The sequence below is a fragment of the Taudactylus pleione genome, unplaced genomic scaffold (genome assembly GCF_031769625.1).
Source record: "Taudactylus pleione unplaced genomic scaffold, aTauple2 ptg002751l, whole genome shotgun sequence".
In the NCBI taxonomy this organism is placed as follows: Eukaryota; Metazoa; Chordata; class Amphibia; order Anura; family Myobatrachidae; genus Taudactylus; species Taudactylus pleione.
The window spans coordinates 1,005,168-1,293,525 of NW_028287126.1; the positions used below are offsets into that span (position 1 = coordinate 1,005,168).

The 288,358-nt window shown below is 47.4% G+C and overlaps 2 protein-coding genes across 4 annotated transcripts; both read right to left on the bottom strand.

Moving 5' to 3' along the window:
• Positions 1-67,297: 67,297 nt before the first annotated feature.
• Positions 67,298-123,363, bottom strand: ALDH4A1 (aldehyde dehydrogenase 4 family member A1). The gene is made up of 15 exons (XM_088466271.1): positions 123,284-123,363; positions 115,005-115,098; positions 112,092-112,184; positions 110,473-110,520; positions 110,200-110,355; positions 108,067-108,216; positions 107,666-107,740; positions 91,825-92,012; positions 83,693-83,766; positions 77,354-77,550; positions 76,926-76,973; positions 72,805-72,957; positions 72,607-72,728; positions 70,360-70,478; positions 67,298-69,325 (listed from the first exon to the last, which is right to left on the bottom strand). Exons 1-15 carry the CDS (start codon positions 123,322-123,324, stop codon positions 69,213-69,215), a joined length of 1,671 nt encoding a protein of 556 aa, XP_088322397.1. The 5' UTR covers positions 123,325-123,363; the 3' UTR covers positions 67,298-69,212.
• An 8,691-nt stretch (positions 123,364-132,054) lies between these two features.
• IFFO2 (intermediate filament family orphan 2) lies at positions 132,055-195,058 on the bottom strand. 3 transcript variants are annotated; one of them, XM_088466269.1, is made up of 9 exons: positions 194,441-195,058; positions 154,272-154,332; positions 153,608-153,703; positions 142,509-142,649; positions 141,742-141,890; positions 139,878-139,998; positions 139,673-139,762; positions 137,875-138,005; positions 132,055-137,472 (listed from the first exon to the last, which is right to left on the bottom strand). In XM_088466269.1, the coding sequence occupies exons 1-9, from the start codon at positions 194,989-194,991 to the stop codon at positions 137,367-137,369; spliced, it is 1,446 nt and encodes a 481-aa protein (XP_088322395.1). In that variant the 5' UTR covers positions 194,992-195,058; the 3' UTR covers positions 132,055-137,366. The 3 variants fall into 3 exon arrangements, with proteins under 3 accessions (XP_088322395.1, XP_088322394.1, XP_088322396.1); XM_088466268.1 differs by having other exon boundaries at positions 132,055-137,475; positions 194,441-195,017; XM_088466270.1 differs by lacking the exon at positions 142,509-142,649 and having other exon boundaries at positions 132,055-137,475.
• Positions 195,059-288,358: the final 93,300 nt, after the last annotated feature.

A 288,358-nucleotide genomic window follows, 5' to 3' on the forward strand; every position in this document is an offset into this window, starting at 1 on the left:
TGTAATGTTACCTCAGTATACCATAGTAACATCTGACACTTATGTAATGCTGTAATGTTACCTCAGTATACCATAGTAACATCTGACACTTATGTAATGCTGTAATATTACCTCAGTATACCATAGTAACATCTGACACTTATATAATGCTGTAATGTTACCTCAGTATAACATAGTAACATCTGACAAAAAAGTCTAAAAACACTGAAGCAGCAAACTTTGTGATAACCAATACTTGTGTCATTCTCACAACTTTTGTCCAAGGCTGTACTTCTAAACTTTCTTCTTTTCCCGATTTTCCTGACATCACTGAAAAGGTGTGTTTGTTTACTAATCTGTTTTACAATCACATTAGTTCCTTCTTGTCCAATAACAGTTCTCATAATGTGTTCTAAAAATATATCCTGTGCTATAGCATTAATTCCACTAAATACATTGTCTTTTTTTTTTTTTTAACACATATACATGAAACATGATTATGTTTTATAAATTTGTAGGAGCGGCACATCATCCCCATCATGTGCATATTTGTCATTGACTCATAGTAACATACTTTTATGGCTACTTTGGGAGTGTTGACAAGTTAATTCAGACGCCTGATCAGACATGGATTGTGGAAGGTTATGCTTTTGATACATTTGGATTCCCATAAGGATTATACATTAATTTTGGAGGGATCCAAAGAGATCTTGTGGGTAATATTTTTCTTGCAACTCATAAATGAGATCATTACTTTTGTGATTTTTTACGGCATCTCTAAGTAAATAATTTAGGAAAGGTGACCTAAAGAAGGCCCTTAAAGTATTTTGGTTTGCTTTATCTTTTGTTATATATGTTACAGTTTCACTGTAATGACCTCTAACTCTCCAGAATGGTGCATGTTTAAGTGTCTGGGCAGTGTTTGCGTGTTATAGCCGTTTGCAGTATTGTGTTTGTGATCTCAGCCTTCTGCTGGTTCTGGTCACACATTGCAGGTGCATGGGAAATCAATGAGACGTATAGTGTTGTATTTGTACTCCTTTGGGTGCATTTTGGAAGAGCATTCGGTGCTAGGGTGTTCTTATGAGAACATTTCTTACAAGAAACCATTTGATTTGGGCTTTTTGTTTGGGTAGCGGATCACATTGTAATATTGGTGCTTTGGCTTTTAGAGTACTTAATGTTCCAAGCTTTTGTAAGGGGATGTAGTCTGGAAGCCGACGGTCTAAACCGGCCTCCATTCGCCGGAAGACCGATGCCCGGCATACCGAACAAAGGTAAGCCGGGCACAGACAGCCGCGCGGGGGGGGGGGGGGAGGGTTAGGTTTAGTGCTCCCTGGGGGACTTAGGGTTAGGCAACCCCCCCCCCCCCCCTCGGGAGAGTTAGGTTTAGGCTAGAGGAAAGGGGGGGTTAGGTTTAGGCATTTAGAGGGGGGATTAGGGTTAGGCACTTGGGGGGAGGTTAGGGTTAGGCACCCCTAAGGGAGGGTTGGGGGGGAATTAGGTTAGCGATACTTACCTTAGGGACGATTGGGATCATCACCCTTGTCGGGTTGCCGCTGTCGTGATTTGAACCTATAATACCTACTACACTTTATGTAAGTAGCAATGTGCAGCCCTGAGAAAGGATTACTGGGGCCAGACAATGTGTCATTATTATGTGACTATATGGAGAGGATATTTTGTAGTAGTAAAGCTGTATCTCCCTTACAATTTATCTGTGTCTGATAGACAATGGCTAGTGTAGGTGTGTGTGTGTGTATAAATATATATACTGTGTTAAGCAACGTTCCAGGTACTCTCCTCCTAATATATTTAGATAGGATGGCGGAATTGTCTGTAAATATATAGTAAGAGGTCCACAAGCACCTTTTTAAGTAAAACATTTCAGTTTTATTCAATCTATTTAGTCAGTAATGACAATTTTTTTCTTTTTTAAAACTAAAATGTTGAACTTAAAAGGGGCTTGTGGGTGATTTTTTATTTTTTATGTTATTTTGTTGCTGTTGCTTTTCCTGTAGAAGATAATAAACTCCACTTGTACCTTATCTGTGCTGTGATTTAAGCTTGGTACACACCATGTGATAGTGCTGCCCAGCTACTGTGCGATAATACTCTGCGCGCGCCATACACGCTGCACAATCCAGTGTACGATGGCGCAATGTATCTTTACATGCTGCATGTAACTGCACAGTGTGGTTCATCGCATTGTCCCACCTGCCGTCCAGGACAGCAGATGGTACAATGCCGTGACGATGGATTGGGCGTACACACTGTACGATGTATCGTTCGGAACGATATATCGTACGATCCATTGTATAGTGTGAACCAGCTTTAGTATCCAGTGACCTAAGAGCTGGGAAAGGTTTCTCCTGGTAAACCGGGGAAGCCATCAACAAAACGGACAGACACAAAGGTGCTGTGAATTTGATTAGGTACAATTACTCTTAGGGGCTAAGGATTTAAGGCCCTGATTCAGAGCCGGACGCTCTGACCAGAGCGCTCGCTCTGAATCAGGGCCCACCTCCATTAATATGGAGCGTCCTCCTGGACGCTCGTATAGCTGTGGGTCACCACCCACAGCATATACGAGCGTGCAAAATGATGGTTGCCATGGTCTTGACCATCGCGACCATCGGAACTGCGAGTAAAAGCCTGCGGTTGGGTTTCTCAACCGCAAGGCCAGGAATGATTTTGGCTCTATCAGAGCCCAAATCACTCCCACTGACATCACTAGTGATGTCAGTGGGGCCGGCTTCAGACTGGCAGGCTCCGTCTGGCAGGCACGCCCACCAAAGGGGGCGTGCTGTCAGTCACCATCGACAGCACGCCCCCTTTGATGAGACACTGCGAACGAAGGAAAGTCCTTCGCTCGACGGGTCGCACGCATGCGCACGACGGAGCTCCCTCCGTCGTGCGCATGCGCAGTGGGGAACATCGACCCACTTGCGAGCGTACTGCCGCTCGCGAGTGGGTCTGAATGACCCCCTAAGTTACTTAATTTGTAGTATCATTATCAGACATTACGGTGATGGCCCTGTTCAGTGAATAGTTTCTAGGCCCGGTCCTGAGTTCCATTGCCTGCTGCTTTGGCGCTTTCCATCTGCCTCTCACTCGCCCATCTCCATCTCTTCCCCAGCTGTTATTTACCGATTCCTCTTATTACACAGATTAGGATGAGTTTAATGAGGGTCTTCCAGCAACCAGCTTTCATTCGCTCTGCTGCCATCGGTTCACCTTGCTCTTATTTCTGGCAATGAGAGAGTTAATGAGGCCTGCGAATGTACTTATGGATAGCCCAGCACCATGCCTGTTGCATAGCGCTGGTAACTGTACTTTCTCCAGGGCACATTGAGCAGCTGGAAACTGCCATTGGTATCCATAAAGCGTATGTGTATCTATTACATTGTACATCCATCCGCATTCTGGGCCTGATTCAGAGCCGTTCGCTATTTGCGTTCGTTCGTTCAAAAACAAGGGGTGGCTATTCAAATGATCCATTCGCACATTGCGGTCTGTTCACACCTCTAAGTCTGAACGAGCGAGCAAAACATGCGAACGTAAATTTGAAAAAAACGCCCCCTGGCCGCTCGCACCCTACGTCATGTCCGCTATTTATTAGATTAATCGAGTACATCGACCAGCGTATGAACTGCTCGCTATTCTTGGGGCTGGTTTTTTCAACCACTATTTTGCGAGCAGTTCTGAGTTAAAAAAATCCAAGTGACGTGGTCAATGACGCTGCTGTATTAATTATGCACTCCCTTAAAACGCCCGTTTTGACCTTTAAGCACGCCTGCGATCGGATTTCCACTCCCCGTTTTCAAGCACCTTCCCCTGTTACCACCCACATACGCCTCCTCCTGTCACTCAAATTATCAGGCATTCGCTATTTTGCGAACACATGAATTTCGGCCGCACTGACTGATTCGCGCATGCGTATTACGATCCGTACGCATGCGCAGTTGGGCAAACATCGCTCAGAGCGAACGAGCTGCCGCTTGCGAGTGGCTCTGAATCAGGCCCTCTACTCCTAGAACATTACTTATTCTTTATGTACACACACCGATCAGCCATAACATTAAAACCACTGACAGGTGAAGTGGATAACATTGATTATCTTGTTATAATGGCTCCTGTCAAGAGGTGGGAAATATTAGGCAGGATTGCGGGTGTGACATTTAGGGGGGTATCCAATTAGCAGCGCTAATTGAACGCGGCGGAGCAATTCTATTAGCCCTGAAGTGCCGCCCGACGCCAACACTTATCGTGGATATTTTTAGGGACCTGATGTGTCCCGAAAAATGATCCATGATAAGTGACGTTTTTTTCACCATCTAAATGGCAAAAACACATACTGTAGGTCCGCGAGCTTATCGTGGGTCCTATGTGTTTTTGGGAGAGCTATCCTATTATTTCGACCGAAATAATAGGATAGGGTGAAAAAATACATCAGCGAAAATTCCCCGTTTTTTCGCCGATCGCGGCTATCCATTAGCGCCAGAACAATGTTCACGGCTAATTGGATACCGCCCCCCTAAATGTTCTTGATGGAATGAGGAAATAAAGCATCCTCCACCCTGCTAGCTCTTTATGGCCATCCTGTCACTGAGTCCAACTCTTTGGTAATTTTCTGTACAGTACTACTTGGTTTACCCTTATTTGTCTTTAATCAATCATGATAGTGAGGTCTTTATTATATGCGTCACTTTTGTGTGTGTCTTTAAAGCTTTTACTACATTGCCGACTAGAACTATGATTCATGCAAACAAATGCGCCAGAAAGTCGCCCTACTCTAACTATAGGCCAAAGCCTTACTCTAGTACTCTACTGCCACCTACAGAACATGAGACGCCCGCTAAATAGTCATTCTCCACCCCTTGAATGTCTTTAAATAATGTCACAGACCAAGAAAAACATTGTATTTGCCTTCGGGCACGCAGACCACCCTGGGCAAGGAAAGCCCTGATCCACCAGCTCCTCCTATATGAAGATGCAAATTGTTGCTCTTCCGACACACTGTGCATAATATTGGACACCATTGTGCCAAAACAGTTGCAACGAGCATATCTCTGTTGCAGATCCATTTTTGCATGATCCAGTGCATTGCAGGCTTTCCTAACTTAATGATTGTAGCACACGAGGAGTCTTGCCATGCTCATATTGTGATGCTGTGAATGGTTGGCTCCTCTGAGTGGTCACACACTTTATTGTGTAATGCAGGGGGCACTTATCTTCTGTACTCTACATCTTCACGTGATCGGTGTTGTACATTATTTCTGCACTGGGTCCATCAGTCGCTTTGGCTCTTCAAGTGAACGGACCCCAGTATTGTAAAGCTAAATGCACACCTTCCGTTTCCAGGCTGGTAGTGGGTTTTATTAGAACAACAGTGAGGGTGAAAGCGGAGTGTGAGCTCTGGAGAACGAGTACTCGGATTTCATGAGTCCCAGGGAAAAGCTGACACATCAGAGCACACTGCAAGGCGGGGGAAGTATTTTCCCAGGCTGTGAGGAGGCATGCAGCTGGCCTGACTCCCACCACGGGAAGGGGAGAAAGTCTGAAGTCTTGCCAAGGTCTTAGCTTGTAATGAAAGCACAGGGTTGAAAGGTCAGAGTGGGTCCTACCAGACTTCACCACAGCTGTTGGCCGCCTGGTTCAGGCCGTCTTCTAAACAACAAGAACACGCAAACACTTGTACGTAATAAATGACACCAGAGCAGGACACTGGGCCAAGATGGACCATGGCTTTGGCCTACTAGTAGCAAGTGGTGGCTGTAAGAAGTAGGTGACAGTATTCTATTAATATGGATTTGGAAATATAGTTTTGTTTATCATTATAAACCAGGATGATATAGGTTGTAAAGCCACATTAAGGCTAACAATAGTCCATGGTAGTGACTGAGTAAAGGTGTGAGTAGGTGATTTTTGGATGTGATGGGAGATAGTTACTCTAGTAGTCAGGGTTGATGTCCTTTAAATAGAACTGGTTCCTATAATAATAATAATATTATAAAATTGTTTTCCCTTGTGATCATCTATGTAATGAGTAATGATCGGAAATCCTGACTAATGTTCTGACAGCTACATAAGCTGCTGGTCCATGAACATGCCACAAAAAGCTAGCTCCATTGTATATAAGTTTTTACTTTACAATACAGTAATGTGACGCATTACAGGCAGATCATTGTGTTGAAGAAGAATTAAACTTAAAGTTGAATTCCACCCCATTAGAAAGCCCATCTTCCATTAGGGTTCCCTGACCTGGGACATCTTCCTACTGACACACTTGAGCTGTAGCTGGGGCCTGGATCTTGTATGCACCACAGTTGCTGGAGAGGAGCCATCGGTTAAATATTCAAAAGTTGCTCATGGGGAATGTGCTCTAAAAGCACTGCCTGTTTGGATCTGGCATTCACTCTTGGCAATTGGAACAGGTGCTAACCTTGACAGTTGGGCAGGCACTAACCTTGGCGATTGACCAGGCGTTCACTCTTGGCAATTGAACTGTGGCCCTGATTCAGAGCCGGACGCTCTGAATCAGGGCATTTTTTTTTTTTGGAGCGGCCTCCTGGCCGCTCGCATAGCTGTTGGTGACCACCCACAGCTATTGCATGCGGCCAGGATGATGGTCACGATGGTCAAGACCATCGCGACCATCGGACTTGCGACGAGACCCTTGAGGTAGGGTCTCGTGCCCGCAATCCCCAGAGAGCTTCCGGCTCTAATAGTGTGGGTCTGCCCACACACGGCAGGCGTTCGATTGGGAACCCCTCCTTTTGTGAAGCCACCCCCCGCCACGACTACAAAACGGGGCGAGCTGTCGATCAACATCGACAGTCGCCCCTTTTGTAGTGAGCCACGGAGCGAGTGCTTTTTGCGCTCGCTCCGGGGCTCGCACATGCGCGTGTGCGCACTGGGCCACCATTGACACGCTTGGGAGCGGGTCTGAATCAGGCCCTGTGTGCCTATCCTTTTGGTGTTTGGATCATGTGCCCGATCCAATCACCCTTTGATGATTGGATCGGGCACTCACCCTTGGCAATTGGATTTTGTGCTCACCCTTGGCAATTGGATCAGATGATCACCCTTGGCGATTTGATCTTGTGCTCATCCTTGGCGATTAAATCTTGCTCTTTTCCTTGGCCATTTGGATCTTGCTTTCACCCTTGGTGATTGGATCTTGCGCTCTGCTTTGGCAATATGATCGGGCGATCTTCCTTGGCGATTGGATTGGAGCGTTTGCTGTTGGTGATTGGATCATCCACTCGCCATTTGCGATTGGATCAGGCACTTACCCTTTACGATTGGAACATTCACTTGCCCTTGTAGATTGGATCATCCGCTCAACCTGGCGATTGGATTATCCGCTTTTCCTTGGTGACTGGATCATCTGCTTGCTCTTGCTGAAAGGATCAATGGCTTCCTCTTGGTGTTTGGATTGGTCACTCACCTTTGGCAGCAGTAAGGGTACATTCGGCGGGTTGGGTAAGGGATGCCAGCGCTTGGGATCCTGCTGGTTAAAATCCTGATGCCGCCATCATGACAGGGTGAGGATACGACACCTGTTGGTAGGTATCCTAACCCTCCCCCCTAGTGCCTAACTCTAACCCTCCCCCCAACCCCACTACTTACCTTTGGGATGCCAGAGGTCGGTATGCGAGTGTCTGGATTCAGACAGGTGTGGAGATTCCGGCGACAGCATTCTAATCACCCGCATCCCATGTGCCAGGATTATGACCGTCTCCCACATCCGGCATGTTCTGTATATCAGAAAGTTGCTGCCACTTTCATTTCCTGGTAGTTATGTTCTGTATTTTGTGGTTTCTATCGGGAGCTGATAGCCGCGGGGGAGGGACGGTTAGGTTTAGAGGCTCCCGGGGGGACAGGGTTAGGCACCCACCCGGGAGGGTTAGGCTAGGGCAAGGGGGGGTTAGCGTCAGGCACCATCGGGGGGAGGTTAGGTTTAGGCACCCCCCCAGGAGGGTTAGGTCTAGGGTGCAGGGGGGTTAGGTTTAGGCACCCCTGGGGAGAGGTTAGGGTTAGGCACTAGGGAGGAGGATAGGGTTAGGCACCCCTAAGGGAGGGTTAGGGGGGGGGGAGGTGAGAGTTAGGGGTCCTACGAACCTCAGTCGGGATCTCCATGTGCCGGCCTTCCGGCGCCGGTATTTTATCCGTCGGGCTTAGGTCCGGCAGTAATTCATACCAATTCCGTTTTACTGATGGTGCAGATAGTATTGTGACTAGGTAAAGCGCATGTACTGTTCCTAGTGCATAAATAGGATTTCCAGCATTTCCAGTTATTATGGAGGACTGCTTGTTTGTCACTTACAGTAACTTGGAGGCTGTGAGTATGATGGGAATGAGGACAAGTTACTGCGCTGTGTGAGGCTGATGCAGAGCGGAATGAGAACAAGTTACTGCGCTGTGTGAGGCTGATGCAGAGCGGAATGAGGACAAGTTACTGCGCTGTGTGAGGCTGATGCAGAGCGGAATGAGGACAAGTTACTGCGCTGTGTGAGGCTGATGCAGAGCGGAATGAGGACAAGTTACTGCGCTGTGTGAGGCTGATGCAGAGCGGAATGAGGACAAGTTACTGCGCTGTGTGAGGCTGATGCAGAGCGGAATGAGGACAAGTTACTGCGCTGTGTGAGGCTGATGCAGAGCGGAATGAGGACAAGTTACTGCGCTGTGTGAGGCTGATGCAGAGCGGAACACGCGTCTATTTGCTGGGCAGATCTCGCAGTATCTCACACTGCGCACGCTCTGACACCACGTGTACGCACCTACGGGCAGCGTATCTGATGCGCTGCTCCGCTTGTGACTGGATCGGCAGAACTGGGCTGTAAAAGTGCTATGCAGGGTTGTTTTCAGATGCATCTTTTGCACTATGGATGGGGTGGTACAAGTGCGCCGTGATAATGGTGTCTATGAGACCAAACGTATGGATAGGGACGGTCGGACTGTGTATAATGCAACTTTGCATGTGGGAGAAACCGCACACACAAGTGCGTCCTCCATCAGCTCCTATAAGTGTAAAAACAACATTTTATCCTACAGATTCCCTATAGGAGAATATATATATATATGTTTATATGTTACATAACGTAAACCGCATCTTTCTCGTGAAATATTGTGCTGCGTTCCTGCCTCCTCTCCGCTGTCCGGTGTAATCTCCCAAAAAAGAGCTGAAACCAGATTCCCGATTATCGAGTGTGCAGAATAGGTCCTGCGTAATCGCACGCAGCCCTTAGATGCCTCTGCCTGATTGACATTTAAGGGACGGGGGCGGGCGGCATTCCCAGAAGCGATACTCTCCTTAGGGACGATTGGGATCTTCACCCTTGTCGGGCTGCCGCTGTCGGGATTTGTGGCCGGCGGTAATACCTATTACACCCATGTGACCGGCCGTCACAATCCCGAATGCAGAATGTTGGCAAAGGATTTATGAAAGGCGTTGAAATACCGACGCCTATCATAATCCCGATGCCAGACTCCAGGACGATGTGTGCCCAAATTAGATAAATCCAGGGTGCCTGTCCTGTTAGCTGCGGGAGGGGAGGGTTAGGTTTAGGGCAGTTAGTGGGGTAGCGTTAGGTTTTGGGGGGGAGGTTAGGGTTAGGCACCCCTAGGGTGGGGGGTTATGGTTAGGCACCCCCAGGGAGAGGTTAGGGTTAGGAACCCCCAGGGGGGGGGGGGTGGCGACACAGGGGGGTTTGGGGTTCGGTACCCCTAAGGGAGGGTTAAGGGGGCGGGAGAGGGGAGGGTTAGATCACTTTCCTGCTGCTGTCGTCATTTCCTTCCGCCGGCATTTCACTCCCATTCCTGTGCGTGTATATAGTGAAAGACAATACTTCTATCAGGAAGCTGTATGTGTCAGCACTGTTGAAAGACACCACTTAAAATGCCTGCCTAGTTCATGTAACCGTTACACTAATTAGTGAGTAAGAGCTTGTTATGATGTCTGGTTGTGTAGTCCAGTGTTTTTCTAATATTAATATGTGCGTCTAACTGGGAGTGACCTGCACCTGGGTATCAGTGTGACTATAAATCCTATGTGTGATTAAACTGAGACCACTGAGGCTGGGGTCATGGAGGTGAGGGTGTGATGGGGTGTGGAGCCAGGGGACACGGGACTGGAGAAGGAAATAGTGCTGTTAGCGGGGATGGCACCATATTGTAGTCCTGCCCCGGGCACCTTACTGCATGCCGCACTACCCTCACTGCTAGGCCCCGTCATGGCAGAATGGTGGAATACAGATATGTCCCCAGTGGAAGAATTGCAAATTTGCCTTAAGGAATATGCCATTGGATGGCCCTGGCGTTTGCTGTCACCCATGGGAGTGCCGTAGTGCCCAGTGTCTTTCGCAGGATCAATGAGCATAGCCCTAAAAGTGGGGTAGAAAATCTATGGAGACGCTAAAAGCAATTAGTACAATTTGGGAAGCCGCCAATGTTACAGGGATCCATTTATTATTATTATTATTGTCCCTTATACAATATTTAAAGTCTGTAAGGAGAATACAAAAGTCATCATTCCAATGTGTGTAGATTAAGGAAAATCTGTTGCTTACATACAGGAAAGAGGCATTTTGTGGCTGGACCTGTACATTTGGGTCCATTGACATGAGGCATGAGGCACCTTGTGCACAACAACCTTTAATAACAATATCAGAACTCATTGGCATTCATTTAGCTGGTAGCAGTGTGTAGTAACTGGGTACACAATGCCCACAGATGTACGGCTTATTTTGCAGGAGACTCCGCAGTAGCCCATTCATGTTTACACCCGGACATTATAGCTTATTAGTAGGAGGGGAAGACTTTAGAACAGGGGTTGGGAACCTTTTTTCTGCTGAGGGCCATTTTGATACATACAACATTATTTGCGGGCCGGGTGCAAGCCACGCCCCCTCCGTGTGACATCATACAGGGGTGGGGTCACAATCGCCGGTGATTACAGCAATGCTCAGAGCATCCTGAGGATGCTCCAGGGAGCTGTAAGGGCATCGGTGTGACCATCTAAAGCTTCCTAAGGACGCCCCAGGCGGCTCTGCTGCATAGATTCTGGCTGCAGGGTCTCATTCTAGGCACCCTGATAACCAGATGAGGCTAGCAGAATAAAGCTCCAAGGGCCAGACCATTGTTTCCGCAGGCCTTATATGTCCCCCGGGCCTGAGGTTCCCCATCCCTGCCTTAAAGGAATGTATGTATTAATCACCTAAACATGCATTTCTATCCCAGGTCCCCAGGACATCTGTCCTAATCAGCCAAACACTGAGGACCTTAATGAGAGGCGGCCGTACGGTCTACGACCGCACGGCCGCCTCGATGTTTTGCCAGTGCGCATGCGCACGAGGGAGCCGGCTCCCTCGTGCACATGCATGAGACCCGCTACGACCGACAGCGCTGGTCGTAGCGGGTCTCTTTTCAAAGGGGGCGAGCTGTCGATGTTGATTGACAGCTCGCCCCATTTGGAAGGCGGTCCGGGGGGGTGGCAGCCCAAACGGAAGCGTTCCCATGGCAACGCCTGCCGTTTGGGGGAGGCCCCACTGACATCACTAGTGATGTCAGTGGAGAGCTTCCGGCTCTGACAGAGCCAGAAGCTCTCCGGGGCTTACGACAAGTGAGACCCTACCCTAGGGTCTCGTTGTAAGCCCCGATGGTCTCTGACCATCGCGACCATCACCCGAGCGGTCGTTAGAGCTGTGGGTGTTAACCCACAGCCTAACGACCGCAACAGAGGCGGGCGGTCAGGATGCAAGTGGCCGCCCAGTTTCTGAGCGACCGCTTGCATCCTCCGACCGCCTCTGAATGAGGCCCTGATTGCATAACCTGGGGTAGAGTTGCAGCTTCAGGAAACCTCTCTACAGTTTAATTTTCTCTGATCGCTTTCCCTATCTACATTCAAAAGATAGATGAAAGAGTTTCCTCAGACCCTCCCATCCTTAACCTGGCATCATCGTATTTCTAAGGCCATTTATGCCAGTCCTAAGTGCTGGGTGAGAAGACAGAAGTATGTAGCAAGAAGTAATTCTATCTCCTACCGGTAGCATCATGAAAATGTCACATAAATTGGGGCGTAGACAGCAGGACCCCGTCATACAACATCTGGCTAGAAGCCGGCTCTCTCTTTCCTACCCTCCTGGTGCGAGGGTGGGAGAGGAGACAGATGCTGCATTCCTTAACCAGGAGCTGAAAGCCAACGTGCCCACAACATACCCACTTAATTAGTCTCACGCAGGCAGCGGAACCCGCTGGGAGAGAAGGCACAGGGGAGTCCGTTGTTTATACGATGTGTTTTCTGGGCCGTATCTGAGCTGGACATCAGCCAGGCACTGTTTGAAAGACATACTAATATATTACACATCTGTAGGGATCTACTTATCGTACAATATAAAGTCAAATTATACTCTTACAGAAGCATTATATTATTTTCACATAGATTGTTCGTAAAACATGTAGCCACATGTTGTTCTGTCCACTGAGCCTTGTGTATGTGCTCATCTAAGTGTGAGCTGCCATAGGACACAATGGCCTGTCAGCTGCAGGCTTCAGTAACAGGATAATAATATATGAGAGGAGGTCACTGTCCTGAGACCTCCAACACTCGCTCAGTGGAACAAGGTCTATCACTTTGTGTTCCTGGGACCTTCTGCGTTGTGTGCTTGTCTGTAAAGCTGTATGGCAGCCATCAGGTGCGTACGTGCCATCTGACTCATCCAGTTGGGTCCATGTGTGGAACCTCTCCCTTCTGCGCCGGTAAAGATGCTGACCAGCAACGGTCCCCAATCCCAGGTTCCTGCTACACTGAGCAAGCGGTAGGGCCACAGTCACCTTTTCAATCCAAGTTCTCCTTACCCAGTAAGACGAGGGTCCCGCTGACAGCACGATCAGCCATATAGGCGGTGTCAGGCGGACACTTTAGGACACGGTCTGTGGTCTATTGATCAGGACACCTTGGGGTTCTAATGATCCGCTTCCGCAGTGCTTTCCCTATCACACTAGAGGGATTGCTCTATGAATCAGTGACTCTATAAGCGGCTGTCTTGCTTGGTTCGGCTCTCACCATTTATTTGACTGTATGTATCTGAGAGCGATTTAAATTTGCTAACACAACCCTGTATTTAATCCAGTTATTAGAAAATAAATGTCTGTTCACTATTAAGACCTAGAGAACAGAGGAACCCATTCTGACCCGCTCGCTATGCTGCGCTCTCTCGTAGCCCTCAGGGGGCGGATATGCAAATTCCCACGATCGCACGGCCAGGCTTAACGACGCCCTCTATGTCTTAGAAAGCGACGGCAGAGTGATTGCACGCCGGTGTAATGGCGCCCACTTTTCATTCTTAGCACACGTGAGCCATCGGAGCTGCTCGCAGCCCTTGAGGTTGACCCTACCACTCCGCAAGCAATGCGATCACTGCAGGCTGAAATACAACCAGGTGACGTGTACTATGACGCTTCCATGTTAATTATGCACGCCCAAAGAACGGCGTTTTGACGCTCAGACACGCCTGCGTTCACACATCCATTCACCCGTTTTCAAGAACCTTCCCGGTAACCACCCACAAACGGCACTATCTGTCATTCAAAGTATTTCTCCAGCTGCGGGCTACGAGCGATCACTTCCCAATCGCACAGACTGGCTCACGCACATGCAACGCATACACATGCACAGACGGGCGACAGTCGCCCATATAGCGAGCGATCGCAGCTTAGCGAACGGGTCTGAATCAGACCCAGGGTTAATGCAAAATGGCTTTTGCAGTGACAAAAAAATGTCTGTTTTGTTAATCCAACTTTTGCAACGTGCAATTGGGTTATATGCTACATTTACCCATTATTAGACCTGATGCACTATTTGATATACATTCTTCTGATTGTGAGAATGTGTGGGTTTTTATTTTTTATTTTCCCATTGGTTTTGTAATTTATTTTGTTATTTTATTTTATTTTTTTTTTCCTTTATGGTTTGTTTTGTGTCCATTTGTATAATACATTTATTTGCTTTGCTGTTGAGTCTGTTTGTTTTGGATAATATAGATATACTGACAGCAATTTCTTGAAATACATTTTTCCATCTATTTGATACATAGTGAGATTTGCATGTACAGGCACGGAATAAATGATTCATTTCAATCCATTCACTTAATCTGCGTGACTGGGAGATAATTTGGGTGCCTGCACGTGCTGCGGAGAGATATGTATTGCTGGGTATATTCTAGCAGGTCCCAATCAATAACCACTATCTCAGGGAGGTCACCAGTGAGGAAATGACTTGCTGATAGTACAGCCGTGTGTGGGGCAGAGGTGTATCGTTTTATAATTATATCATAACCATTATTGTACAGATAGGATTCTGACACTGTATCTACATAACAAGGGGAAAGGATGGAATCGCCAACGACCCTTAATTGGGCATCCAAAAACAAACTGACTTAACTGTGAAATGGACGTCTGTTTTCCCATTAGGTAAAAAGCCATGAAATGTTCAAGCTGGGCCTCCCAAATCTGTGACATTGATGCTAAGTCCGTTAAATCTCTCTGTACAGACGACCTGTCATTGTAACCCCTCACCTCCCAGCAGCCATGAAAATCGGGGCCCGCCCCCGTCATCAAATTGTTAATCCGCAAAGTAAATTTTTGCTATTTTTAAATCCTGCAAACGACCGACCATGTGTCTATGGCTGATACACTTGGAAAGACCTGTTTTCGTTTCAGGGGGGAGAATTCATTATTCCGTTTTAAATACAGATTTCAGCATGTACAGATTTCCAATAAAAAAAAAAAAAATACAATTCTCAATACCAAAAAAACAAAACAGAAAAACACATGAAATAAAAATATAGTATAAAAGCTTTTGTTTTTTGGGTTAAAGGGGAAATAAAAGATATAAAAGCGAGGCCATTGCCCATGTCCCCAGCCCGTCTGCTTACTCCTTCACCCATTGGTCAGACTTGAGAAGCCGCCATAATTGTATGCCAGCCAAACATACGGTGCGCTCAGCGAACGGCGCCTTTTCAGCATTGGACACATACAATTATGGCTAAATTGGACAGATTTAACCTAATTAGAAGATATAAAAAATTCCACTCATCAATAAAATAAGGCAACCCAGTTCTGTTTTTATTTAAAAGTGAACTCACGAGTTCTAAACAGTATTTTTAATTGGGATGCAGTCAGGAAGCCGACGGTCGAAATGCCGACCGCCGGCTTCCCGACCGTCTAAAAACGGCAGGGTCTAATGACAGGTAACGAGATCCCGACGCCTGCCATTTTACCTACAACGGGAGCCCGGCATACCAATCAAAGGTTAGTCGGGCCCGGACAGCTGCGGGGGCGGGGAGGGTTAGGTTAGGGGCTCCCGGGGGGGACATAGGGTTAGGCACCCCCCCCGGGAGGGTTAGGGGAAGGCTAGGGAAGGAAGGCTTAGGGTTAGGCACCCCCGGGGGGAGAAAATGTAAAGAAATGGGTGGCGCTTAGCAGGCACAACGAGGAGTATTAATGTATAATTTTATTTAAGGAAATTTGTACTATTAATAAAAGACAATTTAAAACAAAAACATATAAAACTCCCGGGAGTGGGGATTGAGCTATAACATGTAGTTCCATAAAATCACACTATAGAGTGTAAATCATACTGAAACATAAAAAATAACAAAAAGGAAACAAAAAGCAACCAATAAAAGTCCTCAGTGGTATGGTCACATAAATGTGCGGCTGACATAGTCACAAGTGGCCAGATGTAAAGAAATAGTAGCCGGCCACTTAATGGTGCAAGTGTCAATAATAAAAAGCAAAAAGTTTAGCAAACGGTGGTGGCGATGGTGAATAGCCCAATAAAGTAGGTAATTCCGATGTCCCACAGTAATCCGGTACAGCTCTCACTGTAACTGGAATGTATAGATATAGAGTGGGATTGATAATTGTTCCAAGGTACTCACTGTCCTCCTGTGTGTGACACCGCTCCAGTGGCTTTCACGTGTAAGGAACTCCAACAGTGTGATGCTGCCTCCCTCCACAGTGGCAAGCCGTCTCCCTCCACGAATCCTCCGAACGCATCTCTCTGAGCGTCCTGCTCCCACAGAGCTGTGCGGGTCACGTGGGGTGCCAGCTGGTGCGGATGAATGAAGCGGCGGAGCGTGGTTGTAAGTCCAGGGTAGTAAGTAGCACTTGCAGGGGGGCTAATATTTCCGTGTCCACCGTATCCTCAGCCAGTAAGCTATATCCAGTGTCCTCAACGCGTTTCACCACATTCCGGAGGCTTTTTCAAGAGACCCCCCCCCCCGGGAGACTTAGGTTTAGGCTGCGGGGAAGGGTTGGTAGGTTTAGGCACATACAGGGGGGTTAGGCACTTGGGGGGGAGGTTAGAGTTAGGCACCCCTAAGGGAGGGTTGGGGGGCGGGGGTTAGGTTAGTAATAGTTAATATATTTACCTGTCGGGATCTTCACTGCCGGTCTTCCGCCGTCGGGATTAGTGTCTGGCGGTATTCCATACCGATCCCTTTTAATTATTACTTTGCAACATTATTAATTATTACTTTGCAATATGTTTTTTTTTTCTCTGTGTGTGAATCTCCTCTTGTGTTTTTTGCATTATGGATATTGTAAAGAACTGCAATATCCTCAGCTCCCTGTGTACATGTCACCGTGGGCACCTCTTCTATTATGCTCGGTCTTGTGGTGTGTCGTTTTGCCTGTGTCACCGATGTAAGCAGCCTCAGCATTCTATGTGGTTAGCATTGCTGCCTCACAGCGCTGGGCTCATGGGTTCCATTCCAACCAGGGTCCTGTCTGTGTTGAGTTTGTATGTTGTCCCCATGTTTGTATGGGTTTCCTCCCAAAAGTCCAAAAACATACTGGTGGGTTAATTGGTTTTGCGACAAAATGGACCCAAATGTTGGTGGTAGGGAATTTACACATTATCTCCAATGGGGCAGGGACTGATACGGGGGATTACGTATTCCCTGTACAGCGCTGTGTAACATGATAAATTATAATAATAGATATTGTCTGTGCGGTGCCCAATTTTTGTCAGATTAGCTTGGCACCTTTTGCTAATAAAAGAAACCGCTGTTTGTTAGCAGAATATGGCTACATATAAATATTATCCAGGATAGTTTATTTAGTATATACATATGAGAATAAACTAAGGAAACAGCAGTAAAGGGGTTAAAAGGGACCCATTTCCCCTAGGTTTGACCCTGTCCGCCATAAGAAGAATGGAATTACCAAGGAAGCGTCTTGTCCAAGTTCATAGCAGGTGAGGTAAGCCAGGAGGGAGCCGATCGGAAGGAGCACAGCTGTCCCTGTCCGTCTGCCTCAGCCGCAGGATTACTGGCTGGGGGCGGAGGTGTCAGGGTTGGGAGAAGGATTTTGGGGACATTCCTTTGAACCGTACGTCACTTTATCACCATTTCTCTTACATTCTTTTTACTTTTAATACGGCACAAGGATTCTGGATCCCTGCATCCAGCGTGTTCCTGATCCTGCACACAGGCTTATCTACGCTGGTGTTCTTGGGTTTCTATCAGTGGGGTGGCCAGTGTTATTCCATTGTACTCAGTGCCAGTCTCACCTCGTGAACCTGTTCCCCGCCTTTCATCTAACGCCTTAATGTCCTAAGGTCAGGGTTAGTAGGTGTATTTTTCTGCAATGTGCTAAAATAACAATGTACATGGAAACAGCAGAAGTGCTTACATGGTTGACAAAGGAGGTGCAGATGTGAGACAAGGTTTAGAGGGCCCTGCTCGTCAGAGCTTACAGTCTATCCGGAACCCCAAATTCCCTGAGGATCAATTTCCTGACCTTTATTGCATTCTGGGAGAAAATCAACTTCTTTCTCATTATACACTTCTTCAGTCTCTTCCATTGTACATTTCCAAGAGCAATGTCATTTACCTATCAGTGAGCGCTTTAGTTTTCTTCAAATCTGCCGTTTAATGCTCTCCCTCATAACCGGTCCGGGGTTCCCACCCAAGGCGATATTTCAGCATTTACTGTATAAATAGCAATAACGAAAAAGGTCTAATTTCATACATCTACGTATTACTCTCCCCATCAGAAAAATATATGTTGAAATAGAGTCCAGGGCTAGTTCATCGTATGTTGGTGAGAGATAATTCTTATACAATATTGGATATATGCTACCCACCATATAACATAATGTCTACAAGGATTCCTCCAAACTATGCTGGTGGCACATTTGTTGTGGTTGCCTCCTTATTACTCCAACCTGGTCTGAAGCACAATCTGTACTATTGAGGCTATTCTCTTAATTGTGGCTCACTGGCACTCATTCAGAGATGCTCGCAAGAAGCGAGCGCTCTTTATGAATGATGGCGGCCGCTTCTATTTTTAAGTACGGCCTCCTGGTCGCTAGCTAAGCTGTGGGTTACTACCCACAGCTTAGTGACCGACCAGGGTGATGGTTGCGATGGTCAAGGATGGTCCTAAGGTTGGGCCTCGGCAGCCGCAAGCCCCAGGGAGCTTCCTGCTCTGATCGAGCAGGAAGCTCCTCACTGACATCACTGCTGATGTCAGTGCGGCCGCCCACAAAACGGTAGGTGTTCCTTAAGGAATGCCTCCATTTGTGAAACCACCCCCCCCCCCGCCCTACCTACAAAATGGGCCGAGCTGTTGATCAACATCGACAGCCGCCCCTTTTGTAGTGAGCTCCGGAGCAAGAGAGTTTCTCTCTCGCTCCGGGGCTTGCACACAAGCAGTGCGGCCACTGCGCGTGCACAGGGCCTAACCATTGACCCGGTTGCAAGCGGTCAGCGCTTACGACCGGGTCTGAATGAGACCCACTGTCCTCTGATTATGTCCTTTCCTACATGATCCTAACCTCCACAAAAACCAACTTCGTAGAGTTTATCACTTACAGATGTGTCCTCATACATCTAGCCTCAACACGCCATGCAGCGTAGCTTTCCCGTCGTGAGTGAGCTGCCAGATCCCATTTAACTCAGCTGGCATCAGGCGTCTTTTTTTGCCGAAAATACATCTTAAGGTGCCTACACACCTAGCGATATTTTACACGATTTGCCCGATTCCGACGCATCGTGACGACAAATCATGTAGAATATACCCAAATCGTGAGTGTCCACTCACGATGCCGATGCGTGTCCCCTCAAGTCGTACATCGCATCTTCAGATCTGCCGTGCTGTAGGGCAGATTTGCCGATCTCAGTCATGATACACTGGACTAGTTAGGAGGCACGATAGGTCGTTTGTCACATTGGACAGTTTTTAACACCAAATCTTGCCCGCGACTGCTGGGGAGCTGCTGGGGAGAGTTCAAGGGGATATCGGACACAATCGGACCGTGAACACATTGCCAAGTGTGTAGGCACCTTAAGTAACAATGCAATGTGACTAGGACGTACCAGGAGACTGAGCTGAGTAATGTGATATGTGACACCTGTATATCTGTGTGCAACAGGGACTATAAACGGGACTTTGCTTGGAAAAAAGCTGTGGTCGCTGCAGTGTAGCACTTCACATGCTGATTGACGGACTAAGGGGGGAATTAAATTAGTCGCGGGTGGGGTGGGTGGGGGCTAATTGAATTAGCCCCTAAGCTCAAACTTATGGTCGAGGGATGTGGTCTAATCGCAGGAACGGTGGCCATGCCCCCTCCCCCTTAGAAAAAAGAAACAAGTATTAGCAGCGCAGCGTGGGCCGAGGAGAAGGGCACGATCAGGGTGATCACTCCCCCGCACATGGAGAGGAGACATGCTGGGCTGCTCCCAAGCTCTCACCTCACTGTGAATAGACTGAACACGGAAACTATTCACCGGTGGTAAACGCTGCACTGCAAACCCCCCCCTCTCTTCCCCATGGGACACTGCAGCACGCGGGTGGAGATGGCACCACTGGGCAGGCTGTTTCAGCAGGGAGCGCCATTAGGGCAGGGGGCTTTTTGCCATTTTGAAATCGGCAGGATGTGGCCCCCTGATAAAATAGCCTAGCGGGAACACTACTGGGTATTTTCTTGTCCCCATCAGCTGCACATCAAAAATCATAAGTGGAAAAAATCTATAGATTTTTTTTATTGCTGGTGTCAACAAAACAAATCTCCAGTCTCTTAGTAAAACTGCATGGTAAAGGTCCATCCTTACCCTATCTCATTGTGCGCTCACTTGGTGTGGTGGCTGTTACAAATGTGTCCACATACATCTAGCTTCCTTGGGCGCTAAACAGCCCTGCTAGTCGTGCCATACCGTGGCGTGACTTGGTAGCGCTGAGCGTCTTTTCGTGCAAGTTTTTACCTTCATGCGTCTTATTCGTACAGCTATGTGAATAGTTAGCACAAGGAGCTTCTGCTGAGTAAAATGACATGCAGCATGCCTATGTTCTGTAAGCGACTGCATGTGAAATGCTACATTACAGTGTCAGCGGCTGTAACACTGTAACGTAGCATATCACATGCAGATACAGCCGCAGTCACACACAGAACATAGGCATGCCGCATATCATTTTACTCAGCAGAAGCTGCTTGTGCTAACTATTCACATCACTATGTGACTAAGAGGGGTATTCAATATGAAACGTTAACTTCACTGTCGAAGTTAACGTTTCATATCAGAGTTTTTACCTGCGTTAAAGTATCGGGCGTACTCCCGCTTATCCCCGTATTCAATATAACATTAACGAAAACTGGAAACTCCGAAGTTGGATTTGCGTAAAGTTACGAATTTTTCCTTAAAAAAATTGTAAGACCCCCCTAAAGTTGTAAAAACTTGGGGGATCACTATGGGTACCCCCGTTTTAGCCTTTAATTGAAAGTCGGGGATTTAAATAGCCGCAGCAGGTGTTTTTTCCCGACATTGAAGAAGTGATGCAGAAGAGCACTTAGGTTATTTTTTTTGTTTTTTTAAGTGGTCCCATCAAATTTGGGGTACATGAAAATGGGTACAAGCATATTTTTAAGTCCCTAAAGTAAATTTTTTTAAATTCTGCATTTGTGCACCTGCCGCTATAATTCTATTCTTCAAAACACCTGCCGCTAATAATCTATACAATCATACACCTGCCGCATCCTTACAGAATAGCCCTGAACCTATTTCCCTATTGTTATACATTTTTTCCCAATTTTTTTTTTTCACCCCAATTTTTAAATTAATTTTTTGGGGTGTCCCTATTTTTTTTTTTTACTTTTTTTGACACAGTTCTTTTTTAAATGTCATTCCCAGGGGTGCAGGCTATTTTTTTTAAGCCTGCACCCCTAAACCCCAATTCTGCACTTTTTTTCGACACCTATTCAATGGTGAAAAGTTATCACCGTTTTTTATCAAAGACTTTTCAAAACTGCGATAAGCCTTTGAAATTGAATAGAGTGTAAAAGTAAAACCTGCGATAATGATGTCATACCTCCGATATTAACGTAAAAACGATGTTTTCTCTCCCATATTGAATACCCCTGTATGACGCATGTGAAGGTAAAAAGTTGCACGAAAAGATGCTCACGGAGGTTAGATGGACACATCTGTAAGTTCAACTAGAGTACCTTTATTCCAGTCCTGGTGTAAAAGAAGTGGCTTTACTCCAGTCCTGGTATAGCAAAATAAACAATCATGGATAAGTCAATAGAAGAGCAGGAGCAACCCAGTACTAGTGCTGCCAGCCATAGTACTTCTTCCACATCTAGTAACGGAAGTTATGGGGAAAGAAGTTGTAAAGGGTACCTAAAATGTGACATTATTTTACAATTGTAAAGAAAGCATCACCTCTAAAGCTGGGCATCCACTATACAATTTTCTGTCAGATATCTGTCCAATCAGGCTGGTTGGAATGAAAACCTGCTCCAGGTAATGTATGGGAGCAAATGACAGTCGATCACATGGTTTTAAACACTGAAAAAGGACAAAAAAAATTGGTTAAATTTGTGTGTTTAACCAATTTGTCTGAACAACCATTTTTGGCGATTGTCATTTGCTCCCATGCATTACCAGGTTTTCATTCCAATCAACCAGATTGGATAGATATCTGACAGAAAATTGTATAGTGGATGCCCAGCTTTACTGTGAAGGTAAAATGTATTGCTGAAAAAAATGTAAAATTGACAACAATGCTGTATATCCGACAAAGTGGCAAGGAAAGGCTCCGAGCATGGTCTAACTTTGTGAATGGCAGTCTTGCTACTGCTGGGGCCAAATACAGTCAGGCATCACTGTAACCTTGAAAAAAGGGATTTGCCCTCCAGCACACTGTAGCAAAGTCAACAAAAAATACTTAAAATCCTAATAGAGATTCAGAAGTATTAGTTACATACATTTGCAAATATACGAATAAGCGCCAGGCCAATCGTCAAGGCTCCTCTATACTGGCGTCCCAAACATTAAGGGGTTCACGTCCGAGAAGCAAGGTACCCCAAAAAAATTCCAGCCAAGGACCATCCCCAGGGCATCACACGAAAAGGGGAAAAAAGGTGATAGTGAAGTGTAAAAGATAGATGTGTAAGGATAAATCAATAAGTGTTAATGAAATGTGAAAGAATTAAAACAACATAAATAATAAACAAACAATTAGAAAAGTGATAAAAAATAAAAAAATATTATATGTGAATTAAGTGGTGATGTCCTGAAAAAGGTCCAGCCAGAACAACTCCGGGTTCCCCACTCCCAAACGCTCATCCCAAAATAATTAAGCTGATATGAGCAACTACCATATTTTTTGTATCCACTGTAACCTTGCATACAACACCTTCTCACTCTTAGGGGTAAATTTACTACAGTGAGAGTTTTTAGAAGTGGAGATGTTGCCAATAGCAACCAATCAGATTCTAGCTATTATGTAGTTACATGTTAAGTAGAATCTGACTGGTTGCCATGGGCAACATCTCCACTTCTAAAAACTCTCACTTTAGCAAATATACCCCTTAGTCTAGATTTGTGACCTTTTAAAACAGCCAAATCATTGCACAAAAAGAACATTAAGGCTGAAGAACAAACTGTGTTCACAAACTTCACAGATCCTTAAGGAGAGTCTAGGGGGTCAGTTTAATTGTACATGATGTACTCACGGGTGCGTGTCATCGCGACAACGGGCACGCTTGACGGCAGCTCGGATTTGCATAAAAGTTCTCACAGCCCCATAGGGCTCCAAGCAAAATTAAGCGAATTCAGGCTCGGAGTAGGCTGTGGAAGTTGTGAGGTTCAGTGCCATTGCCAACATTTTAATGCTGTTGCAATGACAACTTGCACATGGATAGACCCCTATGTGTGAGTCTGACATTTCTGTCACTGTAATCGTAGAGAAGCCTCCTTCCACCATTTCTAAACACTCTTCAAATGTGACAATGAGTAATAATAAAAGTAATGATTACATAGAAATTGAGGATGCTACTGTGGGAGTGCAACAGGATGGGGGGGATATTTGTGTATCCAACTCTAATGAGGATGTTGATGATAAATGTGTTGGATAAGAAGGAGTTGATAATTGTGGAGGAGGATGTTGTTTGTGCCAATATAAGTCTGTCACCAATGTCAGCAGTTATTGCCAGTCATAAGAAGAAGGACATTGTCATGCCTGGGCATGTCCAAAAAAATCCACTTCTTCTGGGTGGACCTATTGTTAACCAAATCCTTACATTTGTAAAGGCATCTGTACCCTTCGTGAGGCTAAAGTAAGTAGAGGTAGGGACGTTAGCCAACTAGGCACCTCCCTGTTATGGTATTTGCAGCAAGTCCATGTAAATTATATATCAAAATCTGAAAAATCCTGTAAAATAATAATAAGCTATTAGCTAGCAGCAGCATGGATAGATCCCAGCACATGCCATCTCCACTGCTAACACCTTCATCATCAACCTCCTCATTAATGATCGGATGTAGTCCTCCTGCATCCAATTTGTAAAGGCTAACTGAATCTTCCCTATCCGGGATTCCCCTGAAGAGTCCTTGTTAGCTAGGGCTGCTGCTGATGGGGGTGAATCTTCATCACAGAAAGGTTCCAAGAAGACGAGTAGTTTGAAACAGCAATTGACAGTGAAACAATAATTTGCAAGGAGGAACCAAGTATGACGTCCGCCATCCTGTTGTAGATCACTGCAGCCATGACTGCTATGTTAGCATTCGATCTGCATCCAATATCCGCCTTCAATGCATCTGGTTTTAGACAATTAGTTGAAGTTATATGTCCACGATACCAAATTCCATCCAATTCCATTTTACCGGAACAGCAATTCCTCACCTGTACCAAGACGTTATAAAAACTAAGTTATTCTTGGTCTAGAAAATGTATTGACTGTCCAGTAAACTACAGATATGTGGACAAGTGGGACTGGTCATGGCTCTGACATCCCACTGGGTAGGTGTATCACCTTCATCATCAGCAATATCTAACACAACGCCAGCTCATTCACAGGCAGGCTACTCTCTGTATCACCAAATTCATGTAGAGGCATGCCGGTGTCATTCTGTTGGGAAAATTCAGGGATGTGATAGCAAAATGACTGACCATGCTAAGACTCTCCTTAGGATTTGTAATTTCCGATAACGCCAACAACATTGTATGAGCATTAAAACTGGGAATTTTGAACACGTACCATGTTTTGCGCACACAATAAAATTGGTGGTTCAGAATTCCTTAAAAACTGACAGATGCGTGCAGGAGATGCTGGCTGTGGCCTCACATATTTCCGGACATTTTCGGCATTCAGCAACTGCCTGTAGAAGATTGTAGTGGCTGCAACAACATTTAATTTTGCCCTGCCACCAACTGAAGTAAGAGGTAGTAACCAGGTGGAATTCCTCCCTTTTATATGTTTCAGCGACTGGAGGAACAGCAACAAGCCATCCAATCATACACATCAAGCTTTGAGATAGGGAGAGGTGAGACATTATTATTATTCTTTATATGGCGCCACAAAGATTCCGCAGCGCCTTACAAAGTACATAAACAAATGAGCACACATGAAAAACAGTTATTAACAGTACAAAATAATGCAGGACAAGGACATGGTTTATAAACATTGCTGCATAACACTGAAATAAGCAGCAGGGCTTCAGCAACCAAGTGTTAGGTGCCGTTGTGGGGAGTTAAGAGTAAACAATAGTATAAGTAAGGGAAGGAGAAGCATGTGAGGGAAGAGGGCCCTGCTTTTGAGAGCTTATATTCTAAAAGGGAGGGGCAGACAGGGGTGACACAGATGGGATAGATAGTGAGGAAGGAGCATGGAGCAGTGGGTTAGGATGAGGGCTGGAAAGCTTGGCTATATATATGTAGTGTGTGTATATATTTATACAGTATATAGTGTGTGTGTATATATATATATATATATATATCATGTTGCAGAATATGTGTTTTTTAAAATGACCTGATGTTATGCCAAAATTAAGTTAATCGTTCATCTACCTCTATAACAAAATTGCATTTTATTTATTGTTATGTATGTGTTATTTGCATAAAAAATGTATAAAATAAAGTTGTTGCACTTTTATTTTTGTCTGTTTTATTATAACAAAATACTAAATACATCCAGCTGAAAATCTTTTATGGGACTGTCCCGCCAACCTAATAATGAATACCTTTGTCCCAGCTGCTGAGAGCTATGCCATGCTCCTGTGATTGGTTGCTTATCACATGCTAAACACACCCCCAAGGAGGTGCAGCCATGCCCTTTCTACCTTGCTCCAGCACAGTGTAGAATACCCTCTGTTTTATGCAAGCTACTGAAGCCATTTGAAATTGTAAGCAAAGAAAAGAGTTCAGAGACTGCCAGCCTTTAATTAAACTACTAGAAAAGCAGCTAGAGAAGCTGAAGGAAGAGATGAAATTAAGCAAATCCGCTACGTTTGTTGATCAAGTTCTTTATTCGCTTCACGGGGACCAAAAGGTTTGCAACATCTTGCATTTGGATGAATATAATTTTGGCAACCATGCTTGATTGTAGATTTAAGTCATATGTAATGTCTTTATTTCAAACTGACAAAGATCTTAAGAGATGCAAAGAGCTCCTTGTGAGCAAGTTGTCAGCTCAAGTGGCACATGACACGACAATGTCTCCTACTTCAGTTTCTCCTGCAAATGCTGCCGCCAGGAAAAACTTACCCTTTCCAAGAGACCCACTGTGGATTAGGATGAGTCAACACAGTTTACCAGAATGAAACACCATTATGACATCTGGACTGGCGTAAAAGAGTTGCCCACAATTATTGACACCACTTCCGTGACTCAGTCTGATACATTAAGCATCAACAGAATGGTGGAGGATTATTTTAATGATGATGTACAGATTAGCATGTCACACTGCCCCATTGAATACTAGAAGGGAAAAAAAGCAATTTGGAGCCCCTTGTACAAACTACATTTGGTTTACTTAAGCTGCCCTTGCTACAATGTGTACTTGTCAAAAGTGTTTTGCACAGACTGGCACCTTGAGCTATCGGCGTAGGAGGTTACTTCCAAAAACTGTGGAAAAACTCATCATAAAAATGAACTACAAAATCTATGAGGAAGACCTTTGCCGCCAATTACAACAAAGTACAGAGTCTTCGGTGGGAATGAGCTTATATTGCTTTGATGATATTATTAACAGTGATTAGCATGATTATTAGGATGAATATGACATCTTCCAGATGTAGAGATGATGTACAACACTTAGCCGCCTGAAGCCCATTGGTAGCTTGTTTTGTGGGGGCCCAAACAAACCAAGTACGTCAGCCACAAAAGTGGCAGTCCCTGTCGCTGAAGTGCTTGGTTTGTTAAACTGTGCAAGTCCTTTTAATATACTAAATAAAGGAGGGTGGGAGAGTCTAAGGATAATTCCATTCTGCAAGAGTTTTATATCATGAGCTTTGCCAAGATTGTGTGAGTTTGACAGGCAGTGTATATTTCTGTACTTACTAAGTTCGTGTCTTTTGTATCTTGCAAGGCCATCCATCACCAGGTTCTCATTCAGGCGTATAGGCCATGTTACGTGCAGTTTCTCTACAGATACAGAGTAATAACATCAAATCATATAATTAATAATTATCGACTTTGACTAGTCTGTTACTCTGCCTTAAATCTCTTGTATTGTTCTAAGGCCTGTGAGATGCTGTTTGGATTCAGTTTCCACTGAATTTCCAATCTCATTTGGGATTTTTATTAAGTTTGTTTTTAATAGTTTTTCTATGTCTCTATGTTTTTTTTTTTATAGTTATTAGTACTATTAATAATCAATCAATCAGTGCTTTACCTGACTTCCACTATATACTCCACCTCCCTTTACCTGTGCTGGCCCCAGGCCCCTGATCTAGTTCTTGATTAATGAAAACATTGTATATAATCATATAGTTTATATTAAACTACCATCCTGTCTGCCACTGCAGTGCCACTATGTTTCCTAGATGTGCTACGTACTATTAAACTGCCATGTATATGTGTTGCTGCTCTGTTGCTTACCTTAGCCAGTCAGCTCGCTGCAGCCTTTGGCCAATATTGGTGAATATTGTGAGCCCTGAGGTGGTCACAAATGATTGGAAGTTACTGGAAATGAATGTTATTGATTATAATATTACTGTAGGAACAAAACCATGTCCAAAGTACATGCTTTTAGCTGTTTTTATCAATTAAAAAAAAAACATTTGAGGGTGGTTTTACCAAAACACAATGAAGATGTAGAACCAAAACATGGAGGTCCCTGCACATCTCTACATTATATATAGAGCCTAATTTACTTAAAGTTCTGCATTCCCTCATTCACGGATAAACTGTGGGGGTAAAATGTAATGCTGACTAACCGCATAGCTCCCAAAATGCCTATATTAAGGGTAACCATAGGGCACCCCCCCTCGATAAAGGGACCTGCCATTTGGTAAAACCAGAAACCGGTTTTACCCTACCCAATAATGATAGTCATTCTTTTGCTCCAGAGAGTTGCTATAAAGATGGTAAATACATTTTCCTCTTTACCTACGGCAACTAGGAATAGACAGGCTATTCCCCAGCTTGTCATAAGGACGTTCATTCAGTAACGTTATGTGACTGTATTAACTATTATTTGCCTACTGTACATTTATCACCATATCACCCAATTTGTATTGTCTTTATGAAAGACATATCGCTCGTCTAGGGCAGCTTAGATCTTGACAGTTCATGTCTAGCGCTGTGGGTCATCACATGTATTCTCTTACCCACGTTCCTGTAGGCAGATTTACTTTGCCCCCTCCCAGAGGGCTAACTCAATTATTTCTATACATCTTATATTCTTTTAAACTATAGGAACTTTTACATAAGCAAAATACAAAGTACTTATTTGCCTGACACCTTTAATGAATTTACAAGTAACCAGAATAAAAATAATAATATTAATATTAGAGTATCATAAAAATACAAACACTTCTCTAAAACACCAGTGTGGAAAATTATAATTATTAGAACACTAAAACAGCGTGACAGGTGAGCAGTAATACTAAAATTAAGAGCAACTACTTCACTAGATGGTGGGCAATTAGGTCCACATAACTAGTGTCCCAGGTTTCTATAGAGCAGGGGTTCCCAACCACGGTCCTCAAGACACACTAACGGTCCATGTTTTAAAGATAGCCATACTTGAGCACAGGTGACTCAATTAGTACCTCAGTTATTTTGATTTAACCACCTGTGCTGAAAAATGGATATCACTAAAACCAGAACTGTTAGTGTGCCTTGAGGACCGAGATTGGGAATCACTGCTATAGAGTGTATTTGAGTGAATGAATAAACGTAAGCATAAAAAGTCCCTATAGTTTGGCAAGTCTGTGTAATAAAAATATAACCGTGCCGCGTTTCACTGCTGGTAGGAGCAGTTTCATCAGATGTGAAGTGTTTGCTCCTAATTTTAACATTACTGTGCACCTCTGTCACAATGTGCCAGTTGTATTATGATTATCACAATTTCCCCCAATGGTGTTTTAAAGAAATATTTTTATGGTACTCTAATAAATAATATTTTTCATGCTGGTTATTTGTAAATTCTTCAATGGTATCAGACATAGGGCCAGCTTCAATTAGCCACGAAAAAATTACAGCGTGAGGAAATGTGCTGGTAGCCTCGGACGTTTACCCCCGGAGCTATTCAATTATAAGCCATTTTCATTTTGTGTTAAATCTGGGGCTAAAACGTGTTAACCCATTGATTCCAGGATAAGTACCCATCACTCTGGCTTAATGCATTAGTGGCACCCGCCATAAGGGCACTTACCGATGATTTATGTTTCGGTCGCCCTCAGGCTCGACCAGAAATCCATGTTAAGTGCATCCTGCAGGCTACAATTGAATAGCCCCAGACGCTGTGTTAGTCTGCAGGTAATTACTGCGGCTAATTGAATCCGACCCCTAGACTAATTTATTCCGGACCCTAGACTGTCTTACTTTTTGTTTTACTACTATTTCATTAAGGACTTTCCAGAATCCTTTTAGAACATTTATTTTCCCGTTACTATCTCACATAACATACAGTATGTATTTAGTATTTCTATTGATTCATTTTTATTCCCTGTAAACTATTAACTTTTCTTTTTAGTTAACATTTACATCTGTTACTGAACATTGTGTAACGAATATCCTTGGCAATGGTTTGTTGCGCTATTTCTCTTTATCCTATAACCTTTCCATTTTCTTGTGTCTTGATAAAAGTTGCAGAAAACTGCAATCCTGATTTCTTCCAATGGGAAAAAAATCAGAAAGCGCTTTAACGAAAATGTGTTTTGGCAAAGCTCTGCAAAAAGGCTTACTGGACACAAGCTCATTTAGCGTTGGGAGCCGGCCGTATTGACATTGTGTTGATCTTGTTTTTGTTTTTTTTTAAATATGGAGAAATTATGCAATTTAGTGTTTTTTTAAACTGCCAGACGTCGCTAGTGATGTGCGCCACTTTCTAAACTGCCAGACGTCGCTAGTGATGTGCGCCACTTTCTAAACTGCCAGACGTCGCTAGTGATGTGCGCCACTTTCTAAACTGCCAGACGTCGCTAGTGGTGTGCGACACTTTCTAAACTGCCAGACGTCGCTAGTGATGTGCGCCACTTTATAAACTGCCAGACGTCGCTAGTGATGTGCGCCACTTTCTAAACTGCCAGACGTCGCTAGTGATGTGCGCCACTTTCTAAACTGCCAGACGTCGCTAGTGATGTGCGCCACTTTCTAAACTGCCAGACGTCGCTAGTGATGTGCGCCACTTTCTAAACTGCCAGACGTCGCTAGTGATGTGCGCCACTTTCTACACTGCCAGACGTCGCTAGTGATGTGCGCCACTTTCTACACTGCCAGACGTCGCTAGTGATGTGCGCCACTTTCTAAACTGCCAGACGTCGCTAGTGATGTGCGCCACTTTCTAAAGTGCCAGACGTCGCTAGTGGTGTGCGACACTTTCTAAACTGCCAGACGTCGCTAGTGATGTGCGCCACTTTATAAACTGCCAGACGTCGCTAGTGGTGTGCGACACTTTCTAAACTGCCAGACGTCGCTAGTGATGTGCGCCACTTTCTAAACTGCCAGACGTCGCTAGTGATGTGTGCCACTTTCTAAACTGCCAGACGTCGCTAGTGGTGTGCGACACTTTCTAAACTGCCAGACGTCGCTAGTGATGTGCGCCACTTTCTAAACTGCCAGACGTCGCTAGTGATGTGCGCCACTTTCTAAACTGCCAAACGTCGCTAGTGATGTGCGCCACTTTCTAAACTGCCAGACGTCGCTAGTGATGTGCGCCACTTTCTAAACTGCCAGACGTCGCTAGTGATGTGCGCCACTTTCTAAACTGCCAGACGTCGCTAGTGATGTGCGCCACTTTCTACACTGCCAGACGTCGCTAGTGATGTGCGCCACTTTCTACACTGCCAGACGTCGCTAGTGATGTGCGCCACTTTCTAAACTGCCAGACGTCGCTAGTGATGTGCGACACTTTCTAAACTGCCAGACGTCGCTAGTGATGTGCGCCACTTTCTAAACTGCCAGACGTCGCTAGTGATGTGCGCCACTTTCTAAACTGCCAGACGTCGCTAGTGATGTGCGCCACTTTCTAAACTGCCAGACGTCGCTAGTGATGTGCGCCACTTTCTACACTGCCAGACGTCGCTAGTGATGTGCGCCACTTTCTAAACTGCCAGACGTCACTAGTGATGTGCGCCACTTTCTAAACTGCCAGACGTCGCTAGTGATGTGCGCCACTTTCTAAACTGCCAGACGTCGCTAGTGATGTGCGCCACTTTCTAAACTGCCAGACGTCGCTAGTGATGTGCGCCACTTTCTAAACTGCCAGACGTCGCTAGTGATGTGCGCCACTTTCTAAACAGTGACGTCGCTAGTGATGTGCGCCACTTTCTAAACTGCCAGACGTCGCTAGTGATGTGCGCCACTTTCTAAACTGCCAGACGTCGCTAGTGGTGTGCGACACTTTCTAAACTGCCAGACGTCGCTAGTGGTGTGCGCCACTTTCTACACTGCCAGACGTCGCTAGTGGTGTGCGCCACTTTCTAAACTGCCAGAAAAATTCATATACAGTAACATTTTCCCCACGGAGGAACTTAGAAACAGTTTCTAATTCCCTCCAGTACAAGCTAAGTGGCATATTTATAATGTTCTGGCATGATATGTGTATTTTCCTCTAATTCATAATGAGAAATACTTACCTTCCGCAGATTATCCATGAGACATCTTTCTCACCAGCAGGAAACCTGATATAGAAAAGTCCTTATAATCCCACCCGTCCCCAAATGTAACATAATATAAAGTAATAACTTGTTTTTTTCCAAATTGAGGAAATGTGACTTTTAATTGAAATGAAAAAAGTGTGCAGTTTATAAATAGGTGCAATATTTTCTGTACATCACAGTATTTATTATAAATAGTAGAAACATTGGGAAAGCACTATATAGCTTTATAAATAGCTCTGTAAGCAGCAGTACAATACAGGGTTGGGGCTGCAGGCGCAATACAGCAGGACAAGGAGGGAACAAGCTGAAGAATAACTTTGACTGAAGAATTATCTATATATATATATATATATATATATATATATATATTTTTTTTTTTTAATTATTATTTTTTTTTATTATTTTTTTTTCATTTTGCAATAATGAAGGTTCTAGTCTAGTTTCTTCAATATGCAGATGTCTATTAAAGTAACATTCTGTACTGCAGTACTTTTTCTTCATATATGAAGCTGCGTTTTTTTTTGCGCTGTACACCGTTATCTGTAAAATATAGAAAATATTATTTTTTCCCTCCAGTAGGTATCAGGCTATTGTGACGGTGCCCTCTACAGGTGTAGTGCGGAATCACCACTGTGCAGATCAAGCCATAGTGCCTTCTCCAATCTATCTACAGAATCTGCTCTTTTAAACTTGAGCAGATGCCCAGGAGCTATGTTTGTTCTGCTTTGCATATTTCCATTCTGGATAAGTGCTTATTTCAGGCCAGAAATGAACTGCGCCTTAACAAAATCATTAAGTGCGCTAATCCTTGCAGCCAGTGTCCGTTGGTTGATTCCTTCATACAACGGCAATGTCCTTGGCGAAGAAGAGGGAACTTACCGCGCTCTGTTCCCGGTCATTCTCTGCTCTCCCTATCTGATTTATTTACCCAACAGAAATATAGATGTGTTATTACCTGCATGACTAGATAATACATTCATTATGCGAGTGTGATATTCAGGATTTTCATTCCCAGTCATCCTTGCCTATCCTAAAATTAGGTCATTCTCTAACCATTCAAACTGTGTGACATTATAACTGCTTAGCAATGGCGCAGTGCGAGACCAGTATAGCGTCTTTCTGATGACGTTACCTGTGCTTATTACACAACAAGATGGCGGCTATGTGTGAAAAAATGGCCGCTTTACAGACATGCGCACTATTTTCCTGACTGACTTACGTGGCTCTTCACGCATAATCCGATGCAACGTAAAACCGATATAGCAGGTTTGCAACACTGATTTGTTAATAGGATATTATTATTGCTTTCCAAATAATTATATGATCTGGGCAGTAATGCAACTTTGATTCATGTAGGATGTCAAACTCGGTCCTCAGCACCACAAACAGTGCATGTTTTCCAGGTCTCCTGACAAAATCACAGGTGAAATAATTTAAAAATGTGTCAGTGAGTAATGACTACACCTGTGCACCTGTTAGGTGACCTGCAAAACGTGAACTGTGTGGGGTCCTGAGGACCGAGTTTGAGAACCACTGCACTAGAGGAACCACCACCGGCCGCAGTGACTAACGCCATTTTCAGATGGCATTTTCTGCGGGGGCCAAACTCCGGAATTCTTCGCATTCCACAGCTTGGTAAATCTGGCAGCTTTGTTGCATCTCCCATTGAAACCTAGGTGGGTTGTGGCTGCTGTCAGATATGAGATATCTCCTGCGTTCCCTCCTTCATATATTGAGGTGATACTTCATATTTTTGCGTATGTCCTGAATGGGTTATTTTTGAGGAATATGCTGCATATATTTAATGATACATAAGCTTCACAAGTCCCTTAAAGATGTACACTTGCAAGCAGAAGGGCCAATACTCCATTTTCTATAGGATTATAATTTCACTTCATGTGTTAATATTACAGTGCAATGGAATATGTGACCCAATGTAAAAACTGTAGATTATATTTACTAACATTAGAAAAATTTGAGCAATCTGACTAGGACAAGTTAGCCAGCTAAAACAAGTGCCTGGTTGGTCACTAAAGTGTACTTCCAATTTTGCACCTAAATGCAGTGTTAATAGACAAACCCGTCTTTCTGTAAACTGACTGAATATTCACTGCCCATATCCTCTGCCAATTTGTTATTGCTGCAATTATTTGGCAGCGCTGTATAGTCTAATTCTTGTTCCTCGCTGGTGTTATTTGTGCAACAATTGTAACAAAATGTACAACAGCAGCCCAAACTTTTCTTCTCTTTTGAATGTTCATTGCCGATCATTTTATTCTAAACATCTAACATTAATTTAGTGCTTCCAAAACTGGCTGTGCTACGCGTGCAAGTCATTTTTACTTTAGACTATCCCAATGTTCAGCCGTAAGGTTCTGTGACATTGCATATGTCCCCAAGCTCTGCACATGTACTATCTCCGGTGCAAGGCAGGTTCACCCCTGTAACTGGATACTCTGTAACAGACTGCAATTTTCCGTCTTTGGTTTTTTTTCCTCTTTTCATGGCGGAAGGGCTGATCTTGCCTTGATTAAATGTTTTGGAAGTCAGCGATGGATTGGGCAAGGAGAATTGATTCTCCAGGCTCCATTGCCCGACTGGCATGGAGGAATAATTCCTAGAAATGTCAGTTTTATGGTATGGAACCTGCAACTACCAAAGCAAGAGGAAACTGGCATGAAAAAAAGGCTGGCAGCGCGGATATCGCATTAAATGCTGATGGAATGATTGAGAGGCTCGAAGGTGCCCCCTGAAAATCGCCGCGTCCAGAGGTTTGTTCTGGATAAACCTCAGTGGATTCCTCCCACTGAATAAAGCGAAGGGTATTTGTAGTTTGCGTATTTCCTATCAGGAGATTCCGAGAACTGGACACTTGCGGGATCTAGTTTGGCCGGTGATAAAAACAGCAGATGCCTCCGCTTGGGATCAGGAGGTGGCGCTCTCTAAATGTCTACTGATGCGTCCGCACTCCTGATCTATGATATGTTCTCATACACTGTGGCTTAGGTGGCGCCAAATAGACTAGCTTGGCCCGTCAGGTGCCGTGCGACTCAGCCGCCAAGCATCTTTCTCGCTCAAAATGTGCGTCTTGTTCGCATAAATAACACAACTGGGAGCGACAAAACTAAATTGCTAGCGTACACTGATCAATTTGATATGCGACATTTGCCCACCTGTTCCGAGTCTGAACCTGTGTAATAAGGGCTCCAGTGTGAGCAACATTGGCTTTTTCTCACGCCATGTTCCATGGTGCTTTGTCTGTGGCATTGTACGAGTTTAAAACTTAATTCCTGTGCGGGTAAAGTCGCAGGCCAGCGTCTCAGTGGTGTTTTGCGTTGCAAATAAGATGCAAAATTTTAAAAAAAAGATGATACGAAACTCCTCCAGGATCATCCCGGTTGCGTTGGGCGCCTTGCGCTGTATGGCATATAAACGCTCGGTGTATGAAGACACATCTGTATGTTGCATCACACAGTAACTGCATTCTGTACTCCTGGACTGGATGTCCACTTCCTGGAGCAAAATTCCCCCGGAAAAGTCACATTTTATTCTTTAGACATGTTAGACTTGTGCCACAAAGATCTGTATATATGTCGTGGGGCACATTTTTAAAGTTAAACCTTTTTTTTTTAATGATCATGACACTATATTTTTATTTTATTCTTAAATTTGTTTTAATTTCCCATACAATTTATTTTCCCAACATTGTATGGTTTTGGTTGAAAATAGACCGATTTATATTGTTTTTATATAAGCTTTTTATTTATTACATACCTTTTTTTATTAACTCTCTCTTATTAATACAGACTTTTTCAATTTCTTTTTTTTTGTACTTTTTTTGTTAAATTTTCTTTTTTCTTTTTTTTTTAATATTAAGATTATTCATTTGTATCTATTTTTTGACATTTTGTTTATAACATCTGTAATGTTACAGTTGTATTTTTGTTCCACTTATTCATATAAAATTCCAATTTACCGAGCACTTTGCACGGGAGACATGTTGAAACAAAAATTCTTGCCTTTCTGCAGTCTGTTACGTGTCCAGTCTTTATTCAGCAACTGACAGTAATTAAGGTAGATGGAGACTATCGCGAGAATGTTTTTAAAATGTTTGTAATTTTTGCAGTGGAAAACTGGATCGGTAAAACTCCTGCATTTGCCTTTGAAGGGTGGAAATACACATTGAAATCACAGCAGCGCCAATGTCCGTACCTTCCTGTTTGCTGCTAGGCACGCTATATTTTCATGCTAGTGATCGATCTTTTCATGAGCTACAATATTACAATTTACAAAGAAAAATCATCCCAACCTAGAATATAGATATTAATAATGTAAGATGAAGTCTGGCTTATTTTGAGGAGGCAAATTGTCTGTTTCTAGTTATGTATAAGGATTTTTTTTATAATTGCTCAATGTTTTTTGGTATCTCTGAAATATTGTATGGATCTTGTTTATTCGACTCTGAGATTTAGTCATATATTTGCATTTGGTAATAGAACTGTCGCTGCCATGTTATTTTAAGTCTAAATAAAAATATGTTGTTGTATAATAATGCAGCCATACAGAAAATAGCATCGCTTGTCTGTGCTTTTCAGCCATATAATTATTTACTTCACCAAATGTTTGTTTCAAGTCCTTAATAGTCTCTTTCATTGGTAAATAGGCTGACTTATTAGTTGTTTATGAGGCATAATTCTGTATGTCTGACATGGGGAAAGCAGCCTCTCTTGCCGAGGAATTGATTCCATCACTGAACCTTTACATTACAAGTCCTTAGATTAGGATTTTCCAGCCTGCGTCTCACAACATGGTGCTGGACTACAACTGCCAGCATGCTTAGACAGCCGTCTATACTCATTCAGGGTCAAAGACAGTCGACTAAGGATTATATCTTTACCTATCACCCCCCCATAAAATGCCCTTATGCCCTCCCAGGCTCACGTTTTATGCACCCACATTGTATGATAAAACATAATATAATATTTATCACCACACTTGCTTGTAAATGAGCAAGAATTGAAGTAGCTTGTTTTTCTTACAGTAGCCCCGTATTTGACCTATGATAATGTATAGTGCTCTGTCACCATAAGATCAGCAAATTCTTACTATAAGAGGAGTAAATTATTACTATAAGACAAGCAATTATTTGGCATACGAGCGTTGAACCTTTACCCTGGGAGAAGTTCATCTTTACCATAAGACACTTCTAATAAGATCTGCAAGTTCTTTACTGTAAGAGCAGTTAATCTTTACAACACAAGCAGTGGAGTCAGCCAATACGATCAGTGATTCTTTTCTACAGGCAGTGACTTTTTACTGTAAAGAAAAAAGTGAATCCTTCCAAGTACGATCAGTGACTATTTACCATAAGAACAGTGAATCCTTACAGTAAGAGCAGAGAGTCCACCATAATATCAGGGAACCTTTATCATATCATGGGATCATATAATCTTTATCATAAGAGAAGCGAATCCTTACACTAATAGCAGCAAATATTTGCAAGCGGTGAATCTGTATCTAATGAGCATAAATCCTTTACTATATGAGGAGTGAATCTTTACTGTAAGAGCGGTGAATCTTCACCATAATAAAAAATAATCCCTACGGTAACAGCAGTGCATGTTTATAACACTGAACTTTTATACAAATAGCAGCAGAAGTAGTAACACATTACCAGGAGAGACGGGAACCATTTACAATAAGAGGAGGGAATCTTTACTGTAAGAGCATGAAACTATGGAATGTGCTTCCAGAAAGGCTGCTATTGGCAGTCGCTCTATGGATATTGTAGAAGTGGACATGGGAATATACAGTGCTACTGGTCTTCATAACACATATGATAGTATGGCAATCATAGAAGTGTTCCAAATGTCAGTCATTAATATACTATATAATATATTCTTTCCTATTAAGGCAGAATGGTCAATGTTTGAGGGGGTAGTCATGAAAGCTTGGAGAGAGATAAAGTACCAACTAATCAGCTCCTGTCATTTTACAATGACAACTTTATCTCTCTCCAAGCTTTCATAAATACCCCCCTTATTGTTTTCAATTAAATGGGAGTATGAGTGATTTTTTTTCCAGACTAATTATGTTGAGAGGGAAAGGGGCCTATTGTCTACTAGCTTTGGGTACACGGCGAGTACAGTGTGACGTAACCGCAGCAATAGGGAATGGAGCAGTGTAACCGCAGCAATAGGGAATGGAGCAGTGTAACCGCAGCACGTACGGGCTCTGTAAGTGGCCGTGCAGATATCTGACTTACAAGCACAGCGGCACACAGACACTTTGCAGCTGGCCCATAAACGTGTAAGGGAAGACGTGAGAAGAGAGAAATATTGATGTTGGGCAGATGTAGCACTCATCCCAAATAGAAATGACCTAATCAGACACTTGTTTGGCAAAAACTTGGCACCGTTTTCTTGGGGGGATTGTGCAGTCCATTGCAATAAATAATGTATCCCCTGAGTTTCCCAAGAGTGCAATGACAAGAGGCTCCAGGCTGGTGGAAACATTAAATATTATTCTAGACACCTGTTCATCTGCTCAGAGCCAGCAGCTACCCCCCCCCCCCCCCAGACAGCTCATCCTCCCCAACAGCTTCCCAAAGCTTTACCCTACACTTCTCCTGTCTCTCCCCTGCCGCAGTCAGCCTGTCCCTTCCTTTGTGCTGGCTAACAATTAGCCCTCCTCCCCAATTCTTACTATTTCTTTCTCATAATGGCCAACATAGCTGCGCATGGTTCCACCAACGTGCGTCCGCCATGACTGAAACATCAGGAATTGCAGTGATTTCATAAGCTGCACACACACACAACGATTTTGTTACCAACGATTTTATGAACGATTTTCTGTCAGATTTTTGAGAGTGTAATGAACGATTTTTTGAACTACAAACAATTTTTGCATATTCCATTAATGAAAATCGTTGAGTTGACAAGTCTGACTGAACTACAAACGTGAACGCGCATGAACGATAATCATTCATCGTTTGACTCAGAAAGTGAATGATTTTTTCAAACGATTATCATTAAACGATATCGTTTAACGATAATCGTTCAAAAAATCGTTGTGTGTGTGTGTGTATGCAGCTTTAGTTTTTGTTTTCACTGCGTCAAAGGAACATAAGCTACAACTTGCTGCAAAAATGGCACCACAAACTAAGACAATGGCCTGATGTTTAACCAATACATTTATTTCAGAAAACAAACAAAAAAAAAACATTTTATAACATTGCTTAAACAGGGACTTAATGATCATTTTTTTATACATAAATTCAGCATGAGAAATAAAAATTATACTTGTTCTTCTATCTGAGTTGTGGGAGAATTGAGTGTAAATGTCCCCCAGACTTTGAATGGGGGGGGGACAAGGAAGGCACTGGCCAGCTTGGGGTATCGCCCCGGTTCCCCCAGCCTTGCGGTATATTCACATGGTAATGCGCGCTAGAAGACAAAGACACCTAACACATGTAACAGAACCTCCTGGGTTCCCAGAAAGTAAAAAAAAAAAAAAAATGACTGTAGTTTTTGAAAAATGCACCTCTCACTGCCAGCAAGCCTTATCTACTTCTCATAGAGCGTTCAAGCAACAAGCAAGGCAAATTTATTAGCTTTAGCTAGATGAGCATGCAGAGTATTAACACTAGAAATTATTATTATGTCTTATTACAAGACGCTCAGGGCAGGCACAAAGATATGCTGCTGGTCAGATGCTTAGCGCCTGAGATTTTGCATGGTATAGCTGCGAGCTGCTACAAAGGGCAGATAGCGCCACCTACTGGCTGATTACCGTATTCACTGTGGCCTATATTGCTTTCTGTAGGCCACAAGGCAGTTCTCTATGATTATGTATAGGCTGGTGTAACCTCATGCTCTGACTGATCTTATTTAAGCAACGATATCCTTAAATGTAAATAATATGTCCATGTCATTCAGTTAAATCAGTCACTGTTATGTGTACTGGCAACCATTCTGGATCATACTGCCATCATGCCCAGTCCTCTACATACAGGTTCCTGTCTTATTACCTATAAAGCACTCCAAATTTTCTAGTATCCACTCTGGGCTACTTTGAGATCTCCATTTCCATTATTACACACATTGGACCTCATTCAGACCCGGTCGCAAGCGCTGAGTGCTCGCAACCGGGTCGATGTTTAGGCCCTGCGCGTGCACAAGCCCCGGAGCGAGAGAGAAATTCTCTATCTCCGGAGCTCACTACAAAAGAGGCGGCTGTCGATGTTGATCGACAGCTCTACCCGTTTTGTAGGCGTGGCGGGGGGGTGGTTTCACAAACGGAACGCCTGCCGTTTTGTGGGTGGCCGCACTGACATCAGCAGTGATGTCAGTGGGGAGCTTCCTGCTCGATCAGAGCAGGGAACTCCCTGGGGCTTGCGGGTGCCGAGACCCAACCTTAGGGTCTCGTCGCAAGCTCCGATGGTCGCGATAGTCTTGACCATTGCGTCCATCAACCTGGTTGGTCGCTAAACCTGTGGGTGGTAACCCACAGCTTAGCTAGCGACCAGGAGGCCACAGTTGAAAAGTCAAGCGCCTGCTCTCATTCAGAGCGAGCGCTGGCTTCTTGCGACCGCCTCTGAATGAGGGCCATTGAGCCCATCACCAAGTGTATTATGTGTACAGCTAACCTCAAATATCTGTTATTTATAAGTAGCAACAAGAGCCTCACCCTATACTCAGTGTGTCTCCCCGCAGCCTCATCTTGTACCACTTACAGTCCTGGAATTATCCCCATAGGACCAAACTTTGTGTCCTTATTTTATCTCTCTCATTTGCTCTTGGAGTTATCGCAAATTTTTACGTCTCTGCGCATGGAGTAAATGGAACGATAAAAGGACAGCTCACGCATATTGGTTGGTTATCTTTACATAAAAGGGGGGGGGTGTTTGTTGAAGTCTGACGTAGAGGTGATATTATGTGTGATAAAACATTTTGACAAGAAGGGTTTTGTGCCCCATCCCGCAATAGATCTGCGCCTCACCCTGGTAGTAGGATGATGAGCTTCAGCTGGGATCTACCCTGAGGTTGGACCATTGCTGAATACAACCATGCAGCCAGTGGTCAGAGTCTGACTGTTCTGAGCTATTTATTGTCCCATAAGGACACAGAAACAGGATCAGCCATTATTCTGAGGGGGGAATGAGTTTGAGGGGTGCACAGTTTGGGTGGATTATACATAAATTTAGTAGAATGGACATAAAAACCGTCTGTATTAGCAGGCGAGATTGTAGCTCTGATCACATTATCATTTTGAATTATTCTGAGGACAGAATTAGGGATTTAAGGCCTCCGACGAATTAAACCAGAGTGGAAGCCACATTGCACGCCAGGGACAAATCTGGTAAAACTTTAATCAGAGCGATATGATCCGTGGATTTCTCTGATAATTAATTATGTGTATTCAGCCTAGATCTTAACTTCAAGAGTAGCTCAGCTGCTGCACAAATTATTGGGGCTCCTACATCTAAAATACAGTGATCTATACAGTATGAGAAAGTATCTCTCATTCATATGCATGTGTCAGTGTTCCAATACTGTCATGTTTCTGTCTAGTGTAGTACAACACACGGTTCTGAGTAATCTGTCATTAATGGCACCGAAAGGCTTCCCGACACCTGCGCTTGCCAGCATACACGAATAGCGTACAGGACTGTCTATCGCAGTCCTGTCTCCTGTATCTGTCCTCCTAATATGTGCCATAATCATTTTCCTCATAAAGCCACTTTCTCGGTAGGTTCTGCAGCGCTCTCAGCCGGCTGTTACCAATGAGCTGATGTGGTAGATATTTTGGTTTTAAAGTGAAACTGTCTAACCAAGGAAATGACATGCAGATTATCACATTACAGTGGGCAGTTGTGCGCTCAGCAGCTATGTGGCTGTAATCCTATAAGGTTACGGGTGAGAAGGAGCCTCGTAAATGAGTTTTCAAAAGTTGCAAAAAGTTTTCACATTGAAAAGACTAATGCAATTACTCCAAGGGTACTAAAGAGCAATTGTGATCATAATCTCCATAATTAAGGGCCATCTGGCGTCTAATTCACTTTCTGAATTTGGATGATGCTGTTTATGAAAGTGTTTGAAAATACTCAAGTCTACGAAACATTAAGAGAGAAAAGCACTAATTGTCCTCTCTGTAATTACCATTTTGTTCTATCTCAGACAGGCAGCAGTATTCTTCTCATAAGTTTTTCGCTATTTCACATACATCTTCAGTATGACTGTGTCCATAGACCTGGGGAACGAGGGACCTAAATATTTCAGCGCCAAACGTCGTGAAATGTAAATCTCAGTGGTTGCACTCCTTCCCCGGCTATTTGCGTTATATGCTCTGTGTATAAGTATTAGGGTTTGTTCCCACTTCACTTTTCTCCAGCTGTTGTTTAAGGAAACATATGATCATGGGGACCCAAGTTCTATAATTATTTGGATTTAACATTAATTATTTGCCCAGGATTACGGAACTATAATATCACAACTATTTATCCTATCCTGTCAATCCACTACCTGGGAGTACCTACCTCTCCTTCCCCCCCACATTCATGTTCTCCCCCAATCCTAAAGTTTCCACCTCCGCAACATCTCTACGACCAAACCCTTGTTCACCATGGAGACTACCAAATCTCTTATTTATGCCCTCTTCATCTCCCACCTGGACTACTGCAACACCCCCCTACTATCTGGTCTTCCTTTCTCCCACCTCTCCCTTCTTAAATCTATCTTCAGTGCTCCTGCTCTCCTCATCTTCCCATCGCATCACGCTGCTTCAACCTCTCTGCTCCTTCATCTCCTTTACTGTCCCCTTTTTTCCCCCAGAATCCAGTACAAGCTTCTCACTGTCACATTCAAAGCACTTAGTCACTCTTCCACTTCCTACATCTCTGACCTAGGGGTAAATTTACTATTGGTCGATTTGCAACACGATTTGAGGAGTGATTTACTGCAGCACTTCTCAAATCGACTCAAATCGCATGCAGTGAAAACCGTTTTTTCACTGCATTTACTATTAGTCGATTTGTTTTAGCGATTTGCAAAACAAATTCGATTTGAATCGGTTTTGAAGAGTGATTTGCCGTTCGATTTGGCAAGTTCATGTCCAAATCGAACGGCAAATCACCCTTCAAATCACTCTTCAAATCCACGAATCCCACCAATTTTAGGCCGAAATCCCGGGATTGGCCCTCAACCTGTAACTTAGTTTTTCTTCAAGCTGCACCAGTGTACTATCCTTCCTTTCGCCTCTGGATTGGACCTATCAGGTGGATAACGCCTTTTTATCGGTTAGTTACATTAGGAAGGCCATGTCTCTTTTTTTATCAAATTTTGCGAATCCCATATTTTACTGGGGTTTAACCATACGGTATTACTAAATGGCAAGAATATCTTACTCTTAGTAAGGCTATTATTTTATGGGGATCGGTATGAAATACCGACAGTCGGGATCCTGACAGGGTTAACATACCGACACCTGTTGGTCGGTATGCTAACCCTCTCCCTACACTAACCCTCCCTCTTTGTTGCCTAACCCTAACCTCCCCCCCCTAGTGCCTAACCTCCCCCTTCCCGCACCCTAAACCTAACCCTCCCCCCTTAGTACCTCACCCTCCCCCTAGTGCCTAACCCTAACCTCCCCCTTCCCGCACCCTAAACCTAACCCTCCCCCCTTAGTGCCTCACCCTCCCCCTAGTGCCTAACCCTAACCTCCCCCTTCCCGCACCCTAAACCTAACCCTCCCCCCTTAGTGCCTCACCCTCCCCCTAGTGCCTAACCCTAACCTCCACCTTCCCGCACCCTAAACCTAACCCTCCCCCCTTAGTACCTCCCCCTCCCCCTAGTGCCTAACCCTAACCTCCCCCTTCCCGCACCCTAAACCTAACCCTCCCCCCTTAGTACCTCCCCCTCCCCCTAGTGCCTAACCCTAACCTCCCCCTTCCCGCACCCTAAACCTAACCCTCCCCCTTTAGTGCCTCACCCTCCCCCAGTGCCTAACCCTAACCTCCCCCTTCCCGCACCCTAAACCTAACCCTCCCCCTTTAGTGCCTCACCCTCCCCCTAGTGCCTAACCCTAACCTCCCCCTTCCCGCACCCTAAACCTAACCCTCCCCCTTTAGTGCCTCACCCTCCCCCAGTGCCTAACCCTAACCTCCCCCTTCCCGCACCCTAAACCTAACCCTCCCCCTTTAGTGCCTCACCCTCCCCCAGTGCCTAACCCTAACCTCCCCCTTCCCGCACCCTAAACCTAACCCTCCCCCTTTAGTGCCTCACCCTCCCCCAGTGCCTAACCCTAACCTCCCCCTTCCCGCACCCTAAACCTAACCCTCCCCCTAGTGCCTAAACCTAACCTTCCCCCCAACCCCGCTGCTTACCTTCTTCATCCCGGCAGTCGGGGTAGCTGGCACCGGGATTCTGACCGTTGTCCATATTCCGGCTCTGGTAATGTAAGTGGCGGCATCCAGACCGCCGGGATGCCGATCGCATCCAGTTTTATGCACGCTTCGGACCTCTCTCAGTACAGTTTCTGCTACCAGTTGTAGAGGCTATTTATCTCGTACATGTTGTCACCTTATTGGAATGGTACATGATCTTTTTGTAAATCACTAATATATATATTTGTATTTCTTTATGTAAGCCCTGATTGCATTTGTGTACATGTGACTTTAACACCTACAAGTGATGATTATTCTGCAACGTGGTTTCATATAACAAAATCCCCTGGCTGGGAACCCCTTTCATCTTATCTCCTATGATAGACAGCTTTAATATGTGTTAGCAGCCTGTAAATTAGTCGGCCCTGTATTCCGTAGCCTTCAGACTCCTATTTCACTCCATGTACGAGCCGCCTCTCCAGGGGACCATCAGAATGGGGACTTTGCCAAAAGTAGTTCAAAGTTACTCGACACTTGTTACTTTCTTTCCAGCTTCTGTGCGTCCAATCTGGATCGTGTTAGCGCCCTGATTTCACTGTGGTTGGGAAGGAGCGACTTTGGGATCCATCCAAAAAGTGTCATAGTTAATGTGCGTTCTCCTAACTTCTTATCTAACATGGAACATCAAATGGCCTGATCTGCCAATTAGCCTCAGTCAGAGCTTCTAAACTGAAGCAGGTGGGTCCATATATTATCATATGGAGAATCTGACACCCCCGGCGTCTCTGGGCGACTCGAAGATCCCTTTTATTTTGCTTTAAGTTTTAATTTGCCGAGCAGGGCTCGGTGCATGGAGCGCGGCCACTTTGACTAAAGTTTTATTGAACATCTGGAGTCTCCGCTTAAAACATCCATCCTCAGATAACAGATTAAGCTTTCTACGCTATGTCTTAACTTTGACATTGGAATCGGGTTTATTTAATAACATACATTGTACAAACCGCAACCAATCCGAAAGCAGCTTTGATCAGTCGATGATGCGGTAAACTGGTGAAAGCTAATGTCTGATTGGTTACATCACTTATGTGTTATGTGAACTGTGATCGTAATAAGTCCATAAGTTTTATTTTGTTCTGTAATGTAGACTTTTTTTAGGGGACATGTTGAAAATGCCGGCGGACGGAATCCCTGGCGTCAATATATCGAGGCCCGGCATAACGTCGATACCGCTATCCCGAAGACGTCCGGCATACTGACCACCGGCATCCCGAACGAAGATTCTGCGGGTAAGTATTCGCTTACACAGGGGATGGGGGAGGAGTTACTTTTAGGATCCTCCACGGGTGGTTTAGGGTTAGTCATCCCCCGGGAAGCGTTAGGGTGCAGGAAGGGAGGGTTAGGGTAAGGCCAGGGGTGTATCTATAATGGGTGCAGGGTGTGTGGGGAACACGGGCCCCTGGGTCCAGGAGGGCCCCGCACCGCACACCCTGCACCCATAATAATACCACTCCGGAGTCCCATGTTGGCTCGGGCGTCCGGCGCTGTAAAACGACTGGAAAATGGCCGTGGCGGCCATTTTCCCGTCGTTTGCGCATGCCCCCCCCCCCCCCCCCCCGAGGAGAATTAGGTTTAGAGTTAGGGTTAGGTATCACCAAGGGAGGGTTAGGGGGGAGATGGGGAGGGTTAGGGTACTTACCAGCCCCTGTCGGGATACTTCACCATCAAATTTCCAGCTTCTGTATTTCTACTTCAGGGTCCATAGGGTATCCACAGGATACCTTGGGGTATAGGTGTGACGTCAGTCGCAGGGCACCAAAGAGTTAAGCTTTCAGCCTCCCAGGATGCACTAGGTCCCCCTCCTATACCCCGCCCCCGGGCCAAGGCACCTCAGTTTAGTTTGGTGCCCGGCCGGAGTCGGGTGCACCTGTTGGAGTGGGGGCTAGAAGAGCCCCTGAAGCTTTTTCTTCATGCAGCTGTGGCTGCACATCTGGATGAACAGCATGGACAGTCAGTCCTGACGTCCATGCTGTCTTCCCTACACCCCGCCGGTACCAGAACGCCGGTACTGATCCGGGGATGCTGGTGGGCGTCTGGGGTCACAGCTAGCGGTGACCCCAGATGCTCCGGACCATGGCCGGATTCAAGGGGGACAGAGGTAAGCAGCGGGGTCCCGCGGTGGGTCCCCGCTGATCACATGGTCCTAAGTCCCCAGGCAGGGGGCTCCCTGGGGACTGGCTGCAGCGTGGAGCCAGGCGACCAACCTGCGCTTCCACTACCCCCTGGGACAGCGGACCGCAGCAGAGCGGTAGCGCTGCAGCATCCCAGGGGTTAAATGCATGCCAGGGGAGCGCGCCTTCCCTGTCTCACAGCCGGCGCCTCCCCCGCTGCACACAGCCCTCTCTGCATGCTGCCGACTGGTCCTGTGGCAGCGCTCCTCCCCCAGGCCAGCCTCCTCTCTGCTCCTCGGCGGCCATCTTCTCCAGAACGCATGGTGAACGCTGCTGGAAGCGCTGGACGGAAGCATCGTGGTCTGGGTCCCCCCGCATACCTCTCCTCCGCTGTGGCTCAGGTCTGTGTATGCAGCGCTGTGTCCTACCAGGCCCTGTGTCTGTGTAGTTGAGTGATCAGCGCTGTTAGTGCAGGAATTGTTATTTCTCTGCATTGTATGTGACTGTGCTAGCGCTGCCTGTAACTTTTCTTCTCTAAACTGTCAGCTTTATTACTGTCCCTGTTCTTCTGCTAAAGCCCTTGCGGTGCGGTGCTGCAGGGTGGTCTCTCGCCTATTTAATACTTAATTGGTGAGAGAGGTCACATACGTGGTGCCATCATGTCTGAAAGTGATTTTCCCCTCCGGCTACAGTGTACCACGTGCAAAGTACCGTTAGCGGAGGGGGAGGGTAGCGCGGAGGGCCTTTGCCGGCAGTGTTTGTCCATGGCGCGGCCTATTACGGTTACAGCACCGGTACAGGAGCCGCCCTGGGCTTGTTTCGCTCAGGCGTTAACAGCTTTAGTGGGCCAGTTAGCTCCGCAGCCCGCGTTTACTCCGATGGGTTTGTCCCAGCAGTCTGTGGTGTCGTCACCCATGCAGGGGTTCCCACGACAATTGGTGGTACCCCACAGTCTCCCTATTTCCCCGCTCCCGGGTTCTCAGGAGCCAGCGTGGGTTAACTCCCTGACGAGTTCTGTACAGCACTTGTCGGATGTGTTGCAAGGGGAGTCTGTGATGCGGCCTCATAAAAGGCCGGTGGCGTCTCTGTCCGCTCCTTATGAGGATGACGAAGGGACGTCTGATGATGGGGAGATTCTGGATCCTTACGATCAGGAACCTCTCCATACTAAGGACGCTGATGCTAAGTCCAAAGTATGTATTACTGGACTTATTCGGGCGGTCCGCACAGCCTTGGTGATTGAGGACGCAGTTCCCCCAGCGGCTAAATCTAAGTATGCCTTTTTCAAAGATGTGAAGGGCGATGCCACAGTCTTTCCTCTTTCGGGTCAGTTGGTGGACCATTTAGAGGAGGCGTGGAAACAACCTGGCAAAAGATACCAGCCGCAGAGACGCCTGGCGGTGGCTTATCCGTTCGCGGATAATTATTTTGCTAAGTGGGAATCCCCTCCACAGGTGGATTCTCACGTGACCCGTCTTGTCCGTAGTGCCACATTGCCGATGCCATCCATGTCCTCCCTTAAGGATGCTACGGACCGCAAGGTAGAAATCTGCCTGAAGTCCGCTTATTCCCTTGCAGGGGGGGCAGCACGGCCGGCTATGGCCATTTGCTGGGTTGCCAGAGCGATGGAGCGCTGGGCGGATTCATTAGAGGCTTCTTTTGAATCCGACTGTCCGGCCGAACAGGCGGAGTTGATTGGCAATCTCCGTGATTCGGCCACCTACATCAACGAGGCGGCTCTAGACATTAGTACTCTGGTGTCTAGAATTTCTTCAGCAGCGGTAGCTGCTCGTCGCACCTTGTGGCTGCGATCCTGGAAGGCGGACGCAGATTCCAAGAAAGGTCTGGAAGCGTTGCCGTTTACCGGAGAAGTTCTCTTCGGTCCGGATCTGGATAAGATTGTGGCCACGCTGGCGGCAGCCAAATCTGCTTGTCTCCCGTCGGCCGCTGCGCCTTCTGGTTCGTGACCATCGTCCTTTCGGTCATCTAGGGCCCAGGGCAGGCCCAAACCACAGTCGTTTCCTCGACAGGCTGGCCCTAAGAAATCGGTCAAGCCCCGGAAGCAGGCATGGAGTACCAGACGTCCGGCCCCCAAGCCAGATGACAAGCCTGCGGCCTGACGGTCCGGGCCTCCCTTTGGGGGATCCCAGGGTGGGAGGCCGCCTGCTACAGTTCGCCCAGTGTTGGTCGACCACTACGACAGACACTTGGGTTCTGGAGGTGGTTTCCCACGGATACGCCCTCTCCTTCCGGCACAGACCCCCGGCTCGCTTCTTCACCACGGGTCTCCCATCAGACCGGAACAAGGCTACGGAGCTGCAGAAGGTATTGCACACTATGCTCCAGGCTGGAGTTATAGTGGCTGTTCCATTCTCCCAGAGGGGCCAGGGTTTCTATTCAAATCTATTTTTGGTACAGAAACCCAATGGGTCATATCGTCCGATTCTCAACCTCAAAGCACTCAACAAGTCTTTGCGGGTCCCGAAGTTTCGGATGGAGACCCTACGGTCCATCATTCTGGCGCTGGAACCTGGGGACTACTTGGTGTCATGGGACATACAGGACGCTTACCTGCATGTCCCTATTCTTTTGCGCCATCAACAGTTCCTCAGGTTTGCAATCCGCAGCGACCACTTCCAGTTTCGGGCGTTACCTTTTGGCCTGGCAACAGCACCACGTGTTTTCACCAAGGTGATGGCGGTCATGGCGGCTTCTCTGCGGCTGCAGGGAGTCCGCATGTTGCCGTATTTGGACGACCTGTTATTGGTGGCAGGATCTCCAGAGCTCCTGTTACGCCACTTGGACCTGACCATTGCACTGCTGCAACGGCACGGCTGGCTAATCAACTGGCAGAAGTCCACTCTAATCCCGTCTCGGAGGATTCTGCATCTTGGAGCCTTATTGGACTCGGGACAGCAAAGGATCTTCGTGACGGAGGACAAGATCTCTGCTTTACAGTCAAGGGTGCGCAGTTGCCTGCACAGCCGCCGGGTGTCCTTACACTCGGCGATGAGGTTACTGGGCTCCATGGTGTCGGTGTTCGACATGGTGGAATACGCCCAGTTTCACTCCAGACCTCTGCAGCACCTGATCCTGTCCAAGTGGAACGGGCTGCCTCAGTCTCTGAAGTCCCAGACGATTGTGCTCACCCAGGAGGTTCGCCTGTCCCTTGCGTGGTGGTTACAGACGACCCACCTCAACAAGGGACGTCCGTTCTGGGTTCCAAATTGGGTCCTGTTGACAACGGACGCCAGTCTTCGGGGCTGGGGAGCAGTTTCGGGTCCACACTTGTTCCAGTGCAGGTGGACGCCGACAGAAGCGGAGCTTCCAATAAATATCTTGGAACTCCGTGCGGTCTTCAATGCTCTCCAGCAGGCACAGCGGTTTCTCCAGGGTCGCCCGGTGCAGGTCCAGTCGGACAACGCTACCACCGTGGCCTACATAAACAGGCAAGGAGGAACTCGCAGTCGGGCGGCTCTCGTAGACATCTCTCGGATCCTGGTTTGGGCGGAGCGCAATCTTCCGGCCATATCAGCGGTCTTCATCCCGGGAGTGCTAAATTGGGAGGCGGACTTTCTAAGTCGCCAGGACGTTCATCCGGGGGAATGGTCCCAGCACCCGGACGTTTTTCAACTACTGGTGGACAGGTGGGGTCTTCCAGAAATCGACCTCATGGCGTCCCGGCACAACAACAAGTTGCCGGTGTACGGGTCTCGCACAAGAGACGAAGGGGCGTCTCTGGTGGATGCTCTGTCCGTCCGGTGGACGTTCCGGTTCGCATACCTGTTCCCTCCGGTCTCCCTTCTTCCACGGGTAATCCGGAAATTCAAACAGGAAGGAGGGACGCTCCTGTTGATAGCTCCCGCGTGGCCCAGACGGCACTGGTTCTCAGACCTTCAGGGTCTGTCCGTGGACAGTCCTCTGCGGTTGCCGCTATGACCGGACCTTCTGTCTCAGGGTCCTTGCCTTCACCCGGACCTGACTCGGCTGTCTTTGACGGCGTGGCTGTTGAGACGGCCATGCTGAGGTCCCGGGGGTTTTCCAGCTCTGTGGTGCGTACCATGTTACGAGCTCGGAAACCGTCTTCCGCGAGGATATACCATCGCGTGTGGCATACGTTCTTCCAGTGGTGTCGACCGAGAGGTTATGCACCGCGGGGGTTTCGTCTGTCTCGGATTCTCGCCTTCCTGCAAGTGGGACTAGATCATGGGCTTCGCCTTGCTTCTTTGAAGGTACAGGTTTCGGCCCTATCTGTCTGGTTTCACCGTAGGATTGCTACAATCCCGGATGTGCGCACCTTTATGCAGGGTGTTCTCCGCATTCAGCCGCCCTTTGTTCCACCTGTGGCGCCTTGGGATTTGGCTGTGGTCCTGAGGGCTCTCCAAGGACCGCCGTTTGAACCACTGGGCTCAGTGGATCTTAAATGGCTAACAGCTAAGACTGTTTTCCTTCTGGCCATTGCTTCGGCCAGACGTGTTTCTGAGTTAGGGGCTCTTTCTTGTAGACCCCCTTTCTTGGTTTTTTATGGGAACAGGGCAGTGCTCCGCACTCGGCCCGAGTTTCTTCCCAAAGTTGTTTCCCAGTTTCATGTTAACGAGGAAATAGTTGTTCCGGCCTTTAACTCACCGGGTCTTTCCGTGGGTGAGGCCTCTTTGGATGTTGTGCGGGCCTTAAGGACTTATGTTGACCGCACTTCTTCGTTTAGGAAGTCGGACGCTTTGTTTGTCCTCTATGGCTTCCGTAAAAAGGGTTGGCCTGCTTTAAAGCAAACTTTGGCAGCCTGGATCCGTATGGCTATTTCTGAAGCTTATCTTCATGAAGGCCTACCGGTCCCTCCTTCTCTGAAGGCTCATTCCACTAGGTCTGTGGGTCCTTCGTGGGCAGCTCGACGTGGTGCCTCGGCAGTTCAGATCTGCAAGGCTGCTACGTGGTCTTCTGTCCATACCTTCGTGAGGTATTACAGGTTTGGCACCTTCGCCTCTCAGGATGCTTCCTTCGGGCGGCGGATTCTCCTTTCTGCACAGGAGCGTCCCCACCCTTAAAGGATACTGCTTTGGGACATCCCCAAGGTATCCTGTGGATACCCTATGGACCCTGAAGTAGAAAATATGAGATATGGTAAGAACTTACCCTTGTTATCTCTATTTCTACGAAGTCCATAGGGTTCCACAGGACTCCCGCCCTGTCGCACCTGTGCTGCAGATGGGCTTTGCTCTGGTCACCGGTTTTCCGTCTCCCTCTGGTGAGAATGTGATTCTTGTATGTGTCCAGATCTTTGTTCTCTCTCTTCCTTCTCCTCCTCCGGCCTATGGCTTGGTAACTAACTGAGGTGCCTTGGCCCGGGGGCGGGGTATAGGAGGGGGACCTAGTGCATCCTGGGAGGCTGAAAGCTTAACTCTTTGGTGCCCTGCGACTGACGTCACACCTATACCCCAAGGTATCCTGTGGAACCCTATGGACTTCGTAGAAATAGAGATAACAAGGGTAAGTTCTTACCATATCTCATATTTTCATCCACCGGCAATTCATACCCAACCCCTTTTTTAGGGTAGATTTAAGGTGTACTATTATGCAGGTGTGAGGAATCTAGGAACAATGGTATTGTATGAATAAGTGCAAGTTACAGCTTTGGGTAAATCAGTTGGAGAGCTGCTCTTCTCACTCTCTATCTTGTCTTGGTCCTGCAAATCATCTGATGGTCGGGGAGACCTGTGGGCTGATCTAATCTCATCATTAAGAGCTAATCCGACGCTGTTGCTACAAATGGGCAGACTTCCTGCTTTTTGTTGACGTTACCAAACACTGCTTCATATTCATGCTCTCATTAACACTCATGAATATTTATACCTAATATGATTTGATGGCTCTTAGTGTTATACTTCTTGCTATCTAAAATAAGCTGAACATTGAATTTATATTCTTGAACATACAAACACAGGAGCTATCACACATGCTTTATGGGGAAAACTATTCAACACATTAGGAATCCTTAGTACATCACAGCATAGGTCATGTGATACTGCCACCCAGTGCTCAGAGTCAGTAACTGCATACTGCAAACATTGTTTTGTGTAACGTATATATCCACAAAAACGCCTGACTTATTAATATTGAAAACAGGAGAGTATCTCCAGCGCTGAGAAGGGAACTTCAGAGATCAAAACTTCAATGTGACACGTCCACTATGTAAAACTAGTCCCTTACTCTCCATAAATGGGAGCCAAGCAATTTAGGACTGTTATAAGTGGTCAAACACCCTCTTACCCAAACATGAAATATGGGCTGCAATTGGCAAATAAGGGATGACCCGACACAATATAGATAATCAATTATCAAATGATTTATTAGTTAGATTAATGGCATCATAATACAATTTACAGATTTAAAAATACCAAAATCGTTATCACAATTGTAGACAACAATGGTTAGAAAAAAAAATGAAAAATACAAATAATTAAAAAAAACATGTAAAAACACAGTATCACAAGTTAAAAATCAGGCTTGAAAAATAATGCATGAAAGAAAACTTCAATTCTCGCTTACAATTGCAACACATTTCAAAGCACCTGGCAGCTTCCTCAGGCAGTTTTACACAGGGCTTTGTGGTCAGGGATGAATTCATGGTCATGTAATCTATTGCACATTACACATCACCCACCAGTGTGCAATCACTTCAATCACATCATTGCACCTTGGTAGCCAGGGTGTGAGGACATGATTCACATAACTCTGACCCACCCACCTTAATTCCCCTTTGCTTCTCCGGGTCTGTAAAGTTGTCAATTATGATCTTGCGTAATAAAAAAATTTATCTGATTTTCCTGTGGTTTTCGCTCCCATCTTATTCTGCCTCTTAGTTATTGTCTTCGCTTGTTACAGACTGCCCTCCATACCAACGGCTGATCCAACATAGTTTCTACTCTCCGTTAACGTCCAGGAGATTCCCAGAGTCATCAAGCCCCACCCACCTCCATGGACACCGCGTGGATGAAATCAGCGATTATGTAAATAGCATCATCAAGTTGCACCTGCTTTTCTATTCTTAGTTTCCCATAAGTAAAGATAGGCCCGTATGCTTTCCAATGCATAGCTGCCAACATTGTACAATCCTTTCCAATGACACTTTGGGCGTGAATCCGATTTGGGCGCTAACGCCATGGCAGCTGTACGCAGCGGCCACCAGGATTTGTATTGAGATGCCCACTGATATCTTCACAAATCCAAGCAACTGTGTGCGAATACAGAATTGGTCGCAGATCAGTAGATTATCAGACATCTGAGTAACCCTATAGTTGCGCCCAGGGGCGTCTTAAGAGAGGAGGAGGCCCGTGTGCACTCCTCGTGCGGGGCCCCCTTCTCTCTCCCTGGTGGCTGCCAGCCGACTGACTAGAGCGTGCCCGGAGTCTACTGCGCAAGCGCAGAACGCCAGTAAATGGCTGTGGCGGCCATTTTCCGGTGTTCTGAGCAGCGCTGAGACCCGACGCAGGACCACGGACAGGTACGTTTTTTTCTTTAAATGGGTGCAGTGTATGCAGTGCGGGGCCCCCTGGACCCGGGGGCCCGTGTGCCCCGCACACACTGCACCCATTATAGACAATGCGCCATAACCATGGGAACTGAGGGCCCGATTCAGACCCGCTGGCGAGGATGCGTTCACACGCATCCAGCCGATTGTTTGCATTCTGCACATGCATACGCATCGCAATGCGCCTGCGCGAACCAGAGTGAGCGATCGGGAAGCGTACGCTCGCCGACCACAGACAGCCGTACAGAATGATTGACAGGAGAGGCCGTTTGTGGGTGGTGACAGGATCCGGCCACTAGAAACGGGGGAGTGGAGGTGCGAACGCAGGCGTGCCTGAGCGTCTTAACGTCGTTTCAGAGGCGTGCATAATTAACAGGCAGCATCATAATACACCTCACTGGGTTGTATTTCACACTGAAGTGCTTGTGGTAAGGTATAGTCAACCACAAGCGCTGCGTTCGCTTCTGATGGTTCCCGATGTCCCGATGGTTGCATACACTTCCTGGAGATGACGTGCGCAAGTGGGAGTCTTAAGACAGGCTGGTGAGCGTCTGCATACACAGAGCGAACGCACGGCAAGACATAGTGGGCGTGCTAATGCCTTGGCGTGCGATCGCCTGCCTTGCAGAAATTTGCATACGCATCTAGCGAGCGGGTCTGAATTGAGCCCTGAGACGCCAGAGCCTTTTTTACTGCGTACAGAATCGCAAACGCAGGCAGAACTTGATCATTATGTACGGGGGGGAGTTTGCTTTATAAATATTGTTCTTCAACTAATCTCCATGTATAAAGTTCAGAGATAGCGAGAAGTGAGCTCCATACACAGAATTAGAGAGACTGTACTGAGTTAGAAAGGCATAGAAAAGTAGGGACACTGTCCATGGACAAATCTGTAACACCTGGAACTGTCCTTGGAAATGAGAGACGGGTGCTGTAAGTGCAGTGTTACGGAGTGCATGCTGGCATAAGTTTTGGGACAAAGAGCTAATTTGAGGGACTTTACAACAATATATGTAAGAATGTAAGAGGTAAAATTACTACGAGGGGAGTTCTATTTAAGAAGTGATGCTGCCCATAGCAACCAATCAGATTCCAGGTATTATCTTCTAGAAGGTGCTAGATAAATGAGAAGTAGAATCTGATTGGTTGCTATGGGCAATATCACTTCTTAAATAGAACTCCCATCTTAGTAAATTTACCCCTAAGACTCACCCGTAAAAGGTGGAAATAGAGAATTGTGTTCTAAAGGGTACAGTATACTTGAAAGAGGCATAATACTCCTATAGTAATTGTGCAGTTGTGATATTTCCAGAAGTCGCCCCCAAAAGGCTCCCATAGTGATCTAGTTTACACCACTTTTCTACGGCACCAGCTCTGACATCGAGGAACAATTATTATAATCCAGCAAATTATGAAGTATTCTAGAACAGGCAGCATGTATCCTGTGATGGAATACTAGGAGAATCCTACGCATTGCGAGTTCTGGAGAACCTACCTAGTCACTGAGGGCCTGATTCAGACGCGCTCGTGAGCGCTCGCAAGCAGGTCGATGTTGCCCCAAGTGCGCATGCGCACGAGGGAGCCGGCACCGTCATGCACATGCGCGAGACCCGATTAACGACGGCCAAGCCGTCGTTATGGGTCTCGCACCAAAGGGGGCGTGCTGTCGATGGTGATTGACAGCACGCCCCCTTTGGTGGGCGTCCCGGGGGCGTGGCTGCCCAGACGGAGGCGTTCCCATGGGAACGCCTACCGTCTGGGGCCGGCCCTGCTGACATCACTAGTGATGTCAGTGGGAGTGGTTTTGGCTCTGATAGAGCAAAAAGCACTCCAGGGCTTGCGGCAGCGAGACCCTACCGCAGGGTCTCGTCGCAAGCCCGATGGTCTTGACCATCGCAACCATCATTGTGGCCGCTCGTCACCCACAGCTATGCGAGCGGCCAGGAGGCCGCTCCAAAAAGGAGAAGGGATGGCCCTGATTCAGAGCGAGCGCTCTGTCAGAGCGTCCGGCTCTGAATCAGGGCCTGAGCTCCGTCTGCAGAAGACTCACATTTTTTAGCTGGTTGTACCCCAAAAGAACAGTTGTGGCTTCAGATGTTTGGAGATAGTGACCGTGGAAGGCTGAAATGTTCTCAGTGTTCAGACACTTGTACCTGGACACAGTCTGCTCACTTTGTAGAGAACATGTAAGAAATTCACAAATATAAGAGATAGACAATGTTCTGAGTAACCTATGTTCCTATAGGATTAACTAGGACCAAAAGGAGCAAAAATGACTCCTCCTATCTGTTGGTCAGTCTGTCTGCTTGAGATTCACCGACACAGCCAACATTTATACATCTGGTAACAAGGTTAGATTTCATGTCTATCCCGTCAGAAGACAAAGGGTCCCAATACACGTTGTAGCCTGTGCGATGCTCTGCTCTACAGCCTGAACCAATGCCAGCTCCAGGCATGGACCAGTGCGGTCGAACAGGGGCGCCCACCACATAGAGGACACAGTCCTCCAAACCGTCCCGATTTCAGCGGGACAGTCCCATTTTTCGAGCACTGTCCCTCTGTTCCAACCGCGGGCCTTAGTGTCCCGTGGGCGGTCGGAAGGTTGGGGACACGCATCGCCAAGGCTCTGCTTTGCGAAGCAATGAGCAGCAGTGCTGGCGAAGCTGAATGGATGCGCGCACGGCGTCCATTCGGTTCAGAGAGACGGCTGGGGGAAGCCAAGCTGGCGATGGATTGCTGGACTCGCCCCCAGTATGAAGTAAAATACGGGCACGCCTCAGTTGACACCATCTGGGGGCGTGGTCTATGAAAATTAGGCCACGCTCCCTTTTCGGTACTGGCATAGGGCACTGCTCCACCTGGAGCCGGCCCTGGACTGAACATACTGTACACAGCATGTTGGGTACACGCTAGATAAGGGAAGGGTAGGCCACTACTTCACACTTTGACTACAGAGCGTAAATGATGTGGGCCTGTTGCAAGGTTGAACGTATGTCCGTTTGCGGAGCTTATCTTGTATTTATTTGCGCTGCACACGCTCTGCAACTTAGAACATATCCAGTTCCAGCCCAGTTACGCCACTTTAGTCATATATGTAGGTGCGATTAAACTGCGTACAGATGTGCATCGCCTCTATGTATGCTAACGTAGGCAAAGCACAGTGAGCGGCTGCTGCCTGGACCGCGGGAAATGCAGAGTCGGAAGTAAGCGTAAATACGCCACTTTTCAGTCTATCTGGAGCCAGCACTCACTGACGATGATGATGACTACAAGCACCAATCGTACAGACGGCGGTGGTAGGCATTCCGCAAGCTGTATACATCTCTGTGTACAGGCGAATATTCCGATTGATATCTGCGCACGCAATGCGTCCGATTTAATTCCAACTCTGCATCAGGCCCTGTAAGTGCAATAGTATACAAGTGTAAGCTCGGCAGGTACTACGTGGTGGATGATCCCTAACCGCCCAGCTAAGACGTCATATCAGTGGCGCCACTCGGTGCGCGACAGCGTCGTGCTGTTACTGGCTGATGTTTCTGTAGACTATCGACAATGGGTTTTATTCTACACAATAGCAGGCTTCCTTTGTTTAATTCCGTATAGTGTTGTTGGGACGCCTCTGAGATTTGTCGTAGTGCATGTCAGGAAATAAAACGCTATCTGCGGCTTACAGTGTGAATGACATTGCGCAGGATCCCCTGTCTCTCGGGCAGCGTTACGAGGTCTGCCTTGTCTTCCAAAGTGACCGCTTCACTCTATCAGGCCGCCGTCTCATGTTCAGGCCCAGAGAAATGAGAAATGACTCCACAAGATTACATTGGCCGTGTTATTATACACTAACAAGAGCATCCACTCTAATTAATAGCCGGATATGTATAGGCTGGCGCTGGTGTAATATCACACACTCTGAATTTAAAGCAGGAACGGCCTCCAGGGACGCGTTTCATGAAAGGCATGTTCCCCTGGAAGGATGTGACGAGAGACAACTGTTAATTGAGCCTCTAATCTCCCGATGACATGAACTGCTCAGAATGTGGGACTGAAAAGTGACGTTATAGCACATCGGCGACTCCAATGCCAAGGTCAGGAATCCACATTACCCCAGCAAGTATCCGCCGATGCACACACTTAACCTGCAGCTGTCATTCTCTAATGCACTGGTATACTGTTTATCCCATTGTTACATTCCTGAGGCCATTTCCTGCTTAACCATGGTTTTATATGACCGGGATAGACAAGCGAGATACTTGCAGCTTGCATGGGGTAAAGAGAAGCTCTTACTGAACATGCCGACTGTCAAATCGGTTCGGAGCACACGATATCCCCAATCCACCCAAACGCTGCCGCGATCTCACTGCGCCCATTTCTAGTGTGAGGCCTTTTCTCTTGCTACGCCTCTTTACGCCGCCTAAAAATCAGGGCTATTTTCAGTTCTGCTTTACATAATGTACTTTACGACTTTAACACTCAATTAGCTGGGGAAAAAAAATACCATTATGTTTTAAAGACACAAATGTTGAATTACACAAAGATTACAGGCCCAAATGAATAGGTAGAGCTAAGCCGCCCTGGGGAAATGTTGTCAATTGTACAGTTTATTAAGTAACAACTTGTTTATCAAGTTCCAGATGTAAGTCAGAGCCAATAAGGGTTTAAAGTGACAGGATGGCGCTCAGTCATACTATAGGGTCTATTTACTAAGCAGTGTTAGGAGACAGAGCGAAAAGTGATAAGAAAGTGATAAGGTGTCAGCCAATCAGCTCCCAACTGTCATTTTTCAAACACAGCCTGTGAGATGACAGTTGGGAGCTGGTTGGCTGGCACCTTATCACTGTCTTATCACTTTTCACTCTGTCTCCTAACACTGCTTAGTAAATAGACCCCTAAATGTGAGAGGGGTGTGTTAGGGTGGCCTCACCCTATGTGCTATCCCACTATTAACTCTCAGAGGCTGATTCTCAAGAGCACAGATCTCACAGATTTCAGCATAATGCACATGCGCCAAAGATAGCAATCGAATTCTGCACAGGTAACCGCACACGGACTGAGGTCACTGGTGCATACGGATTGATCCATCTGTTGATGGGTTTTTCTGGGCATCGGGGAGCATGTTGAGATTGCCATGGTGTGTGTGTGTGAGCTGACTTGCTAGCTCGATCATGGCAAGCGGGGCAGAAATAGGGAATCTCTTTCAGCCAGATATTTGCACCCAGCGTGGGAGTCATGCCTCCAGCATCAGTATTTGTTATATGCATTGATTCTGTGTGGCCTCCACCTAGTGGTCAGTTTTATCTGCTCGGTTTGAGCCTTATAGGATACAATTGTAGCTTGCCAGTGCACCCTGGGTAGTTCATAGTGCAGGCTCCATCTGAGATTTTCACACAGCAGGGGTGCATGTATTCATGCAGGCAGCGGCCTCGCTTTTTTTCCCACGCCAAGTTCCATTTACAGACTCAGGCACACACAGATATACAAGTGTTGCGTATCAAATGAGTCAGCACAGTCTTCTGGTGCATCTTAGTTGCATTGTATTTCAACGCATTTTCTGCAAAAAGAAGACTCCCCGACACTAGCAGAGTTGCATGGGACCTGGTGGCTCAGTTACACCAAGCATGTCACGCTGCATGATGTATTGAGGATGATTGTCGGAGAACACATCTGTACCTCAGCGATATCTCTGTAGCCTACGAATTGTCACTTTCTGATAAATATTGGTTTCGCTCTGCCATGAGCAATGTCATCGTGTATATCTAACTTGTAAACATGTTTTTATATTTTACTTAATATTATTTTCTTTTACGTTTTTTAACGTTGTAACAGAACTGCTTTTGTTAACCGTAGAGAAATGAAACCAGAACCCAGAGCATTGTGTGTGGCCACAGTCATGGAGCAGCAATAAACAACATTTATTGGAGAGCGGCTATAAACAGCACAAAATAAGGCCAGCTCCATGTGGCAGGTGGCAGACACCTGGGTGTGGGGATAGAGTAAATGCCTCTGCTGCTGGTCTGCTGGAAGTGTGGGTGCAGCCATTAACACATTACACATTGGAGCGGGTCCGTTCTCCATGGCCCCTTCCTGACCCCCCGGAATTATGCATCCCTAAGACTGGAATGGGAATTGTGCAGACAATGGGGATACTCACAGTAGGAGGCCTGGGCACTGAGCCCACAATGAGGTAGTTGTTGGCCAGCTGTGGCTGAAGCACCATTACAGAGTTGGGCAATCCTTTCTGTAGAAATGACCATTCAACAGGAAAAGGGGAAAGTGACGGGCATGGGCTAGATTGGTAATGTGCGGCAATGAAGCGTATCCAGTCTTGTGCTAGAACCTCGTACACAGTAAGTAGCGCGGCCACGTACCTCTGACCCTGTAACCACTCAGCAACCTTCTGTGGGTCTGCAGGCCTGGCCGGGAATTTACATCGTGATCAGATTCAAAATAAAATGTTGCTTTAAAAACCTGGTCGGTATTCTAGTGATAAGTGGTTCTCTTTTCCCAACAATATTACCGGTACGGCTTTTATATTTGTGTATTCTCTCCTGCCCCACCCCCTCCCAAATACATAGTTTTTGTTCCAACCTAATAACTCCCCCTTCAATGTATATTTTCTGTCTCCAAATTCATTACTCAGTTAAGTCTCATATATGCTAAGTCCAGAGAGTGTGAGGACACTGGGACTGTACCTTCTACATGTCGTTATTATACATCTAAATGCTGTTATTACACTGGTAGAAATCTGCTTAGTTATTGATTCACCTTCCTAGGCTATGTGCATGTGAGAGAGGAACTTTCATAATCTGTATACAATATATTCTGCATAGTGTTATCCAGTCACTGAGCGCTTCCTCATACATTACCCACAGACTCTCCCAGAGCGGATACTGTGTATAGTGTTATCCAGTCACTGAGCGCTTCCTCATACATTACCCACAGAGTCTCCCAGAGCGGATACTGTGTATAGTGTTATCCAGTCACTGAGCGCTTCCTCATACATTACCCACAGAGTCTCCCAGAGCGGATACTGTGTATAGTGTTATCCAGTCACTGAGCGCTTCCTCATACATTACCCACAGACTCTCCCAGCGTGGATACTGTGTATAGTGTTATCCAGTCACTGAGCGCTTCCTCATACATTACCCATAAACTCTCCCAGAGCGGATACTGTGTATAGTGTTATCCAGTCACTGAGCGCTTCCTCATACATTACCCACAGACTCTCCCAGAGCGGATACTGTGTATAGTGTTATCCAGTCACTGAGCTCTTCCTCATACATTACCCACAGACTCTCCCAGAGCGCATACTGTGTATAGTGTTATCCAGTCACTGAGCTCTTCCTCATACATTACCCATAGACTCTCCCAGAGCGGATACTGTGTATAGTGTTATCCAGTCACTGAGCTCTTCCTCATACATTACCCATAGACTCTCCCAGAGCGGATACTGTGTATAGTGTTATCCAGTCACTGAGCTCTTCCTCATACATTACCCATAGACTCTCCCAGAGCGGATACTGTGTATAGTGTTATCCAGTCACTGAGCTCTTCCTCATACATTACCCACAGACTCTCCCAGAGCGCATACTGTGTATAGTGTTATCCAGTCACTGAGCGCTTCCTCATACATTACCCACAGACTCTCCCAGAGCGGATACTGTGTATAGTGTTATCCAGTCACTGAGCGCTTCCTTATACATTACCCACAGACTCTCCCAGCGTGGATACTGTGTATAGTGTTATCCAGTCACTGAGCGCTTCCTCATACATTACCTACAGACTCTCCCAGCGCAGATATTGTGTATAGTGTTATCCAGTCACTGAGCGCTTCCTCATACATTACCCCCAGACTCTCCCAGAGCGGATACTGTGTATAGTGTTATCCAGTCACTGAGCGCTTCCTCATACATTACCCACAGACTCTCCCAGAGCGGATACTGTGTATAGTGTTATCCAGTCACTGAGCTCTTCCTCATACATTACCCATAGACTCTCCCAGAGCGGATACTGTGTATAGTGTTATCCAGTCACTGAGCTCTTCCTCATACATTACCCATAGACTCTCCCAGAGCGGATACTGTGTATAGTGTTATCCAGTCACTGAGCTCTTCCTCATACATTACCCATAGACTCTCCCAGAGCGGATACTGTGTATAGTGTTATCCAGTCACTGAGCTCTTCCTCATACATTACCCACAGACTCTCCCAGAGCGCATACTGTGTATAGTGTTATCCAGTCACTGAGCGCTTCCTCATACATTACCCACAGACTCTCCCAGAGCGGATACTGTGTATAGTGTTATCCAGTCACTGAGCGCTTCCTTATACATTACCCACAGACTCTCCCAGCGTGGATACTGTGTATAGTGTTATCCAGTCACTGAGCGCTTCCTCATACATTACCTACAGACTCTCCCAGCGCAGATATTGTGTATAGTGTTATCCAGTCACTGAGCGCTTCCTCATACATTACCCCCAGACTCTCCCAGAGCGGATACTGTGTATAGTGTTATCCAGTCACTGAGCGCTTCCTCATACATTACCCACAGACTCTCCCAGAGCGGATACTGTGTATAGTGTTATCCAGTCACTGAGCGCTTCCTCATACATTACCCATAAACTCTCCCAGAGCGGATACTGTGTATAGTGTTCTCCAGTCACTGAGCACTTCCTCATACATTACCCACAGACTCTCCCAGCGCAGATACTGTGTATAGTGTTATCCAGTCACTGAGCGCTTCCTCATACATTACCCACAGACTCTCCCAGCGCAGATATTGTGTATAGTGTTATCCAGTCACTGAGCGCTTCCTCATACATTACCCACAGACTCTCCCAGAGCGGATACTGTGTATAGTGTTATCCAGTCACTGAGCGCTTCCTCATACATTACCCACAGACTCTCCCAGAGCGGATACTGTGTATAGTGTTATCCAGTCACTGAGCTCTTCCTCATACATTACCCATAGACTCTCCCAGAGCGGATACTGTGTATAGTGTTATCCAGTCACTGAGCTCTTCCTCATACATTACCCACAGACTCTCCCAGAGCGCATACTGTGTATAGTGTTATCCAGTCACTGAGCGCTTCCTCATACATTACCCACAGAGTCTCCCAGAGCGGATACTGTGTATAGTGTTATCCAGTCACTGAGCGCTTCCTCATACATTACCCACAGACTCTCCCAGCGTGGATACTGTGTATAGTGTTATCCAGTCACTGAGCGCTTCCTCATACATTACCTACAGACTCTCCCAGCGCAGATATTGTGTATAGTGTTATCCAGTCACTGAGCGCTTCCTCATACATTACCCCCAGACTCTCCCAGAGCGGATACTGTGTATAGTGTTATCCAGTCACTGAGCGCTTCCTCATACATTACCCACAGACTCTCCCAGAGCAGATAATGTGTATAGTGTTATCCAGTCACTGAGCGCTTCCTCATACATTACCCACAGACTCTCCCAGAGCGGATACTGTGTATAGTGTTATCCAGTCACTGAGCGCTTCCTCATACATTACCCACAGACTCTCCCAGAGCACATACTGTGTATAGTGTTATCCAGTCACTGAGCGCTTCCTCATACATTACCCATAGACTCTCCCAGAGTGGATACTGTGTATAGTGTTATCCAGTCACTGAGCGCTTCCTCATACATTACCCACATACTCTCCCAGAGCGGATACTGTGTATAGTGTTATCCAGTCACTGAGCTCTTCCTCATACATTACCCACAGACTCTCCCAGAGCGGATACTGTGTATAGTGTTATCCAGTCACTGAGCGCTTCCTCATACATTACCCACAGACTCTCCCAGAGCGGATACTGTGTATAGTGTTATCCAGTCACTGAGCGCTTCCTCATACATTACCCACAGACTCTCCCAGAGCGGATACTGTGTATAGTGTTATCCAGTCACTGAGCGCTTCCTCATACATTACCCACAGACTCTCCCAGAGCAGATACTGTGTATAGTGTTATCCAGTCACTGAGCTCTTCCTCATACATTACCCACAGACTCTCCCAGAGCGGATACTGTGTATAGTGTTATCCAGTCACTGAGTGCTTCCTCATACATTACCCACAGACTCTCCCAGCGCTGATATTGTGTATAGTGTTATCCAGTCACTGAGCGCTTCCTCATACATTACCCACAGACTCTCCCAGAGCGGATATTGTGTATAGTGTTATCCAGTCACTGAGCGCTTCCTCATACATTACCCACAGACTCTCCCAGAGCGGATACTGTGTATAGTGTTATCCAGTCACTGAGCGCTTCCTCATACATTACCCACAGACTCTCCCAGAGCGGATACTGTGTATAGTGTTATCCAGTCACTGAGCGCTTCCTCATACATTACCTACAGACTCTCCCAGAGATTATACTGTGTATAGTGTTATCCAGTCACTGAGCTCTTCCTCATACATTACCCACAGACTCTCCCAGAGATTATACTGTGTATAGTGTTATCCAGTCACTGAGCGCTTCCTCATACATTACCCACAGACTCTCCCAGAGCGGATACTGTGTATTGTGTTATCCAGTCACTGAGCTCTTCCTCATACATTACCCACAGACTCTCCCAGCGCAGATATTGTGTATAGTGTTATCCAGTCACTGAGCGCTTCCTCATACATTACCCACAGACTCTCCCAGAGCGCATACTGTGTATAGTGTTATCCAGTCACTGAGCTCTTCCTCATACATTACCCACAGACTCTCCCAGCGTGGATACTGTGTATAGTGTTATCCAGGCACTGAGCGCTTCCTTATACATTACCCACAGACTCTCCCAGAGCGTATACTGTGTATAGTGTTATCCAGTCACTGAGCGCTTCCTCATACATTACCTACAGACTCTCCCAGCGCTGATATTGTGTATAGTGTTATCCAGTCACTGAGCTCTTCCTCATACATTACCCACAGACTCTCCCAGAGATTATACTGTGTATAGTGTTATCCAGTCACTGAGCTCTTCCTCATACATTACCCACAGACTCTCCCAGCGTGGATACTGTGTATAGTGTTATCCAGTCACTGAGCGCTTCCTCATACATTACCCACAGACTCTCCCAGCGCTGATACTGTGTATAGTGTTATCCAGTCACTGAGCTCTTCCTCATACATTACCCACAGACTCTCCCAGAGATTATACTGTGTATAGTGTTATCCAGTCACTGAGCTCTTCCTCATACATTACCCACAGACTCTCCCAGAGATTATACTGTGTATAGTGTTGTCCAGTTACTGAGCTCTTCCTCATACATTACCCATAGACTCTCCCAGAGCAGATACTGTGTATAGTGTTATCCAGTCACTGAGCGCTTCCTCATACATTACCCACAGACTCTCCCAGAGATTATACTGTGTATAGTGTTATCTAGTCACTGAGCTCTTCCTCATACATTACCCACAGACTCTCCCAGAGCTGATACTGTGTATAGTGTTATCCAGTCACTGAGCTCTTCCTCATACATTACCCACAGACTCTCCCAGAGATTATACTGTGTATAGTGTTATCCAGTCACTGAGCTCTTCCTCATACATTACCCACAGACTCTCCCAGAGATTATACTGTGTATAGTGTTATCTAGTCACTGAGCTCTTCCTCATACATTAACCACAGACTCTCCCAGCGCTGATACTGTGTATAGTGTTATCCAGTCACTGAGCGCTTCCTCATACATTACCCATAGACTCTCCCAGAGCGGATACTGTGTATAGTGTTATCCAGTCACTGAGCGCTTCCTCATACATTACCCACAGACTCTCCCAGAGCGGATACTGTGTATAGTGTTATCCAGTTACTGAGCTCTTCCTCATACATTACCCACAGACTCTCCCAGCGCTGATACTGTGTATAGTGTTATCCAGTCACTGAGCGCTTCCTCATACATTACCCACAGACTCTCCCAGCGCTGATATTGTGTATAGTGTTATCCAGTCACAACGATAATGGTGCACTTTCAAGCAGTAAGTGGGAATATGTCCAGAGTCTCAGAGCCCGAGGGTTAACCAAGGTCGGACTTCCCGGCGATTCCAGGGCCAAAATTATACACAAAAGAAATGGTGCTGGTGTCAGTAGGGTGATAGATGCAATACCTCCCTAGGGCATCGGTGACCTGGTGATTGGGTAAAGTGCCGGATCTGCAGCAATTGGTATAACTTGCCGCTAGAGTTGCGATATTATACTTTCATGTCCGAGCATGAGTGTTGTGCAGAGTCACCCACGATATGGTGGAAACAAGTGATTCCTGCGTTACTCCATATGGATGCGCAACAGCGCAACGGAAAAATGAGGTAAGACGGGGAGTCGTCGGAGAAGAGCATTCCAAAAGATGAAGATTCCTGTTCAGATTATCCCAACTAGAATGTGTGAGGGTCACGGTCAGGACCGAGAAGATGGATCAGCTCTGTACTTGCTCTTAAGCCAAGGCAGGCATGAATCGGGCCGCTGGCCGCCAGCTTAGCGCCCAGATACACCCAATGTATTGTGCGGGGACTGAAATGCTGCACTATCATTTGGCTAAGCCAGGCAGCATTACAGTATCTCAGGAATACACGCAGGCCCTAAGCCACCTTTCCAAGTGCACTTTTATTCTATCAAGAAATGTTGCTAGCAATTCCTAAAATCAAAGTATTTTTAATTGATTTGAAATATTGAAAACGTGCCGGCTGGGGGGGGGGGGGGGCTTTGGAGGGGGGGGGGGGGGGGAGGGGGAGTTAACATACTGAAAACATAACTTCTGCAGGGGACGTGAGTGACATGGACACACGAAGAACATGCCGTCTACATGGGATGGACGTGGAGACCTAGACGTGCTTTCTGTGGGTGGGGGTGACCTGGATAATGCGGCCACTGACAGGAGCGGAATCAGACGGACAGACAGAGAGGAAGAACCATAAACACTGACCTACAGTCTTCGTAGTAATCAGCAGCAGACTCGCCCAGTGCTCACCCTCTGGTCTACAGGTTTATTCCACTATACAGTATAATACCATTAATGCAGAAATATAGAACTTTGTAGCAAAATTACTTACAAAGAGTCATTACAATGTTTATTGGGGCCATTTGCGCAGGACTGTTTGCCGTTACATTACCGCAGAAGACAGGAAAGTTGTTCTGATTTATTTTTGGTTTGAGCCTCAGATTATCTTCAGCTCTTGTGACAGTGATTCCATCTTATATACGTAGAGCAGGGGTGGGGAACCTTTTATCTGCCGAGGGCCGTCTTGATATATATAACATTATTCGCGGGCCCGCTGCAGGCCACGTGATGTCACATAGGGGCGGGGCCACAATCGCCGGTGATTACAGCAATGCCAGGAGCATCCTGAGGATGCTCCGGGGAGCTGTAAGGGCAGCGGTGTGACCGTCTGAAGCTTCCTAAGGACGCCCCAGGCGGCTCTGCTGCATAGATTCTGGCTGTAGGGTGCTATTCTAGGCATCCTGATGGCCAGATGAGGCCAGCAGAGAAAAGCTCCGAGGACCAGACTAAATGATTCCACAGGCCTTATACGGCCCCCGGGCCTGAGGTTCCCCATCCCTGACGTACAGTATGTATGTATTATATATAATGACCAAAAAATGTAAACAGAAAAAAAAAAATCCAAACACCTGTTCAATAATAACTACACAACCAAATCATTTTATTTACAATCAAGAGTATGATTTAAAATGAAAAAAAAAGTCTGAAATAATTAAAAAGGACGGAATAAAGTAACCAGTCTGGCACTAGAGCTCAGCCATTGTATCAGTAGTACACACAGGCCTCATTCTAAGTTAGATGTGCTAAGCCTTGGAGAGTGATAAAGTACCAACCAATCAGCTCCTGTCACTTTAAAGGCAGCGTTCGGAAAAATGACAGGAGCTGATTGGTTGGTACTTTATCTCCATCCAAGGCTTAATACACAGACCCCCTTTATATATTATACTCTGTAGTGACAGAAGGCCAGGCAGCCATCTTATTCAGCAAACTTAAGGTTATTCATTTAAAAATATATATATTTTTATGCAAAAATCTAAGCGAGTGGTCATCTAAATGCTTACACATTACATTGCAATGTCTGGAGGTGGAGGTCATGTTTTAAAGATGTCTTCCTTCCCCTGCTGGCGATATGTGAGGAATAAGGAACCTAAAAATATCACATACTGTAAGTGTAATGACTACTTCAAAATCAATAATGTGGCATGTAAACGATTAAGCCCGAGAGAGTGTATATCTATATTTATTTATTTATTTTTCTCTTTTTCACCAAAGTCTACGAAAAACAAAATAAAGAACTTTCAGGCTGTGTAAGTGCTAGTTTATGGGACGTTGACAGCGCGGGGGGGGGGGGGTGGGGGTGGCCGCTCTCGTCGCAAGACTCCGCCGGTGTAAATGAAATAGGAAGTGTTGGTGAGGGCCTTGTAGCGAAGCGTTGATCGTTGAAAAATATTTGAATGTAAAACCAAGGACTAAAGCTGGCCACACACTAGACCAACTTACATCCAACCAGCCAACTAGTTGATTGGGTGGAATGAAAATCTGGTAAGGAATACAATCAGCAATTTGCTCCCAAACGCTGGAAAACGGACCAAAACTGTTGTTTGAACAAATAGTTTAGATCAAACATTTAACAAATTTGTCTGAACGACCATTTTCATCTGTTTTCTGACATTTAGGAGCAAATTACTGATCATCAGTTACTCCCATTCCTTACCAGATTTTCATTCCACCCAATCAACAAGTTGGCAGGTTGGATGTAAATTGGTCTAGTGTGTGGCCAGCTTAAAGCTGGCCACACATCTAAAGATTATCTGTCCAACCAGCCAACTTGTTGATTGGTTGGAATGAAAATCTGGTAAGGAATACAAACAGCAATTTGCTCCCAGATGCTGGAAAATGGACCAAAACTGTTGTTTGAATAAAGAGTTTAGATCAAACATTTAACAAACTTGTCTGAACGTCCATTTTAATCTGTTTTCTGGCATTTAGGAGCAAATTACTGATCATCAGTTACTCCCATACGTTACCAGATTTTCATTCCACCCAATCAACAAGTTGGCTGGTTGGATCTAAGTTGGTCTAGTGTGTGGCCAGCTTTAGCCTATTTGTGTAAGCTGTTTAATTAAATGACCAGTGAAATAAAAACCTGTGTACTACATGTGGCATCGCCTGAAGGAAGCTGTGGCCATACTTAGCAGCAATCACCTGATGATTCTCGCAGGTAATCGCTGCGCCCCTACAGGTGTCCGCCTAATTTAATGATCATAATTGGGATTTTCATTGTAATTGGTCTGTCGGATGGTGCCGGTAACAGCGCACAATGGCGTTACCACTGTGGGCAGGAAGCGTTTCAGAGTTCTCAGTTAAATAAAACAAACAAACAGATTTTAAAATAATTTCCTGATTTAAAAGATCGGATTAAAAATACTGTTTAGCGACTTTCAGGCTCAGTAGTCTGAAGACGGTGTCGTCGTTTCCATGAGGGTTAAAAACATTGGGAGAGGATGTTCACAGTCTGTTCCTCTCTCACACGTATGGACACCTCTTTCACTGCATGTAAGGGTACTTCCATTCGGTCAGGGGGACGTGGGTCTCTTTGATGGCTTGCGGCGAGGTCCAGCGCAGGATGTAGTGTACACCGCCGGGTTTGTCATTCGTACCTGTGGCAATAGTGAAAAAATTAAGTGAACAGCATTCTGAGGCTGGCGGATTCCCTGCTTAAGGTGATGTTCTCCGGAGGTTACAGGTGTGCTGTCATTGGTACTAGTGACTCATTCCAGACCGCTTGTCTGTTATCGGGAGTAATTGTGTTCCGTGTACCTGGGCGCAAGAAGTCCGGTGTGAATGTACGGTGTGGCGGCTGTGTTTTCTGTTGTGCATTATGTTTATTTAAACTAAAAAAAGCAAAGATGTAATATTCTGATGTGTTTATCACAAAGATGAATGAAATAGTATGTATAAAATATCTTAATAATAGTTCTCTTATCTGCTTTGGGACGAGGGCTATGGTCTAAGGATTTGTTTTGATCCTAAGTCAAACGAAACGCATTGGTCTACAACAGCATACAGCCAGGAAGGTGCTTGTTTTCTGGGGCGATCTCAGCCAGCGAGAACGAAGGTACGGAGTACAGTTGTGATCCCCTGCAGCAGCACAAGCCCCTAACCCCCTGACATGCCACATCATCGCACAACAAGGGCCACGACATCGCACAACAAGGGCCACGTCATCGCACAGCAAGGGCCACGTCATCGCACAGCAAGGGCCACGTCATCGCACTGCAAGGGCCACATCATCGCACAGCAAGGGCCACATCATCGCACAGCAAGGGCCACATCATAGCAAGGGCCACACCATACCGTTTACACGGGTCCTTCCCGGGTTCAACCCTGGTGGTGACCAGGCTCGGATTCCCGGATCACTGGACCCGGGTTATTTTACGGGGACTCTTTTCCACTGAGCTGCAACCCGGGAAGACCCGGCAATAACCCGGGTTATTGTGGGGGTTGAAAAGGGGTATATGTAAAATGTTGCTTCTGATAGTTATGCTTCTACAACACCCTAGGCTGGACCCATTGGTTAGTAGAAGGATAGAGGGTCTGGTGGACGGCAGGATTCTCGGTAAGGCATGGCTCATTAATATGGAGAAACGATTGATGTGTGTCATATCTGTGAGACCTGGACCCTATAACTCACCCGACGCCCGGGACCCTCCGAAGGGCTGCTGAGCCACCACTGCCCCTGTTGATTTGTCATTGATGTAGAAGTTACCAGCTGCGTTCCGCAGGACGTCTGTCGCCTCACGCACGATGTTCCTAGTTACAGAGGAAAGATAAATCATCGTAATCACAGGCTGACACTAAACGCCCTGTGTGACCCTAATGCTTTCCCATGTTTGTTCTCAAAGCCTGATGTAGGCAATATAACATGACAGTCCATATCGTAATGTGAGTGTATGGAGCTGTATACACTCTTTCTGCCAAACTTTTGATTTACACCAGTGTCATGTTGCCTGCAATACTCGGCTGGGCGTATTATGGGGATATGGTACACTGTGCCGCAGGCTTCCATGGCTCTGCTTCTGACACTGTGTTACAGTGAGCCTGATTCGGACCCGCTCGCTAGATGCGGCCGCTCGCTCCCAGCGTATGGAAATTCAGCTAAGTGACGTCAAGGTAGGCGATCGCACCGCAAGGCATAACCACGCTTGCTATGAGCCGAGCCGCGATACTTTTTCGCGGCCCGAACTTATCGCCTACTTTGCAGGCGGAAGCGTATCGCAGCCATCCCTGCTTAACCTTATTCAATAAGGAAGTAGGCGAAAACGGGACCCGGCAAAATTGAAACAGGCAAAAAGTCCTGTCAGTTTTGAGGAAATCAGCCTGACTCCCCCCAAAAGATGCTCTGACAAGGGGGTTAGCTATGGTACCCCCCGATTTGGCTTGCTGAAGGTATTTGGTGATTTTAAACGGGCTGAATAGCTGCTAAATAGCGTTTTTCTATACGTGGTGCAGAATAGTATTCAGGAGGTTTTTTTCCAGAAAATAACTTATCCCAGCAAATTTGGGGTACTTGAAAATGGGGGTCTGCATATTTAATAGTTGCTAAAGTGAAGCTGAAAAATCCACCTGCCGCAAGCACCTGCAATCAAAAAAACACTTGGGGATCCCCCCCAGAGTCAAGTTCGCTAGTTTTTAAGTTTGTACCCAAACATTTTTGTTTTGCCCCCTTTTTCAAAGTCTTTTTTTGGGGTGTCCTTAAGTATTTTTTTTACATTTTTTTGACACAGATTACCTTTGGGGGACTGTCTGAAAGCTGCACAGGGTTCCCGAAACGTTGCACCCCAAAACCCCAATTCTGCACTTTTTTCCGCCTCCCATTCATAGGCGAAAATTTTTTGCCTATTACATTGCTTTGACTTTCCGCCTAGGTGGAAAGTCTTTCAAATTGAATACGGGGTAAAAGCAAAACAGGCGAAAATGACGTCATCGGCGAAAAGTTTCTGCCAAAAACAAGCGGAAACTGACTTTTCGCTTCAAATTGAATAAGTCTTGGCGTGCGATCACTTTGTATTTACAGACGCCGTAGCCGCCCACTAGCGAAACTAGCGAACGTCATCTCCAGGAAGTATATACAAGCATCGGTACATCGGGTTCCATTGGATCTGACCGCAGCGCTTGCGGTTGACTGTACCCTACCGCAAGCACTGCGAGTACTTCGGTGTATAATTCAAACAGGTGACGTGTGCTATGACGCTGCCTGTTAAATATGCACGTCTCTGAAACGACGTTGAAACACTCAGGCACGCCTGCGTTCGCACCTCCACTCCCCCGTTACTACTGCCCTGCCCCTGTTACCACCCACAAACGGCCTCTCCTGTCACTCATTCCTCTGGGCTGTCTTTGCAGGGCGAGCGAGCGCTTCCCGATCGCTCTGACTAGTTCGCGCACTGCGATGCATGCGCAATTGCATAACATCGGCCGCGTACATGCGAGTGCCCGCTTGCGAGAGGGTCTGAATCAGGCCCAAAGCGCAAGGTTTTCTCTGCACTGTATTAGATGGCGTTTGTACAGCACGTAATAGAGAAGAGCGCGTCAGTCACTACATGGGGAAAGTCACTGGCAGAATGAAAAGTTCCTGGAGCAGGCTGCATCCTCTGACTTTATCTCACATACTGGTTATATATTACCCCGAGACAGGTGTAGGTCACAGTTATAAAACCATTTACAGCAATTAGGCTGATAGCAAGCTAAGAGGGACCTCATGGAAAGGCCATAAAGATTATACCTGCAGCACAATGTGTGTTGTTCCAGAATTAATCCCGCCTATTGTAAACGCCAAAGGAAGGTGTATTACCCAGACTGCTAATAATAATTGGAGCCATAAATGAGACCCTATTATCGTTCCCTGAGCTAAAACTGCTGATACAGGAGCACAACTTACTTATCTTGGGCAAACACTGCCCCCGTGAGGCCATATGGGGAAGTGGAGTCTATCAGCTGTAGAACTTCTTTGTATTTATTTTCTGGATAAACGTAAACTGCTAACACTGGTCCGAATATTTCCTGCAGCAAAAGAGATCACAGTGCATAGATAATGATGACATTAATAATGAGTCACAGCAACACGCGGTCTACTTACCTCCATCATTATTTTCTCTTTGGGATCTGTGCTCTCGATTATAGTGGGTTCCACGAAATACCCAACTTTGTCGCTGCACTTGCCCCCCGCCAGGATAGCTAGACTGGGCGATTCCTCCGCGTGTTTTATCCATCCCTGAATCCGCCTGAATGACTAGCGGGAGACAGAGAATGGCGGCATTATTCTCGCACTCATTTACCGCTTACAAGAAAACAGCGCAGATGTAAGAGGCGACCGCGTGCGGCTGGAAAAGACTCGCTGCTCATTTACATTTGTAACCACGCCTGTTTCAGTGTAACCACGCTAAATTACAATCGCTAAAAGATGAACTTTCATGTATTTGTTAGCAAAGTTGCTTTTACATATTTAGCCAACCAGGGGAAATAACAAACGTTTACTGGCGGGATGTATGAGGTATGTATTATTCCGACAGTCTCATTGAGTTATACAGACTTGGAACAACGGAATGCTTTGCTGGTGTTTTTTGTTTTTAACTTTCCATCCTAATTTTTTGTTTCCTAAACCAGGGGGCACTTGGGGAGTTACCAGAAACTCAGAATAGTATAAGTCAAGTTAAAAATGTGATCTATGATTAAATGTAAAAAAAAAAAAAAATAATAATTATATTCTAGATTAATAACGATATATTTTTTTAATAACAATATTATTTTATCTCAGGAAATAGCTGTGATTACAGGACTGAGTATTCGGGATGAAATCCCACAGTAATAATCAATAATGAAATTCCCAGTACCTGTCTAAAGCTGGGTACACACTTATTGATATATTGCAGGAACGATAAATGTGACGAATCACAAACTAATAGTGGATCAATGTTGTTCACAGTAATATTAGGTTGGCCCTGCAGCACAGCCTATACCGATATATCTGCACGTGTACGGGCGTTCCGCCGGCTTACTGTACTTTGGCTGCAGGGAGCGCCGACACAGACATCACAACTGGGAGGACACATCTAAATGCCCGCCCAGTTGTAATGTCAGGTCAGACATATCGAGCAGCCGATTGGTAAGTGTCTATAGCTTAAAAAGTGACCGCTTAGACGGCTGATTGGACTGGTGACAATCCGTCGTTTAAGTGTGTACCCAGCATAATGGTGTGATTCTGAATTGTATGCTATTCCGATGTTTACGCAGTTGAGCGATAATCGGCTATCTGCGTATGTGTCCGAGTTGCATGGCACATGCGTCAAATTCCATTATCGTAGTCACTCGCAGCGAGTATTTTCACGCAGGGTGAGTGACAGTCAAGCACCATTTGGGGGAGTCAATGGGTGAGCGTTCGCGGCAGGTCACAGCCTGTGATCCAGGACGCAGATAACATGGCTCTTGCCGTCCTATTATGGAAGGACCTGCGATCGTGCCTGCGTCTTTGTATGCACGCGCTCGGATCGGTGAAACCGCGGATGAGCGTCTCAATACATATCCCGACAGATGCGACATTTCCATATTTTCACATGGCAGCCGCGTCCATCGCTGATTCGGGGCCTAAATTCTCTGCTAGTCACCGTAAATGACTCTGGAATTTATAATGGGGGCTAATGCTGAATCTTAAATGCATTACAGATAATAATAAAAAATAAGTAACAATTGATTACATAAGTTAATTTTCTTTTATTTTAAAATGAGTCTGTCTGGTCAGCTCACCACCAGCTTTATAGATCTGGACACTGCAGTTATTCCCCAGAATCTTTGAAGCAGAGAATCCCCCACAGTACTATGCTCTGGCCGTCATGCTGCACGGTAGGGAGAGCGTTTTGGGATTATGCGCAGTGTCAGGTTTGCGACAAGGACAACACTTAGCACTGAGGCCACAAAGTTCAACCTTGGTCTCGTCAGACCGTACAATCTCGCGCTTTGTATAAGACTCTCACCCGGATGCTGCCTGGCTAACTGTAGGTGAGATTTCATGTAACTCTTCACCGATAATGTTCAATGTGTGTGTTATGTGGCCGGGCTGTTCTACAATGCACAGTTTCTACCTTCCCTGTAATGCAAGATTATAATTTCCTGGGTACATCACTGGACTCACTAACAAAGTGCCCCGATTTACATGGATGTTCCATTTTGGAGGATGGCCCATTTCTTTATGATGGACAGAAAGTGTTCTGGGGAATATTAAAGGTCTGACATAGTAGTATATTCTACCAATTATTAGGGCTTTTCAATAAATTTATCTCATTGGCTTTTGAATATTCCCTGATTTTCATGATGAAGCTCTTGCTTATAAACAAATTAGCCAACTGTGATGTCTTTCACGGATAATTGTTTTTGAAACCAATTGAAACATCTTAAGCTGCAAACACACGTAAAGATTTTCTGTCCAACCATCCAACTAGTTGATTGGTTGGAATGAAAATCTGGTAATGTATGAAAGCAAATGACAATCAGCAATTTGCTCCCAAACACCGGAAAATGGACAAAAACTGTTGTTTGAACAAATTGTTTAGATCAAACGTTTAACAAACTTGTCTAACGACCATTTTCATCTGTTTTCTGGCATTTAGGAGCAAATTGCTGATCATCAGTTACTCCCATACATTACCAGATTTTCATTCCAACCAATCAGCTAGTTGGATGGTTGGACAGAAAATCTTTACGTGTGTATGCAGCATTAGAATCCACTTCCGTCCAGTTACATTAATATGATGTGACATCTGAAGATCGATTACCCTGGGGTTCATTTAGGTGTTTACACATAAATTAGGTAAAAGTTTGTATTTTTTTCGTTTTGTTGTAGCTACTGTATATTCATGTTACATGTGATTTTATAGTATGTGCGGAGAATCACGCCTCAGTGACCACACTGGGTCCCAATGGATGGATGGGCTGCATTCTAATGAATATTGGTGTAGAGACAAAACCACGCCGGAGACTGGTGCACTCTAAAAACAAAGAGGAGGTTTTGTGTTGAGCTCAAGATCTCCTCTCGGTTACTGAAAAGGATTCTGGCGCTTATGTGACACTACAAAAATTTGTGTCATTTACCGCAAGCCCTTCACAATTATCAAAATAACTGCAATTGTCTAAATCAGGGGTCAGGGAACTTTTTTACCTTTTACCCCAAAATATATTTAGATACGCCGACGTTACCCCCTTGATTTGGAAGGAAGGAAATCATATAGTAGTGCCCCCATATAATGCTCCTGTAGTAGTGCCCTCATATAATGTCCCTGTAGTAGAGCCCCCATATAATGTCCCTGTAGTAGTGCCCCCATATAATGCCCCTGTAGTAGTGCCCCATATAATGCCCCTGTAGTAGTGCCCCCATATAATGCCCCTGTAGTAGAGCCCACCATATAATGCCCCTGTAGTAGTGCCCCCATATAATGTCCCTGTAGTAGAGCCCCCATATAATGCCCCTGTAGTAGTGGCCCATATAATGCCCCTGTAGTAGTGCCCCCATATAATGCCCCTGTAGTAGTGCCCCATATAATGACCCTGTAGTAATGCCCCATATAATGCCCCTTTAGTAGTGACCCCATATAATGCCCCTGTAGTAGTGCCCCATATAATGCCCCTGTAGTAGTGCCCCCATATAATGCCCATGTAGTAGAGCCCACATATAATGCCCCTGTAGTAGTGCCCCCATATAATGCCCCTGTAGTGCCGCTTGTACAAAAAACCCCCACTTACCTTAATCCCCGCTCCTGCATCCGCCACCGTCCTGTCCGCCCGGCTGCTCCTCGGAACTATGGGAGAAACGTCGTGACGTCTCTCCCATAGTGCGCACGGAGAGAGCCGGAAGCTGGAGTTCAGAAGAGAACTCCAGCCTCCGGCTAACGCGGCGCTGCAGGGAAGGAGCCGGGCGCCTGCTGGTAATATCATCTCAGCGGGCGTCCGGCTTAGAGCCTCCCTGCGGCACAGCCGGGCATGCATAGGAATCAGTCTATATTATAGAATGATTCATATGCATGCCCGGCTGTCCGTCCATTACCCCCAGGAATTTTATTTTTACCCCATGTGGGGTAATTTACCCCTGTTCCCCGACCACTGGTCTAAATATTGCAGGAGATACAGAAAGAAAGCTCCCAGCATATATCGGGCACACACACGCACGTTGGCTGTATCTGCCACCCAGATAACATAAATCCCGGTACTTGCCTTTTCATCAATAACGGCAGATGTGAAGGTGCTGAAGTCATCTGCAGGCTGGGAATTAAAGCAGAGAAACCAGATCAGAGAGTTTCAGGATCATTAATGTGTTACCCAAAGCTCCTCACTGAATGTCATGGATCAGGCAGAAGAGCAGGAACATTCGCTAAATCCTCACACAACCTCCAGCTTCTAAAATGACACTTCCCACCTGACAAGGAACGGACGCTTCTATTCAATTAATACATCGGGTTAATGGCTACTTACGATAAATTCCTGCATTCCCTAACTCCTCATTTTTCTCCCCCCCTCCCGTCCCTGACAGGATAAGAGAGGCGGATGGTTCAGCAGGTATTAGCCCTGGCCTAACGCACACTCTAATCCCATCAGACTCCCGCTGAGAAACCCCCACACGGGAGCTGAAAATCTCCACTCACATTTCCCACTTTGATCTTGCCGTGTTCCTCCAGCAGTCGGGCTTTGATCTGGGGCCACAGAGAGTCGGGAGCGTAGAGCCGGGAGCAGGCAGAGCACTTCTGACCGCTGTACTCGAAGGCCGATCGGATCGTGCCGTTCACCGCGCTTTCCAGGTCGGCAGATTTGTGCACAAAATGGAAGTTTTTCCCTCCGCATTCTGTATAATGAAAATATAAAAATGTCTTTTTATTAACCCTTTCAATAGCAGGACACTGGGGGAGTTCGTGTGTCAGAACTTGTCTAAAACCCAGGGTTACAATGTTACATAGGGATATTACTTAGTGCACCTGTAACGGATTCAGGGACGCCTCTGTGATCTGCTGCTGCATCCCTCGGGGTACTCTGGATGGCTGCAAAATCACACTTCCGGGTCCAGTGAAGACGCAGCCACCGGCCTCTGGACACCTTGAAGACGGGGGCGACACGCCTCCGTTTTCCAGAACGCTCATGGTTGCCCCCCCTTCCTTGCCCTAAACGGCCGCAGCTTGTCAATCAAGCTGCAGCTTAGTGGCCACTGCGACAATCGCCGAAAGCACCCATCGGTACATGCGCTGATCAGCAAACTTCTGAGCTGTACACAAACCAATCAGGTTTGTTTACATCATCTGAATGAGGGCCACAGTGAGATATCACAAGTAATTCAGTGTCAGCGCTGTGCTGCATTATATATTACGTCCTACAATCCTGAAATCCTGCAATGCAGCCTCCTGTACCTACGACCTGACCTGCAGAGTTTATACATTGCAGACCTCGAGAGCAGAGACTGCCAGAGAGGTTTGGACAGAAAAGCATCAGAGCTCTGTGTTGTTACAGTAACAGTACAGCCGTGGCCAAAAGTTTTGAGAATGACACAAGTATTGGTTTTCACAAAGTTTGCGGCTTCAGTGTTTTTAGACCTTTATGTCAGATGTTACTATGGCATATTAAAGTAAAATTACAAACATTTCATAAGTGTCAGAGGCTTTTATTGACAATTACATTAACTTTATGCAAAGAGTGAATATTTGCAGTGTTGACCCTTCTTTTTCAAGACCTCTGCAATTCGCCCTGGCATGCTGTCACTCACCTTCTGGGCCACATACTGACTGATGGCCGCCCATTCTTACCTAATCAATGCTTGGAGATTGTCTGAATTTTGGGGTTTTTGTTTGGTCACCCGCCACTTGAGGATTGACCACAAGTTCTCAATGGGATAAAGGTCTGGGGAGTTTCCTGGCCATGGACCCAAAATTTCGATAATTTGTTCACCGAACCTTATGGCAAGGTGCTCCATCATGCTGGAAAAGGCGTTGTTCCTCACCAAACTTTTCTTGGATGGTTGGGAGAAGTTGCTCTTGGAGGATGTTTTGGTACCATTCTTTATTCTTGTGTTCTTAGGCAAAATTGTGAGTGATCCCCCTCCCTTGGCAGAGAAGCAACCCCACACATGAATGGTCTCAGGATGCGTTACTGTTGGCATGACACAGGACTGATGGTAGCGTTCACCTTTCCTTCCTCGGACAAGCGTTTTTCCAGATGCCCCAAACAATCTGAAAGGGGATTCATCAGAGAAAATAACTTTACCCCAGTCCTCAGCAGTCCAATCCCAGTACCTTTTGCAGAATATCAGTCTGTCCCTGATGTTTTTCCTGGAGAGAAGTGGCTTCTTTGCTGCCCTTCTTGACACCAGGCCATCGTCCTGTGTCATGCCAACAGTAAAGCATCCTGAGACCATTCATGTGTGGGATCACTCACAATTCTGCCTAAGAACACAGCCATGAATAAAGAATGGTACCAAAACATCCTCCAAGAGCAACTTCTCCCAACCATCCAAGAACAGTTTGGTGATGAACAATGCTTTCTCCAGCATGATAGTAATCACTTTTGCCTTATGGCAAGGTGCTCCAAGTGGCTCAGGGAACAAAACATCTAAATTTTGGGTCCATGGCCAGGAAACTCCCCAGACCTTAATCCCATTGAGAACTTGTGGTCAATCCTCAAGAGTGGGTGTCTCTATGCTGGCTGTGCTGTGGCTGATGTTACAGATGTATACACAGGACTGTGAGGTATTACAGATGTGAGATAGCAGTAGTGGGTGTCTCTATGCTGGCTGTGCTGTGGCTGATGTTACAGATGTATACACAGGACTGTGAGGTATTACAGATGTGAGATAGCAGTAGTGGGTGTCTCTATGCTGGCTGTGCTATGGCTGATGTTACAGATGTATACACAGGACTGTGAGGTATTACAGATGTGAGATAGCAGTAGTGGGTGTCTCTATGCTGGCTGTGCTGTGGCTGATGTTACAGATGTATACACAGGACTGTGAGGTATTACGGATATTAGAGGCAGTAGTGGGCGTCTCTGTGCTGGCTGAGCTGTGGCTGATGTTACAGATGTATACAAAGGACTGTGAGGTATTACAGATGTGAGATAGCAGTAGTGGGTGTCTCTATGCTGGCTGTGCTGTGGCTGATGTTACAGGTGTATACACAGGACTGTGAGGTATTACGGATGTTAGAGGCAGTAGTGGGTGTCTCTATGCTGGCTGTGCTGTGGCTGATGTTACAGATGTATACACAGGACAGTGAGGTATTACAGATGTAAGATAGCAGTAGTGGGTGTCTCTATGCTGGCTGAGCTGTGGCTGATGTTACAGATGTATACACAGGACTGTGAGGTATTACAGATGTGAGATAGCAGTAGTGGGTGTCTCTACGCTGGCTGTGCTGTGGCTGATGTTACAGATGTATACACAGGACTGTGAGGTATTACAGATATGAGATAGCAGTAGTGGGTGTCTATGCTGGCTGTGCTGTGGCTGATGTTACAGATGTATACACAGGACTGTGAGGTATTACAGATGTGAGATAGCAGTAGTGGGTGTCTCTATGCTGGCTGTGCTGTGGCTGATGTTACTGATGTATACACAGGACTGCGAGGTATTACAGATGTGAGATAGCAGTAGTGGGCGTCTCTATGCTGGCTGAGCTGTGGCTGATGTTACAGATGTATACACAGGACTGTGAGGTATTACAGATGTGAGATAGCAGTAGTAGTGGGTGTCTCTATGCTGGCTGAGCGGTGGCTGATGTTACAGATGTATACACAGGACTGTGAGGTATTACAGATGTGAGATAGCAGTAGTGGGCGTCTCTATGCTGGCTGAGCTGTGGCTGATGTTACAAATGTATACACAGGACTGTGAGGTATTACGGATGTTAGAGGCAGTAGTGGGCGTCTCTGTGCTGGCTGTGCTGTGGCTGATGTTACAGATGTATACACAGGACTGTGAGGTATTACGGATGTTAGAGGCAGTAGTGGGCGTCTCTGTGCTGGCTGAGCTGTGGCTGATGTTACAGATGTATACACAGGACTGTGAGGTATTATGGATGTGAGATAGCAGTAGTGGGTGTCTCTGTGCTGGCTGAGCTGTGGCTGATGTTACAGATGTATACACAGGACTGTGAGGTATTACAGATGTGAGATAGCAGTAGTGGGTGTCTCTATGCTGGCTGAGCTGTGGCTGATGTTACAGATGTATACACAGGACTGTGAGGTATTACGGATGTTAGAGGCAGTAGTGGCGTCTCTGTGCTGGCTGAGCTGTGGCTGATGTTACAGATGTATACACAGGACTGTGAGGTATTACGGATATTAGAGGCAGTAGTGGGCGTCTCTGTGCTGGCTGAGCTGTGGCTGATGTTACAGATGTATACACAGGACTGTGAGGTATTACAGATGTGAGATAGCAGTAGTGGGTGTCTCTATGCTGGCTGTGCTGTGGCTGATGTTACAGATGTATACACAGGACTGTGAGGTATTACAGATGTGAGATAGCAGTAGTGGGTGTCTCTATGCTGGCTGTGCTGTGGTTGATGTTACAGATGTATACACAGGACTGTGAGGTATTACAGATGTGAGATAGCAGTAGTGGGTGTCTCTATGCTGGCTGTGCTGTGGCTGATGTTACAGATGTATACACAGGACTGTGAGGTATTACAGATGTGATATAGCAGTAGTGGGCATCTCTGTGCTGGCTGAGCTGTGGCTGATGTTACAGATGTATACACAGGACTGTGAGGCATTACAGATGTGAGATAGCAGTAGTGGGTGTCTCTATGCTGGCTGTGCTGTGGCTGATGTTACAGATGTATACATAGGACTGTGAGGTATTACAGATGCGAGAAAGCAGTAGTGGGTGTCTCTATGCTGGCTGAGCTGTGGCTGATGTTACAGATGTATACACAGGACTGTGAGGTATTACAGATGTGAGATAGCAGTAGTGGGTGTCTCTATGCTGGCTGAGCTGTGGCTGATGTTACAGGTGTATACACAGGACTGTGAGGTATTACGGATGTTAGAGGCAGTAGTGGGTGTCTCTATGCTGGCTGAGCTGTGGCTGATGTTACAGATGTATAGACAGGACTGTGAGGTATTACAGATGTGAGATAGCAGTAGTGGGTGTCTCTATGCTGGCTGAGTTGTGGCTGATGTTACAGATGAATACACAGGACTGTGAGGTATTACAGATGTAAGATAGGAGTAGTGGGCGTCTCTATGCTGGCTGTGCTGTGGCTGATGTTACAGATGTATACACAGGACTGTGAGGTATTACGAATGTTAGAGGCAGTAGTGGGCGTCTCTATGCTGGCTGAGCTGTGGCTGATGTTACTGATGTATACACAGGACTGTGAGGTATTACAGATGTGAGATAGCAGTAGTGGGTGTCTCTATGCTGGCTGTGCTGTGGCTGATGTTACAGATGTATACACAGGACTGTGAGGTATTACAGATGTAAGATAGCAGTAGTGGGTGTCTCTATGCTGGCTGTGCTGTGGCTGATGTTACAGATGTATACACAGGACTGTGAGGTATTACAGATGTAAGATAGGAGTAGTGGGTGTCTCTATGCTGGCTGTGCTGTGGCTAATGTTACAGATATATACACAGGACTATGAGGTATTACAGATGTGAGATAGCAGTAGTGGGTGTCTCTATGCTGGCTGAGCTGTGGCTGATGTTACAGATGTATACACAGGACTGTGAGGTATTACAGATGTGAGATAGCAGTAGTGGGTGTCTCTATGCTGGCTGTGCTGTGGCTGATGTTACAGATGTATACACAGGACTGTGAGGTATTACAGATGTGAGATAGCAGTAGTGGGTGTCTCTATGCTGGCTGTGCTGTGGCTGATGTTACAGATGTATACACAGGACTGTGAGGTATTACAGATGTGAGATAGCAGTACTGGGTGTCTCTATGCTGGCTGAGCTGTGGCTGATGTTACAGATGTATACACAGGACTGTGAGGTATTACAGATGTGAGATAGCAGTAGTGGGTGTCTCTATGCTGGCTGAGCTGTGGCTGATGTTACAGATGTATACACAGGACTGTGAGGTATTACAGATGTGAGATAGTGAGTGTCTCTATGCTGGCTGAGCTGTGGCTGATGTTACAGATATATACACAGGACTGTGAGGTATTACGGATGTGAGATAGCAGTAGTGGGCGTCTCTATGCTGGCTGTGCTGTGGCTGATGTTACAGATGTATAAGCAGGACTGTGAGGTATTACAGATGTGAGATAGCAGTAGTGGGTGTCTCTATGCTGGCTGTGCTGTGGCTGATGTTACAGATGTATACACAGGACTGTGAGGTATTACAGATGTGAGATAGCAGTAGTGGGTGTCTCTATGCTGGCTGAGCTGTGGCTGATGTTACAGGTGTATACACAGGACTGAGAGGTATTACAGATGTGAGATAGCAGTAGTGGGTCAATGCTGGCTGTGCTGTGGCTGATGTTACAGATGTATACACAGGACTGTGAGGTATTACAGATGTGAGATAGCAGTAGTGGGTGTCTCTATGCTGGCTGAGCTGTGGCTAATGTTACAGATGTATACACAGGACTGTGAGGTATTACGGATGTTAGAGGCAGTAGTGGGCGTCTCTGTGCTGGCTGAGCAGACATTAGCATAGTTTCACAGATTCATTGCATGTGATTACACAGTTGCGATCCATGCTGAATCACACCCAGAGCCTGGAATCTGCTACACTCCCCATCCTCAGCCTACGGCTTGTGAGTGTTAGCCTCTAGGAACAAGTGCTTCACGTCCGACTGTAACAGAGGCACCATTGGCATTATATTATATCTGCTCTATTCACGTACATCTTTTCCATGCAAATGGCTTTATAACTGTCCCCCATTGCGTATCGTTAGGGGATGGGTCTCCCAGTACTGGGAACTTTAATATCAGACTCTCATGTACTGTATTCATTATATTCCATGTCCCGGATAAGCTGGAGCACATCTCACCTCCCGATAGACGAGGGTACGTCCGGTACCGGTCAAGGTTCTCTGCTACCTGTTTCAAGAGGCGCTTGAAGGTTCTATGGTAAAAGGGTAGAGAAGAAATAATGTGAACAGATAGGACTGGAGCACCCCTGTATATTATACACAGGGCTCCCTTTAGGCTTTTGTTAAATACTAATATTTATTAGCAAAAGTCACATTTGTCTGTCTCATTACAATTTGGCCAACTAAATACAAATCTTCATTGCTTGTGATTTTAATGACCATGACACAGCCCAACCATCTTACCTAGGATATGTCCTTCAGGCTAAAGGTTTGATCTAATATTTGAGATTCAGAGGGTACCCTGTACCTGCAGCCTAAGAAGGTAAAAGGGTTCCCCCAACCCTTACGGTACAAACTGAAATACAAGAGGACTCTTTGGAGCTGGGAGGATACATACATAAAACATGGGTCTATGATACAGAGCTGTAACTAGGAATTCCCTTACACACCCATCTAGAGAGAGCACCTATGTATGTATCTGGGAGGGGCCACAATGACGTCACACAGCTGTAACTAGGAATTCCCTTACTCACCCATCTAGAGAGATTACCTATGTATGTATCTGGGAGGGGCCACAATGTCGTCACACAGAGCTGTAACTATGCATTCCCCTACCCATCTAGAGAGAGCACCTATGTATTGTGATAGGATCACTGGTAAAGTGGTCTGTGACAGGGACATTTATCCCAGATTCCTGTCCTATGTGTTTAAAATCCCCAGGAGAAAGTCTGCAGTGTAGCAGGCTTGAGTTTCGGCTTTTTGAAAAGCCGGTTTGGGACCTGGGGGTTGTGGGTGAGAAGAGAGGGAGGGCTCCACCCACGGCCACTCCAGGTTTTGGTTCTCGCAGCCTGGTAACAGGCTTGTTAGTTTTCCACCTGAGAGTGACCAATATAAGCCTAGTGTGTTGAGGGCTGATTGTCTCACCTGGGAGAGCAGGCAGGGAGTTTGCTCAGAGACACTTGAAAAACCTATTTGTAAGTGTTGTGCTGTGCTTTTGTTGCTGGTGAGGGCATTAGGCCCTGCCAGGTTCTGGTAGTGAGGGAACTACCTGTGAAGTTAGTGCCCCGACAGGGCTAGGATTTACGTTTATGTTTTCTTTGTGTTATTTCTGACATTGTACAATAAAGACTGGCGCCGACCAGCTTGTACTTGCATCCAGACTGGTGTGCTGCTTCCCTGCTGCTGTGTGTGTGTGTAAGGAAGGAGTCCTCTACCCAGGAGAGGGACCCCCTAACCTAACTGTGTCACAATATGGTGGAGAATGCGGGCACCCACACACACTGAAGTTGCAGCAAGAGGAAAACTTTCCGTTTAAAAATTAAAGGGACAGACACCCAATTTTTGAGTGTGGAAATAACACTGTGTCCTTGGAGTTCCATAGAGGAGGCGTCAGCCAATGCTCAGAGAGGCAAGGTTCAGCTTCCAACCTACACCCCAGGACAAAATGGAGGACATTATTAAGGCCTTGCTCCAAGCTACAACAGCTCAGCAGGAATCTACCAGAGCTCAGCAGGAGACGAACAAACTTCAGCAGGAATCTACCTGGGCTCAGCAGGAATCCACCAGGGTGCAACTGTTGGCCTTGGAGACAGCCCAGAGGCAACAACAGGTCGCCATTGAGGAAACCTGCCAGGCCATAAAAGAGGTGTTACAGCACCTGGTCGCCCGGCCCAGAGATGTTACTACTGGTCCTCCCACCACCACTCACTCCGTACGAGCCAGTCACTTCCTCCAAAAGATGACTTCGGGCGATGATGTGGAGGCCTATCTCGCCGCATTTGAAAGAACGGCCAAAAGGGAGAGTTGGCCCCAGGAGCAGAGGGCAAGTCTGGTGGCACCTTTTTTGTCTGGGGAGCCACAAAAGGCCTATTTCGACTTATGTCTGGCTGATGCCAAGGACTATAAAAAACTAAAACAGGAGATCCTAACTCGCTTGGGAGTCACCACCTTTGTTCGTGCCCAACGGGTCCACCGCTGGGAGTTCCATATGGACAAGCCTCCACGTTCACAGATGCATGACCTCGTCCATCTGTCCTCAAAATGGCTACAGCCCGAGACGCTGACGGGACCACAGATCGTGGAAAGGGTCGTGATGGACCGGTACCTGCGATCGTTACCTGCGACTCTGCACAAGTGGGTGAGCCATGCAGACCCTAAGTCCGCGGACCAGTTGGTCGAGCTGGTGGAGAGGTACGTGGCGGCTGAGGAGTATGCCCCACCAAACCCCGATGGCGCACCGGCGAACTCCCACAGACACTGGTAAGACTGTTCCAGGGAGAAGGGTGCTGGGCGGTGGGATGTACCTAAGACTGAGGGTGTAGAACCTGGAGACAGGCCTGCCAGGCCAGGAAGGTTCTTGCCCCGTAAACGACTAGACATTAATATGATTCAGTGTTTCCGGTGTGGTGACTTCGGCCATATTTCCGCTAATTGTTCACTTACAACTGAACCTATGCAATGTGATACTGCTCATGTCTACCGCAGGGGGTCTTTCTTTGCACAGATAGCCTGTACGGCTGACCGGCAGGCTGAGACTGATAAGCACATGTGTGTACTCACTGTAGATGGCAACCGAGTAGAGGCACTGTTAGACTCTGGTAGCTTGGTGACACTTATAAAAGCTGAGCTGGTGAACCCCTTGCGGCATAAGGGGAAAACTGTTGGTGTGACCTGCATACATGGGGATACTCGATATTATGTTACTGCCGAGGTGAACATCGAGACACCATGTGGTTCTGCTATAGTTTCTGTGGGTTTGGTGCATGGTCTGATGTGCGATGCAATATTGGGGAGAGACTTTGCTCACTTCTGGAAATTGTGGGAAAGCCGTTTTGTTCCAGAAGTGAACAACCCCGATCCATTTGAGAAGGTTGTCGATGTAGTGGAGGAGGGAGTTTCTTCTGAGTCAGAGTTATTCCCTTTTTCTACTATGATTGGCGAACTAGAGAATGCGGAGCGTGACGGTGGCCCGCCAACTGATGTGCCTCCCATTGAGGTGGGAAGTGTTGTTGGGCCAGTTGATCGTCTGCCTGACTTAGAGGTCAGAAGAGAGGTCTTTGCCGTGGAGCAGTTGAATGACCCTACTTTGGTAAAAGCTAGGGAGAATGTAAAAGTAGTTGATGGTAAACCCATAGACCCTGATAGTCCTTTTTCCTATCCCCACATGGTAATGTGTCAGGATTTGTTATATCAGGTGACTAAGAAGGGGGAAGATGTTGTGGAACAACTAATAGTTCCATTGCCTATTATAGAGGTGCCGATAGTGAGAGAGCACCTGAAACAGGCTCAACAGGCACAGCAGAGGGTATACAACCGTTATACTCGGTTACGCAGCTTTGCTCCTGTGGACAGAGTGTTAGTGTTGGTTCCCACTGTGGAAAATAAACTTTTGGCTAAATGGCAAGGGCCCTTTGAAATCTTAGAAAGAGTGGGACAGGTCAATTACAAAGTTTACCAGCCGGGGAAAAGAAAGCCGGAACAGATATACCATATAAATCTGTTAAAGCCCTGGAAAGATAGAACGGTACTGTCGGCCGTCCGAGTCCCTACAGTAAATCCCGGGCCCTTAGTTCCCGAAGTGACAGTGGCAAAAACCCTGTCGGCAATTCAACAACGAGAGGTCAAGGAGTTTCTGGTCAGAAATAGGGTGCTGTTCTCTGACGTACCTGGGAAAACCTCGGTCGTTAAACATGACATCATCACTGACCCAGGGGTTAAAGTTAATCTAAAGCCCTATAGGTTACCAAAAGCACCAAGAGCATCGGTGTTGAAAGAAATTAAAAGTATGCTAGAGTTAGGGGTTATTGAAGTATCACATAGTGAATGGTCAAGTCCCATTGTGTTGATTCCAAAGCCCGACGGGAGTGTGCGTTTCTGCAATGACTTCCGAAGGTTGAACAGTGTTTCAGAATTCGATGCCTACCCAATGCCACAGTGGAGAAGGAGGCGTTGGCCATAAAGTGGATGTCCGAAAGTAAGGACAGTAATACGAGATGGTTCTTGGCGTTACAAAACTTTTAAATTTTCAGTGGAACACAGGCCAGGGGGCCTGTTGTTTAAAGCAGACGCGTTGTCACGCGTTCATTATTTGGGGGCTTCAGTTGTTCCGCCCCATAGGTCGAAACAAAGGGGGGGGATATGTCATAGGATCACTGGTAAAGTGGTCTGTGACAGGGACATTTATCCCAGATTCCTGTCCTATGTGTTTAAAATCCCCAGGAGAAAGTCTGCAGTGTAGCAGGCTTGAGTTTCGGCTTTTTGAAAAGCCGGTTTGGGACCTGGGGGTTGTGGGTGAGAGGAGAGGGAGGGCTCCACCCACGGCCACTCCAGGTTTTGGTTCTCGCAGCCTGGTAACAGGCTTGTTAGTTTTCCACCTGAGAGTGGCCAATATAAGCCTAGTGTGTTGAGGGCTGATTGTCTCACCTGGGAGAGCAGGCAGGGAGTTTGCTCAGAGACACTTGAAAAACCTATTTGTAAGTGTTGTGCTGTGCTTTTGTTGCTGGTGAGGGCATTAGGCCCTGCCAGGTTCTGGTAGTGAGAGAACTACCTGTGAAGTTAGTGCCCCGACACGGCTAGGATTTACGTTTATGTTTTCTTTGTGTTATTTCTGACATTGTACAATAAAGACTGGCGCCGACCAGCTTGTACTTGCATCCAGACTGGTGTGCTGCTTCCCTGCTGCTGTCTGTGTGTAAGGAAGGAGTCCTCTACCCAGGAGAGGGACCCCCTAACCTAACTGTGTCACAGTATGTATCTGGGAAGGACAATGTCGTCACACAGAGCTGTAACTAGGAATTCCCTTACACGCCCATCTAGAGAGAGCACCTATGTATATATCTGGGAGGGGCCACAATGACGTCACACAGAGCTGTAACTAGGAATTCCCTTATTCACCCATCTAGGGAGAGCACCTATGTATGTATCTGGGAAGGGCCACAATGATGTCACACAGAGCTGTAACTAGGAATTCCCTTACTCACCCATCTAGGGAGAGCACCTATGTATGTATCTGGGAGGGGCCACAATGATGTCACACAGAGCTGTACCTAGGAATTCCCTTACTCAACCATCTAGAGGGAGCACCTATGTATGTATCTGGAAGGGGCCACAATGACGTCACACAGAGCTGTAACTAGGAATTCCCTTACTCACCCATCTAGAGAGAGCACCTATGTATGTATCTGGGAGGGGCCACAATGTTGTCACACAGAGCTGTAACTATGCATTCCCTTACTCACCCATCTAGAGAGAGCACCTATGTATGTATCTGGGAAGGACAATGTCGTCACACAGAGCTGTAACTAGGAATTGCCTTACTCACCCATCTAGAGAGAGCACCTATGTATGTATCTGGGAGGGGCCACAATGATGTCACACAGAGCTGTAACTAGGAATTCCCTTATTCGCCCATCTAGGGAGAGCACCTATGTATGTATCTGGGAGGGGCAACAATGATGTCACAGAGCTGTACCTAGGAATTCCCTTACTCACCCATCTAGAGAGCACCTATGTATGTGTTTGGGAGGGGCCACAATGTCGTCACACAGAGCTGTAACTATGCATTCCCTTACTCACCCATCTAGAGAGAGCACCTATGTATGTATCTGGGAGGGGCCACAATGACGTCACACAGAGCTGTAACTAGGAATTCCCTTACTCACCCATCTAGAGAGAGCACCTATGTATGTATCTGGGAGGGGCCACAATGATGTCACACAGAGCTGTACCTAGGAATTCCCTTACTCACCCATCTAGAGGGAGCACCTATGTATGTATCTGGAAGGGGCCACAATGACATCACACAGAGCTGTAACTAGGAATTCCCTTACGCACCCATCTAGAGAGAGCACCTATGTATGTATCTGGGAGGGGCCACAATGACGTCACACAGAGCTGTAACTAGGAATTCCCTTACTCACCCATCTAGGGAGAGCACCTATGTATGTATCTCGGAGGGGCCACAATGTCGTCACACAGAGCTGTAACTATGCATTCCCTTACTCACCCATCTAGAGAGAGCACCTATGTATGTATCTGGGAGAGGCCACAATGACGTCACACAGAGCTGTAACTAGGAATTCCCTTACTCAACCCATCTAGAGAGAGCACCTATGTATGTATCTGGGAGGGGCCACATTGACGTCACACAGAGCTGTAACTAGGAATTCCCTTACTCACCCATCTAGAGAGAGCACCTATGGATGTATCTGGGAGGGGTCACAATGACGTCACACAGAGCTGTAACTAGGCATTCCCTTACTCACCCATCTAGAGAGAGCACCTATGTATGTATCTGGGAGGGGTCACAATGATGTCACACAGAGCTGTAACTAGGAATTCCCTTACTCACCCATCTAGAGAGAGCACCTATGTATGTATCTGGGAGGGGTCACAATGATGTCACACAGAGCTGTAACTAGGAATTCCCTTACCCATCTAGAGAGAGAACCTACATATGTATCTGGGAGGGACAATGATGTCACACAATGCTGTAACTATGCTTTTCCTTACCCATCTATCAAAAGCACCTATAGATGTGTCTTCATACATCTAGTCTCAATACGCCATGCATGGTGACTTGCCTGGCATGAGTAAGCGGTCAGGTCCTGTGATACTCTGTTAGCATCGGGTGTCTTTTTTTGCCAAAAATGCGTTTAAGACAACATGCGATGTGTCGACAACACACCAGCAGACTGTGCAGATACATTTGACATGTGACACTTTTATATCTGTGTGTAACTGCGTCTGTATATGAAGCACATCGTAAATTTTAATGAAGAAAGCTGTGGCCGTTACATTGTAGCTCTTTGTATACAGATTCAGGGGCTCAGTCACACTCGGATATACAAGTGTCACATATCACATTAATCAGCACAGTCTCCCGATGCGTCCTAGGCACATCGCATTGCGACAGACGCATTTTCAGCAAGAAAAGATGCAAAGAAGATGCCAAGCGCTAGTAGAGTCACGTGACCCGGCACGCCAAGACAGGCTTTTTACAGTTACTGCGGCAAATGAATAAGGAAACATCTGTATGTATGTATCTGTGAGTAGCCACAAGGGCGCAGATTAATAATGTGTGACTGGTAACCTCACAATAAATAACCAGGTTTATAATATAGGAATAACCCAAACATGTTTAATAATGTATTTATAAATGGCATTTTTATAATACAGGTTGAGTCTCCCATATACAAATATTCCGAAATACGGAATAATTTTAGCATGACTGAGATAGTGAAACTTTTGCTTTTTGATGGTTCAATGTACACAAACTTTGTCTAAGGCACAAATTATTAAAAAATTTGTATAAAGTTACCTTGAGACTGTGTGTATAAGGTGTATATGAAACATAAATGAATTTCATGTATGTACACAAACTTTGTTTGAGCCACAAAATTATAGAAAATGTATACAATGACCTGCAGGCTGTGTGTATAAGGTGTATATAACACAAATACTTTCTGTGTATATTTGGGTCCCATTCCCAAGATATTTCATTATGATATGAAAATATTCCAAAATACGGAATATTCCGTTATCCAAAATACCCCTGGTCCCAAGCATTTTGGATATGGGAGACTCCACCTGTACATTACTGTTCTGTCCTTGACAAACATGTTAATGTAATAATAAAGGTTATCACTATAGCAGACAGTCAGAATGCAGCTGAGTATAATTTATAAAGAATCATACAGCATCAAAAAATAACATATAGGCATAAAAACATAGAGAGCAATTTATTAAATAAAACCTATCCATAACATAAAATGTTTCCCACTGACAGGTAAAACTAGACGCGTTTCACGGCTCCTGGCCCCTTCCTCTAGCAGTAAAAGAGCAAATCTCTTGTATTTCAATTTGATCTAATATTGGACAGGATGTTCTGTAAAATGAGGTGCTAGTATCCACACCGTGCTAAATTGTATATAATGAGCATTCCTAATTCTGTGCTTTTTGGAAACAACAGAACCTGCCAGTCTTAAAAAAGAAAAACCAGAATAATGATTTTGCTAATGATTATTGCCTCCAGAGCGCCACAGAGACGTAGACACGGCCTGCCCCTGGTGCAATGTTTTTCATATACTTACGGCACGCTCCCCGTAAAGTTAATTCCACTTAGGTGCTCTGAACTGGTGACCGTATCGCCAAAGACTGGGCCATCCGCCGGGACAAACTGTATAATGTTGGGTGGAAGGCCGGCTTCCCGCATCACCTTGAACACTGCGTAACTTGACAAAAGAGCCGTATCGCTGGGCTTCCAGAGGACCACGTTACCCTGGCACAGGACACATTGTGATCAGCGGTCTAATAGACTGGCAAAGTAATGGAATACATGACGTCTCGCATCACAGGAACCTGGACTAACAACTGCTACGTTACAGCCTTCAGAGTTTATTTTGCCTTTTCTAATTGACTTTCATTGACGTTTCTACTTTAGTTAGTGATACGTACCTTTATAATAGCACCAATTTGTTATAATTATAGTATTATTGTGACTTTAAAATTATATACTGTATATATATAGCTATCATTTAGGAAAACTGTGAGCTATAAGATACCGCATTTATTATACAGACAGGTATGACTCTCCCAGCCAAGCTTGGACACCAAACATAAGGCTTCCTGCTCACTCCTGCTATTGGGAATAATGGGATCAGTATATAAATGTCACTGAATAGGATACATAGAGGCTGGTAACACAGACATAGTAAACTAAGCATGTGATATAGTAAAATGTGACCGTGAGGGACAGGATGAGAGAGCATTAAGGAGTTATTGTATATATCTCAGGGTGATACATGTTCCGTATAAACTGAGCGCTAGACACTGCACCTGCAAATAACTTTGTTTAATAACCAAACACATCCATTGTGCTGCTGACAGGAGACAGTTCAAAGAGACACCTGAGCCTAATTACCGGCCCCCATACTGCGCTCACTCTCTAACCTGTATTTATCTGGATGAGGTGAACGTTCCCATCGGAAGGGATTTTACCTTCGCTGCAGATAAAATATGTGCAACTAATAAGACGCTGGTTCAGGATTATACCATGTATAATGGGGAGGTGGGGGAGAGTCCTGAGGACCTGGTGTAGGTGACGCAGTGACATTTGTTCTGTTACATATCAGGACTATATAATATGTAACAGGGCACAGACAGGGGAGAGTCCTGAGGACCTGGTGTAGGTGACACAGTGACATTGGTTCTGTTACACCAGATAAGAAATATCAGGACTATATAATGTGTAATAGGGCACAGACAGGGGAGAGTCCTGAGGACCTGGTGTAGGTGACGCAGTGACATTTGTTCTGTTACACCAGATAAGAAATATCAGGACTATATAATATGTAACAGGGCACAGACAGGGGAGAGTCCTGAGGACCTGGTGTAGGTGACGCAGTGACATTTGTTCCGTTACACCAGATAAGAAATATCAGGACTATATAATATGTAACAGGGCACAGACAGGGGAGAGTCCTGAGGACCTGGTGTAGGTGACGCAGTGACATTTGTTCCGTTACACCAGATAAGAAATATCAGGACTATATAATATGTAACAGGGCACAGACAGGGGAGAGTCCTGAGGACCTGGTGTAGGTGACGCAGTGACATTTGTTCTGTTACACCAGATAATAAATATCAGGACTATATAATATGTAACAGGGCACAGACAGGGGAGAGTCCTGAGGACCTGGTGTAGGTGACGCAGTGACATTTGTTCCGTTACATATCAGGACTATATAATATGTAACAGGGCACAGACAGGGGAGAGTCCTGAGGACCTGGTGTAGGTGACGCAGTGACATTTGTTCTGTTACACCAGATAAGAAATATCAGGACTATATAATATGTAACAGGGCACAGACAGGGGAGAGTCCTGAGGACCTGGTGTAGGTGACGCAGTGACATTTGTTCCGTTACACCAGATAATAAATATCAGGACTATATAATATGTAACAGGGCACAGACAGGGGAGAGTCCTGAGGACCTGGTGTAGGTGACGCAGTGACATTTGTTCTGTTACATATCAGGACTATATAATATGTAATAGGGCACAGACAGGGGAGAGTCCTGAGGACCTGGTGTAGGTGACACAGTGACATTGGTTCTGTTACACCAGATAAGAAATATCAGGACTATATAATGTGTAATAGGGCACAGACAGGGGAGAGTCCTGAGGACCTGGTGTAGGTGACGCAGTGACATTTGTTCTGTTACACCAGATAAGAAATATCAGGACTATATAATATGTAACAGGGCACAGACAGGGGAGAGTCCTGAGGACCTGGTGTAGGTGACGCAGTGACGTTTGTTCTGTTACACCAGATAAGAAATATCAGGACTATATAATATGTAACAGGGCACAGACAGGGGAGAGTCCTGAGGACCTGGTGTAGGTGACGCAGTGACATTTGTTCTGTTACACCAGATAAGAAATATCAGGACTATATAATATGTAACAGGGCACAGACAGGGGAGAGTCCTGAGTACCTGGTGTAGGTGACGCAGTGACATTTGTTCTGTTACATATCAGGACTATATAATATGTAACAGGGCACAGACAGGGGAGAGTCCTGAGGACCTGATGTAGGTGACGCAGTGACATTTGTTCTGTTACACCAGATAAGAAATATCAGGACTATATAATATGTAACAGGACACAGACAGGGGAGAGTCCTGAGGACCTGGTGTAGGTGACGCAGTGACATTTGTTCTGTTACACCAGATAAGAAATATCAGGACTATAATATGTAACAGGGCACAGACAGGGGAAAGTCCTGAGGACCTGGTGTAGGTGACGCAGTGACATTTGTTCTGTTACATATCAGGACTATATAATATGTAACAGGGCACAGACAGTGGAGAGTCCTGAGGATCTGGTGTAGGTGACGCAGTGACATTTGTTCTGTTACACCAGATAAGAAATATCAGGACTATATAATATGTAACAGGGCACAGACAGGGGAGAGTCCTGAGAACCTGGTGTAGGTGACGCAGTGACATTTGTTCTGTTACATATCAGGACTATATAATATGTAACAGGGCACAGACAGGGGAGAGTCCTGAGGACCTGGTGTAGGTGACACAGTGACATTTGTTCTGTTACACCAGATAAGAAATATCAGGACTATATAATGTGTAACAGGGCACAGACAGGGGAGAGTCCTGAGGACCTGGTGTAGGTGACGCAGTGACATTTGTTCCGTTACACCAGATAAGAAATATCAGGACTATATAATATGTAACAGCGGCACAGACAGGGGAGAGTCCTGAGGACCTGGTGTAGGTGACGCAGTGACATTTGTTCCGTTACACCAGATAAGAAATATCAGGACTATATAATATGTAACAGGGCACAGACAGGGGAGAGTCCTGAGGACCTGGTGTAGGTGACGCAGTGACATTTGTTCTGTTACACCAGATAAGAAATATCAGGACTATATAATATGTAATAGGACACAGACAGGGGAGAGTCCTGAGGACCTGGTGTAGGTGACGCAGTGACATTTGTTCTGTTACATATCAGGACTATATAATATAATATGTAATAGGGCACAGACAGGGGAAAGTCCTGAGGACCTGGTGTAGGTGACACAGTGACATTGGTTCTGTTACACCAGATAAGAAATATCAGGACTATATAATATGTAACAGGGCACAGACAGGGGAGAGTCCTGAGAACCTGGTGTAGGTGACGCAGTGACGTTTGTTCTGTTACACCAGATAAGAAATATCAGGACTATATAATATGTAACAGGGCACAGACAGGGGAGAGTCCTGAGAACCTGGTGTAGGTGACACAGTGACATTTGTTCTGTTACATATCAGGACTATATAATATGTAACAGGGCACAGACAGGGGTGAGTCCTGAGGACCTGGTGTAGGTGACGCAGTGACATTTGTTCTGTTACACCAGATAGGAAATATCAGGACTATATAATATGTAACAGGGCACAGACAGGGGAGAGTCCTGAGAACCTGGTGTAGGTGACACAGTGACATTTGTTCTGTTACACCAGATAAGAAATATCAGGACTATATAATATGTAACAGGGCACAGACAGGGTAGAGTCCTGAGGACCTGGTGTAGGTGACGCAGTGACATTTGTTCCGTTACACCAGATAAGAAATATCAGGGCTATATAATATGTAACAGGGCACAGACAGGGGAGAGTCCTGAGGTCCTGGTGTAGGTGACGCAGTGACATTTGTTCCGTTACACCAGATAAGAAATATCAGGACTATATAATATGTAACAGGGCACAGACAGGGGAGAGTCCTGAGGACCTGGTGTAGGTGACACAGTGACATTGGTTCTGTTACACCAGATAAGAAATATCAGGACTATATAATGTGTAATAGGGCACAGACAGGGGAGAGTCCTGAGGACCTGGTGTAGGTGACGCAGTGACATTTGTTCTGTTACACCAGATAAGAAATATCAGGACAATATAATATGTAATAGGACACAGACAGGGGAGAGTCCTGAGGACCTGGTGTAGGTGACGCAGTGACATTTGTTCTGTTACATATCAGGACTATATAATATGTAATAGGGCACAGACAGGGGAGAGTCCTGAGGACCTGGTGTAGGTGACGCAGTGACATTTGTTCCGTTACACCAGATAAGAAACATCAGGACTATATAATATGTAACAGGGCACAGACAGGGGAGAGTCCTGAGGACCTGGTGTAGGTGACACAGTGACATTTGTTCTGTTACACCAGATAAGAAATATCAGGACTATATAATATGTAACAGGGCACAGACAGGGGAGAGTCCTGAGGACCTGGTGTAGGTGACGCAGTAACATTTGTTCTGTTACACCAGATAAGAAATATCAGGACTATATAATATGTAACAGGGCACAGACAGGGGAGAGTCCTGAGGACCTGGTGTAGGTGACGCAGTGACATTTGTTCTGTTACATATCAGGACTATATAATATGTAACAGGGCACAGACAGGGGAGAGTCCTGAGGACCTGGTGTAGGTGACGCAGTGACGTTTGTTCTGTTACACCAGATAAGAAATATCAGGACTATATAATATGTAACAGGGCACAGCCAGGGGAGAGTCCTGAGGACCTGGTGTAGGTGACGCAGTGACGTTTGTTCTGTTACACCAGATAAGAAATATCAGGACTATATAATATGTAACAGGGCACAGACAGGGGAGAGTCCTGAGGACCTGGTGTAGGTGACGCGGTGACATTTGTTCTGTTACACCAGATAAGAAATATCAGGACAATATAATATGTAATAGGACACAGACAGGGGAGAGTCCTGAGGACCTGGTGTAGGTGACGCTGTGACATTTGTTCCGTTACACCAGATAAGAAATATCAGGACTATATAATATGTAACAGGGCACAGACAGGGGAGAGTCCTGAGGACCTGGTGTAGGTGACGCAGCGACATTTGTTCCGTTACACCAGATAAGAAATATCAGGACTATATAATATGTAACAGGGCACAGACAGGGGAGAGTCCTGAGGACCTGGTGTAGGTGACGCAGTGACATTTGTTCTGTTACATATCAGGACTATATAATATGTAACAGGGCACAGACAGGGGAGAGTCCTGAGAACCTGGTGTAGGTGACGCAGTGACATTTGTTCCGTTACACCAGATAAGAAATATCAGGACTATATATGTAACAGGGCACAGACAGGGGAGAGTCCTGAGGACCTGGTGTAGGTGACGCAGTGACATTTGTTCTGTTACATATCAGGACTATATAATATGTAACAGGGCTCAGACAGGGGAGAGTCCTGAGAACCTGGTGTAGGTGACGCAGTGACATTTGTTCTGTTACACCAGATAAGAAATATCAGGACTATATAATATGTAACAGGGCACAGACAGGGGAGAGTCCTGAGGACCTGGTGTAAGTGACGCAGTGACATTTGTTCTGTTACACCAGATAAGAAATATCAGGACTATATAATATGTAACAGGGCACAGACAGGGGAGAGTCCTGAGGACCTGGTGTAGGTGACGCAGTGACATTTGTTCCGTTACACCAGATAATAAATATCAGGACTATATAATATGTAACAGGGCACAGACAGGGGAGAGTCCTGAGGACCTGGTGTAGGTGACGTAGTAACATTTGTTCTGTTACATATCAGGACTATATAATATGTAACAGGGCACAGACAGGGGAGAGTCCTGAGGACCTGGTGTAGGTGACGCAGTGACATTTGTTCCGTTACACCAGATAAGAAATATCAGGACTATATAATATGTAACAGGGCACAGACAGGGGAGAGTCCTGAGGACCTGGTGTAGGTGACGCAGTGACATTTGTTCTGTTACACCAGATAAGAAATATCAGGACTATATAATATGTAACAGGGCACAGACAGGGGAGAGTCCTGAGGACCTGGTGTAGGTGACGCAGTGACATTTGTTCCGTTACATATCAGGACTATATAATATGTAACAGCGGCACAGACAGGGGAGAGTCCTGAGGACCTGGTGTAGGTGACGCAGTGACATTTGTTCCGTTACACCAGATAAGAAATATCAGGACTATATAATATGTAACAGGGCACAAACAGGGGAGAGTCCTGAGGACCTGGTGTAGGTGACGCAGTGACATTTGTTCCGTTACACCAGATAAGAAATATCAGGACTATATAATATGTAACAGGGCACAGCCAGGGGAGAGTCCTGAGGACCTGGTGTAGGTGACGCAGTGACGTTTGTTCTGTTACACCAGATAAGAAATATCAGGACTATATAATATGTAACAGGGCACAGACAGGGGAGAGTCCTGAGGACCTGGTGTAGGTGACGCGGTGACATTTGTTCTGTTACACCAGATAAGAAATATCAGGACAATATAATATGTAATAGGACACAGACAGGGGAGAGTCCTGAGGACCTGGTGTAGGTGACGCAGTGACATTTGTTCCGTTACACCAGATAAGAAATATCAGGACTATATAATATGTAACAGGGCACAGACAGGGGAGAGTCCTGAGGACCTGGTGTAGGTGACGCAGCGACATTTGTTCCGTTACACCAGATAAGAAATATCAGGACTATATAATATGTAACAGGGCACAGACAGGGGAGAGTCCTGAGGACCTGGTGTAGGTGACGCAGTGACATTTGTTCTGTTACATATCAGGACTATATAATATGTAACAGGGCACAGACAGGGGAGAGTCCTGAGAACCTGGTGTAGGTGACGCAGTGACATTTGTTCCGTTACACCAGATAAGAAATATCAGGACTATATATGTAACAGGGCACAGACAGGGGAGAGTCCTGAGGACCTGGTGTAGGTGACGCAGTGACATTTGTTCTGTTACATATCAGGACTATATAATATGTAACAGGGCTCAGACAGGGGAGAGTCCTGAGAACCTGGTGTAGGTGACGCAGTGACATTTGTTCTGTTACACCAGATAAGAAATATCCGGACTATATAATATGTAACAGGGCACAGACAGGGGAGAGTCCTGAGGACCTGGTGTAGGTGACGCAGTGACATTTGTTCTGTTACACCAGATAAGAAATATCAGGACTATATAATATGTAACAGGGCACAGACAGGGGAGAGTCCTGAGAACCTGGTGTAGGTGACGCAGTGACATTTGTTCTGTTACATATCAGGACTATATAATATGTAACAGGGCACAGACAGTGGAGAGTCCTGAGGATCTGGTGTAGGTGACGCAGTGACATTTGTTCTGTTACACCAGATAAGAAATATCAGGACTACATAATATGTAACAGGGCACAGACAGGGGAGAGTCCTGAGAACCTGGTGTAGGTGACGCAGTGACATTTGTTCTGTTACATATCAGGACTATATAATATGTAACAGGGCACAGACAGGGGAGAGTCCTGAGGACCTGGTGTAGGTGACACAGTGACATTTGTTCTGTTACACCAGATAAGAAATATCAGGACTATATAATGTGTAACAGGGCACAGACAGGGGAGAGTCCTGAGGACCTGGTGTAGGTGACGCAGTGACATTTGTTCCATTACACCAGATAAGAAATATCAGGACTATATAATATGTAACAGCGGCACAGACAGGGGAGAGTCCTGAGGACCTGGTGTAGGTGACGCAGTGACATTTGTTCCGTTACACCAGATAAGAAATATCAGGACTATATAATATGTAACAGGGCACAGACAGGGGAGAGTCCTGAGGACCTGGTGTAGGTGACGCAGTGACATTTGTTCTGTTACACCAGATAAGAAATATCAGGACTATATAATATGTAACAGGGCACAGACAGGGGAGAGTCCTGAGAACCTGGTGTAGGTGACGCAGTGACATTTGTTCCGTTACACCAGATAAGAAATATCAGGACTATATAATATGTAATAGGACACAGACAGGGGAGAGTCCTGAGGACCTGGTGTAGGTGACGCAGTGACATTTGTTCTGTTACATATCAGGACTATATAATATAATATGTAATAGGGCACAGACAGGGGAAAGTCCTGAGGACCTGGTGTAGGTGACACAGTGACATTGGTTCTGTTACACCAGATAAGAAATATCAGGACTATATAATATGTAACAGGGCACAGACAGGGGAGAGTCCTGAGAACCTGGTGTAGGTGACGCAGTGACGTTTGTTCTGTTACACCAGATAAGAAATATCAGGACTATATAATATGTAACAGGGCACAGACAGGGGAGAGTCCTGAGAACCTGGTGTAGGTGACGCAGTGACATTTGTTCCGTTACACCAGATAAGAAATATCAGGACTATATAATATGTAACAGGGCACAGACGGGAGAGTCCTGAGGTCCTGGTGTAGGTGACGCAGTGACATTTGTTCCGTTACACCAGATAAGAAATATCAGGACTATATAATATGTAACAGGGCACAGACAGGGGAGAGTCCTGAGGTCCTGGTGTAGGTGACGCAGTGACATTTGTTCTGTTACACCAGATAAGAAATATCAGGACTATAATATGTAACAGGGCACAGATAGGGGAGAGTCCTGAGGACCTGGTGTAGGTGACGCAGTGACATTTGTTCTGTTACACCAGATAAGAAATATCAGGACTATATAATGTGTAACAGGGCACAGACAGGGGAGAGTCCTGAGGACCTGGTGTAGGTGACGCAGTGACATTTGTTCCGTTACACCAGATAAGAAATATCAGGACTATATAATATGTAACAGGGCACAGACAGGTGAGAGTCCTGAGAACCCGGTGTAGGTGACGCAGTGACATTTGTTCTGTTACATATCAGGACTATATAATATGTAACAGGGCACAGACAGGGGTGAGTCCTGAGGACCTGGTGTAGGTGACGCAGTGACATTTGTTCTGTTACACCAGATAGGAAATATCAGGACTATATAATATGTAACAGGGCACAGACAGGGGAGAGTCCTGAGAACCTGGTGTAGGTGACACAGTGACATTTGTTCTGTTACACCAGATAAGAAATATCAGGACTATATAATATGTAACAGGGCACAGACAGGGTAGAGTCCTGAGGACCTGGTGTAGGTGACGCAGTGACATTTGTTCCGTTACACCAGATAAGAAATATCAGGGCTATATAATATGTAACAGGGCACAGACAGGGGAGAGTCCTGAGGTCCTGGTGTAGGTGACGCAGTGACATTTGTTCCGTTACACCAGATAAGAAATATCAGGACTATATAATATGTAACAGGGCACAGACAGGGGAGAGTCCTGAGGACCTGGTGTAGGTGACACAGTGACATTGGTTCTGTTACACCAGATAAGAAATATCAGGACTATATAATGTGTAATAGGGCACAGACAGGGGAGAGTCCTGAGGACCTGGTGTAGGTGACGCAGTGACATTTGTTCTGTTACACCAGATAAGAAATATCAGGACAATATAATATGTAATAGGACACAGACAGGGGAGAGTCCTGAGGACCTGGTGTAGGTGACGCAGTGACATTTGTTCTGTTACATATCAGGACTATATAATATGTAATAGGGCACAGACAGGGGAGAGTCCTGAGGACCTGGTGTAGGTGACGCAGTGACATTTGTTCCGTTACACCAGATAAGAAACATCAGGACTATATAATATGTAACAGGGCACAGACAGGGGAGAGTCCTGAGGACCTGGTGTAGGTGACACAGTGACATTTGTTCTGTTACACCAGATAAGAAATATCAGGACTATATAATATGTAACAGGGCACAGACAGGGGTGAGTCCTGAGGACCTGGTGTAGGTGACGCAGTAACATTTGTTCTGTTACACCAGATAAGAAATATCAGGACTATATAATATGTAACAGGGCACAGACAGGGGAGAGTCCTGAGGACCTGGTGTAGGTGACGCAGTGACATTTGTTCTGTTACATATCAGGACTATATAATATGTAACAGGGCACAGACAGGGGAGAGTCCTGAGGACCTGGTGTAGGTGACGCAGTGACATTTGTTCCGTTACACCAGATAAGAAATATCAGGACTATATAATATGTAACAGGGCACAGACAGGGGAAAGTCCTGAGGACCTGGTGTAGGTGACGCAGTGACGTTTGTTCTGTTACACCAGATAAGAAATATCAGGACTATATAATATGTAACAGGGCACAGCCAGGGGAGAGTCCTGAGGACCTGGTGTAGGTGACGCAGTGACGTTTGTTCTGTTACACCAGATAAGAAATATCAGGACTATATAATATGTAACAGGGCACAGACAGGGGAGAGTCCTGAGGACCTGGTGTAGGTGACGCGGTGACATTTGTTCTGTTACACCAGATAAGAAATATCAGGACAATATAATATGTAATAGGACACAGACAGGGGAGAGTCCTGAGGACCTGGTGTAGGTGACGCAGTGACATTTGTTCCGTTACACCAGATAAGAAATATCAGGACTATATAATATGTAACAGGGCACAGACAGGGGAGAGTCCTGAGGACCTGGTGTAGGTGACGCAGCGACATTTGTTCCGTTACACCAGATAAGAAATATCAGGACTATATAATATGTAACAGGGCACAGACAGGGGAGAGTCCTGAGGACCTGGTGTAGGTGACGCAGTGACATTTGTTCTGTTACATATCAGGACTATATAATATGTAACAGGGCACAGACAGGGGAGAGTCCTGAGAACCTGTTGTAGGTGACGCAGTGACATTTGTTCCGTTACACCAGATAAGAAATATCAGGACTATATATGTAACAGGGCACAGACAGGGGAGAGTCCTGAGGACCTGGTGTAGGTGACGCAGTGACATTTGTTCTGTTACATATCAGGACTATATAATATGTAACAGGGCTCAGACAGGGGAGAGTCCTGAGAACCTGGTGTAGGTGACGCAGTGACATTTGTTCTGTTACACCAGATAAGAAATATCAGGACTATATAATATGTAACAGGGCACAGACAGGGGAGAGTCCTGAGGACCTGGTGTAAGTGACGCAGTGACATTTGTTCTGTTACACCAGATAAGAAATATCAGGACTATATAATATGTAACAGGGCACAGACAGGGGAGAGTCCTGAGGACCTGGTGTAGGTGACGCAGTGACATTTGTTCCGTTACACCAGATAATAAATATCAGGACTATATAATATGTAACAGGGCACAGACAGGGGAGAGTCCTGAGGACCTGGTGTAGGTGACGCAGTAACATTTGTTCTGTTACATATCAGGACTATATAATATGTAACAGGGCACAGACAGGGGAGAGTCCTGAGGACCTGGTGTAGGTGACGCAGTGACATTTGTTCCGTTACACCAGATAAGAAATATCAGGACTATATAATATGTAACAGGGCACAGACAGGGGAGAGTCCTGAGGACCTGGTGTAGGTGACGCAGTGACATTTGTTCTGTTACACCAGATAAGAAATATCAGGACTATATAATATGTAACAGGGCACAGACAGGGGAGAGTCCTGAGGACCTGGTGTAGGTGACGCAGTGACATTTGTTCCGTTACATATCAGGACTATATAATATGTAACAGGGCACAGCCAGGGGAGAGTCCTGAGGACCTGGTGTAGGTGACGCAGTGACGTTTGTTCTGTTACACCAGATAAGAAATATCAGGACTATATAATATGTAACAGGGCACAGACAGGGGAGAGTCCTGAGGACCTGGTGTAGGTGACGCGGTGACATTTGTTCTGTTACACCAGATAAGAAATATCAGGACAATATAATATGTAATAGGACACAGACAGGGGAGAGTCCTGAGGACCTGGTGTAGGTGACGCAGTGACATTTGTTCCGTTACACCAGATAAGAAATATCAGGACTATATAATATGTAACAGGGCACAGACAGGGGAGAGTCCTGAGGACCTGGTGTAGGTGACGCAGCGACATTTGTTCCGTTACACCAGATAAGAAATATCAGGACTATATAATATGTAACAGGGCACAGACAGGGGAGAGTCCTGAGGACCTGGTGTAGGTGACGCAGTGACATTTGTTCTGTTACATATCAGGACTATATAATATGTAACAGGGCACAGACAGGGGAGAGTCCTGAGAACCTGGTGTAGGTGACGCAGTGACATTTGTTCCGTTACACCAGATAAGAAATATCAGGACTATATATGTAACAGGGCACAGACAGGGGAGAGTCCTGAGGACCTGGTGTAGGTGACGCAGTGACATTTGTTCTGTTACATATCAGGACTATATAATATGTAACAGGGCTCAGACAGGGGAGAGTCCTGAGAACCTGGTGTAGGTGACGCAGTGACATTTGTTCTGTTACACCAGATAAGAAATATCCGGACTATATAATATGTAACAGGGCACAGACAGGGGAGAGTCCTGAGGACCTGGTGTAGGTGACGCAGTGACATTTGTTCTGTTACACCAGATAAGAAATATCAGGACTATATAATATGTAACAGGGCACAGACAGGGGAGAGTCCTGAGGACCTGGTGTAGGTGACGCAGTGACATTTGTTCCGTTACACCAGATAATAAATATCAGGACTATATAATATGTAACAGGGCACAGACAGGGGAGAGTCCTGAGGACCTGGTGTAGGTGACGCAGTAACATTTGTTCTGTTACATATCAGGACTATATAATATGTAACAGGGCACAGACAGGGGAGAGTCCTGAGGACCTGGTGTAGGTGACGCAGTGACATTTGTTCCGTTACACCAGATAAGAAATATCAGGACTATATAATATGTAACAGGGCACAGACAGGGGATAGTCCTGAGGACCTGGTGTAGGTGACGCAGTGACATTTGTTCCGTTACACCAGATAAGAAATATCAGGACTATATAATATGTAACAGGGCACAGACAGGGGAGAGTCCTGAGGACCTGGTGTAGGTGACGCAGTGACATTTGTTCTGTTACACCAGATAAGAAATATCAGGACTATATAATATGTAACAGGGCACAGACAGGGGAGAGTCCTGAGGACCTGGTGTAGGTGACGCAGTGACATTTGTTCTGTTACACCAGATAAGAAATATCAGGACTATATAATATGTAACAGGGCACAGACAGGGGAGAGTCCTGAGGACCTGGTGTAGGTGACGCAGTGACATTTGTTCCGTTACACCAGATAATAAATATCAGGACTATATAATATGTAACAGGGCACAGACAGGGGAGAGTCCTGAGGACCTGGTGTAGGTGACGCAGTAACATTTGTTCTGTTACATATCAGGACTATATAATATGTAACAGGGCACAGACAGGGGAGAGTCCTGAGGACCTGGTGTAGGTGACGCAGTGACATTTGTTCCGTTACACCAGATAAGAAATATCAGGACTATATAATATGTAACAGGGCACAGACAGGGGAGAGTCCTGATGACCTGGTGTAGGTGACGCAGTGACATTTGTTCTGTTACACCAGATAAGAAATATCAGGACTATATAATATGTAACAGGGAACAGACAGGGGAGAGTCCTGAGGACCTGGTGTAGGTGACGCAGTAACATTTGTTCTGTTACATATCAGGACTATATAATATGTAACAGGGCACAGACAGGGGAGAGTCCTGAGGACCTGGTGTAGGTGACGCAGTGACATTTGTTCCGTTACACCAGATAAGAAATATCAGGACTATATAATATGTAACAGGGCACAGACAGGGGAGAGTCCTGAGGACCTGGTGTAGGTGACGCAGTGACATTTGTTCTGTTACACCAGATAAGAAATATCAGGACTATATAATATGTAACAGGGCACAGACAGGGGAGAGTCCTGAGGACCTGGTGTAGGTGACGCAGTGACATTTGTTCCGTTACATATCAGGACTATATAATATGTAACAGGGCACAGACAGGGGAGAGTCCTGAGGACCTGGTGTAGGTGACGCAGTGACATTTGTTCCGTTACACCAGATAAGAAATATCAGGACTATATAATATGTAACAGGGCACAGACAGGGGAGAGTCCTGAGGACCTGGTGTAGGTGACGCAGTGACATTTGTTCTGTTACATATCAGGACTATATAATATGTAACAGGGCACAGACAGGGGAGAGTCCTGAGGACCTGGTGTAGGTGACGCAGTGACATTTGTTCCGTTACACCAGATAAGAAATATCAGGACTATATAATATGTAACAGGACACAGACAGGGGAGAGTCCTGAGGACCTGGTGTAGGTGACGCAGTGACATTTGTTCCGTTACACCAGATAAGAAATATCAGGACTTTATAATATGTAACAGGGCACAGACAGGGGAGAGTCCTGAGGACCTGGTGTAGGTGACGCAGCGACATTTGTTCTTAGAAAAGACAGTATGATAAAATCCACAATCTCTTTTCTGGGTGGCACTTTATGGTCGTTACTCCTCAAATCAAGGTATAATTGATTATGTAGATGGATTAACTATTACAAATACTATTTTACCTGTTGCATTTTCCCAGGCAGTACAACAGTTAGTAATCTATCCCAGTAATGGTAACCTTAGATGTACAGAGACCTGATGCCACACGCTCCCAGCACATCTGACTGGATCAGAAATAACAGTAATCGGACTGGTAATGGGCACGATTGTAAACCCAACCAGCTAATGACAACATAACGTGGGGCCCTCCAGTATGGGAACCTACCGACATTACTACAAGTATTGTTTCTGATCACTTCTGTATGGCATCTGCATATTTCTCTGACTTTTAATCTGATATAATTGTATCTAACTAGAGATGTTTTCTGTAAGTTATGTAACGGGGCTCACAGGAAGTCTGCATTACTTCTTTGTTGGGATAAGGGATGTATTGTGTATCTGCATTTTGCTGTCTGTATTTATACTGGAGACAGTAACACCTTATCTGGGTGCTCAGATTGGGCCGTGTAGTGAGGGCAAAGCTTTGACTCCTCCCCCTTTACTGTGTAATTTAAAAATAATATTTTTTCATAAAACAGGCAGCAGACCCACCCCCGCAGTGCCAGGGAACATGGGTTCCCTCTCTGAAAGCTAACTCAAGAGCAGGGCTGATGCCTCAATTGGGGTGCCGGTGGGTGGGCCCCCCCCCCCCCCACTTCCAGAGGCTACCAGTCCTGCACTACCAGTGCTGAGGCTTCTCCCAGCTCACCTAGGCTGTAGGGTCTGGAGTGACACCTAAATAATACTGCTGGAACGTCTCGTCCTGCTGCAGCTTCGCTCAAGCTTGCTGAAGAGCGTAAAGTGATTTCATATACAATTATCTAGTTTACAATTAATTGTCTACCTCCCTACAAAGCACTGTTCTTTTTATAATCAACCTTTTAGTGTTCTTTCCTAGAGTTACTGGCAGGAAGTCTAGTGAGCATAGGAAAAATGTGTCTCCCAAGATCCCACCTTTGTTAAACATCTTCACTTTTGCCCATGTTTCTGGAGCCTCTACATTTTCAGCATTACTTTTACATAAAACCATTTGTTTCTCTGTGTGCTGGCCTTATTAGTTACCGGGCTACCTACAGTAAAGCAATGTAAACATGCAATCACTTACCATCAAGGCCGGGGCTCCTGCCAGGTTCCCCCCAATAGCGGTGAAGTTAAACGGAGAGACTGCGGCGATGAAACCCTAACAAGGACAGAGGGTGGGCGCGAGTTATGTAAACGCAGAGACAGGGCAGACCTGGTCACAATGGTGGACACACACACACACACCCTGGCAGGTCTATATATAAAGACAATATAGTACAACTTCTCCATTACAATTAAGATAATTGGTTCTGCATGGTGACAGGCAGCATGCATAGGTTACCGCTGCCTACCCCATAATTGTTATGGCTAAACCATCCCCACCCCTGTTAGAGGACCTCACACATGGCCCACGTGTAAGTTAGAGGAGACCCAGAGTAGGCCAGCTGTGTTTTCTCCCCGCCACACCCCAATGTGTTACATTACCTCCAGGCCCCGGTACACCATGGTGTTGGTGCTGGCGGGCACACTGATCAGTTGCTCGTGTTGTAGCTGCAGGGCATACTTGGCATTAAATCGGAGGAAATCGATAAGCTCAGCAGCAGCGTCTATTTCAGCCTGAATTACAGTTTTACCCTAAGGAAGAAATAAACAATATGTAATGGGGTCTGGACCTTCACCGTACGCCTTGAATATATCACTAATTTGGTGGCAGTCTGCCTATTAGAGCTACAGACAGCTCTGAATAGGGAAACGTTAACCATGGCCACACTGTAGATCTATAGATACTTATTTGTCACAGTCATCCAGTGTACGATATAAAGTGCAGCTCACCCCCCACCCCAAGCAACATTTTGGAATATTATACAATCAGTACAGCTCTGTTACTCACATGCAGCTGCCATATTGCTGTGAGACCCTGTCCTACATGTGGAGTCCCTGAAGGTTAATTACACGGGTCACAAATGTTTATAAAAATTCATCTCTGAACTGTGAGGGTCCCTCCCCCAGTCCCCTCTCTGCAGATTGTGGGGGTCTCCTGATGAACCTGGATCTTCACGTTCGAGAAACTGATTTACAGCACTAGCCAGATTGCAGCCCCTCCCGGCGTGGTTCCAGCGGGGTCTGGGCAACATAATATTATTGGTTGGTTCACGCTGTAGAATGACTATGAGCAAATCAGGTCCGCATTTGTGGGGGCTCCCAGAGCAGGCACCCCCTAAATTCATGAAAAATTGATTTTACCTGTCATCTGAGCAAAGCATTGTCCTCCTACTACTGTTGTAACTAATGGCCTGATTCGGAGCCGGTCGCTATTAGTGCTCGCTCGTTCAGAAAAAGGGGGTGGCTATTCAAATGAACCGTTCGCACCTGGCGGTCTGTTGCCGCCTCTATGTCTGAACGAGCGAACAAAACATGCGGTCGTTTTTTTTTATAAAAACGCCCCCTGGCCGCTCGCATCATACGTCATGTCCGCTATTTATTAGATTAATCGAGTACATCGACCAGGGTATGAGCTGCTCGCTATTCTTGTGGTTGTTTTTTCCTACCACAAATTTGCGAGCAGTTCTGGCTATAAAATAACCCAGTGACGTGGTCAATGACGCTGCTGTATTAATTATGCACACCCATAAATCGCCCGTTTTGACCTTTAAGCACGCCTGCGTTCGGATCTCCACTCCCCGTTTTCAAGCACCTTCCCCTGTTACCACCCACATACGCCTCCTCCTGTCACTCATATTAGCAGGCATTCGCTATTTAGCGAACAAACGATTTTCGGCCGCACTGACTGGTTCGCGCATGCGTATTACGATCCGTACGTATGCGCAGTTGGGCAAACATCGCTCGGAACGAACGAGTGGCCACTTACGAGCGGCTCTGAATCAGGCCCTAAGTACTTATTAGCGATTTTTCTTCCACACATTTGGCTGCACTTTGATACTTCAGGTACTTCAAAGTCCGAATGTGTATTGGGCAGCTCAAACTACAACTAAATTCCCTGTTTGCTAAACTGTGGCTAAGGTTTTATTATACTATTGTTATAATGTTTGCTTGTTTTTTTATGTAAAGTTAGGATTGAGCTGAAACCCCTATAGCGATAGTAGATAGAGCCATCAGTCATCCCTCCTTCAGGTCACTCCTTCCTGGCCGAATGGATTGGCTGCTTTACACCTGCAAAATGGCTGCCTCCGGCGTGTGCAGGCGCCTGCCGCGTGGTGGAACATGGTACAATTGTCTTTGCTCCCAGTTAGACTTGTACCTGCTGTCTGCTATAGGGGAATCGGACCCATCTCGCTTGTCTGCTGGTAGAGGTGTGCTTGTCCTGCTGGCCGGTGCCTTAGACACACTGTGGGGTCTATTTACTAAGCAGTGTTAGGAGACAGAGTGAAAAGTGATAAGAAAGTGATAAGGTGCCAGCCAATCAGCTCCCAACTGCCATCTCACAGGTGTTTGAAAAATGACAGTTGGGAGCTGATTGGCTGGCACCTTATCACTTTCTTATCACTTTTCACTCTGTCTCCTAACACTGCTTAGTAACTAGACCCCTATATGATTCATTGCACGCATACACAGAAACCCTGGCTGTTACAGTCGCTAAGAATGCCGGAGGCTTTTTACCTGTCCAACCATGGTCTTTGCCAGAATCTCCGCTCGTCTGGGCCCGCTAAGAAGATCAGCTGCTTTGAAGAAAACCTGAGCACGATCCTCTACCGGTTTGAGGTCCCACTCCTTGCGTGCGGACAACGCAGAATTGATGGCTCTATTGAGCAAGTCCTGCGACACAAGCACCCGATTATCAGCGTGCCCTGCTTATCCGCAGTCATAGAAAGTGTACAGAGACGCAGAAAAGCGCCAACATATGAGGCAGCGCAGAAGCGGCTCGCTACTCACCTTGTCCGCATAGCAGTATTTAGCGACTTTGTGTGAATGATTGAAAGGCTGAAATTAGATGAAAAAACGATTGGTTAGGAAAGACAGACGCTCAGTCACAGCTGTAATATAATAAAGCTTGCCTATCCTGCCATTAATTATAACTCTACCCGCTCATTGGTCCTCATATGTCACAGAATTGCCGCAGGTCTGATCTCTCTGGGAACCCGGCCAAGTTCAAATACTTCTTCAAAGTATGATCTGAGTACTATCCCAGTATGTACTGTACATTATATATACACACGCTCTAGCCTATACCTTTCATACATTTCTAAAATACATATTTCTTAATCAGCCCAAAACCACGGTGAGTATTGCTTCTATTGTTGGTGCCCTATGGGCTGACATTCTACCGGCCTTTCTTTGTGTGAATTAAAGGTGTGTGGTGTGGGCCTACTTCATTGTATTTGTGTCTTTTCAGGGGGGCTGACCAATCCCGCCGGCCCACCTACATCAAGTGCTTGTAATACAAAAGCCAGAGGGGGAGATGTAAAAATCCTTCTACACAGGACAGGTGGAGACATTGCTCATAGGAGCCAATCAGCTTCTAGCTGTCATTTCATAGCATGCTTTAGATAAATGATATCTGCGAGCTGATTGGTTGCTATGGGCAACATCCCTTTAGAAATGTTGATACGTCTACCCCAGAGTCACTGAGGAGACATGTATGAGAATATCATGATGGTTTCGAGAAAAAATATGAAATGGACGTCATCAATACTTATGTCCCTGATTCAGAGATGTGCGCTGTGCTGATGTTTTCGCAAATTGAGCGATTGTTTTGCCACTGCGCATGCGCCAAGGTACATTACCATATTCGCACGCTGCAAGTCTTTATTCGCAGTGTGATTGACAGGTAGAGAGCGTTTAAGGAGGGCAACAGGGAGTGTCGGGTAAAAACGCAGGCGTTTGGTGGGCGTGTCACATCCTGCATCTGCAATCCCGCACGCAGGAAACACGGTTCCCTATTCTCACTGGCCACAGACTCAGAAAGTCGATCTGCGTCCGATTCGGAGTATGTGTACGCAGTTGTGAACAGCTACAAAGGCTCCAGTGGGCGTCTCAGTACATGATTCTGCGGCTGTTGCATGAGCATATTTTTGCAAGTCCGCAAAACAAAATGTTATAAAATTGCAATGTATGGCGCAGTCATCCGCTAACTACACACGTCCTAGAGGAGTGAGAAACAGCTGATTGGCACCTTCAGCAAATATATACAGCTGGGGAGAGACAGTGGAGGAGAACACGATGGGGTTGATTCAATTAGCCGCAAATGACTATATGCCGCACTTACGGTAACTCTGGATCGTGGATCATTACTCGCAGACCCTAATGGCTGCGAGCAAAAATGTGCAAGTCCAGGCGCAGGGGGCGTGAGTAGCGGACCTGGCAATAACATGGAAATACCATTGCAAGGACAACGGAGACCCTTCGCTGGTAATTAATTGAACCCCTCTATGTGCCAGTTCTGAGTTGGGATTAAACTGTGACTAAAGATGATGATTCAACTTTCACCGAAAAACAGAAATTGTGTCTGAAAACATAAAGAAACATCTGTCACTATATTTTCCAAATCTTACCGAAACCTGGTATCTGACATCCTTGGTCCACACCTCTTCCCCCCCTACCACGCACGGGATCTCCGCCGTCTTGTTCTTAAGTTCATGTAGCGCCTAGTTAGAAATGGAGGAAAGGGTTAAAATTCAATGAAGAGCCCCAATGTTATAATGACAAACTAAGAGTGCAAGTATCAGACTTGGCACATTGTGCAGGCGAGACCAGACTGTTTGCTTATGTCAGATGCTCAGTCAGCGGACTTGTAGCAAATAATTTACAGTATTTCAATGGGAATTCTGCTGCCCAAAGCATCTGATTAACTGGGAAGCTGACAGAAAAGCTAATAATTGCTGGAGTTACACAGCAGCTGTGCCGCCAATCCGCTCTTCCCAGGCATGTAACTACAGGATCGCCCAGGGCTCATCCACCTAGGCATAGACGCGTATTCACATAATGGGGCCTATTCATCATCACTTAATTTTTACAATTGCAGGTGAAAATGCACATTCTCACCTGCAATTGTAAAAATTAAGTTATCGGGCTGTCCCCATATACTAGTATCACAGATATCTCCTGCTTACCTTCCTCTCCCGGAATGGCCGCTGTCCCCATACACTAGTATCACAGATATCTCCTGCTTACCTTCCTCTCCCGGAATGGCCGCTGTCCCCATATACTAGTATCACAGATATCTCCTGCTTACCTTCCTCTCCCAGAATGGCCGCTGTCCCCATACACTAGTATCACAGATATCTCCTGCTTACCTTCCTCTCCCAGAATGGCCGCTGTCCCCATACACTAGTATCACAGATATCTCCTGCTTACCTTCCTCTCCCAGAATGGCCGCTGTCCCCATACACTAGTATCACAGATATCTCCTGCTTACCTTCCTCTCCCAGAATGGCCGCTGTCCCCATATACTAGTATCACAGATATCTCCTGCTTACCTTCCTCTCCCGGAATGGCCCGCTGTCCCCATACACTAGTATCATAGATATCTCCTACTTACCTTCCTCTCCCGGAATGGCCCGCTGTCCCCATACACTAGTATCACAGATATCTCTTGCTTACCTTCCTCTCCCGGAATGGCCCGCTGTACCCATACACTACTATCACAGATATCTCCTGCTTACCTTTCTCTCCCGGAATGAGCCGCTGTCCCCATCCACTAGTATCACAGATATCTCCTACTTACCTTCCTCTCCCGGAATGGCCGCTGTCCCCATACACTAGTATCACAGATATCTCCTGCTTCCCTTCCTCTCCCGGAATGGCCCGCTGTCCCCATACACTAGTATCACAGATATCTCCTGCTTACCTTCCTCTCCCGGAATGGCTGCTGTCCCCATACACTAGTATCACAGATATCTCCTGCTTACCCTCCTCTCCCGGGATAGCCCGCTGTCCCCATACACTAGTATCACAGATATCTCCTGCTTACCCTCCTCTCCCGGGATAGCCCGCTGTCCCCATACACTAGTATCACAGATATCTCCTACTTACCTTCCTCTCCCGGAATGGCCGCTGTCCCCATACACTAGTATCACAGATATCTCCTGCTTCCCTTCCTCTCCCGGAATGGCCCGCTGTACCCATACACTACTATCACAGATATCTCCTGCTTACCTTCCTCTCCAGGAATGGCCCGCTGTCCCCATACACTAGTGTCACAGATATCTCCTGCTTCCCTTCCTCTCCCGGAATGGCCCGCTGTCCCCATACACTAGTATCACAGATATCTCCTGCTTACCTTTCTCTCCCAGGAAATGGCCCGCTGTCCCCATATACTAGTATCACAGATATCTCCTGCTTACCTTCCTCTCCCAGGAAATGGCCCGCTGTCCCCATATACTAGTATCACAGATATCTCCTGCTTACCTTCCTCTCCCGGAATGGCCCGCTATCCCCATACACTAGTATCACAGATATCTCCTACTTACCTTCCTCTCCCGGAATGGCCCGCTGTCCCCATACACTAGTATCACAGATATCTCCTACTTACCTTTCTCTCCCGGAATGGCCCGCTGTCCCCATACACTAGTATCACAGATATCTCCTGCTTACCTTCCTCTCCCGGAATGGCCGCTGTCCTCATACATTAGTATCACAGATATCTCCTACTTACCTTTCTCTCCCGGAATGGCCCGCTGTCCCCATACACTAGTATCACAGATATCTCCTGCTTACCTTCCTCTCCCGGAATGGCCGCTGTCCTCATACATTAGTATCACAGATATCTCCTACTTACCTTTCTCTCCCGGAATGGCCGCTGTCCCCATACACTAGTATCACAGATATCTCCTGCTTACCTTCCTCTCCCGGAATGGCCGCTGTCCTCATACACTAGTATCACAGATATCTCCTGCTTACCTGTCTCAATGCCTAACTAGAATGAGTAGTGTGTACGAGACCTACAAGTCCTGAGAAGGTATTAAGGGGGTATTTATCAAAGCTGGGAGAGAGATAACATTTTAAAAAATAAATTACCAACCAATCAGCTCCTATCATTTTTTAAACACAGCCTGCAAAATGTAAATTGAAAGCTGATTGGTTAGTACTTTTTTTCTCACAATTTTATGTCTCCCAGCTTTGATAAATACCCCCCTAGGAGCTGCACATGTCTTTAATTTAAGGGAGTGCTGATGAAAGGTGAGCATATAAAATCCGGTGTTATAATCAATGTTCCTATAGAACAGTGGTTCTCAAACTCGGTCCTCAGGACCCCACACAGGTCACGTTTTCCAGGTCACCCAGCAGGTGCACAGGTGCATTCATTACTCACTGACACATTTTAAAAGATCCACAGATGGAGCTACTTTTTTCACTTGTGATTCTGTGAGGAGACCTGGAAAACATGCACTGTTTGGGGTCCTGAGGACCGAGTTTGAGAACCTGTGCTATAGAAGACAAGAGCAGTCACAAATGTAATGTCTTACTTTCTGGAGAGCCTCTCTCTCGGGGCTGCCATGCCTAAACTCCAGGATGGGCTCATTCTTCACCTCGGCCACCGCACAGTGATGCCAGCGTAGTCTGAAAGAGAGGAAAGGATGCATGGTCTGTGTGTATGGAGCTAGGCAGTACAATGTGCAGTTCCTCTGATAGCTACAAGATAGAGGACTTCATTCAGAGTGGGTTGTTGCGGCCGCACGGTCGTATAGGAAAAGGGGCCGGATATGCAAATGATGCACACGCATGTTGCGTCCCTAAGGTCGGATCGTTAGCTGGCCGACCAAGGGGTGGATGCAGTCGGACCGCTAAAAATACGCCCACATCTCGTACGCATAGCACGTCATCTCCGGCTATTTAAGGATTAATCGCGAGCCTCGGAATCCATCGGAACTGGTCGTAGAGCTAAAGGTTGACCATACCCTCTCTTAAGCTCTACGATCATGTCAGTGTAAAAACCTCCCATGTCACATGTTCCATGACACTACTTAGTTAATTATGCACTCCCATAAAACGCCGTTCGTATAATTAGGCACGCCTGCGTTGGGATCTCCACACCCCCGTTTTCAAGCACCTTCCCCTGTTACCACCCAAAAACGCCGCAATCTGTCACTCAAACTACCGACCTGGCTGTGTTCAAGGAGAGAGAAATTTCTGATCGTAGCGGCTAGTTTGCGCACTGTACGCATGCGCAGTTTAGCGAACATCGGCTGCGTACGACCGTGCGGCCGCTACGACCGACTCTGAATGAAGTCCAGATTGTGTACTCATAGTACAGGGGTTGTTAGCAGAGATGGATAAAATGACTATGGTTTGTCAAATTAGCTCTAAATTTTAAGAATTCACAAGAAATAGATGAAGCATTTCAGCAAAGCATAGATTACACCATATTCAAGATCAATGGCTGCGTATATATTAGTATTATCAGCTGTCTGTCTGAACTTCCAACTCTTATGTTTTCTGTTAAAAGATTACAGTATGTTAGACTAGTGAGTTTAAGGTTTGCAGCCAGGGCGGCCCGGTCAGATGTACCGCAGAGTTTCTGGCCTTCAGGTTATCCATTCATCTCTAGCTCTGAGGGAGGAGAGGGGCCACATCCAGATCATAGGTTACCGCTTGCTCTGTTATTAATGTAATATTCTAAATGATATTGGGCAGCCATTATGAAGGAGACCTGACTCTTAAGTCTCCTTGTTGTAAATATAGTAACACTTGGGGCTCTATTCACCAAGGGTGACGATGTTGCCCAAAATATAATCGGGCAACATCATCACGATTAATTAGCAGTTATGAAATTTTAAATCAGCTATTCAGCATTATTTTGAGCAGGGACAGCGGTTACGGTAACACGCTGTCCCTGCGATGTTACAGAAGGGATTGTTATCGGATTCCGAAAACAATACCTTCTGTTACTGCTTCTGCGCTTGCTCAGTCATGCGCTCAGGACCAGTCTCCGTTCCTGCTTTGCGTTGACCGCCGACGGGTTAAGTCCAAATACAGCAGGTCCAAATTGATTGACGTGTATACAGGCTTTATATTAGCCTGTATACATTTATATTAATGTACTTTTATATTTAAAATGTATATAGAAAATGTATTACACCTGTAATAAATGTTAAATATAAAAGCACATAAATATAAATGTATATAGACGAATATAAAGCCTGTGTACACACGTCAATCATTTTAGGCAGGTTTGACCATGTCTATAGTGACTTACCTGTCGGCGGTCACCGGGAAGCAGGGAAGGAGACTGGGCGGAGTTACATGATGCTACAGGGACTTATGGGAACATTTCCCTCTGTCCCTGCAGTTTTCAGGAAGTTTTATGTATTTTCCTCATATAACGCCATTCTGAGATGGCGTTATATAAAGTAAAGAGATTTTGAGTAATTTAACGCTTTTTGCTTTGCTGAATAGTAAAAAGCGTTAAAGCACTTTAGAGATCAATGGCTGCTCCCTACAGTGCGGTACTCTGCGCGATGGGAATTAATGGAGGAGATAATTGCGTTATCTTCTCCATTATACCATTGCTGAATAGGGGAGCTACATAAAAAATGCAGAAATCATAGTTTCTGCATTCTTTATGTAAAAGGAAAATCATTGCTGTGTAGACCCCCGGTGTTGTGTGTATAACAGTTACAGAATTTAATTCCCCAGCAGAATTGTCCCAGTTCAGCATCCTGTCCGCTTACTCAGCCTACACTCAGGTGTAATAATCCGGTGTGGAGAAAGGGTGCGATATTCCCTATTCACTGCTATTCCTGGGAGACAGGCCATGATCCCCTGCAGTCAGAGGTAAATCTAAGCTTGTTTATATTTGAATTACATAATAGCTTCTAATGATACCAGCTGGCACAGAGGTCTGAGGCACAGGTGTAATCTCCTACAAAATCTATGTATTAATAATACTGTGCATTGTAAAAGATGAGGGAGGGTTAAACACCCGTCCTTCCCCCATGTCAGTAGATCGAAGCGCTCTTAACACGTTTTATTTCCAATACATGCCCGTCAGCCAGCATTTTAGTCACAGGTAGAATACATATACCCCTTGTGTGCACATGATGCCGGGGGTGTATGTCTGCGGCGATGTAAGGTGGTAGCAAGGAGCATACAATATAATGACTGACACCACCTGTGACCACCGTGCTCTATATGCACAACCTGGTCTGTAACACTTGGGCCTGTTCACGGGAGCTTACATGACACATTCAGTTTAGGATGGTTGGTGTAGCAGATGAAATGTGGTTAATAAGGCATCATGGAGTGGGGGAACAGGAATTCATAATGAGACGGGGTTTACAGGGGATCCCCCTTCAATAAACGATTAGTAAATTCCTTCCCTTCCTTATATTATTACATCATGGGGATGGCTCCCAAGGCTCCCCAACCATTATGCAATATTTAGCATGGTCCCGACACTCACATATAGGGGTATAGTAATTGTAAAATGCGTTGTGTCCTCGAATAGTAAGAATCCTTATTGCTGCATATCGCTGTAATTAGGATTCTTTATTCACTTGAATGTATTAATATAAATCGCCGGGACACGTTAAAAGCCCATCCCGAATATCGGAAGAAGTAAAATGATCACATCCTCGACCACTTTACTACGGGCCCCTCCGCGGCTATTGTACATGCGCGGCTTTGAAGCTCCGCATGCACAGTGCCAGCCGCGATGCACAGCGGGACCTCCTGCAGCCCATTGGAGGCCAAGGTCTGCCCACTGCAGCTAACGCGTTAGCCCACGCTGGCTACTGCGCAGGTCGGCTGGCGGAGAGCAGGAAATATCTCCTGCTTTCCTCTTTGGTACATTGAAGGGATACTTAATTCTGCTCTTACACATGCGGAAACAGCAGTTAAGGGCAGAAATGATGAATACATTTGTTGCATAGACAGGACCTCTGCCAATAACCTTCAGCACTGCCTACAGCAGATGAGATCCAACGCAGAGCCGTATATGTAACCTGTCTGCTGATTGGAGGAGAGAACGCTCGTGCAATCAGCTGTAAGCTTTTATATAGAACTGCGACATTGGATCTCTCCAGCTGCGGCCAGCATCAGTGTGGGTGCGATGCCCTGCAGCTGGCTTCCATGTAGAACCACAGCACTGGATCTTCTCACTGTGGGTCACCAGCTCTACGCGAGCATTGGGACCCTGGTAAATACAACAAATGGTGGGGACCCCTGCCAGCCCAATAATATAGGGATGGGATTTACTAGTCCTCTCTTTAAGGCAGTGTTGGCAGGAAGCACAGTTGGGAGAGCGTTAAATAGGGCGTTGTAGGACATTCCATGCAATTTACACAGTGGGTTATTGTCAGCGGTTTTATAAATAGTTTGAATAAGTTGTTTTAGAAATCGCTATAGCTAATTTTACTTCTTAAGCAACACTTTACTGTATGGCAGTAACCAATCATCAATATAAAATATAGTGTGTATGTAGATAGATAGATAGATAGATAGATAGATAGATAGATAGATAGATAGATAGATAGATAGATAGATAGATAGTAATTCCGTATAATCACAAGGACCTGTCACATGGCTGTAGGAATTGCTTTTATGATGCTAAAAGGGGGATCATTGATACATTGTTGAAGTTTTTGTTTATGCTACAAATTAAGTGGCTGAGTAATGCTGGGTACACACTTGAGCAACCCAGAGGCCGACTGACAGTTGCAGTAAGCTATGCACTTACCAATCGGCTGCTCGATATGTTTAGCCAGGCATTAAAATTTACCAGCCCAGTTGTGATGTCATTTTCAGCGCTCCCCGCAGCCCGTGTACGGGCGATGGGCGGGGTCGCCTGTACGGGCGGTGGGCGGGTCACCTGTACGGGCAGTGGGCGGGTCACCTGTACACACAGCCAAATGCATCGATGTATATTTCAGATATATCAACATCAGCTGTGCTGCAGGATCAACCTGACATATCTGTAAACCATGTAGTTCACCGACAGATCGGCTGTACACACCCACCAATGCAGTAGCGATATATAGTTCATCGTCCGGAGCAAATGTTAAATCGACAAGGGTATACCCAGCTTATGGGGGGGATTGACGGCTACTTGCAGATACTTTAATGCTTCATCTAATTATCAGGGGCATCGCTAGGTTCTCAAACGACCCAGGCTAGTAGCCGCACTTCTACGGTATAATGGCACTAATACAATAGGATGTTATGTCGGTGTTGGGTTCATGTATGACTCTTTCCATATAGTCTAAAAGTCTAAAGGTTGTCATACAGGAACCATTCCATGTCATGGGGTCCAACCCAAAATACCTTACCAGTAACTGTTATGCTGGGTACACACTGGCAGATATATTGGCTGATCAATTGATTGACCAATATATCTTGTTTGTGTCGGTCAGTGTGTACCAGCGACATGTCTGAACTACACCGTTCACATACATATCGCATCGGGATGCCCCCAATATATCTGCAGATACATTGGGGCATCGTGCTGTGTGTATGGGCGGTCCACCGACCACCAGTACATTTGCTGCAGAGGCCACAGGGAGGGGGGAGCGACACGTCCCTCGACCAGCGGGACCCGCGGCCAGATTATAGAGGATGGTTGTTCTGTGTGTATTAATAACCATCATCTACAGATATATGTTAGGTGTGTACCCAGCATTACTCTCTGCACACATCAAATGCTGTAAGAGTGTCTTAAATATAAATTTATTTAAAAAAAAATTATAAGTGTTTGCAAATGTCACAATATCGGCACTTCTGAGTATACAATGACCTAATTTTCTCAGGCAAGGATTAAGCTATTCAATATAAAACTTAGTCATGTAATAGATCAATTTAAATCCTGTTCCATTGTGAACAAAATGTTTTCGGGTTTTTTTGAAAATACCCTACTCATGGCCTGAGAAATGAGGTTTTTGTATGCTAACAAATGCTAAAATGTGTGCATGTGTGACATTTCCAAACACACATAACTCAAACACTACACGAGATAAAAACATAAAATGGAAGATTTGTTGTCAGCGTTGATGTCCCATTTAGTATTCAGAGTGCAATAAAAATTGGTGAAGAAATATTTAAAAATCGGATCAGGTGAGGTGGAATGACCTAAACCACTTCAAAATAAATATTTTAAGAACGATCCTTTGTAAATACCACCCAGGGCAGAACTCTGGTGATGGGAACAAGCTACACCCTGCAGACAGGTCATCTAACTCCTCACCCATTAATGCAGTATTCTCCCACGGGACTGGTTTATAAACCTTTGCCACATTGATAGTGCTGGTCGGGTGCAATAAGATAGAGGGTAACACAGAAGCAGCAAAGCCCCTGTGCTCATAGGACAGGTACCCTCACTCACTGCCCCAATCCTGTCTGTCTCACAGATGTCCTTCATCCATCAGAGCTGTCTGCACCTAGTATAAGAGGGCAGAGGTCTCAAAGAGTCCAAGTAAAACTGCTAAACACAAATAAGGAGTAATAATGGTACCACAGTGACCACCTTCCATAATCGCTTACTGTCATACAGTGTTAGATTGGCAGTGTGGGTCCAGCACAAGCAGGTAGGTTGGAAGTGTGGGTACAGCATGAGGACCTAGGTTGGCAGTGAGGACACGGAATCTAGGCCAGGAGTAAATGCATGGCAGGTGGGGGGATCTAGGCTTACAGTGCTGGCATGAGAAGTCTAGGCTGGCTGTGTGGGCATTGTATGGGGGAAGGAGGAATCTAAACTGGCAGTGCCGGTATAGCACCAGAATCTAGACTACCACTGGAGGCATAGCATGGAGATCTAAGCTGGCAGTATGGGCAGAATATGTGGAATGTAGGCTGGAAGTGTAGATATATCAACGGGATGTAGGCTAGCAGTGCCGCTACAGCAACAGGATGTAGACTGGCAGTGTGGGCATGGCACAGGGAAGTAGGCTGGCAGTGTGGGCAACAGCATCTGGAATATAGACTGGAAGTGTGGGCATAGCATGGAGAACTAGGCTTGCAGTGCAGGTACAGATCTAGGCTAGTACTGTGGGCATAATACAGGGGAACTAAACTGGCATTGTGAACATAGCATATGGGAACTAAACTGGCAGTGTGGGTATGGCAAGGGGAACTAAGCTAGCAGTGCAGGCAGGGTACAGCGTCTGTATCTTGACGAGTACTGTTGGCAGGTACTTGTGTACTTTACGGACTCATTGCAGAGAGAACCCAAGTGTCCTACACTCATTATTATCATCAATCATGGTAATGTCTAAATCCCCTTCACGGAGAGGATCCTGACGTCATCAGCCAGTGTCCAGCGTTATTCCCAGTGTCCAGTATCATTCAAGTGAGTATAGAGGGGGGATATAACCAAGCCCAAAGCGTGGCGAGCGCAACACTTTCTTCTTTAGGTGGGGACAATTTTCTGTACTTGTGTACGTAAAGTACACAAGTACCATTTAAAACATTCATTGGGTTCTCTCTGCAATGAGTACGTAAAGTACACAAGTACCCTTTTGGCATAATACAGGGAACTAAACTGTCAGTGTGAGCACAGCATGTGGGATCTAAGGCCCTCATTCAGAGCCGGACGCTCTGAGCAGAGCGCTCGCTCTGAATGAGGGCTGTCCTCCATAAAAATGGAGCGTCCTCCTGGACGCTCGTATAGCTGTGGGTCACCACCATCGCCACTGCGAGATGGAGCCTGCGGTTGAGTTTCTCAACCGCAAGGCCCGGAGTGATTTTGGCTCTATCAGAGACAAAATCACTCCCACTGACATCACTAGTGATGTCAGTGGGCCGGCTTCTGACAGTAGGCGTTCCCTTGGGAACGCCCCCGTCTGGGAGGCACGCCCACCAAAGGGGGCGTGCTGTCAATCAACATCGACAGCACGCCCCCTTTGATCAGACACAACGAACGAAGGAAAGTCCTTCGCTCGTCGCGTCTCGCGCATGCGCACGACGGAGCTCCCTCCGTCGTGCGCATGCTCAGTGCACACCATCGCCCCACTTGCGAGCGGACAGCCGCTCGTGAGTGGATCTGAATCAGGCCCTAAGTTGTCAGTTTGGGCATAGCATGAGGGATCTAAGCTGGCAATGCAGGTACAGCACCAAAATCTAGGCTGGCAGTGTGGGCACAGAACTCTGGATGTACGCTATCGTTATTGGCACAGCAATGTGATTAGGATGGCACTATAAAAGGCAACTAGTGGGACAGTATGGGAGACTCACCCTAGGCTGGCAGTGTGGGCACAGAACTGCGTATGTAAACTATCCATAAAGGCACAACCCTGGGATTAGGCTGGCACTGGGAGTCAGCTAGTGGGACAGTGTGGGGGAGACTCATCCCAGGCTGGCAGTGGGCACAGAATTGGGTATGTAAGCAATCTTTATAGGAACAGCACTGGGCTTAGGCTAGCACTGGGAAAGGCAGCTGGTGGGGCAGTGGGCACAGAACTGGGTATGTAAGCAATCTGTATAGGAACAGCACTGGGCTTAGGCTGGCACTGGGAGAGGTAGCTAGTAGGGAGACTCATCCTAGGCTGGCAGTGGGCACAGAACTGGGTATGTAAGCAATCTGTATAGGAACAGCACTGGGCTTAGGCTGGCACTGGGAGAGGCATCTAGTAGGGAGACTCATCCTAGACTGGTAGTGGGCACAGAACTGGGTATGTAAGCAATCTGTATAGGAACAGCACTGGGATTAGGCTAGCACTGAGAGAGGCAGCTGGTGGGACAGTACAGGGAGACTCACCCTAGCTATCAGTATGGGCACAGCCCCTGGGATAAAGCTGGCACTGGGAGAGGGACTCACCCCGCACAGGACTGGCTCAGGGCCCTCCGGAGCTGCAGCATGCCGCTATCAGGATGTGGCTGTCCCGGACTACTACACTCACCTTGCGCTCAGCAGCACGGGGGAGGGGGAGGTCCCGCATGTAACGCCGCGTCCTATTGGCTGGGTGGGGGGAAGCGGGTGACACCCGGAGAGCGAGGGTGACAGCTGCCCCTCCCCGCATAGTCTGTAGAATGCCGGGGACACATAGCACGGAGAGGCCCCTGTATGCCGATACTAGCACGGAGCGCCAGCAGCAGCAGCAACGTGATACAATGTAGCAGTCACAGGCACTGGCCCAATAGCAGCAGCAGCAACGTGATACAATGTAGCAGTCACAGGCACTGGCCCAATAGCAGCAGCAGCAACGTGATACAATGTAGCAGTCACAGGCACTGGCCCAATAGCAGCAGCAGCAACGTGATACAATGTAGCAGTCACAGCGCTAGGATACAGTCTGCAGGCACTGGCCCAATAGCAGCGTTACACAGCAGCGACCAATGAGAAGCCGCGCTGGGGGAGACGCCTCCACAGATGATGACGTAATGTGACACAGTGTAAGCTGATGTCAGCTGCCAGTCCTGTTATCTCTGGTAGACAGACAATGTAAGGAGGAATGCGGCTGCCACACAGTATACTGATAACAGGCAGACCACACCTTTGTGTATATCCCAGAACATCCCCACCCTGTATGTCTTTATATAGAAGTATGTGTTTCATGTAAGGACCCCTCCTCACAGACAGGCGTGAGGCATAGGCAAACGCAGGGGGGGTTTCCGTCTGCCTGGAAACCCCCCTCCCCAGCCAACACCATGACCACAATAGTAATATAATAGAATATTACTAGTTCTGCATGTTCTTCTCAGTATCACAAATGAAATAATTAGCACCATCTGTGGATATTTTAAAATGTGTCAGCCAGTAATAAATATACCAACTAGAAGATGTGGAAAACATGCACTGTTAGGGGTGCACTGCTATAGACCAGCTATAGGGCTAATTATTAATACTGTATAATAATACACTATCCAGTACATAAGGAGATATGTACATATATGTCCAGGGCAGTGCTAGGTTCTTCTTCCGCTCCATCAGACTCCCGGACTTGCTCCAATGCTCAGGAATGGTGCCCACCTCTGACATAAAAACATTCAGCTCAGGCAGGATGGCCATACTGCCACATCTAATGGCTTACTGTGATTGCTGTGATTAGGACACACACTATACTTTGTATGTAACATATTAAAGCTGGATAAGTACTAATTATATCCTCTTCATGAACTGGCCACACTCACTCTAAAATCAAGCATTTGGAAACCCCCCTCTAGAAATCCTACATTTGCCACTGTGAGGGGCAGTCTTATACTCAGTCCAAACATGGTTTAAATGCAAACACTTTGGGACCCATTTATCATTAACACCCATTTTCGGGGGATACCCGCAAATACTAAGTATCCCCTAAATATACTATAGATGTATCGCATCAGATATCTGCTGTGGCCCTCCATTTCCAAGAGCAGCTGCAACTCTAATGGGTTTCTGTGGACAGCACTAACGCTATCTGAAGATGGCCGTGTGCCGCTGTAGGCTATGGGCCGCACTAACGCTATCTGAAGATGGCTGTGTGTCGATGTAGGCTATGGGCCGCACTAACGCTATCTGAAGATGGCCGTGTGCCGCTGTAGGCTATGGGCCGCACTAACGATATCTGAAGATGGCCGTGTGCTGCTGTGGGCTATGGGCCACACTAACGCTATCTGAAGGTGGCCGTGTGCTGCTGTAGGCTATGGGCCGCACTAACGCCATCTGAAGATGGCCGTGTGCCGCTGTAGGCTATGGGCCACACTTTGCAAAACCGGAAGAGGATTCCTTAGGACCGCTCCCCGGCAATGGCGGCTGCACACCCGTGATCAGTAGACCGCACATACCCAGGAGTGACGAGACCGCTGATGTGGTCACTTCCCTCTGAGCACATTGCAGGGACGGGCTCATTTCGGAGCCTGTGTCTCTGCACGTGCAATTTACTACACTCCGGCACTAATATCGAGCCCGGATCGCATTGAGTATGTGATTATTGCTAAATGGGACCCAAAGGGTTCTATTGGGAGAAAAGTGCTTTATATAAGACTACGATGGCTGATTGAAACTGGTTTCTTTTCATTCAGAATCAGATGACTCCACAGGATCTGAACATTTTTCTTTTTCAAAGTAGCGTCCTTCACATTCAATAGTTTTTTTTCAGCGTTTCAACAGCGATGCGCAGACGTGCAGTAGACGGTTTTGTGACATCACGTTTAGTGTTGCAGCTGTGACATTTTTCACGTCATCATCTGTGGAGAACTTATTTCCGCGCAGTTGTTTTTTCAGTGTTGGGAATGCCCAGAAATCACAGGGCGCTAAGTCCGGGCTACATGGGGGGTCTTCCAGTGCTGTCACATTCATTTCAGTACGTGCTGCCAATGCAACAGCAGCAACATATAACTGAGCATTGTCTTGGAGTAAAACCCACTGTTATTTCAGCAAATGCCTTTTCTTCCTCATGGCTCCGCGCAAATGGATTATCAGGACGTTTGCATAGTAGTCACCATTATTTGTCTGTCTACGGGGAACCCAGTGCTGTAGGACCATACCGTGCACATCAAATAACAGCAGGAGCATGACTTTACACGCCGAAGGAATCACCCGGAATTTTTGGGGCGGAGGTGAATTCGCGTGCTGCCATACACTGGACTGTTGTCTGGATTCTAAATCATAATGACGAATCCACTAATCGTCACGTCACAATCGATGTCAGGAAATCGGGGATCCACTCCGACATTCGAACGGTGTTCTTGCACGATTCAACTCGTCGTCACATCTGGGTCCCCACCTGGCGCACACACGATGCATTTTCAGTTCCTTTGTCACAATTTGCTGAACCCTTTTGAATGAGATGCCAAAAGTTTGCGTCAAGTTACCCTTCTGTCATTTTGCAACATCTCCGCAGCTTTGGTAATGTTGACATCTGTAACCGCGGTGGATGATCTAACAGAACGCGCTTCAGTCACTTGCGTATTACCCTATTTGAAGTGCTTCCACCACGGAAATACTGCAGCACCGCTAATTGTTTCTCCACCGTATGCTTGCCGTAACTTTTCATGAGTTTAATTTCCGCTTTTTCCAAGTTTAAAACAAAATGCAATCACACATCTCTGACATAATCTCACAGACACGCCTTCCTCATCCGCCATGACGAAACGCACGAAGATCTTCCACTCGCTGTGACCAAAGACGACGACAGTCCAGCCACAGGTTCAGACACATCGATGTATGAGCGTCACAATAACCAGCATAGTGTTGCCACGTCTACCTATGGGACAAAGAATCAGAGGCAGCCTCATTACTTTTCAATCAGCCCTCGTAAATAACATTATTATTTATTTATTAACACGATAGATGCTGGTGACTAAAAGAAAAGCATGGCGGGGGGTGAGGGCAAGGTAACCACTCTGGTTACAGAGGTGAAGATTATCATATGGTGGTTCAAACCTGTGAAAAACTACTGTGATAAGAATTAAAGAGATTCCCTGTAAGACAGTAATCCCAAGTAACATTTCCATTTACAATACGATCTCATGCTCTTACGTAGCCGAGTGCAGGAATGGGCAGAAATCTGTGCTCCGCTCCAAGGCTGTTCCCCAGTGGGCTGGCAGATACATGGGAAGGGGCCTCTGGACTTGCCTCCCAGTACTGCACCAGTGCATCAGAAGCCTCCTGACACCCCCTACACACAAGGACCACCTGCTTCTTACTCTCCAGTAGGATCCTCACCCACTCCATGACCGCCGACTGCGCTGTTGTTGGGGTGATAACGCGTCAGATAATACATCAGATAGAGCTGTCAGAGTTTTATCACTGGCTGCAGCAAATTAACTGGTTTTCCATTTATTCTTAAACTGGGTACACACGTAAAGATTTTCTGTCCAACCATCTAACTAGCTGATTGGCTGGAATGAAAACCTGGTAACGTATGGGAGTAACTGATGATCAGCAATTTGCTCCTAAACGCCAGAAAACAGATGAAAATGGCGTCAGACAAGTTTATTAAATGTTTGATCTAAAACAATTTGTTCAAACAACAGTTTTTGTCCATTTTCCGGTGTTTGGGAGCAAATTGCTGATCATCAGTTACTCCCATACGTTACCAGATTTTCATTCCAACCAATCAACTAGTCGGCTGGTTGGACAGAAAATCTTTACGTGTGTTGCAGCTACTGGGGAAATAATTTCTTGCTGTTTTGCTTAACAACATTTTGTAAACAGCATTAAGGTAAAGAAAAAAAACAAAAAAACGTACATTAGCAAGATCTCCAACAAAGAGCTAAAAGATGAGCTTACATGGAAAGAAGCCCCAGTGGCTGCTGTCACACTCCGTGTCCTCATGCTGGGCCATTGTATGTATATAAACAGGCCGAATGGAATTCTCCATTTACAGCTAGTTTCTCCACCTAGAAAACCAGTTACTGAATCAGCCATTGATAAAATAAAGTCTATAGATCCACCAGTGAAAGTAAACATTAGAGAATGAGCCAGATGTCTTTGGCAAGATACCGTCTGTGCTGAGAAATCAGAATATATCGTGGCAGAGAAATCTTATACTATATCAGCGTCATGTGGGTACAATGAGCCTGTGAATAAACAAATATGTTCTTGGTTAAGACTTGAAGTCAATGTGTGTTACGGTGCGTATCCACTAGCAGACAGAGCAGGGGTGGGGAACCTTTTTTCTGCTGAGGGCCATTTTGATTTATAAAATATTATTTGCGGGGCCGGTTCAGGCCACGACCCCTCCGTATGATGTCACACAGGGGCGGGGCCGCAATCGCAGGTGCTTACAGCAAATTCTGGAGCATCCTCAGGATGGTCCGTGAAGCTCTAAGGTCAGCGGTGTGACCGTCTGAAGCTTCCTAAGGATACCCCAGGCGGCACTGCAGGGTGTCCTTCTAGGCACCCTGCTAGCCAGATGAGGCTAGCAGAATAAAGCTCCGAGAGCCTGACCAAATGATTCCGGGGGCCTTATACGGCCCCCGGGTCTGAGGTTCCCCATTCCTGAGACAGAGGAATGACAGTACGATTACAACATTGTAATCATATAGTCGTTCCTCATAGTGTGCAGTGCCTACACTGAACGATCAGTCATTCAGTGTAGGCACCCTCAGTCATCCCCGAACATGCCCAGTCTGTCATTATCGGCAGATTGACCAGCATGTTTAGGAGATGATTGATGTCAGAAACGACCAGCGGGTGCGCGCATCGCAGGTCGTTTCCCACATTATAGTGCATGATTAATGAGCAATTGAATGATTACGATGTCATAATAGTTCAATTGCTCATTTAAATTGCCTAGTGGATACATAGCATAAGAAAAAACTGAGCTCTGGGAAATAGAGGCCAGTAATTAATTATATTCATTATAAATGTACACACACTGGTGCCAGTTCTATTCTCCTAATATAGTGGCAATGAGACAAATAACAGTACACCATAGATGTACATTAATACACCACCATAACATTCTGCACCAACAAAGGCAGTTGCAGGGAGAAACCGTGTCCTACAGCAGCGCTTCCCAAAAACTTTTGAATCACGGCGCCCTAGAGCAGGCCTGGCCAACCTGTGGCTCTCCAGCTGTTGTGAAACTACACCTCCCAGCATGCCCTGCCACAGTTTTAGCATTCCCTAATAGCAAAACTGAAGCAGTGCATGCTGGGACTTGTAGTTTTACAACAGCTGGAGAGCCACAGGTTGGCCATTCCTGCCCTAGACATTTTCTCACAGCACCCCTGGTAAATTGTGTTTGCCCGTCATCCTTGTGTTCAGTTATGTGGAGGTGGACAGGATTGTGCTTCTGTTTTTTGACACAGTTTATGATTGGCAGCCAACAGCACTGGTTTTGCCCATCACATTGACTTTAGATAATTTGATTTGTCCCTGGACCACCAACCCGTGACAGCATCAAATTTGGGAACCACTGTCCTACAGTAAGACTAGCATGTAAATGAGAGGTGCTTGTACCACCAACCACCACCTTTCCACGACACCGGACCCTGGTGAGGGGGCTTTGTGATGAAATGGTCAGTGAAGCCACATTGGATTTGCCCAGTTCCTAGAAGAAAACGGAGCATGAAACATGGACTTTCTCCTGGTCCCTTCATGGGCCCTGCTCAGTGCTTGAGTCATGGAGCCATTACTTATAGAAGGAGATACTTTTGCCCATTGGAAGCGGCCTGTCCTCCCCTAGGCCATGTATTTTTATTCTGTAAGAACAGAAGTTGTATTTATGCGAGATTGCCCCTTCCCACAAAATGAATCCTATGAACCCATTATTTAGGAGGTTTCTGGTGAGGAACAGGATAACGTAGATAGGCCGGCCTTGTGCAGATGTGAGAAAAGCAAGGTGAAAGCGTGCAGGAGCTTGTCAAGGTGTAATGACCAACCCTAGTGTAAAGTGGCTGAATTATCCATCAGCCTTTTCAGCTGCTGCCCAACAAGGGGATTTCCGAGCCATTGCAGGAGCCCTTACAGTATAATGCACAGTGACTGCATTGCGATGACCTTAAATATGGAGGAGATACCATGGGTCAATGAATAACATAAGATTAGCAATCGTCTCTGCGTGTGCGCAGGAAGGACATGACCACGAAATCTCTCCCGACACCTTAGTGTTTTATTGTCGTCACTGCACAACTGGATCATTTTGAAACTGACTTTTGAAATGTAGACTTGGGGACTGTCAATGAGAAGTTGAATGAATAGGACAGTGTCTGTGAAACAGGTGTGAGCCCATGTGTAACAAGACCAAGTGACTCGGCAGTAAGTGTGGAAGTGGTCCGTGCGGGTGGGATTTCCTTTGGAATGTATGCAGAAGCTGAATTTGCCATAGTTAGTGTCAGCTGTTGGAGCGTTCATGCCTTTCCCATGCATGGTCCCAGCAGCTGCACAACCAGGACTGTTACTGGTCACAGGCTCTCATGGAGGACTTTCCTAGACAGCTATCCTGGCATATACATTTTCGCATCTGCTGCTCTGCTGGGATGGATGTTTAGTTATGTAGGTTTATTAGGGCTGTGTACAAGAAACCTGACATAAGCCATTTAAAGCCATACATATTAAATACTCAGTCTGCATATTTGCATTAGAGTTAGTTGGGTGCTAAATAGTCCACATGACCTCCCATGTGCAGACATCAGAGAGTGCCATAAGGTCATACTCCCAGTTTATTGTAATTGGGAGAAAATGGTTTTAAGAAAGCAAGGCTGTGACCTAGCTCAGAAAACCCATGTAATGTGTATATTCCATATGTGGATAGTAATGGATGCCAGAACCTAGCTAGAATGTACTGTATAAAACGTAATTAGAATGTCTTCTGTATTACATTAGAGTTCACTAGACTAGTCTGTATTGTAAAACTGTCACTAGGATGATCTCTGTATTGCATAGAGGTCACTAGAATAATCTGTATTGTAAAGCGGTCACTAAGATGATCTCTATCGCATAGAGGTCATTAGAATAATCTGTATTGCATAGCGGTCACTAGGATGGACTCTGTATTGCATAGAGGTCACTAGAATAATCTGTATTGCATAGCAGTCACTAGGATGGACTCTGTATTGCATAGGTCACTAGGATGGACTCTATTGCATAGAGGTCACTAGATTAATCTGTATTGCATAGCTGTCACTAGGATGATCTCTGTATTGCATAGAGGTCACTAGAGTAATCTGTATTGCATAGCAATCACTAGGATGGACTCTGTATTGCATAGAGGTCACTAGAATAATCTGTATTGCATAGCAGTCACTAGGATGACTCTGTATTGCATAGAGGTCACTAGAATAATCTGTATTGCATAGAAGTCACTAGGATGGACTCTATTGCATAGCAGTCCCTGAAATGCGGCACTTACTAATACAGCGATTCCAGGTGTGTCACAGTGTTAATCATTCCCGTTTCACTTATAATTATTTTGGTTGGATACCACTAGCTTGAAATCTCTTCTATACATAGTATAAAATAAAGTCCCTGGTCCTGGTAGGCATCTGTCTGTGTGTTCGGGATAATCACGAGAACCACTGGATGGATTTGATGCAGTTTTCACTATTCTACAAAGCATTAGTGGAGGAGGGGGCTTACATGGGCTTCATGATAAAACATCAGGAAAGAGAAGGACAGATGGGATATTAATCTATTAGCAGAGATCAGGTCGGTGCCATTGATAGAGTACATGACCTCTCATTATAGAATAAGTATTGTAAGCCTGACACTACCACTCCACGTTCCGGGGCTCATTCACTTCTGTCAGTTTCAAGTCCTGTAACAAGTGATTTTGGAAGCGTAAATCTGTCATGTTATCCTTCACCTACACCCTGGAAGCCAAGGACATCCTAATTAAGGATTTGAGGTTCTGCGCTGACAAACCCTAACTTTGCTTCTATGTTAAAGGACTTGTCTGCTATTAAAAGAATCAATACACCTAAAATGATATTTGCCTACTACCAACGAGCTGAACTGTGAGGGTGAGAACTGCCTGCGGGTCTGGCGTCTTTTAGTGCAGCAAAGTATATATAATGATAAAGGCATAATAAGCCAGTTCATGAAAGTAACAGTACAGAAACCCCTGTAAGGGTGGATTTTCCGTCATTGTGAAGTGCTGGAGATCAAAACCGTCAATTCCTCATTTTAGCACAATCAAAGAATTAAAAGTAGTTGACAAATTTCAGAATTTTTTTTTTTTTTTATTGAATTTTGTTACCAAGAAGTAAAAAATAGCAAATCCCCTCCACGATGGCCTGCAGCCCCTCTGAGGGAAAACAGATCAGTCAGGAATTTGCCATTGTTTGCCAGACAAAACAGTTCTGTGACTATTGTAGATAAAACAAATACAGATAGGGTAAAAGGCAAAAAAAATAATAATATAATAATATAATAAACTGAGAGAACACAATATAAAAAGACAATTCCTATACAAAACCAGATACAAGAATTAGTCCATTTGGCTTTAAGTGCTGTACCCCTCCTGGTAAAGGGAACCGCCATTGAATGGGGCATTTACACATCATTCGTACATCCACAATAAATAATGTCTTCACATAGTCTTCTCCTTAGAGGAATGTACTGTAATCCAGGTATAAATGTCAGGTTTAACCCCTCGTTCTGCCAGACTGATGCCAACTCCGGAAACAAAACAGACTAAAGTTATTGCAAAAGTCAATTCATGGCTGGTTGGACGAATTCAAACAAAACGTATCCAAATTTATACATAAGACCTGGGCTGATGACAAAAAACAATACACATTGTAACATTTTGTTTTTTCTCTCCGGGACAGATCTTACATTCTCCAGTGTCAGTCTACAAATATTTAGTTCCAAAAACAAGGACAATGGTCACAGACGATGCAAAGGTTTCACATTGATGCTTCCGATACCATAGCTATACGAGGCGTCGCTGGTGTACAGTAAATGACATGGTAGACAGGTCGGGAATATCATGGGACAGGATTGTTTGCCGTAAACAGTAAAAAATAGTATTCTAAGACTAAATCACTGGTTTTGATGGTATTTGTTCTAAATCATTTGTAAAAGTTAATGGAGTCTATACTTTTCATTTCTGGTTTCCAAATAGGGAGCATAGACAGGAATAGCCGGATTCTGCGTTCCAGGCAGCTGGCTCAACAAACTCCCCCGAAAATAAGTCCCCAGAGTTTGCACAGCTAAAAGATGACCTTAGTTTGCCATTGCTCTGACAGGTGAGCAAGTACCCAGTGATAAAGTCCTGCTTTCCCCAAACCTCATCTCTATTTGTTATTTAGTTACAGTCAGAATACTGAATGGAAAGAACTTATTGAAAAAGAAAAAAAAACAAAAAATTATTTTTTATTTTTTTTTAAGCTTTTCAGAAAATTTTGTTCATAAAAATAGAATATACACTATTTGCTTTATAAATAGATTACAATTAAGCTTACCTAGAAATCCCCCACCCCCCCCCTCCCAGTATTTATCATAATATTCTTTATTATCTATTTTATTTTTAATCCTTTTCTGAGTTTATTCATTTCTTCCTGTACGAGGCAACAACTTGTTAGTACAGTTCACACCATGCACGAGATAAATCGACCACAACCACTGCCCCAGATATGTACAACCCTCCATACACTGTGCTGTATATACCTCCAAGCCACCAGAACGGGGAGGAAAATTACTTTATTAATTCCCCAGGCACTGCACAGAGACATGCAGGAATAATTGAGGGGGGTGAATATAAGTTTAGGCAGTGACAGACTTTAAAAAAAAAAAAAAAAAAAAGTAAATAAAAAAATATATGCAACAATTAAAATTTACATGTTCCAACTTTCCAGCTCTAAACATACAGACCCTCAGTGAGGGAACAAACTTTTTTCCTGTTTATTTCCCTCCCTGAGAACAGCGTATTTGACACTGAAACATTGGAACATGTGATTGATCTTTCGGAATATATTTGCTATTTTTAAGTCCTGGAGTACGGTACAGCTTTGAAATTTAGTTGCAATTTGTGGTCACTCCACAATGGACTGGACACCAGGGCATATTGAATTATATTGATGAAGTGCCGGTCTGCAGTTGTGTGTGTGTGTATTATTATATAGTTATACACACACCTATAAAGATATGACATTTGTGCCGACGAGAAGCACTACACCAAACCCTTCGGTGCAACATATCAGCGCTCCGTAACGCCCCAACCAGGAATGAGCCGCGATCCATCCAGGGCAGAGTACAAGAACGTCTGACTGGTTGGGCTGGATTACTGCACTTAGAATCTAGGGGGTAAAAGGTCAATTTTGAGCGATTTAAAAATCAAAAGAAAATCAAATCAACATCGATATGTTTTTGGGGCTAAAAATCACACATTTACAAATACTTGAAAAAAAACGAATCAAAAATGGTCTGTTAATAAATGTGTGATTCAGACACAGAACAATCGATGTTGATCGATTCATAAATTGTTTAAAAATCGATTATTTTTTTTAGAGGTACGTTCCTCTATTCCAGCTGCTACATTAATATGTACTCAGCCATGGCATTGTCCCATCTGGGACAGTTCCCCCTTTACATAACTAAATAAAATGATCATTGTGGCTCTTGGAAGTAATCTACACAGCGCATAGACTAACTTATCAAGCACACTGTAAGCTTGTACTATTTCCCACCACACACGTGTCCAACATTGTGTCCTTTGTAATAGTTAAAGGCAAACAAACTGTGATACACCCCCCCCCCTTCCGCGCGCTATAAAAACTCATAATAAAACAGTCCTTACAGTAAACATCTAAAAATGATGTCAATATGACACGTCTATTCAGATACAAGAGAAGTATTTACAGTCTGCTGATACAGAAGAAAAAAAAGATCTGCAGCATTTTCTCAAATGGATTTGTAAACCCAGAGGGTATTTGGTACATCTGTGACCCAAGACAGAGCGCAAAATATTTACAGAGGTGTCTGAGCTATGAGCTATGTACTTAGGAAAGTTAGTAACACCTTTCACCACTAGAGGGGGCACTTGGTTAAACAGTGCAGAAGGTGCCTCTGTGCTTTATGTTCTAAGCTGCTTCCACATTTGCTGCAGGGAAATCACCATTAAATATGGATTTCTAAAAGTTTGTCCAAAAAAATAAAGACAATTTTGCAATCGGTTACTGTAGAAATAATGATGTTTTGAGGTTATGTAGTCTGACAATAGTCTTCTAGCTTGTTGGATGAAATCTGTAATGATGCTGGACAGCGGTGATACCAATTTACTGCACGCCCATAAATTACAACCGTACAATAATAAAATGATCATGGCATTATAAGGTATTGTACGCCAAATGATCAAGTGCAAGGAAATAATATTGTGGTTAGGAAACAGTTAGCACAAAATGCGGCGCAGTGGAAATAGGCAGCTGAATGTCGCACAGCGGCATCACCTGGGTCCTCCCCCCATACACAGGGAACGGGAGCTACGCTTTGGTTTTAGGGAGGAAGAGAAAATCTATGCTATGCAAAACTAATAAAATAGGACATTAAAAGTCTAATGAAACAATAGGTCAGAAGGCCACCAAGGTATGATCAATACCTATAAAAAAAACAATCCTACGAAACATAGTTCTTTATATACAGAAATGGCTTTAAAGTCAGAACTCATAAGAGAGCAACAAATAGCAGTATAATAATATTAACACCCACTTCCCAGTAAGATCATTATTGATACAGTCACACGGAGCAGCTGTCTGTTGTGCATGACACGGACGGGGTTCTGCTACAGTCTAGGACACAAAGAACTTCTGGCTGGTATAGAGAGAGCTGTATACAGCAGCCATAGCAGTGCTATTCTGTGCACACTCAGGACGCCGGACCACACTAATATGCTTTATAAAAAAGATATACGGACAGTCTAGTTACAGAGCATAAATAAGCCCCTTCCCAGGCCTTTCCCCAGCCTAACCTCTATGGGAACTGACAGACACTTGGGTAACTTTCTCTGTTGTAATAACTTCATCTAAACACGTTTACAGCTTGCCCCAATCATGCTGCCCATACACCTACACGACCAGCATAAGATCCGATTCATCATACGATTTCCCTACGATTCCCCGGAGCAGTCCCGGCAGTATGTTTGGTGTTTTTCTTAGCACATGATCTGTCGTATGATCGATCCTGTGTCTCACAGGCTCATAAGGGAAACAGTCATTGAAATGACTTGAATTGCTGCACGATGGATCGCACAAACAAAATAAACGTCACGATCTGCACACGATACGATGGAACATATGGGCTGCACATCTGATCATACGATCCGATTATAAGAGCTGAGGGAGAGCGCATCGGATCTCATCTTACTAATATAATACACAATTTTCACAAGATCCATCTTATGACTTATCGAAAATCGGGCAATCGGCCCGAAATCGTGCAGGTGTATGGCCAGCATTAGTCTTGGACATCAGGCTTTTTTGGCCTCGTGAGCGGACAAGCCGGGCATTTTAGCGTAGTTATCGATTCTGGAAAAAGGTCTTAAACAGCAGTTAAGCTGAGTAATTGTACAAAGGTCTCATTAGTTATCCGAACAGCTGTATTGTCATGGGGCGGATGTTCCCGCTGTGCAGAACATACCAGCAGCAGCCTGATGGCTACAACTGTTGAACGATTTAAAGGCATGCAGATTGCTACAGCTAGAGATGGGGCCAAAAAAAAAAAAAAATATATAATAATTTTTTGCACACAAGATTTACAATGAATTCAATCCATTTAACCCCTAGTAATGGCCAGTTCAAACCGAAGGGTCGGCGCCTACGCTAAACTCTACAAAGAGAAACAATCTTCAGTCTTAAATCCGGTGACTGCAATAATAAACGACCCACCACGTCATGCGCTCCTCCCCTCCAACCACTCGCTTCGCACAACGGGAAGTATCCTTTCTAAATGAATAAGGCAAACGTATTGCATAGTGTCCCTACATATAGTGCCGTTCACAGAGCCCCCTCCACCAGCTGCTGTGCCACATGTGCCATGCTGGGTGGAATAATTTGGCTCATCGATCAATGTTCCTTTTCCTATATAAACAAAACCCACCTTTAGTCATTAGCTTATGGTTCTCTCTTACACGAAGACGCCACAATTGTGATATAAAGAGCCCACACAATGGGAGCAGCCAGGCTGTAGAAATAACCAGAAGGCAGCCAATCACATCCCAGGAAACTCTGATGTCACTGGTTCCCAGTCGCCGGATAGGCTGCCTCCGCTTTACACATATATAATACACTCATCGTATTAAACCATAATTAATCCAGGTGGCTCAGTAGCGGGGAAGGCACATGTGACACGGCACTTTTTTTTTTGTACTCGTTTCAAGAATTCTATTTACAGGGTTCTCTGTAGAAGAATAGACATTTACAGCACCAAAGGGGATGGAAGTCTGGAGGGCATTTTGGGATTCCTCCAAAGTCTCTGCTTTGTCCATACACTCGTCTTCCTAAAAGGTTCCTGCAGTACTTGAAGTCGCCACTCATCAGCTGATGGCGCTGTCTCCATCTGCGTCCTTCTCAAACTCCTCCTGCATCTCGTCTGAGTTTCCTGAGTCGCTGCTGGCTACGGAACTGGTGGACGGTGAATTCCTGCTATAGACAAAAGTAACAGCGTTTAGACATTTGGGGGGAGTTCCTTCTGCATCACCACCCTCACCCAGTCCCCTACTCGGTTTCCAAGATAAGAGGCAAAAATCATAAAAGGAGCTAAAATGAAATGTAACAGCCCCCACAGATTCCTCACGTGACCCCTCATGGGTCTACCATGCAATGTGACTTATATTTCAGCAATTCCTGGCTGGGTATATGTAAGGCCGGAAACAGAATAACGCCCCTAGTCTGGGTGCACGAATGTTCTGACAGTATCTGCGCTGTGTGTGGTATTAATGAGGCGATATCCCGGCACAGGTTAGAATAATTAAGACGCAATGAACCAGGAGAGGCAGAACAGTATCCGCTCTGAGGGTCCTACAAATGGAGTTTGTCCCACACCTTCCAGCCGATCCCTTTATAAGCCTCCGGCAGGTCTCCATCTGCACATCCAGACCCCGCTTCATGCTGCACATTTCCATGTATTCGTGGAGGTGCCGATTCATGTCGCTTTTCGCAGTCGCCAGCTCCAGCTGCGTCACAAAGGAAGGGAGGGTCAGATTAGTGATCTACATCTCTTATCAATAGGACATTGATCATATATAAAACACAATAATCTAGAAAATATTTATTTCTACTATACTAACAATAAAAGTTCCCAAATGTGTCCAATAATTATCCTCCAAAAAACAGTATTTGCCTCATGTTTAGTACAGAGAAACACATGTAATGTTATCATTGGGTACAGGCTGGAACAATGTCTAGGTCTGGAGCCGGGCACGTGGCCCATGAGAATACATCCAATGTATACACTGCACTATGTATACACTGCTGGAACATTGTCTAGGTCTGGAGCCGGGCACGTGGCCCATGAGAATACATCCAATGTATACACTGCACTATGTATACACTGCTGGAACATTGTCTAGGTCTGGAGCCGGGCACGTGGCCCATGAGAATACATCCAATGTACACACTGCACTATGTATACACTGCTGGAACAATGTCTAGGTCTGGAGCCGGGCACGTGGCCCATGAGCATACATCCAATGTACACACTGCGCTATGTATACACTGCTGGGACATTGTCTAGGTCTGGAGCCGGGCACATGGCCCATGAGAATACATCCAATGCATACACTGCGCTATGTATACACTGCTGGGACATTGTCTAGGTCTGGAGCCGGGCACATGGCCCATGAGAATACATCCAATGTACACACTGCACTATGTATACACTGCTGGAACAATGTCTAGGTCTGGAGCGGGGCACGTGGCCCATGAGAATACATCCAATGTACACACTGCACTCTATATACACTGCTGGGACAATGTCTAGGTCTGGAGCCGGGGCACGTGGCCCATGAGATTACATCCAATGTATACACTGCTGGAACATTGTCTAGGTCTGGAGCCGGGCACGTGGCCCATGAGAATACATCCAATGTACACACTGCACTATGTATACACTGCTGGAACACTGTCTAGGTCTGGAGCCGGGCACGTGGCCCATGAGAATACATCCAATGTACACACTGCACTATGTATACACTGCTGGAACAATGTCTAGGTCTGGAGCCGGGCACGTGGCCCATGAGAATACATCCAATGTACACACTGCACTATGTATACACTGCTGGAACAATGTCTAGGTCTGGAGCCGGGCACGTGGCCCATGAGAATACATCCAATGTACACAATGCACTATATATACACTGCTGGAACAATGATTCATGAGGACTCAGTCATGATACATAGCCATACCAATAACTGGATGTCCTTAGGGAATTAAGCTTAATGCATGGACTACTAGATGGTAGTTACAGAAGTGCATCCTGCCCCACCTCCTGCACCTGACAAGACTGCAGAATTAGGAGGATCATAAGTGGCTGAGAATTTAATGTAGGGGAGTTTTTTTATTTTATTTAGTATCATCCTTCGGTTACTGACGCTAATAGTGACTGTCTGGAGCCTTAATGGGGAAAATTGCTGAAGGAGATTATAAAGTAGGAACTGGCGGGGTGAAATACAAGCAGGTTACAGTATTGGGCTGCAGCAGAAAACCAAAATGTAACGGGGACAGTTGTTTTAGTGCAGCATAATACTAGAGATTACCCTGTACAGTGCGAGGTCCCTAAATACAGCATCCTAGGATCACTCATCTAAACCTAATCCGGCACGGCTTGCACCCCGCCCTCACCTCGATCTGGCCGATGGTTTCCTGATACTCCTTGTCCCGGGTTTTCAGGAACGTTTCAGTCTCCTGAATCAAACTGCCCAGGCTTTCTTCCTGCAAGAGATGGAAACAGGGGCTCAGTGACTGTGCGGGCTGGTGCCGCGGGTATGGGCGCGGTTTAGTCGTGCGGACACAGCTGCTGCGTGACACTGGTCCCTGCAGAACTTGCCTCTCCCTGGACCTCCGCAGATGGGTTACAGTTGGTGAAATCTTCCCACAGCAGCAGGGTGTCCTCATTTTCCTCCCACGTTAAACTATCACAATCGTCATCAAAATCATACGTCTCCCGTCTGTTGAGAACATTACAGCACAATATTAGGAAGAGATTTGCAGGAATCACACTTTCCTCTATTTACAGTTCTACTAGTGATCTGCATGTGTGTACTCCAATCTGTCTGACTCTTACGAGGCCACAAGGTGGCGCTATAGCACTACACGGCAATGGACTGGAAATGCTCTTACTTGCAAACATTGTTTCTATATTATAAAGAGAGAAAGCTAAACCCAATATTCCCAAGCTAACAATGAGATTAACCCCCCCTCCCTCCGAACAGAAGCCCATTGTAGCGGAGGAAGGGCTTGCAGCTCGCCTATTTGGCCTGAAGCAGTTCTCAGTAGCTTTCAGACGTCACCGCCATCAGACACGCGCTATACCGCAGTCACGGTCAGCGAGGGAACGGGCCGGATCATGGAGGCAGAAGACCAGCAATGGGAGGTTCAGTAAATTGGGGGGGGGGGGGGGAAATCTCCCCAAAAAGTGAAAACCTCTTCCATACAAATTTTTTGTTTCATGGATTCAACCCCTATCATGACTTTACATTGAGTTTTCAGTATTTGGCCAACTTACAGTATTTATACGTTTGTATCTTATCTAGTCAACATCACAACATTTTCTCTTCTAAAAGTACATAGATCATTATTAATTATATTGATTATTACGGACGCAGTTTCCTGGCCTCGCAAGCTGGCCAGCCTGAGTAAGCCTCGGCTTACTCAGCTGACCGCATCGCGATGGTGATTCCAGCCTGCGACCTTGGTTGCAGTGCTGAGATTGCAAATGCAACAGGGGGGGTGTCATACAGGGGGGGGTCATGCACGTTAGCAAGGACAGAATTGCACAGCTGCCTGCGTGTTGCCTGCGTGCAGCTTTGCAATTCCGTCCGAAGCCGATTCACTCCCTTAGTGCAGAAGTTCCCAGATTTGGACCTCAAGGCACCTTAACGGTCCAGGTTTTAAGGATATACATGGTTGAGCACGGATGGATAGATCAAAAGACCGAGGTACTAATTAAAAGTCAACTGTACCCAAGCATGGTTATCCTTAAAACATGGAGCCTTGAGGACAGAATCTGGGAACCTCTGACTTAGCGAATGCACTAGCTGCAGTCTCCAGAATATCCGTTCAGCCCACAAAGATGGCGGCTTCCGCTGCGCTGGATAAATCCCCCCAGTTTTCATTAGAGGCATACATGTTGCTCTTGGGAGTTTTAAAGTAGAAATGGATTTATAAAATGCTGAGATACATTTGTGGTGATGTCAGCGGCAGAACGTCGGGAACGGACTAGAATATAGCAGACGCTGGTGCTGCTGGTATTTTAAGAGGTCTTGTAGCCTTGTCAGCATTATTCAAATAGTCATCACCCCCCCTCCCCTCCCCCTCCCCCTCCTCCCAACTGCTTCACAGCCTCAGACTTGGCCGGGAGCTGCAGGACTTCCTCCGCTCACATCCATTCCCAGGGAAACCGTCTCAGCCTGGACTCATCAGTGTCACAGGAAACAGAGCTGCGTAACACAGGGGCACGCAACTCATTAGGAATGCCTTAAATCCAGGACTCTGGTCCATATATGGGAACTCTATGTAAATACTGTCTGTGTTAGGATTTTCTTACTTCCGTTGAAACATTGCATGATTTTAATGTACTAATGAAATACTTGTTTAAGGAAAAGTAAAGAGAACTATTTTTGTAGAGATAACGGGCCATTGCACGCAGCGGCAGCAGACACCGCGCGCTCTGGCAGATCTGTCGCACTTACAGCTGGTTAAACATCCTCTTCATCTCGTCAGTAATGTTGAGGGAGCAGCTGACTTCCTCATCGGAGAACCGGCCAGCGTCCCCGTCCTGCTCGGCGATATCTTCTTCGGACACCAACTTTCGCTCCCTTTTTTTGGGCATCGTTCCCACCTTGAAAGAGAGAGAAGTTTTCCAGCTCGGTTAGCAAAAAGCATTCTCCGCAGAGGAGACCTTGGTGGGGCAGAGGGTGGGCGTGAGGCAGAGTTATGGATTAGCAAGCAGCAAACCTGCGCCGGGTGCATTCAGTGCCAGCCACCAGCCTGTGGCATGCATGCAATGTACAACATGATGCACAGCAAAGAGCAAGCCCCTTCAATGTCCTATTCTATCCATATAGACCATGTTGTGGAAGCAGAGAATTCAGAGGAGGAGGTACAGAATATAGAGGCCAGCGAGACAGAAGAAACAAAAGATGTATCGGTTCTGAATAATCTGGGCGCTACCATCTATCTTGCTGTATATGTCCCTTATGTTCCTCATATAACAATATTCAAGTTGTGGATCAACATGTCTGGGGGAAAAGTAGCTCCACAATAGAAGTTTATCCGCTGTTCACCATTGGTCTGCCAAGCGGGGAGGAGCCTAAACCCACCAATAGTGATAAGAAAATAGAGTGCTGTATATTACCCACCACAATGACACTGTCCTAAGCTTTGATTAAGTTATGCTGAAAGATATAGAGGTGGGGGGACCTGACCAGAAGGTCAGAGAAAGACAAGGCTCGGTCACCTGGAACATCTTGGACACATCCTCGGAATTCCTCTGCTGTGCCACATCACACAGCTTGGCGGTGATATCAATCCGCCTGCAGATATCCATGTCCACCTTCATAGCTTTTTCCTGGATCTTTGTGTCGAGATCGGTCATTGGCTGCAGGGGATATTGGGACATTTATCTCCTCTAGTAAACGCTATCAATTTATATACTAAACATCTCTCCCTTATGGCGAGAATAATCAGACTCTACATCGTCACATCCATAAATCACTTCTCTGTAATAAAACGGACCAACAAGAACCCTTCATAATATACAGGATTTCACATGGATAGAGTTTTGTACATATTCTGAAAACCTGGCATGTCAGCATCCAGAGGCAATAGCATATTACTGCACAATGGGCAAGGTATCCAGATATCTCCCTATAACAGTCTCTAGTCTTCCCATGTATACGCGGGTAACAATGTAGTATTTCATCTTTCATTCATTCTTCAAGGTCAGCAATGTGACCACCAGTCATCATGTTTGTACCCCTTCAAAACACATCTTCCAAGAATAAATGGCAATAAGGGGGTGTATATTGCATTACACAGATGTGTCCTCATACATCTAGCCTCCGTGCACGTTAAACAGCCCTTCTAGTCGCGCAATGCCGTGGCGTCGGTTAATTAACCCTCGCCGGGATTCTGTAGTGGAGATGCCGGCGGTCGGCATAGCGACCGCCGGCATCATAAACGCATCCCCTCTGTGCAACCGCGTATCTGCATGTGAAATGCTACATTACAGTGTTACAGCTGCTGATACTAACGTAGCATTTGGCATGCAGATACAGCCGCAGTCACACACAGAACATAGGCATGCCGCATATCATTTTACTCAGCAGAAGCTGCTTGTGTGTATCCTATTCCCATCGCTGTGCGAATAAGACATTTGAAGGCAAAAAGGCACATGAAAAGACGCTCAGCACTAACAAGTCCCACAGCTCTCTCAATTTTATGTCAACAGTCAGGATGTCGACTTTGTTTTACCAGTCGCTAACCCCAAGCCTCGTGGAAATGCCGACACTGACAATGTCAACATTTCTTATGTCAACATTGTGACATATTTCAGGTGTCAACATGGTTATCATCAATGTCGACCTTCTGCTGTCAATACGGCGAACGGCATACGGTCTCCTGCAATGCAGACCACCACTCATCAGTAACTTATTGTAAATGCTCTCAATGGGGAGGAAACAGACTGCGTATTTTCATTCATACGGTCATCATAGGCGTTAATCTATATCGCATTATCTGCTTTTATTACCTGTCACTGTACGGCGCAAGACTAATGACAGCAAAGTCCGGCCATGGTGTCCAATAGCCGGCATAAAAAACATCTGTACGGAGTTTTCATGTTCTTCCCATGTTTGCTCCAGTTTCCTCCCAAAACATATTGGCGGGCTAACAGGTTAGAGTGTTTGTGCGACAGAGAATTTAGAATGTAAGCTCCACTAGAGCAGGGACTTATGTGAATGATGAAAGGTTCTCTGAGCAGCGCTGAGTAATGGGTCGGCACTATGTAAAAGGTTAATAAACAAAGGCTACACTTTTACAAACAGACCGTTCCGTGTCAGTGACCTGTCAGCGCACAAAAGGTAAGATCTGAGAGACTCTGGAGAGCTCCAAGCACAGTATAAAGCTTATTGTGGCAGCCATGATTATGCTACATGATACAACAGAATGGTCTTTCCTGTTACAATACAGGTAAAGTGATCACCTAGTGCTCTAACCCAACCGGCAAGACTTTGTATAACCAAAAGCCAACTTGTCATTTTGTGGTCACCTCACTTCGCTCCTCACAAACAGGGCTCTAAGTGAACGATTATATATAGAATGTTTTTATTTATAGAGGCAGCTCCTCCACCCCGGCTACACCTGTCCTTAGTAACACTCCACTGTTATCTTACACATGGATATACACATCTAGCCGTCTTGTAATGTATGTATGCAGTGATTAGCATTGACCCTGGCGAGGCCTTGTGTCTGGGAACCAGCCCTGAATGACTCGTCAGAAGCACTATGAAGCTATAAATGGAACAAAATAAAAAACACAAAGGAGTTGGCCGGGAGATCAGTCTAGAAATTAAAACGTGGAAACAATGGAACTTTGTATGGGCTAAACCAATGTTAACTCCTTCTGCGCCAGGCCAGAAGATGGTTTAGGATGGAGGGGCAGTGTTGGAACCAGCAAGCGGTGCCCGGGGTAGAGACTAAGTTCCGTCCACTTTCAAAGTAATGCAGATCCCGGGACTTTTCCCAAAAAGTCAGATTATCAGTTCACAGCAGATATACTGCAGGACACAGACACGCTGGGAGAGGACAAAGACTTTTCCTGCTGTTGCACAGAGTCAGATTACAGAGACATAATTCAGGCTTTTGTTTCCCTGGGTTTAAGATCCTAATATGGCTTCAGTTCATCTCGCTGAGCACTTCAAAACAGAACCGATTAACTGCTTCAACCCCAGCACGTATCCCTGAAATCTCATCGTAACCATTTACAAACCATCAGTATACGGGAGCCCGTGTTCTTAGAGGCTGCCAAGTCTAAACCTTATGTACTAACATTTATATAGCGCACACATTATGCAGTGCTTTACAGGGAAGGTTTACATCAGACCCTGCCCCTGTGGAGCTTGCAATCTATATGCCCTACCACAGTGGATTTAGTCAGCAGACCATTGACCTATCAGTCTCTTTGGAGTGGGTAGGAACCCTACACAAGACGGACGTTTCTTTATTTCTGTGGTCCTCAACCTCAAATCCTCTAGTTTTCCCAACAGGACATGTTTTGAGGATATCGGTCTGTGGCTGCAGGTGGGATAATGAAGGACCCAACAATTAACTCCCCTGTGCAGGATAAAAGATCCTGAAAACATGTCCTGCTGTTGCACTGAAATGGAGCATTTGGTATTTCGGGATCACCATTCCACCAGGGATAAGTAATATACGTTACAGTTTCTTACTCTGCAGCGACAGAGGTGGGAAGAACAACAAGAGATATGGTAAGAACTTACCTTTGTTATCTCTGTTTCTACGAAGTCCATAGGGTCCACCTTGGGGTATAGGTTGGGAACCAAATCCGGGCACCACGCAGTTAAAGCTTTTAGCTCCCAGGATGCACTTGGGTCCACTCTCCCTATAACCCCACCCCCAAGCCAGAGGCACCTCAGTTTGTAAGTAGCCAAAGGCCGGAGGAGGAGAGAAAAAGAGAGAGAAAACTGGAACACTCGATAACCATACTCACAGAAATGGGAGACGGAAAACCGGTGACCAGCCACACAGCCCATTCGAAGCCAGGTGCGTCAGGGCGGGCGCCCTGTGGACCCTATGGACTTCGTAGAAACAGAGATAACAAAGGTAAGTTCTTACCATATCTCTTGTTTTCTACTTCAGGGTCCATAGGGGGTCCACAGGGTTGACCTTGGGGATGTCCCAAAGCAGTTCAACCAAGGGAGGGGACGCTCCTGTGCTGAGAGGAGAATCCGCCGCCAAAAAGGAAGCATCCGGAGAGGCAAAGGAAACCAATGCCTAGAACCTTAAAAAGGTGTGGACAGAAGACCACGTGGCCATCTAGCAAAGCAAAACAGCCAAGGCGCCACAGCGAGCCACCCACGAGGGTTACATGGCCCGAGAAAAAACAAGCATCAACAACAGAAAGGCCTACCCATGGGTAGGCCCCTGAAGAAGACATACGAGGCCGTCCAGCCAACATTTGGCCATAGGCCGGCCATCCTTTCCTGTTAAAACCAGAAATTTCAGACCACCAATAAGGAGTCCGATTTCCGTCAGGAACCTGAACGGATCACATAAATCCACAGAGGCCGGACCACAGTCAATGAGGCCACACCAGCCGAGAGGACTGGGGACTGAATGGCCTCACCATAAGTTCCAGAATAATATGGAACCTAAAAATCACTAAGAAGAAACACAGGGTGAGAGCAACTCACACCCTGACAAGATGCCCTCCAGAAGAGGGAGCCACATGAGAACGCTCCCAATTCCGACACTCACCTGGGTGATATAAACTCCCTGAGAGAAAGAGAGAAAGCCAAAGCAATAGACCATGTAATGGCTATCACAACCAGCGGTTCCATTAACTTTCCCCGGAGTTAACGAAGAACCACTACTAACTCCCAAGGAGTCCCTAGGGAGGACAAATGGAGGCATAATCCAGAAAACACTCCAAAGGATGAACTGGATATCAGAGCGGAGCAATTCCATATCTTAATCATACTGACAGTGTAGAGATCCGCACTGTCAGGAAGGCCAGGCCGAGGGTGAAACCCAAGCCCGCCGGAAGGAATGCCAGAATATCTGGAAATCCTGGACCCCAGAGGATCATATCGACAGGTATAATACCATAAGAATTACGGCTGCCACAGTTTGTGGTAGGTCCCAGCAAAAGCTGATCCATGTGCTCTAATCATTCCAACGATGACAAAGTCAGGGAAGCCGTAAGACCACTGTAGGGACGCAGTCAAAGACAAACTACCCAGGTCCAAGGCAAACCCCAGGACCCTGAGACAACAGGTCTGGGTAGTGAAGCATCAGGAATGGAGTATCGATGGAGAGACTCCGAAAAACCAAGTACCCCTGACATCTGGGGCAATCAGGAGCCACCAGCAGGAAAGCATCTCCGCCTCAATTGAAACACTTCCCTCGAGGAAGAATGGAGACCGGAGAACACAGGTACGCAAATTGGAAGAACCACTTCACCGACAAAGAGTCACTGAAGGTTGCTTCAGAATCCCCAGAGTTGGACTGTAACACCATAGTGTGATAGAAGGCCATGAGGGTCACCTCAGGAGGACCCCCCCCCCCCCCCTGCTCACCAGGAGATGAAACCTCTCTTGGGGAAGAGACTAGTCCCCTGGATGCACGTCGTGACGGCTGAGGACTCCCGCTTCCCAATGGAGAGCACCTGAAATGAACACTGGTCGAGATGGTCGGGAGGAGACCCTCAGACAATGTCCGAATGTATGACATACCTGACATTGCCACCCAACGAACAGTATTGCTAAAAAGGAAGCCACTGTTCTGACCCTGTCGGACTGAACTTTTTCAGGTTCACCGGGAAACAAGGGCTATGCCAGAGTGAAGGCCCAAGGCAGGCTAAAGTTCCAACAAGTTAATTGACAGGGTGGAATCGACAGACATCCAACTGCACTGAAATGGATGCGAACCAGACAGACACTGTCCTTAGCAAAGAATACCCTGGACGAGATGGCCATAGTCACCCGAAAAGGGACCGATTTGCGTCCGGGGAGAGCATCATCGTTTGAACAGTGATCAGACAGAAAAAACTTGTTCCATCTGGAGATAAGCCAATTATGGAAAGGCCTGGAATGGAACTAAGCCCATTCCACCCTTCCAAAGGCAGACACTGAATAGTGGACCATGCATCCCAGAGTGTAAAGACATATGTCGACTGCGCAGACATCCATGTACTCCTAATGGAAGAGTGGAGATGCCGTCTTACGCCAGAAGAATTCTCAGTTTCTGAGAATCCAGCAGGGCTCCTAGGTGGGGAAAAAGTCCTCCCTGCATCCCTCTCTGGGTATTCTTCATCGATTAAATGTCTGCACCCTGAAGAAGCCACAGTCAACCTGACCCGGCTGTAAAGTACCCTGGTGATCCTGCTAAGAGCAGGAGGACATCCAGGTACAGGAGCATTGGGATATACTGAACAGAAGAACTGTCAGAAAATCCAAAACGCTGGTAAACCCCTGTGGGGCTGAGAGCAGTCCCAACAGGCAGAGCCCGAAAAATCGTAAGTGCTGTGATACAGCAAACCTCAGTCCATGCTGAGGTAAGGTCTCTGTAAGTACCTGTAGGCACGCGTCCTGTATATCCAGTGATACCATAAAGTCCCCAGGTTCCAAACATAGCATGATGGAGCATAGGGATTGCCTCCTGAGCCCAGGTAGCTTTAGGAACTGGTTCAGGGAAATGAGACAGAGAATAGGCCAAAGAGGACCATTCAGCCACCGCACCAGAAAGAAAGCAGAACAACCAGTCCCTCGCTGAGAAAGTGGGGATAGCCCAATTAGCTCTGCTTACCGCAACAACTGTATAGCTTTCTGGATTTGTAAGGTCCTGTTCCGAACAAGGGCCTGAGTACCATCACATGGAAATAGGCCGCCTGAGCATAGAGTGCGTACCCTCCTACCCACGTAGCCGCGGCAACTAGACACTAGTACCGGGCAAACTGAGAAAATCGCCATCTCCCAGTGGTAGGCCTGTCTCGTCAGGCTGACGATATATCCGTAGGTTCAGAAGCAGGATCGGCTGGCAGTCCAGGCCTGCTCGGAACTGGATATGTCGGCCCTTGTAAAGGCCGACAGTCTATGAAGAAACAGACCTTTAGGCTGACCCAGAGGACAAAAAGACAATAGTCTGAGGCCCTATAGTGAGCATAGCTGACGGCGGGAAATTTGTACTGCCACTGTCAAGGTCAGGACCCAACAAGATATACCCTATAGATGGTATCTGCACCTCTGCATTCCCAGAGAGCAGCCATAGGGTATTACGGAGGATACCGTCACAGCCGGAACTCTGAAAGTTAGGAGCTGGTATCCAATATAGGCATGTCCACCTATGACAACTGCATATATTACGTGAGTGACCAAATACATTTGAACCCCAGACGTGTTGGGGGGGAAAAAACATTACAAATGCATCAGCTCAGTATGCAATAGTATTAACCAACCATGCTATAGCCATGGTAGGATGGGTAACAACCCCTGAAAGCAAGTATACTGATTTCAGGCAGAGTTACCACCTACGGATCCGAAGAATCCGACCACGCAGGAATGGGATGCGTAGTAACGTCTGTAATCCGACGAATAACACGCCCATCCACCCCAGGAGGGGCTCATGATCACCCTCAGGGAATTTGGGACAGGAGACCAAACACTGTTGTAATACCTCATATCTGGCAACAGCCAGAGTCCCGCCATGCGATCCACCCGCTAGTCAGCAACAGGGACCCAGAAGGCACGTAATACTGAGGGTGTATGATACAGGTGCAGGTCAACATTCACTCTGACCAGAATGGACCTGCCACCAGCCCTAAAACAGGGATAATAATACTTGAGATAGGCTTCCCCCCGTGTAAGAGGGAAAGAGCCCAAAACAGTATCCAGTTCACGGTAGAGCCAAGTGGGAAGTAACCACAGGGCGTCAACCACGCCAATTTGCGTTTCATAGAAAAACGACATCCACCCAGGGTGGCTGTTGTGGTAATCCCTGCAAGGGGCATGACAGACTATTGTGGCTCCAGGGGGAATTCATATACTCGAAAAACCCCTGTAGGGAGCGGTAGTCTGTATCACAGGGGAAGAGTGCAAGAAACTGCGAGATACCCTGAGATGAAAAAGGGCAGTATGGTGAAGTAACCCCAAGTGAGGTACAACAATGGGGCCCGCCCGGCGATCCGCAATTAAGAGGATCCCGAGAAAACAAACCGCCCAAGGGGGTCGTGAAAGGGGCCGGCACCCGATGACGCCACATACAGAACCCTTTAAGAGTTAAATCCTCCGCACTAACACCTGCAGCACATGACTTGCAGGATAGTAAAACGCTCTATCTCCTGGTCAGACATATCTGACCAAGCCTTGTGATCAAGCAGCGCTATACTGGTCCTGACTGATACTAAAAATTAGCTGCAGGGACCCATTTTCAGCGTATGCAACACACAGTTCCACTCAAAATATGGCAACGTGCAGCACGCAACAGTATGTGACAAACCTCACAAATATTAACAAGTATATAAATGTGAGTCTCAGAACCACCCCAAGTACAGCTGTATTAGGGCAGATAAGGAAAGGGATAGATATACACTGACAGGTGAGAGAATAAAGTACAGTCAGCACTAGCATAAGTCACATACAATGCAGATATACACATATATACATAAACATGTCATAATATACTGCACTATTACACTGCATGCAACTTACCCAGAGTCAGTGTCTGGGAAGGCTACAGCGCTGTGTACACTGACCTGATGGTGAGGTACGCAGGGGGACTGGACTCACTGCCATCTCCAGAGATCTCTGCTGCACCACAGAGAAAATGGCCGCTGGAGACCTCAGAAGAAGCGTGTCCCGCGGAGGAAGCAGCTCAGCGACGCCAGACTATACATACTGAAAGGCGCGCTGAGCTGAGGGGAGGAGCCGCTGTAACAGGGAAGGCTGTCTCCCCTGGCCGGCTATTAACCCCCGGGACGCCGGCTCCCTGCACCGAACACTAAGTCCCTGGTGGTCTAGTGGACACACGGGGTATGGGGGGCCCGCCGCCACTGCCGGCGCCTCCGGTCTGTCCCCAGAGACCGGAGGCACAGGACTGCATTTCAAATGCGCGGATCACCGCAAGCGGTGACCCGCGCCTTACCTGCTCCCCGTGGATCCGGCAGCAGTCCTGGGCGCCCGCAGAGTCCGGCTAGTACAGACTCTGGGGTCCCGCTGAGATCCCCAGATCTGTACTGGCGTCTCAGCGCCAGTGGGGTGACGGAGCGGCAGCTTAGACGTCCTATGGACAGTCTGACGCTGCCGCTCTGAAGAATCCAAAGGAAAAATAAAAAACTCTGTCCTTTAGAAAAAAATAAAGCTATGGGGCTGCTAATCAGCTCCCCACTGCACTAAACGGTGACCCGATTCCGGCCGGGCACCAACTTAAACTGAGGTGCCTCTGGCTTGGGGGTGGGGTTATAGGGAGAGTGGACCCAAGTGCATCCTGGGAGCTAAAAGCTTTAACTGCGTGGTGCCCGGATTTGGTTCCCAACCTATACCCCAAGGTCAACCCTGTGGACCCCCTATGGACCCTGAAGTAGAAACCTGGATAATGCTCGGTTTCCTGTATTAGAACCAGTGGTGGGCTGGGCCTGGGGGCAGGGTGCCATGTGCCCCCCGGGCCGCAGCGTCATGCGGGCTGCGGTGCAGACTGTCTCTGTGACACAGACTGCACCGCGTGTGTAGCGCTGACCGGACGGAGTTCGGTCAGCGCTACACAAGTGACAAACACACAGCCGCCAGCTCCGGCCCCGGCAGCTGTGTGTTTGTTTTGATCAGCAGCCAATGAGAGTCTGTCAGACTCTCATTAGCTGCTGCTGCTGCACCCACTGCGGGATCCGCTCCATCTTCCGGCTCCCGCAGTGGGTAATGGGAGAGGCGTCATGACATCATATGACGTCTCCCCAATAATGCCCGGGAAGGACACGGAGGAACGGATGGCGGGAGCGGGGATTCAGGTAAGTGTTTTTTTTTGTTTACTACGCGTGTCTACTGGGGGGGAGACCACTACTGGGGGCACTGCAAGGGGGAAACTACTACTACTGGGGGCAATACAAGGGGGGGGGGGGGACTACTACTACTGGGGGCACTACAAGGGGGGGGGGGGACTACTGGTGGCACTACAAAGGGGGAACCACTACTGGGGGCACTGCAAGGGGGAAACTACTGCTACTGGGGGCAATACAAGGGGGGGGGGGGGGGACTACTACTACTGGGGGCACTACAAGGGGGGGGGGGGGGGACTACTGGTGGCACTACAAAGGGGGAACCACTACTGGGGGCACTGCAAGGGGGAAACTTCTACTACTGGGGGCACTACAAGGGGGGGGGGGACTACTACTACTGGGGGCACTACAAGGGGGGGGGGGGGACTACTGGTGGCACTACAAAGGGGGAACCACTACTGGGGGCACTGCAAGGGGGGGGGAACTACTACTAATGGGGGGCAATACAAGGGGGGGGGAACCACTACTACTGGGGGCACTACAAAGGGGGAACCACTACTGGACTGGGGGCACTACAAGAGGGAGGGACTACTACTGGGGCACTACAAGAGGGAGACCACTACTGGGGGTACTATAAGGGGGAGATCACTACTGGGGACACTACAGGGGGGGGGGGGGGGGACTACATCTGGGGGACTACAAGGGGGGGGGGGGGGGACTACTATTACAAGGGGGGACTACTACTACTAGGGGCACTACAAGGGGAGGGGACAACTACTAGGGGCACTGCATAGGTGGGAGGGGACTACTACTAGGGGCACTACATAGTGGGGAGGGGACTACCACTGGGGGCACTACATCGAGGGACCACTGCTGGGGGCTCTATAAAAAGGGCAATACTGGGGGTACTGCATAGGGGGGAGACTACAACTATTTAAGGGGCACTGCATAAGGGTTACCACTATTGGGGGCACTGCATGGGGTGTGGACTGCTACTGGGGGCACTATATAAGGAGCACTGCATAGGGGGTAACACTAATGGGGGCACTATATAAGGGTCTTACTACTGGGGGCACAAGGGACACTGCACAGGGGGGACCACTACTAGGGGCACTGCATAGGGGGATCACTACTGGGGGCACTACTGGAGGCCTGCATAAGGGGATCCTCTCCTGGGGCACAGGGGAGCACTACGACGGGGCTGTTATTAATCTTTATTTTTACTTTACATTAATCCCATATGGACCCGCCTCCTCCCTGGAACTCTTGAGGGGGGGGGGGGGGGGCTGGGCCGTAGCACGCATGTTCTTCGGGCACCCTGGCTACACGCTACCCCTCTGCCAGGGCCGCCTGCATGCATTTGCCCCCCAGGCTAAAAGTTGCCAGCCAGCCCCCGATTAGAACTGATGGTTCTCCGGACACTGGTCAGAATAAAATCCATGGAAAGCCAGTGATCTCAAACAACCAATCTCCTTTGCATTGTCCCCTGCTTGCCCCCTGCATTCCAGCTGGACATGCACAGAACACATCATGCATGTACAGGCCGTTAGTCATACACACAACACACAAGAGTTACTTTCCCTTGCGAACTTAGGTCAGAACACACTTAAATCCAAGACACAAGCCTAACCAGCCCTGGAAAACAGATCATTCATGGGTCACATCGCTGATGGAGAAGCAGGGTGAGTGGTCACCTACAGGTCCTGCTAAGGGTGGCTTCCGATGCAGCAATACATAACAGTGCTTAGGATATAACATGTAGAAGCAGTGTGGGCTGTACATTCCGCAGTGATTGTGCTGGGAGAAGCTGGTCAGTCACGGAGGGTACTTACGTCACTCATCAGACCCTTGAAGACCACCAGTTCAGATTTCAACCTCTCAATCTTCTCATTGAGTTCATCGTGGACGTTGTAAGCTTCCTGCGCCTCCTGATAAAAGACAGGTGTCAGGAAACCGGTATGCGCCTGGCCGGTGGCTATAGGTCTGGATTCAGAGTTGTACGCTAATGCAGACGCTGCGGCAGTGCGAAAATAGGCAAATGTCGCAGCCAGCAGGAGATGTATGGAGACACCAGCGGCTTTGCAGATCCAAACATCTGCGTAAAATGTTGCAGCATCTGCTTACAAAGACGCAGACCATGCCATTATCACATTCCTATGTTAGTCTACGGTGCTGCAGAATGGCCGTGGGAACTGAGACGCCGGATCCATATTCCTTGCGTATGGGCTCACAGTCGCTGGACGAGACCTTCCACAAAAACGGTCACAACACGCCTATGTTCCTTGCCACCACTCCTCTACTAACCCCAAATGCTCCTACACTGTCAATCGCACAGTGAATATTCGGTGTGGGCGGATCCGGCAATGTACCTTGTTGCATGCGCAGTACGGCTCAGGCACAGATCATCGCTCAACTGTGAAAACATCTGCATAGCCTACATCTCTGAATCAGGCCCCCAAAACCCCCCTCTCCTCTGCAAACATTGCCCCAGCTCACCTCTTGAAGAGTCTCCACCATGGACTCCAGATGTGTCCTCTTTGCAAGCTCTTCCTCCCACCTGTAAGAGACAGGCCCTGGTTTTAGCCACAAGTCACATTGCAGAAGGCATACAGTGCAAATAGAACACGTCAAAACCGCGCACAGAAGGCCTAAAGAGCCAGTACAATGTACAGTCGTACCTGGATAAGTGGGATCTCAAGGGACGGCACGTTTTAGTCTCACTTAGGCCCCCATGTATTAATAAAAATATTTGCAATGCGATCACGACATGCCAGTAACCCCCATGATCGCATTGCAACATGCAATCATTTCGTCCGGACGCATCATCCGGGACGTGAAGGGACACAGGCTCTGAAAGGATCCCGTCCCCGCGATATCTCCGGAGAGCTGCCGGCCAGGGCTGCTGCACATGCACAGTCCCGCTGGCTGGCAGCCATTGCCGGGGGGAGGGTTCCTCCAGAACCCGCCGCCGGCTGATTATGCGGTGGTAGCCCATAGGCTACAGCGGCTAACACCATCTTCAGATGGCGTTAGCCAATATCTGGCATGCGTCACATTAGTAAATCTGGCAGCATCGCATCCCCCATAGAAAGCTATGGGGGATGCAGCTGCCAGGGGTAATGGAGGGATCACACAAGGTATCGGAGATATCTGCTGGGGTCTCTACTTAATACATCCGGGGGATACTTAATATATGAGGTAGCACCCAGGTGTTTTCAGGGATTTTACCTCAAATATTCAATGATAAATGGGCCCCTTAAAGGGGTCTCTCACTTATCCAGGTTCAAGACCTGTTGGTCTCACGTATAGAAGTTCTCACCCCTGTAAGTCCAGGTACAGACAGAGACTTGTCAGACCATGTACTAATCCCAGTTACAGAGGCTATAAAAGGTTGTTGCCTCATTTATACCCATTTTCCACCATAATCCCGAGTCTGACCCAGGATTTGAAACAAGGTTTCAAGCCGGGTCAGACTCAGGATTTATCCCATTTCCACTACGGCGCCAACCCAGGAATACCCTGGATTGGCGCCGTTCACACCGCACACTGGTGCAGTGCCAGCGCTTGGAAACGATGTCATCACCAAGCGACGGAAACTCCAGATCTCCCCTGAATGCCAGCCTGGAGACCAGGGTAGGGGGGTCTTTTCCAGGGGAGTGACATTCGGAAGCTGCCTGACTGCTGTCACTGGGGAGGGAGAGGGGACAGCCTCCCCATATAAAGCGGGTATGGGGTCAAAACCTTAACGGTCCGGACCATATCTGGAGGCTGCAATTTCTCACTCCCCGATGATCGCTGTCATAGACAGCTTCCGAATGCCACCCAATCAGCATGCTGGAAACGGGTGCCGGGTCATATCACCCGGGTTACCCGTTTACACTGAGCGTGACCTGGGTTTAACCCGTGTAAAAACTCTACTCGAGACACAAGAAGAAATGCCCCGGGATTTTTTCCTAGGACCCTTTTCCACGGAGCTGCGACCCGTGTTGACATGGTAATAACCCGGATTTTTGCGGCACTGGAAAAGGGGTTTTATAGAGGATAATAAACTGCAGTAACCTCACGTAAAGAGGTCCTATCAGCAATTGTCTCAGTTATAGAGGTGATTATTCTCAATAATCGAGAAAAATCCAGCTCAGTTAAAGAGGTTTGACAGACTCACTAACCGAGGTTTTATGGTGCAAAACTGCCGGGACCTCACAATTAGTCCCAGTAATAGAGGTTTCCCACGTATCCAGGGACCACTGTAAGAGTCACTAATGCGGATGGAATGTATAAAACAACATTTATACAGCAGTGAGTGAACAGCCTATAATTGCTCGGTATAAACAAAACTGGTTGCAACAAAGTTCCTAGAACATTGGGAATATTGCTGAAGGGGAGTAGATGCATTGAAAATAATGGCACTGTGGGTTAGAGTTCCTCATTCTTAGCATGTCCCAATAGTTAATGGATGAATGGCATATAAAGTAAGTGTATAACAGATCCAGTTTAGGGTAAATAAATATAGCACTAATTCAGAGTAATTAGTTGGTGTCCATTTTAGCATTGAAGCACAGTAAAATATATATATATATATATATATATATATATATATACATACACACACACACACACACACACACACACACACACACTTTGACTCAGCCAATTTTAAAAATAAATAAAATATGTGATCTAGCAGTATAGAGGAGGCACCAATATCCTCAGTTTGACTATACGAGGCTATTTACTAAGCTCCCCTCATTTTTATAGATAATAACAGGCAGGTCTCCCAGTGTGCTGCTGCAAACTGGTTATTTCAAAACAGGCCTAAGGACATATCTGAAGTCAGAGCTGATCTATAGCTTGACGTCAATAAGTACTTCAGCCTAAAGCTGGAAGGTGTCTATTTCAGCTCACAGAGCCACCCCATCGATCCTCCAGGTCAGATACACAGCAGGCCAGTACCCGGGTAACAGTAAGTCAGCACGTGAAAGGGTTCATATATGTTTAGTGCATGTGAATTAAGCCCACGACCTTACACATTACATATGTCCTTACACAAGACAGAGTGGCTAAAATCACGGTCAGGGCGGATCTCAGGAGGGTGAGAACGTACAAGTAAATCTTGCACTCCGCACAGAATTCTGCCCCAGCTTCTGTTTCACAGAACAGCCTAAATTTAGCCAAGTCTTTCACTCCAGCACGCGAAAACGATGGCGAGATCGTCTGCCTCAGCTCTTGGAGAGATTCCAAAATCCTCAGAGAAGAAATTTGTGTCTTCATACTGCGGCATCTGAATTATGTCTATATTAGCTGCACCCCAGGCCCTTGTGAGCAAATGGTTTTAGCAGATCAGAGATTGGTGCAGCTTGGCTACAATATAGTCACACAGGGAGCAGAGATGACCAGGACGGGATGATCAGTCATCCAGATGTTTAACTAAACCTGTCCTTTCAGGAGTAGCTAACCAATCACATTCTGACCGATCGACCAGTGGTAGTAACCCCTAAGAGACATGTGTTTTGCAGCAAATGAAAACACAAATTAAAAGGCGAGAATAAACGAGCAAAGTATAAATAAAATATACAAAAGGGAGTTTCGCCTATTGCGGTTAGTTTACAAGCAAAAAGGAAAATTGAAAATATATTTTAAATCCCTAAACTACAGCGTCAGCCATCTTCCCATTAATATGACTAAAGAACATCTAAATCTGACGCTCATTTGCATAAGACGTCATTGGCCTCAGACAGATGAAAATGTATTAATGAAAATGTAGGAAAATAAATGACTGTACCATAATCCTTTCATAGAAGAGTGTGATTTATTAGCCCAGGTTTAATACCTAAATGGGGACACACGTCTTTGCAATGACAATATGGTGAATCCGATATTACGTGGCGATTTCTCTCCCCCCCCCTGGAACCACGAGTATTGGGGCAGATTGTAACCCGCTGAGAACATTTCAGGTAGAGGAAGCTGTAAGCATTTTCACTTTCTAGCAACCGGAATTAAAGTGGACCCGTCACCTACACTCAGTGCCGTACCAGGACACGTCTGGGGTCACACCAGGCACCCCGTTTAGCCCGAGCTGGACCAGTGCAGCCTCCTTGAGCTTGCCTCCCTCAGAACGGCCCTGCTTTCACGCAGTAGAGGCAGCCATTTTGTGGAGCGAGCTAATATCTATAAGACTGCTATCAATCATACTCTATGCAGAGGTCACATCACTGAGGGACATTGTGTGAGACGGCTGATGAAAATGGAACTTATGAATTCACTGAAAGCAGCCTCAACATATAATATGAGGCCACTGGTTCATAGGAAATTGACAGGTTGAATTCTGCAACAGCTGCCTATGTACAGGTGACTACGCTGTACAGGGGATGAGGAGAGCCTCCACCTGCCACTAACTCCTCAGATCATACCGTTTGCCTGCAGGGAGTGACAGACATACAATATGTCAGATAGCTGCCTGCTCTTGTAAACGATGATAAACACCTTAACTATCTGATGTCTAACATTCCGTTGCGCTCGCGACTAACCCCCAGCAAGATGCACCTTACTCACATATTACACAAAGTATTGGAATGTATGAAATTTGGACAAACCCCAAGAACTGGGTTCATGCTTTACTCCCTATAAGTTAACCCTTTCATTGCAACAGTCAGTCAAGTGCTGAGGTATGTATGCAACCTGAGGCTCTCCAGCTGCTGTGGAACTACAAGTGCCACACAAAGGATGGCAGGACATGCTGGCTCTTGTGGTTCATTTTACACTTATGGCATGCTGGAAACTGTAAGAAAGCATGTGATCAGTTTCATCTGGGTTAAGGACCATTAGAGTCAGGTGCTCTTACGCATTGAGTGACAGGCGTCATTATCAATCCTTTATTCATATACCACTATAGACGGCAGCTTGCGTAACACAATCTTCATGTATAGACACTAGGAACGTCTTGGAACAAAAGCCCAGGAGCTTACGCTACAGAACAACGAGCAGGTCTGCTCCTGGGGGCATTGGAGCTGGAGGAAGGCCTTCATGCCCTCTCATTAGTCTGGTGACGCCATGAGAGAGAGTTATGCAGAGGAGACGGCCTGTATATGGGCTGCGTGACTGAAAACGCTCCTTACAGTGCTGCCCTGGGATATTTACCAGGCAGCTGCTGCTTCCCTTGACAATCTAAATACCATCTAGGCCACATTCCCACTGTAGATTACCCAGTATCCCCGGCTACAGAGGAATTCATTTTAAGCAAGGGGAGTCAAAAAAAAAAAAAAAAAGACTCATCAGGCAAATAAAGTAACCTGACCCCTTTCATAAGAACTATCTAAATCTAATGATCAGCCTGCTTTGCGATGCACCGTGTAGGGAGACTGCCAATCCGTCGGCAGACGAATCGTGCAGTCAGCGCCAGCAATCGTGCGGTCCCCGCAGACCACACGATATGCCGACTCACCCCTCCTCCATGTGAAAGGGATCGTAAATCGCATTGCAGATCAGATGAACATGCAGGAAGACCTAGGGATGCGATTTACGATCCAGCAGGAGCGCGCAGCATGATATCAGGTACGATATCGTGCCCATACACGGCACAATATAGCACCTATATCGTGCCAATCCGTCGGTTCGGCACGTATATCGTGCAGTGTATGGGGGCCTTTAGAGTGGGGTTATCAGTAAATTATGTGGCATACAGTAATAAAAAGGGCATATATACACAAAGACAACAAAAAATACATTATGTTCACTATATAGCATTACAATATCAAAAATATGGCTACTGCTCTAATCATTTACTCAGATGTGGCGGCCATTTTGTGGGCTGAAACAACATTCATGGGAATGCAGCCAATCAATGCTGGAGGAACTGGTGACATCACTGGGGGATGCAGTTTGTAGTGAGCAGGAAATTGGTTCAGCCCACAAAATGGCTGACCGCACGCGCAGATGACAGATATAGTAAGTGGGCGGGGAAATGTATAGAATTCAATGCAGATAACGTGTCTGCATGTGAGACAGGAGCCACAGAGATCTGTATCACACCTAAACGTGCAAATTGTTACTTAAAATCCCCAGCTGCCATGAAAACCACTTCCAGGTGATTATGTGGTAAAATCATCATCTACGTATATATATCCTTTTCATCACTACAAAGCCCTTAAATGGTTTACAAAACCAAACCTGCAGGCAAAATGCTGGAAATAAGAGATTAAACATCTATCCATTGCTTGGAAACCACGGACATGACAGACCCAAACTGATGAAAATCATGTATAATAATTGCACCGAGTGTCAACAAAGCATTAAATAAGTAAATAAAATATAACGTCTCGCCCTAATGATGCCTTTCTATAGAATCTAAGTCTCCACTTACAGCATAATTCAGGTTGTATAGGTGTGAGACAATGCTGGAAGAAATCCATGAAAGGGAGAGGAAGAAAAAGGCTTTTCTCACTCCTCAACCGTCTGTCTACAGCGAGCGCTGGGGAGATTTACGGGGATTTGTGTCTGACAAGATGTCGGTCGCACCCAAGGCTCCACGCCCCAGTGATGTAAGAACGGAGGTGCCGTGTAGAGAATCCCATCCTCTGCCAGGACAGAATTCAGTGTCTCCTGACAGCACAGCCCATGTTAATACGCGCCCATGGCGTTTTCCCTCAGGCGCTAATCTCATTTCCTTAGCTACAAAGAGAACCGTAATATAGCCCGTCACTCATGTGAGATTACACGGTAGTACCCGTCATTTATAAGGTCAGGTAATTTTCCTAAATAAAAAAAAAGCAGATTGGGGGCTGATGCAGCATTATACCTGTTGGCTTGGCATATATATCACGCATTTTCACACTACGCTTGCTCAGAAAGCGAACAGATGCAAATGCAGACTGGAACGCGTTATGCAAGCAACAAGTTAATGACTGAAGAGGCAGAACAAGGGAGGTGAGGCGTGTTCTAACAAAAGTAAGGTGTGTTCACGCAAATACGCCTGTTAGGTTGTGCATCTATTGCGTCTGCTACACTGAGGAAGACTTGTCATAACGTAGGCGCATATGGTGCCTTGGGAGATGCGGAAATAAGCATTTTTTGCGCAGCGTTTATTAAAGTGAACTAGCACCTGGCTCTGCATCTGGCCACAGTGTATACATATATGGATGACGCTGCAGGAAGGGATCCAGAGCAAGAAGGGTGAGGCGATGACACACCCTCTGCCTGGGCACAATTTGTACCCAAATGTGACTCCTCTGATGAATTGATCGATTAGCCAGCAATCCAAACCTGACAAATGTACAGGGATTAGGCCCGAGCCGACAGTGCTGGAGCGAATACACCCAAGATGGCGACTGAGCAGAATGGTAACCAATCCTTATGGCAAACACCTGACCTGATGCACCAAAAATAAAAAGCAACGACTGCACGCTCTGTAAGAGACTCTCGGGAGGCCGCGTTGCCATGGTTTAGAAATAAACTGGTACATTTTGTTCAAGCTATGCAGAAACCACTTCCTCTGTGCACCCTCTTCAAACCTGCTAATCAGTGCGACACCTCGCTAGCAACCAGTCACTTCCTCCCAGAACTCAGCAAAGCCCAAGGAAAACACTTCATATTAACATTCTCAGTTACTCTAACAGAGCAGCAGCGGCATCGCTGGAAACATGTCCGTTCCACTATAAGAGCGACTTCATGTATTCACCACACACATCACTATTTCACCCCCCAGCTTCCCCAGTTACGTGGTCAGCTGTTCTCCACCCGCACGCCATCTAAAGAAACTCCCAGAGACAGCTGGAGGATCTGCACCCGAGCATCTCTACACAGTCACTAATATACATAAGGAAAACGACTTGTGTGCAACAGGCTTTAGGCCTAGTCCCTAGTGACCACTACATACTAGGAAATAGTCTACCTGCTAACCCCTTCATCCCAGTACATACAGGGCCGTAAAAATTAGTATCCCTACTCAGATTGCTCTGGAATGAGCCATATGGCTTGTAGTTGTGAAATATTTGGACAACAGGTACTTCAGAGGATGTGCTGGCCATTTATTGAAAAAAAATATATTAGTTACAAATTTTGTTACCAAGTGGCGATAAAAATCACTCAAAGAGCACTTTGAGTTCATTGTGTCCTCCATTGTGGTCAACAACAGTTTCCATTTGAACAGCATTCCCTATAGCAAAACTTACTAGGTCAGGTGGAGTAGCCAGCACATGGCATCTAAAGTGGTCTGAGAGATCTTGCAGGGTACTGTAGAATTTCCTTCCCAATACACCTGGTTCTTCAAAAAAAGACACCAAAAGTCTCATTGGGTGAGGTCTGGTGATCGTAGTGGCCAAGATGTCTAAGTAGCAGCTGATGACTCGTTCCTTGGTAAAGTGTCGCTATGTAATTGTGGTGCTTTTCATGCGATTACCACCTTATAACAAAATTTGGAACTAAAGTTTTTCAGTACATAGCCAGCGCATCCCCTTCAGCACCTGTTGTCCAAATGTCACTTTACTCCGAGCCTTAGAACTCACAAAAGAGAGCTCGGAGTTGGGATACTTTTAATGATAACATTACTGCATATGATTTACTCAGGTTACCCCATCACTCAGACAGAGACCCTATATGAGTCAGGCTTCGCTGTAGCAAAACTGGGCAGAAATCGACATGCACGGGACACATTTTCTGCACACATTAATCAGATTAGTCACTACATTACATGTCACTGCCTGGTTCTGCATTCCCTACACTTTCCATGACATATGGGGGCGATGCATAGTTTCTGTATGAGGATAGGGGCTTATTGCATCAGCTTATCCAAGTCACACTAGGTCCCTTCAGCTCTGGTACCAGCTTGGCTGACACTGTTAGATTTATAGGGTAAATTGCCTGGCAACAGTCTGATCTGTATGTAACCCTACAGTCTAAGTAAGTTACTGGGGAGGGGGACAGTTCACTAAAACATGATGGGAGAAAGGGCTATTGTTCATGTGCGAGATTTTTTGTTATGAAAAGCAGGAAAAAGATGCTGTTCGGGAACTACAAATACCAGCAAGCCTTGTTGGGGAACCACAAGTCTCAACATTCCCTGCCTACCTCACCGTGCTAGCTAAGGGCTGGCATACAGATTGCTTCATCATACGCCATTCTTTCAACAGAGTTTCCTGCTCTGAGATTATTACAAGACACAATAATGACTCAGTGGAATTACCAAGAGTCAAGCAGCTGGATTTGTATCAGCAAAGAGATATCTGAAATAGAAATAGAAAGTATCCAGACAGCCAAGATGACAAAGTTATCCAACAAGACTAGGAACCCAACACCGCGTCCTAGAGAAAACGCATCCCCAGCCGCCATAACAGCCGAAATAGTGACTTTTCTATACAGTCTATAGCAGGATTATCAGTTTTATCATCTCCTGTACGCCTCCGGCTAATAGCACTGACATGAATGTCCTGGTTTGTATAAGCATGGCGATGTGCGGAAACACCATCACCACCTCTCCCGGAGGGGACGGAACTACCGTAGTTTACTTCTGAAAATAAGCACAATTATCTCAATACAACCATTTGGCTATATTGTTTCATCGCTATCCTGTGAGATTGTACAATTATCCACAATATCCGTGCGCTGATGTCACCTGTGGAGAATGACGCCATACAGATGGGTATACATGCATCTAGCCTCCTGGCGCATCAAACAGTCCTTCTAGATGCGCAATGCCATGGCTCTGTAGCTCTGAGCGTTTTTTTGTGCGTATTTTTACCTTCAAATGTGTCTTATTCGTACAACGATGCGAATAGACAGTGTCAGCGGCTGTAACACTAACGTAGGGTTTGCAATCATGCAGATACACCCGAGGTCACACACAGAACATAGGCATGCTGCACATTATTTTACTCACCAAAAGCTGCTTGTGCTATTAGCATCGCTGTGCGAATAAGACGCATTTGAAGGTAAAATGACGCACGAAAATACGATCAGAGCTACCGAGTCACACTGAGCTTCCGCGTTGTGTGGCGCGACCATTAGCGAAAGGAGGACAGATGTAGGTGGGACACATCTGTACACACAAAGTAATTGCAAATTCGTCCAGTAATCTTTAATGTTTAACTAATTCCGTCTCTTCAAGGTCGATTTGTGCTGTAGCAAAGCCATAGTTAGACAGATTTCAAACACATCTATCCATATTTATCAAAATGTAGCCTGCTTACCGGCAACCGGTGCCTCGTGCCTCAGTGTTTCTCCAGTTACCAGTAATTTGATAGAACACATTCCTATAAATATGGGTCCAGCTCACACAACGGCCACTTTGAATGCAGGTCACACATTAATACTCCTAAGAACCTGATGGTGGCGCTGTCATCAGGCTTCACTACAATGTGGTGCTGGCAGTGTAATGAAGGTGAAGCAACACCGGCTTATAGCCTATGCCAGGCCTATTCAACTGGTGGCCCGCCGGCCTAGGCAACTGGTGGCCCGCCGGCCTAGGCAACTGGTGGCCCGCCGGCCTAGGCAACTGGTGGCCCGAAGGCCTAATCTGGCCTGCAACACTATTAAAAATGGCCCATGACAATTAACACTGGCCCACGAGGGCTTCCATAACAACTTTTTGTTTAGCTCTGGCGCGAGTTGCGGTTTTGTTTGATTTTTTATTACGTATGTGCGAGTAAGGTGACGCCATGACGTCTCATCCAAAGTGGGGTGACCAGGCCGGGGAATAGACGTGGGGAGAGGAGCAGCTATGCAAGTAACAGAAAGTAGGAGGCGTACAAAACAAACCAGGTATATAAGAGGGTAGAGGGCACTAAAATCAAAACTAAATAAAAGCGGGAGGCACGCAATCAATAAAGGAATATAAAATGGAGGGAAACTTTCAAATATATTTTATCCTTTATTTTCCTCAGTACCCTTATTTTCAAGTCAAACTCGAATGTCCGGCCTGCCAAAATAATAATTGAATATCCCCCTGGCCTATGGGTTCAGAACCTCAAATCAGGAGCCAGATTATATTACAGCAATAATGGGAAAAGGCAGATTACACAGGAAGACCCGGAGCTACTATCATCACAGACAAACTGCGCGCAAGTTTCAGGAACGTGTCAAAGCAAAAAAGAGCTAAATCGTGGCAGAACTTTGCACAACTCCGATCTCACGGCAGAACTTGCCGAATCGTAGAGGCGAGAGCTTCCGTATCTGTACAACCTGCTTCACCACAAACAATGTGAGGGCGCCATTCCAACGCAGAAAGGTGTAGGATGCGGTGAATAATCCACAGAAGCGGTTTGAAAGTGTTGCTAATTTCTAGCTCAAACTATAGACGTAATATGATATCGCTGCAGCCAGCGCCAGAACAGGAGACATGAACGCAGTCCCCCCCATGTGCTATGTACAACAAGGTTAAGAGTAGGAGATTTATTCATAAAGGAGACAAAAGAATTTCTCCTAAATAAAATAACCTGTTTCACCGCTCAGGATGCGATTTCTACCTGTCAGAGAACCAGGGCTTCAGTCACGCACCTGCAGCCCCTCCGACAAGATATCACATGAACTCTACAGGAGATTTAATAATGAATGGGGAGAGCTCAGATATTCCCCGGCTGTTACACAGAATTCTCATTTATTGGCGGTGTAAGAAAGGGGTAAGTGACAGACGGGATAAAGACATACAAACAGCTCCGCTCCCCAGTCTGCAGGGAGCCTATATTCCTAGAAATGAAGGTAAAGATGATCGACGCGTCTTATACAAAACAAGCGCAGCCGATTCAGCCAATTATAAAAACCTAGAGGAGAAATACCTGAAATAACCAACATAACACATGGAAACAATTGTATTAAACATATATTCACTAGTAGCGGGACCTGTATCCAACCAAGTTCACTCTGGCCTTCAGTACATAGGAGGGGATTGTCTGGCCTGCGCCAAACAGAGCGTAGAAGGTTTGACTTTATAGAATGTGTAAACCTGCTGAGAACCAGGTGTTTCCTAAGAATATCTATCGTTCCAGTATATCTGAGACCAGTTGGAACTTACAATATGTATTCCTTTATGTGAAGATACAGATTTACCCCTGAAGAAGTCACCAAGGAGACGAAACGCGTAGGGTAACTGTTTTTGATCCTAATTCGGTGACTACATCACTACGAATACATGCTTTAAACCTTAGGGTGAATCGTTCATGTTCAAACATGGAACCCTGTAAACCTAATCAGCACAGTCTAAAATTGTATTGGTACTGTACAGAATGTTTTTATCGTAAGAAATTATATTATGTTTTTATACATTTGTCAACAGCTTTTTGCCCACAAAAACTAAATTTTTATATGTGAATGTTTTATTCTTCAATAGTAGTATTTTGAAGTGTTTATCTAGTACAACCTTTTCTTATCCAGTATAAACTGCAAAGTTACTTAAGTGCTCTCTAACAGACCTTTTTCTATCTCTATTATCCAGTCCCACTAACAGGGGACTCTGAGTAGCTGCCAAGTTTAGTTCTCTGTATAGGCGCAGGGATAAGGGTGGTTTGTATAACCAAATTATATAATTTACACATACACACAGTACCAGTCAAAAGTTTGGACACCTTCTCATTCAATGGTTTTTTGTTTATTGAAATTATTTTCAACATAGTAGATTAATACTGAAGACATCAAAACTATGAAAACACATGAAACAAAAAAAAAAAAAAGTGTTTAAAATATAAAACTTATTTTGATTTGTTTGATTCCTCAAAGTAGCCTCTTGCTTGGATGACAGCTTTGCAAACTCTCGGCATTCTCTCAGTCAGCACCATGAGGTATCTCCTGGAATGGTTTTCCAACCGTCTTGAAGGACTTCCCAGAGGTGCTGAGCGCTTGTTGGCTGCTTTTCCTTCACTCTGCGTCCAACTCATCCCAAACCAGCTCAATTGGGTTTAGGTCGGGTTATTGTGGAGGCCAGGTCATCTGACGCAGCACTCCATCACTTTCCTTCTTGGTCAAGTAGCCCTTGCATAGCCTGGAGGTGTGTTTGGGGTCATTGTCTTGTTGAAAAACAAATTATGGTCCCAGTAAGCGCAAACCAGATGGGATGGCATGGTGCTGCGGAATGCTGTGGTAGCCATGCTGGTTAAGTGTGCCTTGAATTTTGAATAAATCACCAACAGTGTCACCAGCAAAGCAACCCCACACCATCACAACTCCTCCATGCTTCACAGTGGGAACCACACATGCAGAAACATCCACTCACCTTCTCTGCGTCTCACAAAGACACGGCGGTTGGAACCAAAAATCTAAAATTTGGACTCATCAGACCAAAAGTACAGATTTCCACTGGTCTAATGTCCATTCCTTGTGTTTCTTGGCCCAAACAATTCTCTTCTTGTTCATCCTCAGTAGTGGCCTGATTCACGCCGTCTCCTCTGAACAGTTGATGTTGAGATGTCTGCTACTTGAACTCTGAAGACTATGTGGTCTCTAATCTGAGGTGAGGCTGGTAACTCTACTGAACTTATCCTCTGCAGCCGAGGTAACTCTTGGTCTTCCTTAACTGGGGCGGTCCATGAGAGCCAGTTTCATCATAGTGTGATTGTTTTTGCAACTGCACTTGAGGATACATTCAAAGTTCTTGAATTTTTCCGTATCGACTGACCTTCATGTCTTAAAGTAATGATGGACTATCGTTTCTCTTTACCGAGTTGAGTACTGTTTTAATCCATATTATGGCACCAACTACTCACATAGTGGTGTCCACTGTTTCCCTACCTCTGCACAACTTAAGGCCCCCATACATTAGCAATCTGAAAACCACAATTGAACAATTTGAAGATTTATTGCCCGATTTTAGGATTTCCCAATCTAGCAATCTGCACCCATACATTACAGATCTTTTTCATCGATTTGTAGATTGGCAAATCTGTTTGCTGCAATCAATCATGAAAGGCACCATCATTTTACTAGTAACGGTCTGCAAATATGCTGATCATGTCCATACACTAGCAATCTACAGCCCCAATCCATCTGTGAAATCCAACATGTTGGACAATCTGATTTACCAATTCCAATCACATTTTGGTTGCAATCTGCAAAGCCCATACAGTGCAGATTCTTATACGCAATCGATTGCAAATTGCAGAATTGCCACAATCGATGGCTGATGTATGGGGGCCTTTAACTGATGGTGTCAAACACATTAAGGCAGCAAGTAATTCCACAGGTTGACTTTTGACAAGGCAGACCTGTTACTTCAAAACCATTCCAGGAGACTACCTCATGAAGCTGACTGAGAGACTGCCAAAAGTGTGCAAAGCTGTCAAAGCAAAAGGGGTCTATTTACTAAGCAGTGTTAGGAGACAGAGTGAAAAGTGATAAGGTACCAGCCAATCAGCTCCTAACTGTCATTTTTCAAACACAGCCTGTGAGATGGCAGTTAGGAGCTGATTGGCTGGCACCTTATCACTTTCTTATCACTTTTCACTCTGTCTCCTAACACTGCTTAGTAACTAGACCCCATAATTCCATATGTGTTCTTTCAGTTTCTTCAGTATTAATCTACTATGTTGAAAATAATTTAAATAAACAAAAAGCATTGAATGAGAAGGTGTGTGTCCAAACACACACCTTGGAGATATTTTATATGTATACCAAAGTAGGGGCTAAATACAAATTAAAAAAAAAACAAACTGAATTTACAGTTCAGACCTAGAAAGCAGGTGACTACACAGACTCTCTGCAACGTGACCAAAGTCAATTAAATATCGGTTTAATTTCTTCCACAAAGGAAATAACTTCACGTGAATATTTCATGAGCACAGAAGATGTAGAAGTCACCTGACACATCTATCTATCTCTCGGGCTGAGCAGTGACCGCACCAGCAGCTGGGAGTGTAGCTGGGAGTGACACCATTACTTACAGGTGGAGCAGAGAGATCACAATCATTAAATCAGCTCAACTGCAAACAAAGAATCAACTGAGACACTGCAGGGTCTGTGCACTCCGACAGACAGGCCCGAGACACTGCAGGGTCTGTGCACTCCGACAGACAGGCCCGAGACACTGCAGGGTCTGTGCACTCCGACAGACAGGCCCGAGACACTGCAGGGTCTGTGCACTCCGACAGACAGGCCCGAGACACTGCAGGGTCTGTGCACTCCGACAGACAGGCCCGAGACACTGCAGGGTCTGTGCACTCCGACAGACAGGCCCGAGACACTGCAGGGTCTGTGCACTCCGACAGACAGGCCCGAGACACTGCAGGGTCTGTGCACTCCGACAGACAGGCCCGAGACACTGCAGGGTCTGTGCACTTTCTGCCTGAGCAGAAGATTTACGTGGTTCCATTTATAGAACTTCTCCCACTTTCCTGCTTATATGTGACGGACATAAGATACCTCAGGTGCAGGGCTCTCCCCAGAAATTCTTTCCAGCCGGGTGGCATCCAAAAGTAGCCGGGTGGGGGCCTTCGCAATTATGCGCGCGCCGGGAAAAGGGGTATCTCGACAGGTCTCAGGCTGCTCCCCCACTGGCTCTCAGTCAAAAGTGCTCATTATACAGTGCCCCTTGTAGTTTTCCCCTTTATGCAATGCCCCCTGTAGTTTAACTTTGCCCTTATGCATTGACCCATGGCTGTAGTGCCCCTATGTAGTGCCCACAGGTTTAATAGTGTCCCTTATGCAGTGCCCCCAGACTTAAATAGTGCCCCCAGACTGGTCCTGGCCCCAGCACTTACCTTTACTCACTGGCCGCTCACGCTCCCGCTGCCTGGATCTAACTAGATCCAGCAGGCGCACGGGGCAGGCTCCTCACGTCGTGGGTGACATCATGACATCACCCGCGCAGTGCATCACTGGGAACGCTGGCCTCTGAAGCCATCGGAGGCTTCTTTAGCCTACGGTCACTTCAGAGGCCAGCGTTCCACAGCGGAGAAAATTGCCGGGTGGCAGGCTGTTTCTGCCGGGCGATGCGCCAGCAGAAAACAGCCTGGGGAGAACACTGCAGGTGTGTAAAGAAAGGTCCCTGGTCAGTGTATCAGGCTGTGGCATGTACCTGGTATCTTTACATCTGTTGTATATGGGTGGCTGTATCAGGGAGATGAAACATTCCATGTATTACAGAGGAGCTGAATCTCACACACTGTCACATGCTGCGGAATGTTACATTATGTGCACTATACCAGCCACGGCCAGAGCCTCTCTATCCAATGATCAGATAGGACAGGAGTTCTCAAACTCGGTCCTCAGGTGCATTCATTACTCATTGACATTTTAGAAGATCCACAGGTGGAGATAATTATTTCACTTGTTATCCTGTGAGGAGTTCTGGAAAACATGCACTGTTTGGGGTCCTGAGGAGCGAGCTTGAGAACCTGTGGGATAGGAGAGCCTGCCCGCACGGTACAATGGTTGGTAACAGTCCTAACTGGCCACACCAGCAAATGGCCCAAACTGGACAACTGTGCATTTGGTAATTGGCAGCTGAATAACTCCTGGGGTCCCAAGGACAGGACAGTGCAGTCTGAAGACCTCACACAAGGGTCATTAGCCAACATCATCCCCGATAACGAGGGTATGAAGAGATTATTAGGGTCAAATCTGGTTATCGGAGGTCATATATGGCAAGATTGGGCCAATTGCAAGATAATGCTGATATCGCATGATGGTTGGCCTCCTCCCCTTCACACCCCCTCCTCTATAACCAACCAGGCCACCCCAGGAATTGCCATTATTGTATTGTAGTAGGGGGCTCAGGCTGGCATCAAATGGTAGCCTCTGACTGTAATGGCCCCCATATAACTGATATGTATTTGGCCAATTCTCCGATCACCAGACGTCGGGGCATCTGTGAAATTATGGATTTCCCTGATTTACCGATCCCGTCCAAAATATGATCGGGATCAGCAACGATTCCCCGATGCATCGATGAATACAGATTCCCTGACAGCATTTTTGACCAGCGGATGGGTGGTTTTGGTCCGATCGGTGAAATGGCCGCCTGATGTATGGAGCCCTTTAAAGACGCTCAGAAGTTCAGGATCTCGCTTTGTATCAACACAGTACAATAGGTTCCGTCAGATATCCCATTTTAATCTAGAGCAGCGTTTTTCAACCACTGTGCCGCAAGCGGTTGTCAAGTGTGCCGCAAAGTCAGAGTTGACTTTACTCGAACTGCTGACCCGGGCAGTGTTGGGCTCGCCTGGGAGGCTGAGGCGCGCCCGGGCATGACCTAGGTCAGAGTGCATGCCCACCTGCACACTGCTCCCAGCTCCGCACTGTGTGCTCAGTTACTGAGTGTGACTGAGAAACCCCAGTCGATGAGGGACAGGACAGGGATGACAGTTAGCCTTATCTTTTTTCTGTGGGGGCCAATGCAATTTTTTTTTTCCTGTGAGGGACAATGTGTGTGTTTTCTTTCTGTGGGGACCATTTTGTTTTTAAACAATGGTCTGTGGGTCCTAATGTGTGTTTTTGTTCTGTGGGGGGCAATGTCTGTTCTTTTTCCTGTGTAGTGCCAATTTGTGAGTGTTTTTTCCCACTGGGGGCAATGTGTGTGTTTTTTCCCCGTGGGGGACTGATGGTGTCTCTTCGCAATTTTAAAATCTTGTTCGGTGTGCCGCAGGTTGAAAAAGGTTGAAAATCACTGATCTAGAGAGTACAAACTCGCAAGAGCTTACAGTCTAGAAGCATGACAGATCACTCACCCGTGCCACGTTACTCTAGGCATCCATTAGTTCCCTCGTAAAATGAGATTATCCAGGGGTAAGTTGGCCAGGCCCTCCAGGGTGAGAATCCACCTCCATCATACATTCTTATGGATTCAAATCTTATATACGTTCATAACGTCCACTTTTACTATGTCATCACCAGAATGTCAACAATTATGATATCGACATCTGACATGTCAACATGTAAAAAATGTCGACATATGAGACGTCAACAGTGAAAATGTCAACATTAGATTTAAGGATTAGGCATACCTGAAAACTGGGGTTGCTGATTATTTTATCACTGTCAGCCTAATATACCGAACCCTAAAAAATTAAAAAGCCAAATACTAAAGAATTATAACCATTTTATTAAACAAAAAGTGGACGCCTTTCACGTCTTTTTAGCACAAGTGGAATAAATACATTTGCAGCAAAACACCAACTAGTGTTAATGTGTAGTGGAGAGAAACTTACAGTAAATGGAGACCACGTTCTCCTGAGCTTGACAAACTGACCAGTAAGGGGGTTTAGTTGCTAAAGTGCGGGTTTTTAGAAGTGAAGATGTTGCCCATAGCAACCAGACTCTAGCTATTATCTTCTAGAAGGTGATCGATAAATGTTAAGTAGAATCCGATTGGTTGCTATGGACAACATCTCCACTTCTAAAAACCCGCACTTTAGTAAATATACACCATAGTCTTTGGCCTCATAACATCTTTCTGCTCAGAAGCAGGATGCACTCCCTGCCATGCTCAGTACCTTTATACAGAGTCCTGGCATTCACACACTGACCACAACACTGTCATGGGGGGTCTGGGGAAGGGTCCTGAATATGGGAGACGCAAGAAGCTAATCCTCCAACCATCTCCTCTGCAATAACCTCAGGATAATCTGCAACACTCACCACTATAGACCATGCGCTGCGCCGATGACCACTACACTACACCGCAGCTTATACACAGGAACAGCGTCGCTCCTAACACTGGGCGTAGAGGGGGCTTTTCAAATTTAGGGAAAAAAAAAAATTAAAATGTTTTTGGTTCATACAACTTGTACTAGAAGCGTTATATGTCTGCCCATCACCACAGTGCGTTTGATAACGCGTTTTGTCTTTGGAAATAACACCGCTCGGCTCATTGGATTCATCATATCCAGGGAACAGAAACAAAACACTGAAGAGATCATAAAAAGGTTTTAGATAAACAACTTATAAAAAAGTTCAAAAAATAAAGATCAGTATGTTTAGTTGAAATACCAGAATATACAAACTAACGACGAATAAAAAGCAGACGCGGTTTTTTAAAAGCCACAACACATTGTAATTTTATAGGCTAGACCAGAGGTTCCCAAACGCCGCCATTACAGTCCAGGTTTTAAGGATATCCATACTTGGACGGTGGTTAAAATCAAATTGACTGATGTACTAAGTCAGTCACCTGTGCTCAAGCATGAATATCCTTAAAATGTGGACTGTAATGGCAGAGTTTGGGAACCCCCGGACTAGACATAACTTGCTCAGTCAGCGCGCTTTAAAAAATAAAATGTAATAATTATCTTCCTCTGTATATATCCTGAGAAAAACCCTATGCTGAGGAATAAAGAAATGCAGACAAATAGGTGTGTATATCCTAAATAAAAAATATAACAGTGTAAAATTGTATCATCCTCTACCAAAAACATTTTTTTTTATATGTAAATAGTGCACCTGATGCTGTAAAAGATGGTCCTGGCTATTGGATTTACTAATCAACTGGCTCCTGGATTATTATTATTTTGTCCAGGCTGCCCCGAGTTATTCTCCTGCCCCAAGTTACGCTGCTGCCAGTCCTGCCCTAAGTTATGCAGCTGCCGCTCCTGCCCTAAGTTACGCTCCTGCTTTAAGTTATTTGGCTTTTACACAGACAAAAAAAAAATGAAGAAAATCAGGTCCTCACACCAGGCTTTTGTGTTGCAGTTTGGAATGTAAAAGATGTGTGACCTTGTATCCAGTCCTCACCACACCCAATAAATACATGTATCTGTACACAACACCTGGATACATGTCACCGGCCACCCTGTGTGCCGTTAGGGCCGTGTCACGCATGCACTTTGTTTAATGTTAAAATCTGAATACAAACAAAAAAGCTGAAAGGTCACTGAATCGGGTGTAATTCTCCTGGGGGTCAGATCTCTGCCTGACACGGTCTGGGAATCCCTACAACAATGAGGGACGCACCGTAACGAGGGACGCACCGTAACGAGGGACGCACCGTAACGAGGGACGCACCGTAACGAGGGACGCACCGTAACGAGGGACGCACCGTAACGAGGGACGCACCGTAACGAGGGACGCACCGTAACGAGGGACGCACCGTAACGAGGGACGCACCGTAACGAGGGACGCACCGTAACGAGGGACGCACCGTAACGAGGGACGCACCGTAACGAGGGACGCACCGTAACGAGGGACGCACCGTAACGAGGGACGCACCGTAACGAGGGACGCACCGTAACGAGGGACGCACCGTAACGAGGGACGCACACATTCCACAGGACAAAGATCGGCAACAACAGGGAAAACCAAACACCCAAAAGTGAGAATCTGCCGTCCCCAGCCCTGGTGCAATGTGCACGGAGAATTAGAGCGCAGCGAGCAAGACGCTATCCCGTCACATTCCGGTGACGCCACAGTGACTGAACCGTACATGGGCGCATAATCACCTGCATTATTGTAATACACAGAGAATCTAAAATATCTGTTATCTATTGTGCTGTGATGAAGATTTGTTGCAGAAATACTTTTTAATAAGCTGCGTTCACCATTATATTGTACTATTATATAAATAGCAAAAAATGTGCATAAAAGCCAACTAGAAATCAGCCTTTGGGCCAAATCGGTCAGAGCCAATATATAGTTGTTACTGTGGATTACAGCAAAGTGAAGCTCTTTGCACCATGTTATTAGGTAAATAAGGTGGTTTCTCTATTTACCTCTCTAACAGTACTGACCGGTTCCTCCTCTAACACTGCCTGTCCCAGGAGTCGAGCTGCAGGCCCCCTCGCTCTCCCCCACCCACCCTCTAGGGCACCGGGCCGCTGCTGGAAGACATCCTGACCTGACTGCTAATTCCTGAGCAGCAAATTCAGCTGACACAGGAAAACACAAGCGGTGTCACTCCGCAATGCCGCAGCAGCCTGCTGTAATACACAACGGGCATCGCGTGCCAGCTTCTCAGTACAGTGTCAGGAGTCTGGAGGAAAGAAGCACAGGACAATCATTTATTCATTATCACACAGCGCCCGTCAGCCCCGAGTATACAGTACAATCTGATATCAGCACAGTCACTGCTAATTGCAATTAGTGCTGATAGATATTACCAGTAATGCCTATTTAGTGTTTTGGGCGGAGGGAGGGATGAGAGACATCACAGATGAATGGGTTGGGGGCCCGGAGGGTTCCCGCTCCATCGCCCTGTAAGGGGGGTACAAAGTACTGTTGACATATGGAACATTGTCTGGTATTTCAGTGCCCATGATCTGTGGTTCATTCCCCTCTGGTAGTATCAGAGCAGGGTAGCAGAGACACGGACAAGTTTTATATCGTATATTTACCACAGCTGCGGCCACCAAGACACGATGACCCATGTGAGATTCCTAGGCTCCGTATACTGTACCTCAGAGTCATGTGCCTCATGCCTCAACTGATGTGGATGCACATTTCCATCTGTGAGGACATGCACCGACATACTGAAATGGGATAACAACCTGCACTGCAGCACAACACAAGTGAAACCCTCACATACACATGCATGCACTAGATCTGCATCCTAAGCGCAGAGTGTTACTGTCAGTGTGTACGCGGCCTACTGCCGTCCAGGGTGTCAGAATTCAAACTGCTTTAGTGATTCACCTTTATTAGGTGCAAAACAGTTGCAGCATTAGGTTTCATCTTCAAGTGGGAACTAGAGACATCACTGAGGCACGAGGTACTAGATCCAGCGATACACGGAATATTGGTGACTCCAATGTGGGCACTAAGTGCACAAGTTTAATTTCCAAATCCTCTGTGGAGCCCCCTGACCTTCCTATACAACCCAAGGTGGGGGATATCCTCCCCATCACTGGGTATTCAGCAAATAACTAATCGTATGAACAACGAGGTGACCTCATCCCATTCTGTGAATGAGAGGATTGTGTCAGGCCTACAATAATTCATACTTCCTGCTGCCCCCTCCCAGGATCTCATTCATACAGCGGAGAGGCTGGGGGAGGTGATGGCGTGGAGGCAGAGTGTTTTATCTCACACACTGAGGCTGATAATGTTAGACTGTATCCATATCCTTTATTAAGCCCCAATATATTCCGCTGAGCTGCACGACCCGATTGTACATAACAGACCCTTCCCACGATGGAGTGCAAAATCAAATTTCAGTAAAATACAAATGCACACAAACGCCGTGGCCCATTACATGTCTATAGGTCATGGGAGTAAACCAGTAGAAACATGGTGGGAATAAAGGCCTCAGCGTTGCAAGGTGACATTGCAAAAGACTGGTGCCACCAGTGCGCTCAATGATGGGCACGTGCTCTTTTTATATTTTAGTCTATATATTCTTTTATACTAAGCAGTAGAACACAATTCTGCGGCCCTGACAAGCTGTGCACTGAAGCCGAGGCTTCTGGGAAACACATCAGCAGGGCGTATTACAATGAAGGTCAGAAACTCTTTCCAAAACTTGCTTATTGTGCCAGGTCCCTGAAGCCTGCAAGGCCGGCTCGCTGCTCACACAGACAGGAGCCACCAGCAGCAGCCGGTGAGATCACCCAGGAAGCCACGGACGCAACGCATACAGAAGCAGCTGCCACTCTGCATCTGTGCCCCCTCTGCAGGGCCCTGGCAGACTCACTGCCCGCTTCCTGGACCCCAGCCAAATGAGCCAATTAGGAAATAACCCAGCAGACAAAACAAGATGGTTATTTAAACCCCAAGCTGCAATCACTTCATGGACCTTTAACCACATCTAGAGCGAGGACGCTGAGCCCGCACAAATGCTCATTAAAAGCTAATTAAAATTAATGAAAACTATGAACTGCAGATATTGAAGTCACATCAAGAGTCCTATAAGTGCTCTAACAATAGCCAACAGCCTACAACCTCGTGTGTTGGGCCTATTATAGCAGATGGGCCTGGCTGGCAAAACACATCCCTGATCCAGCACTGCAATTCCTTGCTTAATAGAAAACAGTTTATCTTCCTTATTTTACTAAACCAACAAATAATTCTTCAGAGAGGAGCATATTTTAAGGTGTAGGAGGAGCAGTCCCAATTTCTGCTCATACTGCGGTTACCTGTAACTTAGGCAGAACCACGCTGTAACCCATCTAATCCCAGTTTTTAAATTTGGAATGTTGAGAGGTATGGGCCGGTACCTCTGGTGATAGAGCAGCATCTCAGACCACTGGAGACGGAGGGGTGCAGGACCCAGTGTCACAACTCATGCACCCCAAGTAATTACACCCATCTCATTCACTGCAATAACTCCAGTGCAATGTGTCCAGGAATCATTCATTCTATAAATGGTGCACTTTTTTTTTTTTAAATAAAAAACATGAAATGTCTACATATAATAAAGGAATTATAAAAATGACAGGTGCAGACCTTATATATGAACGAGTTTATTTACATTGGCTGTTTCAAGCCCTTTATCCAGTGAAATTGTTGTTAATTGTACCTGGTCAGTGACATCTCGGAATATCAGGATACAGCATTTAATGAGCTGCCATAACCCAGCAGTGCAGCAGCTGACGGATTTGGATGGAACCATCACAGAGGTGACCCCCGGGGAACAGAGCACTGGCTGCCGATGCGCAGTCACACTGAGCCCCCTACTCTGTACACAGCCCCTGACCGTGGTATAGAAGAGACTGATTCCATCATCCTTCCACAGTCCTCTAATGCATCTGCTGCCAACCTCCCACATCACCTCATCCTGCTATCCGCTTTCTAAAGGTGGGAGCACAGACCTGCACCGACAGCACCCAGACATTACCACAATGGCCACCAAATGCGTGATCCACAAGCTAAAACGCCTCAGTACCCACGTAGGTAACATCCCAACATTCCTCAGACTGACAGGAGGGGAATACAGTAACCCTTCCCCTGCCAGAGAGCCCTCATCACACAGTATACACCTCAACCTGTAACATTCATGCCTCAGACTGACAGGAGGGGAATACAGTAACCCTTCCCCTGCCAGAGAGCCCTCATCTATTCCTCATCACACAGTATACACCTCAGCCTGGAACATCCATGCTCAGAATAAACCCTGTGTGTTACCATTCCTCCCTCACAGCGGTCGGTCGGCTCCCAAGTCCTCGTCTCCAATTTCACTGCTGACTATTTTAAGAGTTTGTTTTGACAATTATCGGTGAAATTCATGAGTTACACCAGAGCAGGGCAAAATCAATCAGATATACGCAGTAACTATAGAAGACCAGGAAGAATGAACATTGCGTCCTGTCTAGGTAAATATTCCTCCGAATGTGGAGACACACAGCCTGACCGACATCTGCAGGCTATATACACAAGTGCGATCTCAGAGTACAGTGTATAATCCAGAGCATCGGCACAATACATGAGCTGCATCTTTTGCCTACATACAGAGTGGCTTCCATTTCATGGCCTGAATTAATAAACATGCAGTCTATCAGTTATCTATGAAACACAGATTGCACCCCTCAAGGCCTCTAGTTCCTATGCATGGAGGACCCCAGTGCAGTCACTAGGCCCACCCCCCCGGCCCGGGAGGACCTTGATGCCGTCACTAGGCCCACCCAGCCCAGGAGGACCTTGGTGCTTTCACTAGGCCCACTCCCCCGGCGGACCTCGGTGCCGTCACTAGGCCCACCCCCCCCCGGCCCGGGAGGACCCCGGTGCCGTCACTAGGCCCACCCCGCCGGCCCAGGAGGACCTCGGTGCTGTCACTAGGTCCACCCCCCGGCCCGGGAGGACCTCGGTGCCGTCACTAGGCCCACTCCCCCCCCCTGGCCTGGGAGGACCTCGGTGCCGTCACTAGGCCCACCCCCCCGGGGAGTAAAATGAATACAATGATGCTTGTGCGGTCAATGCTACGGATCTTTTATTTTATCAAAAAAGACCTTCTATATCTTCTGTTCTAAATCCACCACCCAACTTCTGCTGGCAACACGAAAGCGGCTGCGGGAAACTAAGTGGCTGAGACCACAATTTCTAATAACGTTACTAGCGGGTTCTCTGTACTATTTCCACCTGTCCGTTTCCTGCAGACAGGAAGTGAGCATCAGCCCAGGAAGCAGCTAGGAGCGTAATTCTGAATGACATTTCTAATGCTCATATGAAGAGACTCAGCCAGAAGCGAGCAGACAGAATCACTATCGGACGGGATTACTGGTAATCTGGAATCACAGAGAGCGCACAGACTGCTGGGAACATGGAGCGCGCATCCCCAATAAGGTTACCAATCTAAGTTATAGACAGAAGAACGCTCATCCAGGAAAATAAGATGGAGGGGATGTGGAAGCAGTCAGATCAGGTCCTGCAATCAGATTGCAATAGACTGACACACACACAGGCTGCAAACAGTCTTCAGCTTGTGTGGAAAAAATAAAGGATTTCTCTCTAACAAATATCGGGATCAATGTTTCAATTCCAGCAATTGGCAGGAGGACCCTGCTCCCAGCTCTGTGCAGCCAGTTTGTACAGTGCTGCAGGAAACCTCTGGTCTCTGTACAGAAAGTCTGCACTAATCTGATTTCATGGCACATTAGCGGGGACAGCCATTTACTCTACTGAACCTGTTCTGCGTCAGGCAAGACAACAAAATAATAAAACAAAGACAAAATAATAAAAATAAAAACAAACACTAAAAAAAAAAAATAAATACAATTATAGTATAAAAATAAATTATACTATTTTGCTTCACCTGTTATAAAAGATCTGAATACCAGATCGGTGGTTCCCAAACTGTGTGCCGTGGCACCCTGGGGTGCCTCGGGACACTTGCAGGGGTGCCTCAGGTTGGTTGTCCAGCACCAAATCAAATTCTTTATGGTCAATGTAATGTAAATATGTAGTGTGTGTGTGTACCCGCATTGTCGGTAAATGTCACATATCGCGCCGGCTCTGCTGCGCAGCCAATGGCGGATATATCTGTCCATCAGGCAGCATGTAGGCGCCTGTCGCTAGAAGACCCTCATACAATGTTCATCATCTCTATATAACATCTGTTTCTGGAAATGAAACATTTTCATAAAGTGAGACAATGGGCATCTAAGTGCCAAATAACTGTGGGGCAGAGTAGACAAAAAGAAGCACATCCCTGTCCCCACCACATAACTGACCCTAAGGATGACAGGTCAGCACAATTTACTTTACTATATTTTTTCTCAAACAAACTTTTGGCTTAGAGGGGCCATGAACAATGCTGGTACTCTGGTTCCCAAAGTTTTTTGAATCGCTGTGTCCTAGAGGTTACATATATACGTATATTCTTGCAGCCATACACTAACTAGATATTAATGTATGAATGAACAAGAGATTAACCAACACCTGAAAACCGCCACAGTAAAATAATAGGTTTCTTACGGGCTCAAAACCGCCAGTATTACAAAATTGAATTTTAGGAACCAGCGTAATGACCCATATGTCTGGCATGAAGGCAATGTGGATCGTATTGGTGAAATGAACACATGAAAAATTCACGGATCAAGTGTTAAAGTGCAGAACTCCCTCAAACTTTACAAAATATGCGACTGAACTAGACACATATGTCCCGACTGAGGGGAGGTTAGGAGGCATGCCTCCGCACACCCCAGGGGCAGCACAAGGGAGCAGCCAGGGTGGCCTAAAGCTTCTTAAGCTTTCAAATAGTCACTGATTTGCTGGTTTTCAACGTTTCAAATTGAATTGTTGAAGCTTGGTAAGAAGTGTTTACCAGGTCATCCAATCATTTCACTGCCTAGAGCATTAAATCATCTCTGGGCTGGTGTCAGTGTAATTAATTAACTCGGAGAACAGTAATAAAAGATTGCCAGCCGGCACTAACAGTCACACAGAACCAGGCACGCAGCAGTGACATCAGTCTATATTTACTCTCACTGTGCTACAAGATTTGTTTTATGGGTGGGCAGGTAGAGCAGGATAATGGGCAGCTGTGCGGAGGGAGGAGGCCTGAGGTGGTGACCTAACTCATCTCACAAACATCCCAGGAATGTCCTTCTACACCCATCAGACCATTCACAACACCTCCAGAGACAGAGACACGCGTGGAATCTCTCAAACTCCTACACAAAACTTTAGTCACCGGCAGCTGTATAACTAATAATCATATATTTCTATACTTTCCCAGAGCTCATCAGAAGGGACAAGAGCAGAGAGGAACATAACATTGCTGCTTCACCCTTCAATCTTCTGCTCTCTTATAAATGTGGCCATATGTAGGTTTGGCTTGGACTTCGGTTAATACTTGTGTTATACCAGCGGTTCCCAAACTTTTTTGAACCACGGCGCCCTAGAGTATCAGTATTGTTTTCATGGCACCCCTAAGCCAAAATTTGTTATTGCGGAATTCAGAAATTAAATGTAGTGAAGTAAATTGTGCTCCCCTGTCCTCCTTAGGGTCAGTTATGTGGTGGGGACAGGTTTGTGCTTCTGTTTGGACACATATTTACATTACAATGACCATAAAGAACTTGATTTTGTGCTGGACCACCTACCTGAGGCACCCCTGCAAGTGTACCGAGGCACCCCAGGGTGCCACTACTTGGGAACTACCGAGTTAGTCCTTAAAAGTTTTGCACTTCACGGCTATTTGGGAAGATAACAATGATTTTATGTTCACATTGCCTGGTCTAGTTGACATTTATGTGACAGTCGGACAGGTACAGTCCCTAAATATGTGTCACCCCTGTACTTATCAGTGTGGTCTTACACCCTCAGTCACAATGTGAAACCACATATCCCCCTCCCACCTATATACCCATCCCTACCACCGCCGTCACGCAAAGTTGTTACTGCTCTGTACAGCTGATTCTGAATAATGTAACTGTACCGGGAGAGACTGTTTATATGTAAAGTAATCTGTATAATGCTATAGATCTGTGCTTGTGTGTTAAGGGATTTAGACTGTAAGCTGCAATGGGGCAGGGACCAACGTGAATGATAAACATTCTCTATACAGCGCTGCGTAATTTGTGGTGCTATGTAAATAAAGGAGAATAATAAAAATCTGCTAATAAAAGTTGGGAGTTTATAAAATATGTCACAGGGAAAAGGGGTCTATGTACTAAGCAGTGATGAGAGTGAAAAGTGATAAGAAAGTGATAAGGTGCCAGCCAGTCAGCTCCCAACTGTCATTTTTCAAACACAGCCTGTGAGATGACAGTTGGGAGCTGATTGTCTGGTACTTATCACTTTCCACTCTGTCTCCTAACACTGCTTAGTACATAGAGCCCAAAGTGAGGAATACACAGATGGAAGGAAGGGAATGAGCCTCGGGATTACAAGGGGCGTAACGCCACCATTTAGGGGTCCAGCCCTGCATTATCTCATCTTTACAAGAAGTCCCTGCAGCAAAATCACAGGGAAGGAGGATGAGTCCGTTTACCGCATAAAACTCCCCAAATCATCAGAACGCACATCACAAAATGCTCTATAAAAAGGGACGTTCTTCACCTTAGATGTTTGAGTGTGTCCCCTGCAATTGGCCAGGGACTGTCACCTTCTCATGTCCTCTGCCCCACAGTTATTTGGCACTTAGATGCTCATTGACTCACTTTATGAAAATGTTTAATTTCCAGTTGAACAGATGTTATATAGAGGTGATGAACATTGTATGAGGGTCTTCTAGCGACAGGCGCCTACATGCTGCCTGATAAGACAGATATATCCGCCATTGGCTGCGCAGCAGAGCAGGCGCGATATGTCTGAACGGCGACATTTACCGACAATGCGGGTACACACTGGCCGACGTGCAGATGTATTGGCCAATCAATCTGCCAGTGTGTACCCAGCGTAACAGTCAAAACTTAAGGTGGGTACACACCTGACATATCGACACATGATGGTCGTCCATACACACTGAACAGCCATCATCTGCTCGGGTCCTCGCGGCTGCCGCTGTGTGTGTACGGGTGGTCTGCCGATCGCCCGTACACACCTGCCGATTGACAGATACGTCTGCAGCACGGCCAATGAGATATGTCGGTGAACGATGACATTCACAGATAGATCTCAGGTACACACTGGCCGACGTGCAGCAGATATATTGCCCGATCAATGTATCTGTCAGTGTGTACCCACCATTAGACACCCAAATGTCGATTACCATAAGGTCGACCTGGACATAAGGTCAACAGTCAATGTCAACAAAGAACAAACATTGAAAGGGTCAAAATGATGGCATTGCCGCTGCTAACAGTTGGTGGCCGCTAAATTATGTACCCGTCGACATTTTGACTGTCTATATATTGATTGTCAGCATACAGTACATGTCGACATGATGATTGTCTAAATATTGTATCTGTCAACATTTTGGCGTCTATGTTTTGACTGTCTACATTTTAACCGTCATATACCCAACCCTTACAGAACATAATGTGTGTGTTCCTGGTAGGACTAGTGAGCCAGCCAGTCACTGCAATCAGAGCAGCTTCCCTGAGAAATAAATGCCGACCCCCAGCGGTTACTGTACCTAAGCCAGACAGACCGGCCGAGGTCACAGGGATCACGCCAGCTTTATTGCTGCATGTGTCACTGATTACAGAGAGAACTCCTGTATACGCAGCTTATTTTCTCTTACATAATGACCACCAGGGCTCTGCCACCTACCCCACACAGCACCAATCAGAGAGGACTCCGGGTTACGTTATGCAAACAAGCGTGAAATGAGATCTGGCAGACCCTTAGAAGCGCGGCTGCCGGGGATGATACTTTAGCACCTGTAAATTAAGAACACCTTCCTGCTGCTTCCTGCAGCGCCCGCAGAGATCAGGGCCAAATCCCTTCCTTATAGCACTTCATGGTGTAAGACTGGGCTGAGGAGCTGCAATAATAACCCGCAGCTAAACCTCAATCAGGCTCCATCTCCGCAAACTACTATTCATTTCTTTTTAGTATAGTTTCCAGTTACTCTCATTGCTGGTCTTTGTTAAGCCGGGGATGAACGTTAAGCTGCTGTAATATTCAAGGGTTTGGGCTCATTGAGCTCAATTCTAAATTCATGAAAGCAAACGTAACATTTTGCATTTACGAGTCTGGTAATGCTCAGAATGGAATATGGAATTTTACCAAATTACTTACATCCAGCAGAACAAAAGTCCATTATATTATATACATATACACAAATCTATACATACACACACATATATGGGGGTGAACAGAATTTCTGGGACTCATGTTCTGGAGGCATGCCCGCTTTTAGATATACTTATATATGGTCCACACTGAGCAGTATTTTGTAGTCCTCGATGTGTAGTAGTCTGCAATCAGGCATATGATACATATTAGTGAGTGTTACTTAGAAATGATGTTTACACTGGTGGAGCGTTCTAGTACATTAGAGGAATAACAGTCACTGAGATACAACATACTTATGACACAATAAGACAGGAATTAATATGTGCAATATGTTAGATAATACGTTTATAAAGGCAAGTCGGAGCACGTCGTAAAACAATGGTGCCACATGCAGAGGCCCAACACCCTGGGGTAACCTGTCCATTATAGCTCAGGTAACTAAGCTGTATACCTGCCACCGCTGCCATAGACCAAGCAATGACTGAGTGTGGCACTAAGGGCCTGATTCAGACCCGGACGCTAGGCTGCGTTCGCACGTAGCCTGCCGATGTTTGCAATCTGTGCATGCGTATAAGAGGAAGTGCGTGAGCCAGTCCATGCGATTGGGAAGCGCTCGCACCCTGTACACAGATGCTACGCAAGCAGGAGTGACAAGTCGTGCAGTTTGTGGGTGGTGACAGGGGGTGGTCGATGGTAACTGGGGTGCAGGGCTGCGAATGCAGGCGTGTGTGCATCTGAACGTCGTTTCAGGGGCGTGCATAATTAAGACGCAGCGTCAGCGTACACGTCACTTGACTGAATTACACACTGAAGCACTCGCAGTGCTTGCGGTAGGGTATGGTCAGCCACAAGTGCTGCGTATGGGTCCGATGTCAGCCGATGTTACCGACTGTTACATACACTTCATGAACATAACGTGTGTTACTAAGGGAAAGTGGGCGCCTTGTGTCAGGCTGGTAGGCGTCACTCTAAATACATACCGCAATCACGCGGCAAGACAGTGGGCATGCTAATGTCTTGCTAGCGATTGCGGGATTTGCGTACTCTGGCTGCTGACGGCTGCGTGCGAACGCATCCTAGCGAACGGGTCTGAATCAGGCCCAAAGTCCCACAGCGTAGAATTGTTTCATACAAGCTGTGGTTTGCGCACCAAATGTGGCCCACAGTGCGATACGGCTTAATGCTGCCGTGTGCCGCACAGGTTTAATAAATATGGCCTAATATGAGCTCTAACATTCAGACAACGGCACCTGTATGTTCTTATCAGTATGAAAGACTAATGCTGTAAACAACAAGGGGTTGTGGATGGGAGACATCAGATAAGGTCACATAAACCATATGATGGGAGACCACCAGGGAAGGTCCCTGGAGGCCTCGGATTGTAGGATTGTGCAGGCTGGATATAAAGGAAAACCCTGTATGTACTACCATACATTAAGGTTTTCATATGATGTAAATGTCACTACAATCGGTCACCGAGTACTTACAGGTCTGTTTGTACAGGGAATTAAGTGACCTTCACCTCTGTATTTGAGATGGCAGCCAAGCCTGCGATACAGGTTCATACAATACCCAGCAGTAAATGGCGGTAACCTAACTACAACCCAGCTCCAGCCATTATCCATTGCTCAGTGGGACACTCCCTGTAGGTCATTCAGGAGGGTATACAATCGGGAAGCCGACTGCCTAAACACCGGCAGCCGGCTTCCCGACTGTCATATCCCGGCAAGGGTGAAATGACGGGCGTCTAGATGTAGACGCCCGGCATTTCCCAGAAGCCGGGAGACCGGCATCCCGATCGTAGTGATGCCGGGCGCCGCGAACGGACAGCCGCGGGGGGGGGAGGGTTAGGTTTAGGGCTCCCGGGGGGGACTTAGGGTTAGGCACCCCCCCGGGAGGGTTAGGGTTAGGCTAGGGGGAGGGAGGGTTAGGGTTAGGCACCCCCCCGGGGGACTTAGGTTTAGGCAGTGGGGAAGGGGGTGGTTAGAGTTAGGCACTTGGGGGGGGGGGAGGTTAGGGTTAGGCACCCCCCCGGGGGACTTAGGTTTAGGCAGTGGGGAAGGGGGTGGTTAGAGTTAGGCACTTGGGGGGGGGGGAGGTTAGGGTTAGGCACCCCTAAGGAGGGTTAGGGTGGTTAGGTTAGGTTAGACAATACTTACCTATCCACGATCGGGATTTCCAGCGCTGTCGGGCTTCCGCTGCCGGGATCTCTGCTGAAGTCGGCCGGCGGTATTTCATACCGATTCCATTCAGGAGGGATGCATAGGAAAACTATTTCCCCCTACAGATCAAAGACTCATCTCAAATACTATCAGAGATTATAATTTCCTGATGTTAAGTGCATATTTGTGGTCATTATATACTAGACTCAGGTATTCTATAAGGCAGGTACCTGGGGTACATTCAGTAAAGTCCTGACAGATGGGCCAATGACCTTTACACAGTGCAGCGTACAGTTTTGTGACATCTCCTGAGTTTCAGGTTTGGGGAGGGGGGGGGGGGGGTGGGTGTTTTATATACAAGGCAGTCACTTTCAGGTGCACCTACTTTGTGTCACTGCAGCTTTTCCACTCCTGTCTGTGGGCCCATGCTGGGTGCTATCAGTTACCAGGTGGTAATACCCAGGGAGGTATACGGCTACTACTCCTGTCTGTGGGCCCATGCTGGGTGCTATCAGTTACCAGGTGGTAATACACAGGGGGGTACATGGCTACTACTCCTGTCTGTGGGCCCATGCTGGGTGCTATCAGTTACCAGGTGGTAATACACAGGGGGGTACATGGCTACTACTCCTGTCTGTGGGCCCATGCTGAGTGCTATCAGTTACCAGGTGGTAATACACAGGGGGGTGCACAGCTACTACTGCTGTCTGTGGGCCCATGCTGGGTGCTATCAGTTACCAGGTGGTAATACACAGAGGGGTGCACAGCTACTACTCCTGTCTGTGGGCCCATGCTGGGTTCTATCAGTTACCAGGTGGTAATACACAGGGGGGTACATGGCTACTACTCCTGTCTGTGGGCCCATGCTGAGTGCTATCAGTTACCAGGTGGTAATACACAGGGGGTGCATGGCTACTACGCCTGTCTGGGCCCATGCTGGGTGCTATCAGTTACCAGGTGGTAATACACAGGGGGTGCATGGCTACTACGCCTGTCTGTGGGCCCATGCTGGGTGCTATCAGTTACCAGATGGTAATACACAGAGGGGTGCATGGCTACTTCTCCCGTCTGTGGGCCCATGCTGGGTGCTATCAGTTACCAGGTGGTAATACACAGAGGGGTGCATGGCTACTACGCCTGTCTGTGGGCCCATGCTGGGTGCTATCAGTTACCAGGTGGTAATACACAGAGGGGTGCATGGCTACTACGCCTGTCTGTGGGCCCATGCTGGGTGCTATCAGTTACCAGGTGGTAATACACAGGGGGGTACATGGCTACTACTCCTGTCTGTGGGCCCATGCAGGGTGCTATCAGTTACCAGATGGTAATACACAGAGGGGTGCATGGCTACTTCTGTCTGTGGGCCCATGCTGGGTGCTATCAGTTACCAGGTGGTAATACACAGGGGGTGCATGGCTACTTCTCCTGTCTGTGGGCCCATGCTGAGTGCTATCAGTTACGAGATGGTAATACACAGAGGGGTGCATGGCTACTTCTCCTGTCTGTGGGCCCATGCTGGGTGCTATCAGTTACCAGGTGGTAATACACAGAGGGGTGCATGGCTACTACGCCTGTCTGTGGGCCCATGCTGGGTGCTATCAGTTACCAGGTGGTAATACACAGGGGGGTACATGACTACTACTCCTGTCTGTGGGCCCATGCAGGGTGCTATCAGTTACCAGATGGTAATACACAGAGGGGTGCATGGCTACTTCTGTCTGTGGGCCCATGCTGGGTGCTATCAGTTACCAGGTGGTAATACACAGGGGGTGCATGGCTACTTCTCCTGTCTGTGGGCCCATGCTGAGTGCTATCAGTTACGAGATGGTAATACACAGAGGGGTGCATGGCTACTTCTCCTGTCTGTGGGCCCATGCTGGGTGCTATCAGTTACCAGGTGGTAATACACAGAGGGGTGCATGGCTACTACGCCTGTCTGTGGGCCCATGCTGGGTGCTACAAGTTTTCCAGGTGGAAATGCAGAGACCAGACTTCATGTTGCAGTTAATCATGTCCCTGTCCGTGATGGGCTGAGCCTCCAGCCGGTTACCATATGGACGCCAGCCAAACAGCCACATACAGTACGGTGACGCAGACATAACTTGGAACTTCACCAACAGACTTCACGCTCCACAGTGGACCTTCCCTTCTATGCTGAAATAATCGGAAACCTTCTCATGAAGGCATTCACCAACCAGACAGCCCGGGGACATTGTCCCAGCTCAGGTAGAGTATTTACCCAAGCGAGCACCTGCCAGTCACAAGATACAACAATGCACAGTCCGACGGCTTTAGTCAGAGATGTGACAAGTACAAATCCAGACAGCCGCTGGGTAAATACCAAGCTCTGGGCTAGCACCTAGAGAAGCCATTAATTAAACTTGTGCAAAACTACCAGTGTGTTGTAACCCTGAGCAACTGCATATTTGTATTTATTGAATAGTTTGCTCAAAATAATTTCTGACGGATCGCGGATTAGGGACCCAACACAGATGTATACTTCTCTAAAGCAGCGTGCACATAAAAAGTGTTATATTTGCACATTTATACACATCCTTAATAAATGTGACCACATCTGGGTGTGCACCATATGCGCCTAGTCTACTACTAGTCATTATCACACGCATGCGCCTGCCTTACGCTACGTGCAAAAGATTCGCCGCCAGATGTTACATCCAGCTCCTGCTCAGTCTGAAAATGCGTGGACACTGGACCTCATTCAGAGTCGGTCGCAAACGCCGGTGCGCTCGCAACCGACTCAATGGTTAGTCCTGCGCACGCGCAGTGGCCGCACTGCGCGTGCGCAAGTCCCCGAGCGAGAGAAACTCTCTCGCTCTGGAGCTCGCTACCAAAGGGGCGGCTGTCGATGTTGATCGACAGCTCACCCCGTTTGGTAGGCGGGCCGGGGGGGGTGGCAGCACAAACTGAGGCATTCCCATGCGAACGCCTGCCGTTTTGTGGGCGGCCGCACTGACATCATCAATGATGTCAGTGGGGAGCTTCCTGCTCAAACAGAGCAGGAAGCTCCCTGGGGCTTACGGCTGCCGAGACCCAACCTTACGGTCTCGTCGCAAGCCCCGATGGTCGCAATGGTGTTGAACATCGCGACCATCACCCTGGTCGCAAGCTAAACTGTGGGTGGTAATCCACAGCTTAGCTTGCGACCAGGAGGCCGCACTTTATAAAATTAAGCGCCCCGCCCTCATTCAGAGAGTGATCGCTTCTTGCGACCGCCTCTGAATGAGGGCCACTGAGTTTTGCCTACGCAAGATAGCCCCATTACATCTCAGGAGCGTCTCTTCACTTGCTCCGCCATGTGCCCATTTTTACAGCTTGTGCAATGCAAGAAACGTCCCGCAAATGGGCGAAATATCATACATCGGCTGTGGGCGTACCGCACAGTTGCCCTTTTATTTTTGCGAATAACTCTGCAGTATTCCAGCAGCGTCTGGGCTTGTATTAATGCTAATAAGACAGACTGGCTGAACCAGTCCTCTAACAGACCAGAGCATCCCCAACAACCATGGCCTGGTGCTAATAACTCCAGTGACCCCTGTACAGAGTGTAGACGCTCTTTCACGTCCATTAATCAAACAAGCGCCACAAGTATCTGACGACTGGGACAATTTCTGGATGCGAGTCAGAGGAGCGAGATACGTTTCCTGCCGGTTTCCTGGAAAACTCTTCCGTCTCTCCCGGAGGAAGTGTCTGTGTCAAACACCCCAGATCTGACCCGCAGGGCGGAATGGGGGCTCTGCACAGATTTAGCGGCCATGTATTGACATTTCTGTGTGTCACCTTTCCCTGCGCACTTCCAATACCACCTGAAATCGTTCTCTTACAGCAAATTGTTTCCAGGGGCTCTCGTGTCTATTCAGCATGGTGCGTTTCACATTAACAAAAGCTCTCGGCCGCTAAATTATTTGAAATTGGAATATGACTGATATTCATCCTGATTATAAAGGGTTAAGCATAAAACGGATGTACAATAATGGAGTTACAGAGGTCTGTCTAGCAGCAGCTGGGCGCTAATCCCAGTATGAGGAGCTACTGTTATAGCTTCCAAGTATTTATAGGCGAGGAAACACAGAAGAGATCTGTTCCATCGCTGCCATAACAATCATTTCTATTTTGTGTGTGCGTGTGTATATATATATATATATATATATATATATATATATATATATATATATATATATATATATATATATATATATATATATATATATATATATATACACACATACATACATACATACATACACATACATATACACACACACAGTAGTGCCCAAAATTGTGGAAGCCTTTTGGGAAATGTGTGCCTTTAGGACTTAATTATGTATAACTGCATTATTTAAAGAAATTCCTATGAAGGTATATCTCACTAGAAAGATAATTTTATACACAATATAATGCTGTTTACCGCAATGAATTATCTTTATTGCATAAAAAGTTATAGCTAAATAAAGATAGGGAGCACATTTGTTGCTACCAGAATTGATAAACTAAATAATAATATTTTACCATCACTAATGGTGCATACACACCTGTACGATATCGGCCCGATTTGGCAGATTTAGCCAAATCGGAACGACAAATCGGGCATATCGTGCAGTGTGTATGCACAATTTGCACGTACCAGCAGTCGCATGCGATATCATGCGATTGGCTATGCTGCACAGTCAATCATACGATATCGCATGCGAGCCTGTACAAGTTAGTGAAGGACGGAACAGTGATTGTTCCGTCTTTCACTAAATCTTTAAAGTGTGTACCGGCAATCATGCGATGTCCAGGGTGAAGGCAAATCGCCCTGAACATCGGCACAATTGTCGGTCGTTTAGGTGTGTACCCTGCCTAAGCTGGTCGCCGTTTTTTTATGTGTTTTTTTTTTTTACTTTCATTTCTTGAAGTAAGCTGTGTAACTTATTTAGGATGACAAGCAAAGTAAAAAGAGGGGACTATTACATATGAAGAATGTACCAAAGGAGGCATTTCCCAAACTGTGGAATAAGGGTCAACAGACTCAGTCGATTCAAAACAAAACTAGTAAAGGTAGGAAACGATCCACAACGCCATGCTGTGATAGAAGAATGAACAAACTGCGCTTGCGTGACAGAAGAAAACCGTCTGAGGCAATCCGCAATGATTTACGCGAATTAATGATATAATGTATTTCATTCCATCACTACAGAATATGGATATTGTGGTTTCGTCACTCCAGATGACGCCGTTCCATTGTTCTTCTGACCAATTAATATGCTTTTTAGCTCATTCTAATCTTTTCTGTCTTTGTCTGACAGATAAAAGCGACTTTTTCCTTGGAATTCTGGCGTTTAATCTAAAATATTGAAGTCTGCGTGGAACAGTCCCGGCGCTGATGTTTACACCACATTCATGTAAATCTTTGTGAATTGCCTGAGATAATCGTCTTCTGTCACTCAGGCGCAGTTTTATCATTCTTCTATCACAGCACGGTCTTGTGGATCTTTTCCTACCTTTACCAGCGACCAACTTAGTGATAATCAAACAAATAAATAAGATGTTTTACTATCAATTCTGGTAGCAACAAATGTGCTCCCAACTTTATTTAGCTATAACTTTTTATGCAATAAAGATAATTCGTTGCGGTAAACTGCATTATATTGTGTATAAAATTATCTCTCCAGTGATATATACCTTCATAGGAATTTCTTAAAAAAAAAAAATGCAGTTATACACAATTAAATAAAAGCACATTTTCCAAAAGGTTTCCACAATTTTGGCCACTACTCTGGATAGATAGATAGATATAGATAGATATAGATAGATATAGATATAGATATAGATATAGATAGATATAGATATAGATAGATAGATATATACACACACACACACACACCTTCCAAAAATGAATCCTGGATGCTATGATCATCATAGAACACCTGGTCACATGGTGAAAGCATTCTATCTGCATATCTCCCAGATACACCTGCTGTAATAAGCGCAAATTGTTATAAACACTATAAAAGTGAATATATGTTTCTATAACGGGGAAACCCAGACATTAGATACACTTTTGATGTCCTAAAGAACAACAAGGACTGCTGAGACAGTTATTTTACATGTGTAATTATATTTGCCATAACTATCTGAGTACATTATGACAGTTACTCCCTGAGATTAAATAATGATATACTGGTTTAAAAAAAGATGCAATTCTGATACATCAGAGAGGACTAAACCCCCCTTCTTCTGCCCCCTCCCCCCATGCTTGATTGTCCAACAAGGACTGGGACAGTGGCCCCTTCCCCCATTTTCACAGAGACTGATGTTTTGTTGATATGTCTTTCTATTTATTTACCCTTCCCATATATGTGTCCATCTTTCAATAAAAACTTCAGTTCTGTGATTCCCCCCTCCCTTCCCCTCTACCCTCCACACCCATAGACCTTGTTGATTGTTGTTTTTGTTTAAGTAGTGAATGAATAATGCAAAGTATTATGTATAGTATAGGATGCCTTGTGCTATATGTTTTGCAATGCATTATATTGTATGTTTGATTATGTTTGATAGTGTATTGGGTTTAGGCTGTGCTGCGACACAGTACACTTGTATGTGTGATTTATGTATGTTTTTTGCCATCTTTATGTTAATAAAGAATGCCTTTTTCAATCAAAAAGAGAAGGATTTCTAGTGATTACTACTCCTATGTGATCCTTAACCCTTTTGGTTTGTTAATGTCCCATGAAAATAAAATATAAATAGGCCTTGTGTCTGTTGATTTGCCATTTAAAGACGTCAAATACAAACACACTTTTTGATTGGCTGAAGTCTAAATAACAGTGGTATGAACTCCATATTTATGTAGTACCTTATACTTCATCCATATCTATGTACTCTCATGATAACATAGGGAAAGGTATATCCCAAATATATTAGAGAGTTAACATAGATAATTTACGTATTACCAGCCAATCTATATTATGACATAATGGAGGCAGGTACATGCGCTGCCACTTATTTTTAATCACATTTTCTGTCTTTATTACACTACTTTATATTTTTCCAATTTTCGCTGTTGTCTTTCCTATATAATAGGTATTAACCATTATTCATTAAAAGTTATGTTTTAATTAATAGTGCACCACCCATGACAGTTCATTTTCCTGCTCTTTTTGTGTCCAGGATTCATATGAACACAACAGTGTAGTTCAACGTTTCAGTCTGAAACTACTGAAACGTTGGACACTGTTGTGTCCAGGATTCATTTTTTTGAAGTCCCGTGAGTGCCGCTGTTTGCTTGTGTAGATGCTTTATGTTCCAACACCTCCGGATGGAACCGGGGCAAATAATTCACATTATATTGTGGAGTGCCAGCTCACATTGACATATCTCTCTATCTTTCATATGTTACAAACAGTCAATTTCTATACTCCTTGTACAGCAAGCAAAGGCCGTTGAATACATGGGACCCGGATTCATTCCTCGCTGGCAGAGGATCCGTCCTGTGGAATAACCTATAATAACTCATACCCAGGGATGTGGCCTCAAATGCCAAATTAAAATATATATATAAAAAAAAAAAATAATTCAAAAATCAGCCATGTCACCTGGGCAGCCACCACTGTCCGCCCCATCCTAGGCGATCATTCCCGCTCTTCCTGTTAGAGCCACAGAATGGTCCTATTTTAGCATCCCATGTGGGCGCAGTACTGGGTAATTATAAGCCACCTGCTTTCCTTTCCCATCTAGATGCTAAATTTACAGGCACCATCTGGTCCCCTATCTGATGCAGACAGGCGGCCCTAACCCCCCAGTGCAGCCTCCTCACACATACTATAGATGGAGCACATAGGACGATACATGGATTCTATACAGGGCCCATTACACCTTACATAGCCCATATGCTGCTGGTGTACTCTGCACTGAACCATGGCCCAGGGAGATTTAGAAGGAGACAGATGGAGATGTGACTTATCCCCACGTGTGGGTGACTCAGTGGTTAGGTGTCCCCGGCCCTGTGGTCCTGGGATTGTGTCAATGTCAGCTGCAACCTTAGCATGTAATCAGGGGGAGCTATAATAATAATGACTGCACCACTCTCTCACTGCAACAATGTAACATTGCAACAATGTATCAGGATATCACTGTCTCACTATATATAGGACATCTGCAGCATTATAGATGGGAGGGGGGCACCGTGTTTACAAACAATGCTTAGGGAAGGGGCGCATGATATAAGGGAGGGAGGGGGCGATGGATGTAATCAGGGTATGTTGGGGCAGGATATATAGGGTCAGGGGGTTATAATGATATATCTGACCATGATATTTGGGGCAGAAAATAGGGGCTACCTGGGGTATGATAGATATGATCAGGATGTGTAGGGACAGCATATAGAGGGGGGTATATATATATATATATATATATATATATATATATATATATATATATAGAGGGGGGGGGTATATATAGGGGGATTAGAATTTGGGCTGCCATGGACGCAGGATCGGGGGAGTGGCAGAGGCGCAGCAGCAGCAGTAGGGAGCAGGGGGCACTTACTTTCTCCTGTACTCGTCCCTTTCCCTCTTGACCTTTGCCAGCACATTGTACAGAGCCCGGAGCTCCGGGGTGATGGTGTCTATCTGCACTCCCACCCCGTCCGGATGGGTCCAGGACACCCCCGGCCCCTGGAAGGTCTCCAGGCCGCCCCCTGTGCGCCGCACGTGGGTATAGCTCCAGATGGTGCCCGGCATGCGGCTGTAGAGCTGGTTGGCATTGTGCGGCTGGGGCACGGGGGGCTCCGGGTCAGTCTGCACCGCCTGATCCCGGTGGAAGATCTTGTAGCGCAGCCGGCGCTCCTCCTGGCACTGGGAGTACTGCTGTTGCAGCTGCTTCTCCAGCAGCCGGTTGCGCCGCTCCAGCTCATGCACCTTGGCCAGGAAGCAGCGGAAACGGACGTTCAGGGTCTTCAGGACGCAGATGTTGGAGCCCAGGTCATTGCGCAGGGCCATGGTGACCGGGGTGCCCGTAGGGGCAGCGGTGCCCGGGCTGGACTCCAGGTCCCGCATCATGTCCCCGAATACCATGGAGTTCATCATCCTCCCCCCCATCCGCCCAGCAGCGTGTCCGAGGATGGCGGCTCCTATGCGGCTGCTGCATACGGCACATCCATGGCTGCAGCTGATGCTCTCCCCGGGCAGCCGCAGCTCCTGCGCTTTGTAGCTGGCACAGAGCCCCGCCCCCACAGCCGGGCACGCCCTATAGCGCACGGCGGCCACGCCCCGCCCCCTCCCTGTCCCCGCTGCTCAGCCTGGCTGGGGAGGGACCGCTGCGCCGCTGACATCAGTGTGATGGACTGTACATGGGTGCGATGGACGTGATGGACTGTACATGGGTGTGATGGACTGTACATGGGTGCGATGGACTGTACATGGGTGCGATGGACGTGATGGACTGTACATGGGTGTGATGGACTGTACATGGGTGCGATGGACGTGATGGACTGTACATGGGTGTGATGGACTGTACATGGGTGCGATGGACGTGATGGACTGTACATGGGTGTGATGGACTGTACATGGGTGCGATGGACGTGATGGACTGTACATGGGTGCGATGGACTGTACATGGGTGTGATGGACTGTACATGGGTGCGATGGACGTGATGGACTGTACATGGGTGTGATGGACTGTACATGGGTGCGATGGACGTGATGGACTGTACATGGGTGCGATGGACTGTACATGGGTGTGATGGACTGTACATGGGTGCGATGGACGTGATGGACTGTACATGGGTGTGATGGACTGTACATGGGTGTGATGGACTGTACATGAGTGCGATGGACGTGATGGACAGTACATGGGTGCGATGGACGTGATGGACTGTACATGGGTGTGATGGACTGTACATGGGTGCGATGGACGTGATGGACTGTACATGGGTGTGATGGACTGTACATGGGTGCGATGGACGTGATGGACTGTACATGGGTGTGATGGACGTGATGGACTGTACATGGGTGCGATGGCCTGCACATGGGTGTGATGGACTGTACATGGGTGTGATGGACTGTACATGGGTGCGATGGACTGTACATGGGTGCGATGGACTGTACATGGGTGCGATGGACTGTACATGGGTGTGATGGACGTGATGGACTGTACATGGGTGCGATGGACGTGATGGACTGTACATGGGTGCGATGGACGTGATGGACTGTACATGGGTGTGATGGACTGTACATGGGTGCGATGGACGTGATGGACTGTACATGGGTGTGATGGACTGTACATGGGTGCGATGGACTGTACATGGGTGCGATGGACTGTACATGGGTGCGATGGACGTGATGGACTGTACATGGGTGCGATGGCCTGCACATGGGTGTGATGGACTGTACATGGGTGCGATGGCCTGCACATGGGTGCGATGGACTGTACATGGGTGCGATGGCCTGCACATGGGTGCGATGGCCTGCACATGGGTGCGATGGACTGTACATGGGTGTGATGGACTGTACATGGGTGCGATGGATGTGATGGACTGTACATGGGTGCGATGGCCTGCACATGGGTGTGATGGACTGTACATGGGTGTGATGGACTGTACATGGGTGTGATGGACTGTACATGGGTGCGATGGACGTGATGGACTGTACATGGGTGTGATGGACTGTACATGGGTGTGATGGACTGTACATGGGTGCGATGGCCTGCACATGGGTGTGATGGACTGTACATGGGTGTGATGGACTGTACATGGGTGTGATGGACTGTACATGGGTGCGATGGACGTGATGGACTGTACATGGGTGTGATGGACTGTACATGGGTGTGATGGACTGTACATGGGTGCGATGGACTGTACATGGGTGCGATGGACGTGATGGACTGTACATGGGTGCGATGGCCTGCACATGGGTGTGATGGACTGTACATGGGTGCGATGGCCTGCACATGGGTGCGATGGACTGTACATGGGTGCGATGGCCTGCACATGGGTGTGATGGACTGTACATGGGTGCGATGGACTGTACATGGGTGTGATGGACTGTACATGGGTGCGATGGACGTGATGGACTGTACATGGGTGCAATGGCCTGCACATGGGTGTGATGGACTGTACATGGGTGTGATGGACTGTACATGGGTGTGATGGACTGTACATGGGTGCGATGGACGTGATGGACTGTACATGGGTGTGATGGACTGTACATGGGTGCGATGGACTGTACATGGGTGTGATGGACGTGATGGACTGTACATGGGTGCGATGGACGTGATGGACTGTACATGGGTGCGATGGCCTGCACATGGGTGTGATGGACTGTACATGGGTGTGATGGACTGTATATGGGTGTGATGGACTGTACATGGGTGCGATGGACGTGATGGACTGTACATGGGTGTGATGGACTGTACATGGGTGCGATGGACTGTACATGGGTGCGATGGACGTGATGGACTGTACATGGGTGCGATGGCCTGCACATGGGTGTGATGGACTGTACATGGGTGCGATGGCCTGCACATGGGTGCGATGGACTGTACATGGGTGCGATGGCCTGCACATGGGTGTGATGGACTGTACATGGGTGCGATGGACTGTACATGGGTGTGATGGACTGTACATGGGTGCGATGGACGTGATGGACTGTACATGGGTGGAATGGCCTGCACATGGGTGTGATGGACTGTACATGGGTGTGATGGACTGTACATGGGTGTGATGGACTGTACATGGGTGCGATGGACGTGATGGACTGTACATGGGTGTGATGGACTGTACATGGGTGCGATGGACTGTACATGGGTGTGATGGACGTGATGGACTGTACATGGGTGCGATGGACGTGATGGACTGTACATGGGTGCGATGGCCTGCACATGGGTGTGATGGACTGTACATGGGTGTGATGGACTGTATATGGGTGTGATGGACTGTACATGGGTGCGATGGACGTGATGGACTGTACATGGGTGTGATGGACTGTACATGGGTGCGATGGACTGTACATGGGTGCGATGGACGTGATGGACTGTACATGGGTGTGATGGACTGTACATGGGTGCGATGGACGTGATGGACTGTACATGGGTGTGATGGACTGTACATGGGTGCGATGGACGTGATGGACTGTACATGGGTGTGATGGACTGTACATGGGTGCGATGGACGTGATGGACTGTACATGGGTGCGATGGACTGTACATGGGTGTGATGGACTGTACATGGGTGCGATGGACGTGATGGACTGTACATGGGTGTGATGGACTGTACATGGGTGCGATGGACGTGATGGACTGTACATGGGTGCGATGGACTGTACATGGGTGTGATGGACTGTACATGGGTGCGATGGACGTGATGGACTGTACATGGGTGTGATGGACTGTACATGGGTGTGATGGACTGTACATGAGTGCGATGGACGTGATGGACAGTACATGGGTGCGATGGACGTGATGGACTGTACATGGGTGTGATGGACTGTACATGGGTGCGATGGACGTGATGGACTGTACATGGGTGTGATGGACTGTACATGGGTGCGATGGACGTGATGGACTGTACATGGGTGTGATGGACGTGATGGACTGTACATGGGTGCGATGGCCTGCACATGGGTGTGATGTACTGTACATGGGTGTGATGGACTGTACATGGGTGCGATGGACTGTACATGGGTGCGATGGACTGTACATGGGTGCGATGGACTGTACATGGGTGTGATGGACGTGATGGACTGTACATGGGTGCGATGGACGTGATGGACTGTACATGGGTGCGATGGACGTGATGGACTGTACATGGGTGTGATGGACTGTACATGGGTGCGATGGACGTGATGGACTGTACATGGGTGTGATGGACTGTACATGGGTGCGATGGACTGTACATGGGTGCGATGGACTGTACATGGGTGCGATGGACGTGATGGACTGTACATGGGTGCGATGGCCTGCACATGGGTGTGATGGACTGTACATGGGTGCGATGGCCTGCACATGGGTGCGATGGACTGTACATGGGTGCGATGGCCTGCACATGGGTGCGATGGCCTGCACATGGGTGCGATGGACTGTACATGGGTGTGATGGACTGTACATGGGTGCGATGGATGTGATGGACTGTACATGGGTGCGATGGCCTGCACATGGGTGTGATGGACTGTACATGGGTGTGATGGACTGTACATGGGTGTGATGGACTGTACATGGGTGCGATGGACGTGATGGTATGTACATGGGTGTGATGGACTGTACATGGGTGTGATGGACTGTACATGGGTGCGATGGCCTGCACATGGGTGTGATGGACTGTACATGGGTGTGATGGACTGTACATGGGTGTGATGGACTGTACATGGGTGCGATGGACGTGATGGACTGTACATGGGTGTGATGGACTGTACATGGGTGTGATGGACTGTACATGGGTGCGATGGACTGTACATGGGTGCGATGGACGTGATGGACTGTACATGGGTGCGATGGCCTGCACATGGGTGTGATGGACTGTACATGGGTGCGATGGCCTGCACATGGGTGCGATGGACTGTACATGGGTGCGATGGCCTGCACATGGGTGTGATGGACTGTACATGGGTGCGATGGACTGTACATGGGTGTGATGGACTGTACATGGGTGCGATGGACGTGATGGACTGTACATGGGTGCAATGGCCTGCACATGGGTGTGATGGACTGTACATGGGTGTGATGGACTGTACATGGGTGTGATGGACTGTACATGGGTGCGATGGACGTGATGGACTGTACATGGGTGTGATGGACTGTACATGGGTGCGATGGACTGTACATGGGTGTGATGGACGTGATGGACTGTACATGGGTGCGATGGACGTGATGGACTGTACATGGGTGCGATGGCCTGCACATGGGTGTGATGGACTGTACATGGGTGTGATGGACTGTATATGGGTGTGATGGACTGTACATGGGTGCGATGGACGTGATGGACTGTACATGGGTGTGATGGACTGTACATGGGTGCGATGGACTGTACATGGGTGCGATGGACGTGATGGACTGTACATGGGTGCGATGGCCTGCACATGGGTGTGATGGACTGTACATGGGTGCGATGGCCTGCACATGGGTGCGATGGACTGTACATGGGTGCGATGGCCTGCACATGGGTGTGATGGACTGTACATGGGTGCGATGGACTGTACATGGGTGTGATGGACTGTACATGGGTGCGATGGACGTGATGGACTGTACATGGGTGCAATGGCCTGCACATGGGTGTGATGGACTGTACATGGGTGTGATGGACTGTACATGGGTGTGATGGACTGTACATGGGTGCGATGGACGTGATGGACTGTACATGGGTGTGATGGACTGTACATGGGTGCGATGGACTGTACATGGGTGTGATGGACGTGATGGACTGTACATGGGTGCGATGGACGTGATGGACTGTACATGGGTGCGATGGCCTGCACATGGGTGTGATGGACTGTACATGGGTGTGATGGACTGTATATGGGTGTGATGGACTGTACATGGGTGCGATGGCCTGCACATGGGTGCGATGGACTGTACATGGGTGCGATGGACTGTACATGGGTGCGATGGACTGTACATGGGTGCGATGGCCTGCACATGGGTGTGATGGACTGTACATGGGTGTGATGGACTGTAGATGGGTGCGATGGACGTGATGGACTGTACATGGGTGTGATGGACTGTACATGGGTGTGATGGACTGTACATGGGTGTGATGGACGTGATGGACTGTACATGGGTGCGATGGACGTGATGGACTGTACATGGGTGCGATGGCCTGCACATGGGTGTGATGGACTGTACATGGGTATGATGGACGTGATGGACTGTACATGGGTGCGATGGACTGTACATGGGTGCGATGGACTGTACATGGGTGCGATGGACGTGATGGACTGTACATGGGTGCGATGGCCTGCACATGGGTGTGATGGACTGTACATGGGTGCGATGGCCTGCACATGGGTGCGATGGACTGTACATGGGTGCGATGGCCTGCACATGGGTGCGATGGCCTGCACATGGGTGCGATGGACTGTACATGGGTGTGATGGACTGTACATGGGTGCGATGGACGTGATGGACTGTACATGGGTGCGATGGCCTGCACATGGGTGTGATGGACTGTACATGGGTGTGATGGACTGTACATGGGTGTGATGGACTGTACATGGGTGCGATGGACGTGATGGACTGTACATGGGTGTGATGGACTGTACATGGGTGTGATGGACTGTACATGGGTGCGATGGACTGTACATGGGTGTGATGGACGTGATGGACTGTACATGGGTGCGATGGACGTGATGGACTGTACATGGGTGCGATGGCCTGCACATGGGTGTGATGGACTGTACATGGGTGTGATGGACTGTACATGGGTGCGATGGACGTGATGGACTGTACATGGGTGTGATGGACTGTACATGGGTGCGATGGACTGTACATGGGTGCGATGGACGTGATGGACTGTACATGGGTGCGATGGCCTGCACATGGGTGTGATGGACTGTACATGGGTGTGATGGACGTGATGGACTGTACATGGGTGTGATGGACTGTACATGGGTGCGATGGACTGTACATGGGTGCGATGGATGTGATGGACTGTACATGGGTGCGATGGCCTGCACATGGGTGTGATGGACTGTACATGGGTGCGATGGCCTGCACATGGGTGCGATGGACTGTACATGGGTGCGATGGCCTGCACATGGGTGCGATGGACTGTACATGGGTGCGATGGACTGTACATGGGTGCGATGGACGTGATGGACTGTACATGGGTGCGATGGCCTGCACATGGGTGTGATGGACTGTACATGGGTGTAATGGACTGTACATGGGTGTGATGGACTGTACATGGGTGTGATGGACTGTACATGGGTGCGATGGACTGTACATGGGTGTGATGGACGTGATGGACTGTACATGGGTGCGATGGACGTGATGGACTGTACATGGGTGCGATGGCCTGCACATGGGTGTGATGGACTGTACATGGGTGTGATGGACTGTACATGGGTGTGATGGACTGTACATGGGTGCGATGGGTGTGATGGACTGTACATGGGTGCGATGGACTGTACATGGGTGCGATGGACGTGATGGACTGTACATGGGTGCGATGGCCTGCACATGGGTGCGATGGACTGTACATGGGTGCGATGGCCTGCACATGGGTGCGATGGACTGTACATGGGTGCGATGGACTGCACATGGGTGCGATGGCCTGCACATGAGTGCGATGGACTGTACATGGGTGTGATGGACTGTACATGGGTGCGATGGACGTGATGGACTGTACATGGGTGCGATGGCCTGCACATGGGTGTGATGGACTGTACATGGGTGTGATGGACTGTACATGGGTGTGATGGACTGTACATGGGTGCGATGGACGTGATGGACTGTACATGGGTGCGATGGACTGTACATGGGTGTGATGGACTGTACATGGGTGCGATGGACTGTACATGGGTGTGATGGACGTAATGGACTGTACATGGGTGCGATGGACGTGATGGACTGTACATGGGTGTGATGGACTGTACATGGGTGTGATGGACTGTACATGGGTGCGATGGACTGTACATGGGTGCGATGGGCGTGATGGACTGTACATGGGTGCGATGGCCTGCACATGGGTGTGATTGACTGTACATGGGTGCGATGGCCTGCACATGGGTGCGATGGACTGTACATGGGTGCGATGGACTGTACATGGGTGTGATGGACGTGATGGACTGTACATGGGTGCGATGGACGTGATGGACTGTACATGGGTGCGATGGCCTGCACATGGGTGTGATGGACTGTACATGGGTGTGATGGACGGTACATGGGTGCGATGGACGTGATGGACTGTACATGGGTGCGATGGACTGTACATGGGTGCGATGGACTGTACATGGGTGCGATGGACGTGATGGACTGTACATGGGTGCGATGGCCTGCACATGGGTGTGATGGACTGTGCATGGGTGCGATGGCCTGCACATGGGTGCGATGGACTGTACATGGGTGCGATGGCCTGCACATGGGTGTGATGGACTGTACATGGGTGCGATGGACTGCACATGGGTGCGATGGACTGCACATGGGTGCGATGGACGTGATGGACTGTACATGGGTGCGATGGCCTGCACATTGGTGTGATGGACTGTACATGGGTGCGATGGACGTGATGGACTGTACATGGGTGCGATGGACGTGATGGACTGTACATGGGTGCGATGGCCTGCACATGGGTGTGATGGACTGTACATGGGTGTGATGGACTGTACATGGGTGTGATGGACGTGATGGACTGTACATGGGTGTGATGGACTGTACATGGGTGTGATGGACTGTACATGGGTGCGATGGACTGTACATGGGTGCGATGGACGTGATGGACTGTACATGGGTGCGATGGACGTGATGGACTGTACATGGGTGTGATGGACTGTACATGGGTGCGATGGACGTGATGGACTGTACATGGGTGTGATGGACGTGATGGACTGTACATGGGTGCGATGGCCTGCACATGGGTGTGATGGACTGTACATGGGTGCGATGGACTGTACATGGGTGCGATGGACTGTACATGGGTGCGATGGACTGTACATGGGTGCGATGGACTGTACATGGGTGTGATGGACGTGATGGACTGTACATGGGTGTGATGGACTGTACATGGGTGTGATGGACTGTACATGGGTGCGATGGACGTGATGGACTGTACATGGGTGCGATGGACTGTACATGGGTGCGATGGACGTGATGGACTGTACATGGGTGCGATGGCCTGCACATGGGTGTGATGGACTGTGCATGGGTGCGATGGCCTGCACATGGGTGCGATGGACTGTACATGGGTGCGATGGCCTGCACATGGGTGTGATGGACTGTACATGGGTGCGATGGACTGCACATGGGTGCGATGGACTGCACATGGGTGCGATGGACGTGATGGACTGTACATGGGTGCGATGGCCTGCACATTGGTGTGATGGACTGTACATGGGTGCGATGGACGTGATGGACTGTACATGGGTGCGATGGACGTGATGGACTGTACATGGGTGCGATGGCCTGCACATGGGTGTGATGGACTGTACATGGGTGTGATGGACTGTACATGGGTGTGATGGACGTGATGGACTGTACATGGGTGTGATGGACTGTACATGGGTGTGATGGACTGTACATGGGTGCGATGGACTGTACATGGGTGCGATGGACGTGATGGACTGTACATGGGTGCGATGGACGTGATGGACTGTACATGGGTGTGATGGACTGTACATGGGTGCGATGGACGTGATGGACTGTACATGGGTGTGATGGACGTGATGGACTGTACATGGGTGCGATGGCCTGCACATGGGTGTGATGGACTGTACATGGGTGTGATGGACTGTACATGGGTGCGATGGACTGTACATGGGTGCGATGGACTGTACATGGGTGCGATGGACTGTACATGGGTGTGATGGACGTGATGGACTGTACATGGGTGTGATGGACTGTACATGGGTGTGATGGACTGTACATGGGTGCGATGGACGTGATGGACTGTACATGGGTGTGATGGACTGTACATGGGTGCGATGGACTGTACATGGGTGCGATGGACTGTACATGGGTGCGATGGACGTGATGGACTGTACATGGGTGCGATGGCCTGCACATGGGTGTGATGGACTGTACATGGGTGCGATGGCCTGCACATGGGTGCGATGGACTGTACATGGGTGCGATGGCCTGCACATGGGTGCGATGGACTGTACATGGGTGCGATGGCCTGCACATGGGTGTGATGGACTGTACATGGGTGCGATGGACTGTACATGGGTGTGATGGACTGTACATGGGTGCGATGGATGTGATGGACTGTACATGGGTGCGATGGCCTGCACATGGGTGTGATGGACTGTACATGGGTGTGATGGACTGTACATGGGTGTGATCAACTGTACATGGGTGCGATGGACGTGATGGACTGTACATGGGTGTGATGGACTGTACATGGGTGTGATGGACTGTACATGGGTGCGATGGACTGTACATGGGTGTGATGGACGTGATGGACTGTACATGGGTGCGATGGACGTGATGGACTGTACATGGGTGCGATGGCCTGCACATGGGTGTGATGGACTGTACATGGGTGTGATGGACTGTACATGGGTGTGATGGACTGCACATGGGTGCGATGGACTGTACATGGGTGCGATGGACTGTACATGGGTGCGATGGACGTGATGGACTGTACATGGGTGCGATGGCCTGCACATGGGTGTGATGGACTGTACATGGGTGCGATGGCCTGCACATGGGTGTGATGGACTGTACATGGGTGCGATGGACTGTACATGGGTGTGATGGACTGTACATGGGTGCGATGGACGTGATGGACTGTACATGGGTGCAATGGCCTGCACATGGGTGTGATGGACTGTACATGGGTGTGATGGACTGTACATGGGTGCGATGGACGTGATGGACTGTACATGGGTGTGATGGACTGTACATGGGTGCGATGGACTGTACATGGGTGCGATGGACTGTACATGGGTGTGATGGACGTGATGGACTGTACATGGGTGCGATGGACGTGATGGACTGTACATGGGTGCGATGGACTGTACATGGGTGCGATGGCCTGCACATGGGTGCGATGGACTGTACATGGGTGCGATGGACTGTACATGGGTGCGATGGACTGTACATGGGTGCGATGGACTGTACATGGGTGCGATGGACTGTACATGGGTGCGATGGCCTGCACATGGGTGTGATGGACTGTACATGGGTGTGATGGACTGTACATGGGTGCGATGGACGTGATGGACTGTACATGAGTGTGATGGACTGTACATGGGTGTGATGGACTGTACATGGGTGTGATGGACGTGATGGACTGTACATGGGTGCGATGGACGTGATGGACTGTACATGGGTGCGATGGCCTGCACATGGGTGTGATGGACTGTACATGGGTGTGATGGACGTGATGGACTGTACATGGGTGCGATGGACTGTACATGGGTGCGATGGACTGTACATGGGTGCGATGGACGTGATGGACTGTACATGGGTGCGATGGCCTGCACATGGGTGTGATGGACTGTACATGGGTGCGATGGCCTGCACATGGGTGCGATGGACTGTACATGGGTGCGATGGCCTGCACATGGGTGCGATGGCCTGCACATGGGTGCGATGGCCTGCACATGGGTGCGATGGACTGTACATGGGTGCGATGGACGTGATGGACTGTACATGGGTGCGATGGCCTGCACATGGGTGTGATGGACTGTACATGGGTGTGATGGACTGTACATGGGTGTGATGGACTGTACATGGGCGCGATGGACGTGATGGACTGTACATGGGTGCGATGGCCTGCACATGGGTGTGATGGACTGTACATGGGTGTGATGGACTGTACATGGGTGCGATGGACTGTACATGGGTGTGATGGACGTGATGGACTGTACATGGGTGCGATGGACGTGATGGACTGTACATGGGTGCGATGGCCTGCACATGGGTGTGATGGACTGTACATGGGTGTGATGGACTGTACATGGGTGCGATGGACGTGATGGACTGTACATGGGTGTGATGGACTGTACATGGGTGCGATGGACTGTACATGGGTGCGATGGACGTGATGGACTGTACATGGGTGCGATGGCCTGCACATGGGTGTGATGGACTGTACATGGGTGGGATGGACGTGATGGACTGTACATGGGTGTGATGGACTATACATGGGTGTGATGGACTGTACATGGGTGCGATGGACTGTACATGGGTGCGATGGACGTGATGGACTGTACATGGGTGCGATGGCCTGCACATGGGTGTGATGGACTGTACATGGGTGCGATGGCCTGCACATGGGTGCGATGGACTGTACATGGGTGCGATGGCCTGCACATGGGTGCGATGGCCTGCACATGGGTGCGATGGACTGTACATGGGTGCGATGGACTGTACATGGGTGCGATGGACGTGATGGACTGTACATGGGTGCGATGGCCTGCACATGGGTGTGATGGACTGTACATGGGTGTGATGGACTGTACATGGGTATGATGGACTGTACATGGGTGTGATGGACTGTACATGGGTGTGATGGACGTGATGGACTGTACATGGGTGCGATGGACGTGATGGACTGTACATGGGTGCGATGGCCTGCACATGGGTGTGATGGACTGTACATGGGTGTGATGGACTGTACATGGGTGTGATGGACTGTACATGGGTGCGATGGACGTGATGGACTGTACATGGGTGTGATGGACTGTACATGGGTGTGATGGACTGTACATGGGTGCGATGGACTGTACATGGGTGCGATGGACGTGATGGACTGTACATGGGTGCGATAGCCTGCACATGGGTGCGATGGACTGTACATGGGTGCGATGGACTGCACATGGGTGCGATGGACTGTACATGGGTGCGATGTCCTGCACATGGGTGTGATGGACTGTACATGGGTGCGATGGACTGTACATGGGTGTGATGGACTGTACATGGGTGCGATGGACGTGATGGACTGTACATGGGTGCGATGGCCTGCACATGGGTGTGATGGACTGTACATGGCTGTGATGGACTGTACATGGGTGTGATGGACTGTACATGGGTGCGATGGACGTGATGGACTGTACATGGGTGCGATGGACTGTACATGGGTGTGATGGACTGTACATGGGTGCGATGGACTGTACATGGGTGTGATGGACGTGATGGACTGTACATGGGTGCGATGGACGTGATGGACTGTACATGGGTGCGATGGACTGTACATGGGTGTGATGGACTGTACATGGGTGCGATGGACGTGATGGACTGTACATGGGTGTGATGGACTGTACATGGGTGTGATGGACTGTACATGGGTGCGATGGACTGTACATGGGTGCGATGGACGTGATGGACTGTACATGGGTGCGATGGACTGCACATGGGTGTGATTGACTGTACATGGGTGCGATGGCCTGCACATGGGTGCGATGGACTGTACATTGGTGCGATGGACTGTACATGGGTGTGATGGACGTGATGGACTGTACATGGGTGCGATGGACGTGATGGACTGTACATGGGTGCGATGGCCTGCACATGGGTGTGATGGACTGTACATGGGTGTGATGGACGGTACATGGGTGCGATGGACGTGATGGACTGTACATGGGTGTGATGGACTGTACATGGGTGCGATGGACTGTACATGGGTGCGATGGACTGTACATGGGTGTGATGGACTGTACATGGGTGCGATGGACGTGATGGACTGTACATGGGTGCGATGGCCTGCACATGGGTGTGATGGACTGTACATGGGTGTGATGGACTGTACATGGGTGTGATGGACGTGATGGACTGTACATGGGTGTGATGGACTGTACATGGGTGTGATGGACTGTACATGGGTGCGATGGACTGTACATGGGTGCGATGGACGTGATGGACTGTACATGGGTGCGATGGCCTGCACATGGGTGTGATGGACTGTACATGGGTGCGATGGCCTGCACATGGGTGCGATGGACTGTACATGGGTGCGATGGCCTGCACATGGGTGCGATGGACTGTACATGGGTGCGATGGACTGTACATGGGTGCGATGGACTGTACATGGGTGCGATGGACGTGATGGACTGTACATGGGTGTGATGGACTGTACATGGGTGCGATGGACTGTACATGGGTGTGATGGACGTGATGGACGTGATGGACTGTACATCGGTGCGATGGCCTGCACATGGGTGTGATGGACTGTACATGGGTGTGATGGACTGTACATGGGTGCGATGGACTGTACATGGGTGCGATGGACGTGATGGACTGTACATGGGTGCGATGGCCTGCACATGGGTGTGATGGACTGTACATGGGTGCGATGGACTGTACATGGGTGCGATGGACGTGATGGACTGTACATGGGTGCGATGGCCTGCACATGGGTGTGATGGACTGTACATGGGTGCGATGTACGTGATGGACTGTACATGGGTGCAATGGCCTGCACATGGGTGTGATGGACTGTACATGGGTGTGATGGACTGTACATGGGTGCGATGGACGTGATGGACTGTACATGGGTGTGATGGACTGTACATGGGTGCGATGGACTGTACATGGGTGTGATGGACGTGATGGACTGTACATGGTTGCGATGGACGTGATGGACTGTACATGGGTGCGATGGACTGTACATGGGTGTGATGGACTGTACATCGGTGCGATGGCCTGCACATGGGTGTGATGGACTGTACATGGGTGTGATGGACTGTACATGGGTGCGATGGACTGTACATGGGTGCGATGGACGTGATGGACTGTACATGGGTGCGATGGCCTGCACATGGGTGTGATGGACTGTACATGGGTGCGATGGACTGTACATGGGTGCGATGGACGTGATGGACTGTACATGGGTGCGATGGCCTGCACATGGGTGTGATGGACTGTACATGGGTGCGATGGCCTGCACATGGGTGCGATGGACTGTACATGGGTGCGATGGCCTGCACATGGGTGCGATGGCCTGCACATGGGTGCGATGGACTGTACATGGGTGCGATGGACTGTACATGGGTGCGATGGACGTGATGGACTGTACATGGGTGCGATGGCCTGCACATGGGTGTGATGGACTGTACATGGGTGCGATGGCCTGCACATGGGTGTGATGGACTGTACATGGGTGTGATGGACGTGATGGACTGTACATGGGTGCGATGGACGTGATGGACTGTACATGGGTGCGATGGCCTGCACATGGGTGTGATGGACTGTACATGGGTGTGATGGACTGTACATGGGTGTGATGGACGTGATGGACTGTACATGGGTGTGATGGACTGTACATGGGTGTGATGGACTGTACATGGGTGCGATGGACTGTACATGGGTGCGATGGACGTGATGGACTGTACATGGGTGCGATGGCCTGCACATGGGTGTGATGGACTGTACATGGGTGCGATGGCCTGCACATGGGTGCGATGGACTGTACATGGGTGCGATGGCCTGCACATGGGTGCGATGGCCTGCACATGGGTGCGATGGACTGTACATGGGTGCGATGGACTGTACATGGGTGCGATGGCCTGCACATGGGTGCGATGGACTGTACATGGGTGCGATGGACTGTACATGGGTGTGATGGACTGTACATGGGTGCGATGGACGTGATGGACTGTACATGGGTGCGATGGCCTGCACATGGGTGTGTTGGACTGTACATGGGTGCGATGGCCTGCACATGGGTGCGATGGACTGTACATGGGTGCGATGGCCTGCACATGGGTGTGATGGACTGTACATGGGTGCGATGGACTGTACATGGGTGTGATGGACTGTACATGGGTGCGATGGACGTGATGGACTGTACATGGGTGCGATGGCCTGCACATGGGTGTGATGGACTGTACATGGGTGTGATGGACTGTACATGGGTGTGATGGACTGTACATGGGTGCGATGGACGTGATGGACTGTACATGGGTGTGATGGACTGTACATGGGTGCGATGGACTGTACATGGGTGTGATGGACGTGATGGACTGTACATGGGTGCGATGGACGTGATGGACTGTACATCGGTGCGATGGCCTGCACATGGGTGTGATGGACTGTACATGGGTGTGATGGACTGTACATGGGTGCGATGGACTGTACATGGGTGCGATGGACGTGATGGACTGTACATGGGTGCGATGGCCTGCACATGGGTGTGATGGACTGTACATGGGTGCGATGGACTGTACATGGGTGCGATGGACGTGATGGACTGTACATGGGTGCGATGGCCTGCACATGGGTGTGATGGACTGTACATGGGTGCGATGGCCTGCACATGGGTGCGATGGACTGTACATGGGTGCGATGGCCTGCACATGGGTGCGATGGCCTGCACATGGGTGCGATGGACTGTACATGGGTGCGATGGACTGTACATGGGTGCGATGGACGTGATGGACTGTACATGGGTGCGATGGCCTGCACATGGGTGTGATGTACTGTACATGGGTGTGATGGACTGTACATGGGTGCGATGGACGTGATGGACTGTACATGGGTGTGATGGACTGTACATGGGTGTGATGGACTGTACATGGGTGCGATGGACTGTACATGGGTGTGATGGACGTGATGGACTGTACATGGGTGCGATGGACGTGATGGACTGTACATGGGTGCGATGGCCTGCACATGGGTGTGATGGACTGTACATGGGTGTGATGGACTGTACATGGGTGTGATGGACTGTACATGGGTGCGATGGACGTGATGGACTGTACATGGGTGTGATGGACTGTACATGGGTGCGATGGACTGTACATGGGTGCGATGGACGTGATGGACTGTACATGGGTGCGATGGCCTGTACATGGGTGCGATGGACTGTACATGGGTGCGATGGACGTGATGGACTGTACATGGGTGCGATGGCCTGCACATGGGTGTGATGGACTGTACATGGGTGTGATGGACTGTACATGGGTGTGATGGACTGTACATGGGTGCGATGGACGTGATGGACTGTACATGGGTGCGATGGACTGTACATGGGTGTGATGGACTGTACATGGGTGCGATGGACTGTACATGGGTGTGATGGACTGTACATGGGTGCGATGGACGTGATGGACTGTACATGGGTGCGATGGACTGTACATGGGTGTGATGGACTGTACATGGGTGCGATGGACGTGATGGACTGTACATGGGTGTGATGGACTGTACATGGGTGTGATGGACTGTACATGGGTGCGATGGACTGTACATGGGTGCGATGGACGTGATGGACTGTACATGGGTGCGATGGCCTGCACATGGGTGTGATTGACTGTACATGGGTGCGATGGCCTGCACATGGGTGCGATGGACTGTACATTGGTGCGATGGACTGTACATGGGTGTGATGGACGTGATGGACTGTACATGGGTGCGATGGACGTGATGGACTGTACATGGGTGCGATGGCCTGCACATGGGTGTTATGGACTGTACATGGGTGTGATGGACGGTACATGGGTGCGATGGACGTGATGGACTGTACATGGGTGTGATGGACTGTACATGGGTGCGATGGACTGTACATGGGTGCGATGGACATGATGGACTGTACATGGGTGCGATGGCCTGCACATGGGTGTGATGGACTGTGCATGGGTGCGATGGCCTGCACATGGGTGCGATGGACTGTACATGGGTGCGATGGCCTGCACATGGGTGTGATGGACTGTACATGGGTGCGATGGACTGTACATGGGTGCGATGGACTGTACATGGGTGCGATGGACGTGATGGACTGTACATGGGTGCGATGGACGTGATGGACTGTACATGGGTGTGATGGACTGTACATGGGTGCGATGGACTGTACATGGGTGTGATGGACGTGATGGACTGTACATGGGTGCGATGGACGTGATGGACTGTACATGGGTGCGATGGCCTGCACATGGGTGTGATGGACTGTACATGGGTGTGATGGACTGTACATGGGTGTGATGGACGTGATGGACTGTACATGGGTGTGATGGACTGTACATGGGTGTGATGGACTGTACATGGGTGCGATGGACTGTACATGGGTGCGATGGACGTGATGGACTGTACATGGGTGCGATGGCCTGCACATGGGTGTGATGGACTGTACATGGGTGCGATGGCCTGCACATGGGTGCGATGGACTGTACATGGGTGCGATGGACTGCACATGGGTGCGATGGACTGTACATGGGTGCGATGGACTGTACATGGGTGCGATGGACTGTACATGGGTGCGATGGACGTGATGGACTGTACATGGGTGTGATGGACTGTACATGGGTGCGATGGACTGTACATGGGTGTGATGGACGTGATGGACTGTACATGGGTGCGATGGACGTGATGGACTGTACATCGGTGCGATGGCCTGCACATGGGTGTGATGGACTGTACATGGGTGTGATGGACTGTACATGGGTGCGATGGACTGTACATGGGTGCGATGGACGTGATGGACTGTACATGGGTGCGATGGCCTGCACATGGGTGTGATGGACTGTACATGGGTGCGATGGACTGTACATGGGTGCGATGGACGTGATGGACTGTACATGGGTGCGATGGCCTGCACATGGGTGTGATGGACTGTACATGGGTGCGATGTACGTGATGGACTGTACATGGGTGCGATGGCCTGCACATGGGTGTGATGGACTGTACATGGGTGTGATGGACTGTACATGGGTGTGATGGACTGTACATGGGTGCGATGGACGTGATGGACTGTACATGGGTGTGATGGACTGTACATGGGTGCGATGGACTGTACATGGGTGTGATGGACGTGATGGACTGTACATGGGTGCGATGGACGTGATGGACTGTACATCGGTGCGATGGCCTGCACATGGGTGTGATGGACTGTACATGGGTGTGATGGACTGTACATGGGTGCGATGGACTGTACATGGGTGCGATGGACTGTACATGGGTGCGATGGACGTGATGGACTGTACATGGGTGCGATGGCCTGCACATGGGTGTGATGGACTGTACATGGGTGCGATGGACTGTACATGGGTGCGATGGACGTGATGGACTGTACATGGGTGCGATGGCCTGCACATGGGTGCGATGGACTGTACATGGGTGCGATGGCCTGCACATGGGTGCGATGGACTGTACATGGGTGCGATGGACTGCACATGGGTGCGATGGACTGCACATGGGTGCGATGGACTGTACATGGGTGCGATGGACTGTACATGGGTGCGATGGACGTGATGGACTGTACATGGGTGCGATGGCCTGCACATGGGTGTGATGGACTGTACATGGGTGCGATGGCCTGCACATGGGTGTGATGGACTGTACATGGGTGTGATGGACGTGATGGACTGTACATGGGTGCGATGGACGTGATGGACTGTACATGGGTGCGATGGCCTGCACATGGGTGTGATGGACTGTACATGGGTGTGATGGACTGTACATGGGTGTGATGGACGTGATGGACTGTACATGGGTGTGATGGACTGTACATGGGTGTGATGGACTGTACATGGGTGCGATGGACTGTACATGGGTGCGATGGACGTGATGGACTGTACATGGGTGCGATGGCCTGCACATGGGTGTGATGGACTGTACATGGGTGCGATGGCCTGCACATGGGTGCGATGGACTGTACATGGGTGCGATGGCCTGCACATGGGTGCGATGGACTGTACATGGGTGCGATGGACTGTACATGGGTGCGATGGCCTGCACATGGGTGTGATGGACTGTACATGGGTGTGATGGACTGTACATGGGTGTGATGGACTGTACATGGGTGCGATGGACGTGATGGACTGTACATGGGTGCGATGGCCTGCACATGGGTGTGATGGACTGTACATGGGTGCGATGGCCTGCACATGGGTGCGATGGACTGTACATGGGTGCGATGGCCTGCACATGGGTGTGATGGACTGTACATGGGTGCGATGGACTGTACATGGGTGTGATGGACTGTACATGGGTGCGATGGACGTGATGGACTGTACATGGGTGCGATGGCCTGCACATGGGTGTGATGGACTGTACATGGGTGTGATGGACTGTACATGGGTGTGATGGACTGTACATGGGTGCGATGGACGTGATGGACTGTACATGGGTGTGATGGACTGTACATGGGTGCGATGGACTGTACATGGGTGTGATGGACGTGATGGACTGTACATGGGTGCGATGGACGTGATGGACTGTACATCGGTGCGATGGCCTGCACATGGGTGTGATGGACTGTACATGGGTGCGATGGCCTGCACATGGGTGTGATGGACTGTACATGGGTGCGATGGACTGTACATGGGTGCGATGGACGTGATGGACTGTACATGGGTGCGATGGCCTGCACATGGGTGTGATGGACTGTACATGGGTGCGATGGCCTGCACATGGGTGCGATGGACTGTACATGGGTGCGATGGCCTGCACATGGGTGCGATGGACTGCACATGGGTGCGATGGACTGCACATGGGTGCGATGGACTGTACATGGGTGCGATGGACGTGATGGACTGTACATGGGTGCGATGGCCTGCACATGGGTGTGATGGACTGTACATGGGTGTGATGGACTGTACATGGGTGTGATGGACTGTACATGGGTGCGATGGATGTGATGGACTGTACATGGGTGTGATGGACTGTACATGGGTGTGATGGACTGTACATGGGTGCGATGGACTGTACATGGGTGTGATGGACGTGATGGACTGTACATGGGTGCGATGGACGTGATGGACTGTACATGGGTGCGATGGCCTGCACATGGGTGTGATGGACTGTACATGGGTGTGATGGACTGTACATGGGTGTGATGGACTGTACATGGGTGCGATGGACGTGATGGACTGTACATGGGTGTGATGGACTGTACATGGGTGCGATGGACTGTACATGGGTGCGATGGACGTGATGGACTGTACATGGGTGCGATGGCCTGCACATGGGTGTGATGGACTGTGCATGGGTGCGATGGCCTGCACATGGGTGCGATGGACTGTACATGGGTGCGATGGACTGTACATGGGTGTGATGGACTGTAAATGGGTGTGATGGACTGTAAATGGGTGCGATGGCCTGCACATGGGTGTGATGGACTGTACATGGGTGTGATGGACTGTACATGGGTGTGATGGACTGTACATGGGTGCGATAGACGTGATGGACTGTACATGGGTGCGATGGCCTGCACATGGGTGTGATGGACTGTACATGGGTGCGATGGCCTGCACATGGGTGCGATGGACTGTACATGGGTGCGATGGACTGCACATGGGTGCGATGGACTGTACATGGGTGCGATGGACTGTACATGGGTGTGATGGACTGTACATGGGTGCGATGGACGTGATGGACTGTACATGGGTGCGATGGCCTGCACATGGGTGTGATGGACTGTACATGGGTGTGATGGACTGTACATGGGTGTGATGGACTGTACATGGGTGCGATGGACGTGATGGACTGTACATGGGTGTGATAGACTGTACATGGGTGCGATGGACTGTACATGGGTGTGATGGACGTGATGGACTGTACATGGGTGCGATGGACGTGATGGACTGTACATCGGTGCGATGGCCTGCACATGGGTGTGATGGACTGTACATGGGTGCGATGGCCTGCACATGGGTGTGATGGACTGTACATGGGTGCGATGGACTGTACATGGGTGCGATGGACGTGATGGACTGTACATGGGTGCGATGGCCTGCACATGGGTGTGATGGACTGTACATGGGTGCGATGGACGTGATGGACTGTACATGGGTGCGATGGACGTGATGGACTGTACATGGGTGCGATGGCCTGCACATGGGTGTGATGGACTGTACATGGGTGTGATGGACTGTACATGGGTGTGATGGACTGTACATGGGTGCGATGGACGTGATGGACTGTACATGGGTGTGATGGACTGTACATGGGTGCGATGGACTGTACATGGGTGCGATGGACGTGATGGACTGTACATGGGTGCGATGGCCTGCACATGGGTGTGATGGACTGTGCATGGGTGCGATGGCCTGCACATGGGTGCGATGGACTGTACATGGGTGCGATGGACTGTACATGGGTGCGATGGACTGTACATGGGTGTGATGGACTGTACATGGGTGCGATGGACGTGATGGACTGTACATGGGTGCGATGGCCTGCACATTGGTGTGATGGACTGTACATGGGTGTGATGGACTGTACATGGGTGCGATGGACGTGATGGACTGTACATGGGTGTGATGGACTGTACATGGGTGTGATGGACTGTACATGGGTGCGATGGACTGTACATGGGTGTGATGGACGTGATGGACTGTACATGGGTGCGATGGACGTGATGGACTGTACATGGGTGCGATGGCCTGCACATGGGTGTGATGGACTGTACATGGGTGTGATGGACTGTACATGGGTGTGATGGACGTGATGGACTGTACATGGGTGTGATGGACTGTACATGGGTGTGATGGACTGTACATGGGTGCGATGGACTGTACATGGGTGCGATGGACGTGATGGACTGTACATGGGTGCGATGGCCTGCACATGGGTGTGATGGACTGTACATGGGTGCGATGGACTGTACATGGGTGCGATGGCCTGCACATGGGTGCGATGGACTGTACATGGGTGTGATGGACTGTACATGGGTGCGATGGACGTGATGGACTGTACATGGGTGCGATGGCCTGCACATGGGTGTGATGGACTGTACATGGGTGTGATGGACTGTACATGGGTGTGATGGACTGTACATGGGTGCGATGGACGTGATGGACTGTACATGGGTGTGATGGACTGTACATGGGTGTGATGGACTGTACATGGGTGCGATGGACTGTACATGGGTGTGATGGACGTGATGGACTGTACATGGGTGCGATGGACGTGATGGACTGTACATGGGTGCGATGGCCTGCACATGGGTGTGATGGACTGTACATGGGTGTGATGGACTGTACATGGGTGTGATGGACTGTACATGGGTGCGATGGACGTGATGGACTGTACATGGGTGCGATGGCCTGCACATGGGTGTGATGGACTGTACATGGGTGTGATGGACTGTACATGGGTGCGATGGACGTGATGGACTGTACATGGGTGCGATGGACTGTACATGGGTGCGATGGACTGTACATGGGTGCGATGGAGTGTACATGGGTGTGATGGATGTGATGGACTGTACATGGGTGCGATGGACGTGATGGACTATACATGGGTGCGAAGGACTGTACATGGGTGTGATGGACTGTACATGGGTGCGATGGACTGTACATGGGTGCGATGGACGTGATGGACTGTACATGGGTGCGATGGCCTGCACATGGGTGTGATGGACTGTACATGGGTGCGATGGCCTGCACATGGGTGCGATGGACTGTACATGGGTGCGATGGCCTGCACATGGGTGTGATGGACTGTACATGGGTGCGATGGACTGTACATGGGTGCGATGGACTGTACATGGGTGCGATGGACGTGATGGACTGTACATGGGTGTGATGGACTGTACATGGGTGTGATGGACTGTACATGGGTGCGATGGACTGTACATGGGTGCGATGGACGTGATGGACTGTACATGGGTGCGATGGCCTGCACATGGGTGTGATGGACTGTACATGGGTGCGATGGACTGTACATGGGTGTGATGGACTGTACATGGGTGCGATGGACGTGATGGACTGTACATGGGTGTGATGGACTGTACATGGGTGCGATGGACTGTACATGGGTGCGATGGACGTGATGGACTGTACATGGGTGCGATGGCGTGCACATGGGTGTGATGGACTGTACATGGGTGCGATGGACTGTACATGGGTGCGATGGACTGTACATGGGTGCGATGGACGTGATGGACTGTACATGGTGTGATGGACTGTACATGGGTGTGATGGACTGTACATGGGTGCGATGGACTGTACATGGGTGCGATGGACGTGATGGACTGTACATGGGTGTGATGGACTGTACATGGGTGCGATGGACTGTACATGGGTGCGATGGACGTGATGGACTGTACATGGGTGTGATGGACTGTACATGGGTGTGATGGACTGTACATGGGTGCGATGGACGTGATGGACTGTACATGGGTGCGATGGACTGTACATGGGTGCGATGGACGTGATGGACTGTACATGGGTGTGATGGACTGTACATGGGTGCGATGGACGTGATGGACTGTACATGGGTGCGATGGACTGTACATGGGTGCGATGGACTGTACATGGGTGTGATGGACTGTACATGGGTGCGATGGACGTGATGGACTGTACATGGGTGTGATGGACTGTACATGGGTGTGATCGACTGTACATGGGTGTGATCGACTGTACATGGGTGTGATCGACTGTACATGGGTGTGATGTGTGTGTAGTCTGTAGGTGACTGTGATGTACTGTACATGGGTGTGATGTGTATGTAGTCTGTAGGTGACTGATGGACTGTACATGGGTGCGATGGACTGTACATGGGTGCGATGGACTGTACATGGGTGCGATGTGTGTGTAGTCTGTAGGTGACTGTGATGGACTGTACATGGGTGTGATGTGTATGTAGTCTGTAGGTGACTGCACTTTACTGTACATGGGTGTGATGTCTGTAAGTGACTGCACTGTACTGTACATGTGTGTGATGTGTAGTCTGTAGGTGACTGTGCTGTACATGTATGTGATGTGTAGTCTGTAGGTGACTGTGCTGTACATGTGTGTGATGCGTAGTCTCCAGATCAGAGGTTCCCAAACTCTGCCATTACAGTGCCGTGTGTGTGCTAGCCATCGTATTGGGCCTGCGCCGTGTGTGTGCTAGCCATCGTATTGGGCCTGCGCCATGTGTGTGCTAGCCATCGTATTGGGCCTGCGCCGTGTGTGTGCTAGCCATCGTATTGGGCCTGCGCCGTGTGTGTGCTAGCCATCGTATTGGGCCTGCGCCGTGTGTGTGCTAGCCATCGTATTGGGCCTGCGCCGTGTGTGTGCTAGCCATCGTATTGGGCCTGCGCCGTGTGTGTGCTAGCCATCGTATTGGGCCTGCGCCGTGTGTGTGCTAGCCATCGTATTGGGCCTGCGCCGTGTGTGTGCTAGCCATCGTATTGGGCCTGCGCCGTGTGTGTGCTAGCCATCGTATTGGGCCTGCGCCGTGTGTGTGCTAGCCATCGTATTGGGCTTGCGCCGTGTGTGTGCTAGCCATCGTATTGGGCCTGCGCCGTGTGTGTACTAGCCATCGTATTGGGCCTGCGCCGTGTGTGTACTAGCCATCGTATTGGGCCTGCGCCGTGTGTGTGCTAGCTATCGTATTGGGCCTGTGCCGTGTGTGTGCTAGCTATCGTATTGGGCCTGTGCCATGTGTGTGCTAGCCATCGTATTGGGCCTGTGCCGTGTGTGTGCTAGCCATCGTTTTGGGCCTGTGCCGTGTGTGTGCTAGCCATCGTATTGGGCCTGCGCCGTGTGTGTACTAGCCATCGTATTGGGCCTGCGCCGTGTGTGTACTGGCCATCGTATTGGGCCTGTGCCGTGTGTGTGCTGGTCATCGTATTGGGCCTGTGCCGTGTGTGTGCTAGCCATCGTATTGGGCCTGCGCCGTGTGTGTGCTAGCCATCGTATTGGGCCTGCGCCGTGTGTGTGCTAGCCATCGTATTGGGCCTGCGCCGTGTGTGTGCTAGCCATCGTATTGGGCCTGCGCCGTGTGTGTACTAGCCATCATATTTCCAACGGGCCGCTAGCCAATCAGATGATAGCGATCAGCTTTCATTTTGCAAGGTGCAAGTATATGTCACAACATATACTTACACCTGTCCGCCGTGGATCGGGTCACTCGGTTTGTTATTTTGCCAAGTCGAGAGATGCTACGGAGAGCAGCACAAGGACAGAGGTGAGTATGGGATCTTATTTACAGGTACACCCGTGGATTTTACGGGAGAAGTGGGCGTGAACATCTGGCAGCAGGTAAGTATGTGTGAGTGAGATAGGTGAATGTAATAAAATTGTACTTTAGACGGTGTGTGAACTGTGTGTTTTTAACTATTTATTTTACAGTGGGGGTACAGTTGCCGGCCGCCTGCTGGCACTTGTAGTTCCACAAGTGCAAAGGGCAGGCATGCTGGCACCTGTATTTCCACTGTAAAATACAATAGTTTTGAACCATTTCCCCCATTAATAGTCCCTTACCCACTGCTCCAGGGGTGTGGGGAAGAATCCTGGGCTTCAGCCTAAGCCTGGGGTTTTGGGAAAGGGGGGACCCCTTCTTGGGGGAGTCCCCACCTCCCCTGAGATCACCAGCTTGGGCTGACTTGCTTGGGGTGTTAATGCTTTGGCCGTGGAGACCAGGTGATAGGGTCTCCTGGCTGTTGCATTACACCCCGGTTGGTTTGGGTCCGGTGCTGGTTTTAAATATAGGGGGACCCCTACACATTTTTTCCACCCTATACTTAAAACCAGGACTGGCCCTGCAGCCAAGTGCTGGTTCCTAAATTACGGGGGAACACTACACGGTTTGTTTCCCGTAATTTTATGAACCAGGACTGGCTGAGCATTCCGGGGCTGATTATACTTTTGGGGGGGACCCTATGTATTTTTTTTTTTTTTACATTTAACCCTTGCTTAACAGGTACAACACACAAGTAGCCTTCACCTATCTCACTGATATTTGCAGGCTGCTTGTTCAGGAGAGTTAGGCAGATAGAAGACAATGCAATCTCGGGTGAGTAATCGCATCTAAACTTGCTACTCGGGGGAGATATATAGCAATCTGTTTCACCATCGGCCTACTCACTCTCAGCTAAACTCACTTCTTATGGTGCATACACACTAGACCAGGGGTTCCCAACCACGGTCCTCAAGGCACACTAACAGTCCAGGTTTTAAGGATAACAATACTTGAGCACAGGTAATTAGTAGCTCGGTTATTTTGATTTAACCATCTGCGCTCAACCATGAATATCACTAAAACCAGGACTGTTAGTGTGCCTTGAGGACCGAGGTTGGGAAACACTGCACTAAACGATAGAGAAACGACTGTACGATTGCGACATTGTAATCGTACAATCGTTCATCTTCCTGTGCAGTGGGATAATGTGCCTACACTGAACGATATGTTGCTCAGTAAAGGCACCCTCCGATCATCCCCGAACATGCACAACCTGTCATTATCGGCATGTTGGCCGGCATGTTCAGGCGATGATAGATGTCGAAAACGAACAGCGGGAGCGCACATCGCTGGTCATTTTCGACATTATACTGCACGATTACTGAGTGATTAAACGATTACGATGTCTGAAGCATTCAATCGCTCATTTTAATCGCCTAGTGTGTACGCACCTTTAGTCAATTTGCGAGTTTACAAACGGTAAACATACCCGAGTTTCGGCAATGCAAAGACAGTTTAAAAAAACCCAGACTCGATCAAACTCGAATCTTAGTAAGTTTACACCTAGGTGTGTGTGTATATATATATATATATATATATATATATACACATATACACACACCTACTGTATGTAACACATATTATTATTATCATTTATATGGCGCCACAAGTGTTCCGCAGCGCCTTACATAGTACATAAACAAATAGGTGACCAAAGACTTACAGTACAATACAATGCAGGACAAAGACATGGATAATATACATTGCTACATTAGCGACCATAATACCCACATACATTACACACACACACTTACCTTGCAGCAGGAGCTGCGGGTTTTAGACTTGATAACGTTGGGACCTGGCAGGCTGGTACCATGTCATTAGGCCCCTCCCCTAGCGACAAAATGCTGTGATTCGTGGGTCAATCGGGAGGGGGCAGAGTTCACATCATATTGGCTCTGCCTCCTCCCGATTGACCTGCAAATTGTGACATTTTGCTGCGAGGAGGTGGGGCTCAAGAAGATGGTGTCTGCTTTCTAGTCTGTCAGGGGGGGGTTTCTGGGTACTCAGAAACCCCCCTTGCGTGCGCTAGTACTACCCCCGGCCTTCGACTTCGCTCCTCCCATGATGAATGCAGCCTCTCCTGACAACTGATTTCTTCCTCCCACGCTCGCCTCCGAAATTTTCCCTGTGCTGCTCCCTACCTCTGTATCTCTCACCCTCTCCCTATCAGATTCTACACAAAATTTCAAACAGGCTATCAAGACCCACTACTTCATCAATGCCTTCCAGCTCTCATCCTAACTCGCTGCCCCATGATCACGGTCTACCCCATCTGTGTCACCCCTGTCTGTCTGCCCCTGCCCTTTAGACTGTAAGCTCTCACGAGCAGGGCCCTCTACCCTCATATGCTTTTCCTTCCCTCACTTCTATCACCATATCCTCCCCACTGCCTACAATGGCACAAAATCTTTGGGTTCTGCCACCCTGCTGCCTATTTGAGTTGTATGCCTGCTGGTGCAGCAATGTCTATACACAAGGGGGATGATTCAGCCACAGACGGAGATCCTAGCCTCTTCCCTCCCCCACATCGGCGGCAATACGTTTAGATTTTCGTTCACTTTCTCACTCTGATCCTAAATTACAATTAACAGACTGGAAATTTGAGAACAGGGTTTTTAGTAAACAAAAATATGGTCTTATAATGAAACTCTGAATCCAACCTTAATACGATGGCACCACAACGCTCCAAGTACCCGAACAGGCAGAAACTCCAGGAAACTGCAGGGAGTCAGCGCGGTGCAGAGATCCGTCCCCATTCCGTGCCACCTAAGCTCTGCCATGGAGGGTCTTGGGCCTGAAGCCAGAGATTGGCACTGGCTATCCCCTGGCTCACAGTAATATAAGTCCTGAGCCCGGCAGGGATACCTGCATGCGAGGGACTTTGGTGTCGGGTACACAGGTTGCTGCCCTTGGCTTCTCTCCCGTGGATATTGCTAATGCTATAAATGGGGGAAAGGCGGACGCAGGCTGATGTCAGGGCAGCACCAATGCCAAATGGGACAAACAAGCAGGGTCACTACACAACCATCCAGGGTGACATAGGGCAGTGTTTCCCAAACTCATTCCTCAGGGAGCACTAACAGTGCATGTTTTCCAGGTCTTCTCACAGACTCACAAGTGAAATAATTATCTCCACCTGTGGATCTTTTAAAATGTGTCAGTGAGTAATGACTACACCTGTGCACTACCTAGGAAACATGGAAACCCTGCACTGTTAGTGCTCCCTGAGGAATAAGGGCAGTATTCAATTTGAGGCGAAAACCCGTTGTCAGGACGTCATTTTCGCCTGTTTTAATTATCCCCGTAATCAATTTCAAAGACTTTTCGCCGGTGCAAAAAGTATTTGTAAAAAAAGGGGATAACTTTTCTCCACACAATAGGTGACGAAAATAAAATGCAGAATTGGGGTTTGGGGGTGCAGGCTTAAAAAAAATAGCCTGCACCCCCGGGAATGGCCCCTACAATTAATGTGTGTAAAAAAAAAAAAATCGGGACACCCCAAAAAAGTTAACTTGAATTTTGGGGTTAAAAAAAAAAAATATGGGGGACAAAATCCTAAAATAGGGAAATAGATTCCAGAAGGGTTCACAGGTGTGCGGCAGGTGTGTTCTTCATTGCGGGTGGTGGCGGCAGCTGCATTTTTGAAGAATTGTAAAAAATAATTTTAGGGACTTAAAAATATGCTTGCACCCATTTTCATGTACCCCAAATTTTATGAGCATAGTTATTTTTCCCCAAAAAAATTGCTAAATGCTATTCTTCACCACCTTCTTCAAAGCCGCATTTATGTACCTGCCGTGGCTATTTAAAAACCAGACTTGCCTTCAGCAGCCAAAAACGGGGGTACCCATAGTGATCCCCCATGTCAGGACATCTTTAGGGGGGGATCCAAGGATGATTTCCCAAAAATTTCCAGGTTTTTTCGCCGCTTCCAGTTTTGCTGAGTCCCGTTTTCACCGGACTCAAATTGAATGCCGGGATAAGCAGGCACGCGCCCGATACTTTATCCCTGCAGAAACATCCGATGTGGAGTGAAAATTAAAGCATGGACTTTTCACTCCCAAATTGAATATGGCCCTAAAAGCGGATATCCACTTGTTGATTGAATGATATCGTTAAATCACTCATTAATCGTGCACAAATCGAGCATGAAAATGGCGAAAACGACCAGCAATGCGCGCTCCCGCTGGTCGTTTTATATATAAATAATCGCCTGAACAAGCTGGTCAATCTGCCAATAACGACAGATTGACCATGTTCAGGGATGAGGGAGGGTACCTACACTGAACGGCTGATCATTCAGTGTAGGCGCTGCAGAGGATGGGGAACAACGGTACGATTACGATGCCGTAATCGTAAAGTCGTTCCACTATCTGCAAGTGGATACGCACCTTAACATAGAGGAAAACAGACATACTGTATGAGGAACAACCAACTGCTCAAGCACTAGTTAAAAATAATGTCCCCAGCAGCACAGAGTATGTCAGGAGATGAGTGATGTGTTACTGAGGACAGGGCTGCATGTGACAGGGGCAGTGACATGATGTGAGGAGGGGAATGGAGGCAGCAGGAAGCCACAGACTGAGAGTTATATAGTGGGAGGAGCAGGGTCCCCAGCAGCACAGAGTATATCAGGAGATGAGTGATGTGTTACTGAGGACAGGTCTGCATGTGACAGGGGCAGTGACATGATGTGAGGAGGGGAATGGAGGCAGCAGGAAGCCACAGACTGAGAGTTATATAGTGGGAGAAGCAGGGTCTCCAGCAGCACAGAGTATATCAGGAGATGAGTGATGTGACAGTGAGGACAGTTCTGCATGTGACAGGGGCAGTGACATGATGTGAGGAGGGGAATGGAGGCAGCAGGAAGCCACAGACTGAGGGTTATATAGTGGGAGAAGCAGGGTCTCCAGCAGCACAGAGTATATCAGGAGATGAGTGATGTGTCAGTGAGGACAAGGTTGCATGTGACGGGGGCAGCGACATGATGTGAGGAGAGGAATGGAGACTGCAGTAAGCCACAGACTGAGGGTTATATAGTGGGAGGAGCAGGGAACCTCAGCAGCACAGAGTATATCAGGAGATGAGTGATGTGTTAGTGAGGACAGGGCTGCATGTGACAGGGAAAGTGACATGATGTGAGGAGGGGAATGGAGGCAGCAGGAAGCCACAGACTGAGAGTTATATAGTGGGAGGAGCAGGGAATCCCAGCAGCACAGAGTATATCAGGAGATGAGTGATGTGTCAGTGGGAACAGGGCTGCATGTGACAGGGGCAGTGACATGATGTGAGGAGGTGAATGGGGGCAGCAGGAAGCCACAGACTGAGAGTTTTATAGTGGGAGGAGCAGGGTCCCCAGCAGCACAGAGTATATCAGGATATGAGTGATGTGTTAGTGAGGACAGGGGCAGTGACATGATGTGAGGAGGGGAATGGGGGCAGCAGGAGCCAGAGACTGAGAGTTATATAGTGGGAGGAGCAGGGTCCCCCAGCAGCACAGAGTATATCAGGAGATGAGTGATGTGTTAGTGAGGACAGGGCTGCATGTGACAGGGGCAGTGACATGATGTAAGGAGGGGAATGGAGGCAGCAGGAAGCCACAGACTGAGAGTTATATAGTGGGAGGAGCAGGGTCCCCAGCAGCACAGAGTATATCAGGAGATGAGTGATGTGTTACTGAGGACAGGTCTGCATGTGACAGGGGCAGTGACATGATGTGAGGAGGGGAATGGAGGCAGCAGGAAGCCACAGACTGAGAGTTATATAGTGGGAGAAGCAGGGTCTCCAGCAGCACAGAGTATATCAGGAGATGAGTGATGTGACAGTGAGGACAGTTCTGCATGTGACAGGGGCAGTGACATGATGTGAGGAGGGGAATGGAGGCAGCAGGAAGCCACAGACTGAGAGTTATATAGTGGGAGGAGCAGGGTCCCCAGCAGCACAGAGTATATCAGGAGATGAGTGATGTGTTACTGAGGACAGGTCTGCATGTGACAGGGGCAGTGACATGATGTGAGGAGGGGAATGGAGGCAGCAGGAAGCCACAGACTGAGAGTTATATAGTGGGAGAAGCAGGGTCTCCAGCAGCACAGAGTATATCAGGAGATGAGTGATGTGACAGTGAGGACAGTTCTGCATGTGACAGGGGCAGTGACATGATGTGAGGAGGGGAATGGAGGCAGCAGGAAGCCACAGACTGAGAGTTATATAGTGGGAGAAGCAGGGTCTCCAGCAGCACAGAGTATATCAGGAGATGAGTGATGTGTCAGTGAGGACAAGGTTGCATGTGACGGGGGCAGGGACATGATGTGAGGAGGGGAATGGAGGCTGCAGGAAGCCACAGACTGAGGGTTATATAGTGGGAGGAGCAGGGAACCTCAGAGTATATCAGGAGATGAGTGATGTGTTAGTGAGGACAGGGCTGCATGTGACAGGGAAAGTGACATGATGTGAGGAGGGGAATGGAGGCAGCAGGAAGCCACAGACTGAGCGTTATATAGTGGGAGGAGCAGGGAATCCCAGCAGCACAGAGTATATCAGGAGATGAGTGATGTGTCAGTGGGGACAGGGCTGCATGTGACAGGGGCAGTGACATGATGTGAGGAGGTGAATGGGGGCAGCAGGAAGCCACAGACTGAGTGTTTTATAGTGGGAGGAGCAGGGTCCCCAGCAGCACAGAGTATATCAGGATATGAGTGATGTGTTAGTGAGGACAGGGCTGCATGTGACAGGGGCAGTGACATGATGTGAGGAGGGGAATGGGGGCAGCAGGAGCCAGAGACTGAGAGTTATATAGTGGGAGGAGCAGGGTCCCCAGCAGCACAGAGTATATCAGGAGATGAGTGATGTGTTAATGAGGACAGGGCTGCATGTGACAGGGTAAGTGAAGGACATGCCAGTAAGTTTAATTTTTTTTTTAAATAAGCTTTATTAAAGCTACAAGATGTACAGGTACACATCATAAAAACAGCAAACATTTCAGTACAAAACAATAACCCTTCCTCAGTGCAGCATGATGTTCATCATGTAACATCACATCACATTTGTATTTTGAAGAACCTTGATTCCAGCTAACAGAACCATGTGTGGACCATGCCCAGGACCTCCACAGAAGGGGAGATAGTCATCCCAGGCCTGTGCCTACACCAGACTCGCCAACTCTCCTTCATTGTCAGGGATACTCCCTGAAGAATCTAGTAATCTCCCTGATTGCACCTTACCCCCATTTTGAAGCTATATACATTCAAATGGGATTATTAGTATAATTTCCCTGCATTAGGTATAAGGCACAATGATCCCTATGGCTACATGTATTTTCTGAAAAGTATCAGTGTGTTTTCATCACCAAGTAGATTCCGAATCCGATATCTGTACCCCCATTTGTTACTAATTGACCCTGATAAATTATAGCGTAGTCTTCAGGTTAGATGGTCAAGAGACCTTCCTGAATTAGGAAACATTCAAGAATTGCTTTCTCACATAGGGACTATACTGAAAACATTAGGACCCTCTAAATTACAGGAGGTCCATATCAAATTCATACATAGAGCATTTATTCCTCCGAATCAACAGAAATACATGATTTCGGGTTCCACTGGTCAATGTCCGAAGTGTTCTGTGGACAATGCATTTGATATTCATGCTTTCTGGTCTTGTTATAAGATCAAAAAATTGTGGCGTAAGGTATTACATTTTATTAATCAAACTTTTGATATTAATCTGCCCTTTTTACCTATCCCAATGTTATTTGCACATTTCAAAGCATGGAAAGATGGAACACATATACAGCATATTTTACCACTCTTAGGGCCTGATTCAGAGCCGCTCGTAAGCGGCCGCTCATTCGCTCCGAGCGATGTTTGCCCAACTGCGCATGCGTACAGATCGTTATACGCATGCGCGAACCAGTCAGTGCGGTCGAAATTCATGTGCTCACAAAATAGCGAATGCCTGATAATTTGAGTGACAGAAGTAGGCGTATGTGGGTGGTAACGGGGGAAGGTGCTTGAAAACGGGGAGTGGAGATCCGAACGCAGGCGTGCTTAAAGGTCAAAACGGGCATTTTATGGGTGTGCATAATTAAAACAGCACAGCTATAGCGAGCGGCCAGGAAGATGGTCGCGATGGTCAAGACCATCGCGACCATCGGGCTTGCGACGAGACCCTTGTGGTAGGGTCTCATTGCCGCAAGCCCTGGAGTGCTTTTGGCTCTATCAGATGATGTGATGTCAGTGGGGCCGGCCCCAGATGGTAGGTGTCTGGCCAGCCATGCCCCCGGCACGCCCACCAAAGGGGGCGTGCTGTCACTCACCATCGACAGCACGCCCCTTTTGTAGCGAGACCCATAGTGACGGCTTGCCTGATGCTATCCGGGTCTCGCGCATGCGCACGATGGAGCCGCCTCCGTCGTGCGCATGCGCACTGGACCAACATCGACCCGCTCGCGAGCGGGTCTGAATTAGGCCCTTAATCCTTATAGTTACAATAGCAAAAAAGCTTCTACTTGAAAAATGGATTACGAGGACAGCCCCTTCCATTGAAGAACTTAAAGCAATGATATTGGAACATATCTATTTTGATAGGCATTATGCTCTTTCTGATATTGTACAAGGTGCGCAGAGATTCTATACTAAGTGGGAGTCGTACCTTCTCACTCTCCCATTACAATTGCAGACTGGTATAAACAAAGTATTTGAGAATACGAGCTGGTATCTTCTCCAACATGTTGTATGAGTAATGGTGCATACACACGGTCAGATAATGGTGCATACACACGGTCAGATAATGGTGCATACACACGGGCAGATAATGGTGCATACACACGGGCAGATAATGGTGCATACACACGGGCAGATAATGGTGCATACACACGGTCAGATAATGGTGCATACACACGGTCAGATAATGGTGCATACACACGGTCAGATAATGGTGCATACACACGGTCAGATAATGGTGCATACACACGGTCAGATTTTTCTTCAGATTTGAACGATAACGATTTAAAAAATTGTTCAATCGTTCATATCTGAAGGAAAATCTGACATGCGCGCAACGATGAACGATGCTCGTTCCCGATGGTCAGGTAACAATATCTGACATCTGATGTGTTTGCAGTCAGATTTGGACGATTCCCATTCATTTTAATACAGTCAAAATACAAATACAAAAAAAATCGTTCATCTGACGTATGTGACTGTGTGTATGCACCGATAGTGCTATATCCCTTGATATTTCCATTTGATCCTTTCAATATCCAGACATATCTGAATGGTTTAATAGTATGTGCAATACTAATGTCGTTTTTAATTTTTTAATTTTTACCCCGATTATTATTTTTCTTTTTCCCCTCAGACTGACCTCCCTCTTTCTTTCTTCCTGTTTTCAATTTATTTGGTGAGCTTAGCTGATACTCTTGTATTGTATTATGTAGGGAACAAGTAAAAAAAAAATAACATCAAAATTCACCTTATTTTGATAGTATATATATGAGGTTATATCTGTTTCGAATATATTCATATTTATTTTGTCACTAATAACCTTGTGAATTCTTCAGATGTTTCAATAAAATGTTTTAAAAAAAACAGCAAAAATAGATCTTACTATCTGCTTTGGGGCTCAGGGCCTGATTCAGACTCGCGAGCGCTGAACGCTCGCAAGCAGGTCGATGGTGCCCTAGTGCGCATGCGCACGACGGAGGGAGCTCCGTCGTGCGCATGCGCGAGACCCGCATAGCGACGGCCAAGCCGTCGCTATGGGTCTCGCACCAAAGGGGGAGTGCTATCGATGGTGATTGACAGCACGCCCCCTTTGGTGGGCGTGCAGGGGGCGTTGCTGCCCAGACAGAGGCGTTCCCATGGGAATGCCTTTCGTCTGGAGCCGGCCCCACTGACATCACTAGTGATGTCAGTGGGAGTGCTTTTGGCTCTGATAGAGCCAAAAACACTCCTGGGCTTGCGGCAGCGAGACCCTACCCAGGGCCAGATTAACAATGGGGCGGATGGAGCTACAGCTCCAGGCCTCCACATAAAAATAGGCCCATCATCATGGCAGGATGATGATGACCAGCTGCCCACACAGTTGCCATAAATCATAAGTATTAAACAATTATTTCTGAGTTACTCACAAAATTATATTTTTCTGTATTTAGGGAGACAGTGGGGCTGTACTTGGCTCTGGCCATACCCAAAGAACATTGGTCACAGCTACCCTGCTTCTTATAATAGGCCCTCGAACATTTTCAGCTCCAGGCCCATGTAGTCCTTAATCCGGCCCTGACCCTACCGCAGGGTCTCGTTGCAAGCCGAAGGTCGCAATGGTCTTGACCATCGCAACCATCTTTTTGGCCGCTCGCATAAGCTGTGGGTAGTCACCCACAGCTATGCGAGCGGCCAGGAGACCGCTCCAATTTTAGGTAGGAGGGCCCTGATTCAGAGCGAGCGCTCTTGTCAGAGCGTCCGGCTCTGAATCAGGCCCTCAGTTACAGTTGGATGTAAGTCAGGTATATGACACACCTCTCAGATTTATGACACGCCCCTCAGATGTATGACACGCCTCTCAGATGTAGCAGGACACGCCCACTTTACCACCGCGCTCATAGGTGCTGCTTTCACAATCACCCTGACATGCTTTTTCAAAAGTAGGCAAGTATGGCTTACACATGAGGCTTCTCCAGAACTATCTGCCCCATTCTTACTTTCTAAACCCGTTCTTTAATTCTAAAACTGCTCATATCTTGTAAGCTGGTTTAAGCTTGGTGCCAATGCTACCTTGTTTCCTCTGTCAGGATAGTCAAGGTACGCAGTTCGTCTCAAGATCCCCCCAATGTACAGAGCTGCGTAATATGTTGGCGTAATTAAAAATATGGGCAGAGTATTATTTTAGGTTTCTCCCAGCAAATGCAGAGTTAATGGAAAGCTGATTAAACTCATAATAACTCCCTTCAGTTATCGGAAAATCAAACGAACATCTGAGCATCACAATCAACAAGTCACCAAACCTTATGGTCTTCCTCCATAATAGCCAGTGCTAAGGGCAGCAAGGGGCCAGGTAACTGGCATAGCCTATCTGGGCCACAGAGCCGCAGGCCTGCGAGGGTCAATTTCCCCCCAGTGTGTAATGATAGCAGTAACAAAGATGTCACTCAGTGTAAATACACAAAGCTCAGTAGTTTATATACAGTTATCAAACATTATATGAACGTTCAAAGCTTATTTCCTGATTTGGGAACATTTGCTGCCCAGTTAGGGGAGGTGGACTCAGCCGTCTGTAACCTGTGTGGAAGGTGAGTGCGCGTTTTAGTGCCTAGTCCTCTGTAACCTCTATACGGTAAGCACCCAGGTCACGGACGCGGGGAAGGCCGCCTTTCCTGGTGGTCAGCATTGGAAAATAGAATATACAAAGTTTTATTTTGTGCACAGCTTTCCCTGGCCGGTGGGCATGTGAGCCCAGAACCTCCAGGTCCTGCTGAGATGATACATTTGTTCTTTCATTTGAAGCTTTATCAGAGGGTGTTTGAGCTCAGCCATCGCTGTTAGTTTGTCTCACCATCTCCTCAATGTACAGAGCTGCGTAATATGTTGGCGTGTTCCAAATAGAGTATAATGTAGATGATAACATGACTGGAGCCAGACTGTACTGTGCCCCAAGGGCTCTTACATAATGTTTTCTTATCTTTAAAACAAATTGAAGGAAGTGTGTGTAGGACAAGTCTCCTTTCTCTCAGAGCCCAATCAGGGTGCAATAAATCTGTCTGCAGGAGCAAATTACTTACAGCTGTGTCACTCCCAAACATCCATACATTATACCTAATACATTATACCTAATACATTATACCTATTACATTATACCTAATACATTATACCTATTACATTATACCTAATACATTATACCTAATACATTATACCTATTACATTATACCTAATACATTATACCTATTACATTATACCGAATACATTATACCTATTACATTATACCTAATACATTATACCTAATACATTATACCTATTACATTATACCTATTACATTATACCTAATACATTATACCTATTCTGTCTCTCCTAGGTCCTGATCTACAAGGTTTTTACCTGTAATTAGGTGACCTCAAGAAAGACAGATACAACCACAAATACAAAGAGTATGTCGGGGGTCTACATCAGTCTTTTGGTTAATACGTTTCAACCACTCGGGGGGCTTATTTATCATTAAATATTTGCGCAACCGTTTACGTGGGATATCTGCAAATATTAAGGATCCCCCAGGTGGACTTATCCTATAGTAGTCTATGGGCTACTATATCACAAAGTCTTCCGGATCCCTCTGCATAGTCCGCCCCGTGATGCATGGACCAGCCCAGGGGCGTTCAGCAGAGGAGGGGTCCCGTGTGCTGACTCAGTGCGAGCCCCCTCCTCTCTCTGGTGGTACTGAGGCGCAGCACTGGCAGTAGATTCTGTATTAGTGCCAGAATCTACTGTGCATGAGCAGGTCTCCGGGAAAATGGCCCCCACGCCTTTTTCCCAGGGACAGCGGCACTGCGCATGCACAAGTCACCTGGAAAATGGCCGCCATTTTCACACAGAGCACTGGCTCAACACTGCAGACAGGTAAGTATAAGACTCTATGGGTGCGGGGTGTGCGGTGTGGCCCCCCCTGGACCCAGGGGCCCCTGCATCCATGATAAATACACCCCTTGGCCTGCCGACGTCCACACCTGCGAATTGAGTGCGAGGGACCCGGACCGGGAGGCAGTGTGATTGTCTTTGTCAGGACGGGCTCTTATCGGAGATTGTGATAAATAGGCCCCTTAATGAGAGAGACCAGGGACATCTACTGTAATACCCTCTGCTATTAGGGTGAGAACATATAGTTTCCAAATCTTGGATAAAATCCACAAACCTAAAGTTCACATTATTATTATTATTATTATTATTATTATTGTTTATTTATATGGCGCCACAAGTGTTCCGCAGCGCCTTACATAGTACATAAACAAATAGGTTGATTTACATTCACTTACAGTACAATACAGGACATGGATAATATACATTGCTACATTCGCGACCATAACCTTAACCCGAGATAAGCAACAATGCAAAGTAACCAAGTGATAGGTGCCCTGGTAGAGAGTAAGAAGTAGAGTAAGGAGAAGCACAAGAGGGTAGAGCGCCCTGCTCATAGGAGCTTACATTCTAAAGCATCAGGTCACACTAAGTGCAACTACAGTGACCCAAAGAGATAAGCTGCGTACTACACACTGTACGATATATCGTTCCAACGCCGATTCAAAGTGATATATTGTACACATCATATAGGGTGTATGTCTGATCCGTCGTTCATTGCATTGTCCCAACTGCTGATCTGCACAGTGCATGGGGCGCTGCACGGAACAAGGCAGCATATAATGGCACATTGCGCCATCGTACACCGTATCATGCAGTGTGCACGGCGTGTGCGATGTATCATTACATCGCATCGCATCATCACTTGGTCGCACATCGTATAATGAGTTCCCAGATTTAGAAGTCATTTCTCCAAAGCTGTAACTATGCGTCATTTGTCGCACAGGGAGGTAGGAATGGCGCTCGCCGCAGCAGCTTCTCCAAACCTCATTTCACGGCTTATTACGCTGCGACCGGAGGCTGATATTATACTATAAATATATTTATTCTGATATTATTTATGTCTCTGTGATTGAGACAATGCTGTCATCACCGTGTGTATTACATTATTATTTATTTTAGATTTATACCCCTCCCAATGTCCCCTCCCTAATATTACAGAACAGCTTTTGTACTCACCATTGTATAAATGAGAATTTTCTAGTGACAGTAACATGCGCTGATCTCATGTCTGTAGCTGCATTTTACATTATTTGTATACGTGTTATGTGAGTATAACAATATAATCTCTTTGTGTTAGTGCCATTGTCATTAATGTCACTACCTGCAAAAGTAAACTCAGATAAAACTCAGGAATTAAGAATAGATATGTTAAAACGAAGAACATCGTTGTTTTTCTGATGACATTTCTGCATCTGTCATGTCACATGACTGACTTCCCAATGAAAACATTAGAGTTGCATCCAAGATGGCCGCCATACTGGTGACATACCCTAAAAAGTTTTTCCACACTCCCATATCATATGGATAGATAGATAGATAGATAGATAGATAGATAGATAGATAGATAGATAGATAGATAGGAGATAAATAGATATTAGATAGATAGATAGATAGATAGATAGATAGATAGATAGATAAATAGATAGATAGGAGATAAATAGATATTAGATAGACAGACAGAGAGACAGATAGACAGACAGACAGAGAGAGAGAGAGAGAGAGAGAGAGAGAGAGAGAGAGAGAGATAGGAGATAAATAGATATTAGATAGACAGACAAATAGATAGATAGATAAATAGATAGATAGATAGATAGATAGATAAGAGATAGATAAATAGACAGACAGATAGATAGATAGATAGATAGATAGATAGATAGATAGAAGAAGATAAATAGATTTTAGCTAGACAGATAGATAGATAGATAGATAGATAGATAGATAGATAGATAGATAGATAGATAGATAGAAAGATGTGAGATAGATGGATAGATAGAAAAACGTGAGATAGATGGATAGATAGATAGATAGATAGATAGATAGATAGAGAGATAGCTCAACTTGACCAGGGGCTTGTCCAGTGGTTAAGAGATATTAGAACATTCCGTCAGTGACTCTTACACCTAACACTAATATGCATTATATGAATGAGGTATATGAATGAGGTATATGAATGAGGTATATGAATGAGGTATATGTCACTGCACTGTAGGTAAGTATTAGTCCTTTCCTGCAATATAAATTCTGTAGCAGAAGCTGTCTGACACCTTCTCACCGATGGCAACCAGACAGGTGTCAGCACTTCACGCTGAGATTAAACTTTCTCTAGTGATTCACCCAGGATATTATCACTAGCAACAAACATTTCATTCACTTCCAAGCACTTGTACATGAGATTCATGCTGCGGTGAGGGTAAGATTACAGTGATTATACAGTTATTACAGTGATTATACCGTTATTACATTATTTGAAATGTCAATATTTGTTCATGAATCCTCTCTGTAAAGAAGTTGTCCTGCCTGTGGTCTCACCCTGCACCCCTGGTATATGGGCATTCTGCTTATATATAGGACAATGACAATGACGCAGATATTAGATGTTACAGTAAAGTTCTTTGAACATATAAAATATTTTATATTATACAAATTATGTACCAGAATAATGTAGAGTGTTCTACAGCCCCCCTCAACTGGACACTATAACCCCCCTAAACTGAACACTATAACCCCCCTCAACTGAACACTATTGTCCCCCTCAACTGGACACTATAACCTCTCTCAACTGGACACTATAGTCCTCCCTCAACTGAACACTATAACCCCCCCTCAACTGAACACTATAGTCCCCCTCAACTGGACACTATAACCTCCCTCAACTGGACACTATAGTCCTCCCTCAACTGAACACTATAACCCCCCTCAACTGAACACTATTGTCCCCCTCAACTGAACACTATAACCCCCCTCTACTGGACACTATAGTCCCCCTCAACTGAACACTATAGTCCCCCTCAACTGAACACTATAACCCCCCTCAACTGGACACAATAGGACACTATAACCTCCCTCAACTGGACACTATAGCCCCACTCAACTGGACACTATAGGACACTATAACCTCCCTCAACTGGACACTATAGTCCCCCTCAACTGAACACTATAACCTCCCTAACTGGACACTACAGCCCCCCTCAACTGGACAATATAGCCCCCCCAACTGGACTCTATAGCTCCCCTCAACTGGACACTATAGTCCCCCTCAACTGGACACTACAGCCCCCCTCAACTGGACAATATAGCCCTCCTCAACTGGACACTATAGTCCCCCTCAAGTGGACACTACAACCCCCCTCAACTGGACACTACAGCCCCCTCAACTGTACAATATAGCCCCCCTCAACTGGACACTATAGTCCCCCTCAACTGGACACTACAGCCCCCCTCAACTGGACACTATAGCCCTGGCTCAGAGGTGTACACAAAGACGCACCATCGATCTTCTGTGCATCCCCTTGGCCACTCGGAATGTCCGTCGCAGGTAAGCCGCAGGAGCCATTTCCACTGCATACGGTTTCGCATTCGCAGGATCCAAAAAGGTCTTGACGCCCCCCTGTAACCTCTCACAAATGCTCCCAACTGTCGATGACACCACATCCAAGTCTCCTCTATGACCGCCACCAGTAATTTAACTTGGAGCACGCTCAGTGCGACGAATGCGCAGTATTAAAAATATCGCTCAGATCCGCAATCATCGGCTTTGTGCGCACCCTCTGACTCATGCCCAAAGTACCTAAGTGCCAAACCCCTCCAGGCGGGTCCCTGGGCACACCGCATGCGCCCTCGTGGATTGGTTTAAAGAGACCCAGGCTGGATTACCCCACTGTACAGTCTGTAGTGAATGATATATCTCATATTATCTTCATGTGTAACATCTGAGCTCCTGAAGAGCTGGTGTTCTGTATATTCCTGGTACCGTCATTGGGGATATTGTACCTCATTCAGAGTCGGTCTTAAGCGGCCGCTCGGTCGTAGGGGAAAGGGGCCGGATATGCAAATGAAGCGATCGCAAGTAGCGGCCCTAAGATGAGATCGTCAGCTGAACGAGCGAGGGTAAGAAGCGGCCGCAAGACTAAAATCACGCCCCCTTCTCGATCGCAACACACGTCATCTCCGGGATTATAAGGATTAATCGAGACCATCGGGACCCATCGGAGCTGATCGCAGAATTTAAGGCTGACCATATCCTCTCTTAAGCACTACAATCTAGTCAGTGTAATAACCTCCCATGTCACATGTGCCATGACACTACTTAGGTAATTATGCACTCCCATTAAACTCCGTTCGCATAGTCAGGCACGCCTGCGTTCGGAACACCACGCCTCCGTTCACAAGCACCTTCCCCTGTTACCACCCACAAACGCCTCTTTCTGTCACTCAAACTAACGACCTGGCTGTGTTCAAGGAGAGAGAAATTTCCGATCGCAACAGCTAGTTTGGGCACGCGCATTGCGAATCTTACGCATGCGCAGTTTAGCGAACATCGGCTGCGTATGACCGAGCGGCCGCTTACGACCGACTCTGAATGAGGTCCATTGTCCTTTCAGGACATTTAATTGGAGCTAATGAACATCTACTTGCTTCCGAGACACGACAGGCATCTGCTTGTATCTAAACGCTTATCCGTTGTCTGTCCTGAGTCTGAGCCCAGCGTCTCCGAGCTCACCGTCTGCACGGTACCTCAGCAGCCCTGGTCCTCAGTAAGCGGCCAGTGGGGAATTAGCGGTCACCATGCAGAAGGTGCTGGCGCGTCATGGCCTCACCCATACCAGACATGAGCTGTTCCTGGTGCTGATGCAGGAGCCTGGTGGTGGTGGCAGCAGCGTATCCACTTACAGCGCAGTAGGAGGAGTCAGTTAAGGCGGTTGCTGATGGTAAGAAGGAATTCCTATACCCCATGGGGGGAAAGTTAAGCCCATTCAGGTCACTCCGGAATAGTGACCCCCCCTCCCGTACTGGGCAAGACCAGATTTTACTCCTGAGTGCCCAAGGTAAATGGAAGAGGAAACCGCAGCTGTGTGTTCCTGAGGGGTAATGGGCATTATAACCTTGCCATGTCAGGACAGCGATGATACATAACTTATGAAGCTAGTTCTGAGATAATTTTCCGTTAAACTGGCTACATTTATACAGGGCTTCATCATGAAGTTAGTAAATATAAACCAGTGCCCCCGTTAATCATTTACAGTTTATACTGTGGGCGCCGTCTATATTTCCTCTGTGAATGTTCATGAGTGCTCCTGTATAGTTATGTGCACACCCCATAGGGGCCAGTTCAGAACATCCCATTCTGTTTCCATGTATGATGCCCCAAAAGACTGCTCAGGGACTTAGGGCCTGATTCAGACCCGCTCGCGAGCACATAGCGCACACAAGCGGGTCAGTGTTTGGCCCCTGCGCATGCACCGCCTCCGGGCGTACCGGGGCTCGCTACAAGACAGGGCGGCTGTCGATGTTGATTGACAGCTCGCCCCGTTTTGTAGGCGGGGAGGGGGGGTGGCTGCACAATCGTGATGTCAGTATGGACTTCCTGCTCTATTAGAGCAGGAAGTAAACTCGGGCTTGCGAGAGCCGAGACACTCCCGCAGGGTCTCGCCGCAAGCCAGATGGTCGCGATAATCGCGACCATCGCCAGGCCACTCGCACTAGCTGTGGGTGGTTACCCACAGCTTTGCGAGCGGCCTGGAGGCTGAAACTAAAAAAAACAAAAAACGCCCTGATTCAAAGTGAGCACACGCAAATAGCGTGCGCCTCTGAATCAGGGCCTTACTCCGAATAAAAGGGTCTATGTCATAAGCCTGGAGAGAGATACAGCGGGCAAAGATAATGTACCAACCAATCAGCTCCTAGCTGTCATTTTTCAAACACAGCCTGTAAAGTGAGTAAGGAGCTGATTGGTTGGCGCTTTATCTCTCTTCAAGGCTTAGTACATAGACCCCTAAGTCCTAAAGATACAGGATATCAGCCATGGCGGGGCAGGTAAGTGGGCGATACTTAGTACAGAGTATCATTCGCTGCCCTGAGCGGTGTATGGCGGGTGTGAGGCACCTATGTACTTACATGACGGGTACAATTAGCTGCAGCCATTCCTACCGGGGTGTCTCTAATATAATAAAAATATCTGAGAATATGACACCCACGTAATCAGCTCCCAGTACATAATACTCTATATAGGGCACACCCAGGGGGGGTGTCACAGTGAAAATGGCATCAGATGTAGTTGAGTCGGCAGCCTTATCCCCCCTCCCCCCACCTAAAGGCCGCAGCGTAGATGGATTCCGGTAAGGGGTGGGCAATAAGGGACCCTCCAGCTGTTGTTGAATTACAAGTCCCAGAATGCTCTACAACAGTTTTAGCATGGCCAGATAGCAAAAAACTGTGGCAAGGAGGAATGCTGGGATGTGTAGTTCCACAGCAGCTAGGGTCCGCATATTGCCCACCCTTAGGTACAGGAGTGACAATAACTATTATGGAAATGGCTGATCGCCCCCCTCGCGGCAAAATGTCGAGCAGAGCAGGTCTTCTCATACTCCGTCCTCAAGGCACTAGCAGTCCCCCTTCCCTGATTGGCCGGTAGCATACTTGCCTACTATTCAGGAACATTTGGGAGGCTTTGGAAAAAAAACGGGCGACGCTCCTAGAAGTGTGTGCAAGTCTCCCGGGGCCAGCCACCACTCGATTTGTGGGCAACCACTTCACAAGTGACTGATGATGTGATACGAGCTGAATCGCTTTATTGTGGCCCTGACTCCCGTTTCATAATGGCGATAATCGCATCATTGTGCCGCAGGGGGTGGGGCTATGTCATCATACCCACCTCACCTGCAGGGCTGACCTGACTGCTCCCTTTCGTAGGAGGAGGCAGCCAGTAAGTCCGCCACTGCGGCCCAAAGTGGTCAATTGCGCCACAGTGATGCCCATCGGCGCTTCAAACCAACATTGGTTTTCCGTCAATGGTTTCCAGCCATCAAAGTAACTTACCAAAGGCACCATGAACACTTTAATGCCCATCCCTAGCACTATGGCGGAGAAATATATTCGATGGAAGAGAATCAGGCCTGCAGGATGACTGAGGCAAAACAGCGCCTCATTCTAACAAGAGCATAGCCCACTAGGCCCTACCGAGGGCATTATTGCTGATTGTCCACTGGCAGTGTCTCAGGAGACTATTATCTGGGGTAGGGGTTTTCAAATGCAGTCGTCAAGTACCCCCAACAGGTCATGTTTTATTTAATCACTGCCTACCCATTGTTGGCGAGTGGCTGCCCGCCTGCTCCTGCTGAGCCCACTTACCGTCAGGCAGTGGGGTACAGCAGGGGGTGCGCGCTCTCTCCCGCCACTGCCCCGGGACTCTCGCTGACACGTCCCAGACATCACCTGGGCTGGGGTTAGCGGCGTACAGGAGGCACATACCTCCTCCAATCCCATCACTGGGGGTGTGGCTGGATTTACCCTGTGTCCAATCAAGTGCTGAGGAGGGAGGCTACATTGTTCTTCTATTGCCCAATTCTGAACTGGGAGGTGGAGCCTGAGTTATGTAAGATTAGTAATTACATTATTATATTACCTACAAGCTCCGTTCCCCCCAGATTACAAGAGGAGCAGCTGCTGCTGGAAGAAGCCCAGTAAGTTATCTCTGTAATGGCTTCCTGGTGAGGAGAAAGGATTGGTGTGTGTGTGTAACCTATGTTACTCGGAGGATGTCAAGGAACATTTCAGTGAAAACACAATCAAAAACGGTTTAGTAGTTCTCCAGTTTATCGTGAATATACTGGGCCTGATTCAGACCCGCTCGCTAGATGCGGCCGCTCGCTCCCAGCGTATGCAAATTCAGCTAAGTGACGTCAAGGCAGGCGATCGCATGGCAAGGCATTAGCACGCCCACTATGCAATGGCGAGCGATCACTTTGTTCATGCTGACGCCCACCAGCCATTCATAAGACACCCACTTGTGCACGTCATCTCCTGGAAGTGTATGCAGCCTTCGGTACATCGGGGTCCATCGGAACTGACCGCAGCGCTTGCGGTTGACTGTACCCTACCGCAAGCACTGTGAGCACTTCAGTGTCTAATTCAACCAGGTGACGTGTACTATGACGCTGCCTGTTAATTATGCACGCCTCTGAAACGGCGTTAAGATGCTCAGGCACGCCTGCGTTCGCAACTCCACTCCCCCGTTTCCAGTGGCCTTCCCCTGTCACCGCCCACAAACGGCCTCTCCTGTTACTCATTCCACTGGGCGATCTTTGCAGGGCGAGCAAGCGCTTCCTGATCGCTCGTACTAGTTGGCGCACTGCGAACTATACACATGTGCACATTAGCAAACATCGCCAGCAGCGAACGATCGCTTGCTAGCGAGCAGGTCTGAATCAGGTCCACTGTACATACAAACGAGCGATTGGCCAAAGTGCTGTAATGATGAAAAAGGTAGAGGAAATTATTGTTTAGAGCAATTATATTTGATTGGTCAGGATGCTGATGTATGATGTCATCGATAGGGAGATGACACGTGGACCATAGCCGGATTACACATTAGGCAATCTAGAGGCTCCTGCCTGGGTCCCTGTGAGCAATAAGGGACCCAGATTACTCCAACCCTTTAGTGTATTTGTTTCTTATTGTTTTTGACCAATAGAGGTGGGAAGGGGCCTAAACCAGTATGTAAGCTATGTAAGCAAGGACCCCATGGGGGGGGGGGTCTTCATTCCTGTCTGGTGTGGATCCACGATCCAAATTCGCCTGTCAAACGGTGCCCAGACATAGGGCCTGATTCAGAGGCGCACGCTATTTGCATGCGCTCGCTCTGAATCAGGGCGTCCCTATTTTTTTTTTTGACCGGCCTCCAGGCCGCTCGCACAGCTGTGGGTGACCATCCACAGTGTGTGCGTGCGGCCTGGCGATGGTCGCGATTATCGCGACCATCGGGCTTGCGAGGAGACCCTGTGGTAGGGTCTCTGCTCCCGCAAGCCCAAGTGGACTTCCAGCTCTAATAGAGCAGGAAGTCCACTACTGACATCACTAGTGATGTCAGTAGGGCCGCCCACAAACGCCAGGCATTCCTTTGGGAACGCCTCCGTTTGTGCAGCCACCCCCCCCTCCCCGCCTACAAAACATCGACAGCCGCCCCGTCTTGTAGCGAGCCCCGGAGTGAGTGATTTCTCACTCGTTCCGGGGCACACGCGGTGTGCAAGCCGCACGTGCACAATGGCTCACCATCGACTATGTGCTCGCGAGTGGGTCTGAATCAGGCCCATAGATGGTACTTTTGAGAGTGAGTGTGTGTGTGTGTGTGGGGGGGGTCTGCAAGACAGGGGAGTGGTTTCTGCTCTATTAAAGAAGTTTTAGTAGGTTGAATGATACCTAATAACAGGTGCGTGCATTTACAGCATGGTCATAAGTGTCTGTGACGTGTATTTAGCGTGACACTGGCACATGAGCTGCGGCTGCAGACCGTAACGCGTCTAGATCGCTGTTTGAACTCTGAATTTGGTGAAAATATGTTCTTTTTAGGTGCGCTTTGTTTTGGGTAGGATTTGCGCCCATTTTGCTGTCTCCTTTACATCGCCCCCAATGGCGCAGTGTATATGCGCTCCTTCACTGATACAACAGATTGCGCCAAAAGCGATCATTAGAGGTCGTTCCCCTTCTAGTAAACAGCCGTAAGAACAGGACGATGTCTGAGAGTGTTTACAAACTGTCCGGGAGTCGGGATCCTATGAGAAGCCAGCGACTGCCATTGATTGGGTCGCTCTGTTATAACACGCAGCGCAGTGTCTGTGTGAGACGCCAGGACAATGAGGCCTATTCAGGGAGCCCGTACACCCCTCCCCTGATCCAGCCTAGCTGGGTAAATCATTCAGAGGACATGACTGTACAGCCCAATTCATTAAGTCTGGGCTCCAGAGTCACAGGCGAATAAAGTCCTTTGTTCTCCATACACTTACCTGACCAGGGTGCAGACACCGTCACTGGCTGGCCAAGGACATATCGCCGCAGGTGACGACTGGCACCGCGTCCATTACAGCGCTTTTACCCTGCAAGCTTCTTTATTGGAAAACATTCAACCAGTAATTTATGTTCTGTATGACAGCAAATCGAAGCTTCTAATGTGAGGAAACGTTTTACATACAAAAATATAAACAGCGTAACAGAATGCGCCCTCCCACCACTTTAACAACCCTTCATTACGCTGAAATTTACCCATTTACTACTTTCTGTAAATGACTGGTGCGAATAAAGAGCCTGAGCACTCGCAACCGGGTCGATGGTGGCCCACAGCGCATGCGCACGACGGAGTCGGCTACGTCATGCGCATGCGCGAGACCCGGCTAGCGACGGGCACTCCGTCGCTCCGGGTCTCGCACCAAAGGGGACGAGCTGTCGATGTTGAGTGACAGCCTGCCCCTTTTGGTGGGCGGGCTGGGGGGGTGCCTGCCCAAACGGAGGCGTTCACATGAGAACGCCTACCGTTTGGGGGCGGCCCCACAGACATCACCAGTGATGTCAGTGGGAGAGCTTCCGGCTTAATTTGAGCCAGAAGCTCTCTGGGGCTTGTGGCCACGAGACCCTATCGCAAGGGTCTCGTCGCAAGCCCAATGGTCGCAATGGTCTTGACCATCGCGACCATCATCATGGCCGCTCACTATAGCTGTGGGTGGTCACCCACAGCTATGCGAGCGGCCAGGAGGACGCTCCAAAAAAAACCCAAAAACGCCCTGATTCAGAGCGAGCGCTCTTTCAGAGCGTCCGGCTCTGAATCAGGGCCAAAGGACACTAGGTCGTATGACCATTTATTAAAGTGTTTCCCCAAATCCGCTTTTCAGCCAAAGGGCAACGGGAAGGGACACAATGCATCAGATTAAAAAAGTGAGGGGATGATCCCTGACATCTTATAGAGGTTACACATTTCTGGAGTTCCCACGAACTGGCAATTGTGATCGGGACTGCAGACCCATCGCAGGGTGATTGACAGGAAGTGCCGTTTGCGGATGGTAATGGGGGTGGTCGGGCGAACGCAGGCGTTCCTGTGCATTTCAACCGCGTTGCAGGGGCGCGCAGAAATTATCCACTGTAATGCCATACGCAGCCTGAGGCCTCATAGGGTGCGTGGCTGTTAGCAATTTCTGAGTAAGGTCAGAGCTTGTGCAAGTGTGCGTGAGGCTGCCATGGTTCTCGATTGTACCGGTGGTTTCACAAACTTGCTAAACATTACGGATGTGTGTAAGATAAAGTGGTCGTCCTTATGTCGTGCTGAGATTGCATTGCGATCGCAACGGATTAGCATACTATCGCATACCTCCGAACTGTCCCGCCCCGTTTTTCTGGGACTGTCCTGCTGTCCTGCCCGCGGGCCGCAGTGTCCCGCGGTGGGGTGGAATTTGGGGAAAGCACAAACCGCTGCCCTGCATAGCAGAGTAGCGGGTGTGCTGGAGGAGAACAGATGCCAGCATCTGTTCTCTCGTGTAGGGAGAGCCTGGGGGCTGCCCAGCATCTGGGAGAGTGCTGGGCACGCCCCCAAAGTGCCGAAAACGGGGGAAGCCGTGAGGCTCCGCCCCGTTTTCCATAAGATCCGGCCCTTTTTCTTAAGCCACACCCCCTTCTCGGCCACGCGCGACCTGTCCCTACTTTCCAACTTTAAATGTTGGGAGGTATGCTATCGCAGTTGAACTACGTGCGTAATCGCTATTGCATTCGCAGTTGCGTACCTTGCTGAGCTGGCCCTTATTTATATGACTTAAATACATTTTTCCAGGATTTGTTTTCATTCACTTACATGAGTCAGTACAAACTACCATCAGCTGAAATGTAACAAGCGCAATGTACTAAACACAGCATACTGTGGTCACCGGACGTACGTACATTTCACGGGTATTCAGCAAAGGGCTAAAAGTTCTTCAGTGCATGTTACATTCTGCCTACTAGAATGATAGTGAGGTCTTGTATACAGTATATGTCTGTGCTAATGGTTTGATGGACAGCACATCCATAGACTGAAAGCTCTTGGGGTCAGGATGTACTAATAATACAATGATGCCTTACTCACTACAAGGTAAATAAATGTTCCATTTACAGAGCAAAGGATTTTTCATAAATATTAGGAAATGTTTGTGAATTGGACCTGTGTAGATTTATCAATAAATAATTGCGGCTTATTCCCTGAAAACACTCATTTTCGGGGGGGTAACCGCAAATATTTAATATGCCCGAATATTTGAGTGAGGGTCTGCAGCGGATATCTCCGATACCTACTGTGATCGCTCCATTCACGCCGGCAGCCACATCCCCCATAGGTTCTATGGAATGAAATGCCGCCATATTTACCAACATCTGTAATTTGATATATTCCAGAGATCGGCCTCCGCAGCATATGAAGAGGCGATAGCCGCCGGAGCCACACCACAAAAACTACCGGGAGAGGCTTCCATAGGAACCCTGCCCCAGCAATGGCCGTGGCGCATGTGTGGTCAGTAGACTGCGTATGCGCTGGAGTCCCGGCACAGGAGAGAAGAGACAACTGACGCGATCACTTCACTCCCAGCACATCACAGGCACGCGCTCCGTCCCTGCCCCTAAATGCGCTTTTTGTTACATCCGGGTGGTATGATCGCATCCTGCAATGCGATCATGGGCGTTAGTATGGCGCCCAGACTGCGTTGCGATCATTAATAAATGGCCCCAAACTGTTTCCTCATGTCAGACAGTGAGATCCGTGTGAGACGCTAGAATTTCATACTGGTGTAACTGGTGTGTGTGGGGTTTGGGATTTGGGAGGGGAGCGGGGTTTGTTCTGGCAGAGAAGAACGTAGTTTGCTGAATGGAGGATCCGGATAAAAGCCGCTTGTCTCCCCGTCCTCAGTAAACACATGATGTCATCTGGGAAAGTTCCAGGAGAAAGTGTTTGCAGAGAGGATGAGGCTCGGTCACCTGATCACTCCCATAGAAACATAGAATGTGACGGCATTCATCTTCTCAGCTCTGTTTTATTTGTAGGGAGATAATAAAAAGAAAACCAAAAACACTGGACGCAATGGGATGACCAGAGATGATCAAGACCATCGCGACCATCGGGCTTACGACGAGACCCTTGTGGTAGGGTCTCGTTGCCGCAAGCTCCAGAGAGCTTCTGGCTCAAATTAAGCCGGAAGCTCTCCCACTGACATCACTAGTGATGTCAGTGGGGCCGGCCCCAGACGGTAGGCTTTCCCAAGGGAACGCCTCCGTCTGGGCAGCCACGCCCCCGGCACGCCCACCAAAGGGGGCGTGCTGTCACTCAACATCGACAGCATGCCCCCTTTGGTGCGAGACCCGGAGCGACGGTTTGCCCGTCGCTATCCGGGTCTAGAGCAAGCGCACGGCGGAGCCGGCTCCGTCGTGCTTATGCGCTCTGGGCCAACATCGACCCGCTTGCGAGTGCTCAGCGCTCGCGAGCGGGTCTGAATCAGGCCCTATGCCGTAATCATGACAACCAGCAAATTTGAATGCCCCAAAGACCAGCCCACTCTACAGCCCAGGGGCATCATAACTATGGTAATTGCAGAGGCTGGGGGTCTCTAACCCAACCGCAGAGCCAAGTATTCACTAGAAGTCCAATACTAGGACAAGAAATCCCATTTTTGGTTCCTTGGCTTCGAGTCAGTGAATACGGAGTTCAGTGCAACTCTAACCCCCCCCCTAGCCACAAGCCCCCCCTTCCCTCGATTATAGAGGAAGAAAGACATGAGACAAATTGTGGAACAATAATTAAATCTCTCCCAGCTGATGTGGTCACAGGACACTGACAGAAGAAACAGCTGATTACTGAGGACGACCAGCACAGGAGATATTACTCCTTCCCATTAATGTGCACAGTTACATTCATACAAGTCAGTGACTTGGGGCTCTAAAGGTGGGTACACACTGGAAATATATATCTGCAGATGATGGTTGTTCATACACAGTGAACAACCATCACTGCTTCTGGCCACAGGACCTGCTGGCCAGGGGTCATGTTGCAACCCCCTCCTCGGCGGCCTCTGCAGCAAGTGTATAATTCAACCAGGTGATATGTACTATGGCCCTCATTCAGAGCCGGACGCTCTGAGCAGAGCGCTCGCTCTGAATGAGGGCCATCCTCCATAAAAATGGAGCGTCCTCCTGGACGCTCGTATAGCTGTGGGTCACCACCCACAGCTCATACGAGCGTGCAGGATGAAGGTCACGATGGTCTTGACCATCGCGACCATCGCCAGTGCGACCAGAAGCCTGTGGTCGGGGTTTTCGACCACAAGCCCTGGAGTGATTTTGGCTCTATCAGAGCCAAAATCACTCCCACTGACATCACTAGTGATGTCAGTGGGGCCGGCTTCTGACGGTAGGCGTTCCCTTGGGAACACCTCCGTCTGGCCGGCACGCCCACCAAAGGGGGCGTGCTGTCAATCAACATCGACAGCACGCCCCCTTTGATCAGACACAACGAGCGAAGGAAAGTCCTTCGCTCGTCGCGTCTGGCGCATGCGCACAACGACGGAGCTCCCTCCGTCGTGCGCATGCGCAGTGCACACCATCGACCCACTTGCGAGCGGACAGCCGCTTGCGAGTGGGTCTGAATGAGGCCCTATGACGCTGCCTGTTAATTATGCATGCCTCTGAAAAGGCGTTTAAACACTCAGGCACGCCTGCGTCCGCAACTCCACTCCCCCGTTACTACTGGCCTGCCCCTGTTACCACCCACAAACGGCCTCTCCTATCACTCACTCCACTGGGCTGTCTTTGCAGGGCGCGCGAGCACATCACAATCGCTCATACTAGTTTGTGCACGCACACTACGAACTATACGCGCACATTTGCAAACATTGCCAGCAACGAGCGAACGCTTGCTACCGAGCAGGACTGAGGGCCTGATTCAGAGCCGGACACTATTTGCGGTCGTTCGTCCAGAAAATAGGGGTGGCTATTCAAATGAACCGTTCGCTCTTTGCGGTCTGTTCACGCCTCTAGGTCTGAACGAGCGAACAAAACTTGCGGTCGTTTTTTGAAAAAATACGCCCCCTGGCCGCTCGCATCCTACGTCATGTCCGCTATTTATTAGATTAATCGAGTACATCGACCAGCGTATGAACTGCTCGCTATTCTTGTGGTTGGTTTTTGCTACCACAATCTTGCGAGCAGTTCTGGCTATAAAATAACCCAGTGACGTGGTCAATGATGCTGCTGTATTAATTATGCACACCCTTAAAATGCCCGTTTTGACCTTTAAGCACGCCTGCGTTCGGATCTCCACTCCCCGTTTTCAAGCACCTTCCCCTGTTACCACCCACATACGCCTCCTCCTGTCACTCTAAATAGCAGGCATTCGCTATTTAGCGAACAAACGATTTTCGGCCGCACTGACTGGTTCGCGCATGCGTATTACGATCCGTACGCATGCGCAGTTGGGCAAACATCGCTCGGAGCGAACGAGCGGCCGCTTACGAGCGGCTCTGAATCAGGCCCTGAATCAGGTCCAATGTTGCTTATTGCAGGCTGACATATTTGTATGAAAGTCTCTTCCACATGCCAAGTATTTGACTAGTGAGGACCAAAATTTCCAAACTACTCTGTGGAATAGCGGACCGATTACACGTGTGGCTGTGGAATAACGGACCGATTACATGTGTGGCTGTGGAATATCGGACCGATTACACGTGTGGCTGTGGAATATCGTACCGATTACACGTGTGGCTGTGGAATATCGGACCGATTACACGTGTGGCTGTGGAATATCGGACAGATTACACGTGTGGCTGTGGAATATAGGACAGATTACACGTGTGCCTGTGAAATATCGGACAGATTACACGTGTGGCTGTGGAATATCGGACCGATTACACGTGTGGCTGTGGAATATCGGACAGATTACACGTGTGGCTGTGGAATATCGGACCGATTACACGTGTTGCTGTAGAATATCGCACCGATTACACGTGTGGCTGTGGAATATCGGACAGATTACACGTGTGGCTGTGGAATATCGTACCGATTACACGTGTGGCTGTGGAATATCGTACTGATTACACGTGTGGCTGTGGAATATCGGACAGATTACACGTGTGGCTGTGGAATATCGGACAGATTACACGTGTGCCTGTGGAATATCGGACAGATTACACGTGTGCCTGTGGAATATCGGACAGATTACACGTGTGGCTGTGGAATATCGGACCAATTACACGTGTGGCTGTGGAATTTCACGTTTCCAGCAAGAGTTTGTCTTAAGTATTCCAAACAGAGGGCCTGATTCAGACCCGGTCGCAAGCGTTTAGCGCTCGCAACTGGGTCGATGGTGGCCCACAGCGCAGGCGCAGGGCGGAGCCGTCTCCGTCGTGCGCGAGACCCAGCTAGCGACGGGCAATCCGTCGCTCCGGCTCTCGCACCAAAGGGGGCGAGTTGTCGATGTTGAGTGACAGCTCGCCCCCTTTGGTGGGCGGGCTTGGGGGGTGGCTGCCCAAACGGAGGCGTTCCCATGAGAACGCCTGCCGCTTGGGGGCGGCCCCACTGACATCACGAGTGATGTCAGTGGAGAGATTCCGGCTCTGTTAGCAATCTCTCTGGGGCTTGCAGCCACGAGACCCTACCACAACGGTCTCGTCGCAAGTCCGATGGTCGCGATGGTCTTGACCATTACGACCATCATCATGGCCGCTCACTATAGCTGTGGGTGGTAACCCACAGCTATGCGAGCGGCCAAGAGGCCGCTCCAAAAAAAATAAAAAACGCCCTGATTCAGACCCAGTCGCTCTGGCAGAGAGCTCGCTCTGAATCAGAACGGCCTCCTGGCCGCTCGCGTAGGCGTTCTCATGGGAATGCCTCCGTTTGGGCAGCCACCCCCCGGCCCGCCCACCAAAGGGGGCGAGCTGTCACTCAACATCGACAGCTCGCCCCCTTTGTTGCGAGACCCGGAGTGACGGAGTGCCCGTCGCTATCCAGGTCTCGCGCAATGCGCACGACGGAGCCGGCTCCGTCATGCGCATGCGCTCTGGGTCTGAATCAGGTCGCGACCGGGTCTGAATCAGGCCCAGAGTTCTCACTATGATTCTTGTTCCACCCACAAAACACACTGCAGTCACTTTCCCAGCTCTATCTATGGTCTGTTATGATTAGTGAAAGCACCTAAGACACTTCTTATACATTCTCTTCTACATTAACTTTTATTGTTGCAAAACAAAACAACAGTTTGACAAGAGAGGAAATAAGTCTGCGTAACTGGAATCTGATACAGTCCATAGTGACCGTGTAAGGTTACATTACAGAGCTATCGTATAGGAAGAAACCGGAGTCTGCCCTTTTGTTCCTGAGGAATCCTCTCTCCTCACCTGTGATGTGTGGTCTGAAATAGTGACAAGTGATAGTATGTAACCACCGCCCCATGGCTGGTAAATTATGTAAGCCTCGGATGTTACTGGGGGACAAAGAAAAGCAATAAAAATAAATAAATCAGAAATATGTGACCTTAACATAACTGAGTAAATAGCAGTGAGGCGGTCGTGTATATTACTCGGGTCATGTAACTGAATTGCTGGGCGTACAATAGCCTCCTTCAGACACAGAACCTTATGTAACTGGTCTCCAGAGACTATATTGTACAAAACGGAGAGAAGATATTTTCTCAAGGCAAAATTAATTATTTTTATATTCTAAAACAGATAGATTCACCCTGAGGAAGTTTGCACAGGGAAACAGAACGCGACAGGGAACATTTTTGTGGATACTTACCTGCTGGATACTTTGCATAAAGACAGGGGCATCTAGCAGGGCTATTACCTAGGGCACCGTGGCCCGGGGGTACATCCACAATCACCCCGCCAGCGCCATCTGTTAAGAAAATGCTCAATGGAGAGACACAGGAGTCTGTAGTGATGGAGCTGGAGTGACAGGAGGCAAGAGGCTGAGTGACAGAGGGAACGAGGATGGAAATACATGAGGCTGGAATGACAGGAGTCATTAGACTGGAGAGACACGGGGCAGTAGGGACACAGGAGGCTGGAGACACACACGGGGCAGGAGGCTGTAGTGATGGGGCTGGAATGACAGGGGGCAAGAGGCTGGAGTGACAGGGAAGGAGGATGGAAATACATGAGGCTGGGATGATAGGGGTCACTAGACTTGAGAGACATGGGGCAGTAGGGAAACAGGAGGCTGGAGAGACACACGGGGCAGGGGGTGACACAGCGGGAACGAATCAATGAATCTGTTTTAACCACTACTGTATGATGATGACATTGGTTATTTTCTTACACAAGCTGGCGTCTTCCGGGTCATGTGATCTCCTACATAAATAGTGAATACTGACAGAAGACTGTCTGCCCAGAAAGGTTAATTTTTTTTCAGGGGTTCCCTATTCCAGAGAAACCATCATATAGGTAAGATGTATTTTTATGTAAATACACACAAGAAAAATATAGATTTTTTTTCTTGTTTTTTTTTTTTTTTTTTTTTAAGAGGGTCTCCAAAGGGACTTCTGCCCTGGGCTCTATTTGGTCTAGAACCGGCTCAGCATAAGGGCTGATACTGTGGATAATTTCTCCATCATTTGAAGACGTCATATGTTCAGGTACAGTGATATCAGTCTATCTGTTATTTATGTTTTCTCATTTATGGGCATTTTCATCTGGTTATTTTGATATAAAGATTACATTATAATATTACACTATTGTTCCCGTCCCCTTCTTGTTTTTGAGGTACATGAAGAATGCTAATCTGTCTGGTGGTGTCACATCATGTTATTGTTACCTGTTACATAAGCGCCCTGAGTCCTACTGAAGAAAGACAACTATATAAATAACAGACGTATCTGATTTATTGATGTCACTGATATATTATCTTTTACCCTGGTCTGTAATACACTTCTCCAAACATATTACATTATAGTATTTTGTTCCATTTTTGGATAGAAGTATCGTCTCCTGGGGAAAGAATCCGGCTCTTGGGGAGCATGTAACTACAAATATAGGCCCTCATTCAGAGCCGTACGCTCTGAGCAGAGCGCACGCTCTGAATGAGGGCCGGGCTCCATTTTCATGGAGCGTCCTCCTGGACGCTCGTATAGCTGTGGGTCACCACCCACAGGCTATACGAGCGTGCATTGTGATGGGCGCGATGGTCGAGACCATCGCAACCATCGAATTTGCGAGCCGGAGCCTGCGGTTGAGGTTTTCAACCGCAAGCTCCGGAGTGATTTTGGCTCTATCAGAGCCAAAATCACTCCCACTGACATCACTAGTGATGTCAGTGGGCCGGCTTCTGACGGGAGGCGTTCCCGTGGGAACGTCCCCATCAGGGAGGCACGCCCCCGGCACGCCCACCAAAGGGGGCGTGCTGTCAATCAACATTGACAGCACGCCCCCTTTGATCGGACACAACGAGCGAAGGACTTTCCTTCGCTCGTCGCGTCTGGCGCATGCGCACGACGGAGCTCCCTCCGTCGTGCGCATGCTCAGTCCATAACATCGACCCACTTGCGAGCGGACAGCCGCTCGCGAGTGGGTCTGAATCAGGCCCATAGGTATTTACAGGGCTAGAGGTGCACGTGTACCGGGTGGGGAATGCGAGGGGGGGTGAAAAAACATCCGGCGGCCATCCGAAAATGGGCGCTGCCAAAGAGGAGACAAATGCTAGAGGTCCTTACTGGACCTCTAGTGTCTGTCTCCTCCTTGGCGGCGGCCATTTTTGGATGGCCGTTTTCAGCAGATTCCATGCGGACTAGCCGTCCGCATGGACTCTGCTGAAAACGGCCATCCAAAAATGGCCGCCGCCAAGGAAAAGACATTTGCTAGAGGTCCTACTAGTGTCTGTTAGCAGAGCGCAATGCACACAGCGTTCCGGGAAGTGCATGGAATGCTGGCGCTGCCGGGAGAATATGCTGAAAGCTGCATCTTCTCCCGTGAAATCCCCTGGCAACGAGCATAAACCCCCCTGGAAACGAGCATAAACCCCCTGGAAATGAGCATAAAACCCACTGGAAACGAGTATGTAGCCCCTGGCAATGAGCATGGCACCCCAGGTAACGAGCATAAATCCCCTGGCAATGAGCATGAAAACCCCTGGCAATGAGCATAAAACCCCATAGCAACGAGCATGTAACCCCATGGCAATGAGCATGTAACCCCCTGGCAACGAGCATGTAACCCCTGGCAACGAGCATGGCACCCCTGGCAACGAGCATAAATCCCCTGACGAGCATGAAACCCCATGGCAACAAAGCATGTAACCCCTGGCAATGAGCATAAACCCCCTGGCAATGAGCATGTAACCCCTGGCAACGAGCATGGCACCCCTGGCAACGAGCATAAATCCCCTGACAACGAGCATGTAACCCCTGGCAACGAGCATGTAACCCCTGGCAATGAGCATAAACCCCCTGGCAATGAGCATGTAACCCCTGGCAACGAGCATGGCACCCCTGGCAATGAGCATAAATCCCCTGGCAACGAGCATGTAACCCCTGGCAACGAGCATGGCACCCCTGGCAACGAGCATAAATCCCCTGACAACGAGCATGAAACCACCATGGCAACAAGCATGAAACCCCATGGCAACGAGCATGTAACCCCTGGCAAGGGGCATAAAACCCCTGGCAATGAGCAGGTAATTTTAAAGTAATTAGAAGCCTTACTGTGGGATATAAAATGGTGTCGGGCAAATATGTAAGTGGCACTTTGGTAATAGGCATTACAGTGTGTGGCATAATGTTTAATGGGCATTATGGTGTGTGGAATAAATAATAATAATAATAATAATAATAAAAGTCACTATACCAGGGACGTTTGACTAGTGCACTGCCTTATTGAGGAGCAAAGACAAAATCCAGGTACAGGTACAGGTACCTTGCACCGGGTGGCGGATATCCTAGTTTCGGCCCTGCCCTCCAGCAGTGCCCTCAGTAGTAGTCGTGACCCAAGTAGTAGCCTCCCCCCCAGCAATGCCCCCAGTAGTAATAGTGCCCCCAATAGTAACTTCCCCGCAGCAGTGTCCCCAATAGTAGCCCCCCCCAGCAGTGCCCCCAGTAGTAATAGTGCCCCCAGTAGTAGCCTCCCCCCAGCAGTAGTCATGCCCACAGTAGTAGCCTCCCCCCAGCAGTGCCCCCATAGTAATTGTGCCCTCATTAGTGATCCCCCCAGCAGTGCCCCCAGTAGTAGTCGTGCGGGGTCTCCAGTAGTAGCCTTCCCCCAACAGTGATCTCCCCCACAGCAGTAAGCCCAGCCAATCACACTCGTAAAAAATAAAAAAAACTCCATTTACCTTAATCCCCACTCCTGCGTCCGCTCCTCTGTCCCCCGGGCGGGTCCGCTCTGCATGATGGGAGAGACGTCAAGACATCTCTCCCATCACCCACTGTGGGAGCTGAAAAATGGAGCTCATTAGTGAGCTCCAGCCCAGCTCCGGCAGTGGGCGCAGCAGCCTATGAGTCTGTCTGACTCTCATCGGCTACTAAAACAAACACACAGCTGCCGGCGGCTGTGTGTTTGTTCCTAGTAGGTAGTGCGGACGGCACTTATGTACCGTCCACACTACCGCCCTACAGGGCTGGCGCTCTTAGGCAAATGTCTAAGTTTACCTAATGGTAGCGCCAGCCCTGGGGGAGGGGAGGGTTAGGCTATGGGAGGGTTAGGGTTAGGCACAAGGGTGAGGGTTAGGCTTTTGAGCAAAGGGTTAGGGTTAGGTACGAGGGTGAGGGTTAGGCTGCGGGAGGAGAGGGTTAGGCACGAGGAGGGGGGTTAGGCTGCGGGAGGAGAGGGTTAGGGTTAGGCACGAGGGTGAGGGTTAGGCTGCGGGAGGAGAGGGTTAGGCATGAGGGTAAGGGTTAGGCTACGGGAGGAGAGGGTTAGGGTTAGGCATGAGGGTGAGGGTTAGGCTGCGGGAGGAGAGGGTTAGGTACGAGGGTGAGGGTTAGGCTGCGGGAGGAGAGGGTTAGGCATGAGGGTGAGGGTTAGGCTGCGGGAGGAGAGGGTTAGGCACGAGGTTGAGGGTTAGGCTACGGGAGGGGAGGGTTAGGCTATGGGAAAGGTGGGTGAGGGTTAGGCTGTGGGAGGGGAGGGGTTAGGCTACAGGAGGAGAGAGTTAGGGTTAGGCACGAGGAGGAGGGTTAGTCTGCGGGAGGGGAGGGTTAGGGTTAAGCTATAGGAAAGGTAGGTGAGGGTTAGGCTACGCGAGGGGAGGGTTAGGCACGAGGGTGAGGGTTAGGCTACGGGAGGAGAGGGTTAGGCTACGGGAGGGTTAGGGTTAGGCATGAGAGTGAGGGTTAGGCTGTGGAGGAGAGGGTTAGGATTAGGCATGAGGGTGAGGGTTAGGCTGCGGGAGGAGAGGGTTAGGGTTAGGCACGAGGTTGAGGGTTAGGCTGTGGAGGAAAGGGTTAGGGATGAAGGTGAGGGCTAGGCTGTGGAGGAAAGGGTTAGGGTTAGGCACGACAGTGAGGGTTAGGCTGCGGGAGGAGAGGGTTAGGCATGAGGGTGAGGGTTAGGCTGCGGGAGGAGAGGGTTAGGGTTAGGCACGAGGGAGAGGGTTAGGCTGCGGGTGGAGAGGGATAGGCACGAGGGTGAGGGTTAGGCACGAGGGGGAGGGTTAGGCTGCGGGAGGAGAGAGTTAGGGTTAGGCACGAGGGGGAGGGTTAGGCTGCGGGAGGGTTAGGGTTAGGGTATGGGAAAGGTGTGTAAGGGTTAGGGGTTAGGATACTTACGAAATTCTGTCGGGATGCCGTTGTCAATATTCTGGCCGCCAACCATCTGGTCTCACTCCACATTGTGCTATATATAAAAACAAGTGTTATATAGTCATGCTGGGGGCTCCTGTGACCTGGTTTCCATCTAGATTGCATTCCCCACATACGAGTCCTCTGTAGTGTATGCAAATGCTGATACGCCAACATGACTTCCCGCCAGGGGGGGGTGTAAGAGAGGAGGGGCCCGTGTGCAGACACCTCCAAGCCAGCCCCCTCCTCTCTGTGGTGCAGTATACTCTGGCATTGTGCCATGGTACCAGGGACTCCTCTACTGCACATGTGCAGGTCTCCAGTAACATGGTGCCCTTGCGTTGTTACCGGGGACACTTCTACTGTGCATGTGCAGATCACCAGGAAAATGGCCGCAGCACCATTTTCCCAGTGGCTAGCGCTGCTACTGCAGCTTTGATCCTGTTCTCCGGAGAGGTAAGTTTTAAACATGAGTGATCAGTGTGTGCGCCCTGCACTCATTATAGATACGCCAATGCTTCCCACCTCATTTATTATTGCAGTTACCTGTGTTGCACTAGGTAACTGATGAGAAAGGTGTCACCACAGGTGACAGCAATCATTGAGGGAAGCCCAGGAGCAGAGCATTGTGGACCTGATGGGAGGGGTCATGTTGGAGGGTCTGCACATGGCGGTAGCTAAGGTGAAGTCGCTGAGTCACTCGGGGCAGATTTGTCATGGGGCTGTGTATAGGGAGCCTGGCACTACCCGGCCTGCTCTTCCTTCACCATTTTATAGGCTTTTCTAGAAACACTGGTGCACACAGGACAGGTAGCGTCACTCAGCTCATCCAGTGATCCCATGTCTCAGGTATGAGCCTGTGATGTCACACAGACCCCGCCCGAGCTCTCAGAGATACACTGTAACAGGCAAGGTGTGCTTACACAGCGCACTAATCATGCGGTTGGTAAATCATTACCTTAAAAGGGGCACCGACCGCACTACAGCCTGGGGCACAGCAGAACCAGCAGCTGGCGTCTCTCCCAACGCGTCTACAGCATCCAATAACCCTGATCCATGGGAGCAATGTCGGCTTCCTTCTCCTCTCAGCCATCAGGACATGTTGGGATGTGTTTTAGCCACAGACAGGACTGAATGATTGCATTGTTCCCGGATGTCTCAGCCCTTTGCGGCAGGTAATGGGTTAATGTACCGGGAAAGGGATGGCGCGGTGTTTAGGCTCCTCCGCCAGCCCGGAATCCGTCTGCATCATCCAGTGAAAGGATAAAATCATTTTCCTCTGGAGCAAAAATGGAAAAATGTTTATTTACCACCCACTGGGGTAATGTGATTGGTATTTACCCCGGCTCAGTCCAAATACAGCAGAGTAATACCCGAGTCACAAAATGTCACAATACTACCAGTTATAAGTAGGGGTGTGCACCGGCCACTTTTCGTGTTTTGTGTTTTGGATCTGGATCTTTCTTCGTGTTTTGGATCTGGATTGGTTTTGCCAAAACCACCATTCCGTGTTTTGGGTTCTGGGTTTTGTGTTTTGGATCTGTATTTTTTTTTAAAAAAGCATAAAAACAGCTAAAATCACAGAATTTGTGGGTTTTTCTGCTCCTATGCTATTATTAACCTCAATAACCTTAATTTCCACTCATTTCCAGTCTATTCTGAACACCTCACACCTCACAATAGTGTTTTTATATCCAAAAGGTTGCACCGAGGTAGCTGGATGACTATGCTAAGCGACACGAGTGGGCGGCACAAACACGTGGCCCATCTAGGAGTGACACTGCAGTGGCAGACAGGATGGCAGTTTGAAAAACTAGGCCCCAAACTGTACATAATTCAAAGAAAAAAAAGAGGTGCAAGATGGAATTGTCCTTGGGCCCTCCCACCCACCCTTAAGTTGTATAAACAGGACATGCACACTTTAACAAACCAATCATTTCAGCGCCAGGGTCTGCCACACGACTGTGGCTGAAATGATTGGTTCGTTTGGGCCCCCACAAAACAAGCTGGCAATTAATCTGTCCCTGCACAAACTGGCTCTACGGAGGCAAGATGTCGTCCTCATCCTCCTCATCCACCGATTCCTCACCCTCTTCAGTGTTGTGTACATCCTCATCCTCACAGAATATTAATTCGTCCCTGCTGGAATCCACAACCACAGGTCCCTCTGTACGTTCTGGAGGCTGGTCTTCCTGGAAGAGTTGATAATTCATTTTATGAACATCATCTTCTCCACATTTTGTGGAAGCAACCTCCTACGCCTTTCGCTGACAAGGTTCCCGGCTGCACTAAACACTCTTTCGGAGTACACACTGGAGGGGGGGCAACTCAGATAAAATAGAGCCAGTTTGTACAGGGACCTCCAAATTGCTTGGACTGTCTGACATGCCTACTTGGATGCTGTCACCGATGTAATCCTTTAACAGACAGACGCACGCTTCTCGCTGCTGCTTTAAGGATGCAGGTGCGGCTACAGCCCACACATTTCACAAAGACAGAAAAAAAAAGAATAATTTTTTTATTGTTTGTGGAGCGCACTTTGAGGGTTACACCACCCTTTAACAGACAGACGCACGCTTGTCGCTGCTGCTTTGAGGACAGTATCATATGCAGTGACAGTAGACTTGTCAGAAATTGTTGGCACGTCCTTCAGTCCGGACCAGATGTCCAAACCGGCCCTTGACTTATGACACAGGCGCACGCTTGGCACTACTTTGTTGATGCACGAGCGGCTACTGCGCACACAATTCACAAACACAGAAAATATTTTTTTATTTGGTTTGGACTGGAGTGTACTTTGGGGGTTACAGCACCCTTTAACGGTCAAGCCAGCCGGCCCTTTACTTATGACACAGGTGCACGCTTGGCACTACTTTGTTGATGCACGTGCGGCTACTGCGCACACAATTCACAAACACAGAAAATAATTTTTTATTTGGTTTGGACTGGAGTGTACTTTGGGGGTTACAGCACCCTTTAACGGTCAAGCCAGCCGGCCCTTTACTTATGACACAGGCGCACGCTTGGCACTACTTTGTTGATGCACGTGCGGCTACTGCGCACACAATTCACAAACACAGAAAATATTTTGTTATTTGGTTTGGAGTGTACTTTGGGGGTTACAGCACCCTTTAACGGTCAAGCCAGCCGGCCCTTTACTTATGACAAAGGCGCACGCTTGGCACTACTTTGTTGATGCACGTGCGGCTACTGCGCACACAATTCACAAACACAGAAAATATTTTTTTATTTGGTTTGGACTGGAGTGTACTTTGGGGGTTACAGCACCCTTTAACGGTCAAGCCAGCCAGCCCTTTACTTATGACACAGGCGCACGCTTGGCACTACTTTGTTGATGCACGTGCGGCTACTGCGCACACAATTCACAAACACAGAAAATATTTTGTTATTTGGTTTGGAGTGTACTTTGGGGGTTACAGCACCCTTTAACGGTCAAGCCAGCCGGCCCTTTACTTATGACACAGGCGCACGCTTGGCACTACTTTGTTGATGCACGTGCGGCTACTGCGCACACAATTCACAAACACAGAAAATATTTTTTCATTTGGTTTGGACTGGAGTGTACTTTGGGGGTTACAGCACCCTTTAACGGTCAAGCCAGCCGGCCCTTTACTTATGACACAGGCGCACAATTGGCACTACTTTGTTGATGCACGTGCGGCTACTGCGCACACAATTCACAAACACAGAAAATATTTTGTTATATTTGGTTAATGTGTGTGTGGAGAAGTTACTATTAGACTTTGCAGTTAGTACATCTGTGAGTGCAATCTTGGTGCCTACTCTCCTGCAACGACCGCCTGGAAAAGCAGGCAAGTCTCCCGCAGCCGGCAGCCACCCGCCTACTGACCACGTGAAGTGTCGGTCCAGGTGGCAGATGGTGCGATTTGTGCCAGCAATCTGCACTATATAGCGGGGGGCATGGCCACAATGACACAATCTCGCACCCTCATGGGGAAGGGCCAGGGAAGAGATTGGGGAGGCCAGGAGATGCTGGGGATAAATAGGGACATAATATAGTGCACCTGAGAGAGGCCATGGCCTCACGGGGAAGGGCCAGGGAAGATATAGGGGAGGCCAGGAGATGCTGGGGATAAATAGGGACATAATATAATGCACCTGAGAGAGGGCCATGGCCACATGGGGAAGGGCCAGCGAAGAGATAGCGGAGGTCAGGAGATGCTGGGGATAAATAGGGACATAATATAGTGCACCTGAGACAGGGCCATGGCCTCATGGGGAAGGGCCAGGGAAGAGATAGGGGAGGCCAGGAGATGCTGGGGATAAATAGGGACATAATATAGTGCACCTGAGAGAGGGCCATGGCCTCATGGGGAAGGGCCAGGGAAGAGATAGGGGAGGCCAGGAGATGCTGGGGATAAATAGGGACATAATATAGTGCACCTGAGAGACGGACATGGCCTCATGGGGAAGGGCCAGGGAAGAGATAGGGGAGGCCAGGAGATGCAGGGGATAAATAGGGATATAATATAGTGCACCTGAGAAAGGGCCATGGCCTCATGGGGAAGGGTCAGGGAAGAGATAGGGGAGGCCAGGAGATGCAGGGGATAAATAGGGACATAATATAGTGCACCTGAGAGAGGGCCATGGCCTCATGGGGAAGGGCCAGGGAAGAGATAGGGGAGGCCAGGAGATGCTGGGGATAAATAGGGATATAATATAGTGCACCTGAGAGAGGGCCGTGGCCTCATGGGGAAGGGCCAGGGAAGAGATAGGGGAGGCAAGGAGATGCTGGGGATAAATAGGGATATAATATAGTGCACCTGAGAGAGGGCCGTGGCTTCATGGGGAAGGGCCAGGGAAGAGATAGGGGAGGCCAGGAGATGCTGGGGATAAATAGGGACATAATATAGTGCACCTGAAAGAGGGCCATGGCCTCACGGGGAAGGGCCAGGGAAGAGATAGGGGAGGCCAGGAGATGCTGGGGATAAATAGGGACATAATATAGTGCACCTGAGAGAGGGCCATGGCCTCACGGGGAAGGGCCAGGGAAGAGATAGGGGAGACCAGGAGATGCTGGGGATAAATAGGGACATAATATAGTGCACCTGAGAGAGGGCCATGGCCTCACGGGGAAGGGCCAGGGAAAAGATAGGGGAGGCCAGGAGATGCTGGGGATAAAAAGGGACATAATATAGTGCACCTGAGAGAGGGCCGTGGCCTCATCGGGAAGGGCCAGGGAAGAGATAGGGGAGGCCAGGAAATGCTGGGGATAAATAGGGACATAATATAGTGCACCTGAGAGAGGGCCATGGCCTCATGGGGAAGGGCCAGGGAAGAGATAGGGGAGGCCAGGAGGTGCTGGGGATAAATAGGGACATAATATAGCGCACCCGAGAGAGGGCCATGGCCTCATGGGGAAGGGCCAGGGAAGAGATAGGGGAGGCCAGGAGGTGCTGGGGATAAATAGGGACATAATATAGTGCACCTGAGAGAGGGCCATGGCCTCACGGGGAAGGGCCAGGGAAGGGATAGGGGAGGCCAGGAAATGCTGGGGATAAATAGGGACATAATATAGTGCACCTGAGAGAGGGCCATGGCCTCATAGGGAAGGGCCAGGGAAGATATAGGGGAGGCCAGGAGATGCTGGGGATAAATAGGGACATAATATAGTGCACCTGAGAGAGGGCCAAGGCCTCATGGGGAACGGCCAGGGAAGATATAGGGGAGGCCAGGAGATGCTGGGGATAAATAGGGACATAATATAGTGCACCTGAGAGAGGGCCAAGGCCTCATGGGGAACGGCCAGGGAAGAGATAGGGGAGGCCAGGAGATGCTGGGGATAAGAGAAGAAGAAGCTACAAGTGAGAATGATAATAAACAGGAAAATTGACAGGCCCAAACAGTGCCCCCTGCCCTGCGGTGCCCTGTGCCATGGCACAGGCCGCACCACCCTAGTTACTGCCCTGCCCCAGAGACCTCCAAATAACACATACTGCAACCAGCACACCCTCCACTGCTGGTCCCACCCAACTATGTCTTGGTGTAATGCTGCTGATGTCAGAAGCTGGATTGCTTTCTTCCCAAAAACGGGAACAACCCCTAAACGAGCCCATTCCACTCTTTTACCTCAATTAGGCCCTATTGATCATTATATTGCAGCATTTTCCCTGAAAATACATTTTTGGGGGATACTTACAAATATTAAGTATTCCCCAGATGTGCTTTCGGACCCTCTATCTGTGTGGGGGTTTAATCTTCCCTAGTAAAGAAAAGTATATCCCAACTCTGGTTTATTAGTGCTCCCATTAGTCTGTGTCTTTAGGAAATCCTTATTCATGCACAGATGATTTAAAGGGATACCCCAAATAATATGAATAAGTGATATTTCTAGCCCTAGCGGAGATCCATATTCCTTAGATGTACACACAAATCATATACCAAACTTATATCAAACTGGTGAAGGAAACTAGCTCGAAGAGCTTACAATCTGAGACAATGCTGCATGTGTAGTATTGGGCACAATGGCTGTATAAATCAAGGATAATAGAAGAAAACAGAGCAAGAATTCAGAATACAGTTTAGGTAGTTTGGTGCGACCGGGTTGTACGGATAATCTGGTAACACAGAACCAGCAGCCAGACAGGTTGTTATAAATCATTCCCGGACAGATTCACAATTCTGCAGACAAAAAAACAAGAACACACCATAACAATTACACACCATAACAATTACACCATAACAATGACACACCATAACAATTACACCCTATAACAATTACACACCATAACAGTGACACACCATAACAATTACACCCTATAACAATTACACACCATAACAGTGACACACCATAACAATTACACCCTATAACAATTACACACCATAACAATTACACCCTATAACAATAACACACCATAACAGTGACACACCATAACAGTGACACACCATAACAATTACACCATAACAATGACACACCATAACAATTACACCCTATAACAATTACACACCATAACAGTGACACACCATAACAATTACACCCTATAACAATAACACACCATAACAGTGACACACCATAACAGTGACACACCATAATAATTACACCATAACAATGACACACCATGACAATTACACCCTATAACAATTACACACCATAACAGTGACACACCATAACAGTGACACACCATAACAATGACACACTTTAACAAATACACACCACAACAATTACACACTATAACAATTTCACACCATAACAATTACACATTATAACAATTACACACAATAACAATTTCACACGATAACAATTACACACTATAACAATTCACACCATAACAATTACACATTATAACAATTACACACAATAACAATTTCACACCATAACAATTACACATTATAACAATTACACACCATAATAATTACACACCATAACAATTACACACAATAACAATTACACACAATAACAATTACACACTATAACAATTACACACAATAACAATTACACACCATAACAATTACACCCTATAACAATTACACACCATGACAGTGACACACCATAACAGTGACACACCATAACAATTACACACCATAACAATTACACACTATAATTACACACCATAACAATTACACACTATAACAATTTCACACTATAACAATTTCACACCATAACAATTACACATTATAACAATTACACACCATAACAATTACACACCATAACAATTACACACCATAACAATTACACACTATAATTACACACCATAACAATTACACACTATAACAATTTCACACTATAACAATTTCACACCAAAACAATTACACACCATAACAATTACACACTATAATTACACACCATAACAACTACACACAATAACAATTACACAATATAACAATTACACACTATAACAATTACACACTATAACAATTGCACACCATAACAATTACACACCATAACAATTACACACTATAATTACACACCATAACAATTACACCCTATAACAATGACACACCATAACAGTGACACACCATAACAATGACACACCATAACAATTATACCCTATAACAATGACACACCATAACAGTGACACACCATAATAATTACACCCTATAACAATTACACACCATAACAATTACACACAATAACAATTACACACTATAACAGTGACACACCATAACAGTGTCACACCATAACAATTACACATTATAACAATTACACACTATAACAATTACACACCATAACAATTACACACTATAACAATTACACATCATAACAGTGACACACCATAACAGTGACACACCATAACAATTACACACCATAACAATTACACACCATAACAATAATACACTATAACAATTTCACACCAAAACAATTTCACACCATAACAATTACACCCTATAACAATTACACCCTACAACAATTACAAACCGCAACAGTGACACACCATAACAGTGACACATTATAACAATTACACACCATAACAATAATACACTATAACAATTACACACCATAACAATTACACACCATAATAAGTACACACCATAACAATTACACACTATAATTACACACCATAACAATTACACACCATAACAATTACACACCATAATTACAAACCATAACAATTACACACCATAACAATTACACCCTATAACAATTACACACCATAACAATTACACATTATAACAATTACACCCCATAACAATTACACACCATAACAATTACACATTATAACAATTACACCCCATAACAATTACACACCATAACAATTACACATTATAACAATTACACCCCATAACAATTACACACCATAACAATTACACACCATAACAATTACACACTATAACAATTACACACCATAACAATTACACACCATAACAATTACACCCCATAACAATTACACATTATAACAATTACACCCCATAACAATTACACACCATTACAATTACACATTATAACAATTACACACCATAACAATTACACATTATAACAATTACACCCCATAACAATTACACCCCATAACAATTACACCCCATAACAATTACACACTATAACAATTACACATTATAACAATTACACCCCATAACAATTACACACCATAACAATTACACACCATAACAATTACACACTATAACAATTACACATTATAACAATTACACCCCATAACAATTACACACCATAACAATTACACATTATAACAATTAAACACCATAACAATTACACATTATAACAATTACACCCCATAACAATTACACCCCATAACAATTACACACCATAACAATTACACATTATAACAATTACACCCCATAACAATTACACACCATAACAATTACACACCATAACAATTACACACTATAACAATTACACACCATAACAATTACACCCCATAACAATTACACACTATAACAATTACACACCATAACAATTACACACCATAACAATTACACCCCATAACAATTACACACCATAACAATTACACACCATAACAATTACACATTATAACAATTACACCCCATAACAATTACACACCATAACAATTACACATTATAACAATTACACACCATAACAATTACACATTATAACAATTACACCCCATAACAATTACACCCCATAACAATTACACACCATAACAATTACACCCCATAACAATTACACATTATAACAATTACACCCCATAACAATTACACACCATAACAATTACACACTATAACAATTACACACCATAACAATTACACCCCATAACAATTACACACTATAACAATTACACACCATAACAATTACACACCATAACAATTACACCCCATAACAATTACACATTATAACAATTACACCCCATAACAATTACACCCCATAACAATTACACCCCATAACAATTACACACCATAACAATTACACACCATAACAATTACACACTATAACAATTACACACCATAACAATTACACCCCATAACAATTACACACTATAACAATTACACACCATAACAATTACACACCATAACAATTACACCCCATAACAATTACACACCATAACAATTACACACCATAACAATTACACATTATAACAATTACACCCCATAACAATTACACACCATAACAATTACACATTATAACAATTACACACCATAACAATTACACATTATAACAATTACACCCCATAACAATTACACCCCATAACAATTACACACCATAACAATTACACCCCATAACAATTACACATTATAACAATTACACCCCATAACAATTACACACCATAACAATTACACACTATAACAATTACACACCATAACAATTACACCCCATAACAATTACACACTATAACAATTACACACCATAACAATTACACACCATAACAATTACACCCCATAACAATTACACATTATAACAATTACACCCCATAACAATTACACCCCATAACAATTACACCCCATAACAATTACACACTATAACAATTACACACTATAACAATTACACACCAACCTATTGCTGCTTTGTAACAGTGTTTTATGTCTGCAATCACAGCACAGTTTTGTTTGCACAGACACATCTTAATTTAATATCTTGGGGCGGTATCACTGGCTGCGTCCCCACCTTATGTAACCAGCAGAGAAGTTAATCATAATTTAATTACATCACTTAACTACTTGCATTGTACATGTGGGCGATGAGTTGTCCTATACAAACTCCAAACAAATCAAACAAGCAAGTTTGTTCTTAGTTAATTAAGTTTTGGAATCATGGGAGAACATTATGATCTAGTGCAATGTTACATTAATCAGCCTTTATAGAACATGGTAAAAATAGACAAATGTGCTGTAACTCATACCAATAAGCTGAACCAACCAAACCAACTAACCATCCATCCACCAAAAAGCGCATCTAGCCGAACCAGACAACCAACCAACAATCCAAGCAACCGAGCCAAACAACCAACCAACCAACAATCCAACCAACCGAGCCAAACAACCAACCAGCCAAGTCAAGCTACCAACCAACAATCCAACCAGCCTAGCCAAACAACCAACCAACAAACCCAATCAGCCCGGTCAAGCAGCCAACCAACAATCCATCCAGCCGAGCCAAACAACCAACAAATCAACCAGCCGAACCAAACAAACAACCAACTAACACACCCAAACAGCTGAGCCAAACAACCAACTAACAATGCAACCAGTCAAGCCAAACGGTTGTGATATAATGCATCGACAATATTTAGATTGACAGTCAATTAAGTGGGTGGACAGGGTAAAAAAGTTTGACTATTTTTTTATTTAACCCTAATCCTAACTATTCCCCTAGTGCCTTCCCCTACCCTAACACTAACTGTCCCCTCTGGCAGAAAAACACATTGCAATTATTTTTTTGTGTCAATTATTTGTGCATTGACCATTTGAACCTGTTGACCTTTCAACCATGTCAATCTTTTATCCCTTTTGACCATGTCGACCTATTACATGTTGATCATCTGGAGTCAACCTATTGACTGTCAATCTAAACATTGTTGATCTTCCATCTGTATACCAAGCCAAGCTACCAACAACCCAACCAACCGAGCCAAACAACCAGCAACCCAACCAAACAAGCCAATCATATAAAACCCATCCACTCAAGCCAAACCAACCAACAACTTAACCAAGCCAAACAACCCAACCGAGCCAAACGGCAATCTAACCGAGCAAACAACTAACAATATAAAGCTGGCCATACACTAGACCAACTTACTTCCAACCAGCCAGCTAGTTGATTGGCTGGAATGAGAATCTGGTAAGGTATGGGAGTAAATGACAATCAGCAATTTGCTCCCAAGCATCGGATAATGGACAAAAACTGTTGTTTGAACAAATTGTTTAGATCAAACATTTAGCAAACTTGTCTGACGGCCATTTTCATCTGTTTTCTGGCATTTAGGAGCAAATTGCTGATCATCAGTGAAGGCCCCCATACATCATCAATCTGAAAACCACAATTGAACAATTTCAAGATTTATTGCCCAATCTTAGGATTTCCCAGTCGAGCAATCTGCGCCCTTACACTACAGATCTTTTTCAGTGATTTGCAGATCGATTGCAGCAAACACAGATCTGGCAATCTTGAAAGGCTCCATCATTTTGCTAGAAACGGTCTGCAAATCTGCTGATCATGTCCATACACTAGCAATCTACAGCCCCAATCGATCTGTGAAATCCAACATGTTGGACAATCTGATTAAACAATTCCAATCACTTTTTGGTTGCAATCTGCGATCTGTGAAGCCCATACATTGCAGATGTTTATACACAATCGATTGCAAATTGCACGATTGCTGCAATCCATCTCTGATGTATGGGGACCTTTACTCCCATACGTTACCAGATTTTCATTCCAACCAATCAATTAGTCGGATGGTTGGATAAAAGTTGTTCTAGTGTGTGGCCAGCTTAACCAGCCGAGCCAGACATCCAACCAGCTGAGTCAAACAACCAAGAACCCAACCAATCAACCAACCAACCAACCAACCAACCACCTAACCAACTAAAGGCCCTCATACATCAGCAATCTGAAAACCACAATTGAACAATTTGAAGATTTATTGCCTGATGTATGGGGGCCTTAAGCCAACAACCCGCACAATCATCTGCCAACCTAATCAAGCAGATTAGTCCTATGTTAACGCCCCCATACATCAGAGATGGATTGCAGCAATCGTGCATTTTGCAATCGATTGTGTATAAAAATCTGCAATGTATGGGCTTCACAGATCGCAGATTGCAACCAAAAAGTGATTGGAATTGTTTAATCAGATTGTCCAACATGTTGGATTTCACAGATGGATTGGGGCTGTAGATTGCTAGTGTATGGACATGATCAGCAGATTTGCAGACCGTTTCTAGCAAAATGATGGGACTTTCAAGATTGCCAGATCTGTGTTTGCTGCAATCGATCTGCAAATCACTGAAAAAGATCTGTAGTGTATGGGCGCAGATTGCTCGATTGGGAAATCCTAAGATCGGGCAATAAATCTTCAAATTGTTCAATTGTGGTTTTCAGATTGCTGATGTATGGGGGACTTTAGTTGCTGTCAGATACCTGCTGATCTTTCACTTCTCCAGGTAGGTCAGATACACAGAGATAATTAAGCTGTTCATTATTTTATAAGCAAATTATGAGTAAATGAGGGTTTATTGTGTGCAGATGTGAATAGTTACGATGTTTGATTTTTTTTTTTTAGAGGTGGTTCCTTATTTCTCAGATTTATGTCATATAAATAACCTACAAGCTTGGCATCGGAGGAGCTGGAATCCCTGTCATTCTGTCTGACACATCTCGCCCCGTCACTAGCTATAAAGTGCCGCATCAGTAATAAACATTTTATCCAATATAAAATGCTCCCAGTAACCAGTCTGTGAATGGGGAGTAAACTGGTTGAGCTTTTCTGTCTATTACAATAATAATATGACTGTATGTAAATGTACCCTGGGATACCATGATGAGACAAGCCCCGAATGCTGCCCAGGGGGGCACCTAATACCCTGGCACGGTGACATAACCTCACTTATGTTATGCTTAGTGCCGTCACACACAGCACTGGCCGCGGACATGGAAGGGGAGCAGCTGATGTTGTGTGTGGCAGTGAAGGGTGATTGGAGGAGCCCGAAGGTGGATTAAGGGCAGCGTGCTGTATTAGTTGAACTCACAGTGCAGAAAGGACCGAGAGTAGGTGTGACCAGTGGCGGATTTTACCTAGGCTACAGGCCCCCTCCCCCCCCAGTAAAATCCTCCACTTCAGTGAGCCAGTGCGGTGCAGTCTGTAACTGCGCTGGCTACACTGTAACTGGAGGTGGCTTCCTATTGGAAGTGCCACCTGCCAGTCACACACAGGACACGCAGCCCCAGGGGCAGGTGTCTCCTCCCCCTGGGACTGCCAGTCTGGGCTGCGATTAGCAGAGAGCTGCTCTGACTTTCCGGCAGCCCTACAGGGATTCTCGGGGCTGCAGACGATGCAGTACCCAGAAGCCGGTGTTATGCCCATGCGCTGGTTCCCGGCGCCTGCCAGATTAATTGTGCAGGCGCCGGGACACGGCCGGCCATGGCCAGACTGGCAGCAGCGGCACCCTCCTCAGGTAAGAGGGCAGGAGCTGCTACTGGGTGTGCCTGCTGCATGAGATTGGCAGTGAGGGGTATACTAGCACCCGCAATATTATATTGATACATACCTGACGACTTGCCCGCAATGGCCGGGAGGCTCCCAAAAATCGGGTGACGCTCCCGGACCCCTGCAAAAGAGGGCAAGTTCCCTGACTGGCCGCCACCCTCCGCACCCCCACTGACGAAAGAGGGTGGTCCAAAGGGGTCTGATGATAAGTTGCATCATCATAGCCCCACCACCCCCCGATTTACAATGCCGGAAATCTAGACATTGTATAGAGGGGGGACGGGGCTGCCACGATCCCTCACCGCCAAACATTGCCACTGCCCCGCCCCCTGATGTTCTATGGAATGATGTGCGCGTTACACACTGTATATTGGGGTTCGGCTTAGTGTTATATGTTATGTGACATTTGGATGCAGACGCCCCATTACAGGCCCAGCCAGGACTGGTTTGGCCTGTGACAACAGATTCCGGGCCCCACGACAACCTTATTATGAACACTGTAGAAAGGTCTCTGGACTAGCCCCAATTTCTCCTCTGTGTACAGTAGAGACTGCGCCCCTCCAGCGTAGTTTTCTCAGCGGCGTTATTATTCCTGGCACAAGATATGAAAGAAGAAAATCTGTTGTCTGCAAAACTGTAGACGTTACATTGTGCGTCCTGCGAGGGATGAGCCTGAGAGGATTCCTCAGCTGCTGAGATCATAACCCACAGTATACAGGCACGTGGTAACGTCACTGCGGTGCACGGGTACACCGGGGAGTATAGGAGGGGTAGTGTCTGGCAGAGGAGACCTATATTTTATATACCGGACACCAGAACATTCTCAATAGAAGGACAAGAAGCGTTTGCCTTCAGCGCCATTCTGCTTACCCTGTATATATTTCCTGGTGACCGAACTTCCGCATAGATTAGGCTTCAAGGGTACAATCCTACTTATAAAACACACTTTTTTTTCAGGGGATACCCACAAATTATTGTTTTTTTATTTATTACCAGTTATTTATATAGCGCACACATATTCCGCAGCGCTTTACAGAGAATATTTGGCCATTCACATCAGTCCCTGCCCCAGTGGAGCTTACACTCTATGGCCCTGATTCAGAGCCAGACTCTCTGACAGAGTGCTGGCTCTGAATCAGGGCTGGTCTTTGTTTTTTTTTAGAACGGCCTCCTGGCCCCTCGCATAGCGCTCGCGAGTGGGTCTGAATCAGGCCCAATGTTCCCTATCACATGCAAACACACATACGCACTAGGGTTAATTTTGTTGGGAGCCAATTAACCTACCAGTATATTTTTGGAGTGTGGGAGGAAACCGGAGCACCCGGAGGAAACCCACGCAAGCACAGGGAGAATATACAAACTCCACACAGAGCCGTGGTGGGAATCGAACCAATACACTGTACCATATTATGTACCCCCCCCAGATATATTATGTAGGCACCGATACCTGCGGCGGTCCCTCCATTTTCCCCAGCAGCCACAGCCCCAGTAGGTTTCTATGGGGGGCTACGATGATGTCAGATTTACCTTCGCATTCCGGAGTTTGGACCCCGCAGCTTTCGCCATCTGATGGCATTGTGCTGCTGTGGCCTATGGGCAACGCTTCTCAACATGTACCTGGCAATGGGCGCGCCGCAGGAGTCCAGATAGAGGAGTGACATGGTCACTGATCTGCCCCTACGTGTGCTATTTCATACATTATCGCATACTGCAATACAATAATGGCCGCTGATGTCGCACCCAGATCACATACAGTATGTGACTGTTGATAAATGGGAAGAGGGGTGATTGTCACCACCCAGGTGCTGGCATGTCTGGGATGGGGGAAAAGTTCTCTCCAAAAAGTACTTCCAGGAATCTGGTAAGGGGACTTAGCTGCCTCCTCTGCCCAAATCTGGGCTCCAGGAAAAGGCAGTGGAGATCCCCAGCCAGCAGTCTCCTGGACGAGGGGGAGCTCTTTGGTGCTCCCGGAAACTAATTAGCTGCCTGCATTGGCCAGCTCCCAATTCACCTACTCATACCACATGAGGCTGCATGGGGGATGGGGGATCCAGCAGCCCACATAGAGTTCTGGATCACTGGACTTCCAGGGAAAAAAAGCAAATGAACTTTATAATATATATTTAACATCCATCCATTACATAGATTATACATTGTGCCTTGTTCCCTGCATCAGGCAGCACAGTTGGTGTAGTGGTTAGCATTACTGCCTCACTGCACTATGGTCGTGGGTTCGATTCCCACCACGGCCCTACCTGTGCAGAGTTTGCATATCCTCCCTGCGCTCGCGTGGCTTTCATCCTGGCACTCCGGTTTCCCCCCACACCCAAAACAAATGTACTGGTAGGTTAACTGGCTCCCATCAAATATTAACCCTATTGTGTATGTGGTAGGGAATATAGAGTGTAAGCTCCACTGGGGCAGGGACTGATGTGAATGGCCAAATATTCTCTGTACAGTACTGTTAAATAAACTGGAAAGCTGGGATTGGATACAAAGATAGTTGAATGGATAAGATCATGGCTACAGGACAGGAAACAGAGAGTTGTAGTAAGCAGAGTGCAGTCTCTAGAGGGAAATGTCACCAGTGGAGAACCTCAGGGATCTATACTTGGACCAGTGCTTTTTAATATCTTTATTTGTGACACTGCAAATGGTATTGAAGGGAAACTAGGCCTTTTTGCAGATGACCCAAAGGTATGCAACAGGGTAGACACACCAGGAGGGGTAACACAAATGATTGATGATCTAGGTAGACTAGAGGAATGGTCAAGAACGTGGCAACTACAGTTTAATGCCAAAAAAGGCACGATCATGCACTTAGGTCTCAAAAATGCAAAGGCTAAATATAGTATTAATGGCACTATACTGGAAAGTACTGAGGAGGAAAGGGATCTAGGAGTCACTATTTCAGGTGACATAAAGGCTAAATATAGTATTAATGGCACTATACTGGAAAGTACTGAGGAGGAAAGGGATCTAGGAGTCACTATTTCAGGTGACATAAAGGCTAAATATAGTATTAATGGCACTATACTGGAAAGTACTGAGGAGGAAAGGGATCTAGGAGTCACTATTTCAGGTGACATAAAGGCTAAATATAGTATTAATGGCACTATACTGGAAAGTACTGAGGAAGAAAGGGATCTAGGAGTCACTATTTCAGGTGACTTAAAGGCTAAATATAGTATTAATGGCACTATACTGGAAAGTACTGAGGAAGAAAGGGATCTAGGAGTCACTATTTCAGGTGACTTAAAGGCAAGCAAACATTGTAACAAAGCAATGAGGAAGGCAAGTCAGATGCTTAGTGCATAGGGAGAGGAATCAGTAGCAGAAAGAAAGAAGTGATAATACTGTATAGGTCATTGGTACGTCCTCATCTCCAATACTGTGTTCAGTTCTGGAGGCCATATCTCCAGAAGGATATTAATACATTAGAGACTGTACAAAGAAGGGCTAAAATGGTGCAAGGTCTACACCATAAAATGTACCAGGTAAGACTAAAAGATCTTAATCTGTATAGTTTGGAGCAGAGAAGGGAAAGGGGGGACATGATAGAAATGTTCAAATATATAAAGGGTTCTAACAAGGTGAAGGAAGGAGACATTCTTCAAAGAAAGAGAAGTATTAGAACTAGAGGACATGTTCTGACACTGGAGGGTGGTAGGTTCAGGGGACATTTGAGGAAAAATTACTTCACCGAAAGGGTAGTGGACAAGTGGAATAGCCTCCATCAGAGGTGGTAGAGGATAAGACAGTAGAGCAATTTAAACCTGCATGGGATAGACATAAGGATATCCTTCAGAAGAAGTGAGGATCAATAAGGGTTGAGGTAACAATATGTTTAAAAATGGGGCAGACTAGATGGGCCAAGTGATTCTCATCTGCCGTCAAATTCTATGTTTCTATGTGATATAAAAGTAACTGTAAATAAATAAATCAGGCTTATATACCAATAGTGCTTCACAGAAATATATATTTTAATACAGTTTTGTTTATAACCATAGGTGTACTGTGATTTGCTTGGCCCCTCTTGCCACTCTGTGGTAAAGGGAGCAGGCGATCCCAACCCTCAGCATGCGGCTAATCTGTCTTGTAAGGCTGGGGCACCAGGAGCTAAGCTCCTGCTCTCCAGCGTTCCTCTGCTCACAGCCCTGCAGTCCGGGACTTCTACCTTGCCTGCCCGGTACAGTATCCCATTCCACCTGGTCATACTACCTACCCCATCCTAGAAAGGTCCAAGGATGGGTCAGAGAGCTGAGCCTCCCTAAACTCCTGCCTGCGTCCCTCACCTTCTCCTAAGTTGGAGCACTCTACAAGGGGGTCTAGGTTGGGATTACTAGGGTCAGTCTGATCATGTTCAGCCATAGAGAGGTCAGTGTGGTCACTCATACCCACAGCCAGAGTTAGCACACCACTAGAGTCAGGAGCATCACTGGGCACCCCCACAGGATCCAACGAGCTGGAACCAATATCCTATGCGAACTGTTCTTGGCACATCAGGTCAATCAGTTCGTCACAGGTAGTGGCACCAGATCCCTTCACCCACTTTACCACGTCCTGCCTCAGCTGGGTGGCGAGCTGCTCATGGGTGCTGTTAGGGCTTTTGAGCAAGTCCCGGTACTTTTCCCTGTAGGACTTAGGAGTGATAAAATATTGCTGTAGGAGGGCCCTTACTACTTCGTCATAGTCACCGCAGTTCTCGATAGCCACTCCTCAATAGGCCTCCAGCGCCTGTCCATGCATGCTAGTTGTCTGACCCACTTAGGCAAATCGTGGAGTTTGCAAGTCCTTTCAAATACTTGTGTCTATCAATGTCACCATCACTGTACACAAATTTGGCGAACTATATGAGTCCTGTTCTGGGCACAGCAGCTGGAAGCAGCTCTCGGGTACCCCCAGCTCGCCATGCCACATTCCAATGATGAGCATGCATTCCTGTTCTGTTGCCATTTCTCCCAATTCTGCTAGCTGATCCGCTAAGGTATCTGTCCCGCCCCCCCCCTCCCCCCAGGATGTGGGGATTTCTGCAGTGCAGAGTTCTTGCTAGGCCTGTCCCTGCGTCCTCCTGTGGCTTGCCGCCGGGCTGACCCACCCTGCACTGTGGGCTGGCAGTTCGCTCATCCCTTTAAGAGTTTTCCCAAATGACATCACACTTCCTACATCAGCCAGTGGGAAGTGAAATATCCTTTCTGCCTTAAGGAGTGTTCCATTCACGCTGCCAATCCTTGCTTTCTTGCCGCTATGTAGACCCTTTAAAGTGCTCCCGTGGCCACGGGGTCGGAGGCCATAAAGTGACCAAAGAGTTGGCAGCAGCGATGTCCCGAAACGGTGCGTTGTGTGTGCTGCTGGGGCTTCTGCCCGTCATACTCTCAGGGAGAAGCACTGGCTAGTTCCCCGAAGTGCTCTGGGACCCAGAATCCCCCCTCAGGCCGCCCACCATGATCACCCTGCTAGCCAGGTACGCTGAGGGGTCCCTGCCCAAATGTCTGGGCTCTGTGGTCCGACTGAAGGACAGTATCTCGTTTTGGTGAGAACCAGCCCTGCTCATAGGCAGCAACCTTACATTGCAGCAGTGTGATGGGGCAGGGGAGGATGGAGCATATGTACATACAAGAGCTGCTCTGCTACAGGCAGTAATGGGTAGATAGGGAGTTGGGGGTAGACAGATCCATATCACCTGTGAGCAGGCAGGGCAGCTCTGCTATATGCAATAAAGGGGGTGAAAGGAGTAGACCGAGAAATATCACCTGTGGATAAGCAGGAACATTATGCTTAGTGACACCACCTTGTCCCAGTATGTTTAGATACTGTAGCATTGCGGTGCCTCCATTTGAACACGCAATATGGCTGCACTGCAGTTAGGTCATCTACTTTGTACTTCTCTGAACTCGGGGCCTGATTCAGAGACGCTCGTAAGCGGCCACTCGTTCGCTCCGAGCGATATTCGCACATCTGCGCATGTGTATGGGTTGTAATGCGCATGCGCCAACCAGTCAGTGCGGTCGGAAATCGTGTGCTTGCAAAATAGCGAGTGCCTGCTAATTTGAGTGACAGAATGAGGCGTTTGTGGGTGGTAACAGGGGAAGGTGCTTGAAAACGGGGAGTGGAGATCCGAACGCAGGCGTGCCAAACGGTCAAAACGGGCGTTTTAAGGGTGTGCATAATTAACAAAGCAGCGTCATCGGCCACGTCACTTGGTTGTCTTTTAGCCTGAACTGCTCGCATGATTGCGGTAGGAAAATGCTACCACAAGCACTGCGAGCAGTTCATACGCCTTTCGATGTTCCCGATTAATCTAATAAATAGCGGAGATGACGTATGATGTGAGTGGCCAAGGGGCGTGTTTACAAAATAGCGAGCGCATGTTTCGTTCGCTCGCTCAGACATAGAGGCGTCAACAGACCGCATGAGCGAGCTCTCAATTTAAATAGCCGGCCCCTTTTTCTGAACGAGCGAGCGCAAATAGCGTCCGGCTCTGAATCAGGCCTTCAGAGCTGAAGTTTTGATTTTCATTGTGAATGTTGTACTTACATGCCACACCCGTCTGTTAGGTGGTACTTACACTAGGGATGGACATCGGAAGCCCACCATACTACTAGAGGCAGAGACACGGCACACAGCAGCCAGGGGAGGGAGAGACACGGCACACAGCAGCCAGGGGAGGCAGAGACACGGCACACAGCAGCCAGGGGAGGCAGAGACACGGCACACAGCAGCCAGGGGAGGGAGAGACACGGCACACAGCAGCCAGGGGAGGCAGAGACACGGCACACAGCAGCCAGGGGAGGGAGAGACACGGCACACAGCAGCCAGGGGAGGCAGAGACACGGCACACAGCAGCCAGGGGAGGCAGAGACACGGCACACAGCAGCCAGGGGAGGGAGAGACACGGCACACAGCTGCCAGGGGAGGGAGAGACACGGCACACAGCAGCCAGGGGAGGCAGAGACACGGCACACAGCAGCCAGGGGAGGCAGAGACACGGCACACAGCAGCCAGGGGAGGGAGAGACACGGCACACAGCAGCCAGGGGAGGGAGAGACACGGCACACAGCAGCCAGGGGAGGCAGAGACACGGCACACAGCAGCCAGGGGAGGGAGAGACATGGCACACAGCAGCCAGGGGAGGCAGAGACACGGCACATAGCAGCCAGGGGAGGGAGAGACACGGCACACAGCAGCCAGGGGAGGCAGAGACACGGCACACAGCAGCCAGGGGAGGGAGAGACACGGCACACAGCTGCCAGGGGAGGGAGAGACACGGCACACAGCAGCCAGGGGAGGCAGAGACACGGCACACAGCAGCCAGGGGAGGCAGAGACACGGCACACAGCAGCCAGGGGAGGCAGAGACACGGCACACAGCAGCCAGGGGAGGCAGAGACACGGCACACAGCAGCCAGGGGAGGCAGAGACACGGCACACAGCAGCCAGGGGAGGGAGAGACACGGCACACAGCAGCCAGGGGAGGCAGAGACATGGCACACAGCAGCCAGGGGAGGCAGAGACACGGCACACAGCAGCCAGGGGAGGGAGAGACACGGCACACAGCTGCCAGGGGAGGGAGAGACACGGCACACAGCAGCCAGGGGAGGCAGAGACACGGCACACAGCAGCCAGGGGAGGCAGAGACACGGCACACAGCAGCCAGGGGAGGGAGAGACACGGCACACAGCAGCCAGGGGAGGCAGAGACACGGCACACAGCAGCCAGGGGAGGCAGAGACACGGCACACAGCAGCCAGGGGAGGGAGAGACATGGCACACAGCAGCCAGGGGAGGCAGAGACACGGCACATAGCAGCCAGGGGAGGGAGAGACACGGCACACAGCAGCCAGGGGAGGCAGAGACACGGCACACAGCAGCCAGGGGAGGCAGAGACACGGCACACAGCAGCCAGGGGAGGGAGAGACATGGCACACAGCTGCCAGGGGAGGGAGAGACACGGCACACAGCAGCCAGGGGAGGCAGAGACACGGCACACAGCAGCCAGGGGAGGCAGAGACACGGCACACAGCAGCCAGGGGAGGCAGAGACACGGCACACAGCAGCCAGGGGAGGCAGAGACACGGCACAGAGCAGCCAGGGGAGGCAGAGACACGGCACACAGCAGCCAGGGGAGGGAGAGACACGGCACACAGCAGCCAGGGGAGGGAGAGACACGGCACACAGCAGCCAGGGGAGGGAGAGACACGGCACACAGCAGCCAGGGGAGGGAAAGACACGGCACACAGCAGCCAGGGGAGGCAGAGACACGGCACGCAGCAGCCAGGGGAGGCAGAGACACGGCACACAGCAGCCAGGGGAGGCAGAGCTTTTAGTTTTTAAAGAAAATAAGCCATAATCGCAACAACATTGATTACCATTCGATGGCAGCATACATCGAAGTACTTACACTCCACACCCGTCTGTTAGGCAGTACTTACACTCCACACCCGTCTGTTAGGCGGTACTTACACTCCACACATGTCTGTTAGGCGGTACTTACACTCCACACGCGTCTGTTAGGCGGTACTTACACTCCACACGCGTCTGTTAGGCGGTACTTACACTCCACACGCGTCTGTTAGGCGGTACTTACACTCCACGCATGTCTGTTAGGCGGTACTTACACTCCACACACGTCTGTTAGGCGATACTTACACTCCACGCACGTCTGTTAGGCGGTACTTACACTCCACGCATGTCTGTTAGGCGGTACTTACAGTCCACGCACGTGTTAGGCGGTACTTACACTCCACGCACGTCTGTTAGGTGGTACTTACACTCCACGTACGTCTGTTAGGCGGTACTTACACTCCACGCACGTCTGTTAGGCGGTACTTACACTCCACGTACGTCTGTTAGGCGGTACTTACACTCCACGCACGTGTTAGGCGGTACTTACACTCCACGCACGTGTTAGGCGGTACTTACACTCCACGCACGAGTTAGGCGGTACTTACACTTCACGCACGAGTTAGGCGGTACTTACACTCCACGCACGTCTGTTAGGTGGTACTTACACTCCACGCACGTCTGTTAGGTGGTACTTACACTCCATGCACGTCTGTTAGGTAGTACTTACACTCCATACACGTCTGTTAGGTGGTACTTACACTCCATACACGTCTGTTAGGTGGTACTTACACTCCATACACGTCTGTTAGGTGGTACTTACACTCCACGCACGTCTGTTAGGTGGTACTTACACTCCACACACGTCTGTTAGGTAGTACTTACACTCCATACACGTCTGTTAGGTGGTACTTACACTCCATACACGTCTGTTAGGTGGTACTTACACTCCACGCACGTCTGTTAGGTGGTACTTACACTCCACGCACGTCTGTTAGGTGGTACTTACACTCCACGCACGTCTGTTAGGTGGTACTTACACTCCACACACGTCTGTTAGGTAGTACTTACACTCCACGCACGTCTGTTAGGTGGTACTTACACTCCACACACGTCTGTTAGGTAGTACTTACACTCCATACACGTCTGTTAGGTAGTCTCATTGCTTTTATAGCAAATACTTTCAATATTATGGAAAAGAATGATGCACTACATCTCCAGAAAACCAGACTATAGAGTTCTATATCTCGTTGCTGTTATGCTGACGTGCTCCAAAAGAAACGCAATAAACCGGCTGTAATAATACAGGGAAGGTGTGACCCATACATTCATTTGCAGGTTTGGTAATGAAACATTCTACGCTTAAAGATAATATAAATACCCTTTCTCTGTATGTAAAATGGGTTCTGTGTGCAACAGCTCAACCTCTTGTGTTAGTTACAAATGTTTTTCTGAGTGTGACATTCATCACAGTAATTGTACTAAAGGAACATTCTCTACCAAGAGACACAACACTGGGTAAATTTGTACCCTACATGACCGTGTTCACTCTGGGTGCAGGGTGCTGATCAGTGAGAAGGGCATATTTACGTCTAAAATCACTGATCAGCACCCTGCACCCAGAGTGAACACTAACAGCTAAAGCGGAGTTCAGAGTGCTAATGAAAATAGTGTACAGCGCTATTTCTGAGGATGAATCACAAACAGATGAAAAGTGTTACATTTGTAAACAATTTATTGAGTTTAAAATTAATTGCAATTGTAATAAAAATGACTTACAGTCTAAACATATAAGACATTCGGGTATTCATATGACATTGAGCACCTTTACACTGTGATGGGTATATTTGTAATTCTATATAAGTCTATAGGTCCTGTACCTATACGACTCCTTAGTGGTGGACAACAGATGTTAATATTTGATGTTAAGCTCTTAGGGAAATAATAGTCTCGTAACAACTCATGATAATAGGGTCCTCACTGTGATGGGCGGAACAACATTCCCGCTTTGGTAGGTCCCTTGGAGTTTTGTAACAGAGTTTTTTTTTTTTACAACGGCCTCCTGGCTGCTCGCATAGCTGTGGGTGACCACCCACAGCTATCGCGAGCGGCCATGATGATGGTCAAGACCATCGTGACCATCGGGCTTGCGATGAGGCCCTTGTGGTAGGGTCTCGTGGCCGCAAGTCCCAGAGAGATTTCGGCTCTGACAGAGCCGGTATCTCTCCACTGACATCACTCGTGATGTCAGTGGGGTCGCCCCCAAACGGTAGGCGTTCTCATGGGAACGCCTCCGTTTGGGCAGCCACCGCCCCGGCCCGCCCACCAAAGGGGGCGAGCTGTCACTCAACATCGACAGCTCGCCCCCTTTGGTGCGAGACCCGGAGCGACAGAGTGCCCGTCGCTAGCCGGGTCTCGCGCATGCGCACGACGGAGCCGACTCTGTCATGCGAATGCGCTGGGGGCCACCATCGACCCGGTTGCGAGTGCTCAGTGCTTGCGACCGGGTCAGAATCAGGCCCAGTGATCATCATTAAGACACCAATTATAAAGAAACCATATTACTGATACAAATGGTACCAAATACAGACGATTAGTATAAAATTGTTTGATCAGGGAAGTTCACATATTGCGTTGCACCAAGACTTCTGTTGCTATGTATCAGCTGGTTGAACCTCTGTTATATGATTTTGATATTGATTATATTCCCACACAAATAGGCATTTTCTGGACCATGTCATCTCCTACGTGAATAGTAAATACCAGCTAAAGTCACCATCTGCCCAGGGAGGATCAGTTTCTTTAGAGATTCCAGAGAAACCACCATATAGGTAAGGAAGACTCTCACTTAGTATAAATCACACAAGTATCAGAAAAGATGAAGACTGGCATATAAGGGGCAAGCAAGCCGGATACCAGAAAGTGCGTCCAGAGGAAATCGGAAGCTGGTTCCCCAGGGTGCATTCTATTACCAGGCTTGTTTGCCCCTTATATACCAGTTTTGTAGCTGCATTAGCATAAAGTCACAAACGCAACTGCAGGAAAAGACGCAAGGAAGGACGCGGCTGCCTACGGCTCAGAATCAGCCTCTATGAAGAGGGAGTATCCTGCCCCCTCCACAGACCACACCCCCATTAGGGCTGCTTCCAGAAATTTCCTGGGCTGGTTTTCCATTCAAATCTGCCCTTGTTGGGATCCATGGCTGCGGGGGCAGGCTTGTAGCTCTCACCAGGTTCTAAAGGGGTGTCCGCTGGTGGGCCGTCCTCGTGGGTGCTGTCGCTTTGATACCATCTGTCTGGTGCGACTCCTCCAAGCTCATAAGCTCCTCCCTCATGTCGCTTCGGGTTGCATTATAAGGGATTTCAATGCCCTTTCCTTGGAAACACTATTTCAAGATCGCCCCTTGTACTTCCGCTGTACAGTCAGCCATTTTGCGCATTCCCCTGAACTGCAGTTACTTCTCTCCTAAATAACACAGCTTCTCCAATCAGGCGTCCGAAACTCCGCCTGTGTGCGGCTAATCTGTCTTCTGTCTTGTAAGGCTGGGGCAGCGGGAGCGGAGCTCCTGGTCCCCAGCGTTCCGCTGCTCACAGCCCTGCAATCCGGGACTAGCTCCCACCTGCAGTGACGTTCCCTGCATTACCCAACATCAACATTATACCAGTTCACACTTTAAAACATTGGCGCCTAGCGCTGGCATTACATCTAAATTTGGCGCCTAGCGCCGATAGGGGAATTCAAAGATGGCACCGCGGTCTCCAGCCACACTCCGTCTAGCAGCGCTCCTCTCAGTGACGGCGGAGGAAACGTTGGTAATCCTGTTCGCAACAACTGAAACACAGCAATAATTTGTATATTTCTAGCTTTAGGAACCCTTTGGATAATGGATTTCAGGATAAGAGATCTCATACCTGTATTGCTAAATGTCAGCTGGGAAAACAGAGGGCCTGATTCAGAGCCGCTCGCGGTCGATGGTGGCCCAGTGCGCAAGCCGTTGCTCCAGGTCTCGTACCAAAGGGGGCGTGCTGTTGATGTTGAGTGACAGCACGCCCCCTTTGGTGGGTGGGCCGGGGGCGTGGCTGCCCAGACGGAGGCGTTCCCATGGGAACGCCTAACGTCTGGGGCCAGCCCCACTGACATCACAGGTGATGACAGTGGAAGTGCTTTTGGCTCTGTTAGAGCCAAAAGCACTCTTGGGCTTGCGGCAACGAGACCCTACCGCAAGGGTCTCGTCGCAAGACTGATGGTTGCGATGGTCTTGACCATCGCAACCATCATCATGGCCGCTCGCATAAGCTGTGGGTGGTAACCCACAGCTATGCGAGCGGCCAAGAGACCGCAACAATAATTAAAAAAAAAAAAAACGCCCTGATTCAGAGCGGGCGCTAGTTCAGAGCGTCCGGCTCTGAATCAGGCCCAGAGTTATAAACACAGCAATGCATCTATGGCTGCAACAGTCCCAGGAAGCAGAGCCTGAGTCCGGGATGATTCCGGATGATTGGATTTACCTGTTCCCAGCGATTATCTTGTTATTACTGGCATTTCTGGAACAAAACCAGGCATGCTAATGCTTTAATAATAAAGATGTAGCATAATCATTTTATGGGATATACCAAGTGTGTGTGCGGAATGTGGGAGACGGAGGTAAGATGCAGGCGCCGCACCTTGGGCGTGGTGCGAGGAACATGGAGTGACTGGGAAGATTGTAGCTCCCAGCTCAGGCCCGGCACATGGAACATGTGCAGACAGTGAGCTTGGCACTATATCTGTGCTGGAGATGGTAACTGGTTATGTATAGAGAACAGATCAATAAGCTTTCATCCTAATGAGCAGCACAAGGGCTTCTCCAGATATGGCGGATTAACCCATCCATGTCATTCCCACATACGTCCGCACTGGCTGCCAATGCTGACCCAGGCTCTGATAAGTGTACGGCGTTTGCAGGACAGGGGGCAGGGGTTACTGATCACCAGACCCGGGTCAGTGTAGGGAGCATTGTGACAGGCGCAGAATAATGAGATACTTGTCACGTTACCACCCCCTTCCCCAGTCCTGGCTGAGGGTAAATACGTTGATGTCGGTCCCTAACATGCCAGCCAAACCTCCAGCACAGCGTGCAATCTAAGGGCCTAATTCAGTAACGATTGGAAGTGCAACTACAGCCACAGATCGAGCAATTGTTTGCCATTGTGCGAAAGCCGCAATGCGTGTGCACTTTGGAGTGGTAAGGGGGAAGCAGTCGGAAAAATGCAGTTGTGCCTGTCCGCTGGAACGCCGTTACATGGGCGCGCATAAATTAGCCACGGTGATTGCATACGCAGTTAACGAGCCCACTGTGTGCGAGGAGACTGGCGCTATCTGCGGCAGATCAGACCTGCAGTAAATGCCGCGTGAGTGGTTGATGTGCGTTGATTTGTAACGATGTTTATGCAGGAGAGCGAGACTGGACGGATGTGAGAAAGCAGCAGTGGGCGACTTTATGCTGACCGAGCATTGGAAAGCACTATTTTACCCGCTGCGTCCCGTACGAAATCGCAGTTGCAATTGCGATCTGTACTGAATCATGCCCTAAGTATATATCGGGATGTAGTTAGGATACCGACTGGCGCTACCCCGCCTGCCGATATCCCAACATGGGACTAAAGATAGGCATCGAAATCCCGACCCCTATTATTAGCCCCATAGTGTGCCCCCATAGTGTGCTCATACCCTGTACAGCAAATCTCCGTATAATGTGATTTTACTTTGTGGGACCGGGGATGGTCCATAGCCAACCCCCCCCCCCCCCAGATGTTGTAGAACTACACATCCCAGCATGCCCTCCCACAGTTTTATGAGGCCATGCTAAAACTGTTGCAAGGCATTCTGGAATTTGTAGTTCAACAGCAGCTGGAGAGCAGCTTATTGGCCACCCCTTAGAGTGTATTTAATACCTGCCAGTACTTTAACAATAGCAAGTGTAAAATCAGAGAACAACGCTGCTCCCTAATAATGACACCTAAGTGATGCGCAAAGCTCAGAACGTTCCACAGCCCCAACCTAGGCTGCCGCAGTGACCTCACGCATGAATTGCACAGTAATTACATCTATTACACGTGGCTCAGTCCGTGGGGCAGATCTAGTAACCAGTAAGAGAGGATCGTGGATGTATCACGCCGAAGGAAGCTTTGGGTGTGAGTTCATCAGAATTTGTTTTATTATGCAGTTAAATGAATTCCTTTAGGAGAGAGCATTTCCCATATAACAAACATGAGACAATGAGAAATGTGCAAATCCACAAGTGATCATTATAATGATACTAAATAATAATAATAATAATGTGATCACAAAACCGGGTCCTAAATTGTTGGCGTTGTCGGCATACCAGCACCACTAACACAAACTATAAGAAGATGTTACAGCATTTAGTACATAAACTCCTATACAATGGGTGCGATGTGTCCACATTCAGGATGGTTCATTATGTCGACATGCAAAACGTCAACGTACTGGAGCATGTGTCACTATTTTAGCCTAAACCTAACACTAAACCTAAATTAGCATAAAAATGCTAGGTCGACATTTTGACTGTCAACATACTCAATGTATACAGTATAGAACCGATTTCCCATCCTCCCAGTTGTCAGAATCTGCACCTATCACTGTCTCCATCTGCAGAATTATACGGTATAAGGGTACAGGAGGCAGACGGGTGCTCCCTGCATGTGCCTGAGAGCTGCTAGATTGCCTGGGCTGAGGAAGAGGGGGGACCCAAAAACTGATTGACTGATATGTTACTTATTTAGGGGCCTATTTATCATTAAATATTTGCAGCATATAACCCGCAAATATTTAGCATCAACCCAATCTATAAATGAGTGACAGCAGCAGCTTTTTCAGTTGTCTGCAGCTGCTCCTCCCTATCCGACAGAAGCCGCAGCCCCCATAGGTTTTGATGGATGCGATGCTGCCATATTTACCAAGCTCTGGAATGTCCCCACAGCGTACACCTTCTGATGGTGTCTATGGGCTACACTTCGTAATCTTTACCGGGAGAGGGTTCCCTCAGCAATGACCGCCACGCATGTGCAGGAGTCTCTTCAATCTGAGACACATCGCAGCCCCAGGCCCTGCGTCTGCTATTGAATACATTTGGGCGGTGTAATCACATCCTGCAATGCGATTTTTGGCGCTAATATTGCACCCAGATCGCATCGCAAATGTGATAATTGATAAATGGGCCTCTTATAGGGGAATTCAATATGGGTGTGAAAACTCAGTTTTTGCGTTAATATCGCACCTATGACGTCATTATCGCAGGTTTTAGTTTTACACCCTATTCAATTTCAAAGACTTTTCGCAGGTTCGAAAAGTCTTTGAAAAAAACGGGGATAACTTTTCACCATTGAACAGGTGGCGAAAAAAAGTGCAGAATTTGGGTTTAGGGGTGCAGGCTTAAAAAAAATGCACCCCTGGGAATGACATTTTAAAAATAACTGTGTCAAAAAAAAAAAAAAATAGGGACACCCCAAAATATTAATTACAAAGTTGGGGTGAAAAAAAAAAATGGGAAAAAAGTGTTTAAAAATAGGGAAATAGGTTCAGGGCTATTCTGCAAGTATGCGGCACGTGTTTTCTAGTATACATTATTAGCGGCAGGTGTTTTCTAGTATACATTATTAGCGGCAGGTGTATTCTAGAATAGGTTATTAGCGGCAGGTGCATAGTTGCAGAATTTTTAAAAACTTACTTTAGGGACATCAAAATATGCTAGTACCCATTTTCATGTACCCCAAATTTGATGGGACCACTTAAAAAACGAAAAAAATAACCTAAGTGCTCTTCTGCATCACTTCTTCAATGTCGGGAAAAAAACACCTGCTGCGGCTATTTAAATCCCCGACTTTCATTTGCAGGCTAAAACGGGGGGACCCATAGTGATCCCCCATGTTTTTACAACTTTAGGGGGGTCCTACAATTTTTTTTAAGGAAATTTTCGTAACTTTACGCAAATCCCACTTCGAATGCTCCTGTTTTCGTTAGTTTCATATTGAATACGGGGATAAGCCGGCGCGCGCCTGATACTTTATCCCAGGTAAAAGCTCCGATGTGAAACGTAAACTTTGACAGCAAAGTTTACGTTTCATACTGAATTCCCCTCATAGTGTCTTTAGTATCACAGCGGCAGCCCAACAATATGCACTGGATAGGCAGCCGTTGCCAGGTTCTCACCTGTGAAGCTGCTAGCTGCGACTCCGCCATGTTGGTAATGGGCTGGGAGTGCGCCAATGGTGTCACAGCCTTGTATTACTTTCCCAAGAGAAAATTCCCCCGAGATGGAAGGGAGAGCCTATAACATGAGGTGTGCAGACCCTTTAACACGTCCGTATGCTGAATTCAGAGGGGAATCCGCAATCAGATGGCGTCAGTGTATCATCATCATCAGTGTGTTCGCTGTCCGCCATCGGCAGCCTTCAGGCATGTGATGATATCTGCGTCTCCACGAGGAACTGCTCGGATACGCTGATGCGTCCTTCCCAGGCTCTGCTGTCCTATCTTTGAGCATATGGAGGAGCAAATGTCAGATCTGCGCATGGACATAGGTATTTGCTTTTGGGGTGTTTTGTGGGCATGCACAATACGTGTTTCTGTGACTTACACTAAGCAACAGGCGTATGCCCAACTCAGCACCAGCCCCAATGTCTCAGCATCCTGGCGCTAATTCATACAGATATATAGGAATCAGGATGTAATGCCAGTGGCTATTTAGCTGCCGGATCAAATACCGACCAGCCCAACGACATCAGGTAAGTTTTCTCTACCCCACCCGTAGTGGTGCCTATCCCTAACCCCCCCCCCCCCCCCCCAGTGATGCCTAATCCCCACTCTAGTGCCCAGAGTCTACTGTGCATTTGCAGAACACTGGAAAAATGGCCGCGGCGGCCATTCTCCGGTGTTCTGCGCATGCGCCAACACCCGACACAAGACCACGGATAGGCAAGTTTAAAAAAATATGGGTGTGCGGTGCAGGGCTCCCCTGGACCCGGGGGCCCGTGTGCCCCGCCCACACTGCACCCATTATAGATACGCCCCTGGTGTCAGGTAAAAAGTTTCCCAGCACATAAAAAAACACCCTGTAAAACTTCTAGACCAGTGTTTCTCAAACTACGTCCTTCCGGAAGCCTAAGGCCAGTTTCACACACAACGGTCTCGTCCAGACAGCAAAGAGCGTCAGTTGTTTTCTCCTGTGGATCAGTCCCTTTCACAAGCAATGTGTTATAGCCGCGTGTGATGTTATTGCCGCGTGTGATGTTATTGCCGTGTGCTTGAATCTCTTTTCAATCTGTCAAACTGAAAATCGTGGCCGTTCTTGTCAGTGGTAATCACGGCTGTAATACGGTGACCGCGCCATGTTCCTGCAGTGTGAAAACCCTGATGTATTTGTAACTTCCACTGAAATTTAACGGAAAAAAAACATCCATTTTTTTTTTGACAGACAAATCCGTTGTGTGTGATATAACCCTAACAGTGCGTGTTTTCAAGGTATCCTCAGGAATAATTAGTAAAACCTGCAGATCTATTGTGTTAGTCAATTAGCACACCTGTGTTCCAGCTCAGGCTTGCCTACCCTCCCGATTTGGCCAGGAGCCTCCCGAATATTGGGTGCAGCTCCCGGCCCACCGGAAATGCAGGCAAGCCTCCTGCATGTGTGCGGCCATATTGGATAGCGGTGCGCAGATTATGCCAGAGATCAGGATCCTGTAGTCACTTACAGTTACAGCCACATAAATCAGCAGTAACATACACACAGTATGATCTGAGATGTCTCCTTATACACTGTATACCTAACAACTCGTATAAGTCACAATAACAATATTAGTCATAATCACTCATCAAAGCTAAAAGCATTGTGTGATCTATAATCTGCTAGGAGAGGCCAACGGGCGTCGGGAGCTGCTGGTTTGTTACATTGGCGTCAACCGGTCCGTCAGAAATAGTTTTCAAATATGTCACAAAATGTGATTGGTCATGGTGCACTGTCAGGCCGGACAGGTGGGGGAACGATAATAGTCCCTCTACTCTGGGCTCCATCTGGCCTTGAATAAACCCTGGTGGCGAACTAACAGGACAAAATTA

What these genes read in the sequence shown, in the direction of transcription:
- ALDH4A1 (XM_088466271.1), bottom strand. Translation starts at nt 123,324, where the DNA reads ATGCTGCAGCTCCGGAGGGCCCTGAGCCAGTCCTGTGCGGG. An exon ending in GCAAGATCAAAGTGGGAAAT is followed by an intron (nt 76,974 to 77,353) that starts GTGAGTGGAGAT and finishes TTTAATTCCCAG; the next exon opens with CCTGCAGATGACTTCAGCAC. An exon ending in AAGAGAAAATAATGATGGAG is followed by an intron (nt 72,729 to 72,804) that starts GTAAGTAGACCG and finishes CTTTTGCTGCAG; the next exon opens with GAAATATTCGGACCAGTGTT.
- IFFO2 (XM_088466268.1), bottom strand. Translation starts at nt 194,991, where the DNA reads ATGGGGGGGAGGATGATGAACTCCATGGTATTCGGGGACATGATGCGG. An exon ending in TGGTGGAGACTCTTCAAGAG is followed by an intron (nt 153,704 to 154,271) that starts GTGAGCTGGGGC and finishes GTCTTTTATCAG; the next exon opens with GAGGCGCAGGAAGCTTACAA. An exon ending in ATGTGTCCAAGATGTTCCAG is followed by an intron (nt 141,891 to 142,508) that starts GTGACCGAGCCT and finishes CTCTCTTTCAAG; the next exon opens with GTGGGAACGATGCCCAAAAA.